Source organism: Myripristis murdjan, chromosome 22, assembly GCF_902150065.1.
Source record: "Myripristis murdjan chromosome 22, fMyrMur1.1, whole genome shotgun sequence".
Taxonomy (NCBI): Eukaryota; Metazoa; Chordata; class Actinopteri; order Holocentriformes; family Holocentridae; genus Myripristis; species Myripristis murdjan.
In genome coordinates this window covers 21,789,708-22,078,065 of record NC_044001.1, presented here as the reverse complement: position 1 = coordinate 22,078,065, position 288,358 = coordinate 21,789,708, and the positions used below count along the sequence as shown (strand labels likewise).

General features: G+C 42.4%; 4 protein-coding genes across 4 annotated transcripts; 1 reads left to right on the top strand and 3 right to left on the bottom strand.

Moving 5' to 3' along the window:
- Positions 1-53,727: 53,727 nt before the first annotated feature.
- LOC115380753 (CD109 antigen-like) lies at positions 53,728-70,900 on the bottom strand. Its single transcript, XM_030081960.1, has 29 exons — positions 70,821-70,900; positions 69,439-69,622; positions 68,910-69,146; positions 68,527-68,566; positions 68,352-68,433; positions 67,853-67,956; positions 67,643-67,752; positions 67,345-67,536; positions 67,010-67,114; positions 66,783-66,845; positions 66,126-66,296; positions 65,417-65,569; positions 64,344-64,413; positions 64,026-64,116; positions 63,730-63,847; positions 62,529-62,642; positions 62,116-62,334; positions 61,396-61,537; positions 60,272-60,448; positions 59,966-60,047; positions 59,422-59,653; positions 59,065-59,236; positions 58,359-58,549; positions 56,763-56,918; positions 56,533-56,598; positions 55,604-55,746; positions 55,300-55,453; positions 54,471-54,573; positions 53,728-54,194 (listed from the first exon to the last, which is right to left on the bottom strand). Exons 1-29 carry the CDS (start codon positions 70,898-70,900, stop codon positions 53,995-53,997), a joined length of 3,951 nt encoding a protein of 1,316 aa, XP_029937820.1. The 3' UTR covers positions 53,728-53,994.
- A 1,295-nt stretch (positions 70,901-72,195) lies between these two features.
- LOC115354771 (cytospin-A) lies at positions 72,196-88,650 on the bottom strand. Its single transcript, XM_030045277.1, is given in 14 exon segments — positions 72,196-73,386; positions 73,513-73,544; positions 73,547-73,571; positions 73,647-73,729; positions 73,732-73,763; positions 75,425-75,520; positions 75,881-75,941; positions 76,092-76,158; positions 76,322-76,418; positions 77,440-77,981; positions 84,026-84,078; positions 84,309-84,904; positions 87,514-87,635; positions 88,463-88,650. Coding segments are annotated over 12 exon segments (1,254 nt in total). The 5' UTR covers positions 84,385-84,904; positions 87,514-87,635; positions 88,463-88,650; the 3' UTR covers positions 72,196-73,296.
- A 7,830-nt stretch (positions 88,651-96,480) lies between these two features.
- Positions 96,481-106,700, bottom strand: LOC115380752 (uncharacterized). The gene is given in 8 exon segments (XM_074933748.1): positions 96,481-96,764; positions 99,111-99,305; positions 100,313-100,418; positions 100,420-100,509; positions 100,512-100,699; positions 103,984-104,132; positions 104,392-104,528; positions 106,001-106,700. Coding segments are annotated over 6 exon segments (786 nt in total). The 5' UTR covers positions 104,120-104,132; positions 104,392-104,528; positions 106,001-106,700; the 3' UTR covers positions 96,481-96,693.
- A 331-nt stretch (positions 106,701-107,031) lies between these two features.
- On the top strand, positions 107,032-286,112 carry dlgap2a (discs, large (Drosophila) homolog-associated protein 2a). Its single transcript, XM_030044917.1, has 14 exons — positions 107,032-107,049; positions 116,904-116,958; positions 193,873-193,905; positions 224,351-224,710; positions 224,744-225,495; positions 245,668-245,882; positions 255,254-255,404; positions 257,458-257,677; positions 271,403-271,788; positions 278,474-278,562; positions 278,708-279,147; positions 279,635-279,726; positions 284,707-284,859; positions 285,906-286,112. The coding sequence occupies exons 1-14, from the start codon at positions 107,032-107,034 to the stop codon at positions 286,110-286,112; spliced, it is 3,171 nt and encodes a 1,056-aa protein (XP_029900777.1).
- Positions 286,113-288,358: the final 2,246 nt, after the last annotated feature.

The window sequence follows — 288,358 nt, the reverse complement described above, 5'->3', positions numbered from 1 at the left end:
CCACAAAGCTCTATTAACATCCTAAATAGCCATGCAAATGTCCCGTGATCTGCGGATATGAAACAGTTCAAATTGAATTTACGTCAGTAACGAACCTATTTATAGTTTATATAGTTGAGGCTATTGGCATAGATTTGAGCTTCTTTACTGTCAAATTTTATGTTGCCTACGCTGCAAATCCCTGCTCTGTGGTAATTATCTCAGTTAGAAAGTCGGAATTTTTGGAAAGCTGGTAATTATTTGAGCTTGTAAGAGATAGTCGTGTCGGACAAACTCAAGAAAACCAGGAGATTAAATGATGTCAGACTCAGGTGCAGAGCAGTTGCAATGTCAGGAAACACATTCTCCACCATTTTTCCATATCTAATACAACATTCATATGTCCAGAGTTGGGTCTGGATGTTCTCTTCATCCACTCATGGAAAGAACATTTTATTTAAATATATCTTTGCCAAAGGACTGTGGCACTACATCCATTAGCACTATGTTCAATATCTGCTGTAAGCTGCTTTCTATTACCACATTCAATAGTTCCCCGCAGTGCTGCTTGTTCATAACAGAGGCTTTGCAGTTGTGCCACAAATCTCCTAGCAACCACATCTGGCGCCATCATGGAGGTCCACTGAAGAATTGACTCTTAGCACATAATGGCGAGATGTATAACAACAGGGCCAGCCCAGTCTCACGGCACTTTGTGATAAAGTCACGGAAATTAAATCTATAGATTCATTTCCGAACTGTACCTTTTTTTTTTTTTTTTTTCCCAAGACAGTCAGCACAACTAAAGGTAATGTATTTCAGTTGGAGGTACATTTTGAACCTGTACCGTGTACTGTGAGGTTGTATACAGAGCCACAAAGTCCACATTTGTACATCAACATGACTTTTACCCAGGTGACCCCGGTTTGAGTCCAAGGCAAGACTAACTTTCACAGACCAAGACCATGTCCACTTTCCGGTTTAATCACGTGGTTTTTATACTTAACCTAACCTTTCCCCACCTGGATATACATTTTTGTTGTCTAAAACTACCAAAATTTAACCCTTTCTGGAAATAGTTTTAGCCACTTCCAGTAAAGGAAAATCCATGTTGATGGACACAAATTAAATTGCCAAATGAATTAATTTAATTCAATGTCAATGTTAATAAACTGAACAAATGACCATATGGTAGTTTTGCTACATAACATGCAAACTGATCAGATTTATCTGTGGTGAAACAGTTTCCCATCTGAAAACAGCACAAAAAATGAGCCTTGGCTGTTGTGTTGACATGACCAAGTTGTACATTTAGGAATGCCATCAGATGTTCAGAGCCCTGCTGACATTTTATGATGCTGGCCCTCAGTCCTTCGGTGATGCAGCGTCTATCAATGGAGCCAGTTTTTCAATGAGCAAATTTCGTGCGTTTTGTTATGAATCTAGATGGGTAGAAGAACCCGTGGCGTTTTAGCTCCATCAGGGTGAATGAGAAAAATGACAATTCTTTGTTCATTTTTTAACAGTTTCCATCCATCAACCACAACCGTAAAAGTGCCACTTAGTAACAATGCTTTGTGGCGCAATCAGAGCCTCCGGGCAGCTGTAGCTCATAGTCAGGGTTTAATGGTTATGGCAGCCATAGTTGTTACTCATTTGAACAAAGACAAGGATTATCTGTGTTGGTGGTCCAAGCCTAACTGCTCTCTGACCTTTTGGCACTCTGACTTGGTTACGTATAGTTTGAGCTTAGAGTCCACTGGGTTGAAAAAGAGTCTGCTGTCTCCTCATAAAAGCTCCAGCTGACTTGAAAATCTCAGATACAGTACAGTAGTAAGGGGAAACTTGGATGAAATACAACAGACTTACACTAACTAGATCGGTTGACATCTGATCTATCTGTTTAGGTGACCAGCATTTAGAGCCATACAATTATAGGTTTTGCAAAAATGTCAGAAACTTCATAGCGCGGGTATTTTGTGAGAACGCAGGGGAGAGTAAGGAGTTTGCACTCTCTCCCACGAGCACTGGTGTCTGATCTGGGTTTGAGTATTTACAGTAGGCCATACATAAACCTCACAGTAGAGAGTAAAAGCTAACATGATCTCCTGTTATTGCTTTTGCAATTGTGGCTTCCATGCTTGACCATCCACACTCCTATAAGTGGTCTAATGCCTGATCTATTCAGAGGTTGCAGAAACAGCATTCTAGCTTTGTGGTCGATCCTTGAGCAGTTTGTGTCCTCACATGACATCATGTGTACATTCAGAGTGCGGTTGGGAGTCTGGCTCCCACTCAGCTACAGTGTGAGAGACGGCCTCTTATTACCCCCATGTAAATAGCTTACTCTTGACTCACTTTTAATTTAACCTTAGTGGAGCTTATAAGGCTGAAAATAGCACGTTGGTCCAATCTCTGCTTAGCGAAAAAAGGCAAGATTTGTGGCTTGAGAAATGTCTCGTCTTGATTTCTTAATTGCCTTTTACATGTTGTCTGGCCTTTGAAAGTTACCTAACATCTGCTGCGTCAAATGGAAACCAGTGCCAAATGTTTTGCAGGATCGCAACGGGCTTCAGAGTCGTTAAAGGAAAAATTCACTGCAAGATACTGTAAGATGTTAGATCAGACCATCAATTTGTGATGTTCACTGCATTTCAGGTGTTGTTTTTGTGATGTGAGGTGTTGTGATTTACTTTTTATGTGTGTCCACTTTTATTTCAATTAATGATTTTGTGCTTCCCAGATTGACACACATGCTGCTTTCAATCAAAGGTGAGCAAGTGAGCGTGTGCACCATGATCTGATCACCTCTGCCTCTTGTACGATGGATTTCTCCTTCCAGTGACTGACACCCAGAGCTACTGTAGATGTTTTAGGTAGGTATTTGTCAAATCAAACTTAACTGTAACTGTGCAGAAACATGACATGACATAAGGCCACTTATCCACAGGAAGTAGAGATCATTACTGGCCAAAACCCAGAAGTAATTGAATCCAATTATTCCTGTTACTGAGTAATTTTAAAAATCAATAATTTCACTTTTACTTACATTTTTTTCTCATGTAATGTACTTTGCAGTTTTTTAATCACATGCACAAATTTAATGATGCAAAGTTGGGAAAAAAAAGCACTGGAAGTCTGGCCAGGGAGCCCGTGGCACAACAATGCACTTCCTGCTTTTAAGACCAGCCTCCAAATGATAACATCCTGTCTTTACTTTGTTTGCACTCATTTTGCAAATCATAACTTTACAGATCTAAAGAATCTAGTTTGAAGTCTATCTAATCCTTTCAAACAGGCATAGAAAATACCTCTAATACTTTCTTTACGTAAAGGAGTCACTTTCAAATTTTACTTAGAGAGATTTTTACACAGGCAGTGTTATTTTCTTCTTAAATAAAGTTTCAACACTTGGGTAGCGTATTCAAGTACTTTTTCCATCTCTGCTAAAACCCAGTGCATTTAATCTAATCATACCAAGTCCAGTCATTATTTAGTGTAATGTAAAGCATCAGCAACAGTGTCTGATGGTCTCGTGGAAGTGCAAAAACTAAACAAATTACTTAAAGCAGAGGGGAAAACGAGCAGGATATGGCTTCTAAACTCAGTCGTTGAAATGAAAAAAGAAAACAAATGCAGTAGTTAGATAAAGTGCATGATTAATGAGAGCTGCCATACTTGGTTTTGCTGCTAAGCGCTGATTTCAATTAGTGCCTCAGTGACGTTTTTCTCCGGTGACTCCAGTCATATCAGGCTTTAAGGACTCATGGGGATATTATATTTCAAAACATATTTTATGCAAAGAAAAACAAATGCAGCAGTCACACTTGGAGGATGATTAATGACAGCTCCCATGATATTTTTCACTGCCTGCCGTGAATTCAAGTTACGTCAAAGGAACCTTCTTCCACTGATTTAATAACCAGCTTTAATGGCTCTTTACAGTTTTATGTATCAAAACAACAAAGTTAAACTAATGGGGTGATACAAATGATTTTTGTGGAGACTGTTTAATAATTTTGAATGTTTAAATAACACCAGTTAACACTGGGCACTCATATTTACCCCACACTGGTCAGCTTTCCATGATATGATGCACAGCCTGACTGCATGTTCCACTGATTCACTGAACCCAAATAATCCTTGCCTTTCCTGGATTTGAAGACTGGATTTTATACATGGAAACTGTATCGTAAAGCGAAATGAGAACTAGAGTTCAATGGGTTATTTCTGTGTTGTTTGGTCCTAACTTTATGATGGCAGCGCTCCGCAAACCGTGACTGACTTCACAACTCCATCCAGAAAGGAATTATGTGGGCATTTTCATTGCAGTCTCTGATTAAAAACATCAAAGAGCTTTAAACAGCTATTGTATTTCAACCGCATAAATTGTCATTATATAAAGTATGTTGCATAGAGCTACACTGGTACTACCCCTATTAAAGACCCGAAATGCAGCATTATATACACATACATGAAATGAGGAGAAATGCAATACCATTCATAAGCTTTTATAGCACAGTGACAAAGACACAGTGCTTATTCAGTGGCCTGGTGCAGGATAAAGCTGCCCAGGCTCATACAAAGCAGTCTGTGACCAAAGCAATAAATAAAGGTGCCTTTGTTGGCCTTGCAGTGTTGTCCTTTTAAATGAACCACGAAACGACATTTTCCACAGCACCAAGCGCCAAAACAGCCAGCTCTGCCCTCCTGATCCCCCGCCCCCCCACCCCTTGGGCCCCACTACCTATAGAGGAAGGACCTGAGGGTTGTCTGGGATGCGTGACTCATAGTGTCCGTGGCTGAGATGCCTTCCGTGCACAATCATAGCTGGACCTATAAATCATTTACTTCCTCACTATGCGCATGCTTTTCAATACTTTCTGTATAATCCGTGGTTTTGAAAAACTGTGGTTATGCAAGTGAAATTGTCAACACTGTTAACATTTAAATTGTATGCCAACAGATTTCCTGGATCACATTGCATTCAAAACTTTATTTTGGCTATTTTAACTTGATAAAGTAGAATTAATTAATTAATGCGTGCTGAAAGGAACACGCACATTCCTAAAAATGATATGATGATATGATAAACTTGTGATATTTGAGAAAAGCTTGTTTACATGTGTTCAGTGTTTTTACTCCCACAGGCTTTCCGTAGGTGGACTTTAATTTGCTGAGCTGCCTAACCCCTTTAAGAGGAAACAAAGCACTGCCCCAGCGATAATATCAAGTCTTTGTGGGTAACTTTTGCGGTAATGTTAGTTGTTTCCAAGAAATGGAATATACTTGTTCAACAATAGTAGAAACAGTGTGCAGTTTCTCACAAGGCATTTTGATTATGCCTTGTGAGGAAAATCTGATAATGTCCTGTCAGAGGGAACAGGTTACGTCCAGATGAGGGGTAAGTGAAGCCACCTGTGTCAAAGTGGTGCTAATTCAAGTCCACCCCTGATTGGCCACAGACAGCAGGCAACAGGTTATATGAGACTCTGGAAGACAGTAGACCAGTTCTTGTCTGTGTGTCTTCATGGAAGTGGAGTTAGATCAGTCTTTTTGTGATGTCAAATTTTGAAACTGTGATTCTCTGCAGAGGGTCTGATATCCAGGGGTATAGCAGACATTGAGGATATGTGGGTACATGATGCCCTCACTTCCCCTCTGCTGCCTTCGCTGTACTTTATTCCACCTGCAGACTGTTAGAGTTTGTCCATTTACCGGGCTACATATAGTTAACCCACTGTCACAAGTCAGCCAGCCTCATCCTGGTCTCTTTCCCTTTTTTTGTACTTGTCAAAGGCAAATCTACTTATTTTGGCTGCACCCCTGCCTATATCAGCAACCTATTGAGACTCCTTACATTTTTCAAAGCCAGCGCTTGCATAATGGTCCATCTTTCCCACTCACACTACCAAAATTCCTCTTTTAAGATTGATTTCATGATAGCTACCATGAAGTATAAACAGGAGTTGAATGGATTAGCAATGGAAGACAGTTTCAATGCGACTGGGGTTTCTGCAGTAGTTCTGCATTCCCAAAGGGTTTGACCACTGTGGATCCTTTTCCAGTGCTTTGTCCGTTATATATCTGCAGATTTTCCCCCTTGTCTTGTTTTTCCTGAGTAAAACTAATAAATAGATATTTTGAAATAAAGTCTAAATCTTACAAGTTTATTTTGGAGTTGTCTTGGGAAATATAGGTTTGTTCAGAGGCCTGTAAAACTCCAGGTCACATAGTTGTTGTGTTTCCCAGACATAGTTGGGCCTATCCATGATTGCTCCTGCAGTCCCTTTGTCTGCACTTTTTAGAATTATTATTATAATTATTATTATTAGCATTATTTTGTAGTTGGTTAAAGGCAACGGCATATTTCTTTTTTATGTTTAAAGAATGTCCAATATCCCATATTTCCAAAACCATCATCTGCTGCAATTAAGTCATGGAGTATTTAAGGTACTTAGGCCAACTGTTTGGATTTTGGCACAAAAAGAATTTGTTCCATAGATTTGCCATCATTAAAAATTTTGAACTTCTTGATCTTTGGAATCTCAAAGGCTAGATTGTTGATGAGTGAATAATGCTGATGGTTTAAGTTTAAAATATTTTGCCAGAATGACTAGTTTGCTGGGACCCCTCCTGGTTTAGGGTTAGGGCACTTCACAGATTAAATATTGTGTCCAATGAGCGAGCATCACCACTGCCGTCCCTGTGATCCAGTGCACATCACCAGGCTCCGTAGTAAACAGACCAAGGGATCTAAAACCTGGATGATGTGTGCGTTCAGCTGGGTTAGGCTGCTGTCTTCCTTGTTTAGTTTGTTTTCTGAAAAATTGCTCGAGGGGATCAAAATTTCAAGTGAGGAAAGTTTTGTTGTCTCCATCCTGACAGCCTGCCGCAGCTGTTTGACAGTCTCCTGGAGTTTCTGACCTCGGTGATTAAATTCAAAGGAGAAAAATGACTTTCTCCATTTTATTAAGTATCCAGCTTGGGCCAAAAGTACTTCAGTGTATCTAAAGTCCCTGTCAATTTGTCAATCAGAAATGTGTTAATCATGAATCCTCTCCAGTTCCCAGTCAGGAGCCACTTCCTCATTCAAATCCCAGTCCACCATTTTGCAGGTAGTTTTTCTGTGTTTTATTGGCCTTGAGTCATCACTTCCTGGCGTTAGTTTGGGAGCAGGCAGGATGAGGGTTTGGGTTCGACATGTGGATCTGTAACTTCTCTCTAATGCTGTTGCCTCGTCTCTGAGTTTTGGCACGAGCTTCAGACTTCTGACAGGCAGTGACGGACCCTTGAATTTTATGAACAACCATTATTTACTGAAACAATGAAATTTCTCTGATTCCTTAATGTCGATTCATGCATGGGACTGAGAATATGCTTGTCATTCTCACACACCAGTTGGTCCAGTGCTGATTTTTCATTTTATTCAAACTCAAAACACCTCATGGCTTTTGCCTTAGCAGGCCTTGCTGTAAGATAAAGCTGCTATTCGGTGTTAGAATACATCATTTAGTTGTTGGATGGTGTTTTTTTTAAATCTATCAATTGAATTGGGCGAGAAGGGAAGCTCTTTTTAATACGCTGACCTACAGTGATGATACAGGTGTATTTTTGGATTGCCTAATGGAGCCCTGATGTGGCAGATTTGTCTTTTTGTTACATAGACTGTCTAAAGCCAAGATCATGTTGGAATATCTAATACAAATGATCATGTCTGTTATGAAAACACAGTCCCTCTCCATAGAAGAAGATACTGTCCAATCCTATCAAAAGAAGACATAGATCAGCCTGTTTATTCCTCACTGAGATTTCTTGGTGCACTACATGGTCTGACTGTTTATTAAAATTTACTGCAATAATAATAATCTAAATAATCCATATTCAACATTAACACACAAGTTTATATTTCTGTCATTTTTGATAAAACCCTTCAGCCTTGACCCACTGGCTGTGATGTGAACAAAACAGTGTTTGAGGGATCGTAGCGCCAGTGGAAAAAAATCTCTAATCTAACAAATTGTTGCCACATGTCCATGTAGACATCAAGTAATCATCATGTAACAGGAGAAATGCAGACAGATACAGATAGTGTCTGCCTTGTGGATTGCCATCAGATTAAGAAATCAAACCCTTCTGTCTGCAGTGATTGCTTGTGCAAAATACACAAATTTACAAGCATAGAGGAACTCGGTGAAAGATCTCCAGGGGTAAGGGCCTTCAAAATCAGGTGTACCTGTTTGCACAAACTACAGTGTGTGCTACACCTTCAGCTGGCTTTAAATGTTTGAGATGTACTTTCATCGAATGGTCTGTTTCCCTTTACACAGACGGTTTGAAAGGCCTGTCTGACCACTGACACGCACACAAATGCAGCTGTAACACCATTATCCATGTAAAAATGAAAATAACAATATGCTTTTGACTTGGGCTAACACTGGGATTACTGGGACTATAGACTGAAGAGACTGGTCTCCTTTTCTTAGTTCACTGGTATGCTCACAATTTCCACTTGTTTAATATCGGAAAATTGAACCATGGGGTAAAGAATTAGGGATGTGTCTCCTTGTTGTATTTTGGCATTTACAGAAATACATCAATTGATCCAATGGGAGGTGCTACAATTACATATTAAAACAAGGTCACAAAAGAGCAAAACTATTCGATTGGCAGTGTGTTCCTTGCTGCCACCCAGTGATCCCAGTCATCCCAATTCTAAGCATCACAGCTTCCTAAGACAGCAGTTACAGTATTATATCCTTGCCCAGTTGACCAAATAGGTTTAAAAAAAAAAAAAAAAAAAACACATGACACGTGAATCATAGTGTAATGCATCATTTGAATAAGATATCTTTCCACGGCAATTTCTGCTGAGTCAGCGGGAGCAGGTGTCAGGAGGAGCCGCGATCTCGTGGAAACTGGGAAAAACATTTGGAACAACGCGAGGTAAATCGGAGCGTGCCTGAACATAACATGTCATGACGCCAGCAGTCACCTGCTCGCTGCTTTGCTCACATCACAACAAGGTCATAAAGCTGTCACCGAATCTTCCAAGACACCCCATCTAGCAGCTCGGTAGCTAGCAGATTAATGAGACGTAATTGGAAACGTATGTCACAAAGAGCTTTTTATTAATGAGCTGCCACGTACACAATATGGAAAACGGTCTGAGATAACATAGCTATTGTAGTGATAACAGAAACAGATGAGTTTAATAGTATTAAAGTGAACTGTGTGAGGTGAGGCAGTCAGGAAAAGGTGCAACACAGAGACAATCAGTTGTCACACCGGAGAAAGTGCTCACTTTTCCACAGACAGTGCTGCGGCAGAGCGATGACAGCGGTGTACTGATGTGTCACAGTGGCATCGCTGCTACCAACCTGTTTTTCTCTCTGATCGTCACTGGTCAGGTTTGGACTTGAGTGTTTTTACAGCATAACTGGACACAGACTTTCCACTAAGATCTGTCAGCAGGGGATGAGTAAAAGTCTGCTGAGGCCACATCCATCGGAGGAAGATTCCAGATTATGGCTTTTGCCAGCGGGCTAATTCAGAACACATGTGCTGGAGAGCTGAGAGGAGGAAGCCTGTGAGCTGGAAACACAACAGCAGAGACTAATGTAGCTACTGCAGTTAATCCTGCATTATTGAGGGAAGATTCAGAGTTCTTCAAAATGTTACCACAATTGAAACGTCCTGGTGGCATCCCACATGCAGCGCAGTGGCTCCAAATCCAGATAATGACCATCATCACACACTCATCATCTCCTTTCTCTTCCCTATATGTTTTATTTCCACTATACACTGATAAGATACAAATACCATTAAAATGTTGCTACCATTGTTGCACTTTTATGCTTCATTCTCTCAGGCAACCCTATAAATTCAAAATTCATCTGACTGATAAAACCATAATCCCCTTCTCTTCTGTGGCAGGCATCCAGTGTCAGCTTCATGTCAGTAATGACATCATCCTGCAGACATTATTCACCATGTTACCAACAGCTGTAGCTATTAGCAATATTCATCGCGGATGTAATAATTACAGATGAATTATGGGGCAGCAGAGGCAATCAAGTTTCTCTCTGTTTACCCGTAAGTCACTGATAATCCTCCAACATTAGCAGAAAGATGTGCCCAGGCCACAGCTGACAGTCTGAATTATTGCCTGGCTGTTCCTGGCTATAAGCATGCTAATCTATCCTTCAGGGTGGTCACGCCACTGGGCCGCATCCAGCTCTCTTCATCCGTAGCTCAACAGAAGCCCTGCAGCTCTCCCAAAGAATTGGACCACTGTCTATGAAGTGGAGTGATGGGAAAATAAGGGGCACGGTGTTTATTTCAGGAGGCTTGTCACGTCATCATTCCAGTTCCGCAGCGGTGGATCTCCGCTTCCGATTATCAATCAGGATGTATTCCTGGTGACATAAACCAGTGATGATACACTGACAAGAGGCAGCAGGAAATGAACGCTGTTGCATTTATTATCCCAGTGACAATACTTTCCATCTGTAACTAATCAATACAGCCAATAGTGTTTACTTAGATGATTTCATTAAGGAAATAATTCCCCATTTTTGTGTAATTTTTTATTTTAATTTGATTGATTGATTTTAATTTGTTAGACAGAAAATATATGTAGAAAGAGAAAACTGCAGAAGTCTGAAGGATTCAATTAGACGTCTTTGAACAAATGTTGAGTAATGCTAATTAAAATGATCAAACACTTAAGGCCCTATTGTCATGGTCAGCCTCATTTTGACAAAAAGCAGTATGCTGGTGTTATCTGGGGAGAGCATGGGGTTGGAGCAGCATTTAATGCTGCTAGTAGGAGGAATACATTATTAACAGGTGGAGTTTAGGTGGATTTCAACAAAGGCCAATCCAATAAGCTGCTCTCATAAAAGCAGCGCACTCTCTGCCATGACGCACTGGTATTTTCTAATGGAAGAGATCAGACGAGCTTTCCCAAAAAGAAAACCCGATGCTCTCACTCTAGGAGATACAGTCCATGCAGAGTAAATGGCACCCTGGTGTGACTGCACAGCACCCAAACATGTACATACTCTGCACAAATATGTTGGCAGCATGCCCCTTTCTAAGGTAAATCCACATTTCTGGATATGGTTAAAGCCGGATCTGTGTTTTTTTTTTGTTTTTTTTTTTTTGAGCATGATGATGATGATATAGTCATATTTTGCAGGGCAATCAGGAGGTTACAATATTAACCCTAGTTCTGTAAGCACAGGTGAAGAAGTCAGCTGGACTCTTTGGGTAATAGCTCTCTAATCATATGTGTGGAGCAGCTCTCTGAACATTTGCGTGTATATAGATACTCAATTGAGCCTACAGTTTATTTTTCTTAAGTGAAAAGATTGCATTCTGTCAATCATAACTATATTTAAATGTGCACAATGGTGCCACATTTACCAAAAATGAGGAAATGAATAGTCTCAGACCCTTAACATGGCACAAGAACTTAGAGACTCCCATTCTGTTTTAATATTATACCAGATTTAATATTACAAAACTCTTCCCATATTGAAGGTTTCCATTTCCTCGCCTGTCTTTCCCTGCCCCATTGCTGAGAATAAAAAGCTCAGCGCTAAATAGACACACTGACAAACAATTCCACCACGTCGGGCCAGCAACGCACACTGACCATGAAATATCGAGCGAACCTCCATTTTCTGGTAACCACTAAACCCCTTTAAAGAGTCATTTCCTTCACCTTTAATCATCTTCCAAGAATAAGAGGGCTAGATAGAGTATATTTCTCCTTACTTCTCCGTGTAACACTCCAAGGTTACGCAAAGGAGGGGTGTCAGTTCCTGTAACATATGGGGGATGCTCAAATCAAAGTTTATTAGCTGCTTGGCGCTGGTTGTTTGTGCCAGTTATGAGGTCATGCATGGCGAATAAAGCAACAGATTGGAAACAAAATACACGCAAGGAACAAATCAGCGCTACAACCCACAAAGCTGCAAATGAACTGCAGCTTTTTGGAGTGAGTTTATACAGGTATTTGATAAGATTGATCTGCTCTACAAAGAATTTTACTGTGTGGGAATGGAAACTCATCTGTTCTTGTAAATCAGGGATGGAAGAGTAACACAATAGAGGGGGAGCATTGGGTTTCCGTAATGAACAGTGATGGCAAAGGTTCAGATTAGTGTGTTAAAGGTGACGGACAATAAAAGGTAGTTTCTTGTCAAGTGTAACATAGATGTCCTTAGTTTATTTACATTTAGTTATGGCACATTTTCTACCTGTTCTTTCCATTGTGACACATTATGCTATATACATTTTTACTTCACTTATTTACTATTTTAGTCATAGTGATACATTTAAGTGAGTTTGTGAGATTTTGTTTTTTGATTTTGGGAAATCTTTAATCATAGGCAAATCATTCATGCACAGTTTTTATACTCACTTCCTGTGTGACAGAGGAATGAAAGACCTACTTGATGCCACATGTCATTGAACAGAAAATATTAAAGCTCTTAAACATTACTAGTATAATATTGACATTTTTTTTGCATGGAAAAAGTTGCAGATTATTGCTTTCACTTAATATGGGGCACGGCATGGGAGTCTATGGTATCACCATGCTATCATCTGAGTTTATATATAATTTTAGACTGATACAAGCCATTTCATATCAAATACCTGTCTGCCTGGCTTCCTTTTCACAAACCTCACCGCAAATTTTACGACTGCTCTGCCCAACTGGCAATCAATCAAATCAAATGCATTTTCCCCTTGCGGTATGGTCAGGACCGAGGCTATGCGGCTCTGCTAACCACCATTTTGACCAAAGCTGTTCATCATGAGGTGATATGCACGCTAGCGGAGGAGACTGAGGGCAAGACGTGGTGGTGGTGGGTGACGCCAGCCGAGGGGAGATCAAGGTGTGAGAGACTGGAGAGCTGCAGTTGCTGATCATTGTGCTATATCAGCAGGGGCAGAAATTCTCCCAAACAGAGAAGCACACAGATACACACTCACACATACACACTCACACACACAGATGTGCACAGTCACATAGTTAAAGTGGCTAGACCCTGTGATCCCTCTGAATTAGCAGTCGGGCACCGGACCAGAATCCCTGCTCACTTACTCCCACTCAGTCCTGCAGCTGGCAATGACATTACACTGCATGCACCAAATGGATATTAATGATGATAATAGAGGCACGTCGAATTACCCTATTTCACGGGGATGTTGTAACCGTAAAGATTACATAGTTAATTTGGGAGGCTGGATCAGATGGAAAATGTTGGTCTCTTTGTTCACCGTGATTCAACGTGGAGCTGACCCAGTGCTCGAGCATAACGTCTGGGAATTTCAGCGGCTGTCTTTCCAAACACAAGTGTGCTAGTGTCTTTTTTTTTTTTTTTTTTTACATGAGTATACAAAAAATGTACTATTTGTTAGAACTATCATACCTGTAATAACCCATTAACTTTTAAAATATGAAAGGCTTTTCTTGTTTTGCCCATATATTGTGCAATTGTTTAATGATCTTGGACACACCGCTAAAAGAACTGACTTCAGTCACGTTAACTAATTGCCAATGAGGCGATGCGGCTGTTATATCATAAATACTTGCAGTCTATGCTGTTATATCATAAATAGTTTCAGTCCAAGTCAACTTTGGTATGCACCGCAAGGTCTTAAGTGTTGCTTCCAGTCTGACAATCATTATATCAACCACAGACCTTATGGGCAAAATATGCACAGCCTTCTACTGTACATCATATATACATTTTTGTTGTTTCGTGGTTTCTGGCAAAGTCATCTAAACAGAGTATATATTACTGTCTGAGCTGGCCATGTGCTGAAACAGTTTCCTCTGTTTTCTGTCCTGCGGTTTATGGGAAAGCTTGTATTTCCAGGAGATTTGTTTGAGGCTTCAAACAAACACTGGAAACACCTCAACTGGATTTGAAATTAAGCTGGAGGCTAATCAGACACCGGCGGGTGAATGCACACAATCAGCAGAAAGTCCCACCGCCCAGAGGCAGAGATAGACGGAGTGGACGGGAGAGGCGTTTGTTTAGGCGTCTCAAAGAACAATTTTGATATTACTGATGACGAATAGCACAATTTTGACTGATTCGTTAAAAAAAAATTGAGTTTGACTTTCCATACTGCACCAATAAAAGCAAAATATCACAAATCATTTTGACGTTTTAAGGCTATGTTTTCTTTTAAAGGTATCACACAAAACAAGTGATGAAACGTTAATAGTGCGTCATATGGCTAATAGATTTTGTCCGTCTGAATGGAATGGGAACAGCGTTGACATCACACTTCTCTCACTATCGTCGTCAGCCTGCACTCTTGGTTTGTGAGTCACCGTGATACAACCAACAGGAGGCTGTCACAAGGCCTGTACTATTACATCCTTTGGCTTTTCTTGTTGTTTATCTTAAGAAATTGATTGTCCATCTCTTAATTTCAGCTCTGATGCCACTGTAAACAAATTGAAAGTACGATAATATTATTTAAAGGATTTTCTGCTGTGGCGTGCCCTGTTTATGTCTGCTGCCAGAATGGTAGGAAAGATCTGGGAGTTCCTCTGAGGCGTCCAAAGTAAACAAAGAGATATAATGATCCTCCCAGGTGATGTTTTTGTGGATGTGTGTGTTATGAAAGTGGCCAAGCCTAAAAGGTAACATCATGGTAAGATCAGTGCCCAGTTGGCTGGAGCGACTGTCTGTTGAATTATCTATTTTTACCTATGAATGCTTAGGATTCAGTTTTCATTGCAGCTCCAGCATCTGGTTGAGCATTATTTGGGCTTGGGGCTTGGTCTTTTGCAATAGTTACAGTGTAATTAGACAATAATAATATGCGGTATGAATTTGTGACATGCTATCAATGGGCCAACCGTTCCTCTTATCTTTTTAAACCAGATTAAAAAGACAGATTATCTCACCTTAGAAGCATTTAGATTTAAATTTAAATTCAGAAGGAAACTGGGAAGAGTGGGTTTCTAGAAAACTATGCTTTACTGTGTCCTATATTTTTGTTTTGGATCCAGAACTGCAGTTGTACAGTATGTTGTCCTATGAGAGTCAAGTACTGTGTTTGAATGAGAATAACAAAAAATAGAAAGATAAAGATATCACAATCCATGTAACATCACTGGCATCACCTGAGAATCAGATTTGGAGTTTTGTGGATATTCATCACCCAGTTATCATAAATAAGCAGCATGTTTTTCAGCATACAGGGACCATCAAATGTCTGCTTGTCTGCACTTTTTATTTTACTTCGTGCTCGCACCTCTTTTTCGGTTTGGCATCCTGCATTTTTTCCAGTTATTTTTTCCAGCAGTGAGCATAAACTTAATACTAGCTAATGGCTGCATCTTCCTTTTTGACAGACTGTTGAGGAAAATATTTGGTGATTTAAGGCCTGTACTTTCCACTGCACAGATATAGCACCTTTGGTGTAGTGACTGTTTTTTAATCTCACCATGTAGCTGTTAAACTGATCTATTTCATATTTTGTGATCATAATTTTGAAGCGATTCTCATCAATGTTATTGGACATGACCGTCACATTTGGGAACAGCTACATCACCGTTAGAGATTTGGGGCGCCTGGTATCGCCAAATGTTTGGTGCGTGAGTCTCTCTAACAGTTTCCACAGATGTCTGAGATATATAATCCGCTCCCGCCTTTGGGCATCATGTCGCCCACCTCCTATCAAAACACCCGGCGCACCTCGACACCCTTCAGCCAGCTGTCAAAATGATCCCGCCCAGAGCAGAGTGCACCAAAGTCCCCTGACGGTTTTCACACATTTTCATCCGGGCTGAGATCATTCAGTCTGTGTTGCGCAGACAATAAAGAGAGCATGAGCAGACTCCCTGGAGGTCTGTCTCGGTCGCTTTGACGCTTCTGGTGAATGAAGGACTGAGGCATCCTTACTTCTAAGAAGAAATTGGTTACATAAAAAAAAAAAAAAAAGATAATGTCTCCTCTTTTGCTCTTGATCCTGTAAAAGCCTGTGGTGCGTGCCAAGTCACTCAGCACAAATGAACACGTTGTCAACAACTCAGCTCCGTCAGTATATTTTCCATTTTTCATAGAAGTGAAGAGTCACTGGTTGTATGAGCAGATAAAAAGAATAATGTTTTCAACAGATTTTCACATGCACAGTTAAAAGTTGCAGATGTTCCCATTCTTTCTCATTCTCTGCTTTTCCCCCTCCTTGTTTGTCTGTCTGTCCCTAGATTTTTGCGGCTGTGTGTGTGTGTGTGTGTGTGTGTGTGTGTGTCTCCAGCTGAGTGTCAGACTATTTGTCTTTGCTGTCAGAGGGGGATTGATTGGAAGTGAAAGAGCTGTTGGTCAGCTTTTCTGGTCAGCCTTACTCACACACTTCCCACCAGTTGTCTATTTGTCATTGCATGAACTGTGCCAGACAGAAACTTCCTCTCTGAATAGTTTGAGATCCTTTACATCCCAAAACAGTATTCTCCATTTTGATGGCCATATCCCTGATCATTCGGATGGTAAGAGGTTAAGCTGGTACGCCTCTTGCCTTCGAGCTTGTGTACTGCCTGATGTGTAACAGCCGGTAATTATCAGAGAGATTGGTGCCTGTTGCTCATTACCAGAGCAGTCTCCCAAGTGCCTGGTATCTCTCGTTGCGTGGGTCTGTATTTTATCAGTCGACTTTCAGCCGGGATGGAAGACAATTCTAATTCATACCAAAGACAGCTTGAAGTATTTTCATAATTTGCAACATCCAGACTCATTTTTTATCCTTAAAATAAGCCATCATCGAACACTGTTGTTTGTCCCGTGGAATCTTAATGAACAAGACACACATCAAAGCATCACATTAAGGAAAGACCGCCTTGTACGTAGCCGCTGTGAATCTGTCCAAGAGCTGTATATCATAGGTGCAATTAAAAGTGTGAAGGTGTAAGTGCAGCTATAAATTCACCTGGTAATCAAGCAGTGGAAGGAAGAGAGGAGGTTGTCGGAGGTGTAAGTGAATTCTTGAGTGAGAGCCAATAAAAACAATCTCTGAGCACAAACATTCTCAGTGGAGATGAAACATGTTTGTCTACAGCCTCTGCAGGAAGTAGAAAGAAGTGGTGCATCCTGAGAGAGAGAGAGAGAGAGAGAGGGGGAGAGAGAGCAAGAGAGAAGGGCAGCAAAGGGGTTTCCAGAAAAGGGATTCCCTGCATCATGGTGCGGTCATGTGTTATTGTTTCACAGTGAGAAGGAGTCACGGAAAGGTCACGGACGGTTAAATCCAAGATGGTGGAATGTGACGGTGTTTATAGTTCACTTCTTGGGACATCTAGGCCGTGCACCGTGAGGCTTTTACTGCCTCCTCTGTCAGGGTCACCGTGAAAAGCTGCAGGCAGACCACAGATTTTCAGGAGGCAAGTCCTGTGGGTGAAAGGTGCAGAGCAAAACACACAAGCGGATATCTGAGCCAGATCGCCATGGCACAGCCTGTCCGTTCCTTTTGCAGGTGCATTCGGTGCATGCTCGTGACACTAAACAGAACTTTGAATTCAAGCTTTAAAGTAATTATTAGCCTCTTTCCCCCTTTTCATTTTCAGATTCTTATCGTGTGGCGAGTTTTCCTGCAAACGCTTTCCATTTGTTTTTCCGTACAGCTGCACTTGACTCACTTATTTTTGGGATCAGTTGCAGAGTCAGGCCTCCTGGCTTCCTCTGATTTCCTCCTGTCAATCATCCGGTGTATTTTAATGGCCCGGCCGCATTGGGAATACCGAGCCTCCACAACAAAGGCTTTTCCTGGCTCTGCAGCTGAAAAGCATCAAGTGGACTACACACTGTAAATCTGCTGGGAGACAACCTGAAAAATGACTACTATGATGTGTTGACAAAGAAGGTCGTTGATTACTGTGTGTGTGTGTGTGTGTGTGTGTGTGTGTGTGTGTGTGTGTGGCTTTCAACAGGACCCACAGATCTGTGTATGTTTAATTACACTTCCTCCCCTTTATGGTTTCTGAGTATCACTGCATGCAGTAAAAGTACAAAAATAAACAAGCTGCCAGAGCAGTACATCTTAGGACACATGTGAGGATAACACATAAATTAAAATATAGGCTTGAGTGAGCAAAGGCAGACCTTTTTTGAAATTCCACCTCTGTCATTAAAGACGAGGTGCAAGCATGCTCACACCATATTTTAATGTGGCATATCGTTACATACACATATATCCACATTGTGTACACCATTTGAGAAGAAGCCTTTTTAAAGAGAGAGGTTGATGTGACCTTAAATTAAAAATGTTTATACTAACCCAAACTGGAGTTACCCTTGCTGGAATGGAGCTGGAGCAAAAGAGAGAGAGAAAAAAATGGGCTCCTGCCAAAAGAGAAGATATAAAAGTAAGTTAATTTAACCCGCATGCAATTGATTCATTGTAGGCCCACAATCCTTGGAGAAATATGAGCAGGCATGACCATTGTTTAATGAACAGATACTGTGAAATTCTTGGGGTTGATAAATTACTGTTTGGATTGAGGGAGAAAACTAACTGATGTTGCAACTCCTGTCGGTGATTGTCTGATGTGAATCTTTGGCGTATTGTTTTATAGTAAATGAAAAGGGGAGATTTAAAGCTGCAGCAGAAATGGAGCAATCCCCTGTGCCGAATCATTTTGCTTGTGCCGGCCGTTCAAGTTCCACGGTGACATTTGTCCTGACCTTTTGCTTCAGTTCGACTCATCTTGTTTGAGATTTGAGCTCGAACCAAGTTGAAAGAATCAGGGGGAAAAGGCTGCAGCTTCACTTGGGCGGTCTTTGCAGATCTACAGATGCAGACAAGTGACAAGTTGGAGTTTGCCGAGGGTGGATGTTACCTCCCGGCACTTCTGGACCATCATAACGCTCTCCCAACAAGATCTGAAGTGCACAAGACAAATCCATTCATATGTATTGTTCCAAAGTGAATCCTTAAAGTGTTATAACAGCAGACAAATTATTGTTTGGGTCCCGATGCTTGCTTTTTAGTAACCGCAGAGTGGAAAATTATGGACTCTCATGGATGGAGTGATAGCAGCTGTTAATAAGGTTTTCTGTAACTCCATCTATGAAATCCTGGTCTGGTAACCAAAAGAGGCACAAGTCCTAAATTTTGTCCATTTCTCGTAATCTATTGCCCAGCCCGCTTTTAAGTTAAATGTCTCTTTTTTAAATAGCTGTGAGAGCGTACATTTTTTCTAAGAAATGAAAATGATTTTCCCTGTTTGACAGCAACATCACTATCCAGCCGACTCCCGTGCATTTGTCCAATCCAAATGGACATAAATAACTGCCGATGGCACCGTTATGTCATCACAAAACTCCCTTATTCTCATATCCTCAGTCTGGACTGGAATAACTCAGCCGGTTATGCAATGGCATTGAGGAAAAAAAGGCTCCAATTCTCTGGCTCTATAAACTTTTCAGCAGGATATGTGGTACTATTTCTCCAAGCTAACTCGATCTTCATTTGAGATAATGGGCACTCTTCTGTCAAGCCATGCCAAGACATTTTCTCACTCAATAACCATCACATGATATAATGACGGCGGATTTGAGGAAAAATCAACATTTCTCTTCGCTTGCACTGATGTTTTCTGAACTGTCGCGGAGAGTACGGAAATACTTTAACATTTTCAGTGGCGTTTGAATGAGCGGTTACATTAAATGGAGGTGTTATGAAGACAGAGTGCTAATAAGGAAGTATACTGTCTCTCCTCAAGAATGTCCATTGAAACTCAATGGATGAAAAAAACACCATCATACCTCTTGCACTCACATGGGGAGAAATGTTCCAGCCATCAATTACTTCATAAATGTACATAGTGTAATCAGTGTGTGTATGTGTGTGCTGCTGTGGAGATTCATGGCAGCGCTTTGTGCTTGTTTTTCTTTGGGATGATGGATGGCTCACCCACAGGCCTTTAAAGGGAAATACCACTGAATGTCAGCTTTGAAATGAGCTGTCCTGCTGCTCCAGAAGAGCAAACACAGTATTAGTGACCCAATTACTGCCTCATTATAACTGGGGACAGGAAGTGACAGGAGAGAGGAGTTTCTACACCCCTCTACTCTGCAGTATCACACACACATACACACACACACACACACACATAAGTCAATAGAGAATATATGAAAACAGATTAAATCTCTGATGGTAGTGAGAATAGTTTTCAGATGATTCTGTTTGCACACGGCTCAGGTTTGACCTTCTATGAGTCATAGTCAGTCTCACACCAGCTGTCACCTGCTATTATACAACAGTTAGTTCTGATGGAGCGATTTGATTGGACAAGAGGCGTTCAGTGAGCACTGACATATCGTAATAATATAACAATATAACAGCGCTCCAGCATTTTACTATTATGTACCACTGACGGGGTCTGTAATAACTGTTAATTGTATTAACGGCCGTGATCGGACTACATTATAATTAGTTAAGTTCGCGTCACAACAGCGTGAAGATGCATGAACATTTCCAAAAAATAACATCAGAGTCCAATTATGAACAGTAGTCAGATTAAGATGAAGCAAAGTGTTTTTTGCTCCTGCTGTTGACTGTAAGGCAGCGCTGCGTCCCAGGCTGTGGTTTTGGTTAAGATGACGGTTAGGAAACGCTCCTTTTTAAGCGACTTTTGTAGCAAGAAAATACCATGAGCGAATACTGCAGTCGAAACCTCCAGGCCAGCTAGCAAACTGTTCATCCATGTTAAATTCAGTTGCTTGAATTCTGATGAAACATTTGTGTTAGTGGAGCCAAACAAATGATGAAATAAATGAATCATAATCTGTTGGTACACGGTACATGGCGTTTGTAGAACAGGTGAATAAAAGCGATGTAGCTGATGGAAAAAAAAAAACAAAAAAACAGACCGAGCAGAGGCCAAGGTGTGGCTAAACAGGGTGAGAGTGTGAAAAGGTGAGTCCAGGTACAGGAGCTCTTTCCTCCAGCCTGGCTCCAGACCACTGACGCATGGATTGAAGTGTCTGCAGCCACGAGCTGGCTCACAAAAACTCCTGCTTCTAGACATAGTTTAAAAGCAACATATCCCACAGGGCCAGGTAGAGGTGGGATGAAATGTCCGGGCAGGTGCAGCTCTCAACATCGGATGAAATAATCCTTTCAGTGGGCGGTGGGTGGATGATTTATGCGTACATGAGGATTCGGATGACGCCAGAGCCGATCTGCGCATCACAACTCGAGACTCGGGAGTTTTTTTCCCATAATGAGGTATATGTGAAAATGTTTGACATAATTTATGGCTTTTAATCATCAGTTACTGTTGTGGACCTGACCTCCCTTAAGTGCTGGACCTTGTTTGAAGCCATAAATTGTTCTGCTGGCTGGCCACTGCAGGCTTGAATGTTTTTTTTTTTTTTTTTTTTTTTTTTTTTAGGTAAACACTCATCTTTTTGGAAAATGATGCATCCAGCAAAAGATTTGTCTCCACTCAGCCCAGTACTGTATTTTGTGTCTTCAATGACATATTCAAGGAATATTTATTGGCTTTACATGAGAATCCATGTCGTGCAATATGCGAGCGAACAATCAGTCACGTATCTGACACTGCATGTGGGGAACTTGCTTAACGTCCCTACGCTCGGGTTAAGTCAGCCGGCTGACCTCATAGTTCAAAGCACAATAATTCAATGAAATGGTTCACGCTTTATTGCTTTGAAATGATTGTTCTGCATCTGGTCCTTTGTTCCACGGAACTCGATGGGTATTATTTTAGCGCGGTAAGCACGGAGAGAGATGGAGACATCCACCACCGTTAGATTACTGAGGCATTTGTACAACTTGGATGTGATTACACGCTTCTATTATTACAGTATTGTACTGCCAGTTTCTAAACTCTAAACTCCAAAGTACTCTAAATTTAGTCTCTTAAAAGAAATTGAGCAGAATATTTAATTGTCCAGATAAGGTACCTGAAATGTTAATCCGTGCTCAGCTCCAACAAAAATAAGAAGAGCAGTTGTTGTTGGTCTTTACACTTACACACCATCCCTCCCTCGAAACAGCAGCCTTTTTTGAAATATGAAGTTTTCTGTTTTCCAGTGTAATTAATTGCAGATGAGACTTCCTATGGTTCATTGTTCATCGGCTCAAGGGATTAGTTATTCTCAGTCTCTGCGTAACAACATTGGTTTGGAGATCCCATCTAGCTGAAGCAAGACACTCAGGGATTGCAGAGTTTGCGTTTCTACTAACCACAACCTGCTTTAAATTTATATCTGAATGCAGGCTTGTGAGTTTTGGTTGAGTTTGTAGTGATGCTGTCAGAGCTGACCTCTCACCAAAGTCCACTTCCAACAATTTGAGATTTTGAGGTGTCCCAGTCAAAAGAGGGGTGCTGAGATCTCTGAGCCCACCAACCAGGATGAAGTGTAACCATGTTTTCTTTATTACAGTTTCACATCATCTCATAACGTCTGTCGACACTGGTATCATATTATATGCCAACCTAAAAATTGCGGAAGCACGGATAGAAATCACATAGTGGGGTTTTCGGGGTGGGTGGAAGCAGCTCGGTATGTTTTAAGATACTGGTCATGGTGGCACTGACTTATTCTTTCCAATGATGTGGCAACCACTAGCAGTATGGAGGTACGGCTAAATTGCTCCTGTGGGGAGTGTGGTACAGGGCATTTAAAGTGAGTGAGGGTGTGTAAGAAGTTGCATGCTGTTATGTAATTTTAGCAGATTCATCCCCACTGTATCATGTTTGCTTCTTCTATTAGTGCAGCTCCCCGCTCCAGTAAAAACACACTTAAAGCTGAAGTCCCTCAAAGATAAAAGATGGTAGGATATGATTACCAGCCGATATACAGCGCAATATTTCACTTTCTGCTTTCCAGCTACTGCTAATCTGGCCTGGAATGTTTATAAAATGTCATTTTAATGAACTGAAAATAATATGTTGCTCAGCGTTGTTCCCATAACAAACAGTAGTAATGTACCTGTTGGCATGAAGTCACACTTACTCCACGTGTCAAATGGAGGAAGAAATTACGCAGCGAAATCGTGTCAGAACAAAAGCATAGACATGTAATTGAAGTCCTCTGGCATGCTAGATTAAATGCAAGCGCAACCCAGTCTTGTCCCTGTCCTACAGTTGAAATGTGTAAAATATCCCTTGGAAAGCTCTCTGGTGTAAGCTTTTACACAAACAATGCAGGAACAGTGATTTTTCCATCCGGGTGCTGAGTTTTAAAGCAAGAGCTGAACAGAGCTTTGTTTCTGCACTGAGCCCTCCCTCTCTGCTTTCCTGTCAACAGTTTTGAATATCCGCAGGTCATTCGGGGTGAAATAGCACCGGATTTGATCTGCCAATTATTGTATACTCTTCCCAAGAGGGCTCTCTTCAGGCGACCCCTTTCAGTGCAATCCAACTGGCCAAGCCACACAAGAAAAGCTTTGCAAATGCCTTACATGTGTGCCTGGTGTGTGAAATGGCCTTTCACCCTTATTAGACTATTTTCGTTGGGATTATCAAGCATGGAGAGGGGATCAATTTGTACCCATTTAACAGTAAATGACATTTATTGATTAACATGACAGTTTTGTCCTGGTGTCCCGGTGATGTCAGGGGTTACATACAACATTCCAGCTATTCAAATACAACAATTCAAGATGTTCAGTTTTTTTGTAAAACATCTTGTGCTGGGGTATGAATATTTCAGCTCAGGAAAATTCGGAGCAACTGTTGGCGAGCTGACCAGCACTCACAAAACGATTTAAAGTGTGTCCTGTGTGTGGGTGCGCTCATCAAAACACTGGGGCTGAGGTAAATACATCCGGTCAGATACTTTGTAGTTGGAAAGTCGGGGATTGCGCACTTCTCAAGGGTCTGTCACTTCGATAACGGCACTGCAATAAAAAACAGTCCAAAACAAATATGTCAAAGGTTACAATTGGACAGTTATATCATCCGCTGAGTGATTATACATAATCCATTCATTCTGGTTTAATGCTAACATCACACAATGCCCAGAGAAGATAAATTACCCAGATGTGATCAGCAGTAATGAATGCTTAATTGTTTTGAAGAGGGCAGACACTTTGGTTTCAGCATACAGCAAACCAGCTTTCATATTTTTTTTTTTTTTTTTAATGTCATAAATCTCATGTCGCTTTCCTCATTTGCAAGTACAAATGAAAAGCTCCCAAGAGTCCATTGCATCAAAATGAGAAGATTCATTAAAACCACAACAACATGAGCAACAATAATATACTTTGTTTATGAAAAAAAAGAATGGGACTCTCGCTGTGGAGAGGAATGTTTTTCTCACAATTGAGCAACAGTGCAGGATTTCAGCCGAAGCGCAGACCTGGGAGGCATATGGCTCTATCGCTTCATCAAAGCACCATGACCCAACATTGCTTATTTTCTATAGCACATTGTAAATCGTCTCTTTGTTGTATAAAATGGCTTAAGGAGACCTTGAGTAACACTTGCCAACAATCCATTTTGCGCTATCTGTTGCCAACCATTCCTACAATCAGTCAGCTGGCTTCATTATCTTAATATACAGTCATAAAATGCCTCAACCTCTAAGGAACCAGAAAATCAGCAAGTTATGTAGCTTAAATATTTACTTCCCTGCTGTTGAATGATGGGGTGAACATGAGGCGCTTGATTAAGCTCTTATGTAAGAGATAATGGGGATGCTGGATTGTACATTAGAGAGGTGGTTAGCAGCTTAATGTTTCCTGACATCACAAGGCCATATGTTGACTCGTGGCAGCACGTCAAGGACGGCGTTCCCATCTCACCAGCAGCCAGCTGAACCCTACCATGAGATGAACCAGTTTATTTTCACTATATGCTTATTTGATAATGGGAATATTACACAAAAGATATACGTTGAGCCAGTCAAAGCAGTTTTCCATCCATTGTTCAAATCTTTCAAATTAACTTTGTTTAAAGTTTAAATGTCAGGAGATACACAGTTAGACGGCTTGGTTATATGTCTTGTAGTTATGTAAAAATGACCTCAGACTCACTAATCTGGGATCAAACTCCATGATAAGTGCATACAGCATCCATTGTTCTATTTACCACCCAATTATCCTTAAATAGAGTGGCATGCTAAATTTGGACATTGAGGTTTCCCTTGTAAGAGAATTATATAATGACCCAAAATAAAACATTTGATTGTGACTGTTAAACGCCAGGGGCTGCATGGTTGTCTGTACAGACGTTTGCTTTAATGTGGGTCGCTGCTGCATACAGAGCAGCTGGACCCGCGGTGTCCACAGGAATGGAAAGTCTATCTCAGCGAGCCAAGCCTCATGTATGGCCCGGATCCCCTGACTCCGTCTCCGAGCTTGAAGTCGTCTTTGTTAGATATGTAGGTTCAGCTTACACGCTCCCCAAGTTCAAACCACAGTGCTGATGAATGGCTACGTGAAAACCCATCCAAGATGAGCATGAGGGAACAACTTTCTCCTGCTCAACAAATTAACACAATGTAAAGAATTACAGTTATTTTGCATCAGAGTGAATCCATGCACCGTGAAGTCTGGGCCGCTGCTCCCCAAGCATCTGCAACAATTAACAGGAATTGCTGAGCAGGCAGAAACAGAGAGGGATACACGGTGCAAATTTGAGGGTTTGTCTTCGCCCAAGGGGTGAGGGACCCACTCAAATCCCTCTCACTGCCACAACTGAGAGTTGGACGGCCACAGATCTCTTTGGGTTTGGTTACTTGTCTGGATTGATGTACCCTATATAGAAGCCAGTAAAGATTGAATACAGAGGGTAGGGGTTTGCCTTGGGCCGTTATTACAGAGTTTGGTAAATGGTGGGCGTTCAACAGAATGCCATATCACTGGTTTTTGGTTACTGCTATCATAAATCAACTTCGGACTGGTATTGTGGCTGTATAATAGCTGCATGACTGAGGAGTGAAAGGCTGCCACGGGAAATGGTATGCAGATGCCAGCTGGCTGATGCTTTTTTATCTGAATCCTCACTGTTGGCTTGTAAGGTGGGAAGTTAATCAGAGACTGATTTTTAGCTTAGTGTTGGTCTTTGAGAAAATGAAAAAATAAAATAGCAATTTGTTCATGATAGTCCTTTCAGTAAAGCCTTCTGGCAAACGTTTGTGTAATCACACTCTCAGCCTTGTTGCTCCCTCTCCCAGCCTTGGCGTTTGCTTTTCATTGAATCGTGCTTAATTAGGTTGTGGCTTCAAGTTGTTTTCTTCATGCATACCACCCAGGAGTAGAGAAAAGAGCTGAATACACTGTAAAGGCAGTATGTAAATAGAGACCAATTAATTGCGCATTACAGTCGTATTCCCCAACACTCCAGCTGTCATTCATGTTCAGATATGCTGCCTTACAAACGGCGTTGTTGGGGTAATGCGTTACAAAGTACCGCGTTACTGTTCCATGAGGCAAAAATGGCAGAACTGTCTGTGACTTTTGAGAGGTGGAAATATACCCATTACTTCAAATTTCCTGCATGAAAGGACAAGAATGTGACCGTGAAGTGCAAATTGTGCCCAGGCCAGAATTGACTACCCACTGCTGTGAGCACAGCGTCAAATCTCTCCAGGCACCTGCAAAGGCAGCATGCGAACACAAAGCTAGAAGTGAAAGGCCCCTGGACCAGAGTGATGCTCAAGCTGAGTGTATGCCGACCCAAAGCAAGCAGCCCAGGCCTGACTTTCAACAGGTATCATCCTGACAGGCATACACCCAGAAGGATGTGTTAGTGTACTTAGCATTTTATGTTATCTTCTTAAGTAATTGCTCTCTAGACCATTTTACAAGTTTCTTTTTTATTATTTATTTTGTATGTTTTATTTTGTTCTGTATGAATTGCCTTGTGAGCCAAATCAAAGTCTTGTGTCCCAGAGGCTGGAGGCTCCTCAACACTGTTTTAAATTTTTTTCACCAGTTGTGATTAATGGTCTAATGGTCACTCTTTGAGGCTTTATGCATCTATCTCTAGCTTGTTGGTTGTGTTTTGAATCTGGTCTAGTCTCTTTTCCACGGTTGGGCTTAATGGTTCTGAGCACAGAGAGAAACCATTTTCGATGGCATTTCCACCTGGGCATGGTTTTAACATAGACCAGCTACAAACCATGAGCAGCACGCTTCTCTGGGCTGTGGTCAGTGCAGTGGAACCGTTCTGCAGCGATGGTTTCACAACATCTGTGTTGGTTTCGCATTTACTTTTGTGAAGCCACATTAGAATCAGACACCCCTCCGCATGCATGTTTTCGCTCGTCCTTTTCTCAGACGTCTTCACTTCCTCTGTCAGTGTATCTCAAGGTCGGTATCCTAAACAGCTTACATATACTTGATACTCTAAATCCTCCATTTCCTCAGCCAGCAGAATGAAATGCGAGAACAACGTACAGTAACATGTATGGGATTCTGGGGCTGACCAGCTGTGGCACTGCTGTCGTCAGTTTTTCATAGGTACTTCCTCGTCCTGATTTGAGAAGCGCAACAGATGGAAAAAGAAACCGTGATCATTCATGACTCTGGAATGGCTCGACGCAGCCATGGCAACCAACAGTGGAAGGAGACATCAGTTCGTACACATCTGTCTCATGTCAATAGCCAAGTATAACACCCCAGAAAAGGCCCGACGTAAATCCTGCATCTCCTCTTTTGCAGTGCTACACATTTTGGAGATGTTCTAGATGCAAGGGGTTTTCTGTTGTCTATACAGAACAGAAACCTGACTATTGACTAGACTGTGTCTCTTTCTGCTATTATGAGGACCAAATGTGGGACAAGGACAGGACAATGAGGAAATTCCTACAATGCGGGAAGGCTTTGCCGGCCTTCTCTTTACAGATGGGCTGGTTTATGGTCACGGCTAGAATTGCTCTCAGGTTGAAAGGGGGGTTTGAGGCTGAAATTAGAATTAGGGTTAGGCTAGTAAGGCAGTAAAGTGAGGGTTATTAGGATTAGTTTAAGAAATGAATCTTGTCAGTGGAAGTCATTGCAAACATAGTAATAGAACATGTGCACACACACACTAGAGTACACAAGAAGTAAACAAGGGACTGCGTGCCTGTGGTTCTGTGTGTGTGTGTGTGTGTGTGTGTGCGCATGTGCAAGCATCTGTGACTGTGGGTATTGTGTGTGTTGCGCGACATCTAGACCTCAGTGCAGCAGATGTTTATCAGGGCTTCATGTGGCCTGTGGTTGGGGCCTGTAAGGCTGCAGATGAGAGCGAGAGAAACACAGCTGTCCAGCCATGTTGACAAAGCAGAGAACAGCATCCCTTAATCTTTACACATTAAATATCCCCGCTCTCCCGGCTCGTCCACAGCACAGGACTGGGAAAGATTTTAGAGGAAAGATAGATAGAAAACAATGAATGACAGTGTGGCAACAGGATGAGATCAAAGGACTGCGACTTGGATTCTTTTTTTTTTTTTTTTAACTCATAAATACGGTCTTCAGTCTACAGTGCTCCCTGCTGGGGGTCATGTGACGCTGAAGCTGATTCATCCAAATGCCAGGTGATCCCATCTGGAAGGAGGTCTGCTCCAGGAAAACATGCTTTCCGAATTAACCAGCGATCATCATTTAGGATTTAACAGTTTCATAGCCCTAAACATTAAAATAAATAAATAAATAAATGAATCCACGTTCCAGCGTTCGTGTGAACTTGTCAGCAGTAAGCTATTAGATGTTCTGTCTTTCTGATCTTTCTGACAACTGTCTTTAGTCACATAACAGGCAAGTTCACTGCACATGGGGAGAGAGTTCAATGAATAACATCAGCATCCTGGATACAAGAGCTCCATTGTGTTGCACGGCTTTGATACTGCTTTTTCATAAGTCTCTGTCGAGGCAAGGCATAAAAACCGGCTTGCAAAATTTACATACAATTTGACAGTTTGACATCCCATAAAATTAACACTCCAGATTATCCATTGTTATTCCGAATTTTGGTATTTATAGATGTCATCTAATAGGAATTTTTGTTGAATTTAATTGTAATTTTTATGAGGGGATTTAAAGTCATGGGGCAGCAGCAGTTGGTGGGGGAGCCCCGAATACAGTTAGTTTTATTGTGGGTAGTAAAGTGCAGTCAAGTTAAATTCTAATGAAACCGAATGACATAGCGCCCTCAAAAATGTTAGAAAGACTCGTGCATTAGCTTACACCGTAGAAGTGATCTGAATTAGCATTTCCATTCATTCTCAACCCCACATATGCCCCTTTTTTTTTTTTTTTTTTTTTTACATGTGTCCTCCATCAATTCCGGGAAGCAAAAACAAATTCTCAATCTTTATTCTGGGAAAAGTTGTGAAGGATGGAACAAACAATGCTGGGTCTTTTTTTTTTTTTTTTTTTTTTTTTTGTAGGTAAGGGCGATTTAATTGACTAAAATGAAGTTCAGATGTCATGAGTCCACTGCAGAGTCCTTAGAACGGTTTCTAGGCTGATAACCATGTATTTGTATATATGTGTATTTGTAAATTAGATGAAAGTTAGTTTGAAGTGGGGATTCCGGAGTCTAGAAAATTGCCTTCACATGGTTTAAAAGGAGACTCATGAATGTGAAGTGCAATGCTTGACCCCATCAATTATGTTATTAGAAGAAAAAACACCAGGTGGAAGGTTAAGGAGTGAGTAAAACGGAAAAAATGAATATGAGAAGATGCCAGAAATAGAGTATTTGGAGGTACAGGGGGGAAATAACATTTAAAGTTTTGACTCTCTTTCAATAGTATGCTGGGAAGCAACGTCAGTGGACTCATCCTTCTGTCTTGATTAACTTCTTTTTTTCTGCAGAGGGGGTGGATTCTCACACAAGAAGCATTTGAGAGGAGCGAGGCAGAACACCGGCGCGTCTCCCACACGTTCACATCACTTGTTCAAACAGACTGCCTTTGGAGAGTCTTGTTTTTTCTCCTTTGTCTCCCTGGTGGGGGAGAAAACAAGGTAGGCGAGCTGCGGTTAGTGGAAAACGGGGGACATATTTCACAGAGCAGCGGGGTCGCAGACAGGGGGCCGGGGCTCTGGGAGGCAATGGTGCTGAGAGCGAAGAGGGAGGGAGACTAGATATGTTATCTGAAGTGATGATGCTGTGTTAGAGCAGCCCTCAGCATCTCTGCTTCACTCCCACCGCACACAGAGGTGCTGCAGATGAACAGTGACACCTACTGGTCCTCATCAAGGGGCCCCTCCCACCCTTTTCACCGAGGGCCCCGCCGTGTCTCCTCCTGACTCACATTACGCCTCACGGCTGACAAGATGCACTTAAAAATGAGACGTGCGAGGTAGCGAGACAAATGTTCATGTAATCTGTCTGGCAGCTGCTTGTCTTTTTGTCTTTCCCTCCATGTAGCCATCCACACTTTTACCTGCTGGGCTGCCCGCCGTCCTCTGCTTCTTTCAGTCCAGTTTCCTTGCCAGCACATCTTCCTGCCTGTCTTTCTTCATCACGTCATCCCTCACCAACTCTCCATCCTACAGCCAGACTCAAGTCCTCTGATCTTCCCCTTTTCCCTGCGCTCTCAGCCGATATTGCGACCCAGTTGTTGACTTAAGCGACTGGCTACTTCTCACACCAGGCGACGTCTTTGACCCATGACCCCTGTAAAGGTTTAAGAACTAAAAGATAACAAATAAAAGCTCCATTAAGTGGTGCATTACTCACCGTGGCGCCCGGCCCTTCTTCTCGGTGTCGGCCCATAGGGGAGCCGGTCAGAGGGAACTATGTCAAGCTCTGCTCTACCATAAATATCATCTGACTCCACTGTACATACTGTAGCCCCTTTGTTGGTGACCTGCCATAAAAATTACTGAAAAGAGACCAAAGGTAGAGATGGTGGAATATGGCGCTATAGCAACACAAGAATGCAGCCTTAAAGGAAAATCCCACCCAAAAACATGCAATGACTTAACTTGTGTCCACTTTTTTTTGTTTTAGAGTGTAATTTTGGACATAGTGAGCAGCTGCAACAACAACAAATGGGAAGTGTGCTCTCCTTCTTCTATGCTGGATTTCTCCCTGCATGTTTGTTTGCAATCGCAAAAGTGTGAGTTTACAAAGAAGCCCTTGCTCTTTTCATTTAGAGGGGTTGGCACTGAAACCTGCCAGCTAATGTTTCTGTTTTAGATCAATGTTGTTTTCTCCCGCCAATTAAATGCCATTGTAGCTATGCTTAGAGTATCTCCCAGTGATCCCAATCGACTAACAAAACAAAAATACAACATCAAACAACCAAATGGCACCAGAAACACTGAACTGACGGTCCAAGGTTTTATAGTGTGAATACATTTTAGGAGGGAATTTCCGGTAGCTTTTTTTTTTGATAGTTTGGAAAATACCGCACATTCATCGAACAGCAAGGGGTTTTAGACACATCTCATACAGATATCACTGTGCTGCAGTGATCACAAGCTTGATTCACAGTCTTCGGCTCCGGCTTTTCCTCTACTCTTAGATAAACGCAACATCTGGGTGCTGAACTTACGAGATCTTCCATAAAAAAAAAAGGCTCTCAAGCAGTTCCTCTGTCTGGCTTGACCAAAAGCTTCTGTGAGTTTACTGACATCCTGTCTTTAGAGAGAAGAAAGCTCTGCAACAACAGCCTCAACAAGTAAACAACAAAAAAAGGCAGCAGGCAGCCTCTGGTCGCAGCTTACTAAGTAATCCTCAACTGAGTTGACATTATGGTTAAACACATTCTGATTGAATGATGTTGCTTGTTTTTCAGTTTGCATTTATATGGAAATTGCGGTAACGTGCTTCAGGGAAAGCTTTGTTCGAGACTTTGTAATGTATGAAAAACACAATACTTCCTGCAACAAGCTGCTTCTCTTGATCTGAGCTCCAGATGCAGGACACTCTGGCGCTTTATCACCCGACGTATGATTTGAATCATTGATTCTTATTTAAGAAACGCAATTATCTTACAGCTCCTCGAATATCCGCTTTGAAGAAACTGATCAACTCAATTAGGCAAAGAACGGAAATATGTGGGATATATTTTAATTTTCTGTTAGCACAAATGTGGAGATGCGTGTGGTCTCTAATTTCCCACAGCAGTTCATTGTCATCATTGATTATTTACATAATTGCGTGTTTACACAATGGGCAAATAAACACGTGGGATTTTCTGTGAGAATGTAATAACTCTTCCAACATGTTTGACATGGGTAGACGTGTCCTTAATAATCTGGACCAGCTAAGAAAGCAATATGTGCTATGTCTGTCAATAACTGGCAATCAGTGAACGTTTCCTCCCACCACTCGACTACTAACATGCTATATGTAAAGGAATTCACAGGTTTTGGGGGATTGGCCCCTAATTTACCCACTGAGTGATGAGAACAGAGACACCAAAATCATCCACGTGTTCCTGGTGGATCATTTGCTCTGTGCTTCATGCTAACATTTTAACGTACACCATATTAAATCACAAAAGCATGATTATCATCCACATAATAGGACTGGCCTCTTAGAAATAATAGAAGTTTGTTTGCAAAAGCGCATATCTGTCATTGCATTCATTTCTGCAAACCATGTTTTCATTTTCAGCTGGGCACAGTTACTCACTAAACACAACCAAGGCGTCACTGTAAAATCTGATTTTGAATGTGAATCGTGTTTCGAGACGTGTCTGACGAGACCATAATGCAGTGCAATGAGTTCTCGGGGTCTGAGCGATATAAACGCAAGGGTGAACAGGTGCTTTAAGTGCTAAGCACGTTACAAAATGTACTTCATGAGCTCATAACGATGGTCTCCATTCCAGCGAGCCTGGCAGGTACGGTCTGACACAGGCTGGCCAGAGCCAAATGAAGTCATGCTTTAAAGTCATAATGGGACCCTTTGCAGACAACACCATTTCCTACTGGAGAGTGATGATTTCCACATACGTGATCACTGGTGTCTGCTCACACGAGGACATTTAATTTCACGCTGCTGTCCCACAGTCCAATCCAGATTTATCAGTTTTATGCTCACCACGATGCATTTAGCACAAATGTGATGTCATGAAGCTGGGAAATGAGGTTTCAGGTGGCTAAGAAATGCAAAACACAAGGCTCAGTGGGAGCTACACCTTGTAATGCAGAATTCACACATCTATAGCTCCCCCTCATCTGCAACTCAACCTCCTGGGTCAGGAACATAAACTCCTAGACCACAGTGATGTAATGCTCGTTTGAGTGTGTGTGTTTGTGTGTGTGTTTGAGCATGAATCACCACCTACAGTGTGCACAGCTCTGAACCTTCTCACCAGCAGTCAATAAAATGACACGGCCTGAGAACCAGGCACACTCCGGCACCCAAACTTGGAGGAGGAGGAAGTGCTGAGTTGACATGCTGTTGTATTGTTTTAGTGGAGAAATGTGATGAGCGGGGAGATTCGCCGTGCTGAACCGGGGCTCGAGAGCCTGTTTTTAATGAGCGGAAAATCAAGCCTGGGAGCTAAATTTGCATGGAGGGATTGGAAAATATTCATAAAGCCCACTGATCGCTGGAAAAAACAACATCCCTTTGCCATTTATGGTCAGCACAGCCTCAAATCCGCAAGGGCAGCTAGAAACATCACTGGAGTTCAGCAAAACATATTTGCTGAAGGAGAGTGAGAGGAGTGACTTGAACACATTCACTGGTGTTTTTCTGACACTACTTCCAGCAATTTCCTAACAATGCTGCACAAAACATTATGAGGCTATTTCAACATTTATATTAGGTGAAATGTTGCTGTTGCCACCATATAGTTATATACTGTATATATTTTTGCTGTTGTGTTTAACCCTTTAAACCTGAGTAGCCTTATTTGATTTCTTTCAAAAACATGGGGAAAGAGTTACAAGGAAATTACCTGAAATTAAGCAACCAAATTAAAAATAGATATTTTCTCTTGTACCTAATACTTGTCTCTCTTTATTTTTGCTGTTTCTGGTCATTTTCTTTTTTCTTTTTTTTTTCTTTCCCTGTTGGTAATTAGAGTCATTTTCTTATAACCATTTACTACGTTCTTGCAAATTTTCAGGTCATTTCTTGTTAAGTTGCTCAAGTTTTCCCCAAGAAATCAAGCCAATCTGATCAGGTTTCAAAGGGTTAATGAAGCATGAGGTCATTCTTTAGGCAGATGGAGTCTGTCAGCAGAGAGGATTGCTAATGGGGAAAGTGATGCCAAGGTGAACTCATGTCATGACTTCAGATTTTTCTTGCTGCTTTTTTGCAACAAAGAAGAGAAAACGAGAGCCTGTTAGGTTTATTATCACATTAGGAAATTATTGCGATGAGGTCAGCACTGTGTAAGAACAGTTACAGAGAGATTAGCAGCTATGAGCCATAACAAATTAAATACACTGACAAGTTATGACACTTCACGGTAGTGGCAATTTTCATCAGTTTAAAATTTCTAACTTAAACATCATATTACAGACAATATCACTGTCCTCTGGCGTTTCAAAATTTGAACTTGGACCATAATTGCTACTTCACTGGTCTTTTATGACAAATCTTGGAAGGATGCAGCTCGTCACTGTGTTCCAGCACTAGAAAACTGAAAAGGACTGGCCTGAAGCTGCTCTCTAGTTATGGAGTAAAACAAAGAGCCACAATTGGACTCATTTTGTATTCTGTAAGTTAACAATTCAGCCGTTCAGTGTGAGTCCAAAGTCCCTACGGAAAATATAAATGAGATTTGTGAGAAATTATATCAGAGGAAATGAGAGAGAAAAAGAGATACTACAGGATAACGGGAAAATTATTCATAACTGTGAGGCAAATTGGTGGCGCTGTTTTAACCCCACACCCCCCCAAAAAAGACAGTGTGGCTCGTGCAAGCTTACCCAGGTGAATTGTCGGTCACGGTACCATCAGCAAGGTCACCGAGCATGAGTGACGCCATGTGCTGGAAAGGCCCCCGAGCTCATCCTCACAGCTGTTTTCCAGACTGGGAGCAAGCCACTGGGACGTTAGAGAGCAGATAAGAGTCTTATTGAATAAACACAGTGGCAGAATGAGGAGGATCTTTGAATCATGACACGCATGAGAATTTTTCATCCTTGAAAGCTTCTCCTCGCAGACCCAAAACTTCCATTGAGTCACTGTGACAGTGTGTGACTGCTGAGGCCAAAAGGACAAGGCTGAGGTTGCAATGGCCCTAAACATTTCACCACTAGAAGACATTGTAGTGCTGGGAAGCTCCAAACAGCCAACAGTGCAAGACTGGTTTCACTGGACAGTGTCCTAGAATGATCTGACATGACTTTTTGCTGTTTAGTCTTTTGTCTTATTTAATTATTGTTTTATTGCGCATAAAGAATAAAACAGTTTTTTGATAGTTGCTGAAGGAATGAAGTTTGTGCTATTACTGCAGGACCTTGATTTCGTACTATGAATATATATTATTATCATGTCAGATCAATGCAACAGTGGCTAGTTATATGCCTAAAGGAGACAACAATAAATGTTCTCTCTGCATGTTTTCTACAATTAAAGTGAAAAAAAAAGTAGTTTGACAATCATGGGTAACTCGTAGTCTGGTAGTCTGGAAAAGCGTGGAAAATGAAATGGATTGTTTCCAGATCTTGAGGTTTGGAAATTGCACAGTAAGTCTGGAAAAAATATCAAAAAATATTCTTGTTCATTCCCGACATTGAGGATGGACAGAACAATTTATGTAGTTGCAGACCTGCTGTCTTTCAACATATTGTGATATTTGCTACGCTGGAGAATAGGTCTAAGCCACAGTGTGATATGCTCTGGTTGACAGTCATGCTGACCTGGAGCCATGGAGAGTGTCCAAGAACATTGTGCAGGGCCGGGTATCAGCATTACAACAGCACAATAGCTGCGAGTCTCCTAAAGTGAAAGACGCAGACTAGACTAGCAGCATTTTGAGGCAAAAATGTGAGTCCAAATATATAAAAGACCTAATGCAAAACCTTATTATTCATGAATTATGAAAACATGTTTACAGTCAAGATCAGTGGTATTTCATTCTCGCAACACTGATTGTTGTCCTGTCATTCACAGCGATGTCATTAGGCCTGTCCTAAGACCTTAAAAGAGCTAAATGGGGTCCAAATGACTCATAGGGACAAAAGTTTTTGGAATTGGCCCGGTCTTAGGTTGGAGCCCTTCAGCTGGAAGCCACGTAACAGGTCACAATGTGATCACACAGGGCAAGTCCACCCATCAAACTACATCCACTAAAAGTGCTTGTTTTTGCCAGTGAAAGGTTCAGATTGTTATTGTAAATGTCTTCGAGCATTATGGAAAAAAAATCCCCATGTGTACCACCTTAACAAAAGCCTGGCTCAAGCAGAAGTCTCCTGAATGTCAGGTCAGGTGAGTTGTTGCAGAAAGACAACAGGGGAAATGTGACAGACCAGCTGGGGAGAGCTTCTTATTTTGGACTAGGCAAAAAGGAAAGCCTAGCTTAGTGTGAAACAGAACAAAACAGAAAAACAACAACAACAACAACGGTTTGTATTTCTGCATTTCCAGTTGTGGCAACAAAACCACACTTGGTGCAGCAGACCACTTTGGTTGGATGGGGACACACTGAAGTTGTTGCTACTTGTCCTCCAAATGGATCCAAACACTCCGTCCGTCTGCAGTGACCATTTTAAGTGTGATTACAACTGCCAGCCAAAGAGGGGAGGAAATCCTACACTAAAGCACATTTTTTGAAGGAAAAATGCGGCTCCAAGAGCAGCGAGGCCTGCAGCTGACAGTATGGAGGTAATGTTATAAGACATAAAGAAAAACGTCTAGCTCTCCATAAGGCCCTCAGACTTATAATAACAATCTGAGCATGTCAGTGGCAAAAACAAACACTTTTAGTGACGGGTGCAAGTGCCCATGTGATGACGTTGCAGGCTGTTTTGTGGCTGCCAGCTGACACGTTTCAGCTTAACACTGGACAAATTCCCAAAATTTTGTCCCTATCAGTCCTGTGGACCCAAAATGTGGAGAAATGGGGCCAAGGTTGATAAATACCGGAATTATCCTTTAATTTGCCTGCAGAATAGAATACTAAATCATTTATTTAGCATCATTTATCCTTCAAGAGTAAACTTTTCTTTCAAACATCCATCCATCACTCCAGGAAAAAAGTGAAACTGTTTTTTTAATTCCTAAGTTTTTGTAGCACCTGATGAGTGAAATGTGTGTGCACACTATGCAAGCACAGACGCACACACACGCAAGCAGGGGATTAAGCGTGCAGTTTATGTCTGACGTTGGTGAGTTGTTTCTGTTTAGTCTGGCTTCTAAGAGGAAAATGCTGACCGCAAAGTTAACAGAAGCAGCAGAACCCTGTTTTTAATATTCTAAGCCTCTCTTTTTTACTTGCTCAATTCTTTTAACCGCAGTCTCGCAAAGTGTCATTTGGCACATACCTGTATTTTCATGAGGTGATTTAATCCCTCAGACATGTTCGACACTGATAGATTTGTCATTTTGCTTCCTAGAACGGACGTTAATTTGCCAACAGCTTGTTGAAAATGACTACATCGTTTGATGCAAACTCTGGAAAATTTGGAAATGCGACGTGACACTTTTACACTAATACTGATTTTGTCATGGCTTTCCTGGAGGAAAAAGCTCCCCGTTTTACAATGTGCCACACGACGAATTTTAACGTCTTTATATGACTTGGTGTGCTGTATTTTGAAATCCAAGGCTTCATTATCACTATCGTGTTGAAGTGTTTTTGAAAGTGACTGTGATTGTACAGTTACGGTTGGGAAAATCCTCACTGTAGCCAATCAGAGTTCATCCAACTGTTACCAAGTACCTTTAATGAGAGAGTCTGCTTGTGCAGTGTAGCAGAGCCTGTGTTGAAATATGTAAAAAATGCAAAATATAACCGCCAAGGTGACATTGTGTTTTAAGCCACAGTAAGATCAAGTAAAATCTGAATATTTTTCTACAAAATTAAGTCATACATGCTTGGGAAAAGGTCTGCACTCTGTCAACAGCAGGTATTGCAATCTGTTGTTTAAATCTTTACACAATATTGACATCAAGAGCGATGTGTGTCATAACTCCTATGAGCACTGACAGGGATGGCAGAAATGTAGGACTACAGGAAATCCTTCTATTTGGCGTGCATCTGTTCAACCGCTTACAAACCAGGCCCAGTGCATGAATAAGTGTGTGGCTATGTTATCAGGCAGCCAAAGACTTGTAATTCTCTCGTGGGACCTAAACTACTGAGACATTTGGTCATTAATGAGCGTACCAAGCCTCGAACTGTCATGACAGTTTATTTGATGTTAGACTCATTGATTAATATTTATATTAACGGTGGTGAAAACCCCAGTAAAGTTTGCAAAGCTAAAAATCACACTCGCTTCTGCACCATTTTCAGCCCATCCATCAACGAGATTAATCATTCTTTAAGCATGCAAAGCTGAAAATTCAAAATTTGAGAACCATTTGTCTTGGTGGCCCCAAAACCTTGAGAACTAGTTATCCTGTAGCACGAGGGTTGATAGGACAACGGACTTTATTGCTTCCCCTTTCTATTCTGGTCCTCTATTGTTCTCCAGCTCTGGGGTGGCCCGGTGTGAGGTCCTCTGGGACGGCAGGGTCTGCTGACTTTCATAGCGCTTCAACGCTCAAGTGGCATAACGACTTGGCCAGAGAGGCATTCACATGGGTGTTCCACTTGCAGAGCGAGCACTGATGTAAAGATTACTGTAAATGCAGCGAAAGCGCAGCCCCTGAGAGCTGTGAATAACCCATGTGCTGTAGTGCAAAATATATAGAGCACACACACCAGACCGAGAGGCTCTCTGCGGGTTTGTGAAAGAGAATACAGTAAGTTTAATAGTAACATGGCCCTCTTTTAATGCCACGCCGGATGAGGAATGGATGAGAAAGGAGAAGAACTTGCCAGGTTTATAGAGCAATACAAAACTCAGATGATTTATACCCCTTTTGCACTGACCTACAATCCCACCACCATCCAGCACTGACAGTGTAAACGGGTCAAGTCCTGCATTTTGAACCCTGCAACAGTTCTGGGTAATTATTGGCTTTGACGTGTAATGATACAGGGTGTGATCTACATTTTAGGTAGCCACTCCTAATGTTGAAGTATCTTTAAAGCTACAACTGATATCACAAAACACAAAAAAATGTTTAAATGAGAACCACATAGACCCAACCATAGGGGAGACTGGGGTAAGTTGAGCCAAAGGGTAAGTTGAGCCACCCCCTGTTGCTAGGAAATGGTAAAAAATATTGATCATGTGACCAAATATTTAGGAGGAAGGCATCATTTCATGGAGTCTGTGAAGGTAAGAACCACATGGGTAAAGTGGTTAGACATTTATTTGCAAAAAAAAAAAAATTTACTGTTGAAAGTGAATTTAGTTTCATGAGAATTGTGTTAAAACCAAAATAGATCATTTTAAATTTGTTTTATACATCAATTGTGGTATCTATGAGCTACAAAATGAGGTCATAAACCTAGCATAAAAGTGCACCATTTTAGCTGTGGGGACTAAAAAAGTCAAAATGGCAGCTCTGGGGTAAGTTGAGCAATTTGGCCAGGGGTAAGTTGAGCCACCGGCTCGGGCCGTTTTAACCCCTTAAGCCTTTACAAGGGTTAAATATTAAATCTCTAAAACTCCCCAAACCTCACAGAGTTGGTTGTACAGCAAGGAGGTCCGAGCAATTTGTATTCCCCTGCAACCTCGACAGGTGGAATATTGAGTGAAAGCCAGGGGCGGAGCTATGTGGTGGCCAATGGTGGCCGCGGCCACCGAATGTGTTACATTCATATGTTCATAACTGACCTTACTGTCAACAAGGACACCAAGAAACTAGTGTTCTAGTGTTTTCTTTCCAAAAACACAGCTGGTAATGTTCTCTTCCCAAGCGCACTTTAAGGCATGTTGAAACAGCTGTTTATTGTACCTGTTGAATTGTGTTTAATAAATAAAAATACACATGAATGTGAAGAAGTGACTATTATTTAGGGAAAGAGAAGGTGAGGGAGGAGTGGGATGGAGGTGGGGAGAAAGGTGGGGGTGAGTAGGGATACGGCTCAACTTACCCCACTCCTATGCTCAACTTACCCCATACACGGGGTAAGTTGTGCCACGAGACCACTTTTTTTGGACATGCTATATTATAGAAACGGTTATGTTTACACTCATTCTGTTTGTTTGAAGAGATGCACAACATCCTGAAATATATGCAGATATATTATTTAGCGACAAAACTATGATTGCCTTGATGTAGTGATCCTAAATATGAAAAATGGCTCATCTTACCCCAGTCTCCCCTAATGTCTATTCCACACTTCTATCAGTTGAATCTATGGTCTTCATTTTAATTGCTGCTCTGAAATTTTCATTTTTGTAGTTTTAAAGGAATACTCCAATGCTTTGGGCAAAATACCATTTTTCCAACTTACCCTTACAAGATGCTCAATACCATTTTCACCTATGTACATCCAGTGGTTCAATTCTGATGCATAGCATTTCCTGTTAGCGCAGCATGAAGACTTTAAGTCTATGGGAGTCATTAGCCTAGCTCCATCAAAGTGAAAAATAAACACCTTGGGTTTAAATAAAATTAATAAATAATAATAATAATAATAATAATAAAAACAGGAGAAGTGAATTTGTGCCGGATAATTCCACCATCTAACTTCTCCTGCAACAACTCACTTTTTATTTTTTTTTTAATTCCAAGACTTTAATTCGAAGATTGGACTGGGATTAGACGTGTTTATAGTGAACTTGTAATGAGAGACCACCGGCGTGGACGAAAGGCTGTCTTTCAGTCAGGTAGAGTAAGATTGTGATGTTGCCATGGAAGTGAATTATATTGTCCAAGTGCTATCATTGACCCTTACACTGATATATTCACAGGTACAGTATTAAAGCATAGCTGCTCTGTTCAGTCCTGAATTGCTTCATAAAATAACTGCTGAGCCGTTATGAAAAAAGCAGGTTAAATGAGATGTTAATAGTATTCTTATTCTCTTTTCTTGGGAAGCCACGAGTGTGTTTATAAGGAGCCATGTTTCACTTTTACTGCTTGTAGGGCGGGGAAGCTGACAGTCTGACTCACCAGAGACAAGACACAAATCACCCAGCACCCCTCCCTCAGGTCCATCGGTATCATCCATGACCAGCCAGCCGGCACGTGAGCCTTGTGGTTAGGAGTGGAACAATGGCTCTGAGTCAGAGCCACAAATACCCACTTGTAAGCTCATGCCGGCACACGTACGTACATACACACACACACACACACACACACACACACCCACCTCGGCACTCTGGTTTATGTTTTTTAAAGTAAGAACGTGTGTATCTGGACGAGGATAGCAAGACAGAGAAAGGGAGTGAGGCTGGGGAGTGAGGCTGTCCAATTAATCAATTACAAGCTTTTGGGCCCCACATTTTCCATGACTTAATCTCCGCAGCTCCTGGTGCTGCTCACCATGGAGGCTCCGCAGCGTCTCCTGGAAAGAGTCCTGAGCCTGGGTTAAGGTGGCTTTGGATACAGATGGATGTCCAACCCCCCACCAACCCGCCCTCTCCCACATCAGAGGCAGTCTAGACAACATAATCACCCTTACTACTGTGAGAAGTATTTGCTCAGTGCTCAAACAATCTCTAATTCTCCTGTTCCCCTTCCATGCATCATCACCTGTTCCTCCATTTCCTTGTTTTCTTTCTTTTTTGCTGTCTTGCTTTTTCTTTCTTTCTGTCTTTCTTTCTGCCTTTCCCTCTGTGGTTCTCTGTTGAAATTTCAAAACATCATCAAAGTGCTATTTTACCGCCATTCTCCTCTAGGAATCGCTGCCCGCTCAGGCTCTGCTTGAGCAAAGGCCTGTCTTTAGGTTTAACCGTGCTGGAGCACTGTAGTCTGTCTGCGCAGGGTTATGTAAGACCTGACCGGCTCTCTCGGCTCCCATCAGCTCTCCGTAATGCAGGCAGCAGCCCGCATGGCACCGAGCTTGGCCTGACTATTTCTCATGTCAGACTCCGAAAAAGAAGAAGAAGGAGTCGGTGTCTGCTGCTCACCTTCGCCTGATGTTTTCTGCGTATGGCGGCTGCCCCAGCATGGAGGGAGCGGCTGTAAAATCTATTTAGGTCAAAGCTCTTGCATTTCACCCCTTGCTCCCTGTCTCAGCAATTTAGGGGGTTCAGAGTACCCGGACTCCGTTCGTCTCTATTCGGAAGATGTTTCTGCCTTATGTACGGCACACAGTTTACAGGAGGCATGACGGACAATCTTCATAATGATGAAGCACAGGAGAAGTATTGCTCAGCGTGTATGCTCTTTTTCAGCAGCACTGTCTCTACATGCACAGTTTCTGCTCTTGGCCAGTGAACAACTCCTCTGGAAGACATTGTGGTTAATTGCTTTTTTTTCTCAAGGGAGCCTCAGCGATGGATGATAAAGGATGGGGAAGCATGCACTTTTTTGTATCATTTACAACTTTTAAAATTCAAATACAGTTTATGAAGGCAAAAAAAATGTATCACAAACAAAATGTAATAGTTTCTAAGCCCAAGTATATTTTTCCACTGATAAATCATATATTTTTGATTACATTTACATCCCAGTATCGGTCACCATGCCACAAGTTATCACTTACTAACCAAACATTACAGCACCTTTCATGGATATCTTGTTCCCAAGCACTGGGCTGTAATGATTTCCATCTCATTTGACTTCAAGTCAAGTATTATTTCAGCGTGTGTGTACATGAAATATGTCTGTCTGTGAGTGCTAGACTAGACATGTTTCCACGTACATGTGCGCCTACCCAAAACCGGAGCTGGAGACAATCCATGGCAGCAGATGACCACCCGGCCTCATGTGGACCTCAGATGTTTGATGCGAGCTGTCAGAGAGGGAAATTCCACGGAACACAGCCCATACTTCAGCAGCGGCCTGACAGCGGATGGTACGGTATTTGCAAGGTGCAGATCAGAAGAATAGGTCGACAGGGAACAAAAACAATTTGGCTCACAGGTCCTTCAGTGAGGGCTTCAGCAGACAGGTCACTTGAGAGGTGGGAGAGAGAAGGATGGCCTTGATTTAAGTGTGGGGTCTCCGTGTCAGCACCAAAGGTTTGCGACTAAGAGTTTGAGTACAGCATGGGTCTTGTGTTCGGCTGGTGTTTAAACTTATGATGTATCATATCATCATCATGTATTTTACCATAAATGTCTTTCAGTGCAATGGAGATGAAGAGATTTGGAGCTGCTGAAAACATATATATACATTGTAAACTCAAACATCACCATTTGGTAACCTAATGGTGTAATAATCATAGTAACTTTATTTTTATTATACCACTTTTGGGATGCAAGGTGTGCTTACAGTCAAGAGGAACAAAAATATGTGTCTGAACATAAAAAGAAGGTCACAAAAGCAAATAAAAGCACAGCAATAGAAGACATAGCCATTAGGGCGGCAGAGTGATACAAACCCTAGTTGGGGTCAGTGATCGGAGAAGACAAGTTGTATCATCTAATAGATTCACACCTACTGTCAGTTCAATTCCCCTGAAGGTGCAGTGATGATACACACGTCCATGATAATCCCCAGTTCCGAGGAAATATTATGCATCAGTGTCTGAGCAATGGAGGCAACGATTTCACCACATATGTAATGGCAGCTAGCCATCGGCACTATTATGCCGCATGCCTTTGTCTTGCAACAGTCCATTAATATAGTGAAAAAGAGATTTAGATAAGCAAGATAGCACATAACTCACAGGTCGTGCTACCTTAGATATATCTCATTCAGCACATACTGTGACTTCAGACAGGTCATTGAAGAGAGGTGTCTGGTGCAGTTGGGCTGACAAAATGCCAAAACTGCAGGGAGAAAAAAGGTATGGCTCGGTTTCAGCTCAGCAGTTAACAGCAGTTCAGCCAGCCGGTCATATATCCTATCCTGCTCTGTCTGTCTGCCACAACAAGATATGCGTCTCCACACATCAAGAGACAGACCGGGGATATTTACGGTGTAAAAATTAACATCAGATTGGGTGTGTTTCCTGACTGAAGTGTCTGTTGTGTCAGGCTAACAGCCTCTGGCAGGGCAGGGTGCTCCTTGTCATGTAATTATATGAACGCACGCACAGATGTCATCCAAGGCAAAGAGAAAGGAGCGGATGTCGCAGAGATCCAGCAATGCGTTACCCTTCAAAAGAACAAAATTCTCATTAAAATGTTGTGCATGTGTTGTTTGCATGTTTGCAAGTGTTTGTTTCTGTGTGATTGCATACACGTGTGCTCTGACTTTACATGTAGGGCTACAAGAAACTCCTCCAAACAATTCCTCCTTTGTAATAAGCAGCAGTCCAGTAGCAGTGCAGGGAGCATGGGGGTAAATGTCTTAGCAGGCGAGAAATGGTAAAGGTATTATCCTCACAATGGCTGTATCATATGATAGCAAAGCCTATTTGGCGCTTGAGACCAGTCAAAATGTCCTATAGATCAAGTGTTTATGCCACCAATAAATGAATTTTTATGGGACAGAACAGCAGAGATGAGAGCGGCATGAAAAGGATTGCGGAAATCATCACAAGCTCCATTTAACGCTGTAAAGAGACAAGTGGATGCGCACTTCTCCTCACAATGCCACTGGTTTTCTTCCACCATAAAATCTGTTTTTCTGGAAACAGCTTTCTTGCTTAGGCTACTGTTTCTGACAAAAGTGGCAACGTTTTTCATCAGCCTGGGTTTCAGGTCAGGACAAAAGACAACATTTTTGTTATAGGTCCAGGCTGTAAAGTTTATGAGCCCTTGACCAACTTATATTTGAGTCTGGGGAGATTCAGCAAGGTAAACTCATTTCAGGCAACCTGCCTTCAAGTGTGGTGCGTCTGATCTGTGAGTCCGAACATACTTGTAATAGAGATTTTTTTTTTGTCCATTTTATAGTCTGGATTTATGACTTGTGGACAAAGCATCACATACCTGATTATGTTTGGTCACCACTGGGTAAAGAAATACATGTACACATACAAACACTCACACAGATATATACGTTCATACTCATTAACGGCAATGAAGTGGTGCCCATTTTACACCAGGAAGAATTAGACCCAGTTATCTTGCCTGTGCCTGCCCAGGGTGCCTCCCTATAACTCTGTCACTCAGAATAAAGTTTCGGGTCTAAAGTGCCTAGTAGCAGTGGAAATATTACGCCTCTGAGTTTTATACCATCTGCCCGCCTGCAAAACTCCTTAAACTGTGACAGGAAATATTTAGACAACAAGCTCAGCACTGTCAAAATCACAGGGCCAATGGCCAAAAGCCAAGCTGTGGACAGACAGAGAGAGAGAGAGAGAGAGAGAGAGAGAGAGACTACTGCACTTTGGTATACCTAAACTGTCTCATGACTTCTATATACCTCCACTTAGGCCAGCAAAGTATGTAATTTATGGTAGTTTCATTTTCAAGTGGCTCTATTTTATATGCCATTATCACAGCTAATGTCCATTAACTCCTGAAATCATTGTACACTTCATTGTTTCTTTACTATAATCTACCACTCGTTTTTCCATTGCCATTTCTTGTGGTAAAGAGAAAGCAGCTAAAACAGTTCTTTTTTTTCCCTTTTTCATTTTTGCCTTCTTGAAGGCCTTTGAGTGAAACATGTTGGTCATTTCACTAATCTTGCATGAAACTGAATTTAAATATTGATTGATTTTAAATATTGATACAATTGCTAGTAGATGGTTTCAGAACTGTCTTTGTGGAAGATTTCGGTGTGTCACAGTTGGAAATGTCCAATCAGAGTTTTTACCAGGTACAAACGGTGTTCCACAAGGATCAGTTCTGGGTTCTTTTTTTCAATTTATATTGATAATATTGTCTCCTCTCTAATTGACTATGATGTCCATCTTTACGCAGATTACACACTTCTATATTGTTTTGCTGACTCGGCACAATGTCCTGTTGAAAGCCTACAACTTTCTACTAGTGCACTTAAACATGCACTTGTGAACCTTGAACTAGTACCTCATGCAAGCAAAACAAAGTGCACTCTTTTTTTCTAGAGCAAGAGACACTGATTTTAACAGTCTATATCTATCCACACCAAATGGCTGCAATATTCAGAAATTTGTTCTCTTTGGAATTGTTTAATTTTATTGTTTCTCTGTATTTTGACATTACTGTAAATTAGGGAAACCTCAATGATGTTCTCTTAAAGGTTTGAATGAATGAACGAATGAATGAATGAATGAAACAAAGGTGTTTAACTATTTTTGAAGAAGAGCTGTCTTGAAGGCTTTTGTTACATGTATGACTGACATGATCCCCTCTCCAAACAGCACCTTCTTTCATTTTTCTTTTCCCAAAGCACATGTACATTTTTTTGTATGTTCAGATTTACTGCATCACATGAATAAAGCAAAATATGGAAATCTACTGCATATGTAGAAATTCTAGTCCGCTTCACTTGTTATCCCGTTATGCATAGGGCTCCATCATTCGGTAACATTTTACTCATCAAAGTAGTTCAGATCTTTAGCACTACATCTCAGGCTCATGTGTTTCTCAGCAGCATTTGGATCCACCGTTTACGTGCTCTTTATCATCGCGGAATACGTCAGTGAAATAACAGAGCGGGAGCGTTTATTTTCACAGCTCCCTCCATTCATCAATCCCATCATCTTGGCTACTGCGTAAACTTTCATGTCACATGTGTTTAGCCAAGGGAAGCACGGCCTGTGTGTTTTTTCTGCGTAATCAAAGCAGTTGATCACACTGGAGTCTGAAATCCAGACAAGTCAGACAGCAGCAGCAGCAGCGTTTGGGTCCCAATCAAGCTGCAGGAACTCCCACTCTTTCCGTGGTTTAGGCCTAGAATAATCCCATGTCAGTCAGATACGTCTATGCAAACAAATACGTGCTGCATTCATAATTTCCTCCCTGGCCGACTCGCTCTCATACACACAGTCTTTCTTTGATTTTGTCTCTTTTACTCTCCCCTATGTTCATATTCACACTGACACAAACACACACAGGCATACACATACAGGAGCAGTAGTGTAAACCCTGTAAACCTATTTCCACCTGTTTCTGATTACTCTAATTGGCCATTGTGGTTGAGGAAATGTGTGACAGCTGAATCTGGGGTAGAAAAACTGACCCTGGTGAAAAATAAGTGGAAAAATGAGGGAGCGCCTATGCAAGAGCAGTCATATTTTGATTCAGGGGGGTGCTCCCCGTGTGTGTATGTGGGTGTGTGTGTGCACAACCAGAGTTAAGTTTAGTCTGTCTCCCACTGTGAGTCACTGATTCTCTCTCTCTCTCTCTCTCTCTCTCTCTCTCTCTCTCTCTCTCTCTCTCTCTCTCTCTCTCTCTCTCTCTCTCTCTCTCTCTCTCTTTCACATACACACAAAGATTTAACACAGTCACAGCTCACTGTGCTCAACTGACTAGCCAAGTCATGCCAAAGCGTGAGGCGAGGCAGGAGAAGCGATTCAACCTGAGCCAGACAGAATCAATCAATCATAGCCCCAAAACACACCACAACGAAAACAGCTTCATTCTGTTGGACTAAAAGTCAATGGGGCTTGAAAAGAGGTGATGTGCACATTGTCTTGAATAATACACTCACACTGCATGGAGCTTATACCATGGTCTGGGTGAATATTTGTTTCTGATTGGCTGGAAGGTGTAAGTTTCAACCATATAATGCGTGCTTATGTTTCATTCATGTAAGATGAGAAGGAAAGTGGAGGTTTGAAAGATTCCAGTCGCTATGATTTGCAAGTGTTCATGTCAATTGCAGAGCTGAACAAATGAAGCGAAGTCAGCAAACATTACAATTCTTCAAAAGATAACACTATGAAATTGTTAATTTATTTTATGATTTAAGTTTTATGAGAGGCAGAGTTGGTTTGTGGTTTAAAAAGCATGTATGATAAATGCATTAAACGGCGATTGAATTACCTTGAAATGGCATCTTACTGTCTTTTTAGCGCTTCTGTGTCATTTACTTCACAGTCAGATATATCTGCGCTTTTCGAAAAATACAAGATCCTGAGACAAGGAGCTAGCTGAGCTTTTTGTGTAGGTATGTGCACAATGCTGTGGTTCAAGGTCAGTAACATCAGCCATTATTATTTGATAGCATCATGTCAGGTCAAACCATGGCCATAAACGGTCAGAGACATCAGGTTTGAGTCAGGTCAGGATTGTGACAGTTCAAATGTACAAACGTTACACAGGCAGAAATGTTCTCATTTTCTCATATCTCATATCACTCCTTAAATAAATCATTTGCTGTAATTGGTAAGTGGCCATGGTATAAGCAGGATAATCCACAACAAAGTGAGCTTTCAAGGGTTTTTAATGCATGACATGGAAGCAAAATCCTTTAATGCACACCTTGCTGTGGATTGTCCCTCACATGAAGTAGACTGTGAAGGTGAGCCAGCTGTGATACCTATGAAATGGAATGGACCTGGGCTTGCACCAACCCATCTACTGTATGTTCAAATAACAGTGACACAGACATAAATGCGTGCTCTTCGATACACACCTTGGACAGCTACTTAGATACAGACAGTGACTCACATAAGCAGATATACAAATTCACACACGTACACCAGACATCTCAACCGCAGTCTCTGGTGACAAAGCATTTTCCACTCGCGTTCAGTTCGGCATCGCCTCCACCTGGAGGGATCATACCATAGTGATAAGATCAGGGATGGTTTCCCTCAAGTCGGATGTCTGAGTGGACGCTGCAGGTTTCCTTTGCTCCGCTGCAGTCCCCTCTGTCTGGGATGGATTCGTCCCCTGGCCTGAGCAGAGCTGTCTGAGCTGGCCTGCTCAGGGTCGCCTGGGGGTTGTGTAAATACACACTCACTCTGGGTGGGATGGAGGCTCAAAGGGATTTTCCATGACTCGCCTCACTGACTAGAGCATGCTCTGCCAAAACAAAAGCATCATCCTCCTCCTGATCGCAGACATAGGGACTCATTTAGGTAGCATCGCTAGGGAGTCTGCAGTTTTCCCTTCCATTCATCTTTGTTGCTGCTTCCACCCCCGTTTTCTGTCATTACACTAACTGCATCGGGTTTCCATATGAAGTGGTGGTTGTTTGTCATGATGGTAATTTTTTCCTACTGATGTCATCTGGAACAAGGCCCATTGGGAGCAATTTTATATCTGTTTTTGTAATATTTGTTTTTCTCTTGATCAGAATAACTGCATCACACTAGAGTTTTGGCTACATCATCGTGCCAGGAGCTGCTGCTAATCACATGGTCTTGCATGGCGTAACTTTAAATAAAAAATGTAATCCATACGGTGTTTAATTTGTAATATATCACAGTCATTATAAAGTCTTCACAGCTAATAAGGCCCTACTGTATGCAGTGCATACAGTAACGGTTATATCAGTTTACCTGATCAGTAAAATCTTTTTTTATTGCTGCATTTGGTATGATTTATTTGGGATGATGATTGGTATAACAACAGGCAGATATGCAATACATCTCCTGAAAAATAATCTGCAAAATTCCCTCAGCTAACCCCCTGTCACTGCGGGTTGCTTATTTGAACATAACACACACTCCATCTTGCCTCGTGTCACAGTGTGTCCAACAACAATATTGCATGTTTCTCTAATGAGTCCCATCAGGGGATGAGCATCATAAATAATCATTTCCTTCTTTTTGTTTATCCCATCTACATCTCCTTGGTGACATCGTCACTGCCAGCACTGTGCCTCTCAGAGCTGCTTTGATGTGAATTTGAATATCAATAAATGTCATCAGACTCAATGGCCCCAGTTTATGATTCCACCTCCATGTCATGGGCATGGTATGACCAGCCAGCTCCAAAAACTTCTGTGGGAGCAGAGAAATGTGATTTCAGCGAAAGCCTCACTTTAGGGAATATTGCATCACTTTTTGGTTCTCGCTTTTTTCCTATTCGCAAACAAAATAAAAGCAGTGAAGGGCAGAGGGCTCAGATCTTCAGTTGAGGACATAAACTCCTTCAGAGGAGGTGTAAAGTGTTAAAATAAAACTTAAAATAAAGTTTAGGATGACCTTTTTCTCTCTCTCTCTGACCAGTTCATCTTAAACTCTCACTCACTTACACTGAACTTAACCTAAGCCCACTTAATTAGAGTGTTGTCAGCAACCCAGCAGCAACATAGTTATACACATCATGACCAGTGCATGGCCTCTGACTGATTGTTTGTTTTGGTAGCTCGACCTGTAGGAAAGCCCTTGTTAGTGAGGATCATTCGTCATGACCTTAATATGTGGTGGAGCTAATCTTCTTTGAAAAGCATCATCAGAGCTAGAGCACTGCTTAAACACAAAAAAGGCTTGCAGACAATCCACAGAATTGAGTGATTTTTTTTTCTTAATTTCTCTATTCATCCTAAAAATAATAATACTAATAATAATAATAAAACCAGTGAGGCGTTCTCCTGCACTTTACCAGGAGAAATCTGACTTCATGTGGACTCTTTGAGTGGAACTGGTGACATACCGTATCACATCCTGTCATGATAAGCAGTTGTTGTATTTATTTGTGATCACAAAGTTATCATTTGATCACAGACATGTATACAGGCCAAAGGTATTTCCTGATGTTTGTGATCCTATCAGTGTCTTTGGGCTTTCGCTCACAGCTGGTCTTTGAAACCGTCGCCAACACGATAGCAAGCCTGCCATCTGGTGTTTGCAGGAGTGTTACTGCAGCTTTTTTTGTTTAAAATACAGCTGCTGTATGAGATGCAGAGCCCTAAGCAACAAAACATGAAAGAAAGAGGTGGTTTTTGATGGAAACAGTATGGAATCACTTATTTCAGCTTCGGGGCAACTGTGATGATAATTGGCGGTGCATGGGGTGGAGGGTGGTGGTGGTGGTGGTGGGGGGCTCTCTGTAATATGTATATACAGCAGCCAGACATGTTTATATCACCACTGACGGATCTGTGTATCTGTGTATATGGTTACATGTATGTGTGCGTTTTGTTTAAATTCCCATAGGCCGTGCGAATGTGTCTGTATGTAGTCACAGTTTTTAGAGCAACATGTTTGCATGAAGTAATGTCTTTGATTATATGTGGTCACCATATTCCCAGTATGCAGGGTAAGTGGAGGCAGAAAGGCGAGGAGGGAGAGCAAGGTCGGGGCAGCGCAGTCACACATGGTCAGAATTTAGGATATCCCAATATATTTACAGTGACATCAGAAGTGTATTTACACAATCTCTGAGAAAAATCGTGTAAATATCCCTTGTCATCCATCTGTCATATCCCCAACTTCTGTCTGGCTGTGATGACACTGTCGTCTGTTTGCTCTTCCTCCTGGGAGAGAGCAGAGACGAGAGGGGATAAAAATTCTGGATGCCGATAATCACGTTGGTGTGTGACTGCTGCAGCCTCTTGGATTTTCACAGAGGCCCCCTTCAGTATCCACTGATTCTAGTTTAACTTGCACTCATATGTTCGAAAGAAGAGTTGTATTTCAGAAGGGTGATTTCACCATGACACACAGAGATTCAAGTTGATTCTTAATTTGCTTTGGACCAGTTTTATTTGAGATTGTAAACCACAACTCAAGTCAGTCATTCGATTCAATATTTCTGAACAAAAATTTTGTTTTCATTAAAGGTGCCCTCTGTGATGTTGCACTGAAGTGACTGAACTGACAAAAACATGAAATAACCTTGAACTCCACAGTCACAGATGACCTGATTCACTGATGAGTTATTCCACATCTTTTGCACCTGATTCGACTTTTGTCACACCATTGAATGGACATTATCAGCTGCTACTGCACCTTGTAGTGGGTCAGAAGCTGTTAGCGTCAGTCGGTTTTAACCAATCAAATGATGCTAGGTCACAAGGTTGTTATCATCTAACCCTAATGTCAGTCGCTCTTAACCGCTCAAACATCAGCTTTAGCCACTTTTGATTGCTTTGGTTTGCTACTCAGTAAAGGTTAGGAAAGGGTTTTGTCGTGATTGGTTGTCGTGATGGTTAAGTTTAAGAAAAGGTCATGGTTAAAGTTAGGAAAATTGGATAAGGTTGGTTGGATAAGTTTAGGAAACTTAACGCAACGTTTGCTAGAATTGGCCAGGTAATGATGACGCAGGACTCAGTCCCCATTCTCTGGAGTGAAGATCCGTGTGTTTTACTCATCCACCACGACAAGCACCTCCTTCAGTGACCGACTTCATTGGTCTTTATGCTACATCACGGCCCCTCTGGCTCCAGGGTCCCATTTGACTGGTTAATACGGATTAATGATAGGAATAGATGATAACAGCTTCTGACCCACTAGAGGGTGCAGCAGAGACCCTCTAACGTCCATTCAGTGGTGTGACAGCAGTTTAATTGGGTGTCCATTGAGTCCTAACCAGGCCATACTGAAGTCAACCTTCAATTTTGCTTTGTGCATAGTGTATCTTCATATGAAAATGCATGTGTAACTCTGTCCATTTTCTTGTGGAATGTGGAAAACTCAGACAACAGATTTGCTTAAATATTGCTTATTGTAAAAAATATATATAGAGAGAGAGAGTATATTGTGTTAAATCACTACAACATTCAGTCTTTTTTCTGTTTTTTCCCCCAACATTCTTTCTTTTGTTTAATTGTGAATAATTCGATTCAAAGCATTTTATAGCGATTCAGGCTGAAGGCAGAGCGATTCATCCTATTTACTTATGTCAGCAGATCTGTTCACTTGAATTGGCAGATTTCATATCCGAAGCATCCAAAAAAACATTTTACAAATTGATTCTTCAGGTTTATGACATATTGAAAGGAGGTATTTTTTTCCTGAGGTGATATTTTGTGGTTTGGAAAGGAACACTCTAAATGAAGAGACTTAAATTTTGGCACTTCCCTTTATTGCTGTCAGTATTTAATATATCCAAATGAAGCTAAAATGTTGACAACTGACATGGAGAGAAAAGTAGATGAGAAATCTGTGTGAATCATACATTTATTTTGACCCTCCATGTGATGCCCTAAACTCCATTACTTTTCAGCTAATGCCAGCTATTGGAGTCACGGGCAGGTGAGCCTGCTGGACAATAGCTTTACCATGTTGCACAAAATGAATTATGGCTCTGACAGACCACAGTAGGGTACAAACTTAAAAAATAACATTCATATTTCATGAGGCATCAGCAATGTCAAACCTGATTATTCACTGTTGATGACTAACAGGTGTGCCCTCAGCGTACGCCTGAAGGCCAGTCTGCATGCATTCCTTCGGCTCTGGATTACATGATGTGGCTTCGGGATATAGAGGCTTTATCGTGCCTCCAACAACCTAACAACCTCTGTGATGCCTTATTTACACACCAACATGACGAGGCCTAGTGCACCTAACGGCCAGATGCTGCCAGTTGTGTTATATAGGCTATGTATCCACATGAGCAAAAACACACTGAACCCCAAAGTCAGACATTTGTGGGGGAGTATGAGTGAAGCCGGTAGAATCAATCTTAATTGAGCTGTTATATCGCTTCAGTCGGTTTAACGTCTCGGCTTTTCTGCCAAAAGGGAGAAGATGGGACACATGTGGAGGTAAATCCTTTTCATTTGTTCTGCTGCCAATTGTACATCAGCTCTTCATCTGAAGTTATCCTTAAGCCATCTATCTCATACAGAAAGCGCCTGGTAATTTTCAAGATGTTTTTTTTCTTCTTTTCAAATTGTACTCTAATGTAGAAAAAAAAAAAAAATCATGACATTTTATAGATAAATATTTCCTGATGCACTTTCTAACAAATACACACATACAGCAGCAGATATTGCAGGGCACATTTGAATAGCATATAACCAGCTCTCAAAAAATGATTTTTTTTTGCATATAAAAATACATTCAAAACTGCATGTTGACATTACTGCATTTACAAAAATCCCATCACTTCATATATATTCATTAAATCAAATAGCTGTTTTTCATGTTCCAACATTTCTGTTATCCGACTATGACTTTAAATCACTGCATCCTGACAATCCAATTAGGCTCCCAATAAATAAGCGGTGATTGCAGCAAGCAAGCATCCTATGCAGTAGGTGGTGCTGCAGGAGTGAGATGAGAAGACGGAGGACACGGACATGGCGGCTCCTGTCCTGCACTCACTGCAGTCTTGGCCACAGAAGACACAGGAGCTCATGTTGTGCATTATATCTGAGTTGTATGTCCTCGTTGCTCTTCTCCCTGTGAGACAAGGAAAATACAGACAAAAAGAAAATTATGATCATCATTGAGTTATATAATGTATGTGTGTTGGCCAGTATTAGGGAGGTCTGGCCATCTGGAGTTTCTTGAGTTCCTGGATTTTGCCACAGTCTAATACTAATCCATCACAATCAGCCACTTGGGGAGAGACTTTGGGAAAGCAGTCAGGTCCCAGTGGTAATAATTGCAATACCTTACATTAATATGTTAACATTATGAAACTGCAGAGATATTACAATGCTTGACAGGACTTACTGGGCTCATAGTAGTCATAAACTTCCACTACAGCATCTTGCACATGGGCCACTCTGTATACTCTGATCAGTGGAAGTCTGATGCACACCTCTGACTTGGTAAGCTGCAAACAGGACCAGACAATGAATGATGCATACAGCAGGTCAGAAAACATAACAGATCTCAGATCTTAGGCAAGCACACATTTCTCAGACGCAGATGTGGGGGCAGAAATAATGCTATTGGTCAAGTTAAACTTCAATAGGTGGAGCTTTTTTTTTTGGAACACAATTTAGCTAATTGGCAAGCTTGATTGGCAAAAACGTTGAGTCTACATGGTAAAATATTACTGGCAATGGCATTTTTTGAAGTTGAGTGCTAGGCTTAATATTAGCTTTCCAATGTTACTAAGCCAAAAAAAAAAAAAGACAAACAAAGGGTTTGGACATAGATCTGCTCAATATTATGTCTTTGCAGTATCAGGGGCTGCAGTTTCAGGACCACAATTTGAGAACTCCAGTCCTAGGATCCCCGTCTTTAGCATTGGTAGCCACTTGGTTAGGTTTAGGCAACAAACCCACTTTGCTAAGGTTAGGTAAAATTTAGATTTAGGCACCAAAACCCCAAAAAGGACACAGTCTCAGTCACACAAAAAAAGTCTCTCTTAATGCGTTTAGACAGTCACATCACCCACAGTTTTGGAAATGTGGTCCTGAAACTGCTGCCTCCGGTGCTGCAGACACAAGCTGCTCGGTCTGCCTGCGATGCTTGTAAAATGAAAACTCTTGCCTGCTTCCAACTCACCCACGGCACAAGCCATGGAACAATGACATACTGCTAAAATACTTACTGAATCAAGGTAGAGGCTAACTTTCCCAGGTGAGGTCTCCACTTTTCTGATAAGACTTGTTGTGGTGGTCTCGGTAGCAAGAGCAAAGCCACTGAGCATGCTCACATCCACCATGACCATGCCTGTCTGAGATATCACTTCATTCTCCTGTAGTCTACAAATCAAAGAAAACAGAAGTTGTTTTATGTCAGATATCGCACAATTTGAAGGCTCTGGTATTGTGTTGTGATAGCTTGACCAAAAGAGATTATACAAAATGATCTATAAAAGTGAACATAAATGTTTATCAGTGGTCACTGTTTACCTGGTGCATATAGATAACAGCATGTGAGCGTGGTCTCTCTCATCATCAAAGACCTCCACATCTAATGAGAAAGCCTCATGGTCTGTGGCATGCTGGAGCCTCTGTGAGAATACACTGCTCTCCAAGTTGTAAAAGACATTCATCTGGATGGATTCATGAAGGTATTTAAGAATGTGATTACCAAGATTTAGTAGCGTGTCCACACTTGGTCTCTACAGTTTACTGCAGTGCTTGACACCATGGCCAGAGAATATATGATCCATTAGGTGATTAAGTGCAAATGCCTCAAGGTCATGAAACAATTCTACATTAGCTGTTAAAAGTCTTGACTAAACTCGATGTTTCCATAAAGTCAAGAAAATAAATAAATAAAGACTACATCCCTGGATTTGTTTAAGTCATTTCAACATAATGGCCCTAAATCAGAGGCACATTAAAAAACAGGATGTGTAGTAGGGGGTCTGGAACTGAAGACACAAGGCTTTCAATTGAACAGAATGAAAAGATTAACCTTTCACCATAGTCCTTTGTGTGATATTATCTGGACACACTAACCGTAGACAGGACATGAAGCTATGTGTTCCAGATGTTAATATCCGAACGAATGCAGTTCATTATCATGCTGCATTTGCATTGAGCTGTTTTTCTTAAGCATTCACAATACGGTGCATTGTATTGGGCATAGTGCAGCTGCTGCCTTCAATTCATTCTGGGCATGCTCCAGTGGTCAAACCATACTTCATGTTGAGGTGAGAGTGCTGGATGCATGGAAACAACCAGTGTGCTCTATGAGTGGTTTGGTATTTGTGGTGTGACATTTTCCTGTAACTTGAGTAGGTTTAGCAAAATCTATAGCAAATAGCATAGTATGTTTCAATCTGTAATTTATATTCAGCACAAGCAGATATAGTTTTTTTTTTTAACTGTACCTGAAATAAGGCAAATCCTCTTCCTTCCACATATATATCTATTTCTGGATTTTTTTGTGCCTCAATCTAAAAAAGCACAGAAAAAAGGCAATACAGTTTCATGGTGCTGTAAAAACGACATTGTACAAAATTAAATGCATGAGATAATACAGTCTTCAACAACAATTTTCAACTTCAAATGTATTGTTGTAATCATAACATACAATTCAGAGGATCGAAAGCATCATTACCTCCTGCTTCTGACACAACAGGTAGGTGGAGGAGTTGACACTGAAGTGTGTCACAGAGTTTGAGGTTGGAATAGACATCTTGAGCCTGAGGTTGATGGCATCAGCCCCACTGAAGGCAGCGTAGTAGGACAGGGCCTGCAGGGCGACCACCGTGTCCTGAGGGAGACAAACACCCACATCTGGATGAAGAGATATCTGAGCATGTGTCACATATCTTAAAGGAGGATGCTAATTACTACACATCATTAGGGCCAGTTAGAGCTGTAGTATATATATTCAGAGCGCATGCATTCCTCTGTTCGTCCGTCCAACTTTTCACACCCCTCTGCCAAAATGGGGTGTGGTACTGGGCGTGGCATATCACAAAAAGGCTCATAACTTCTGAACGGATTCACATGTCATTTTTTTTTTTTTTCCAATTTCTGTGAGCCTTCTTGGGTGTCCTCTGACTCAGCACATAACTGCTGACAAACAGTTACATGCTCCTTATTACAGATTTTGGACCACCACTATTAGTATTAGCCACACTCACTTTTCGGGTGGGGGTGGTGGGTAGGGGGTGGGGGTGCACCAGTAGCGGGGGACAGCATGTTTTAAATAAACACTGTGTATTATACGTTGTTACTGGCGGCCATCTATAACAGGGTGTATTCATGTTAGAATTTGCCTGAAGCAGCTTTTCAGTGACTTTGGTATATAGCATTTATTGTGAGAATGGCCAGTGGCCATAGCTGAAATGTGGCTATTAAGCTGAGACAAGGAGCTACAGCTCAGGGAAGTCACAGCAGCAACACCAACTGCAGAAAGCAGTAAGAAACAGAAAAAAAAAAAAAAAAAAAAACAGCAAAGCCAAACATGGCAGACAGGACCTATTTAAAAAACACAAGCAAACACTGGCACTGGGATACCACACTGGCGTCAAGTGAAGAAGATAAAAGGGCCGAGGAGCGAGAAGCTGGCATCTAAATTAAGCTGAGTGACAAGAGTTGGTGTGTGAGCTCGCCTAGCTGAGGTGGAGATGTCCAACACACTGCTGCCTCAAGGCAAACAGTTGCATATTGGAGCTGTATGCTCTTCACCTCTTAATAGTTGTCCACAACAATCCAAGATTTGCTTGATCACCGTCCATTCATACGTCCACACAATTTGTGAGCAGAGGCTCAGACAAAACCTGGGGCACCGATGTGACACTGGGGTCTGGCATTTTGAATATAAAACTCATGGGCCCATCATGGTGCTACCACCAGGCCAACAGACCTAAGCTTCACGCTCAATATCTTGGACACTGCCAGGTCATATGACATCAAACTTTATGGAATGATGCATTTTTACATTGATATCCAATATCCACCAATTAAACTGTTTGGCCCATCACAGTGCCACCAACAGGGCAAAAAGTCTCAAATGCTGCATGTCACATAAACAAACAATTACAGTGACATCAATTCATCAAATGACAGGGCAACTGGCACCAGTCGTGGGAGACATCATGATCACTTGTTTTTAAGTTTCCTTTGAACCATAACAAAAAGGCCATGTCATATTTTTCCAGTTACATAGCTGTTAAATAGGTTGGCTGATGGGTTTTAGCCTTACCTGTGTGGTCCCATAGCCCCCTATGTGGTTTCTCTGCCTGCTGAGCCACTTCATTAGGGCAATGCCATCTACCACAGTGCCACGCTTATAAAAAGCCAGCAGCACATAAGCAGCCATCTCTATCTGCGCTGAGTTCGGCTGCCAATCACCTGACTCCAGGCTGTGGGAGGAGGTCCACATCATGGCTCCATCTGGAAACAAATATGACAGACAAGATAGCATGTCATCTCGTCCAAAAACAGCACTTAACACCAGCATGAGAACTAATCATACTGTCTACTGTGCAAATAGTATACTACTTACATACAGTATTTGTAGCGTATGACAATTGTTTATTAAATTTGATCCACAAGGCCCATCTCAAGCCACTGTGTTCTTGTTTGATTAATTTTACCATCATTCCTTTTCTCATTCTGCCTCCTGGAGAGAACTGTCTAGCCTCCTGATCAGGAGGTAGTAGTGGGAATCCTTCATTGATACTGTGCTTGAATGAAATGTAGTACCTTAGCCATACTTCTCTAATAAGAGGAAACACTTTTTTGAATAAACGATTTGTGAATCATGACAAATATATATATATATAGTTAATAATAACATACTGCATAAACATAGCGTCCTTGACAATACTTCATGAAAATATGTGGCCTTGCAATTCTGGACCACAAAAGTTGAGCAGAAAATAACAGTAAAGTTTAATTACTATTACCTATCATGTCAGCTCTCCTGCTGAGCTGAGTCAGTGCAGTCTCAGTGACACGGCTGTTGGCCAGTGCTAATGCATAAGCCACCAGACAGAGGGTGTAGTTACTGACCACACCAGTGGTCACTCTGCTCTCCAGGTACTCCCTGGCCAGGGACACATTGCCTGGGAACATGTCCTTCACACAGAAGAAGCATAGACTAGAGATCAATACTGCAAGCTTGCTTCCTTTCACATCTCAGACATTTTATATTATACCCAGTTATGGCATGCAGCATCTTAAATCAATTCAAATTAAGTTGGTGGTTGACACAGCAATGTAATATTTTTAAGATGGCCTATTTACAATGTTGTATCTCTCACCCCATAGGTTTGGTCTTCCAGCAGTGTCATCAGAACAAAGGCAGTGAGTGCCACCGGACCATCATCCATGCCCCCCTGCACCTCCGTGTGGATCACCCTGCCCACCTCACTGAACTCTCCCTGGGCTCCCTGGTGGCTCACCAGCCAGCTCATGGCCCTGGAGAGGACACTCTGGTCCACTTGCATGAAGGGCTGGGCTTGAAGGAAACACTTCAGCACAAATGCTGTCAGCCTAGCAACCGAGGAAGATGAGTAAGAACATTAGGGACCAAAAGACTTTGTGTGGTGTTTCTGAGCATCTGAGCATCTAAATTCAATCTGGTTGGCATCCTCCCAGAGAATGGCATTCACATCTCTAGCAAGAAAAGCTAATTTAAACCACGTCCAGGCCAAATCTTATTCTTATTGTAACTAGTGAATAAATATGTCAGTAGGGTGAGATAAATTAATTTCTCTCCCTAGCAAATCAATGTATCTCAAGAATTTTCTCTTATTTTGAAAGTCTGGATTGTAAGAGTATGTACTATGTAGACAGGTGACCTACCATGTGCTGCCAGAGGTGTCACTAGCCCCAAAAGCACTGAAGGAACCATCATCTCGTTGGTAAGACAGTTGTCTCTGATAAGCTTAGCATGACAGACAACACATAGAAAACACATTTAACATAAAACCCAACAAGTAAATGCACAAAACTGGGACATAGAACCTCTGAAGTAATCCAAAACTTGATCCAGTAAAGTGTCAGTCAGAAGATGCTTTTATAACACAGCTATTGCACTCAGTAAACTGTCACAAAAAAAAAAAAAACATTAGGTGAATGACATCAGTGTGTCATATGAAAGCTGATTACCTTCCATCATGTGGCCCAGAGCCTTGGTCCTGATCTCCTCATAGTCCTGGGGGTACTGGCTCAGATACTGGAGAATATAAACACTTGGTGCAAAGTGGATCATGTTCTGCTCCCCACAAGTGTGAGGTATGTGCACCAGCGAATCCAGATTGTGGATGGACAAGGCCAGGATATCACCTGTGTCATTCAATACAGGAAGGAAGGGAGGAAGGATTTAAGCATTGCACAACATGCGGTTTGCTAACAGCTGGTATTTCAGACCAAAAGAGCTGAAGGGGGAGAGCAAGTCCATGTGCTCCAAATCTGATATTGTGTAAATGATGTATTATTGCTGTAAGGTTTTAATGCGTGCATAACTCCACAGGACCCTGATGAGGACTGGAACCAAGTCAAAGGAGAACTGAAACAGATAGTAGAACCTGAGGTGGAGGGAGACACACTGGAAAAAGGACAGTAGTCCCATCTAGATCATCACCGTTCATCATTGGAGATGATGTTAATAAGGAGCTCCTCTAATACCAGCACTATCGTTCTTTGCTGTTTGCAGGTGAACCAATGGTGGAAATATGAAAGGAAAATGCGTGCGTCACAAAATAGATATTTAGAATGTGGAAACTGCTGAGCTGCATGTACAAATTTGGAAATGGCCACTTGGAAAGTCAGAGCAGTGGTTAAAGTTACAAGGTGTGACAGAATGAAAAAACTACAAGTAGAAAACTACAGACAGAAATGCCTATATTCTAGATATTTGCTTTATGTTAAATAAAGCTCACAATTACAACAAGCACAAAAACCATAATTTGAACTTCAGCCAAGAAAAGATGGAAGCCTGCCTCTCTTCAGTGACAAATGCCCAACATCCTTCCACCTGAATGGAGCTAAGCCAAACAACCTGACAGCTGTTCGCCATAAACATTCCTGTTTTGATGGCTGCCGTTTCCATTTTCAGCATGCAGTACCCTCACGCTCTGAAATTCATGTCCATCTACCCCGAACACATCATCTAAACACAAAGCGAAAAGCGGGCACAAATTGCACATGCCTAATTCACTAAATGTAAACATAAACTGCGCTCAAATGGAACTGCCATTGGCAGAGCAGGGGAGGACAAATGGTAGACATACCAACCACTGCCACATGGGCCCTCTGGCTGCCCGGTACCACATCTGGTGGAAAGGAGAAGGAGACGGCTCTGGAACTGTTGAATGTTGTTGGTGCCAGATCCAGGAACAGAGTCTCTGAGAAGGACTCTTCAACTCCTTCAGGCTTCAGGAACATGGAAGTAATTCAGTGTTATCATAGGATTAAACTGGATGCCACGTAGCTTTATACTGTGCGTGGCATTCCAAGGAATAAAAAAGTTAAACAAGGACTTCACATGGACTAAATGTACGGCATTCATGATCTACCAGCCTCTCACACACAGGCACATCATTCATACAATGCAGATCCTGTTTGAAGATGTATTCTGTGTACCACCTGATTGTTAAACTTTTTTTTTTAATTTGTCAAGGGAAAGTTGATTAACCACGCATGCCCTTTGCCAGCAACACCTTACTTCATAAGTAGCTGCACATAATCACACCCTGTACAATCAGTCTTCTCCTTTCAGCCACTGAATCACCTGGGGTTGAGTGTCTGGCTAAATAACAGTTTGATTGCAGTTGTTGAAAGAGGAGAAACTGGGACTCATTATTCTTGGGAAAGTATTAGTGTTCACCAGCCACATTTTCCCAGGAAGTCAAGGGACCCGGCAACCTTTCAATCATGAGCCAACTATGTTAGATCTGACGAAGTAAGATTTGCACCCACAGAAAAATTCATCAATGTTATCCACCATTTACCTTTACGAGCACAGACCGAACAAGCTTGTCTGAGCTGTCGGCAGATATGGCATCTACAGATATTTCCATCTCGCCCAGAGCCAAAGTCCTTATGGGAAAGAGGGCTGAAGCAGCACTATGACTCCCGACGGTGAGTTTCCGTGCATTCACCACAGAGATGTCTCCATGGTCGGCCAAAACAAACTCGTAGGCCTCACTTTGTGCCACCAGTAACATGACCTGTAGAAAACAACATGTGGGGAGATTCATGTGAAAGCAGCATGATTTTTGTCAAGTACTATCAGAGTATAATACTGAGAATGGGATTGGGATTATATTTAAAGGGGGAAGTCCCCACTGGTACAATAGCTCAGATAAATTACTGATCAGAATATTTTAATTTATGCCAGTAGTGGTGTATTTAGTCTCCATACGTCCACGTCCTGTTGAAGATAGTTGAAGATGTTCACCTCCAGGACAATCTCCTCCCCTCTGATTAGGCAAGGTGGGACATCCATAAATATCACAAAATCCTTGGACACGGTCAGCTACGGGTGAGAGCACGTTACATTCAACAATAGGTTTGTCTAACATTGTTGGAGGTGTTCTGCATGTAAAATCATGACATTTGAATTACATATCTTGGACTTAAAAAAAAAAAAAAAAAAAAAAAAGCAAATGAGAGCCATTTTAGGAGAACTTAATTTGTGCCAGATCTTCCTATACCTTCAGCAGTGTGTGGATCACTGCAATAGATGTAAGGATAAATGTGTTCAGTGGTTACAATTCCACCATCTAACTTTTTCTATAAGTTTTATTTTTTCACTTTGACGGAGCTAGATTAACGTCTCCCATAGACTTCAAGTCTTTATGCTAGACTAATATGAAATGCTACCCATAGGAACCAAACCACTGGATCTACAGAGGTGAAAATGGTGTTGAACATCTTGTCTCAAGACAAGAATAAGTCAGAAAAAAGGTACTTTGCCCAAAACGTTGGAGTATTCCTTTAAGCTAGCAAGCCACAGGGCTTCTATCAGCGAGGCGACTGCCTTAGTAGCCTAGTAATAGTAAGAAAGCAGCTCTATATGAGCTCTAACACTTTTGTAATTTCATCACAGGTGGCATGAGTAACATTATCATATCACTGCAACATTACGTTTTAGATAGTAGTGTAATTACTATAAATAAATGGGTCCATCAGCAACAAGAGTGGCAGCTTCTACTGGCCTCCACACTGCATTTCATGCTGCATGCCAACAGGTTGGCACACAACATGGCAATCTGCTGTATTGCTTTATGGCACAAAGGGTGATCATTGTTCTTTCAGAATAAATGGATCTAAAGCTGTCTAAATTTCTCACAGTGGCAGATGGCAAAATAGGTTCCAACATCTTTTATCGTCTGTGATGCCAAGGAGACAGGAAGCGATGGGGGTTGATGGGAAAACATGGTCTCAGTTTTGAGAAACATTAGCATTAACAATGCCACTGGCATGAGGTAGAGGCTACTGATGTCATGTGTTTACATTAACTATATAATAGCATCATGATCAATGTGACAATTATGTGATGATTATTAAAAAAAATGCTGCACATAGCACATTTTAATTTCCATAGAAAACCAGTTACCTACCATCTGTGGTACAGATGTGAAGCCCAAACCAAAGTTGTCTGACATGACAAGTGCTGCTGCTCCCCAAGATGTAATCCTTTCTGGGACTGTTACTTCTGGACTTGTCCATGTTGAATCACTGGTACAAGTGACATAATATACCACTGTATTTATGTAGCTCATTCTGAATGTGCAGTATACATTGTATAAATCCATCTTCTTTGCTTATAATCAACAACAGTGCTTGCAGTGATGTTTACAGCTCAGTTATATCACACTCCTACCCATCACAGACATGTTTATGCACCAGTACTCACCTGACATTAGTGTCCAACCACAGCCAGGACTCAGTGGTGCCCAGATTCATCCAGTGCCTCTTGTACTTATCTGCTATTGATTCATCTCTCTCTAAGTGAGAGAAGATATTTAAGGGAGACCAGAGGGTATTAATATCCAGAGAGGTAAAATCCAACAATGGAGATGTTATTGGTCCAGTGCAATATACTAAATGTCCACAAGAGGGAAATCTGGTGCCATATAGTATTTTATAAGCCAAAACAGGACAATGCAAATCAAGACACACATTTTTTCATGTGAGTGCAAACATCAAATCAGTGCATTATAAGTAGTCATACCCTTTTTAGGTTCTTCAGGCTGCTTTGTTTTATAGAGCCTGGCATTGGTCAGCATCATAACATTACATTCCTGTGGTGTGAGACACAAAACAGATGTAAAGCATACCGAAAGCATTGCTGCACTCTGAGTGGTTAGATTGGTTGTGAATCAATGTGAAAGCAGGCACTTTATCCTCACTATGAGGTTCACCAGATGATACACCACTAGTATAATAGCAAAATCAATCGGGTAGGTAGACACTCTGCTGTCCTTACTACGATGAAAGATCAACCCCATGAAATATAGGTCAGGTCTTGGGGTGTGATGTAAGATGCAAAACTATCACATATCTCCGCAGCTCAGGGCGATCTCAAGTTCTATATGGTCTATTATAGCCTACACAATACACAGCAGTAATGTGTGGAGACAGAGGAAAGGTCACCATAAGACAATTCACTCTAGTCTAGCTTTGTGCCCTGCCCCATGCATCCATCAGTAACTGCCACCTCATACACCCAACACACTAGAGTTACCAGCTCTTAGAAAGAGCAGTCACCTCCAACAAAGCAGAGAGATAATTTACATCCAGTCCGACCAGCTTAGCCACCAGATTCTAAACACTGATACAGTAGCTGACTGGGAAATGTTCCCAGAGCATGTTAGAGGAGATTGAGTGGACTGTGATGATTGGTGCTTTGTAATCAAACTATAAGGCTGACAAAAGAGAAATCAAGCAAAACAGGGAGCACCTAGCCAGGTCATGTTCATTTGACTGTCAGAAGGCTGCTCACAGAAGTTTAAGTTTCAGAGATTCAATTTTGACCTTTTGTCTGTTAGCATAAACAATACTTATTTAAAGACATGCATTGTATTGAATTGTACAGTTCACACAAGGCTTTACAGTATAGTCACGCTTCAGGGTTTCTATCAAGGGGCACAAAATGCTCGTAAAGGATACGTTTTGCCTCACAGATCTTGTTACATGAGATGATCACAGTGGCCGTCTTGATGAACCTACTGTAATCATCCTAATAAATCAGTCCTGCTCTGAGGTTTTGGCAGTGAAATGCATGTTCTTATAGGACTGGCATACCTTCTCCTCTTTAAGGTCCTGGTCAAGCTCTGGAGGACCGTCATCCACCTCCATTACCACGATTCCTACCTGGAAGCCAGGTTGGTGGACAGCAACAGTGAGGGATACCTTGTCACCTGGCTGGACAATGTCTTTGCTCCAGATTAGAGACACCTGAGGAGAGCAGATTGACCTCATTTCATTTGTCCCAAGCAAGTCAAAACAACATTACAGTGTCCATGTTCTAAACTAAAGGTAACTCAAGTAACTCCAAAATCATGCGTTATGTTTTTAAATTGGAGTGGTAACCCAAATGACACTGTTTTTGGAGCTCACTTGTCAATCAAGCAGTGTGGGTGGCACTGTCATGGACCTTTTTGTTGGTGAAATGTGAGTTTCAGTGGGTGAAGCTCTGTTCTTGATCTGTTCAGCCATTAGTGCTCATACTAACCATCCACCTCCTCTGTTTATTCCAAAAGAAACACTGTTGCTCAGACAGAAGTGTAAAATACATCACTTCCTGTGCAGTAAGACATTATTCCTGTGGAAACCCACCGGTCATTTACAAAAGCAAATGGGAATGCTTTTATTAAGTGGATTTATGAAAATGTCACTGTAAATTAAGTTATTACATAAACACTGATCCTGATCACAATGTCTACCAAAACTGCTGTTTGAGTGATCAAGTTGAGGACTCAGGTAGTGTTATGGAAAGAGGACAGCAAATTACATCGTTGTGTTGATGGACTGGCATGTGCGTTGTGTCACTGGTGACTTCTCCATCAGGAAGGACACAGTAGACGGTAATACAGGCCTCAGGAGACCAGGACATTGTTGGGGTCAGAGAAATAGAGGAGGAATTCTTCTTCCCAGCAGCCACCACTTGACCTCCAGAGCTGACCTGAATGCACAACAATACAAGGATGGAAAATAATAAGTTACTCTGGTTACTCAACCTGAAAAGATTTTTGGAGTAGGGCTACCTTTTTTTGGAAGCTTGTCGTTGTTGGCCCCTTTTCTGTCTTTCCCAGAAATGATTTAAGCACAGTGTAATCTTTTGTTAAAAAAAAAAAAAAAAGCCATCTGCAAATGTTGGGCAGATAATGATGTCTGTGCCAATATTAGAATGTGCACAAAATCCTTTTGATTTTGCTTCAAAAGTAACTAACTACCTGAGTTTCAGTGAACAACCCTTATATCTGTGTGATTCATTTTCTAGGCAGGTGCCTTATTAGTATTTCTACAAAGTAACATAACTTCTGCAAAACCTTCAGAACTCTTTCCACTTCTGATCAGAAAGCTGAACCCCTTGTACAGGTATGGCTTTTGACGACAGCACCAGATGATGTTTATGATGATTTTACTTAATTTGTGTGAGCAAACATACCACATAGTGAAGCTCACTTAGTTGAAAAGTGGTCTCCACATCTATTTGAAGTGGCAATCCAATCTGAAATTTAAAAAAAAAAAAAAAAAAAGTAAAAAAAAAATATGTGCTATGTGAAATGAGTAATGATACCACATTGCTAACAATGCAATTCAGGCATATTTCTGAAATGCATACATTTGATTAGGTTTGATGTGCAGTGGTAGATTATATATGTTTAGGGTTACCTGTGCAGGGAGAGAGTTGACTGGGAGGATCTGAATGTATGAGCCTGTAGGGGAGGAGTAGTTCTTGTGGAGCTCCAGTGTCTCTTCACTGGACATGAAAGTTGCCTGCGTGTAAAACCCCAAATACAAATTATAACCCCCCCAAGGTTTATATAACCCGATCAGAGTTATGAGATCTGACAATGTTTACATTCAATAGCTTTTCCCTTGACATTTTATCCAACGCTTCTGTAGTCCTACCGCACCGAAACTTCACAGCCTACATCCGACAAAAGTGCCAAACACCGCTTTCCCCTGAGGACCAACATTCCAGTGAAAAGAAGGGAAACACTCACACGGATGAAAACTGTATCTACTGCATCCTGTAATGTGAACTTTATGTGAATATTCCCATCCTCAGGCACTGGAAGTGTGAGAGTTGTGGGTTCGGAGTCCATCTCGGATGACCTCTGAGTAACATTAACCACTGCAGAGTTCATTAAATCCAATGAGCTCAGCGGCTTTCCATCATACCTAGATATCCTGAGCTGTGAAATAAATAGAGAAGAGGTAGGTTACTTTTGTAGTTGGATCATGGAAGCAATAAACCATTGGTAGTCAAAACAGATGTCAGAATAATAATCATCCACTCACGTTTGTGTAGAAGTGCAAAGATGGCTTCAGTATGCGTGGAAAACCGCCGAATCTGAGCTGGAATGTGTTCTTCATGGCAAACACCTCAACTGTTTTGTTCACTTTCAATCCTGGGGGACAAGGTTTATAAAACAAGGTGGGCTGAAAATGCCATTGTAACGTATACCACACTTTGAGGATGATTCTTCAACATGATAAAAATAAACAAACCTTTTGAGGTGTCAGTAACACAGGCAGTGATGTGCATGACTACACGGCCATCGTTGTCCATTCCTGAAGAAGCGTACTGATGTAAGGCTGGGAGCTGATCTTTGCTGAAGAAAAACCGTGTTGAGCCATGGATCTGAAAATGATGGGTCAAAGGCTTACTATAATGTGCTGAAAGTGTCATAGTAGTGTTAATTCTAGCTTCATGCTTTATGCTTGCATAGTTTCTAATGGTGCTGATGGGACAGTTTAAAACCTCACCTCTTTGGTTTGATTCAGGATGAATGGACGGCCAGAAATGTTAAAAGCCAATGCTAGAGTGACTGAGACTGTCCCCATTACAGGTTGTCCACCGATGTGCCTGGGGGGAAAATCATGTAAGCAGTTTCACTCCTCGAAATATATATTCCACGGTTCAATGCTTTGTGTTTGAAATGTAACAGACGAATGAAGTACATTACACTTGCACTATTATTCATTTGCATAAGCTCGTTTTACTCACTGAGCTCTCACGGTTCCTGAAATGTCCTCTCCCACTAGGACCTTTGCAGCTGTCTTGACCAGCAATTCAAAGTGAGGAGGCTCTGCAAAAGCAGTCAGCAGAGGTAGAGGGGATGGCCATGGTTAAGCTTGTCTTTGAAATGAAGTTAAATTCATATGATTGTTGAAAAATTTACCATAATGTTCCACAGTGAATGCTTTCTTATCAGTCGTGCCCTGTGGTGAAAGGGAACAAAGTCTGTGATTCTTCAATTCTTATTCCATTCAAATATTAGGGTTTTTTTTGTACTGAGAGATTACAGCAAAATGTGGAGCACAGTTTACATTCACTGTAGTCATGACGGTCCACTGCCCAAGAGATGCCGTCCGGGACAAACTGAATTGTGTCGACACGATTCCCAGATGACTGCTGGAAAAGGCCCACCTTTGGACAACATTGTCCCTTGGGTCCTGAAGGCAACAATGGAACATCAGAGAAACCGTCCATCACTGCGCAGTTCCTCTAAAAATCTATTCAAGTCCTCTGGCTTTGCCCTTTCGCACAAAGCCTGAGACGTACCTGTATAGTTATATCCACCTTGCCTTTGTAGGGATGATTATCTGACTGGACACACACAATTCTGACTCTGACCGTCTCCTCAGGCTGGTAACGGAATCTGTCGGTCTGGATGAAGGTGGAGACGTTTCTGAGGTTGAATCTGAGGGCGGTGGTGTTGCTGAAGATGAGTTCGTTCCTCTGGTAGCCCTTCACCGCCAACATGAAGACAGAGCTCTGGGTTCCAGAGCCTCCGGGAACCTGGAGGATTTGTAGACAACATTTTCAGAAAAGTGTACCTGTAATACCAGGCTGTAGCAGCTGGGTAGAAACTGCTTAGTGAATCACAAACACTACCTTGCTAGGGATTATTCACTCCCCTGTAAAAGAAGTGCAGCGATTTCACAAAAATAAACACGAAAAGAAGAGGAGAAACATACTCACAGGAGGGAGAGTGAGAATACCAGTCAAACCTTAAAAACAGAACAATGTTTCAGTGCATTTGTCTTCTGCCATTGTATTGTCACTGAAAAACAACAACATACAAGTCAACAGTAATCTTAAATGTAATCCCAGAATCACCTCCTTGGAAGGTATCCTCAACTAGGACGAGACTGGTGTTGCCATGCGTCACTTCGGCTGTCACCCTAACAGGGGAGTCGGTGAGGACGGTGACAGCCAGAGGAGTGGGTATCCCAGCATGCAACACCTCTGGACCTGAGATCAGATACAGTGTCCTATAGAGGACAGGGGGGAAGAGCAAGGTGTCACTGACTGGGGAAATTTGTTAAGTATGACAGATATAGGCATTTCAAGCATGATAACAACAGTTAGGGAGGAACTAGTTGCATGCAATTAAATCCCAGAATAAATGTAATTGTAATCTGTTACACTTACTGAGAAAAAAATTAAATTACAGTTACTAATCAATTGGGGTTATTGGTGGTATTCTTCTCTGTAAAAAGGTTATATGTAAAATATAACATTCATTCTGCCTCTTCAAGGTGGTTTGTTGTTTGTGATATACACAGTTGGCTTTTTTTCGGTGGTGGTAGTGGTGGTGCTGATCTTAATTCAAGTTATACTGAAGACGTTTTGATAAATCAAGTTTTTAGGACTTTTCAGTTTTATTGTCCAGTTTAAAACATTCATTAGAAAAGTAATCTAAGTAATCTAATGTTAATCTAATGTTAATGATGAATGAATGTTACATTCCTTTGATTAAGAAATTAAAATAGTGACATTCCTTATTACATTTTGAACAGGGTAACTAGTGATCTGTGACCTATTACATTTCAAAAGGAACCTTCCCAACACCGCCAGTGGCTGACATTTGAGCAGATCCTGAAAATTCCTAAAATTTCCTCAGGTCACACTTTATTTGGACTGTGCAACGATAATATTGAGCTGAGTATCAACTTTGTACCAGCTGAGGTTTGCAACTGACTCAGTGTTGATGCTTGACTTTATATCAATCTGTCCAATGTAAATAATGAACTTAGAATAGAGTAGACTACAGACAACAGACTATCAGCTGACTTTTAACTTACTATCAACTTCATATCCATTAGAGTCATGCTGAGCTAGGTTTTGGCTTAGGGTTTGGTTAAATTAAGTCGAATATTAACATTGGACAGTCAAATTAAAGTGATCCCAGGGTTAGGCTGACACTACGTTGATACTTAGTTGAATATTAATATTAGACAGTTCTAATAAAGGTCAACCTTTTTCATTTTCATGACAAAACAAATGTATTAGTCCAACCCTAGACATTAGCATAAAAAATCAGGACAGCATACTTTGTAAGACATATCTAAGAAGTCTTAAGAGATGATTTACTCAGACATACAGGAGAGTACGTATTATTCACTATTATTCATCTGAAAATCTGAATGACTGGCACTGATGTCATTCACAGCAAGCCAAGCCACTTACTTGGTTGAATCCTGAGGTGAGCCGGGAATAGCAGAGCACACAACTCCCACACACACTGCCAGGATCCACATCCCATTCATGCTTCTGTCTGCTTCCTACTCAGCCACACAACAAGTAGTTTCTTTTGGCCGTGACTCCAAGCTAATGAGTGGCCTGTGGAGCTCCTGTCACCTGTACCTGTGTGTGACAAAATCCCACCTACTGTCCCATCCCGAAGCTCCAAGGGGGTTAGACTCACATGCACGTCCACACTCTCTCTTTCACATGCACATAACATACCCCCACACACATTCTTTGTCACACAAGCATTCACGCACCCATATCACATTCTGCTTCCTTGTCTCTGCGCTGAAGTTGATCCCATCCACATGCTCTCAACACATTTGCCCAGAGGGAAGCATCCCATCTGTCTATTCACAGACTGACAATTCCCAGTCCTGCCCAAAGCACAGTGAGACTTTCAGGTGTTATTGTATCCATACTGAGCAGTAAACACATCCTGAATGTCAGAAAGGAAGCGTGCGCTGTACATACAAAATATGTCACCAGCAAACATGGATTTACAACTGCTTTCTGAGGCTACAATTTGAATATTGTATCCCTCCTGAGGGTCTTTTTAATGACTTTATCTTTTCTAGCAATGAACCGATGGCATCATGTTTTATCTAATTATGTCAGCTATGTAATAAATAGCTGTGACCTTTCCATTATTTTATGAACACAGAAGGCAACAGAATGACAGCCAGGAGTCGCTGAAGCTTTGAACTGGGATAAAATGTCAGTGCAGTGATCAGTCTCCAAAATAATGGTGCTTCACTACTTTCTCACAACTCTTCCTATCCAATATAGTAGCTACAACTAGTGTTTTTTTTTTCTCTGTACGTTATAATGAAACAAAGGAAGATGTATCTAAACAGATAGTTGAATGGTATGTATTGTAGGCATGAAAGTGTGATACAAAAAACATAAGCTAGAGTATCAGTTATGTAGTAAGAACAACATTAAGGAGGATAAGTTTTATCCTGACAGGTACACTGACCGTGAACGATATGAAGGTATAATGAAGCCTGCATTAACTGTCCCTTACCCAGTAGGTGGTAGTAAAGTCAAGGCTAGCTGGTACTTTAAATTAGTCATGTCATTTGCCTGCTCCAGTGAAAAGATATTAACAAGGTTATGACTAAAAAACAGAGGACCACAGAATAGGTGGGAAGTTGAAAAGAGACCTAACAGCTATAAGCAGATGCTCTTTGATTAATATTTTTATTGTAATAACTAATAATAATTAACCATAACATAAACCATAACAACACTTTTTTTTAAAATCAGTAGAAGGTGGGAAAATTGCTGGAGAAAATGAATAAAACAGCACTACTGTTCCACAATCAACATTTTATTTCTTTGGTATCAATTCATCTTCACACTAGTTACATATAAACATGTTTTACAATTATCATATTCAACAAAAAGCCTCCAATATTTGGCAATAGGTCTTTGGCACGACACAGTACAAACTGAGATTTGAACCTGTCTTATTAATATCATTTATTAGTCGCCCTAGGCAGAGCTCCTTTATGAGAGCCGGGCAGTGTGTGTGTCAGTGCTGCTGGAGTCTGGGGGCCTGTCAGTGATGATAAATGCACTGGATTCGCCCTAATGAGATGCTAAAAGGCACTGAAACTGGTTCTGCAAACATGAATATACTGTATATTGTTGCTCTTTGCTTCCTAGTAATGCAACGTCTAGCCCACTTGTAAAAAGGTGGAGGGTGCTATCGGTTTGACACAGGTCTGTTCGTACCTGTATTTTCCATGAAAAGCCCTCACTGCTACTCCAACTTTAATTACAAGATAAGAAACTTGTTCTCAGACAGATTTTCATACACAATGCCTGCTGAACTGCAGTCTTGCTACTAAAATGCCCTCTGAGACCACAGAAGACTACAGCAGCTCTATAATATCTAGACATCCTCCTATATTACATGAACAAAGTGCTGACAAAAGTGCATATTTACAGAGTGCTAAAATGGGCCCAGAAACCATGATAATCTTTGCAACAGATCACAGAGGAGTTAAAGGCACAGCGAACTGGCAGATAAGCTTGATGCACAGTTGGGGGACTGCTCACAGTTTGGTCAAGGACATGATGTAATACAGTACTTTCTGCCAGGGAAGTACCAGTGTGGAGACATTTACAGCAACTCAACCTGCACATACAGTACTTTGCTCAAAGGGGCGCTGCTGTAACAAATCCTGATATTCTGAACGGCCATCGGTGGCCTTGTCAGTGACAGTCCTGCATTTTTTAAATACGCTGCCACAGCTGCTAAGACTGCACAAGCAGCAGAACATTGGTCTCTTAAAATCTCAGACATCCCGCAAATGTATAGAAAGCTGGTACTGAGGGAGCCGTCATGCTAGGCTACTGATAGTGTTTATTTTGCTGAGTCCTGATTATTCGCCTGTGCCTCCAGTAGTCACATCTCAAAGTGACGGTACATGCTCTCCACATAGCTCAGGACCCTTTGCCAGTCAGGACCACCAGCTCTCAGCATCTCCTCCACTGTCTGTAAAACAAAGATTTCAGCCACCTTTAAAGGCTTAGACTTAATGCAAACAAAATAAACTGCATTTTTTTTTGCACAGAGATATGTGAGAAGAGGGCCTACTATAAAAGGATATGTTCAGCGTACCAGTGATTGTGCAATCCCAACATTCTCTCCTGTTTGAACGCCAGACTGAGATTCTCCCTCTAGACAGAAAGCAAATAGGTTAAACACTATAAATCATTGTGGCGCTCACAGTGCAGTTTGAGAACAGATCTTACCTTGCTCTCTGGGCTAAGGGTGCAGTAAGGGATGTGTGAGGGGAGGTAGGTGTGGTAGACAGCACAAAATGCCAGACCATCAGCCAGCTGCTGCTGAAGTTGGTGATTTCAATGTTCGGCATGGGGAGGAAGGAAAAGAGAAAGCAGTTGAACAAAGGAGGTTACCAATGACTGAAGCTATACTAGGCAACTTTACTTGCTGGTGAACGCAAATGGCAGCGAAATTGGACTCTTTGAATGTGGGCACTCAGGCCCTCAGGTGAATTCCATGTAGGAATTGGGCAAGCAAACGCTACACAGCATTAACCTATTAATAATCAGGTGCATCAAAATAAAGAGCATTACAATGAACTGAAGTCTTATTTTCAGCATTGCATGGGCCTGAGTACATCAAAAACACCTGGGGCAAATACTATTTCTGACTAGCTCCATCAAAGTGAAAAAATAAACCTTGCAGCAACACCAAAGCTGCCTTACTTACACAGCGTATGAAGTGCATTTGAAATACATGTCTTGTCGCAGTCTGGTTAAGTCAGGAAAAGAAGGGGTATTTTACCCAAAGCATTGGAGTATTCCTTTATTCATATATATCTGAAATGTTAACATGCACTTAACAGCTAATATACTAAGCAATCAAAGTAGTTAATGTTGTAGAAAATGTTGAGGAAATGTGTTTGCAGCAGGTTCACAGCGACCTCAGCATGGTTTATTCACACACTGCTGTTTAGCACACATTTGCAAGTTTCAATTCTTCACTTCCTTTGTGTGGAGAATGCTGAATTTCATTTGAGTGAACAGGGTGAATCAATGGCATGTACTGTTGCATTTGATTATAACTTGGAAGCTGGGAATCCTGAGTTTTGAGTTAGGAAAAATTAAATCAAGCATTACGTCAAGGCAGAATTCCCAGGCAGGAACTTAGGCAAGATTTCTCAACCTCCAGATTATGATTTGGCGCAAATTCAACATTTCAGCACAACGGTTCAAAAGACTTTGATTTCAGCATGGCATGCTTTTAAATCAATCAACATACGGATGTAGTAGTTGATTAAACCTATTCAATTTTAAATTCGTTTTTGACGCTTTCCACTCAACTGACAAAGAACCCAGAAAGCGCACATCATTCGAACGTGCCTGACTTGCCCGACTCACAACTTATTCCAGGTTTTTATCGTCTGTACTCCAAGCAACCCTCAATTTTGCATAGCTCACCTTTAACATTATCAAGCTCAGCATTAGCATGTATCCATGTTTTTTCCCCAACTTGGAGCTCGAGCACACATCAAAACACGTCAGTAAAGATGTGTCACCGATGTCCGACCTCCACCATCCAACCATAATGGAGCAGCATCAGGTAGTGGGACGAAAAGCCCCACTTTGTCATTTAGATTAATAAGTTTACTTTTACATAAAAATCTCACTTGGTACAGCTTTAAAGACCCCATGAAATGGACTCTTACTTCCTTGATTTGATGCATTTGCTGTTGAAGCAGGACATTTGGGTGGGACGTGGTGCAGAGAAAGATCAGTATAAACCAGTAGGACAGATCAAAGCCTAACCCTAACCCAACAGGACATCAGCTTGAGAGAGAAACAGTTTTATTTGAAGGGATAGGTGGAGAGGGTGTTTAAAGATTTGTGAAGGTTTTATTGGTTGCAAATTTTCAACAAATTTACACCCACTAGTGCAGGACAATGTCACTATTTAAAATACAGAAAGTTGTACCTCAAGTGAGGTTGTTTCATGGGGAGCACATAAATTCCCACACAGTTTCACCTTGTAGCCTTGAGTTCGGCTCTGACACCAGCGGAGCAGCGAGTTCCTCTTCGAGCCTCCATGGCGACGCAGCAGCAGGTTGAAACCATCCTGGGATCTGACAACACAAACAAGACAAAGCCTGCTGATCTTTAACCCATCAACAACAGATTCCTTGCACACCCTGAACAAGACCTGTACAGCTTGTATTTATCACTATATCTGTGCTAGCATCGCGTGAGTTACACAAATGTGAATTACAAAAACACGAACCGCTCTCACAAACCACATTAACATAACAAAGCAAGAAAGAGAGTGTTCTGGCCCAGTACTGAGCCTCATGAGTTCACCACACACACAGATGGATCGATGTGAGTAATTAGATTTACAACTACAGGATATAACAATTAAGCTGGTTTCTAGGACACTGCGGTGTGTGTGTGTGTGTGTGTGTGTGTGTGTGTGTGTGTGTACTCACTTAGTGGGAGGAAGCTCAGTCAGAGCAGAGTTGTATTTGTTGAGGGACTCTTCTCGTTTCCCTACAAAGACAAGCAAACACTCTGCATAATCGGACAGCAAGTCATGATTATGAACATCCTCACCAGCGGATTGAGAGCCAACAAAACACACACGAAACTCATACAGGCATGCATGCATTTATACACACACACACACACACACACACACACCTGTGTCAGTGCTTGACCTGCTGTCTTGCCAATCCAGGTTTCTTCGCCCTCTGACCTGGCCAAAGTTCTTGTGGAATAAACCACAAATAAACAACCATTTAGCATTTTTATATAAAACATTGTGAGAATACATGACAATTTTCTGACAAATGCCGTTAACGCCCCCTGCAGGAAACAAAACACTAATGAAAGATAATCCTTACAGCACAACTCAGACAAAAGCGTCTCACCTTGTTTGTAGATGCAGCTGTTGTGCCTGTGTTGGACTGGGAGGTCCCATTCTGCACAGCGGGGGAGTCTGAGGACATGGGGAGTCTGGACAGGCTCCTGCAGAATAGAATACACACACATACACACACACACGGAGCCAATCAAGAAAACAGGCCCGAGCAGCCAAAGCGACTGGTTTGGATCGCATTCTTTCTCGACCGTTGTTCCATTTCAGCTCCAGCGGTAAATAAGACAATTCTAACAAAACCCCCGTCTGTCCTCAAGCGGCCCTGTGAGGCGAGGATCGAACACAGCAAATTCAACAGCAAACAAATGTGGTGATTTATTCTCTTGCACACTTATCGGAAATGGATAATAAATAACTAAATACAAACAACGATTGAGTAAGAACAGTTTATCTTATTGTTCTGAAACTGGACCGACTGTTATAGTCCCAACTAATATTACTTGTCCTGATCATTCAAAGAGAGGGCCACCGGTGAGGCAGCTGTGTTTGGAGCTGAGATCATCACGGTTTTTGAAGAAGACAACATGACTGCCACAAATTAGAGGTGGATGGACACAGTTTACCGGTGTTCTTTGGCAGGAAATAGTTCCCAGTGAAACGCAACCCCCTGAGGACCGTGGATTACATCATGTGTGTCAAGTGCTGTTGAGTTTTTCACATATACAGTTTTGACAGTTTGAGCTCCAGAAATGAACCATCCAGCCCCACTGCATTATTAAGGAATGGAAGGAAAGTTGTGGCGGACTGGAAACCTCACCAAATCGCAGAAATTATCTGTGCTAGGGGTAAGAGGGATGAATATATTTTTTTGTTTTTGGATAAACTGTTCCTTTAAAAATAAATAAATAAATAAAAAAAATAAAAAATCACTCCGCAGGGAAAAATAAATAAAGCAAGATTACTTTTGAAATTATTCTCAACAACTTACTATATTATTATTATTAGTAGTAGTAGTAGTATTTTTACAGTTTTTACAACACTAAGTGCATCTCAAACTAGATAAAGGTTGAGTTATTATTGTTTTACACCACAAAGCAACAGAGAATATGATGATAAGGAATACTATTTTTTTTTTTAAATCCTTCAAACAGTACAGACATTTCATCTCACCTTGACCTCTCCGTCGTTATCGTCCTCCGTGTCTCATTGGCCCGAGCCTCCTCACCACTCCTATCCTCATTGGTCACATTTCTCAGATACCGCTTGGCCACGCCCTTCGAGTCTGTTTTAGCCTCCTCCGGGACAACAAGCTTCACTCCTTCATTCTGACTCTCACTTTCCGTCCCCTCTCGTCCCAACCTGTGTGACCCCCTCTCCCTGCCCCTCTGGCTTCCGTCCCAGCTGTTGGAGTTGGTGGTTTCGGCGCGGGGCCTCTCGGGTGCCTGAGTTGGAGCCTGGATGTCAGTTTTGCCCTGAGCCTCGGTGAGAGCAGCCAGCCTCAGCCTGCTCTCCTTCAGCTCCCCCCTCAGAGTGACCAGTTGCACATCGGCCTCCTTCTGCCTCTGCTGGGCAGCGACCAGCTCCCTCTCAACGTCCTTGTGGGCCGTCCGGAGCGCCGTCAACTCTTCCTCTGCCTCAGCTCGCAGGCGGTCCGCCACGGCGACCGCCACCTGCAGGTCAGCCTGGAACTGCAGCCACTCACCCCGCTCTGTCTGCAAGGCAAACAGCAGCTTTAGCATTCCCGGTTGATTCACTCTGATTGAAGGTGCCAAACAAACTGTTTTATGAACGCTAAATGCACTGATCACAAATTGTGAATCATGTAATCAGAGTAAATTTTCATCCTCAAAGTGGATAGACATATGCATAAAGACTAACATCTGTTCCAAAACCAAAACTGTCTGGTTTAAGTGTTTGTATGGCTTTTAGTTAACACTATTATTATCAGATTAACAGATTACAAAATGTTGGAAATGGTTCATCTTTTTCAGCTGCTATTTATTCTTTTGTGCTATCGTCCTGATTAGTAATGAACTATTAGGTGCCATTTAAACTTGATATTTTGCAGATATTTTGCAGATTCAAAAAAATGTTTCAAGGTGTACTCTAACGGTGTTTTTGGTCGGTCATTGCTAAACACCACTCCACATTACAAAACAGTTACAATGACTCAGTGTATTTCATTGGAAAACTTCATCTTTACAAGCAGAGCACTTTAAGAGTTGTTTTTCCTAAAGCAACGTGTCATTAAAACGGATGCTAGTGAGAATAGAAATAGTCCCAGTGAAAATATCCCTTTAGGAATGTGATCCAGTAAACCATGCTTTTGTTTTGTAACTTTTTTGCAACAGTATGAGAATGTCATTTTATATATACAAACAAATAATGCTGCTATTCTTAGACAAGCAGGCTCTGTTGCAGATAACTTCTCAGAACGTCACATGGAGGATGAGGGGACTTCATTTGGCACTGTTACATCTTAATTAATTGTGACTGCCAAAACCAAACACGGCTGAACCCTCAACAGACGCTGACTATGATCAAATGCATGATCAAATATCTATTAGGCCCTCATTAGGTTACTTGAAGTTGGACTCCATGAGCGGCATGCCTGAGCATGTAGAGAGGAGCGGAGCTGGCAAGTCAGCTCTAATGAGCCACAACTAAAGCCTTTCGCTTGGCGTCTTCTGCTCAGGTCGTCATAAAAATCACCGAAACAAGAATGTGTGTTTACTTGCTCAATATCGGAATAAAAGACGCTAACACACACAACGACAGCTGGCAAGTTTGAACACAGGCAGAAAAACAGACTTGGGCAACACTTTGTGAGTGAGGCCAAGGATGGATATGAAGCAACTGGCTCCCAAGTCATCGACCGATCTCAGAAACCTGAAGTGTTTTCCTTGTAGTCCCCTGATTAGAGTTGACCTGAATGCTAGGGCTGCCTATAGTGCCTCAGCCTCTGTGCTCTTCATTGTATTTGACTTCATTGTATTTTATTTATTTTACTTATTTATTTATTTATTTTACTGCGCTTTTTAGTCTGTTTTTAATGTGGTTTTATTGTGTTATGTCTTATTGTGTTTTATCTATCTAATGTTTCAGCATTGACCAAGTACACATGAGCAGTAGTGACGCTGAAGGACACACAATGTCAAGTAAAGAGGAAACTGGCATGGTTCTCCTTTTCCATGACTAGTCTACAAGAAAAGGCTATCTAATATGAAATAACTTAGTCAAATACATAGAGTTTGTTGCTAGTATGGTGAAATTCCCTGTATTTTTTCATATTGCAATATACTGTATATCACAGGAAAAAAAAAATTAAAATATCAGTTTTATCCAATATTGTGGAGCCCCACTGAATGGCCTGAATCAACTGGATGAAAATCTTATTTGGACGAACACTCAGTTTCGTATCTGTGTATGTGAGTGATTGAGAGTGGGAAAAGGTTTGAGTGCATTCAGATGCATTCCTTAAGAGTATCCTCGCTTTGGACATGCACAAACACTGCCCCTGTGGATATGGTACACAGACATCAAAAGAGGCACTTGGCGCAAACTGAGCCAAGAGGTAAACGATACCAGACCATTTATATAAAAAAAAAAAAAAAGAAGAAGAAGAAGAAGCTTAGCGACCATCTACATAAAAAGAGAGTGGAATGAGAAAAAGGCAGAGGGAAAAGGAAAAGGAAACATGCAGGATAATAAAGCAGTTGAAAGCATGCATAGGCAAATACTGTGGGCCAAAAAATGGAGTCAAAGCAGAGAGAGAGAGAGAGTGTGTGTGTGTGTGTGTGTGTGTGTGTGTGTGTGTGTGTGTGTTGCAATGTAACCCACAGAGAAATGAGGGAGTACAGGGGAGTGGAGGGGTTGGGAGGGCTGGTAATTAGATGAAGAACGGATTGAGAAGAGGAGGTGGAGGAGGAGGAGGAGGAGGAGGAAGAGAGATCCGAGCCAAGCCAGTTCCTCATCTGACCAGCAACTCAAGACCACAGCTGGGCCTGATTATGGTGGACCTGCTCACACACACACACACACACACACACAGTGCATGTACAGGCACATATCATATTCCCTCCTCCTTTCAGTTTCTCCCACACACACACCTCCCTTATTCTTCTACCTCACCACCAAACCGCACTGTTGAGTTCTCCCACAGACATCCACAGTTTCACAATAAGCTGGAAGGCGCTTTCCCAAGCAAAATGTGTCAAAAGGACCGTCCTGGATCGCACGCCCTTATATGGAGAGGTTCTATATTAAGATGCACCAAACGCCACACTTAGCCTTGAAGGATCCTGTCGTCATCGAGCGTTTGTTATCTGAACGTGGACACTCCAACTAGAGCATGTCTGCTAAAGGAAACAGGAAGGGGCGCTCCTCGTTCACACTGAGATAAGGGTGGTGATTCTCAGCCTGAAGACACTCACACACACACACACACACACACTCACACACACACAAGTCCCTCAAGAGCTGACCTAGTGCCCCACTGCAGGCCCAGATGTGGACTTCACCATTCACTGGCGTGCACACACACACACACACACACACACACACACACAGGCTTGTTCATACTCCAAATGCATCTGATTTCCTGACAATCACTGGCCAGAAGCCAGCGCACTGGGAGATTGTAAGTGTGTGTGCGTTTGTGTATGTGTGTTCCAACCATCTGTCCCTCTGCCTGAGATCACATCCACACCCAGTCTTCCTCACACATACTCAGGGAAACATCCCAACTCTGTAATGCGTCCGCTCTCCAGCTTTCCAAAGTCCACGGTGTGCGTTCAAAAAATGGCTGAATACACTTTTACACCTATTAAGGGACATCTCATCCCCACAACAGCCATCACACACACACACACACACACACACACACACACACAGGCACAAAATAGCCCAAATCTTCTCCTACTCGTACATGAAACTGACTTGGAAAAGCCTTAAAGAAGCTGCATGTCTAAATGTCCACACATATCAAAGACAGAGTGCCGAGTCACTGCCGTTTATCCCGCATTGCAAGTCTGACACAGTGCACGCACACACACACACTAAACCGTCATTCTACATGTAAACTTATTCAGCCCCTGTGGCCTCCAGACTCGGGGCTTTTAGAGTTTGCGTTGCTGGAGCAGAAAGAGAGCAGAGGGAGCTTGCAGATCATTCCTGGAAATCTCCAGCAGCGTCCACCTGGAACTGATCCCAAAAGAGGGCTCTGAGAGCTACTAAATCTCTGAATCTGACCAGCCACCCACACACACCCCCCACTCACTACCGGGCAACAAATGCACAGGGAGTGTTTTCATTTTTGTTGGTGAAGACAATCGAGCTCCGGTGCCGGACATAAGCGCAAACAGATGGCGGCCTACACCAGATAAGGCGCCCGGCCGTTCACCGACGCCACTGCAAGGGTAATACTGTGTCTTTCAGCATTCGGTTTGTCTAAATTCAGACCACAGTGCATAATGGCTACTGGGTGGACAGATGGGTTGATGGGAAAACAAGGGAAAGCAGGTTTGAAGACAGATGAGGAGGCGCAGGGAGAGGTTAAGTTGACAGGATGCGACTGGAAGGACAGACAGTTAAGGTGAAACCGTAAAAAAAAAATGGGATGTTGGATCTGCAGGGGGGGGGAGAAAAGGGCCAGGCGACTTTGGTTCAGACAAAAAGATGGATGGAAGTGGAAGAATGGAGCAGGAAGGGGAGGAGGTGAAGAGATAGATAGAGGAGGGGAGGGATGACAGAGAAGGGCACAGGAGTAAAAGTTGTGAGGTCATTGTTTTGAATCCTTTCTGATGGAGGAAGCGCGACAGAATGAAAGAAAAGACTATGAGGCACAGCGAAAGGGGGGTGGCTCACCACCACGCAAAGCTAAACCCAAACGCTCAAGCCAAGACTCTCAATACATCCGTGTGTGTGTGTTTGTATTCTTCTCACAGGCACCACACACACATAAACACACAGTCAGTCAGTCGAAACAAGCCGGACCCCCCCTCTTCCACCCACCTCACACCGCAAAACAAAACAAGTTCTGTCTCCTGAACAGCCGAATGTGAACCCCCTCCTCCGCTCTGCACAAAAGGCTCCCAGGACAGCAGAGCAGACTGGAGAGGGTTCATAAAGTCGAGCTTTGCTGGCTTACACAGCCCTTCCGTGGGCCCACGTAAAAACACAGGCTTGGACTGCCTGGGTTTCAAATGCATGGCTACCCCAAAATCTCCGAGGTTTTTTCTAGCTACCCAAGGCTTGTATTCCCAGACAGTCATGGGGATGTGGGAAAGTTGAAGAGAGGAAGGTAGAAGGAAGGTGAGATGAAGGATGGGGCAGTCAGGGGTGAGGGAGGTGAAAACAAGGAGGTGTGACGGGTAGGAAAGATGAAGGTGACAGACAAATGGATGTTGAATGCTTGCCTGCACTTAAGATTAGTGATTTTAATTCTGGAAGACTGAGAAATAAAACAACTCGGGGGAAGAAGAAACAGGGGGAAGAAAAGGTTGGAGGGAGGGATGAGAGTGAGGCAGACATGGGTCATATTCCAGCTGTTGTAATATCTGTGGCAGATCTGGAGGAAGCTGGGAGCCTCTGGCTACAATCCTCATAAGGGTGGGTCAGGAACTGGAACGCACGACTGACAGGAAATTACCACAGAAAAGCACCATCCTCATAAGAGTGTGGAACGCCTGAGCAATCGCACTGAGTAATGCTTGCAGAATTCTTATTGTGCCCGGTGTCTCACACTGAAGATTGAGGCAAAAATGGGTTGGGGCCACATAATATGTCAGTCCAAAATGACTCGAAATGACTCTTAGATCATAATGTGCCTTTGTCCCAGAAAGAGAAACATAACATCTCCTTTGGGGTTCAGCGATTCTGAAAATTCCCGTTGCAGTTGCTGCTTTCTTTTGGTCCATAACTCATATTGATGAAGACACCAGGCGTCCATTCAGCCTTGTCTGAACTGCTAAGCTGGCTTGCTGTGTGAAGTCACTGACATGCCTAGGATGGTCTGCAAGTGCTAACAAAGAGTCCCATCACTTATGAAATCAATTTTATTAGCAGATAAACACCTTTCTACACCTGTCTTGCTCTGAACAGTTTTATTGAGAAGTGTCCTGCTAACATTTAGGAATTATAATCCCCTTATTAAAAAGGAGCCTGAATCATATATGATTGACAGTTTTGTTTGTTTCTTTGGAAGAACAAGGAAACATTAGAAGGTCAGAGAGATCTGAAAGATTTTCACAGCAGAGGACAGGAAGACCTCCATTAGCAGAGCCACATCTCGCTGGGAGCCCAGCAGGGCCCATTCCCTCTCTGGTTGGGGGGGGGGTGGAGCGGAGCTGGGTGACAGCCTGCATTTTGCAGTTATCTCCTGGATGAGAGGTCGAAAGCACCACGCTGACCCATGTGTCAGGGGATTGTGTGACTTCCTGTTTACATTTCTATACTTATCCACTGAAGTCCTTCCAATGTGTGTCCAAAACATTGACTTTTGCATTGGGAGAACAAGGATTGAAGACAGGAAACGGGTACCAAAGAGCGGAAATGCACAAAACCCTTTAGGTTTAAATTACACATCATTAGCCTCAATGGCATGCATCACAATAACTACAATTTTCAGAGCATGGGACATCCTCTGAGTCACTGATTATCATTAATTTTACACGTTATCGATCCAAGAAAAAGAAAATTAGTTTTGTCTCTTTCAATGAATGTACAGACTTTTTTTAAAAAGTCTGGAACATCTTACCTCCAATGTACTCCTCAAACTCTTCACTTCTGTCAGCAGGTGCTTCAGTATTTCTTTGGGAAAAGGATACAGAAATGTCAGAAGACATCGCATGCATATCAAATACAAAAAAAATGTCAAGGATGTGCCCTTCTCAGGATATGGAAATGTTAAGCCCACACTAGCGGAAGCTGTATAACTCAAACAAGTTTTTTGCACATCTGAATATTTACTGGTGATGAGTATGAAGAGGAAACGAAAAAGTACTGAAAATTGGAAATGGTGTCGGCATTATCATTCATACCGGCTGTAGTCGTGGGTTCATCCTGACTGCTAGTGATGCCCAGTGTTGTCCTACACTCCTCCAACAGTCTCTCCATCTCCTCTCCCGACTCTCGCCGCCAGCCTCGTTACTCGGCAGCAGAGACTGACTGAGGCCGCTGTCCCTCTCCTTCCAGCTCAGCCGAGAGGAGCTGGCCACAGGTGATGAGCTCTCCTGGGGTGAAGGGCTCGTTGTCGGGCTGACGGCCACACTGTTTCCTGGGGAAACCGGCGTCCTGGGACTGGAGGTAGAGGGACCCCCATTCCGCCCAATAGCAACCTGTCCTATGGATGCTGCAGGACTGCCTGGGTTGCTCTGTACCGGGCTCACTCCAGGCCCAATCGCAGAGCTGTTTGAGGTGACGGGCGGAGGGGGCTTCCAATCAGGAGGAGCAGTGTGTGTCGCAGGGGTCTTGCTGGGTTGTGATTTCTTTCCAGTGGATGTTAAGACTGGGACTGGGGCTAAAACTGTGACGGCGGGGGAAGGTTGGGGTGGACTGGGTTGTAGAAGGTGAGGGACGCTGGCCACATCGTTGACTGGAGAGGTAGGAGGAGTGTGGAAAATATCCACATGGGCTCCTACAGAAAAAAAAAAAAAACAGAATGAAACACATCAGGAGGCACCACAACATTCTTCAAGAAGGGTGCAAGTCACCCTGGGTGTAACTGTTTTCTTTTTGATTTGTTTTTGTAAATGTGATGTATGGTGTCCGAGATGTTGCTGCTTGAAGCTTGGAGACTTTTTGGCCTAGTGGTGGCGCTGCAGCATGCCAATCTGTTTCATTTTGTGGATACTGGGTATCAATGTAAAAACGCACCATTCCCCAAATGTGACAGTGGCCAAGGTCTTGTTCAGACTACAGGCAAATCGGATTTATTTCTAAAATCAGATCTTTAAGACAGACTGCACTGGTTTTTACCAGTGCAGTCTGTCTGTTTCACCGACCTATCTGCATGGGCTGCTGTGGTGACGACGTAGGCGTCAGTAACTATGAGCGCTGGTGACATGGCTTTCTGATGTGGAAGCAGGAGAAATGTCAAAAAAGCCTTCCCCCAAAGTGCCAGCAGACAATTTATTTCAGTGTCCACCACAGTCCACAGACTGTTGTCCAAGCCGCTCTGTTGGCAGCAGCAAGGATTGTACTCAACCATTCTGATGCACTTCCATGACTCTGGATTTGACAGGATTTGACGTCGTTGTTGCGTGTCGCATTGCGAGTGATGCAAAAGACAGTCTGAAATCCAATTTGAGCCACCAGAATGTGCATCTGTAGAAATCCAAGTGGAATCACATGTCAAACCACCTACACATGTGGTTTGGATCTGATTTGCAAAAATCACATTTCATGCATTTTTTGGCTGTCCAGACTTTCTAAAAGTAAATCTGTACACAATCTGGATGTGACAAAAAATGGATTTGGGCCGGCAGTCTGAACAAGGCCCAAGATATTGAGCGTGAAGTTTGGGGTCCTGTCGGCCTGGTGGTTGTGTTGTGGTGGGCCAGTCAAGCTGTGTCAAAAACCATCATTCCTCTAAGATTCATCCAAAAAACAGATGACAGAGGCGAAGAAATCACATGTGACAGATGTAGAAACTGTATTGCCCTGAATCAGTGGAGTCCCTTCCCCAATTTCAGTTTCACAGTGATAACAAAAGAGTTTGGCTGCCTAAATGACAGACCTACAAGAAAAACTGAATCATTGTCACAGCAGAAAAACTATTTTTAAAATGTAGTCTTGTGGTTTGCTTGTCTGGCATGTTGACACTGTAATAGCATGTAGTGAAGTGACCAGACCAACAAGTCCCCATTGGCCAGCAAACATCCAGACAGCCATTCTGAGGATGAATGGCTCATATTTGTCTGAAAACAGACATTCCTCTTGGATAGCTCATCTTCAAATTTGTTGCCACTGCACTCATTCTCTAAATTCATGGACACACACATACAAGGGGCCAGTGTTTCCCATACATGGGCTTATTTGTAGCGGTCTGCCGCAAATAGATTTCCAAAATGGACACGATAATATTAAGACAGCTCCTTTCCACTGTTTGACTGTGTGAGGGGGACCAGCCTGCCACAAATAACTTAAGACCTGATGGGAAGTACTGGCACCAACTCTCCCTCGTTCTATTCCTCCTTCTCCTTGTTTGGACAAAAGCTTCACGCCGAGCAAAATGGATCTGTTTCCAGATATGATGCAGATACAGTAAAATTTACAAAGTTATGTACCACCTACAGTAAGTCATAGGAAAAGAATGGCTGGATTGTCTTGCAACTTTCTCATGCCACCCCTGTTTTTTTATTTCCTCATTCCAGACCCTAACGTGCCTGTCCAACCATGCGTGTGTGAGTGGCACACTGACTGAATGAGAGAAAGTGTGTGTGTACATCCACAGAGCTGTGTGTGTGTGTGTCTGTGTGTGTGTGTGTGTGTGTGTGTGTGTGTGTGTGTGTGTGTGTGTGTGTGTGTGTGTGTCAGACAGCATTAGGCTTCCCATGATTAATCCCCTGCCCTTGTGCTGAGCAGGGGAATTCTGCCGATTCATCACAGCTGGCCCGGCGGGGCCAGAACGAATCACACGGGGACGCGAGGAGAATGACCACTCACTGAGCAACACACAGGAGAGCAGCCAAGATTCCTGCTGTCGCTCAGCACACTCTGTCACACACACACACACACACACACACACACAAACACACACACAATCTTTCTGCCCAGTTCTCCTTTTGTTGCTTTCAATCTCTGTAATACCCCCACGCCTCTCTCCCTTCATCTTCCCCTGTACTTTCTTATGGTCTTGTGCATGCTTACTCTTCCTGTTTTAACTGTCTATCTATCTATCTATCTGTCCCCTTCCTCTCATCCTAATTCAAGCAGTTGAAATAAACACAGGAGCCCCTCAGGGTGCACTACCTTTGTTCTCAAGAGACGAAGGCAATATAGACTACCAGGTGTGTGTGTGTGTGTGTGTAATGCCAAATATGAGAAATTCATCTTAAGAGTGCAGAGACAGGTTTAATGGAGATGCAAGATAAGTGATTTGACCAGGGCAAGCAAGGGGAAAGAATGAAAGTAGATTTGCAGGCTGCTATGTGTGTGTAGGTGCAGGTGTGCTTGTTTGTGTGTGTGTGTGTGTGTGTGTGTGTGTGTGTGTGTGTGTGTGTGTGTGTGTGTTTGTGTGTGTACCTGTGGGTCCATGGCCGTCCTTGCTGGAGAAGTTGCCCATGCTGCAGTAAGGAAGGGCTGGGGCGCTGATGAGGCCCTGCAGGTGTTTGCTGCTCTCTTGCCCAGCCTAGACAGAGCAGGAGCTTTGGAGGTCACACACACACACACGCACACGCACACATATACGTTCGATTAAATGCTGGCCTCACATCATACTCTTATGCAATGTCCCACCAGGGGTATGATATCACGCACTAGCACAAAGACCCTACAATTTTATACACAAGTGGCTTCGAGCCTGAGCAACACCACCGCACTCCTTAAGTTACTGTAAGCCCTTCTTAGCGAGAGGGAGGCTAACAAACAATCACTGCGGTGAGGTCATGCTTTTGCCTATTTGAATGCTCATTTGGATGGAGCTACCGACAATCAGGGTGTTTACAAAAGCCCGGCGAAATCACAGGGATGAGAGCGGCGCAGCGGCCAAGTAGGACGCGGAGATGTAAGCACATGTGAGCGGTGTTTACGCGGCGATACTCTGCGACAAACAAAGCTGATCTGCGTGGCACACCATAGGTTTAAATGCACACAACCAGCGCACCGCGAGGAATTCACTGAAACCCGCAAGTGAGGCAGCGGGAATGCAAATCCATCATGCTCCCATTGATTTCATTATGTAGCCAGTGTGTTCCTCCCCCATCCAAACATCAGAAGTTGTTCAAGTTAAAAAAAAAAATAGACTAATATTCGGTATTATCACGATAAAACTGATAACGCCGCACCCCCATGTGTATTTTAAGGCGCAATCGCCAAATGTTTACGCAAGAGGCGAATTAAGTTTGTATCGGAGATCTTCAATCCATGACACACAAAAATGTGGAGGAAACTTCGCAGAGGAAAGTAACTTTCCGCCAAGTTAACTTCCACCGCACAATTCTTATTTACCAGTCAGTAAAAAGTGGATACAAACCTTTGAATGACGGGCAAATAGGTCCTAAAATCCTTTTGTTGTGTTTTTGGGAAGTCCTGTCCTCTCTCTGGTTCTCCGCACCTTCCTGCCTCCAGCGCCGCGCAACCAAACGCACTGTAGTCCTGTCTTCAGCCAGTGAGGAGGGGACCAGAGGACAGGCATGGACACATGTAGGTGAGCCTCAGCTGTTTCACTTCAAGTCATTGTTTCCTGCAGGAAGCATCTCATCAGGGAGATGGACGCTTACTTTTAATCCACATAGTAAATCCAAAAATGAAGCTAAACCCACTAAGCTTGATGTCTGATGACACCTAACCCTCTGGCTGCGTCCACTGGAGGGCATAGTTAGGCTGCACTGGGAAATACCTGTTGCCTCTGGACTGTGCTGTGGCCCTGTATCACTTCAATCTTGCACCCATCTCTCAAGTTATTATAAGTCTGATTCACTCAGGCTGATGATCGGCACCAGTACAGTTTCAGGCGGACTATCCCTACACTTCATTGCAACTAATGCCAGAACAATTCTCATGAACAAATTAAACTCCCAAGCTACTAGATCACCAAGATTAACTCCACATCTGCAAGCTCACTGTTATGAATGCTTGGCTGTACCGGGCTATAAACAAGACTGGTACTATGATGTTAATGACTTTAGTAACAGAGACAATATCCCTAACATTATTGCAACTCATTGGGATTTACGATCTTGTTAATGCCTGTAGTAAAACCTCACAGATTTATTTAGAGGACTTGTGTGGCTACAAATTGGTGCTCTGAGGATTTGACCAAGACTTGGGTCAAGTCTGGTTCACTGCTATTGTGGCCTTGAAATATCTTCATCTGATGCTTATAGGTCCCCTGAGGTCCAGTGGTTTGTGTTCTGAGTGTGTGTATGAATGACACTGTTTTTTTTGTTTTTTTTTTTTTTTTTTTTAAGTCAGGGAGTGATTTCTGGAGCACTGAAGATCTCTATATGTGACAAATCACAACACTGCTGCTTCTGAATTGTAGTTTTCAAGGCAAATCTTCACTTTAAAGTCCAAGAGTACAAATATGCATTAGGTAACAGTGTGGACAGTGTGTTAACCAGTGTTAAATCCCTTCGAATCCATTTTTTTTTTTTTTTTTTTTAACCACAGCCTGTGTTGCCAATCTACTTGTGTGTGTAGATGTCTGTTGCATTGTCGGTATCTGTCCTGCTAATCATTATGACATGATGTATAGCTTTATTAAGCAAGTAGCACTTCCCAGATCTGACCTAGGTCTTAGAGTAGTTTTCTTCAGTGTAACTCATTTCTACAAGGGTGATTATGAAATTATGAAGCCCAGTGGTAAAGAAGAGCCAATACGTCAAACCATTGAGCAAACTGCAGCCTCAAGTACCTAAAATCTACACATGGCTGGGTAATTCAGCAGTTACAGGGTAGTAGAAATCAATATGTTCATCTCTAAAAGCTACAGCAAAACAGAAAAATTCACTTTGACTTAAAACATTTATTGATTTTCTATGGAACAAATAGAACACCTTACAGTCATACAACACTGGGAAAAATAAAAATAAATAACTCTCTTTGATTTCACACATTTCACACACAAAAACAATCTGACCCTTGGGTATGACTTAAGTGTTAACGGTACTACTGCAGAACAGCAGCTTTGCCTAACTGGTTTATTGAATGTATTGCTTGAGAATCTGCAGAACTTGCAAAGGGTGAGCACTAATGTGTAAAACTCGATGCAAGCTAGTAAATGCTTTCAAATATTCCCTGTGTTTTATTGCAATATAAATAAAAATATTCTTGTCCAGTGTTGCACTGCCTTGATCATTCTCCGTCATACTGTAAATTGTACAATGCAGGGTGAATTGAGGAAGAGTTTGGTGCAGTGAGGGGACTCACTGATTGAGATCAATAGGTTTTCACAGTGCTCTGTGCCCACTGTGAACGACTGCAGCATAAAGAAATCTATCAAAAGTCAGGTGCATTACACAACCTCCAGCCCCTGTCCACATTGATTTCAGACTCAGGGGTTTGAAATGCCTGAATGTGACTGTTCAATGCAGTTTGGTGCCAGCATGATGAATGCTTCACGGTGAAGCTGGTGCCCCGCTCGTCCCGACACCTTCCATTTCAGACTTGAATTTCATTTGCACGGGTGAGGACCATGATGAGTCATACATGTAGGTGAGCCTCAGCTGTTCTCAGAAAAGAAAGCACAATTCCCAAAGAGCTCCAATAGTTTACTTTGTCTTTTTCCCTCAGTTGTACCATTTTTTCGAAGTTCGTGGTGACCACACTGTGGCATGCTGCTGCTTCCAGACCATCACAAGCCCATTACAAGATTGTTTGTGGGTGGTAGCCCCTGTCTCTGTCCTGTTGGATCCATTAGCTCCTCTGCTGAGTGGATTAGGACCATTTTGTTGATGACCTACAGAGTGAGCATTCGTTAGGACTACTATTGAGGTGCTAAAAACTCCCAACTTGCCACAACTAGCTGCTGCTCCAATTTGGCAGACACATCAGGATGACTGTCCAGCAATGTAGAAAAAAATGGATTACAAGGTCTGGCTGACCTTCTGAGCAATGTAACACCCAACTTTCCCACCATCCTCCATTTCACACCACCTCCGTCTCTCCCTTGATCATGGAGAAAAAAATATGCTACGGTCATCTCACCATCACATCTGAAAATAAGAACACCTGCAACTGTTGCTTGGTGTTTCCCAGAGAGCTCAACAACCAAACATAATTCTCATTCCACCTAATCTCTGCATAATCACGCTCGAATCGGATAGCCTGTGGAGACAGTATGACCCTGCACTACCCGTAAGGCACAGCACGCATTCTCAACCACACTCAGTGTCTCGCCACATCTCAAGTCCCTTTACCGACATAGATTTGAAAAGTGCAAGTTCGGCGTAAGCATAATGGCATACACCAATTCTATACTACATAATCCATGTGTGAAAGTGGGACGAATGGTGGACACTGCAGGGGGAAAGGTACAAAATTGGGCCGTGCAGGAACTGTCTGCCCCTCATGGGTTCTTATCCCTAACAGCAGATTAGGTTTCTGGGTTACATGTGCCAGCAGAGTGATTTTCCACCTCGCTTAATCCCCATTTAGGGAATTGGCTTATCCTAGAGGAATCGACATTCTTCCGTGCCAGTCGCCATCAGTGTCTTAGCTAGGTAAATTAAGATTCATAATCAAGGGGAGTGTAGAGTAATTATACAGCAGTGTTGTTTACATGAATCAGGATGCTGCTTTCCAGAAGGGGTTTGTATCATACATACATGGATAAATCAGCAGAGCACACTGTAAATGCTTGAATGTGGCCAGTTGTAACACATAATTTTCTTCTATGCCAGCATCCACAAAACTGCCCGCCTATTGAGTATGGTTCTCTTATCATTCAGAGCAAACCCTTGGAAAACTGAGCTCTTCAGAAATGGGAAGCACTGTACATCGATTCAGCCACAAAAGCCAAATACACCACTGCGTCTGATTGACAGCTGATGCCAGGCTGTGCCAGGAAATGCCAGGGCTCATTGATGGATGACACCTGGTCCTCCTCCGCAGAAATCAACTGAAGTCGTGGGCCAAGGATGGCCCACTCAAGTACTTTCACATGGTGTCTGCCTTGGAGGGAGGAAGGGCAGGGGATACAGCAAGGAGTGTTGCCAACCATCTGTGTATGAAGTGGCACTGGCAAACGCCAGTCTTCTTTTATGCCAGGCCTCACAAAGGCACAGTCTCCAAGTGCAACATGCTAGCTCATTCAAGACCCACTCACTCAGCTACAGCCTTTGGGAAGTTCTAGCATCTTTAGGTTGTCTTCCAATCATTCAATTTGCTTGGAGCCCACTCAATGCAATAAAGACTATGAAGACTGTAATGTAAATAGCTGATATTTATATCTTTAATAGGCTAGGGTTCATGAGTTTAAATTATTGATACACTTGCTGCACAGGTTACACAATACCATGCTACTGTAATACATTGCTTTTCCTTTCAGCTCACAGGTTAGGGCCAGATATCTACACTGGAACATCTTAAGAGAGCATGGGCCACATCGGTGCAATGGGCCAGCAATGCTTCAATCTGAGATGTGCAAAAAGTACAGTTACCATACCCCAACCTATGATGCTGGCTAATCTCATGTCGGAGGCTTCTTCACAGAACTTTCTGGCCCACAAAGGAGGGTGCCGGGACCTCCTGATAGCCGCTGGCCCGCTGAGCACACTCACAAACGGCCCCTATGGCCCGCTGCACCCACCGCAGCGGCGTCAGTGTGTGCACCAGCCCACTGCAGCACGCGGGTGGAGGGCCGATGGTAGAGGGCCAGCTGCTTGGAGCTGTAGCCACACATCCCAATCCCCAGGGCCCCTAGCAGCACTGCCATACGAGGCATAGCCTTCTCTGCTGGAGGCTTCAGGGACACATTCTGGTATGCCTGGGTCTGAAAAGAAAGGAAAGTTAAAAGAGAAAAGAGAGTTGGTGAGGAAGCAATGTTTGAATATTTCAGTATGAGAGCTGAGTAAATTGTAACATGCTATGAAATCAGTCCAGAATAGCCACTGTGGTAATTTGTTAACGTCCAAAGTAATGCATGGATACAGATCAATTTCAAGACTCAGGAATGCTGCACAGGAAGATAACTTGTATTGCAGCACTTTGCCATAGTATTGTCTGCATCAATGCAGTGAGCCATAATGGAATGAGCACACCCCCCTCCCACCCCTAACCCCATCCCCCAAAACCAGCCCTTCTACCAAGACCCAAGAGATTAAAAACCCATCTTCTCTCATTTACCAAATTACGGTCTGTCTCTTTGACAAACAAAAAGCCCGTCTATTTTGCGACATGGGCAATTTCCTCACTGGGCTGTTGACAATAATAAAGGGCAGAGAGGAGGAAATAATAGAAACTTCATAGTTTCTAATGGAGCTGCCTCACAGATAGTTAAGAAGCCATTCCTGTGGCTCACTCACCCAGTTATTTCCACTTACTATGCAATGGACTGTCACAAGCTTGGATTTCTCCATTGTTTGTGGTAAACACCACCAAATAAGTGTCATTGAGTTTTGTAAGGTAAAACAAAAGACACAATCAGTTACTGAAACTGTACCCTCATATTTGTGGATAGAGTGAATATAATGTGATATAATGTCATGTTGTCACACTTGTAATTGTTGAGACACTTAAGAAAAAATTTACAGCATTAGGTTAGTGAAACAATTTCTTGTTGTGTGGCACAACCCTGTATAAGATCTTGCCTTGCAAAATTGCCAGGAACATCATCCAGTCATTTCATACTTCAAATCCAAAAGATATTGCAGAGCCTTTCTGTTTGATAGGTCTTAAATCAAAACAAGCTGTTTTGTGCAAATAAAGTGCAAATCAGCTTCTGCCTCTATGGTCACGGTTGTGGCCAAGCAATTTTTAATACATCTGCCAAGTAGCAGGACCATGCTACATGATAGTGTTAATAGCTTTAGTGTCACTTAGCACATGGGAGGAAAACAACAAAGCATAGATGGATAACTTCACTGTTATCTGTTTCAGTACATATCTTTTAAGTGATGTTTCTTGTACATCCTCAAAGAATAATGAGGGAGCAAAGACAGAGATACACTAGAGTTATTCAAACTCATGAGCATCTCACACTATGAGATCTCAAAAAAACTCTTCAAACACTGTCTAATGGCCTATGCCCACCTGCAGGAATCGGATGTATCCAGGAGTGAGTCTGGGGAGTCTGAAAAACATCTTGGAGCTCTCCAGGACGGTCAGCCGGCTGGATCAGGTAACCCTCTGTCCTCTAAACCTCCTCCTCCTGGCTTCCCCCGATGGGAAACCGACTGACAGAGGGTCTGCCCGCGTGTGTGGACGCGTCGACCTCTGCTCAGCAATTTCATGCAGGACGCTCTCGTCAGCTCTTATAAAGTCTCCCTCCTATCTTTACATAGCACGCAAGTACACAGTCTGCAGGTTGTGTGTCTAAGGGGATTACAGGACCTGGCACAGAGACAAGGGAGTCAGTCTAAAGAGGCAGAGGGAAGGTTGAGTAGAGTGTGTTACTCCATGTATGGGGTGTGTATATGTGCATGGTGGGTCAGAGGACAGGTTTTACTGAAGTTATACATTTTAGGTAGGATGATAGTTTGCAAACTTTCTTTTGCTCTCCATGTTTTAGACTATGTGCTTGTCCTTTTCTGTGGGTTGGAAGGTAGTCATATGTCAAAGCACAGTGCAAAAGACAAGTGGGACACTCATTTTGAGGTCAGTGATTAGTTATTGAGGTAGATTGGGGTCAAATGTCTTTGGCATTTTACTTCACAAACACAGCATGATTATATACCTGTTCCCTGTAGCTCTATATAGAAGGCCCATGTTGTTTGAAAGCACAACCACGAGGACCAATTTGAATCTGGCGAAATGCTTGATTTGGATGGTTTTTTTTCTGTTGAGGTTTGCAGTGTTTCCTTGCAATGTCAGCGTATTTCTAAACTTTAATATCCTTTACTGGGTCCTCGCCTAGGGGTCCTCAGCTTAGAGTGAGGCCTCATAATGAGGTTGTTATACTGATAGCATCCCCCTCAGTGGAAGAGAGAGGATCTCTCTCCACTGAGAACAACCAACAATGACCTTCTTCTCCGCTGTGCTAATAGGACCCAGTGCAGCCTCCCAACTCATGCACCCACACATCATCTCAAACCTGGACATTAATGATGAAAGTTGTGGTGTGACTGAAACTCACAATACCCACTGGACCCACAAATACACAATACAAATACACAGTTAGGTTTATTTTTATTGCTGCAGTTCCTAAACGTAAAATTGAACAAAATTCATTAATCATAACCGCTGTGCTGAATCCACTTGCACTCCATTTCAGATAGAGCACAACACAAAATAACACAAGGCACTACAACCACTTGCTTGATACAATATCATGTAAGCATGATGGGTAATGTGGTCTTTGCCCTCATTGTCTCCCACTGGCTATTGTATCCAGAATGAGCCCATAAGCTTCCGCCAGACAACCAGCACCTGGTGGGTCGGCCCATGAATGGAGGCCACAGATGGTGGCGTTCATGGTAATATTTCGTCACTATGATAGACATACACAGACTAAGAGCTGCTTTTTTTCAGTGCACAGTGTGAACCAACCTGTGGATAGAATGCATCCATGTCCTGGTAAGACAAGTATGATGAAGCAGTTATCACCTAGGTCATCACATGGCACTGCTCAGCCAGGTTAATTCCCTGCCTTTTTCCAGACCTCATCCCTTGGTATCAAGCTGTGTGTAATTGTATTAGAATAGATTATCGACGCCATAGACAGACACAGATGATGTCGAAGGCTAAGCTGGTGGCTCCCTGGGTGTTTCTAATTTTCCAAGGTCCATTCACAACATCCCCTATACTGTGCACTATGAGTATAGATAGAAGTGACATGTATGTAAATGAAAGAGTGCAGGTCAGGTGTCTGCTGACCACAGAAGCTATTTCTCTTGCTTAGTCACTCATTGTGTGAACAGACTCCCTGTTGGACCAGTTGCTAGAGCATGATCAGCAATGCTATTCTTCAAGACTTTCAATCTACCCCGTGCAGTTGGGTGAAATAGCAGCAAATTTGAAGAGGCACACAGTGCACCCCGCTTGGTCAGAAATTGATTTGTAGCAAGTTTGGATAATTGACGAGCTATTGAGTTAGCTGGTTGGTTTTAAATGTCATGACATCTGCGAGCAAGATGGGAGTTCCAGCAGACCTGACATTTGTCTTCTGGCAATTAGGGTTAGAGGAAAAGGTTGAGTGTGATACTAATAACAAGTAGGTGTTGTTCCATGTATGAAAAACAACTCTGACAACAGGGAGGTAAGCAACAGCTGGGTGGTTAGTCACAACACCAAGTTTGCTCAGGGTGGGAGGAAGGATCTCACCAGCTCAAGATGAATTGGCTTGTGGTCCTTTTATACAGTAAGTCATGAAAATAGATTGGACAAAACGCTTTATCAAATGTAAAAATATATACATATATTTATTTAAAGCTGTGCTCAGCACATCAATGAATATCTGGCAGCTGTTTGCGGAAATGCTGTATAAAAACTGCAAAGACAATCTTCTTGTCTGAAGTGATGAAGTGAGGTTGAAATAATTCTTCAGTGCGTCCCTGTTTCAGTCTGGCTGACAGTCTTGTGTTTGTGTTGGTGAAGGCTCTGTCCTCATGTCTTCCTGCATAGGGAGAATGTCTGTGATCCAGTATTGGAACAATGAAGCGACTGCAGTGCTTCCTCTGAAAAACAGACAGAGAGCAAGATTTCAGTTCCACTTGCTGGCAGCACTGTACCTGAAGAACAATGACTCTTTTTTGCCAATGAGGAAAACCAATTTGCTGCTAACAATCTGAGCATAATAAATCAAAATCTGCAGCCAATATTCATATCTACTTGCTACCAGTCTGAATGTAGACATCCATCCTAACATCTCTGTCTGTCCCCAAGACAATGTGACAATTTATGAGTAACAAGGTAGCTTTCTGTTTAATGAATCAGTTGTGAGATTAATGAGATAAACTCAAAGGTGGAGCAGTAAAATATGGCAGAAGGGAATCTGCTTTACACCTGCACCCGTGCTCAACTGATTCCTACAGCGGGGGTAAACAGAGTGAGGGGAGCTTCAGTGAACTGTGAAAAAGATTTAAAGGAGTCTGAAAGCAGGCTCCACCAGAAGCATGTGGGCTTATGTGCCTCAGTGGCTTTACAGGGTGGTCACTGGATCAAATGAAACTACAAAATTCGGCTTTAACCACACACTGTCAAAAACATCATACTAGGTAACTATTGTCATTTGTAGGCAATTCAGACATCACAATTGCCATTGCTCTCTTCTAATTCAAAGAATGATGATTCACAACAACAACAACAACAATAATAATGATGATGATAATAATAATAATAATAATAATAATAATAATGACAAATAATAATAATGATAATAATAATGATAATAATAATAATAATAATAATAATGATAACAATAGTGACCTCAGGGCTTCACCCCGAGGCTCTAATAATAACTAAATAAAAAATAAAGACTGAACATAAAAAACAGCTCTTCTTCAATACTGTATCGTCATTTATCAACAATGAGGAACAAGAAAAAAATCTGTACGTATTGTAAAACTTTAAAATAAAGCCAGGAAAATCAGTAAATCAGCAAAAGCTAACGGCATCATCACAGGTCTCCATGCCTTTAAAGGCGAAATCTCAGAATATATTTTGCCTTGTGTACACAAGGCGTGGCTATGATTAAATGATATAAATCTTTCGATAGAAACTAAGAGATGTGAGAAAGATAAATTTTTGTTCTCTGATACAATCTGCTGGTGGAGTTGCATTTAAAACACTGAATTAAAGCATGACTCATACAGTACGATATGGGGCGCATGGGGAGGATGAGAGAAGCTTTCAGAGCAGCTGTGGAGCAGGTGTACGGAGGGAATAGGAAGAAGAAAAGCTGGTTCTATTGTGGGCTCGTTTGAGTTAGCAAACTCGTTTTTATACAGCGTTGTCTTGGTGACAGCAAAAAAGAGAGGCAAGCATCACATTGTGGCCACCTACAGTGTGCCCTCAATGCCACAGTTGCTCTCCCTCTCTTTCTTACACACACATATACATAAACACATAAGCACATGTACACATAAACACACAACAAAGTCCCTACTGATCCTATTATGTAGCCAGCCAGATAAACACGCAAAGCGCGTGCATGTATGCAGACACACCCACACACAGAGGCTATTTCCTTCACTGATTCCAGACATGCACACAGCATGCTATCAGGTGGCAGCTCTTAAGTGTGTGTCCCAAGGTGAAACTGTGTCTGGGGACTGAGTAGACTGATTAGCAGTGATGGAGTAAGTGCAAGATGGACCAGTTGAGTCATGTAGGGGAACTCATAATGGAGGTCAGCTACACATGTGAGAGGCAATATGGACAAGACTGACTCTATTTTTGGCAATTAAGGGCAGGTATGTACAAGTGAAGGCTGGTGAAGGCAAGTGATGGCAGGTATATGCAGGCGAACACGGCTGATTGTATGTAAGGGGCACAGCATGGAAGGCACGCATGGACAGACAGAGGCAAGTATCCAGACTTGAAGAGCCTGATATGAACAGAGATGGGCATGTGTGCATTTAAAGGCGTGGAGTAGCATCCTACGCAAGTGAAGGACGTATTGACAGGGTTTCACCATGACTTTTCCATGACTTTCCATCATTAAACTGGAGTGTTTCTATGACCCAAAACATGAAATCCTTCCTTGGTTGTTAATGATTTTATCAGATTAGAAACGTTCTAATGGTTCATCCTTTGGACATATTGTGAAGAGGTGCCCATGCACTCAAAAACAGCTTAAAACCACTATCTAATGAAATGATCATGTGAAACAAACCGGATAATACATTCGGGTATACTGCCATAAGGTGACCAATTTCTTTTACTTTGCCAAGGAACTGATCAAATTCTCTCACTATATGTAACAACACCATGCTTAATTCCATGACTTTTGGTTTCAATCACACCCAACTTTCTACTGGTGAGTGCAAAAAACAGTTTTTACTGACTGATGAATCACTGACCTGAAGACATGGAGGAGGTGTTGAGGAGCTTCCTCCAGAGCCTTGGCCATTTGTCTGGCTGTTTCTGTTGCACAAAGACCTTGAGACTGTGGAGCTGCCGCAGGACAGAGGTGGGCATGTGACCACAGGCCAAGCTGTTCAGCAGGTTATCCACTGCTGCAGACATGACTGGGATGTTGTCTTCATGCAACGAGCCTGGAGGACAGCAGAGGTGGAGACAGTGTTAATCAATGTCATTTGTGCGTTTTATCTGAGACGAATGTAATCTGTAACTGACTCAACATTACAGCGACAAATATGATTTACACCCAACATACTTTTATACTTCACCTAAGCCTACATAACACCTATTGCCAATGGTGACTCCATTAACAATCAACACTGACATACATACACAATTAAACTCTGACTTGCAATATTTCATGTATTTCCTACAGGTTTCTCCCAGGGGGGTTCCGACAAATTGTTAATGTTCAGTTTACCAAGCCTATAGGTAGCTCAATATAGTATAAGCTACTGGCATTTCAGTGACCCTGATATTTGCCTCTAATTGTCAGAACTTCATTTCACACTGTATCTCCATTCAGTTTGAGTTGGCACCGACATACTGTGATTTGAAGGAGCAGAGATGTGCTGTACCACAGGTGCAGCGAATTATAGTCATTGTAGTTCATTAATGCTTTCAGCGCTTGGCAGCACAAAAACCTGATTGTTTGAAAGCTACAACAATGACAACTGCCTGCTTCATTCATCACGATATCAGTCCAAAACAACAAACATGACTTGGGGGGCAGATAATTCACTTGGCACAAATATTAACATTGTACTGGAAACAAGGCTATTTCCAAACAGTTGTGGATGGCGGAGGATTTAGAAAGCAGTGTTTTTATGTTTCCATAACTCTCCATCATTAGAGAGTAATGTTAATCCTGCCACCAATAGACTGGACGAGGCAGCTTGGAGGAGAGAGATTACTTATATATAAGTATAATGAAGAATAATGAATTAGTGCAAAGGTCCCAGCAAACTGCCACTGAATTTCAATATTAGCTGCTATGGTTGCAGTGTATTAGTGTAAAACTTTGCGATATCCCACAATCTTCAATAGGAACAGACCTTCAGTATTGGCTACAAACTTTACCACAGAGCTCCCGAGCACCTAGCCGGTCCTGAAAGGCAAGCAGCCTTTGCTCAATACTCACGATCTGACATATAGATTTCCATCGTGTTTCTGATTAAGTCCGACACCTCAGCAGCTCTCCTCTTGTCTTCCTCCTCCTCATCCCCAGCTCTCTGGTAGGTGAACTCGCAGGGCAGCAGCCCTGGGCACCAGACCTATGGAGAGCAGCTTCTCTTTGTGCCGTTTCTTCTTCAGCTTCCTCCTTTTTGTTTCTGCTGAGGCCGCTCGACTCCCTCACCGGTGTGAGTCTCACTCTGACCCGTGCTGGACTCCCTCGCTTGAGCCTCTGCGTCTTGCACTGATGTTCATGAGGGGTCAGTTTTCCTCTTCTTTCTCCTCCTTCGTCTTCTCTGCTCTTCTTTTTCTCCCTCTTGGTCGGGTTCCTCACTGCTCTGGGGGGTGCTCTCGTCTGTGGGCCACAACACACACACACACACACGGGTCCTCTGGGTCAATTTCAAAACTAATCTTAACAAACTTAGTTTTTATTGCTACGGTGAGTGATAGAAGGTGAGTACCATAATTCAAAAAGGTCTGGGGTTTAGTAGTTAAAAGTTGTTTGTGGTTTTTATTGCCTTGAGATTCTGAATTGTAAAATGGAATATCATGAACTCAATATAGCTAGCTGATGAGTCAGATTTGTTTTCAGAAATATTTCAAGTGCCATATACTGTATGTGTCAGCTGTGCAGTATTTTATAGTTGTATGCAGTCTTGAGTTAAAATAGACCCAGATAGTTTCAAACAGTGCAATAATCTTAATTCAAGTCGAAGTAATCGATTTCCTACAAAAAGCAGCCATAGCTTCATATCACTAAAAATTACTTACAGTTTACCTCTGGAGCTGCTGCACTTGTTTTCACACTTAGCGTATACTAACTGTTAAAATTAAACACCAAAGTTACAATCTGCCAGGAGTATGTGAATGATTTTGGTGTTCATATTCGCATTACATTTCTGGAAAGTCAGGCACAGACTCTTTTTCCCAAAGGCTGGTGTATTTCTTAAATGTACTGTTCCACGACATCAAGGGTGGATCTTCAAGCATGAAAGGATTGCTTCTCTACACTGCTGCCTATGAAATGCACCAACTGGGGATTTGACAGAAGCATTCATCTCATGTATTAAGTCTCACTGGAGGTAAACAGTCTGTACGGGGGAGTGAAAGAGGCAAAACACCTCAATCACCTTTAAAGGTATCAATGTTCAGTATTGTGTGCTGAGAAACATTCAACTGGTGTGATAAAAGAAAAGGAAATGGAAGTGGTTTTGAGCTTGTTTCTGGTTACACCGGAAAACCTCAAAAATTGTCCGTCGCTCCCAGAATAATCACATAATCTGAGACTCATCTGATGACTTCTGAGATTGCAATGGAGGGACTCATATCTGAGATGCAACCGATGGGTATCAGAGAGAGACTCACACCAGATACAAAAAACACAAATACATTCACAGAGAAATATACACATACAAGCATACAAGAGCCTACACCTGCACATGCCCATCAGTACAGGCATATTTATGCACTCAGGCACTCAACACTACAACTAAAACTCTCACAGGAGAAGCATATTAATAATCATCTGGATCTATTTTTAACTGCTGACAGTGTAAATATGGTTATTATACAACAGTGCCTATGTGTGACGTTACAATATGCAGTACCTCCTTCTGCTTATCTTTTTTAGATAATGTTTTCTGTTATGATAACATACTTAAGTGCTATGAAATCTACATCTCCCATCTTACTTGTCTTTTTTTCTTTGTGATTAATGCATTTTCTAAGTATGTTGTGATTTGTATCATCATATTTGGTTTGTTTTGTTGTTTTAAGTTGAGATGTGTCACACTGTTTAAACACTTTCCTGTTATGGGTTAACACTGTGTAAATAAACCAAGAAAGTCTGAAGCGTCGATGTAAGGCCATGCAGAAACAGCACTCTTGTTGGCTGAGCTGCTCTCTCTCCTCTTCTCCACCTTCCCTCTCTTCAAGAACTCAGAGGCCTGCAGGGGTCAAAGCACCAACTCCCATCTAATTCTCAGTGACACCTGACACTTGCAAGCATGGACTGGCCAGCAGCCCAAACATAATTGTAGCCGAGAAGGTGGCAGTGCAACAACAACCACAATCCTTAATGACAACTCTAGAGCAGCCACAGCTCATTTTAATCTAACCCTGGTTTATGGTGATAATAAATCACTTAATCCCACCGTATGTTTATACGACCCAACGATTTAGAAAAAGCATTATTTGAAATTGATGTCATTTTGTTCCTCACATGGTAGATGTGCTTGAAAGCAGCCGTGCAGCTCTCTCCTGTCTCCATCTGTCATGTGACTGCAGGATACAGCAGACTGCAGTCATGTGTCCTCACAGCACTTCAAAATATGTAATATTTATAGTGATTTTTACTGCTTGCCCGCCCTTCAGTTAATTAAAAATGGAGCAGAACATTGCATGTCTTGTATGTTACTCAGTGTGGAAGGGGAGAGAAGTCTTTTAAGCCTGAACAAACTTATAAAAAAAAAAACACATCTGTCAGACAGTAGTATCAATATCAAGGGATTTAAAAGGATATTAAAAATGGAGAGTAAATATTATGTCTTAGCATGACATCTTAGCTCACTTCTGTGTTTTTGACCCACACAATAAGGGTTCCTGATCACTGCAACATACAGAAAGTCCAAATACACAGAATCATCTCAATAATAATAGATCAAGGCCTTGTTCCTCACAAAACCTGCAGGAATTGACTGAAGCCTCCAACAAAATACAGATGTAAGGATGGAAGACTTTTTCAGATGAGTTATGTTTTCATACCTCACTATAATGCTTTAGTGATGATTTCATTATTGAGAGGCTTTTAGCAAGCCCAACCCAACCTGACCTCAAACAACACTTTGCATTGGAATTTGTATGTAGGGCCCAGTGCCCAGTAACTCAAAATACCTTTGATTAAGTGTTGTTACAGCAACAAGTGCAACTAATTAAAATTCACTGTATTCTGCATTCTGCTTAGTGCTGCCCAAGTCTGATCAAGCCAATAATCACTTCCATTTCACTGAGGTCAGGCAGATGTCTGCTGGGTGGAAGCAGGCAACATGATGAAGACAAAGAGGGCAGAGAGATGTGTCATGTGCCAGGACTCAGGACAGATTATCACAATCGGATCATTTAGCTGCGCGACGACAAGGACAATCAAGAAGAGAGCGCAGTGAAAGGAAACTCTTGGATTGTGTATCATCCAATCACATATCTCTCCCCTGAATCAAACAGGTCGATCCAGCCACACTCACTGGCCAACAACATTTCACTTGGTGTGGCATTTCATCATACCAGCTCACTTCAGCCTCAGAGATGCCACTTTTCAGGATAATTACATGCTAATTAAGTTAAACTTGTTCATTCTGTAAAAAAAAAAAACAAAAAAAAAACACAGTCAACAGACAGACCTAGGTCAAAACAGAACCGCCTTGGCGCAAAACAAAACAGCGCTGCATTCGAACTCTCCTCAGGTCAGGAGCACAAATAAGTGTCATTGTCCTATTTCCCTTAACTGGAGTGGCAAAGACAATCAGGAGAGTGATTGTAATACCAGGCCCAGCCAACCTGGAGAAACCCCATGCAGTAAATCTCTCCTAGCTTTATGGTGCACAGAGGAAGTCCATAAATGTAAGATTATGGCCCTCTTACCAGCTGGGTCCTCGGCAGTATTTATGCTGTTTGGCTGGGGGAGTGTGACAGATCCCTCTGCACCTGCGTTGTAGTCTGCCGGAGGAGGCAGGACCGTGTACATTCGCCTGTTTGGATGGGCTGTGCTCTGTGCCATGACACTCCGTCACCTGAAACAGAGACAGACAATAAAGGAGGGTTATGAACCACTCCTTAAGACGAAGAGGGTACCACTAATTTAGGAGAAGGTATAAAAGGAGCAAACTCAAGGAAAGAAATTAGTTTTACCCCAAAAAGTGGCACAACAGACTTTTCCAACACCTTGTTCATCACAATGTAACACTGGAGGAGGGACGGTGTTTTACATATAATGCAAAATTGGTATGTCATTCTACATGGAAGCGACTGGCAAAGTGACTGTGAACTTACTGACTGAGGTGTCCTGGGATGCCTTCTTATTCACCAAGGGTTTGTGAGCCAAGGTCTCCACAATGTGTGACGGGCTGTTTTTGTCTCTTTGTTGGGAGGTGTAGGGTACAGCTTCTGGAGTACCTTTGATTGAAATACTAAGCGAAAAAGACACAAATGACAAAACACATAGTCAGTGTGTTTATGTGTATGGCAAACACTAATTCATTCCTAACTTGAATATACACTACTCACAAAAAGTTAGGGATATTCGGCTTTCGGATGAAATTTCAGGATGAACCTAAAATGCATTCTAACCTTTACAGGTGAACTTAATGTGACCTTCTGTAAACTTTTGAATGCACATGTCCAACTGTTCAATGTTTCAGTACTTTTTGCACAAGTTGCTGTTCTCTAACAAGGAGCTTAACGGCAAAATTCACATCAGGTGTTTGATGCTCCAGCTCATCGAGGGTGTATCATTAGGGAACGGCTGCTGGAGACTGGGGTACCTCAAATGGAGTGGCCTGCACTTTCTCAGACCTGAATCCCATAGAAAACCTATGGGATCAGCTGAGTCGCCGTGTAGAGGCTTGGAGCTCTGTACCCCAGAACCTCAATGTCCTGAGGGCCGCCCTTCAAGAAGAGTGGGATGCCATGCCTCAGCAAACAATAAGTCGACTTGTGAACAGCATGAGACGTCGTTGTCAAGCTGCAATTGATGCTCAAAGGGCATATGACAAGTTATTGACACTGACATTTTTGTTGTGGTATATCCACCACTGTTGTTGGCTTTTGTTTCAAGAAATTGTTTGAGATGAGGAAATCACCAGTGTATGCTTCTACTTAAATGCCCTACTTTCATGATATAATATCACTGTAGCGTGAACATTTTACATTTTCCGTAAATTTCACCCAAAAGCCAAATATCCCTAACTTTTTGTGAGTATGTATGTAATTCTTAGATACTAGACTAAATACTACTTTATCTCTTTCAATGGATGTAACAGCTCAACATCACAATTCAATGAAGTGTTTGCTCAACAAGTGGTTCATTATACAAGTGCTGTCATGTGAATTTATAATATTAGGACTAACAATAAACCAGATTGCGTGGCACTTATTGAGAACACAGTAATGCCAATCAAATAAACACATCATACTCAAAACAAGAAAAAAAAGTGTAATGCAAGAGAGAACCACAAGACAAGATGAAGTAGAAGGAATAACACAGGAGTACATTCATTAGGTTAAACCCCTCAGACAAAAGCAAGCAGGTAGAATAAATTTTAAGGACTTCGAAATGACACGGATTTTATTATTCATTTGGATTTTTAAAGCAGATGCTTCCACACCAAGATGGTGTGCTATCCTCTGTCAGAAGAGAAGACAAACCAACAAGGTCTAGTTTGAAACATAAAGGTTTATGATGAATTGCAATATTGAACAGGACGCACAATTTTAACAAGAGGCAACTAACACGTGTATTTGTTTACAGCAGACCCACGCGAGATGAATAGTGGCGAGACTTGGCCAGCTAACGTTAGCCGGGTTAGTTGTCTAGCTGTATGCAGTTGCAATACGATTTGCTTACACTCGCTATGTTGCAGGTGAAATAATTGATGCTCACCTTCTTTCCTACGTTCCATGTCAACACCTTTAGCTGACAAAATGTGAGCTACATGAACAGCGGAACATGAATGAAACCGCTGGCTAACTAGCTAACGTGCTAGCAGCATAAGCTATGCTAGGCTAGCAGTGCAAACCAACGTCCTAACTTTAAAAGTTGTATGCACCAAGGCGAAAGGCTACATGTCACAGCTTCATGTAGCTAAACAGACGTGTGGTGGTCCGTTTTTGTAAGAACGAAAAGCAGCCAGCAACGTCTGTGAAATTGCAATGCTGCTACGAGTCCTTAAGCAGCTGTGTCCAGAAGGTCCTAAATGGTTAACATTACGTTGCTATGCTGAGTTGTTACTCAGCATAGCAGCCCAGCATGCCAGGAACCCTACCAACGACACGTGACGTTACGCCACGCAAGACTCCGTTCAAAAACCTGGTAGAGTTGTGACTTGTTTGTCGGCAAGATATACACTGCATTAAAACATGACCCCAGATAATGTGGAATTATTAGAAGTATTTCTTCAAATCGGCACCCGTAATATCGGCTCTCATGTCAGTATTTCAAGCTGTGATATTGTTTTGCAGTGGTTGCAACCGCCCAACGTGTTTTTTGAACATTTAATAATTGAAGCAACGTCCTTTTGGTATGTTTTGTTTATGCCGAAGTTAAGAGCAGCTTCGAAAATTTCGAAATAGATTTTCATTCATCTTTTAAGCGGCATATATCTCCGCTGAGAAGCTAATCCTTATTAAATCACCAAAATCTAAGTGGGAGTTCGGAACACCGCTCTCGCTATATGACAGGGGCATGTATCAAGGTTAGAGCTCCCCCTGTGTTTGAATCCTGTAACGACAACCGTTTGGCTCATGCGCATACTGAGCCAGCTGTAGGACTGGTTGGATGCGAGTTGAGAATACTAAGCAGGCGCCTCATGGCTCAGCATCAGCACCGGGCTGAGTTAGGATTTGCGCACCCTCCAAACTTGGCTTGGGACCTCAGCATGTGAACAGGCTTTGGAGGAGGAGGATCCACCTAGAATGTCAGCTCTGAAGAAGGTAAACCCATCTCTCTCTTAATTAACCTTCACACACCTATAGCCTTGAAGTCATAATAATTTTAAAGGTATAGTATTCAGTGTTTGATTTTATCATTCTACAGTATATGAGATGGTGCATACACTAATGTAAAAGGGGGCGGGTTTCCAAGCATTTTTATCAGTGGTTTTAGGTAAACAGACTTTTGGATTGCTGGTAATGACAAAATGATGGCTCTCCAAAATCAGTTAAGCATTATTAAATAGCATTAAGTATATTTGTCTAATGTTATTCCATTTGCCAAAATAAAAAGAGTGATAAAGAGAGTGATTTTGTTCAATAACAGGACACTTTTGCATGCACATGGTGGTCATATCACTCCTGTGCTTTGCTTCATGGATGCTGCTTCTGCACTTGTCTTTGTCCCTGAGGAGTGGATATAGGATGAGGAACTTCCCTGGCAGAAAAGAGCCCTCTAGGTGTAGGTTAACTTCCCAAAATGGATTTCACATTGGGTTTGATACCTTCCGGACTCCTTCTGTGCTTTCACATAATACTATGCATGTACCATGCCTACTATAGTCTTTGAGGGTGGATAAGCTTCAGTGGCTGTGCTTGACAGAGTAAAAGCCCAAGTGCTTGCAATGTTGAATGAGAGGAGTGCTCTGTGCAGCTCAGCACAAGAACGCAATGGATGAATAGTAGGTTTTATAGGAATCAACTGCACAGAGACCTGTGTAAACATGTTATATAATACCTTGCTGAAAACAGCATTGAACAGCACTTGGAATATTCCCACAAGGCTAGTTTGTTTTCTGATTAATCAAGCCATGATTCCTTGTATTCCTGTGAGAGGCTGATTAATATTCGAGTGGGAATCTAGACTGTTTTGTTTTGTTGGGATGATGCAAGATAAGAAATGTTTATCACCCTGTTTGTGTAAAACACTTGTCATCATTGTCAACTGTACACCACGACACATTGTGGTATTTAAGATTTGCACAGTGCAGCTGCAAGTATTGATGTCTCCTCAAATAGATTCCCATGACTGAGCATTGCCAAAACAAGAGAGTTGTACAAAATAAAATGCCTGCTTCAGCACTGCTATCAAATCTGCAGCAAATACACAGCACTCAGCACACACTGTGAGTGACAAAGTGCTGGTTGCAAGAACTCACACAGTCAGACATCATAATCACAGAAGTGCTAAAAATAGGGGAGTATATTCATTGCAATGATTCAGAAGCTCAATGGAGTTATTGCTGCTCACCCTTGTGGCTCGAAGTTTTACCTTGATTCTCCTGGATGCTATACCCTGCTCAATAATACAAAAAGCTTTTATTTTTAGCCATAGTAGTCAGACAGTCTTTCTTCAATGACAGGCAGCTGTGTGGGTGAGACTTTGGTCTCCAAGTGACGGACTCATCCAGCCTCTGAGGCAGCGGGGTGTGCCGCAGTCCAAACATGGAAACTGCATTTTCTTCCATAGTAGCAAGCATGTTCACTGCAGGTTATGGCAAAATGTCCCATGTTCATTCATTATGTACGTGTTGAAAAGGGCTGTAGAGCAGTGGCAGTAGGACGAGGCAATCAGAAGCAAATGTAATGAGTTTAAATCAATGGGGAAGGTGATTAACAGAGTCTGTGTGATTGTGTGAGGATTTGGCTGTGTGCAAGTGCTTACATTTATGGATATGTGGGTGTGCCTGTGCAATATGTATGCATATGTGGCCAATTTACAACTCAAAGAGAGGGAGCCCATGGGTGGGCAGGTGCCAGGTGGCTGGTAAGACATGCGTGTCACCTCCATTAGTCCTTATGTAACCCGAAACGAAATTACTTGTCACTTACCGGCTTTAGGGTGCACCACCTCTCACCTCATCCACATCGCCACCTCTGCTTCAAGCCAGGCGACTAATCAAACCGCTTTTCAATGAAAGCTTAATGATTCATGCAAGATGGAAAATTCTCTTTCCTCATCACACCAGGCAATTTCCCTACTCAAAAAGAAGAGAGCCTAATTAAAAGCTACCGCTCAAGTACAGAAAGTAGAAAAATAAAAAGGAAACTGATAGTCTATTTCCCCTTAGCTCTTGGGAATTGAAGGTGGCTTGTTTGGGGATATGTAACCAGTGCTACTGTCAAATATGCATGCGCACACACACACATACACATATGTACATGCATATGCACAAGCACACCCCACACACACACACTCTCTGACAGAGCTGTCACTGAGAAGCTTGTTTGGACTTTGTCTACTTGGCACTCACATGATAAGGCTCTCATCATCTGTTTGAAGAGGCATAACAAGTTGGAAATGCTACATTTATGGGTGTGATGATGTCATCTTGGTCGACAGGGGAGCAACGTGCCGCCGAATGTAGACTAGTCAGGCTTAAAGTAAATGTTGAAACATTCAGCAGACTCCTCCACACACCGTGAAATATGTGTTTCTGGTTGCTCCCTCCACACTCTTTTTTCTCTTCTTTTCTCACTTAGTCCCACCTTGTGCTTTCTCATTCACATTCTTACTCTCTCTCTCTCTCTCTCCTCTCTCTCTCTCCATCTCTCCTCTCTATCTCTCTCTCTCTCTCTCTGTGTGTGTGTGTGTGTGTATGTGTGTCTTCTTATTTCTTAATGTCTCTATTCATTCCCTGATTAATGCAACCCTACATCTATAATAGTTTGGCTTCAGTTGAGGGCTGCAGAGGAAATGGAGAGGATGGATGAGACTGAGCTTTATGAATCTAATCATCCATGAGAGCCAAGTGTGTGTGCATATGTCTGCATGTGCCTGCATGTGTGTTTTTGTGTATATGCAAGCTTTTGTGGCTTTGCGTGTTTGTGCATACCTGTGCACCACCGTTGCTCAGCTTAATTCTCACTGTGCTGCGGTACACAGACATCTTTGCCAGCAGATGAGTGTCACTGCATTCTCTCGGTGTCAGTGTTAGTGCAATAGCTGTCACATAGCCCTAGGTCACATCTGACTCATTACAGGGTCCATTAGCAAGCTGCTGCACTATGTGTAACACTTCCTCTATTCTAATTGCACTGCCATTAATACAGGCAGTTTGATCCCAGCAACACATTGATGAGGGTATTACCACCCTACCTATGTCAGCGACACTGTTAACATTTTCATCATAACAGGAGCTATCACTTTAAGAGTTTCTGCAGCAGAAAGCACAACTTTCCATGTCTCTCACAGTTGCAGGGCTTTTGAAATGCTTTGATTAGACACAGAGATGGAGTTTGTGAAGGTCACAATGTAAATGGAATGATCAATTTGCCCTTCAGGTGCAATGTTAACACTCTGTCTAAAGTCAAGATTTGATTTGTAATTCGGAACTCCCGCAAAGACCCCTCCAGTCCCGAGTGCACTTAAGTCTCCCTTGTAGAGCATAAGTCCTAATTCCATTGCTGCTGGTAAACGGCCCAGCTCTTTTACGACCAAATCATTTCTCAACTCTTAAAACAGAGGAATGATCTTAAATATACTGTCTTAATAAAACAGCACACTGTAATAAAATGCCCTCAAGGTTTCAGATTTTTTGATTGGACCAGGTGCAAGTAATTTGATTAAGTTCTATAGAACGACTTTGTGCTTTAATCGCCCTAATGTGTCAGGCTGTTTAAACTAAATGCCAGTTGTCTGCCGGTATGGGATTATATAGCCAGTTCAATTTCCTCCAGTTGCCATTGTTTAAGAACTAAATACGCTACATCTTATGGTTTTTGCAGTCACAGCCAAAAGTCAACGGCCTCGGGTTCAGTCTGCTGATGCCGAATATCGCTGTGGCAGTACACTTTTTTTTTTTTTTTTTTAAAGAAAACCCCTTCTAATAGGCTGTTAACACGCAGCTTCAGAGAGCTGGCCTGTGAAAGCTCAGTGGAAAGATTAATAGTCCTGTGTGAGAAAGCCACCCTCATCTCTGCTGTGGGTAGTATGTTCATGAATGGATACTGATATTGGTGGCTAGGGTGCAGTAGAGGTGAATAGCTCCTGCTTGAGCGCCAAGGAGAGACTTGTGAAATTTGGGGGGATTTAGATAAGCAGAAATCAAGCAGAGTGTTTTTCCAAGTTGTTTGATGGTCCTCTTGTGGAGTGGAAATAGCGTGTTAGCTCTGTTCAGTGCAGTGTACTGTTGGTGTTATGTCTGTTTTTTCGACAAGCTCACTATGCCTCCGATGTTTTCTTACTGCACCTCCACTTTCCACTGTAACAGGCCGGGCATGTCGGCTGCTGTCACCTGCTGACCTCACCTGACCCCTGGAGGATAACCACTCTCTTGCTGTTTTAGCCTGAGCTTTTAGCTGAAAGTATCACAGAGTGTTGTTCCATGTTAGATGCTGACCTCCGTGCAACCCTGCAAACACAACCTTGCACATTTCCAATGATGTTTCCACCACATGCCTCCATACAGGAACATCTGGATGGGATTTCATCTCCACATTTTCCCTTTCATCTACATGCCTGCCCATGTCTCTGGTGGCATGTTCTAAATAAGTGGAAAAAAATGCTGTACATTAACAGCATCCTCCATGAGCAGCATCTCCAAATGAGCAATATGAGTTAGGCCTAATGTGCTGCATGTTTTATTATAAATGTAGTGTGAAGTGCTAAGTGGTAAATCTGTCAGTGGGGGACTGCAGTCAAGTCCATGTTTTATATTCATGTTCCTTTATTGACAGTTCTCTCTTGGTGGATGTAGTGCCATGGGAAGATGTAGATAAGAGGTTTTATTGAGATAAATGGATACGCACACAAAGGCAGCAAATTAATGTGCACTCACTGGAGAAATGGGAAGAGATCAGTGTACTCTATGCATGCTTAAAATGCACAAAGTCGTTGCACTAAGAAGATGCTAAGATATCCAGAGAATGGTTATTTATTTAGTAACTTTTGTAAGCTTTTACATGAAATAACCTGCATAGTGAGTCTAGGGGAGGGAGACACTGAATTGTGGAGGTCCTGGCTTCTGAATTTCCAACACAAGGGTCCTCCATCGCACAACAGCTACTTTAAGTCTTCAAATAATGTTCCAGAAATGCACTTTTTATTTTGGGACCCTTAGCAATATATATATATAAAAGACATCCCCTCACTTTTCAAAAATTCAAATTTTACACATGTTCACACACCGGGGAATGTGTCATTGGCAAGAACATGTACTTATTATACATACAGATGATCAAAAGGCAGCGCAAAGGAAAGACGTAGGTGGTTACTCATAATGTGACGGTACAGTACGTGGCAGACCTGGTGACACAGATTTTGAAGCTGTTTCTGTCATAGGCTTTTAACACAAGTGATCCCTATTTTCCAAATGAGTTGTATCTTTGCTTGCCAGCTTGATTTTTTTGTCGTGTTCATATAATATGCTTGTAAATTTTTGTTGTTTTTTACTCACTTGACCTCACTTCTATGATTTATCACTGTGAAATAGGCTAAAGTTGGTAAACCCTCCAGCCTATATAACGTGGATTTCTACATTGCAAGATTTTCCACACGGTCACTCATGTGGACAGAAGCGGCGCGCATTGAAGAGCAGTGAGCTCGCGTTTCAGTTATAGGCCACTTATGCCTTTTTTGTGTGCTGTATACCCAAGCTGGTGCTGGGGCAAGTGGTAAATGTTACGGCGTGAGGCTTATCTTCCATTCAGTCTGCGCACCACTGCATTTGGTAGCTTGACTGAGCAAAAAAGGGAGCAGATACCGCTTAAGGCAGATAGGACACCAGGAAGAGCTTTCAAATGCATTGGAGCGACTCCCCTTCCCGTCTGTCCTCTCAGCTCTCCATTAGTTCATGAACAGTTGCACTCTAGCCCTCAGTAGCAGGCGCCAAGATATCCTATTATACACTGCCACTTGTGATAATTGCCTGTACCCAGCAGTAATAGTGTGTGGCAATAGGTGGTGTGTGTGCATTTATGTATGTGTGTGTGCCTGCGAGTGTGTATATGTGTCTGTAGACAGATAGATTTGCTTTGAGAGCATCCAGAAACACCACTGGGACAAGAGTTGTTCCCACTGACTGCTCACTGCTCTGCACAAACTAGGCTGTGTTCCCCCCAGCCTCGGATCATGTGCAGAACCATTAAATGAATCTGGTGCATTGAAGCCAGTCTTGTTTAGAGGGATCTACCCCCAAAGTTCAGCTGAACTAGTTTTGACAGCGAGGGTGCACGTTACGCGAGACCATTTGCAGACAAATTAGAAGTTCTGCAACAAGACGGACTCATTGTAACTTTATGAGTGGCAGTGTGTTCGCAAGTTAAATTACATAGGCTATTTCTGATCTCCACTTTCCAATTTTGTGAGGCACGCTCCATCAGATAATAGACAAAACAATCTTCCTGACAAATAGACTTTCAGGGAAAAAGTAATCAGTACTTTTTATATAAAGGGTCATTTTCTGAGAACTTATATCATTGGGAAAAGTTCCTTCGTGGACTGAAATGGTGTGTGACTCACCTGAGGTGGGCCATTTGATTTTTCATCTCAGTTAATGGACATGCATTTGGTTGTTTCTCTCTCTCTCCCTCTCTCTCTCTCTCTCTCTCTTTTTTTCTCTCTCTCTCTCTCTCCCTCTATCTCTCTCTCGTTATTTTTTTCCTTCTCACCTTCTTCAACATTTGGTCCCTCCTGAGCATTCTCATATGGATCTGCTGGGGCCAACATTGGTAATTCCATGTCTGATTTTCCCAAGACACCTAACTCAAACAGTTGCAAAATACATAAGAATATATAAATTTGTTGAGAGGATACAGCGTTACGTTTTGTTATTCTCAGAAAACCACCTCTTGTGTTTGTCTAACTTGCCTGGGAACACGCTGCAATTGTACATTTCCATGTGCTATTCCAGCCTGTAAAGCCCAGTTATCTCATTTTTATTTGATGAACCATCCAAGCAATGACAGATGTCGATGCTATAGGGAGTGTGGGCGCTGCCGCAGTGTTACAGCAATATAACGTCGACAGTTTGTTTCTCTACCGTATCCAGAATTGGTGTGATAACCTTGCCAAAAAGGCATTACCGTGAAATGAAAATAAGGTCAACATGTAACTTAGTCTGAACATAGTACCATGATTTACCACTCTACATTTGCTTATCTCTATAGCCTGCTTCATCTTGAAAATAATATACACCAGTGTAGTGTCGTGTGTTTCAAGCCCATACACCTTGGCATCTCATTTTTATTTGATGCGGTACACCTTTAATGAAAGATGCAGACACAATAGGGGATATAATGGAGAGCGGAACAGCACTGGAAGCATGTGCATGCGAGGCGTATAATGATGTCTCCACAGAATCTTTTATCTTACGTCCTCAGGCCAAATGAAGATGGCAACCAGTCCTATTGGAAGAGTGCGATGGTAAACTGCTACAATATTGCCAAATGGAGCCTTTTATTAACTCATTGACTCAGTGGGGTTCGAAGACTCATTCACAAGATTGGGCGTCTTGTCCTAGGGCACTGCTTGGGATTGTTTTTGTAGGGCTCATTTCATTATATTTTATAGATCTTTTCCCTTGAGTACTAAAACTATGTCATGAAACCGCTGAATTTAATAGGTGATTATTAGTTTGTTTTGACTTAATCAGGGTTATTTATCTTAATGATGAATGCCTTTGATATAACGTGAGGCCAGACATCCTGTGTGATGCAGCTGAAACCAACTATGCAAATGTTTAAATATTTTGAGAAAGCAAATCTGTGCAAATTACCCAGAAATATCAAAGCTGATTCCTGTTTTTCATTTCCAGTTGTCCCAGTTAAAGCATGGCACTTGTGCGTGTACGTGAGATTGTCCCTGTGTGTCTTGTAAATCTGTCTTGTTAAAACGTGGTGACATAAATCCTCTCTTGTGCTCATCCTGAGATGAGCTTAAAAAGACAAACAAACGGATGCCTAACACATTTATGTGAAATTAGACGCCCTGCCTCCAGGCTCCAATCCCTTTAGAGCGTAAATGAGAGGCAAGCGACAGCTCTCTGTGTGTCTGAAACACTGACGAGCATCCCTGACAGTTCGTTTCCACACTCCCCCTAATACAAGCCTCTGCCAGACAACCGTCCAGCTAGCCAGCATCAATTATAGCTGCCCATTACGCAGATGTTTGAGTCACGGCAAGCCAAACACTCTTTCATCATTACAGAGCCATCTCTTTATATTTACTACTCATGTTCCTTATCCGCTTGGCTGCTGGGTAGCATTGCTTGAGTTGTTTGGGTCTCCCAGGGTCTAATGCTATGGCTAATTGATGAACAGATTGGGAGGACTCAGCAAGGATGAGTTGATGCTCTAATGAAGCAGGAAAAAAAAAAACAGATCAAGGGAAATGAGAAAAAGAAGTGCCAATAATTATGAGGTTGTCATGCTTCACACTTGTCAGGTATATAGAAAGATACTAAAGCTGCCAGAAACACCAGCTCCCAAATTACACAGAATTCATACAATGTTAGTGGTAAAATGAGAGTGAATGTGCTTTAGGCCCTCCTCCTCTATGAATGATGTAGAGGGGAGGTAGCTCATCAAATGCCCCCTGGAGAGGAGTCATAAAGGTTCATTTCTGTTCTTTATATCTGTCCTCTTCCTTTTCAAGTGGGACCTTTATATGTTCCTCTACTTAATTAAAAAAGACGGCTTATCTGATCAGTCTGGTACAGTCCCAGAGAAGAGTAGAATAACTCTGAGAGACAGAGGAGCTTGAGATAACCACCAAGTACACCAAGTGTGTAAAGGAATATTACCACTATCACAAAGGCAAGGGGAGCGGAGAGAAAGACGGGGAGAGCTGTCTATATTACGAAAGTCATTTCGCCAACAATGAGCCTGTCAGTCAGACTCAAGGACAAAGAGGCATTGATAACACCTGCCGAGCCACCTCCGCATCTCTTCCTTTCATTCTCCATCCCTTCCTTTGTTTTAGCTCCCTTGGCTCCCTGCCGGTGGAAATTCTGCATTATTTGTGTCGCGTGAGCGCTGATAATCTTTTTCAGCCTCGCATCACCAAAGCTGAATACTTTACGATATCATAGAGAAAAATCTAAACAAACTAGGATGCTTTCCCTCTGGTATTCAGAACGGCACAAGCAATAGCTGTTTTTTTCCCCCTAGAGTAATGATTTTGTACAGTTTCCCACAAAAATGTGCAGTGTCACTGTCAGGAACCACAAGTTGCTCACTTAGTGGTGATAATAATAACACTAACAAGGTGCAAAGATATTGCAGTTCATTTTTGATCGAAATCTTTGCAGAATGAGTACACTAAGCATGCATTATTGATCATCATAACCCCCTCAGGGTTGTAAGTAGTGCAGTAATTGGCTGCTGTGTTTGCTGCTAGAACTTCCTGGCATAGGAAAGCTGCTGATGGCGCAGAGCACGCTTCTTAAATTGGCCGATTGAAGTGACCGCACCAGATTGACCGATTAGATAGCCAGTCTTCCCCCATCTCCATTAAGCAGCGTGTATCTCCACTCCTGCTAGGGTATCATATTTCCCTTCACTCCCCATTTATCCCACCTTTGGCTGTTTGCAGATCAGGTCAGAGACAAACATTTTAAAATGAGCCTCCTACGCATCTACACCAGGGCCATCATTTAGTGCTCCAGTGCTCAAGTCAGGCTGCAGAAGAACAGCCTCTGATGAACATTCAAGCAGTGTAAATGGTGTGAGAAATGGATGCCTATTGCTATTTTGTTATTGTGTGTCACAGCATATGGCTCACTGCTTTTTCCCGTGAGCTCCGCCTAGTTTATCTGTTCTCAGCTACAGCGATATTAACCTTTCTCTCTCTCCCTCTCTCTCCCTCTCTCTCCCTCTCTCTCCCTCTCTCTTTCTCCCTCATCATCTTTTCAAAGGTTTTGCCAGGCATACTGCAGAAGCATTGCTGTATTTTACCAGACAGGAACACAGGTAAGGACAGAACAGATGCCTTCGCTCAACCAAACACGTCAGTCACACAGTGCAGAGACAGAAGCAGAGCGACAGCCAGGAGGGGGAGGCGGTGCTGGGGGAGGGTTGTGGGTGGGCAAGGGGTTCATATTTGTCTGTCTGCCTGTTTCTGTCTCCTTTGTACATCTGTGAGCTCATACCTTGTCTCTTGGGTATTTGCATTATATGTCCTATTGATGTTTTTCACAGTTTTGATATTATGGTAGCCCCTCCCCCCCTTCCTATTTGGCCACAAACTGACTGAGTTACAGTACATCTTATGAGCATTATCAGTCTTAATTGCTAGTAAATATTACCTCTAGCAGCATAGCGTGTTTGGACAGGGAGTCATTAGTACTGTGTGGAGCTCTCTGCGTGGCCATAACTTTTCTCAAACTTGCAACATGTCTAAGATGGAGGGAAAAAGGGGGTGGGTGGAGGGAGGGGGGGCTGCTGCGACTTGTGACGTTGATGGGCTTCTTCACGTCGTTGCAGGTGTGAAGAGGTGGCTGATGAAATTGAAGAGCAGGGAGATATACTCAGGTACCCGGCCGCAGGCCACACAATAATGATCCTCCAGATATTGTCTGACTCTCTCTGCCTCTCTGTGCGCTAACCTCAGGCGAGCCAACTTCTCTAACCCCTCGGATTTCAACGAGATTGCATGCATGCGGGCTCCCATGCCATCCATCCCACTAACAAAAACGTCACTAGTGCTGCTCTGACGCCGATTGGCTGTGCTATGGCTCGCTCATGTGTCAAACTCATGGCCATTTTTTCATCCGGGTAATTATTGTCCGCTGCTATGAACTTGGGTAAAACTAAAAGAGTCATTTCTTCTTTACAAAGGGTCTCATCCCCTCAGCTGCTCAGACACAAGGCTAGAAAGCAACCTGTGTACCTTTCCCAAGTGTGAGACACAAGCTAATGGGAGCAGCAAGGGCACAGCGACCTTGGGGACAGAGCAAGAGAAAATTAGAAACTTGTAATGAGTTTCAGCTGTTAGAACCGGGAAGTCCCCGTCATACCTGATGACTGTGAGGCACCTTGCAGCGTGAAATTGATGTTTGATGGCGCATGTAGACTAGATTATCAGCGCTTGAGCAGATAAGGTACTTGACAAAACCTGTAAATCATTGGTTTTAGTGTTATTTTAAGTATCAAAGTTCTGTAAGCTAGACCACAGCCAAATTTTAATCCAATCTTCACTCTGCTCCTTTAGCTTGTCAGTGGGTGCCAGATGGGTGGGGTTCGCATTTACGGGACAATCCAGTTTCTGTGCCAGGCAAGTTTAATCAAGTGCGTGAAAAGATTTCACAAGTAGGACCTCAACTTTATACTTTTTAGTCTGAGTCTATGTTAACTTCACAGCAGGACGAGCTATACCAGCGCTGTTAGTTGAGGTAGATGGCAGTCAGTGTATGAATATGGAGGGCCCAAAGGTGCAGTGCTCAGCTGGTCTTGAAGCAAGGTGTTATGACAGAGTGGACACTTATTAAAACAATAGACTTATGAATATGGATGTGTGAAGCTCTCAAACTCCCAGGGAGACTTCCACAGCTGCTCAGGGACAGAGTATGGCTAGCGCTACCCTTAGTCACTATGCTTGTATGTGTGTGCATGTGTGTGCGTGTTTGTGTGTGTGCGTGTGCACACGCAGGCATGTGCGTGTGTAATCTGTATGCATGCGCATGCCGAGTTCACAGAAATATCATTTCGACCGCACTTGTTTACGAATCCCATTTTATTTTCAAAGAAGCCGCTCTCTGCTTGGAAAATGCAGTCCTTATTCTGATAGATTGCGCTGTCAAGAAGACACAGTGCTTGACACTTCTCTCGAATACTCAGCACTTGTGTATCAACAAACGTCTGATTCTGTAAAACTGCTTGTACCAAAGTTCACGGATCACCATTCATCAGTGCGCTCCGTCTCAGAGACACGTCAGAGCCTTTGTTGAGTAACTTAAGCGAGGCAGGGTGGTACAGTTGCTATTCCTACCGAGTGGACTCAGTGCCCTCCACAGTTTTGGAATATGTAATGTCTACCTTGGCATCTGTTTCCATGACGACACAGCTTGTGGTGTCAGAAGAGGTAAACACTGTGCTGTGTCCATTTTTAATCACCATTACCTCTCCCCACTGATTGGACGATGTAGGGCTGTTGTATTTGGATATGCTAAACAGATGGCATAAATTAACACCGGCACTGGACAAGGAGACTCATTAGTGGGTAGAGGAGGGTTGTGGCAGCCTGGGACTGCCCAACGAGAGACTTCAGTGGAAAAATTTAAATGTAACATAATGTAGGGCTGGTGGGAAGAGACGACCAACTGAGAGGGGTGGGATATCAGGAGTATGATAAAGAACAAGTGAAATTAGAACAGACTTTGGAAGTAATGGCCGTGAAAAGATTGCTATCTCCCTCTGGTGAATATGATTAAGACACTGCATCCTGTTGTTGTTAGTCTGCATGTGCTTTGTTCTACTCCATTGAGTGAGGGGCGCCCTCTCCTGGGCTCTTTCCAGACACTCACAAATGCATTTCCTCATGCGCACTCGCCTCATTTTCCTCCACACTTCTGTTTATCATACCACCTTACAGGCTTATACATAGAAAACAAGGAGATGAGCTTATCGTGTTCATACAGTCTCTCCATTATCACCGTGTCCTTTTGCTACCAGTGTGCTCCATGAGTGGAAACATTTTCTACTTATGAGCACTCAGCATTTCTGTTCCACAGATTCATAGACTATTCCTATTAATAGGCGTTAATTAGTGTGTGAATATTTCACCACTCTGTTGTCATTTTTCATGTCCATGCTGAATTTCTGGCATCCTATTATCATCTCTTGCAATCCAAGATCTCTTATTATCCCAGGCTCATAGCCCTGCCCCTGCCTTAGCATTTTAAAAGAAAAATGATTAATAATTCCCATTTATGTAAAGTGCCCTGCATTAGACACCGTTTCAACATTTTGAGGATTTGTACATAATGATGCTGAGTTCATGTTGACGTTAGTTGCATAACCAAATAGGACTTACTCTATTCTTTTTTTTTACTGAAAGCACGTAGGTTTGAAGTTGAGGTTCATAGTGCCTCACATCAGTATGCTACTGTCACTAGAGCTGCAAGGGCTCTGCGGAGAGACATTTTGGCTCTCAGTGCTCTTTCGTTGCCCTCTGATGTGGTTTTTTTGGACATTTACAGTTTGTATTCATCGCCTTTCTGTATATCTTTATCAGTGTTTTCTTGCCTGAACCACACATTCCCCATATTTTATTGTATTTTATATGCAGATAACTTAATCATAATTATTGTTAGTACTGCATTTTTCACAATTAGGCTGTGCTCTACAGCATGTACTTAACTATTTCTTTTTTTTTTTTTTTTTTTTTTGCAACAGTGACAATTGCAAAATTGTTGTGACAACAAGCTTTCAAGTGCATGGTTTGTAAATCAGTTGTTATCTGTCACTAGTCCCCCTCTGGATAGTCAAGTTTTTGTGTGTGTGTTTTTTTAATCTGAAAACAAATTTGCAGGGAATTACTGGCATTACCCATGCAGGCCAGGTAAATCCATGGCTGTGCTTGCTGTTTGTGGTCATGCAGTTTAGTCCCATTTGATGTGAAGTACAATGTTAACATATGTACGTGTATTTGTCATAATGGTGACTTATACATTTGCTTGTGCCCCATAGCAAAGAGCACCAAAATATACATAACAGATATACTGCAATGCTTAAAAACTCATTCACTCCCTTACCAGTGAGTCTGCTACACTCAGTAAAATAGGCAAAGGCTTGTTTTGCACAATATCTTCAATGCAACTTTTATATTGTTCAGGTTATGTCTGGGAGGATTATGGTTTCTTGTACTATGTGTGAATGTGCATTACATCCTGAGCTGCAGCGATTAGTCAAATAATTGATGAGTTGCTAATTATTAAGTTAATCGCCAGCTATTATGATAATCCATTGATTGTTTTGAGTCATTTTGTAAGAAGAAAATTTCCAAATTCTCAGATTACAGTGTGAAGTGTGAATATTTTTCTGGTTTGTTTAGTCCTCTGTTACAGTAAACTAAATATATTTGGATTGTGGGCTGATGACTGGGACAAAGCAAGACATTTGAGGACGTCACCTTGGGCTGTAGGAACATATGACCATCATTTGTCATGATTTTTTTGCCATTTTTTTGACCAAACAATGAATCAATCAATCAAGAAATAATCAACAGATTAATCAATAATGAAAACAATCATTAGTTGCAGCGCTAATTATGTTTGTAGCTGTTTGATGTTCAGGACAAATCTCCTGTAAAACTACATGAATTTGAATCTTGACATACATATCACAATCCTACGTGGCTGAAATATTTTTCATTTAAGTTACTCCGACTCAGTATGTGTGCAGATAGTTGCAATTGTTAAAATTATAAAAATGTATAAAAAGACAAGTATTGCTCTTGTAAAAGTTAGTATATATTCAAAACTAACAGGAGGTTGGCTCCAAAGCTGTTTGTAAAAGTGATGTGAATGAAAAAGACCAACATGAATATGACCTGGACAGTGTTGTCATGGTCAGCGTCCTCTGTTGGTCATCCTGTTCAGCCCTGTGGAGTAGAAGTCCGGTAGTGAGATGTAACATAGGATAAAATAGGATAAAATAGGATAAAGTGAGCCCTTTCTGCACTTACACTAGACTGCCTTTTGTTTATGCTGGGTTAGGCATGAAACCATTTATCATTGCACAAAATATTGCTATGGGAAAAACAGACATCATGAAAGTATAAAAGGTTTCCCTCATCCAATTAGGTGACAGTGTTTACATCAGCAGTGCTCCACAGCCCCTTCAGTCCTGTGCAATATCAGCAATATGCTGTAATATCACACAGTGGGATAAAGTAGTGAGGGAAAGCCTCAGAGTAAGACAAGTAAGAAGACAAGAGAAAAGAAAAATACTGTGAGGAGGCAAGGAAAGGAAGATTCTGCAAATGAAGTACATGTGTGAATCAAAGAGGTAGAGAAAACTGACAGCAAAGGGTGAGGAGGAAGACTTATAGGGGGATGAGGAAGGATGGGGGGTAGGAGAGATAGAGCACTGGACAAGAAGAGGAAATGGTATGTGCTCACATTCAGCAAAGCTGCTTCACTCTCAAATGCCATTACTCCTTCCTAATTCCCAACTAAAATCCTCTGCACTTTCATGATGGGTTTGATGTCTCTGACGAGTGCTTATTGCTCGCCGAAAAAAATTAAAGCACCCAGCACAGAACTTAATGAAAGTAAGACTTTCATTCTTAAGGAGTCTGATGGAAATGAGCAATATGCAAGCTTAAAACATCCTTCCAATTTGAATTGGAAATGATGTTCTTTTACAATGAATAGCTGTGGGTATTACCAGACATTAGTATGTAAGATTGTATGCTGCTCCCCATCCACAGACAGAGAGGGTAACAGTGCTGTTTGTGCATGAGATTTACTCTGCATGGTGTTTTAACAGATAATGAACTAGTCAGTGGATCACAGTCTATGCTGCATTGTGTTTGGTCACATTTTCCCTAAACTGATTGACCAAACTAAGAGGCCAAGATACACTGGCAATGTTTTGAGACAATGCACACGGGGGTTTCTCAACTGATCTGCCCAACAGTGATTTTCTTTTCATGATGTGTCTTAATTACTGTGTTTTTCAAAAATTAAGTCTTCATGAAAAATTTAAATTAGATTAAAAAACTTTTACTCCCTAAGTAACTTACAAATAAAGGTGACCATAGAAAGCAAAGTGTTCAAATTTGCGCATCGTTTTTCAAATTTAAGGTATCTTTCCATCTGTTTGAAAGTGGTTGCAGTGAAAAGATTAACCTCAGCTTCTTTTAAACACACGCGTTTGAAAGTATTAATCGTTTTAGTTACTGTGTCTTGCCTTCTAGGCTTAACATTTCTGTGTTAAGCTTCTAAAAATGATAAGCTGTGGACTTCTGAGGTCTGCACTGTTTTTTTTTTGTTTTTTTTTTAAATCATTTTCATATTCTTCTTAAAGGTCATGTCTGCGCCATTTTCAAACCAACAAAGCTTAGATTGCTATAGCTAATAGCATCAATCACACTTATTTAAATGACTCAAAATGCATTTTTGGCTCTGTTATACTTGTTTACATTGCAGTTGCCAGGTTAGTCTTACATACTGTTGAAAGTAGAAATATCGGGTGTGGTAAAAGTCAGTTGTGGTTCAACTCATCAACACTGAGGCCAGGAATTTTCAGTGGTCAAAGCTTGCAGCACAGAAAGACAAATCACAGCTGGCCAGAGCAAAACAAGTGCCCACTTGATTCTAGTTACTAACAGAGGATGCACAGAACTGAATTGCCAACACACACATCATAACATAACTAGTCGTTAAAGTGTAAGAAGAATAAACACATATCTTGAGATGACAGTAGACATGGAGTTATGAGTTATGTTTTCTTTCTTTGAGGTGGAGAAGCTAGTAGCTCCTTGGGGGAGTAGATGTCCACCACCTGGAGCAACGCAGTGTCAGCTCTGAGGAGATGACATCAGCAGGGCAAACACCCCAAAAGTTCACGCTGCATGAAGTCATTTTATTATGTAGCCTATATTTTGAGAGTGGACATTCAGGGAGCTTTTGTGAGACCTGTGTGTGATGGAGTGCTGTTGGGACACTGGGACAGGTCGCGCGGATTACTGTGATTTTTACAAGACGTCATAAATTTGCTGTTTAATGTGGAGTGTGTTGTTAGTAATCGACACTGGACATTAAAGGAAAGTTTAATGTCTTCTTACTGACACTGTCCAGATCATGGCTTGAGCCGACGTTGTGGAGGATCTGCATAAATGGGCATCACAATGTCCAGATAGCATTACTAGCATTTCAAACATTTTTTTTTTCACTTTTTTTTTTGCTTTTGGTCACTATGATCACAGCTCTGGACGGCACATCCACGATGAGTTCAGTGCTGTAGTACTACATTGTTTTTAGCATGTTGCTGGTATCAAGTCATATGGCACTAACTGCATGTGAAGCAGACAGAGAGGCGTTTTCTTTCCTGTTATTTTCTTTTCTCCATTATTCCAAAAAGAGGGCAACGGCGAATGATTGACACATTCCCTGCCTCCTTGTTCGCAGCTGTGTGAGTTAAACATGTAGTGCGGCCTCTCTGATTATTGAGACTCTTCAAGAGCTTATCGATGAGTGTGACATTGCCAATGTCAAACTATTTTAAAATGCAGTGTAATCTTAAGAGGCCATAAGTTAAAAAGCAAATGAAGATGTCAGATGAAAGCACTGGTCTTCTTAAAGTCTTTCTAAAGTGTATTTTTAGCTTATCAAGATAACTCTGAAGAGCACTTTTGTAAAACCTGACCGTGAGTACCAACTCTCACCCAGCAGCAGGCTACACTGCCCCTGTGCACAGCTTGAAGAGTTTCCAATGTGTCCCGATCCAGAGACGCGACCTAAGTCCCTGAACGACAGTCGCTTTTCTCTCTTTACCTTGCTGAGCCTCCCGCCAGAGTCACAGCCCGTCCGTCTTCATACTTCAGTGCGTCCTGCCTGAACCCCTCTCTGCCCTGCCGTGAGTCCCACTGACATGGGAGTGAATCAGCAGCTGCTCTATTAGCCCGTGTAATTAACGAGCGAGCTGTCGCTTTCTCTCCGAGTGCATCCAGCCTGCCTTTGTAAACCTTTTCCCTGTAACGTGCGCACACACTGTGAGCGTGCAGACACCCATTCTGTCTCGACGCACACACACAATGTGTCCTCCAGCGCTCCAGATATCAATCTGTGGCAAAGCAAGACATCTTGGGAGAGCCTGACTTCCTCTGATTCCTCCCAGACGCCTTGATGCCAACTCTGTATGCTCATCATGGCCTCTCCCTGCGAGAGAGAAGCAGAGTGACAACGTACGAGATCCAAAGCATAAGTACAAAATATGGACTGCATGAGCAAGAGCGAGAGAGAGAGCGAGAGAGAGAGAAGGGATGAGTGAGGCCATATGATGAGGAGGGACGAGAGCTGGGATGGAGGAGTGAGAGCTGACATGTTGAGGGGAGGGAGAGGAGGTGTTGAGAAAGATGGTGCCAGCTCTCCTCGACGTGTCTGCTAAACTCTCTCGCTGATAATGAGTTCTGCACTCTCTCTCCCCCCTTCTCAGCCTTTCTAGTTTCTAGTTAGGAGCCTGTACTCTCGCCTCCCCTCCCTCTCTCATCCGCCTCTGCACTCCCTCCAGCGCTGCCGAGGCGTAGCCACTGAACTGTTACAACAGTGGATAGCTCTGAAACATGGCCTCTTCCTCCGGGCCTCCATGTAACCGCAGCCGCACCGCCGGGTCGCCAAATTGATTGTAAACAAATGTGACACAGAAACACGAGGGAACACGGGGCAAAGTCAGTGATACTTTCTTAAATTCTCCCACGGGATACCAGTGATCTCTAAATAGGACGTGCTGGTCACACTGCGGCGTAGTTGAATATTTATGATATTTGCTCATAGATATATTTAATTCACAAAACGTTGAGATGAGCAGAGCTGGTAAGTCCCTTTGTCAGGACGGCGTTCCATGCTTTGGTCATTATTTACCTGTGTGTTTGTGTGTGTGTGTGTGTGTGTGTGTGTGTGCATGTGTTAAGATGATAGTGAGGAATAGTGAGCTTTTTGCTGCTTGGATGGTCTCAGGTGTCAGACTTAAGCTCAAAGAAAACTGTATTTCAGAGTTTGCATTATGTGTCATCCAAAACAGTTGAAGTTGTGTGTATCTGTGTGTGTGTGTATGTGTGTGTGTGTGTGTGTGTGTGTGTGTGTGTGTGTGTACTTCATCTCTCTGTAGGGACTCCTGTCATTGAACCACACAGTGTCTGACTGGAGGACAGTCGGTCTCAGTGGACCGTCTGTCTCAGCTTGTCACTGACATAATGAGCGAACTGGGAGAAAGCTTTGAGTTAACGCTGAGTCACTCTGTTCTGAGCTGCTCATTAATGGATGACAGTGGCAGGAGGTGTGAGGGGAAAAAAGGGGGGTGGTCCCGTTCTTGTTGCTGTGTTGACAAAGCTTTAATTCCCTTTAATTCTCTCCGCCTCTCCTCTCTTTTCCCGTCCTCACATCAGCATTTTCAATTTTTGTCTCATACATGTACAAACACATAAAAAACACACACTTGTCACACTTTGAGGGTGCACTCATCAGCAGACAATCAGCTCACAATCTCCAATCTCCATCCAGACACTGAAGCTTTTAATCTCACATTTGAATTTACGGCACAGTGGAGGGGAGCACGACTAACATTAAAAACACTTTTCTATGTTAAAAAAAAAAAACTACATCTAGAATAATAATTGTAAAGTAACACTTCCTGTGCTTCATACACATGAAACAAATTGGTGCCAAAGTAAAGTTAAGTTAGATCTGTCCTGAAGTGGTGGCCTAGTAACCTCATCAGAGTCATCATCAATGTCAACATGAAATGTAACTATTATCAGCGTCGCTGAAAGATACTTTGAAACTAATTAGGTAGTCTGTTACATGACCAGAATAGTAACTTGTTAATTTATTACATTATCCTTTATTAAAAGTAGCTTACTTGAGTAGACTTGGTGCAGACCACCATGGAGGAAGCAGCCCGAAGTTATGGTCGTGTTTGTATGGAAAGCCACGAGGATCACAATTCGTCTCGTTTTAGTGCCCGTCAGGTGTTAAATAAATGCGTGGTCGTGTCACGCCACCAGGTGTTTATTTAACGCCGCCAAGCGTTTAATAACTGCCAGCAGGCGTTTAAACCACGTGTGACGTTAAATAAATGCCGTGTGGCGTGACACGACCGCGCGTTTATTCAACACCTGACGGGCACTAAAACGAGATGGAATGTGACCCTTGTGGCTTTCCGTATGTTTGTGCTTATGCACGGCTCCTTTCGGCTTGTCATAGGACACGCTCCTTTCAGCCAATCACTGGGGGAGGCTGATCGGTGCCGCTTTGACACATGACCAACCGCCCCACTGGCTTTCGAGATGTTATGAGGATGCGTTTTGAAACAGCCCAGTTTCTGCCAAGCACCACCCATTGCCCCTCCACTTTTTCAGTTATCCTGCTGATAGACATCATCCCTGGCAAAGGTAATTATATTCCAGAAACAATGCTGTCTGGGATATTATTTTCTGTACCCATTTGTCATCCCTAGAGGAAGAACCCTACTGATTCTGGTGACCCCATGGCCTTTCCTGTACGCTGCTGTTCACCAGCTGCATGTCCAAATTCCTCTTACACACCTACACATACCACTAAAATATGTTATCTGGGTACATATTTGGGTACCACTGATCTATAGTGGGCTTGTCACAAAAAACCAAAGCAGAGTGTGAAGTGGCATGTGCTCTCTGGAAGCTGTCCTCTATGTGGCAGGTGCTCTCAGTTCCTCTATGTACAGCTTACAGGTAATAATTTCCTCACTATGTTTTTCAAAGTACTTCCAACTTGTGAAATTTACTGTGTCCAACTTGTCACAATCCTTGAACCTAAGCTGCAGCTGCCTGAAGCCTGCGTTTAATTAATCATGCAACACTTCCTTTATTATTTTTTTTTTTGTTCATGCTACACTGAATAATTAATCGCTGATCACAACTAATATATCTTTTTGTAACAATCTCACTCCACTAAAAATCAGTGAAACACAGACAAACCAGTACGCACCACTAGAACTGCATCGTTTCCGTTTACCACCTGTCCAATACACTCCACCAGAACTGCATGTAATAAACTTTTTTTCAGATACTTTGTTGAGTTCTACAGTAATGCCTTGTCAGTCTCGTCTGTGCGAGCTACAAACAAAAATCAGCCCCCTAAAGAGGTAGAACAGGCTGCGAGCCCCATTGTAATTCAGTCTGTGGTTGACTGGGATTTTTCCATAGAAACTTTCACTCCTCCCACCATCTGCCGCTGCAAGAAATTCTATAAGCCAAAGCTCTATTTGCAATCAACCTTTCCCCCGAAGTCTGACCCACCGTTGCTCAGCGTAAAACACAGTGTAGAGGCTGCAGATCTTCTCACTGATGGCCTTGTTTGCTGGCAGTAATCTAATACCAGTGTTTTGATATCAATGTTGTGAGATTTTATTTGATGTTACCGTGCACCTTTAATGTTGTGCATGCATGCAGGTGACTGTGCATGTGAGAGTGGGAGTAAAAGAGAATGGCATGTACAATTTAAAACATTTTCTGAAGTAGAGAGGGAAATTGAGGCGAGAGCTGTGCGACTCTCGTATTAATCCCAGCTGTCTCTGTGGAATTGCTAGATAAAATTGGGGTTGTAAGGTGATGGAGGACGGTGATGGTCAAAGCTCGTCTTAGCCTGAAGTGTGTTGAGTGGCTGACTGGCTCGATAGTCCAAACAATGTCAGTACTTGCAAGTGTGTGTGTGTGTGTGAGTAAGTATACGTGTGTAAGAAGGTGATAGTGAGCAATACCAAGCTGTCTGCGATGCTCTTATGGTCTCAAGTGTCAGACTAAGTGTTGAAGCTCACTGCAGACTTTGTGTCACAGTTTGTCTGTGTGCACTGTCATCCCAAAACATTATAGGTGTCTTAAATGGTTTCTGTCAATACAGTGAAGTTAGATCCTTTCTCTCAAAGAAAAATGTGCTGTTTCAGTTTATATAGCTTATTGACCTCAGTTTATGTTTGTGTTTTGTGTGTGTGTGTGTGTGTGTGTGTGTGTGTGTGTGTGTGTGTGTGTGTGTGTGTGTGCATATTTGTCCATGTCATTATCAAGGCCCTGTTCAGCAGCTGGTAAAGACTAGGCTTGTGTCGATTGGTGATCAGATCACATATCAACAGTTAAATGGATGATCCACAACTTTTTTTTCCCACGCCGATTCCAAGGCAATAACACTAAAATAAGATGTTTAAAAATAATCCCTAGAATCTGTGCTGGGCTGTGCATTTAGAGATGTTTCTTTTTGGGGGGGGTTTCTGCTTTTTTATTTTTGGTAGTGACTAGAGAGAGAGACACAGGAAAGGCAGGGGAGAGAGAGGGGATGACATGCAGCAAAGGGCCTGGGTTCAGATTCGACACAGGTCGCAGCGTCAAGGACTCAGCAGTGATAAGTGGCACTCGCTGTAGCAGGTGAGCTGCCGGGGCGCCCCACATTTAGAGATGTTTCTGATGGTGCGGCATGTCCGCCCTCTGAGCCCCGATAATCAGGACGAGTGACAGGTGAATTTTAAATCCTTAATTACAAACCAGTTTGCCATCTCTCCATGGATCTGACACCCTGCATCTCTGTTCTCCACACGCCTGCAAACCAAAACTTTGCTCTGCACTCCATGAGAGCAGTTAACGTTATAGACATGATTTGAACTATGATATTAAAGATAAGATAATAATGTTAAACAGAGTTTGTCTGTGCTTGGCCCACCGTGTGTCTGAGTCGCTGTGTCATGGTGCACCAAGCACAGAGATGCGTGCTGACCCGGTGAGGTGTGTTTTGGCTAACAGCACCTGCACTGCTAGCTTTGGAGAGTTTTGCAGCCTCAGAGGGACGGTGAACCCACATGTGTGCAAATACATTAGTGGTCTGTATGTCCTTCACTGGCACACATCTTTTTACACAGCTTACAGAAAGGCTTTGTAATGCCCTAGGCTCACCTTTGACATCTGAGTAAAAGCCATAATATTCACAAATACAAGATGTTACGTTTGTGCTGGCATTTGACTGGTGTTCTGGGGCCGCCATGATTGGATCACGATCATGATTGGATAATATGAAAATGGAAGTGATCTCCCAACCCTACTAAGTATAAAACAGATTATATGTCTTTCCAGATTCCATCCCTCTTTTCCTTCACTCTGCAGTACGCGCAAGTATGTTGTTGTGTTTAAACACTCTGCTTATCCATCTACACACTTCCCTCAGTTAACCAGCTGAGTTCAGTTACGATTCCATATTGATTTTCCTTCAGCTGACATCTTGGCATTACATAGTGCTGCAGCCATACTTGCCAAGATTAAGGGGGCAGTCACACCTACTTTTAGCCTGCATATTTCTTTTGCTTGCCGATGCGAAAATGGGGTGTGACCGGATGTGTATGTGCTTGTTATTGTTACTCTTTACTGACAGTCTGCCAACATGTTGTTGATTTTCGTAGTCAGACAATATTAAGTCTGAACTGTTTGGTGGGATACAGCAAGAATTACTGCCTCCTGCATTATACAACAGCAATTATACAACAGTGTCACCATTCATTTCAATTCACACTATCAGTGCTGAGGCTATGCTGATAGATAGCAGCCTGGAGCTCTGTGACACCCAGTAAGGCAAGTCTAACTGAGCCCTGTTTGTTTGCCTGCTGACTCTGAATTTTGCTTTATGTCCTCTTCCTCTCTTTTATACATGGTACTTTTTATTTGTCTTCTCTCTTGACACTTATATTTTATGTGTCTCTCTTTCTCTCTGTCACGCATTCACACATTCAGACATGACTACTGCATTTGCCATAACAAAAAGCCTCGCGGAGAACAATCTCAATGCAAAAATTTGTCTTACCTTTCACACCGTCATTTTCGGGTGCTGTGACGGAGCTTATAACTCATACCATCGCTTCTCACTGAAAGGAAACGTTTTTTCTGTGTCTGCTCAGCAGCACTTTTGTCTTTGAGGTCTTTACCACTACTCACATTCAGAATCTGTTTTTCCTATTGCTGTGACAGATAACAGATACCATGTCTGGTAAGAAAACAAGTTTGTTTTCAGAGGAAGTGACATTATCTGTGGAGGGGCCATAGCCAGCGGGTCGGAGACCGGCTGTCTGGAGAGGCTAGCCATGATTGGATTAGTCAAGATAACAACCACAACAAAAACAAAGCGGAAAATCAAATACCATCAACTTGCTTTATTATGAGCTAGCTTCTCTGGTGTCTAATGTTGCATGAGGAGAACAAAGAAGTGACAAATTAAATCCCACGGTTGTAGATTGATGTGTAGATTCAGAAACTGAAAAATCAGTCTGACATTACAGCATGACTTCCTCCACAGCTGATAGCAAACATAAGTAAAGGGACAGGTTTTCTGTGTGTTCGGCTTCACAGAAAGGACTAGATGTATAAAAATGGCTTCTTTCTGAATTGCTGTCATTATCCATCCTCGAAGCTCAAACCCATAAAAGTTTCCCAAATGTCATACTTGTCTGCTTATATCAGAGATTTTAGGTGTGGTTGGTTCGTCTCCAGTATTCATCAGTTCCTCAGCTAGATTTTTGCATTATTATCAGTGTAGCCAGGCGTTAAATTGGGCCTGGAATGATCTGAGACAGTGATCCAACATCCTGGCTTTAAAGAAAAAAAAAAAAAGTTTGACCCATATACATAAATATTATTCACTGAAGTTTGTGACAGAAATATTGCAGACAATATCATTAGACCAGAAGTGGAGCAGACATTGCGTGGAGAAATGTCTCAATGTACTTATATTATACATTATGCTTTAATGCTGATGGTCATGTAGCTCCTTGTATTTTTTCATCTTCGGTTTTTAACTTTATGTAGCCCTCACTTTCCACACTGACTCCGCACACATCAAAGCAGTCATCTGGGTTTGTTTGGGGTTACTTTTGACTTTGGATTAGTCTGTCCATCTAGTGCAAGTGTTTACTAGAAATTTATTTTAGCAATAATTCAGTAGTACACCTGATTTCAGAAACAAATAAAAAGTTCATACATGTTTAGGCTGGATGCAGGCCTTGAATTGACATACCCACATTTTTGTATTACGTGGCAGTTCCTGAGGTCACTTTCCCAGGGGTGGATTGATAGATAGATAGATATACTTTATTGATCCCAACCAGGGAAATTCTGGAACCTGTGTAAAATGCCCGATTGGCCTGTGTGTGATCGCAGAGAAAAGTGTGGGTGAAATGTCCTGCATGAGGTTGGAGGGTATAGGGTCCAGTGGACAGGTAGTAGGATGAGAGTGAAGCATAAATTTGGACACTTGCTAGTCAGTGACATTGGTAAATGAGAGGAGTGAGGTCATCAGTTTACGCCGTCACTTAACTTCTATGATTGGTTTAATACCAACCAATGATCTTGGCCCATATGTTGGACAAACACTGACTTCCTTAAACCATCACTGACAGATATATGGCCAGCCATTGAATTACAGCATGATTCATGGGGCTAATATACATGTGTGGTTCTGTGATGAATTTGTAATGTTTTTCGATTGTGAATTTTTGTGAAATCCACACACTGCACACAACAGAAAATATAAGAAATGCTGTAACTACGGAAACACGTTTGTATGTCGCGAGCATACTTCACTGTTGACACCAGTCTGGCAGCTTTATTGAGGTGAGCCGCCTGTTCCTTCTCCAACAACCTCCTCCACAGATCACAGTCAAGAGTTCCCTCACCCTCCAAATCCTAATTTAACCCATGAGTGGAGGTAAAAATGCAAGAACAAAAGCTCCTGTAAAGCCATCTGGCCTTTGAGTCCAAACTCAGTGCCCCTGGAGTGAGAGAGACCAGTCGTATCAGACAGACATCAGAACTTTTTCTCAAACTCTCTCAAAGGCTTTTGCTGGTGTTCTGGGAGAAATGAATGCAAACTTATATATAGACACTCAAGATAAAAAAAAATATCTGGACTGTCGAGGTTTGCTTGATTTATCTTGCTAGATGCAACATTCTTAATAGTGCACGTTCCATTTACAAGCTATAATCAAGGTCTTCTCTTTTTTGACTATTCAATTTCACTCAAGCCTTTTAAAAAGCATAGATTAGATTACTCATTCACAACATGCAATTCAGCTGTGTGCCCTGCTGCTGGGCGGCCTGACTGCTGTTGACAGTTCCACTTTGGCTCTCTGGGGAGCCCAGGTGATTGTTTGAGGAAGTGTCCATTGTTGATCGCTATTTGTTATTCCCGCTTCAGTTTATTTTTTGTTATCTGTCTCCCTCCCATGAGAAAGACTTGTTTATTTTGGGACTGGCAGATAGATGCGCTGAATTGCTGTATTCATAGACTGATTGCGCTGCAGTGTTTGTCATTTGTGCATAAAACCTGTCGAAACACTCAATAGCGTTATCAGAGTTTTGATTGCTATGGGGAATTGAAATTCTGCCCTAAACTTTTCCGGTTTGACTCCTATCTGTCACTGACCTCACACACACTAGTCTGAGCTATATCTGCCGTATACTTCACCATCTGTAGTTGGCACTCTCCATTGCTTCTTTTGCCTTCCTGATCTCGCTGACCAGAAGGTTTTCTTTGGGTTTGTGCATCAGGGCCTCCGTCTCCACCAGGCCGCCGGACCACATGCTCTTATGACTCTCACATTCAGCCGGCCTCCATTTGTTGAATATAATTGAATTTGTTTATGCCCAGAGGGACCCAGAGATCAAGGCCGTTCCTCCACTGCACACCCTCCAAATAATCATTACAAAAACAGCATGGAAACCTTCCCTCATACTGTTTATTGAAATTCCTTTGGCCAATACTAGCGATAGTTCAGCGGTAAGAAATACACATAGACAGATTGTTTGCCGCCCTCTTTCTTTTCAAGGACGGCGAAAGTGAGTCTTCAGCTGGAACTGTCTTTGAAGTTATGACTGACTCAGGTTTTTAGTACAGTGAGCATATTTCATAATTTCCCATACTTTTCCTGATGTGTCATCAGTTACTGCTCTGTCAGGGGGAATCATTATTTCCAGACTGACCTGCCCACTTCACTTTTTGCTTTTTTCACATCGCTGCACACAAATTGGCATTTTTTAATTTTTAAAATAAAAATCCTCCGTAAATCCCTTTATCAAGGTAGCAGGTGGAGTGGTTGTCAATTATTCTGTTTATTTGAGGAGATGAGAAACGAAATGATGAAATGAAATCGTCAGGCATGATGGAGGGGTAGTTAGTAACTAAAAATGGGTAGTGATGAAAAACTTTGGCCATTACATCAATTTGAGGTGGGCTAGGTTACACCTCAATAATGTGGACACACCATTTGTAAAATAACATAAATCACTATGAGTGGGTAAGCTCATTAAGCCTCCACTCTTTGAGGAGAACATCCATTTAGGCTTAAAATGAAATCTGCAGCATTTGAAGTAACACCTGTGCTACAAAATGAGTAATATTGCAGGAATTAAAGTAATTTTGGTATCTTGGTTATGAATTCATCAGAATCAGTCTCAGGGAATGTGTAATTTTCTTTCCAGCGTGGATGTGCAGCTTCTTTAGAAATGTACTTTTATTTACTCCGGTCTATCTCGGCAGACACAAATGCTGTGTGCGCGCACACACACACACTACACACACATACACACCCTGATGCTCTGTGCCACTGCCAAACATCATGCAGTTAAATGAATCCAATCAGTCTGACAACAAGGTGTGCTGAATAGAGGAACGTAGAGAGGCAGTGGCCGGTGTCACCGCCGTCGCCTCCGTGTGAGGTGATGTCCTGTCTAGCCGATCTCACCTCTTGCCGCCCAACTCACACCTCCGACTCGACAGATGAAAACAGAGGATTGGCCGCGACCTTGTGCCACAACTCATCAGGATGAGTCAGTGCTTAAGATTAAAGTTTAACGTGTGTGCGTATGTTTGTGTGTGTGTGTGTGTGTGCTCTATGTGTAAGAGAGAGGAAAGTGAAAACAAAAGAGAAAGCACAAAAATAGACTCAGGATTAATGTAGCACGGAAAAGATGAGAAGTGTTAAATTCTGTCATCAGTTCCTCCCTTATTTCTGTTCCTTTTTCAATCAGTTTCCCCACATGCTTTAAATAGCTTGGGTATGCTTATTCAACCTTGGGAAACTTTTTAGAGATAGTTCTCATTTCGTTTTAAGAGAAGCAGCTTTATGTAGTGAAGCCGAGCATGCGGTCTTGACATTCTCCATTAGCTTCTCCATAGCTGACGTTCTGTAATCGAATCTGAGCTCAGGGGATTAAAAGCACTTTTCAGTTTTACGTGCACGGCGGAGTAAATCATGAGGCTCAGAGGACAATTAGATGAGATCAACAATACCGAAATGGTCAGATCAAATTAGAATTTAAAATTCCTGATAAAAAGTGATATTGAATCATCACACTGTGCGTGGATATTGCATTACTCGAGAATAATAGCCTTGCCATACTTAGTCACGATGAAAGAACAAAGATCAATCAGAGAAATCAGAACTGAAATTATTATTCCTCTTTGGAGGTCAGCACATCAGACACATCAAAAAAGGTACTTAGAAGAAAATATTAGAGCTGTGGGATGAGAAGAATGAGAAGGAAGCCCCAGACGACACAAGGTTACACATGAACCTGTTGGTTGACATGATCGACATTCCTCTGACTCTTCTCAAATTCAGAAAAATTATTTTAGATGGACTGGCATTATTTAGCAAGTTAAATTAATTGTAATTCAGCATAAGGAAATGAAGACTATTAGGAGAAATGAAATTACTCTGAATAGAAGACTTAAATCTCTCACTGATCTCAGATTTGCAACGCCAAACTCAACATGAAGATTTAAAACTAAGTATAAATGTCAGGATTATGATGGAGCGCCTTATTACTGTGTTGTTGAAGCCAAAGCAATGACAGACACTGGTGGCTCCGTTCCAAGCTCTCAACAGTTCAGAAGCCACACTGAACTTAATCAAATATTCAGCAATTGCATTAGACACTAAATCCCTACGAGTGCGAGCTTGATGGTTTCGCTATGCGGTGGTTGAGAGCATTGTGAGCACCTTCTGTAGGAGCTAAAATGTCTCTTTCACTCCCATGATGTCACAACTTGCTTGTATCTTCAGCTGGTAAGATTCCCTTTGTCACAGTGTCAGTGAGACCGTCACCAGCCCTGCAGGGAAAACAGGAAGGACAAGCAATTGACCCTCGTTCATACTTCACTGCAAGAAAAATGCCTTACTGGAGCAGCCACACATTTATATTTGTCAAAGATTTAAATCATGCAAATTGTTTTTTTCAGTTCCAGCACTGATTTCAGCATTGAATTATCTTGACTGAAGTATTATGTGTCCAAATGGATCATCAACGTTCCAAAGAAAAGCACATAATTTATGTGAACCCATCTATTCCCATTGTGTAAAACCCACAACACCTCCTCTTTTTCGTCTGGCTCTGTCTTGCATCAGCTTTTTACAGCTTTAGTTTAGTTTTTTTTTTTTTTGTGACAACTTTGGCTCTGCTTTGCCTCGCACCCCCAAAGACACTCAAGCAGGTGGGTAGCATACATGATAGGACACCTGCTGTTTTTGCTTGATATTTTGTGTTGATTGTCTTTGAAATAAATTAATTCTGGGAACTATATTAGGTGCAGCTCTTTGTCAAATGTAAGGTTTTTTTAAGTGTGGTGTTGACAGCAGAACAATGTTAATACTGAAAATACTTCAAATGCCCCAGATTAACAAACAAGAGCTTTTCCAGAGACAAAAAAGTTTACAAAGACAGTCTGTCTGCCACAGTGGTGATGTCAAGTGGGAAAAAAAACTTTAAGAAATAAGATAAGATGATTTAAAGGAATAATCTGCAATATTTTCATGTAAACAAATGTCCATTTTGTCACTCTATTACTTTATTTGATGAAACACAAATATAATTCTATCAATAGTCTGTTGATGGAAATGCTGAAATTTGCTGTTCTACACAAGGTGCTTGGTAGATCTTTCTTGAAAAAAATGTTCTGCACACAGGAAGTGATCTAATTTCCTGCAGTATCAGCGGCAGATTAATAAACGTTTAGTGTATCTAGCTCTAGCAGCGTTAGCCACCATGGCTCAACAGACAAAGAAAAGAGTGCGGCCTACTCAAACTCATTAGCAAAAAAAAGGAAAAAGGAATCACAGCGCTGGAGCCAGGTTTGTTTCTCTGTGAGCTCTGGGAAGTGCAGTGCAAAAACATCAGAGCACCACAGATGCTGCCAAAAAAAAAAAAAAAAATTGCACAGAATCGCACATTACCACTTTAACTATAAATTTATTTAGCCTTTATATGTTGCATTTTATTTTTCAACCTCAGGATGATGGTTATTTTGTATTCTAGATGTGAACTCCCATCTGACACCCAAACCCTCCCAATGACAACTTACAGGAAATGATGATACATGATAGAAACCATTTTGGGCCAGCAGCTCTAATTCCCAGCTCTCCAAGAGAATGGCTCACTCTTTTTGAACCAGGGTCAACAGAAGGTTGGCAGAGATGTGCTGTCATGGAGCTGTGCAACCTCCACATGTAAGAATTGAAACATTTTCTCAATGTTGCAAAGAGGGAGGAACTTCCCAGTTAGTAATTTGAACATCTCTTGGTATTGATTTTTGCAAAACTTTTGTTATTGTTAGGTTTACAGTTACAAGATCTCATAGACGAAGCACATAAGTATGGCATGCTCCTGTGGTGATGTGTTCCCCTCTCACACAGCAATGCAAGTCAGTATTTCCACTATTTTCCACTTCACTGTGAATTCTGTAAACTCTGACATTCAGATCCTGTACTGTGACACAGGTATTGGCATGAAAACAGGAACCAGTCATATTTATGTACCTGGCCTTTAGTGAAGTAGGAACTGTCTTTCCTTCCTCCCTGTCTTCTGATGAAGATGCGATACTTGATTCCCGTTTTGGGAATTCACTTTGTAGGGACTGCTACATAGCATGTGCAACACAGAGGGGTGGATGCTTGCTGAAATAGTGGCTTGATTCTGGGTCCTTTGACCACTTTACCACCATACTGACCTTTACTGGTAAGTAGAGCCTCTCTCACGACAGACCATTTCCAGAGGGAAGTAGCCCAAAAGAGACAACCAGTGATGGAGGTGCAGTTACCGTATCGTGTGTTATTTTTGGTCAAAAGCTGCTCTTAATTTGTTCCAGTTTCACAAGCTGCCCTTACAAGTGCAGTAATCAATATTATGTGCAAATATATGTACATCCAAAAAATGTTTAAAAGCAAGAGTAAAAACTCTGAAGTTTTGTTGAAACTTCACTGCCCTTCATCAACATGAAAACACGTTAAGTTTACTTTACCAAACCTGAGCCACTCTGTTACAAATCAGCATCGGGCCAGACACAGAAACAAATATTGGTTTTCCTGGCCGGGGAGAGGAAGGGCTTGTGAAAGCAGCACTTCTCCTAAAGCAATAAACACCAGACAGTCATGAAGACAGATGGAGGTTATCTCGCCCATCTAGCGTGTCCGATGGCGCAGGCCCAGATAAGGCCCTGCTGGGACCACCACAGGGGGATACACACACAGGGCTCTCATTAAGACGGCTGTAATGGTGTTTCGCTATCACGCACCTGCCTCAGCAAAATGTGCTGTGGATTTCAGAGAGAGAGCGTTGATCTGCAGCATTTGTTTGCCTACTGTGCTGCATCATTGCTAATCAAGGTATTATGCCCGGTAACTATTGAGGACGCCATATGTTTAAGGTTATCAACAGATGAGGCTTACACATCAGCGTGGTTCTCTGTACCCATGCGGTGGGGCGGCATCTTGAGGAGACATCTGCATAAAGGGTGTTAATAATACCTCCCAGTTAACAGTGGCGGTTAAATAGCTCATGCATCAGATGTAAAGTGTCTGCTGAGTTAAGCGTTGACAGGTATTACAGCCAACCAGGGGGATTGATTGCTCTCTGTTTGGACCGCTCAGGCAACAGAGAGGCTGGCATATGGCTCTCATCATAATCAAGAGCTAAGGTGTGAGAGATGGAGGCACTTTCATGAACATTCGTGTACACACACACAAACATGCAGACTCAGTCACAAAATGAATCCTGTGGCTAGTGAAGATATACTTATCATAATAGGTCTTTCTTTGACATGCTGCAGTGTGCCGTGGTGAGTCTGGACTGTACAACTATTCAATTTTCTGCACCAGCAACCCATACATTAGCGCTGCACATTTCTAAGTCCATCTCAAGCCTACTTTGATCAACTTTATCCACTCGTCTTTTTTCAGGGAGCTTATGTAATTCCTCAGCCCGCCATATACCCTCAGCTGTGAGAGGCTTAGGACTAGCAGCTGTTAAATGTCTTTGCAGCCCTGCCTCACTTTCAGGCAGGAGTGAGAACAATTAATAATTCATCGTGTTGTATACTTTGTGTGTTTATGTAGCTGGCACTGGGAGTTGTCTCAGGCTAACACTGGCATGGTCAGTTTTCAGTTTTGATAGTGTTTCAAAGTATTTAGTGGGGTAGTGGACTATACACATTAAATATTGATAAGCTTGTCTCAAGCTTGTCTTGAGTGTTGAAATCAATATGTAGGATCCTGCTCAGCTCAAATCAAGAGTGCGTATACTGTAATGGATGGCATCCCCAGTGTCACTGAATTAACTAATGGATGCCTCAGGACCCATATAGCATTTCAGCTGTTTATGTTTTTGCATGTATGCATGAGTGTGCTGCTTGTACATCCTCACTCCTTAGACTGTAACCCAACAGGTTAGTTTGACCAATAATCCACTTCTGAAAGTTAGAGGCATATTATGTGCCAGTTTTGAAAGAACGCAGCCTAAAGTTAATGCTGATTCAGAAATGTTCTATGCTTTGGTAGAGGACACTGTTGAGCATTTACAGTGTGCTCTATTTTTAACTGCAGCAGCGGCTCCATACAGCTGCTTTTTGCTTCACTCTGTTCTCACTCTGATTAGAGATGAATTTCTGAGTGAGACCATGAGATGGTGCTGTGCACCTGAAGTGAGATCTTTGCTATGGAAACAGAGGCATCATACACTAACACATGGTGCAATAAACTTATTGATCTTCTACTCATGTTCAGTAAAGCACTGAACTCTGGGGTGTAGATGCTACTGGCAATTTTGATAAAGCCGAAGTCAAGGTGTCTGTATGTGACGAACTACGTGAGAGCTTGGGGAGCTGCAGCTGTGCAAGCCTCTCTCACCCACTTCTTTCCTCTTTAGTCCCCTAATAAGATTCACCCATCCTGCTTAGCATTCACCTATCGTGCACCGTGAGTCAGCTTATCTTTCGTCTGCACGACTGAGAGGGTGAATCTCCGGCTGCAGTGAGCAGGCCTTTGCAATAGATTTACATCACTTCCTCACGGCACAGAGCGTCAGGGGGAAACAGCACTGGGGATATGGGCTAGCAGAGCGGACCAGGGACCCGTGAAGCATTCAATCTGTGTGCCATCACAGCGAATCAGGCTGGTACCTCAGCCCTGCTGCCAGCCGCGCACACTCACGACTATTTGAAGAGGCTTTAGCAGCCTGCCTAAACACTGCAAGGTCAATATAAGCAGAGTGGGAGGTTGAATTTAAACAGGCTGCCGGTCCTGTGTGAAGGCTGGAAGGAATGATTGAAACAAGGCAGGCGGTTGACAGGTGGGGAGGCTTTTGGCTCAGGACCAGACTTAAGATAATGTTTTAGTGTATGCAAATATGTATATTATAGAAACTTTGTTATGCATTGGCATAAGAAAGTGATTATCAAACCAACACTGACCTGTGGCCATTTATCTGACGCCTGTTAAACTATTTTGCATAGCTTTTCCTTCTGTCGGTGATGGCCTCTGTGCTTTCTGCACACAGTCTATGAAATAGATTAATAACAGAGCTATGAAGACCCATATAGCCTATGCCATAATGATGCTGTGTCATCAGCACTCCTATGTAATACCTGCTGTCTCCCTGTTTATTATTCATAGTGTTGTCGACCACACACTGGAATTTTCAATGTTGGTGCACCTGAACTTCTTGCAAGATTGCAGCAATTAATCAAAGGAAGGACACCCTTTATTACCGTCAAGTGGTGGCAAGGGGTGACCCGAGTTGGCGTATATCGGTGAAAGACCATACTTGAAATCTTTAATTATTAATCAGGCCTACACATACCCTCTGCGGCTGGGGATTGCCTGGTATTCAGTGAAAAGAATAGAGGCCAGACTGTAACGATAACACAAGAGTTCTCCAGTCCGGGTAATTAGAGGACGCAGCTGGTGGAACACCTTCTATCATCCTTTGTGTCTGCGGCTTTTACAGATTTGTTTCTTAGGATTTACCTGAGGCGAAGAATGCATTTTGTTTTCCAACTGATAAGAGAAACATGGATGTTTTCTGATTTAATCCCGCAGGCTCATCTCGCTACCAATCAGTTGTTGTGTTGTGTCTGCCCCCGGTGCAGGAATTTGGGAAACTGCTGAGGTGTGGAGAGTTATTCTAGGACAGTTAGTGTGCAGATACACACACGTACACACTCGCGCACTCACAAATCATCTCCAGCCAGTCTTTGTAATGGAACAAGCCTCCATACAGGGGAACATGAGGATGCTAGAGACTGTAGCTGCCATTCATCCGTGCTGGCCAGAGGCCCAGAGAGAGGGAACGAGGGATGAAAAGTGCTGGCCTGGCTGCGTGGGTTTTGGGGGGGAAAAGAAGAACTGCCTGGCTAGGTGCTGTAGATCTATTTCTTCTGGGAGAAATGATAAAAAAGAACGGCTTTCACAGCATGATATACCCCAGTAATGTGCCAGGGCCAAAACCCATTTCCAAATCATTTCTTTTTTTTCCAGGATCGCTTCCACTCTTCATCTTATCTACCACTTTCTGTTCCTCAGTCCCTTCCATTTTCTTCTCCCTGAATGATTTACACATTTACCCTGCCACTCAACTGTCCCTTTTCCCATTCAGATAGTTCTGCTGTGTCTCGGTGTACACTGAAGGGGCCTCGGTGTGACGGCATTTGAAATGGATCCCAGATTTTGTCACGCTTTGACAGTGGTCTCAAAATTCATCCATAATGCATGACGAGGTCTCCAGATGTTTGAGCCCTATTCTTTGTCCTTCCAAACTTTCTTTTACTTTCATTTTAGTTGATCTCAAATTCTTTCCTCTTGGGGGAGCTGTGATCTCTTATTCCAGGCACATTATGACAGTGTGCCACTGTTAACATAGGGTTTTAGGCTTCGTACCAGACACATACGGTACACACACTCATGCATGGACACACACACTCACACAATTTACATTTGACCTCCGAGGTAAAGTCTTAATTGCAGGAGGGTGATCTTTTGACCAAGTGTCTTTGTGTTTTCTGACAGTGTCAAATAGTGTGTGGCAGATAAAGTGACCCAGCTATCAAACTTGGCTAGAATATGAAATTGAAGGATTATAGTAAGTCCTGGCAGAATGGAGGTCCTCTCAACTTCTATTTTATGTATTTCACCATCCTCCTGCCTTTGGCTAGGTGACGAGAATTTTCTCTCACAGCATGGAAAGGCTTTTTTGGATGGAAATTGCTGGTGGTAGGCTACATTGTTTGCAATGACAGTGAGTATGTACTGAGTATGTGCTGAGTGCGTACTGAAAGCTCACCCACTTGCCTCTCAAGTCCTTATAGATGATATAGAGAAAGATTTAATCCTTTGGCTTAAAACCACGCCAGCCAAAACTCTGACAAAAATGGTCTGCCGTGTCGTAACATTGTTGGAGTCATGCGGTCTGGTTTGCCTGTTGCCATTTGGGCTGTGAGATGAACAGGCGGATCGGCATGAGAGCACAGAGGGGGGGAGACAGAGAGAAAGGGAGAGAGGGCTTGTAGGAAGGAGGAGAAAGGGAGTATGAGAAAAGACAGACTGTGTGGAGGAGGGCAGGTCTCTCAGGCACAGCCCAATGTGTTGGACAGTAGATAGGAGAATAGCCCGATACAGAAACTGAGGAGCAATGCAGCGAGGCACGAACACTGTCTGACTCTGAGTTATATTTTAGACAGGAACATCTATGAACACAGATTTCTCAGCTGACATTAACACTTGTAGTGGGCGTAGTGCAGCTACAAGTACTGGGACAAGTGGTTTCTCACCACTTCCGTGACATATTGTTCAAAATGAGCTTTGCCGAGTCAAGAGATACATATTTCAGGAGCCAAGATTATAAGACCTGTGTCATATTATTTATAAATGTGGGATGACATAGAATGTTAATTACTGAAAACATAAATTGTAATTATTGAAATATACACAGTAAGACAGCATACTGAAGACCAGCTTGTAGGGCTGGGCAATATATTGATACAGTATCAATACTGTGATATGAGACAAGATATCTCCTGGGATTTTGAATGTTGTCATACCGTGATATGGCATATGTGTTGTCATTTCCTAGTTTTGCAATTTTATGAACTTATCAGACTGTTCTAGTCATTCTGTTATTTGCTGATGATTGTTTATCACAAATCTTGTGTGCAAACACCAACAGTCAGCCCCATGATGTCGTCACAATATCGATATCGAGGTAGTCGGTCAAAAATACGGTGATATCTGATTTTGTCCATATCGCCCAGTCCGACTTGCATGCTCATAATTTCATGTGCTGTGATATGATGTCTGCATCAGCGCATGTGTTTTTCATCTCGTAGTCTGTGTCTAATAGCCCAGGAATGCGCATCAGAAAATGGCTTCTCTATTGATTTGCAAACCGCAGTGGTGGAGTGGAGCTGTGGAACTGTGCCACAAGATAAAAGGTTTCCCCTCTCATCAAAGTTTATATACTGGCAGGGGGAATTAGCAGCGGGGAAACTTTGATGGCAGCCTCTGCTATTCTTCTCAGTCCTTATCCGCCCCTATGAAGCTCTGCATTATTGATAAGACTCAGGGTGAAATCAGAGGGTTTCCCCCGTTCCCAGGGCTGAGTAGTGCACTGATATCTGATAGGAGCTTGGAGGAGGTGTCAGGCTATCTAAGAGTTGAGTCATACAGAAGGCACAAAGCATCATTTTTATATAAGTGGAACTGTTGTGAGAATGGCCTTGTTTTCTATGAGTTTCTTCATTTCTTAATCTACGCCCTCGTCAGTTGTTTATCTGTTGGTGTGTTCTTATCACACCATCTCTCTCTCTGTCAGCCTTTTTCCTGCTTCCTCATAAGTGTGAAAGAGAGTTCAAAGCAATACAGGGGAATAAGGTGATTTTTAAGGACAAACAGTAACAATATCATGAGATTGCCTTTGAATAATAGATAAACAGTGGCCTAGTGATGTGCAGTTTGGATTTTGCCATTCACCACGCAGGATATAATAGTTTTATACCTAAGCAGGAAGCTAGTTAGCAGTGTTGTCATGATATCAGAATTTCTAACTTTGGTACAGCACCCAGAAAAATATCTATTTATCAACACCACAGAGAAAAATGACAACATATTAAGTGGCATGGACAATGGATATTATCTGGGACTAGAGAATATTATCTGGGACTAGAGAAATAAAACACTTTTCAGGCACAAAGATGTTGCCCTCTTATTAAATTAGGCTTAAAAAGAAGGTTATTTAACTAGACTGCCGTATCTTAGAAATTTGAAGTGACTCATTGTATTTGTGTGTTAATAATTTAATACAGAGGGTTTGTGTGTTGTCAGACGCAACAGCATCTCACTCTATTTACCAGTGATTAGTATATTTTCCAACCCTACTCGGGCAGACCTGATCGTTTCAGGTAGGTATAAGCTTAACCGAAAATGGCCAATATCCTTGGTAATGTTAAACAACAAACAAGTGTAACAACAACACGCATTTAATGGAAGATGTTTAATGCTTCAGTGATGTTGAAACGGGAGCTTTCACCGACCTCTCGAAATTATGTAGATTGGGGTGACGTTCCTTACGGTACTTTGCCAAGTTTGATGTGTTAACCCCCTTTATCAGCACCACTTTGCAGCAATATTTGCATACTGGCCTGTTGACATCCTTGGCCCATCCATGTTCGTTGGCCTCATTAAAAAAAAAACTTCCGCACAGAACTCAGGCTTTTAGTATTGATACTTTTGACAACTCCACTAGTTAGCAGTCTCTCCAGGTTTTTATTTTCAGTTGCTCGAAGAAAACTTTTCACTCCCTACACATTGGTTGGTAATTGTATTATAAAAGCCCTAATATCCTTAAGTGTGTACTTTACTGTGATTATGGGTACTTTGGAGCTGCTGACGGTACTCGGCTGTGCTTTGTACCTATTCCATCACTGTCATACCCATAATTACAGTAAATAAGGCCCTCTCGGGTGTTATTGCTCTAATATATAATAACAAATAGGACTACTAGATGCAGGCTTAGCTCTTTGACTTACTTTGGTTTTGCCTTAATGCTTAAGACTTTGAGAATCAGCAGAGATTACAATCAACACTCTTCAAGAAAACTCCTGAGGTTATTTATAAAGCCTTTTGACTGTAGTACGCCCCTCAGCCTCTGTAGGAATAGATTTGTGAGGTTTGAAAGGGATAACACTTTTACACAAAAGCCCACTGGAGCAGGAGTTTAAATCCCAGCCTATTCTGATGCTAACTTACATCCTCCTTGCACATCTTACCGTGGCCCTGTTATCAGTGGAAAAAAATAGATACATCATTTGAATATGGCTTATTTATAGGGACAGTTCACCCAAAATACAAAAAATACAGTTTTGCACTTACAAGTACAGTCTCCCAGCACCTACTGCAGTGGGGCTGGATGGGTAGGCTATTTCTTTGTGGAGCTCCACCCGTCAAAGATTTGCATGTAAAAAACTCAACAGCAGCGGCTCTTTCCAAAAATATTTACACCGATACACAGTGTGATCTACAACCTTCATGGGTGAAGACTTATTTGAGGAACTATTTAAGGCCGAAGAACACCTGCAGAGCTGGGGGAAAGTTACCTTACTGAGTTACTCTTTATTAAAAGTAACATGTTAGAGTACTTTTAAGTTACCCATTACCCAGTGTGTTTTTTAAATCTGCATGTTGGTGATGTCATCACTGCTGTTGAGGAAAAAAAAAAAACCTTTACTGAGTGCACTATTAACTCAGAAATCATTACAGGCAGGAAAACATTCCTTTCAGTTTATTGACACAAATGAGACTGAGGCTAACCAAATGTTTTCAATGTTTGCTGACAGCAAATACACAACTAACAAGCAGCAACAAGGCCGCCTGACTCAAGGTAACATGTTTTGAATCAGTTTGTGCTTAATTCTTAGAAAAACACACCAAACCCTCATACAGTCAATACTACAAGGCACAAGTTGCTGCATGGACTTTGTTTCCTGTTACATCAGCTGCCAGGCCCGGACCGGCCATCGGGGGAACCGTGACTTTTCCCGGTGGCCTGGCCTGCTGATTGGCCCGCAGAGTCAGGCCAGCCTGGATGCCATGTTCATGTTTACTGGCACATTCAATACCGGCACATTCGACTGTGGTGCTATAGCGTAATCAGCACAGTGCGCCTGGAAAGGTGCTGCCAAAGGAGAAGAAGACCTGTTTACCAGCCTGGCTAACAGACTCTAGCTCTAGGCTAGTCTGGATTTACCGAGGGACTACACACTGCAGTGAATCAGCACGACAGACTGCTCATCACACAAGTGATTCGAAATTTCTTTTGTCTCCTAAATTGCATGACAGGAGTTGCCTTCCCAGTCAATTTTCCAAGTCATAACAAAGGCTGTTTTTAACTTTGCAAATGGGGCAGTAGAATCACAGACTTTTTTCAAGAAAGTTGGAGAGATGGAACACAAAGAAACACGCTGAAGGACAAGCCAGGCGTCAGCTCCTTCTCCTCACTCACAGTTCCTGCTACAGAGTGAGGCAGTAAGCTGCACAGGCACAGGATAGCTGCTGGAGGGAGATATGGCTGTACTTTATTAGACTAACTTTATTTTAATTAATAGCTCTTCTGCAATTAAAAAAAAAGTATTATCACGAGTTTCAGCGTTGATAATAACCAAAGCAGTTATAATCAAATGCAACAGCGTTATAAAAACTTATTTGAGCATTTAAAATCCATCAGATTCATTAAGAGAGCTGCATAAAGATTTTAATTGCCGGCCAGTATGGAGTAACATAGCCTACCATGCAGCTTTGTCTGAATAATGAGACAGCACCCAGGTATGTCTGCTCATAACTTATTTGTTGTTGTTTTTTAAAAAAACATTTTTAAATCTATATGAATTATTAAACTGCTTAGACTATAATAAACCTAAATTCACGGTCCTCTCAATGTTTTCCCTGGATGTGACTGAATTAGCCTGCTATAGAATTATGACTCAAATAACACAGCGTGTGTGTGTGTGTTTGTGTCAGTCAGTCAGTGCTGAAATATTGTGAATCGTGCGAGACACACTCACATGGAAACAACAGTGAAAACAGAGAAAACAGAGGTACTGCCAGTTCCTCAGAAGGAGTAGAGCTTGGTGAGGAGCAGCCCAGAACGAGCTCTGATGAAATGACAGTTGCAAGACAAACACTCAAAATATGCACAAGAATTAAATGCACAAATATGTAAGAATATATAAATAGTCTTTATTTTGAAAACACAATTGGCTAGCTGTTGAAACTTGAGACACTTTTGGCTGCAGTGTTTAATAATAATTCTGGCTATTTTTTGGTGTGTGAAACCTTTTCATGTACAGTACAATAGTAAAACCAGCAAAGTATTGGTTCAGTGTTGTTCAATATTATGCACCTCCAAATCTAAAAGGCTTTACAGAACCGTGCACTAAACTATTTTTAGAAGACATGAATATTTTGTGTCACGTCTCCGTCGTGTCTGTATGTCATGGGTGAGAGAGACGGGTGTCTTCATTCACACATTATTTTCTTATTTCAGAATCATAGAGGGATTTCTTGTGTTGCCGCTTAGGTCTCTACTGCCTGCTCCTGCTGTGTTGCTGACTCAATTATTATTCTGCTAGTCGCTCAATAAGATGATTTCAGTCAGTGTAATTTTATAGTTGTGATGTTATGCAACTGTGATTGAGAGATGGAATGAGAGCACCTTTGTGATGTGCTTTGAAGATTTGACTACTAGTTTACAAACCTAGTGGCATAGTAGCCTTGTAACCTGTTGGTTGGAACTAAAGGACAGAAGAAGGAAAAGTAATCTGTTTACTGTAACTGTAACTTAGTAACTTGTCAACCCCAACACTGAGCACCAGCAGCATGTGTGTGTGTGCACGCCTCTCTGCATGGCTGTGAGTTCAGTCCTCTCTTTCCGGGTGGATAAATACACTTTCCCAGTGTTCTTTGGTAGGAGATGGTTCCCAAAAAAACTCTCCTGCCCCAAGGATGGTTGATGGTTTGAGCTCCACAAGGAAATGCCCATCCGGTGCCATTGTTTTGGGGTGAAGGAAGATCGCAGCAGACTGTAAATCTCACCAAGTCAGACAGAAACTATCTAAAGGGATAGATTGCACCAAGGCTAAGTGGGTTGTTGTTGTAGTCGTGTGTATTTTGGGTGAACTGTCCCTTTAAGAACCCATTTGTGCATTGTACACTCAGGTCCCAAAGAAGAATTTTCTGCATGCGCGTTCATTCACTCGCTTATCAAATCGAGAGATCCATTTTTGAAAATCATTCAGCACTGCGCCATTTCCTCAAGTGAATTGGACGCAACTGAGCTTCATGTATGCAGTGAGAAAAATGTGAGCGGTGCCTGCGTTGCCATGTATTTGCTCAGCCTGAGCTCTTGCAGTGTGTGCGATCAGATAGCCCGCTGTTGCATGTTAACCAGCACAATCCCCATATCAGCATGTTCTGTGCTACTGGTAATATCCAATAAGTAGGCAAATATACACAAGATTTACCATAATCATAGCTGATAGGAGATTCTGCACAGTGTTATGTAGCTCATTGTGGAGTTATCGGGGATGCACGGCCGAGATTCAGTGCTGCCTTTGATATTAGTGCCAACAGCGAGTACAGCTTATAATGGATGTCCTCAGTTCTCTCTAAACATGCTGTGTTCAGCACGGAAGAAGAAGTGATATTTTGCACGCTTAATTGATCTCAGGAACAGAATGGAAGGCCAGCGTTGTCATGCAGCTCTCCCGCCCAGTAGAATTCATTTCCCTTGTCATAAGTTGAAAGGCAGTTCAATAATAGTTCAGTAATTCTGTAAGCAACACAGACATGCGCATGCAAATAATGGACACACATCATATGAGGGAAATTAAGCTCAGGGGAAAACATGTGTGAGTATTCCTATGTTGCTATCGGGCCAGCTGGCATGTTCCTGCTGTTGTTTTTTTTTTTTTTTTTTGGCCTGTGAATCTGCACTGAGGGAAGCCGACCATATACAAGGCACATATATATAGAGCCACGCTGCACTAGATCAGTCTAATTGAACATGTGCAGCCTTTGTTTTGATTTTCTTTGGTAAACATCAACAGATGACCCCTAATCCGTCTTTTTTTGTCACGGCACCAGATGCTGGGTCGAGCACGCGGCGGAGGCATTTTGTGCACGAGGGCCTGTGAAATGGGACAGAGTCTCATGCTAATTAGTAGTAGCTAACTGCTGCTTTGATAAGACTCTCTCACCTCACCGGATGCAGAGAGGTGAGAAATAAAGCATTTTGCATCACTCAGCAGTTAGGTCCATGCATGAGCCCTGCAGTCTAAACCAGTTAATTTCATATCATTGTGTGATCTTGTAACTGATTTACCTTTTTTTTGGCATCTAACCTATTAATTTTCTGCATTTTGTACAGCCTATCATACATCATCACAGCTTTTGTAACATAACATACCCTCTAGTAACATAGACAGTTAATGCTGTTCCTGAATATTTCCAAATCTGTGACCTATTTGATTCTCATGGGTACACGAGGATCCAGACATTGAAAATCACTACCCTGAATAATCAAATTCTAATTATTTCATCAGGCGGTTTTGATATTATAGACAGGGTAATTGATTAATATAGTGTGGGAAATATCAGACCTGTAATAGTCAGAACCCATGTGCATAATCTCCCTGATTTGCCCTTTGTTGAACTCACTGGTCTTCTCCCCATCTAGATGAGATAGTTTGCCCTCATTACAGTTTGCGCAATGCTTCACAGAAGACCTCCTTGTGAACATAAAAAGATATTGAATTTCAGCGTAAGCACCATTCTTCCTCATCCGGTGCCTTCTTTTCATTAAGGCCAGTGTCCACTCCATAAATACTATTGCATCTCTGGTAGTACAATAATCGCCATTGCTCACTCTCTAATGCATCTCATTTCCCTTTTCACATCCCACTTTGTGCACTTAAAATTATTTGTCTCTGTCACCTTTTGCGGAAAGGGAATAACGCCTCCTGACAGAAGTTTTTGTCACCATTACCGGCGTCCTTTCCCAAGGTTTGTGTCAGATTAGGGAGAAGTAATCGGTGACACAGCGTCATTGAAAATGCACGCTCTGGGCTCCCAGACCTGCTGATGACAAAGTGGCCTCCTGAAACTTTGGAGGAATGAAAGTGTTTGGCACGATGGCAAATGCTAGGTGTGTGTGTGTGTGTGTGTGGCTGTGTGTGTGGGTGTTATGCATATATGCATACATCTGAACTGTTTGCCAGCAAGGTCGCACACTGAATTTGCCTCAGAAGTGAAGCATCTTTCCCTGCTAACACTACTACCACAAAAAAGGCGATGGTGCATCACTGAAAAGCCACACATGCCTTGAGATTTTGTTTTCACCATATGGACTAAATGATTTTTAACTCAGCAATTTATGTATGTAAACATTAGCCGCTGTCTTTGCAGAGACTTATATTCCTCAACCTGAAACACGGTGCGTGCTTTAATACCAAGTCCACTCCTCCCAGATAAACAGCAGGCACACTCTCTCTCTTGGGAGTTGTGTATTGTGCATGATGTCACATAATATGTGCAGCAGATTTCAGGTTTTTTTAGTGAAGTTTTATTTGACTTACTGTTCATATGTTTGGTGTTATTTTGTTACCTTCTGCTTGCAGTTTCAATGTAGATAATTCATATTTTGTACAGTGAATTTTTCTCTTCATTTTCTTTACACTGTGATTACTGTCTACTGTATATGAATTTTGTTTTTACATATTACAAAAGGTAAATAGAATCGCACTGCGCCAATCAGTATCGGTGCTGCTAATACTGGGATAAAAGAGTTTTATTGGAGATTTTACCCAAGACTAATATCCAGCAGCAAAAGCCATGAATAACATGTCAGAAACTTGTCACACACATCAAACGGTGTGAAAAACAGTATTGAAAAGAGTTATCTGTCCTATAAGAAAGCATGTTAAAGTCTGAGATTCAGTGAGGTACAATATGTGTAGAGAACAGGAGACTGTGTTAAATATATTATAACACTTTTGTTGCAGCTGCTTTGTGCCTAATGCAATGCTTTTTTTTTTTTTTCTAGATGGCATTTAAAGATGAAGGGCAGTCTAACTACCAAATTTCACAGCCTGTTCCTTGTAATTGGGTTTACATTTGGACATATTTTCATACACTTAAATAGGAAAACCTGGGACCTCATTTTGTTTTCTTGACCCTCAGGCCAGCCAGCCATTAGAATATGATTTTCCCTTTGGAAGTTGGCAAATAGTAGGGATTTTATATTAGAGTTCCTATTTTTATCATTGACCAGGAGGCAGCTCGTTTTCATTGTGGAATCCAGGATGACAAACGGGTATTTTGACTGATGATCCATGTGAAAGGTCATTGCCATATTGTAAATGTGGGATGGATTTCTTCTCTAGCTGCAATCTGGAGGGCAAGAGGGCATCCCGGACATCGATGCTTCGATCTCTGTGTAATCTCTGATCAGAAGAGAGATTTTCCCCGCTGACTCTTGTTGATTTGAGAAAGAAACAGCGCACTAAATGCAGCCACATCAGTAGTAGAACAGCAGTGCCTTGCATACATTCGGTCTCATTTCCTTTCACCTTTAATATACAAAGGATCTGCCGAGGTGACCTCAGTGATAAAGCAGCTGTCAGATGCGAAACTTTTTCCCGAACACGCTGACTGTTTATTATGTTTTTGATGATGCCACAGTGGAGGGGGTGGCACAACTGCAGATTTACACCTTTAATGTCTCCTGGTCGTAAACATTCACCTTCCACCACAGTGTTTTAAAGGACTAATGATTTAGATGAATCAGAGACAAACTGCTGAAGGCCTGCTTTCCGCTGGGCCCATGCCATAAGACGGCCTGCTGAGTCAGGACTCTGAATAGGCAAACACATTATTTAGGAAGCTCATCACAAACTGCACGAGATGCAGGCTTGGAGATGGATGTCCAGGCCTCGTCAAGCGGTCCGGGGTGAGATGGACATGGTGGTGCAGCATTTTTTTATCTGACATTTACTGTTTGGTGAAGGATTCAGGCTTCCTTAAACCAGACAAAGTTAATATCCTCAAGGAGAACTCACTGAAGATAAGAGCATGTAGGTGGGAAAAATGAAGTAGGTATCTGCCGTTGTTACAGTGAAGTCCAGATCTAATGCATTTTTTATTGAAGATTCAGACTAGTCATTATGAATGGGATGAGATAGCTTTAATTTCCAGAGCTGAGCCTCGAAGATAACAGTCAGAAAAAGGGATCAAAAATCTAAGAGGTTTTATTCCCCTCCAGTCCAGATCAAGGTAAATGAAGTATCAGCTTTAAGGAGTCAAGAGAGAATGTGGCCATGTGAGCAAGGGGAGAAATGTAATTGGAAATGTCTAACATTTCTCTTTTTACTCTACAATACCAAACACAACAATCTCAACTGTCAATTGTCAGAAGAGGGGAAAATAGCGCTGTGTTGACACAATCTATGACGATGGAAAGGCAAACTCGGCAGTTGTAGCAATCACACTCAGTAAACGGTTACGGAGAGAGGGGAGATTGAAAGGTGTAAGCGGCATGAAAGAAATATGAAAACATTTTTATCAAAGTGCTCAAGTGTTTTTTGTTTTTTTTTCTGCACCAAGATTCTCTCGCAACATAAAATTGTGTGCACTTGCATGTGTGTGTATTTACATGTGTGTTTTACCTGATTATAATGCTCTTGCCGTCAGTGGGCTTTCGCTCACACATTTGTCATAGCTGGGTGCGTTATTACCTCCGGGAAAATCCATCACGCTGCTTAATTCAGCCGAGTAATCACCTGCTCAGAGTCATTTCTTGTGTTTTCCTAAACCGCAAACGGAACGACTTGGCATATTCAGCACATTGTTACTCTTGGGCTAACTAGGTGACATTTATCAAGCCTGGTGATTTTTTTTTTTAAGAATTTTTTTGGCACTTCTGCTTTATTTGATAGTGATAGTAGAGAGAGACAGGAAAGGCAGGAGAGAGGGAGGGGAAGGCTCAGCTTGGAATCGAATTGCGGCAAGGACTGAGCTTTAATATGTGGTACGCGCTCTACCACGTGAACCACAAGGGCCCCTTCAAGCCCCGTGTCGACCAAGTCTTTGTGGAGGTGGCTGTTGGAAGGAATGACGGAAGTAGATGAAAAATACATGTGGGTTGTACCCTGCTCTATGCGTTCCGCAGTTTTCATAGCCTGAGGATGTGGTGGATATGACAGGCGCCCCCCTAGACACAACCAATTCACCAACAGGCTCCAGGCTGTTTTGAGGTCTGCTGTAAATGATTCAAACATACTGTAGCTGCCTATTTCCCAGTACAGTAGGACGAGCTGTGGGCAGGGCTGTGGATCGATGCAGTGCACTGTAATGTAGACAGATTAGGGGGGTTGTGAGGTTTCTTAGTGTGAGAATACAGTGAGTGATATCACCTTCAACAACAAAGTGTTTATCAGTGGGTACAGTTGTTACATAATGCACACACACACACACACACACACACAGCGTGTACACAGACCGCACAAAAGCCCCCTCCCTGAACAAAATCTAACAGCAAATGAGATCAGAGAAAGCTGATAAACCTGGAGAGCCATTATCCCAGCAGCAAGCAGAGCCAGATATGCCAGTAATACAGATAGAATATTAAATTAACTCTGGATTTGGTTTGTCTGATGGACTTGGATATTTCCTCTTGGATACAGTTCGTGTCACAGTGGATTAATTGACATTGTGCAGATGCAGCGGCCTACAGCTGACACAGTATGTTGAAGTATTGTATGTGCTTGGTCAGTCATCATGTCCGTTTATATCCAGTGGATGAGACATGTTTTGGATGTTGAGCATCAGTGCAAACTGGTAATTAGGGCCGGCTGATATCAACAAATTTAACTGACATGATATCTTTGCCTCAGTGTTGTAAGGGTGACTACTGGGGCTTTCATAAGATATTTACACACAAGGTTCTTGCTAAACCATCATCAGTAATACGGATATGATGATCAAGCAGGGAGAGGCAAATAACAACAATCAGAACAGTGTAATAAGTTCAGAAAATTGCATCCCTTTACTGTGATGCATCCTTTAAAACCTGGGAAAGACAACAACCATGCAACAATATTGCAGTATTCAAAATCCCAGACAATATCTCGTCTCTGTATCATGATATTGATATAATATTGATATATTGTCCAACAATACTTGTAACTTAGATATCAAATTGCATTACAGTGCCATTGGTCAAATTTGCATGTGCTTCGCTGTCTAGAAGATAAATACTTCAGAATGTAATGACAAAATACTGGAGACCTTTTCCATGAAGTCCACTGATGAGATGAATCCAGGTAAAAAACCTTATGTGATATTGTTTTCTGTTACCAAATCCATAACAGTTAAAGTCAAGTTAAAGCTACATTTATGCTTGTGCGTCAGTCCATCACAGCGTCTTTCCGTAGCGACACAGAAGGGGGTGTTTCTGGACAAATGTGTCTCACAAAGCCTCGTAGAGGAGCTGATGGGTGACCTTCAAATCTCAACGCTTTGTGTGTCGCTCCTCTGCTTCGCGTCAAACGAATGCTGATTGGTTGAGCGAGGAGCAGCCGTTCTTTCCTGGTGGCACGGGAGAACAGAAACAACAAAATCACCATTCAATGCACAACCGCACAAAACAATGGAGCCATTTATGGAGTGTGTTTGTCGATACAGGTATTTGTACGAACCCTCAAGCAAACATTATAGAAATGGTGAAGGTATAAAGACTTCATGGCTGGTCGTGGGTTTTCGTGTCTGTGTTTCTTCTTTGGTAAGTGCAACAGTGCCACCTATTGCACATGACCTGGAATCATAAAGGATTTTTAAGCAGTAAGACAGCTAAGATGCGGTCTGTGTGCAACTCAATATCAGGAAGACATTCCTAATATTTCATGCATTCAGTGTACACACTCTATTTCCTATAATCGTGACAGTCATGGAAATGAGGAAACAAGATTTCTAGATTTTGCGCTGTCCCCTTCCGCACAATTAATAAAACAGTCATGGACCCCCTGGCTTCGTCGTGTGTATCATTAAATCATGACAAACTGTTGAGACCACATCAGTCCAACACAACATGACAGGTAAAACGTGTCTCTTTTGCAAGTCATTTAGCCGAAGTCATTCAAGAGCCGTGATAAGGCTGGCTGGTGAATGACTAGAATGAATAGTTAGCAGCGGCTGCAACCTCATTACAAGGACAAACCGCATACAGCAGGAGGCTGATATCTCTGGCACGGCCCCACTATGCTGTTTTCAATTTGAATAGGGAAGGGGATAATGCTTAATGCCTTCCCCTCTGTGGATATTGGCTTGTATGGGAGAGCGACCCGTGAAATGAATATTTTTGTGAGGTGAGATTTGTTGTACACAAAGAGGAAGGCCGGCCTTTCCAACCGACTGAGAAACACCCGACACAGGAGAGCAGGTATTGTACGTGCAGGGTTTGGAGAACTCAGCGAATGGAAACACCTGAGAAAAAAAAACAGGAAGCAGAAAGAAGAGGGACGAGGAGGAAGCGGAGGATAAGAAAGGAGATGAGGGGGACGAATAAGCGAAAATAACAAAGAAAAGAAAGAGGAAAAGACAGGGGAATTGCTAGAGGGGAGTGCGCAGCAAGATAATTGAGAAAGAAGACTTATATTGGATTACATGGGGAGTTTGAAAGCGGGTGTTTGGACTTTCAACGTGTGATTTGATCTCATTAGCATGCAACTTTTAGAATTGACCGGCTGCATCTAAGAGTTTTGAATCCATGTCCAGCAGGTGCATTGGTCGATACAGCTAGCCAGTGCATTCGCAATATTGATTCCGTCTTTGCAGCCGTTGATACCATCGTGCTGGAAGAGTTCATTAGGCGTTGTGTGAAACTCCTTAAATGTTTTTTTTTTTTTTTTGCTGCATAAAGTTGCAATATAATTGTCCATTATAGTCCATATCCATAGTTTTTATTTATTTATTTATTTATTTATTCATTTATTTATTTTTACTTAATTAATTGTCAGGAAGTTAGTTTTATAGCATTTACAGAATAGCTCAAAATATAGAGAGAACTTAATGACTAGTTTTTTTTGTTTGTTTGTTTGTTTGTTTGTTTGTTTTTTTTGGGATGAGACACTGGATGAGACATGTCGTCCAGTAGTGCAGTATTGAAAATAAAAAAAAATATATTTATAGTGCGCTTTTCCAAAGTACTGTTGAAGGGGCTGCACAAAATAAGTAAGATACATTAATAATTTCAGAAGAGAGGATTAAAAAAAGAAACAGAATAATGAAAAAAAATTAAATAAAAAAAAAAAAAAAACAGAGACAAAGTTCAAAGGAACAACGGGGATAAAATGGCACATAAAAATAAACAATAAAAGGGCTTTCTTGTGTAAGTGTGTTTTTAACAAGCATCAACTGACCAAATCCTTTGACAAAGCCACCGCCTCATTACAGGAAAAACCGAAACGGTCGGTCCGGCTCATCGTCTCGGCCCTCATTCTCTTTCATTGTCATACCTAAGGCAGGGAACAATATCAGTATTATCCGTGTACCCACATTCTCAGTGAAGCGGGAATGAATTTTTTGGATAGGCTCATAAATCCCCTCTCTACCTGGTTGGGGGGACGTTACAATGCAGCGTGGTTGGCTGGTCGGTTTTCTTGGCCGAGGCTATAGATCTGGATTGACAGCTGCTCCTTCCTGTCTGCCATTGTTAATCATTGAAGGATTTGGGCTGCCGGCAAGCAGCTCTGCCAAGCGACCTTGAGCCCTGCCGGGGCCGAAGGACTCCGGCTAAAAGCCTGCTACCCTGTAACAGCAAGTAAGAGGCACTTGATCCAGGCAGTCCAATTGCTCCATAAAAGAGATTGATAGATAGCTAAATGTGCTGCATTGCAAGAGTGTATTGTTCACTCCCATGAAGTGAGGCATGCTTTGAATACACACACCCACTCTGCCCCACATATTCACTGATATTATCAATATTGTGACATGAGTCTAGATGTCCTTTGGGATTTTGGATATCACAATATCATGAAATGCCGTAAGTGTTGCCTTTTGCTGTTTTTTTGTAGTGGATCTGTAGTTTTTTACATGGAGCGGCATGAAGTTTTGGCATGGTGGATAGATCAGCTGGCCTTAATGAAAATTAATTTAATTTACAGGAATAATTACATACAGCTCCTAGCAAGAAATCCCCTCAATGAAAGAGAGAGACTCCTCAGAGAACCTCTCTACAAAAAGCTCAAAGCACGATGAATCCAAACTGGGACCAAGACGTGTTGCTGTTCTCGTTTAATTTAGTAATAGAATCACTAAACGAATATATTTTTTTTAAACTTATCTCATTTACATTATTATACACACTATCTAAACCTGTAATAGCCTCTCCATACACTGCATAACTAGCTCTTCTTAACATCAGATCTTTTTAATATTAATCATTTTTGGTTAATAGTTATTTCTGTGCATGATCTTGATTTTCTGCCTTGCCTCACCTTGCCGTGCCAATAAAGGGCATACAGGTGTGACACATCAGACATAAATCATGTATGATAATCAGTGTTATGCATTGTATGTGGGTGGAATATCAAACAGTTTTGGTGGATTTAAGGGATTACTGTAGTTTTCCTCTACTGTTACGTCTACTGTTGCATGTAGTTTTGTCACATTGATATATAAAGTTTACAATGATGTCTCCTCTTTTCAATCAGTTTTTAACTTCTTTGTCTGGTAGTGCAGAGAAGTCTTTAATTTGGTCCTGAAATCAGTAGAATCACCATCAAGTGATACATTTTATCACTAGAATGGAACAGACATGATACATTGTATCAGAATCAGAATGGATTAATTTGCACTGCAAGATTTGTATTGTGTGTTGTATTGCAAAGCACTTAGTATCATTAAGAACTGATATAACATACAGAACTGATATAATGCACAAAGACTAATGCAAAGAACAATAAAATAATTTCATTTGTATAGTAAATATTTACAAATGTTTATCCAGCCATAAAATATATCCTCTCCTGAGATTTGTAGCAATTTCCCAATGATCTATTTTAAATTTCTTTGTCCACTTGGTTGTATATATCTTTGGGGATTTCTTGAGTGGGTTTTCTGTTCCCACTGAAAGTCTTATAACTGCTGCTTTTTAGCAGTTGCAACAAGATGATGCAAACAGCGGTGTCATTAACTTTGTATAATATCTTGACTTTCATGACCGTTTTTAAACTTGGACTGTTTTTACTGATATTGGTTTGTTTTTTATAAGGGAATGAGGTTTGACTTTGACCCTCTATTGCATCTTTGGTGGTGTTGTTGTGGCAGACTGCTTTCCTCCTGCCCAAGAGCCAACAGCCGAGCAGATAAATATCAAACACATTTGGTGAGAAACTAACCAGTCTGCTGAAGCTTCTTGTTTGCTGAATTTTCTCACCATAGTCAAACAAGCACTCGTTTCAGACTCAAAAAACCTTTGCAAATGCTATTTTTGAGAACTGTAAACTCACCATATGGTTGCCTAACTCTTGGAGTTGTCCACACATTTCCACACGCCATGTTGTATTCAGCTCAGACGTTCGAAGCTTCATTTATTTGAACTCTTTTCGGTCCTAAAAGTTTCCAAAGAGCAAAAAAATGTTTCATATAGTTTTTTTGATTAGATTGCCCAAAACTGGGTCGGCAAAGGCATTTTTGATGGCTGCTGCCGCCCCATGCCACCCCTTAGATCTCCATTGGCTGGTTTTAAAGGCTGCATTTCAGTAAAGCCTCTGACTAGGCTGAGCTGTTTTGGTATTTGCCTCTAGCTGCTTGACCATCATATCCACATTACTAATCATAGTTGATCAAAAAATCTCTTGTGTATAAATCATCTCTTATAAAAGCACCAATAGTCTTCCCTACAATATCATCATAATATCAACTGAGAGATTCAGTGGAAGATTTTGTGATATTTGCGTGCCCGGCTCTAATTTCAGTCTACTACATCACTATTATCACGGACTGTCTTTTCACAATGGAATGGGGGCTTTTTATCGATGACCTTACTTTTACTTTCGAATCCAGTGAGTAACAACAAGGCATACAGAGACAGAGTGAGAGTGAGGCATTCAGTGTCAACAGTGGTGTTGGTGTCAGCGTGGAAAAAAGGCCTTGCCCATATTTGGAAAAAGTGGTCGATGTGATGTCACTCTTACAGTTTATCAATGGCCTCCTTCCCCAATCCACCGTGACAGTTTAGATGAGGACACGGGAGAAGCGGGAAAAGGGTGGAGGGGGAAAACAATATGTGCAGAGTGGGGGACAGATGTCGTGCAAGAGATGAATGATATTGAAATAATAGCAAAGCCTGCTTCTTGATGTCAGAAAATATCTGCCCCTCTCTCTCTCTTTCTCTCTCTGTGTCTCTCACCCGTCTGTCCACATCTCTCTCCATCTGTTCGAGTGAAAATTCAGTGAGTGAAAAGTCCAGGATCCGTGTCGTTCCAGACTCCAGTCCCATATTTTTGCTCCATCCATGCTGTTGGAGCAGGCAGGCAGCAGCAAATGCCTGTTTTCCTGCCTGCCTCTCTCTCTCTCTCTCTCTCTCTCTCTCTCTCTCTCTCTCTCTCTCTCTCTCTCTCTCTCTCTCTGCCTCGCTCTCTCTCTCTCTCCCTCTCGCTGCGCTCTACTCAGCTCTGCTGCAGTGGATGGAGCTCTCGGCGCGCTCGCAACTCATCTCAGCGGAGGAGCATCTGAGCATCTTGCTGTCATTTTCCCACCTTTCTTTCCTTTTTTGCCCTTGTTCTTTTGCCCTCCCCACCACCACTACCACCACCACCACCCCTCCCCACTCCATCTTCAGGGGGTTTGGATAAACAAGAGAGAAAGTCAGAGGAAAGGCGAGAAGGAAAAAGAGCTCAGGAAGTCCTTAATCCAACATCTCTTGCTCATATGACTCTGTGATCTTCTGCTGTCTCCGTGTGACAGAGAAGCCCATGCTCTTAGATGCCTCCTGCTTTTAGACTCTGTGCCAGGTAAGTTGACGGCGCTTCATCTGGCTTGGTGTCTGACTGCTCATTCCATGTAATGAGGCTGACACAGGGAGTGGGTTTTGTCTCTGAGGGAGTTAACATGTGAGGGGATGGTATTCTGGCAGAAGTTGTGTGCAAACAGGTCCATGCAGGATACGGTAATCATATGGCATAGAGCAATGGGTCTGTGTAAACGTGTGCACTTCTGTGCGTCTTATAGCAAACTGCTTGCTGTGGGGCTCCCCAATCTCCCAGAATTTGCAAGACATATCTGCAATAAATTCCCTTCTACCGCAGCAGCGTGAAATGATTCGCTCGCTTAAAATAATCAAGACAGGCTTAGCTGTGTTTCCCCTCTGATTCCTATGTCATCCCTGATCTTTAGTCTAAACAGGGAATTGGGGAGTGGTGGTGCCCATTTATGTGTGTATGCATCTCTGTGCATGTCTGTATGTACATCTGTTGGGGGACCAGAGGGGGGGTGGGGAGTGCGTGTGTGTGTGTGTGTGTGTGTGTGTGTGTGTTTTTCCCTCTTGAGGGAAACCCTGTAGAGGTGCTGTATGTGGCATGCAGTGCACACAGCTGATGACAAGGGGATTCTATGACAGCATTGGTGAGGAAGTTCTCTGTGTTTGTATGTGTGTGTGTGTGTGTGTGTGTTTATGTGTATGAACATTCACCGGCACTCACCGGTGTGTGGGCGGCTGTATGCGTATAATGTGAACTCTCTCGTGGAGGGGTGAGCTCTGTGTGGGCTGCCTGTGTACCGTTTTGTGTTTTGTGAATGAAGAAGTGCTTTTACCGTGTGTTGCGTGTTTGCATGTGTTTCCCTCTCAACACTATCAACGCTCTCTCATATCCCTTGACAGCAGCTGTAAGCTCAGACGTCGGCAGCGCAGACTTACTTTTGGGAAACACGCGGCTGCAGCGCAGTGATGTCACTTCATCAGGCACTGGGTGGCGTTCCACTGTGGGTGATGACTCGGTGGCGATTTACAACCCGGGTCCCTGGGCTGCGGCCCCTGGTGTAAATCAGTGTGGTCGATGAAGCACAGAGGCACTGCAGCCAGTGAGGAGACGCTCAGCCTGTACGTGTCCACTGCTGCACTGCAGACAGTCTCTCCCACCACCAAGGTTGCTAACAGATGATGTGTTACTCAGCCACAGACAGCGTAGGCTTGGCTGGAGTGGCTCTCTGTCTATCAGCCCATTGTATTTGAATAGACTGGCAATCCAAAGTAACTTCCAGTTGTCTGAATGGGGGTGTTTTTCAGTGCTGGAGGGCCTCCCTGATAGGAAGGCCGAGCCTTAGCGTTGTGAGTACCATGCTCCAGCCTAACAGCTGTGCCACTGATACCACCTCCAGTGTCCAGCCTCAGCCTAGAGGGGATGCAGGAGCAGATGATGTTGCACAGCCTCTCATACTGTGATGTTGTCACTGATGGTGGCAATATTGTCCTTTCCTTTGTGTTTCTTTGCAGACTTTATAATAATTAACCCCAGGCGGTCCCCCAAGCCATGTCATACTCCCCAGTGCCACACAGGCTTCATCCCTTTTTGTCATAGGCCTGACTACAATCATAAGCCCTCTGGCAAGATGGGCTTCTCCTGGCTGCATGCCACACTGTTTACCATGTATGTGTATGTATAGGGCAGCCAGTGGGGAAACACGGGTTCAGTGCCCTGTGACAGCAATCATCTACCCTATCGAAGTGTCAAGACACTGAATCCCTGCCATTTTCAAGGGCACTATTCTATAACCCAACCTGCAGTGGAGTATCACACAGCTGTGTACATTCCCATGTCACCTATGCACTTTTGTAGCCATTTGCACGTGCACATGCATGGTGAAGAGCGTCCTTGTTGTGTTAGCGTAGCACAATCAGGAGGCGAGTGGCATAACAAACCACTCTAAGTGCCAAGGCCGTGATTAAGCAGTGAATTTCCATCCCAGCCCCAGTTTCATGAACCGCAGCTCCCTGACGGATTTAGATGCAAGCCAGGAGCTGAGAGTGTTCATAAATTTGCATGTGCATGGATAGAGCATGTAAAGGCACATAAACATATAATCCAAAGACCAAACCGTCCCTCATCCACTACTTAAGCAGCCTTTACTTCACTTTGCCATCACCTGTCGATTAGTTCTAGTCCGGCACCAGACTTGAGCAATCTAGATATAAATATTAATCTGCCTGACAATGACAGGATATGGATTGTCTTGTCAGACACCTACTCTATTGGACTTGTCCCTTTCAGCGGCCTGACAGGAAATCAGGATGAAGCGGGAGTGTTTTAGTGAGACAGATACAGCTGTTGGCCCGTTGAAAATGACATTGTCACTTTTACTTTCAAGCAAGACGAATGACTCTTGAGTGGCGGCTGAATTTGATTGTGCAAACAACTCGTTTACATAATCTGTTTTTCCTGGGCTGATTGATGCGGCTTGTGTGCGCACATGTTCGTGTGTGTGTCACTCATGTTTACTTTGGCTGAGGAAGTGGGCGTGCTACATGCAAGTTGAACTATATCCATGAAATGTGTCTCTCCCACTTCTATTCAGTCTATACCTTTGATGTGCGTCTTGAATTAAGTAGGTGTTTCCCAGAAGTAACAAATGGAGACTGAGAAAGGGTCAAACTGGATTATACTACACGCCCCCTCCTCCATCTGCCCGCCAACCCTCCCTCCCTCCCTACGTACACATAGAGGCTTTAAGGAATGCAGAGAAGGACGAGCCATTCTCAATGTTTTTGCCTGCTGACACGAGATATTTATTTTAGAGGATTCACAGCAGCTTTTGAGAGAAACAGTCATGGACGCTCACACAATGCAGCCTGCAAACAATGGAAACAGCTGTCAGCCATACACAAATCAAATCGAAGAGGTACACATGTGAAGGGAATTCTGCAGTTTATCATCTCTGACCATCTAAACACAGAGTTCAGAGACCTCAGTTGAAGTATATGATATTGCAATCTGCAGATTACAAGAAAAATCCTTCCACATTAATGATTTGTATTATAGAATGAGCCGTAATAAATGTGACAGCAACCAATTAAACCAATTTGTACTAGAGGCCTAGAGTTATTTATGCATTTTAGCTTGGGCAGAGAAAGGCCAGAGGTCTTAATCAAAGAGGTGATGTTAAGTCCGGCCTCTTTCACGATTGGAAATAGCTGAGTAGCCGCTGATGCCTTGGAGGATGTTGATCCAGGTGTATTTGCATTGCTACAGCCCTGTGACGAATCATGTTTGCAGAGCTGAGATTACCAGGTTTGAGGGCCTCTCGTGTTGATTTGCTCATCTTAACAAGGCAAATCGTCACAGTTCAGCAGGGTCCAGCCACTGGAGCGACTCAGAATTACAGGGCCAGGTGCCCCTGTTGAATGGTTGAGCACATAGAGATGCAATGCCCTAATGATAGATAGTATAGCACTGTAGCTTCACAAGCTACAGTAGAGGAATACTAGAGAGGAATGTGTTTGGCTGTAGTGGGAAAAAATGGCAATGGAAATGTGTTACAGCTTTATTTGACACAGTTCAATTTGTCATGGTTCATATTTTCAGCAGCTGACATGGATGAAAACTGTGGCGAAATGTCAAGACGGCACAACATTTTTTGGATAGCTGTGTACTCTGTCGGCGAGGACGGCGCTCCGCTGCTCTGGGTGAATGGGTGAACTGTTTGGGGACACACAGACGGTGGCCCGGCTTGTTACGTGAAGCCACTGGTCACTGTGGTATTTCAGTGTGGGCGGAGGCGGCCCGCTCACTGCAGATAATTGTGTGCTTTTGGCCACTGGTGTCAGAAATCCCATTTTGTCACGTGTGTGTATGTGTGTGAGTGCACATAGAGGGTGAGTAGCTGTCAGAGCACAATCTATTTGCTGGGATAATGGTTTTTGACTCCAATCAGTGTCCAGCTGACTCCATCAACCCGCTTTTTTTTTTTTTTTTTTTGGAAAAAACACACAAGCACACACTCGCGCACAAGCAAACATGCTGGCTGCCAGAGACGTTTTGAACAGTCGCCTCTTCAGAGCAGGCCTCTCTCCCGATGGGGAATCTTGAACTGAGCCCAACAGAAAAAAAAAGGGAAGAAAGCCCTCTCTACTATTGCCTCAGCGTCTCTCTCTCTCTCCATCTCTCACTCTTTCTCTCTGCCTCTCTGCCTCTCTCACTCACCAACATTATTTGGTTCTTTCTCTCTGTCTTACGCTGTCTTTCTCGTCCTCCTTTTCTGTCTTTCTTTCTATTTCCATCTGGGCAGTCAATAGGTTGCACCGCAGTCAGTGCCAGAGCCAGAGCTCAGCCACGGAGCCACAGGTAAAGCATTAAAGCCAAATGACTCATGCACTGAAACAGAGCAACCCCTTTGCTACTTGAAAGCACTGCTCAGTCCTGCTTCTTGAAGTTACACCCGAATAAGCTGCTCACGCTGCGACGCATTTCCCCTCCACCTCCTCCAGCAGTGTGCTGACACGCCATAACGCCTCACACAAACATCAGTTCACAGGATGATAAACTGGTGTGCAAGCGTGGGCCACTGTTTCTGTCTTGTGGCATACTGTAATGGGCTGTATGTGAAGAGTCCTGCATTTTTTTTTTTCTTCAAATAAGTAAAAAAAAAATCAGCCAATGAGATGAGATAACTCTGCTTGTCAACAATGTCAACAATGCAGATTCACCAGTTTAAAGTCATAATGAAACAGCAATTTGAGAGCCTCTCATTTCCTTAAATTGATTTGATTGATTAAATTGTACTTCCTAATGAAACAGGTTTTTGGGGCAGGGCTTAACATGAAGAATGCATCTTTCAAAAATGTAAACCAATGGATGATCAGTTAGAAAGAGAAATGCTGTTTGTTTTTTTTTTGTTTGTTTGTTTGTTTTTTTAATGGGAGAGGCATGATTATTCAGAAGTGTGACGTTTTTATTGGTTGGAATTTTTGTTCACGCCTGCTGGTTCAAAATGACATCACCAATTTTACTGTTTTCCAAGAGGCAGGCATTTGGCTAAAGTTGAAAAAGTCTTTTTCTTTTCATTGTGACTTTAAGAAAAGTGTCTTGTAATCAGTCGGACCACTTACAATCAAGACATCACATGTTTCCGGAAAATATATGAAGCAGTTTGATTTTAAATCAGCCTGTCATATTCTCCCCTCATTTAGGCGTTATTCTCATTTCTATCAAAATTATTATTTACAGTCACAATATTATGTGTAATATCAAATAATGACAGATGTACTGTGAAGCGGTTTTGGAAGTTTTAGAATATTTCCAAGAGGATTTTTCTCAGATGATGTATGTGTGTTTGAGCAAGAGCATATTGCATGTGTTTATGTGTGTGGGTGTGTGTGTGTGTGTCTGTGTGAGAGAGTGACAGAGAGAAAATCTCTGCTTTTTATTTGACCCCATTCATCCCACAAACACCACTCACACACCTTACAATTCTTTGCTGAGGTTTAAAATCCTGGGTTCATTTGACACCGCATCGCAGGGCTTCACTCCCTCTGTTGCCATGGAGACGCCGTTAGGCAGTGTTGCAACGCCGATTCCTGTATTTCTTTGCATAACCCCACGCCAAACCATGGTAGTTGTCGGGGACCCACCCGTGCCAAGTGTGTGTGTGTGGGTGTATGGAAGGGTGCACATGCACATGCACGTTTTTGGTGACTGAAAGTGAGTGAGTGGGTGGGAGAAAGAGAGAGAGAGGGAGAGAGAGAGAGAGAGAGTAAAGGTAGGAGGGTTCAGAGAGAATGAATAAAAAAGGGGGAAGAGAATGAAAAGGAGAGGAGAGAATGTTAGAGACAGCGAGTGGGAGATTTACAGACACGCACACACACACACACACACTGACACAGACACACACTGACACACACATCCTCCAGCAGAGCTAACTGGAGTACATACATGTGAGTAAGCAGGGTAAGTGCGTGGGTGGAGGGATGCCGCAACAGTGCAGCTTATTTTGCCTTCGGTTTGATCCCTGCAACCCTCCCTGAAGAGCTTTTCAGTGCCTTACTTCAAGCTTCCACTACAACCAATTCACACACTGCAAGGCCACATCCAGGCTCACATTCAGTACTATCACACAGAGGAGTCTGATAGCACTGATAATGATTTTTAGATCATCATAAAGTATTGATTTGTTTTCTTAGTGGAATCGCCACGTATTGATGCATAATACAGAGCTGTGTAGTAGTGAGTAGCTAATTTACACACTCACTTACAGGTTTAGTATACACACACACATATGTGTGTGTGTGTGTGTGTGTGTGTGTGTGTGTGTGTGTGTACACATACACTCGCACACACAAATATATATACACATACAAGGATACAAGGAAGTTTATTTGTCATTATACAACAGGTTGAATAATGAAATTAAATGAAATTATACACACACACATACACATACATATATACTTTATCTATATCTATAGCTATATCTATGTATCGATAGAGATATAGATGTAGACATGAACATATGCCCTTTATTTATTATCACATTTCATTTTTATTTATGATCAGGTCATTCTGTTATGATCCGGGTTGTTTAAGCTGGTAGTGGCTGACTAACGTAAATACCGAAATGAACAAGAAGGCACTCAGTAGAGCAGAGATCACCAAGGTTGCAGCACCGTTTGTGCTTATCGTTGCCCCATTTCAGTAATGCTCTTGTCATAGGAACACATGTTTCAGCCAGTTAGTGGAGAAAGTTGCTCAGAACCACCTTGACACATGGCCAACCTCCTCACTGGGTTTTGTGGCATGTCCCGTCCCACCTCCCTCAGGTTGAAGGTAATGCAGATGTCATGATTTGCAATTGGAGGAGGGAAGCACTTTCAGCTATTACTTGTTAACAGGCCTGAATACCAGCATTTAAAATAGTATGTATGTATGTATGTAATAGTATGTAATAGAGTATGTTGATACTTGATAGAGTATTAATTGGCTGTAGTTAATCAGCTTAGTTGATGTTCTCAATGGAAATGAAAGCATAAACAAAGGAGTTTGGATTTTTGGGGTTTGGGTTTTTAGGGTGCTCTTTAATCAGATGTCTGTGCTGGAGGAAACCCTAATTGTATTCCACTTCTGCTCTGACTCAGCAATACTTTTGTTCTCAATACAATGGATAGCCTTGAGTCTCCTTGTGTTTGACAAGCTCAGTTCGGTCTGAGCACTACTGACTGGCTAGAAAGCCAGTGAACACAAGGTCACAGGGTCCGGTTTTATGTTGTATGGTTTAATACAGAGACCGACAGCTTAGGGCACTGGTACAGTTAAAATACAAAGTGGACTGAGTCGATGGCTGTGGCACTGGCAGTGACACATGCAGGCTGTGGTCTGCATCCCAAAACCGGGGTGCAGCGATTCTACTCATCCCCTTCCCATCATGATCATTTAAGCACCCCCGTGGAGAAAACTGTGGTGAAACTGTGCCTTCAACTACCCACATCTATATTCATTCCAGTCACATATCTGTACCTTAGCTTCTCACCTGAGTAGTAGTAATTACACTCACATTTGTGCTTAATTTGATATGGCACACAGTTGTCACTTGTCAACAGAATAATATGACAGCAGTTGATATGTTCTTGACAACATGTGTCAAAGCATATGTCTGTCGGCATATGGTGTATTATTGGAGCAAATGTTTTTTGTCCCAGACTAGACACACAGATATGTTGAAAATGACATGCCCTTTTTAGGAATGTACCTGCCATCTGGGAGCTGTTTAGAAAAAAGCCTGCCAATTTCTGCCACATTAAGGTTCAAATCCTGCCTCCATCTTCTGTTTTCTACACTACTTTATGTTGAGACTCAGACAGAGCTCCATCCCTGTCCTACTTGCCAGTAAAATGAGGCATAATCTACTATGTGTGCCTTAAGAGCAGTTTTTCTGCCTTCACCATTTTACTTGGCCTTTCCCTAAACCCACACTAATTTGCCCTCCAAGGTTTGGTTTAGAGCAGGGGTTCTTAAATTTTCAGCCCAGGCCCTGAAGGAGAATTTAAATCCTCCACCCTGGGACCCAGTCTTAAAAAACACAGGAGCAGTCATCATATCGGGCCCCAACAGCAATGAGCCCATGATTCATTTTGGGTCCTGACCAAAATTTTAAGAGGGAGGCTTTTATGGTGGAGGCTGAACAGAGATGGTGTGTCTGGGCAGAGTGGCTGTGACAGCTGGACATGACCTCTGATGCAGTGAACAAATGCTGGTCCTCTCAGGGCCGGGAATCATGGGAGAAAGGTCAAGGGTAAGACTGTAGGATCACCGTGAAAATGGAGTCATCATTTCTATGTTTTGGAGGAAGGATTGTGTAGAGGGATGGCTCTCAACCTGGGGTTTGGGCACCCCCAGGGGTCCTTTAGGTGGTTCCACAGGGTCCCCAGAAAAATGGGGAATATTTTAATTTCAGTATAATTTCATTGACTAGAAGTCGGCCCAATGAGATAATGTATAAGAATGACGAGATTTCACACTCTTCACTGTTAATCTGCCAATCTACAGTATAGACAGTTTGATTGAATAGCTAAATCTTATCAGACGGGGATTCCTGAGAACACATCTTATCATCTTAAAACACCGGTGTAAAGGAGCCGACGTAGGAGGAGGAAAGGGACAAGCAGGAAAAGTGACAGAGGCTTTTTTGTGCACACTAATATTCATTTAAAGTAATAATTTTAAGGTAAATGTTAGCTTTGCTATCATAGTCCCCGGGGGTCAAACATAACGCTCACTACAAACCTTTGCAAATGCAATGCCAGATTGAACACATTCTCTCTATGGGAAAAATAGATGGATTTTTCATGTAATGTGGTGATAAAAAAAAAAAAAAAAAAAAAAAAAAAAAACATACATCCTGTTTTTTTTTCACCCGCAATCGGAGCAGACACAGCCACAATAGGATAAAAAACTAGGGAGCTAAAATCAGGTAAGAAAGTGATGCAGTGACCCAAGTTTTGCAAAGGTTTTGACTAGCAGCAGCCACAAGAGGGTCTTCATGATACAGGCAAAAGTGTGCACAATTTGTTTTAGGCTGATAGGCGCAGTAGTTTCCAAGATCAGCCACAGACAGACAGACAGACACACACACACTTACACACACACACTCTGACAGACACACAGGAGTGAAAACAATATCTCCTCCCACGACGGAGATTTTAATCCAACACAGATCTGTCACTGTGTATCATGATGAGAGTGGGAATGTGGAGGCGGTGCTGTTGTCCAGAGATTTCACGGACTGGCTGATGGATGCCCACTCTCCTGTAGCCACACTGTCCCTTCAGCTCACCACCAGCTTCTGTTTGGCTCTTCGCCTCATATTATTGAACCGTATCCTACTTTGGACAGTGCTTTTTTTTCCGAGGAGCAGAGCAACACCATAACCAATGTGCCATCTCATCTGAAGCTTTAATTTATGGCTCACTGGTCACGATTCTACATCTCCTGCACAAGGACGTCGTTTCCTCTTCAGAGAAGCTTTTTTGGTGGATGTGGTCCGGACTATTCCTTTCATCATGAAACTATCAGAGAGCTGTGCAGCAGAGTGCGCTGCATTTAAAAGAAGTCAATGTGACTGAATTGATCATGACTGAGGTCAAAAAACACATGGATACAATAACCTGCATTAGCGATGTAAGGTGGTTCTTGAAAAAATATAGTCTCCAATGTTCTAATCAGCAACTCAAGAGATCATATTATGCAGCCAAGTTTCAAGTTTCAAAATCAAGCTAGTGGCTTAGATCCAGCATCTTCTCCTTCATCTGCAGTTGGACCATAGCTTGCTAGATAATCACTGGCAATCTGGAACATATAGGCAGAAATTTGCAGAAATACATGGATACTGAAACACCCAAGCGTGGGTTTTTAATAACATCTTAAATATGACCTTAACTGGGATATAAGCCAGTATTCAGGATAGTGTGCATTATGTGAACATTATCAGTGACCCACTGGATCTACAGTAGGCCAATACCAGGGTAAGAGGCTGGCATGGCAAGCTGGAGGAAGTAGCAGATTTTCTTCTCCTCTCGCTAGTATACTTTGTCTTTTTCTTCATCCAATTTACTTCATACGCTCTGTCTCTCACTTGTCCACCTACGCTCGCGAAGGCAGGCACACATTCTTTATCCGAGTCCTCTTCTTTCTGTGTTTTGCTCTCTTCCTTGTTTACTCACTTTGCCTTTTTTGCAATATGAGCACAAGCAAAGTGTATTATTGCTCTGGACATTTTCAAAGAATCCAGTGTGAATCTACTGGCTTGAATTCTCTCCCTCTCTCTCTTTCTCTCTTTTTTTTCTCTCTCTCCCCCTCTCTCTCCCTCTCTCTGTCAGAGTTCTACACATAGACGAGTAGATGAGTTGCAGTAGTGTGCAGTTTTGACAGCACTAGAGAAACCGAATCACACAAACAAACCATCCAGATCTCTGCAATGGAATTAATGTATTCTCTCACAAGTTTCACTGGTGTCTCTCTACCCGAGCCCTCACAAATCCTACATTAAAAACCCAGGCGATGCATTGGGGACTGTCTGAGGCCTAAGGCCTGGCTTCTCGACTAGCCCATTGCTTGTTAATGAGAACAACGAGTGCTGCAGTCACATCTCTGTGGTCAAGCCATTTTATGATTCCAGTTGCTTGCCTGGTGTGACTTCATAAGCTGCGCATCACCTGTTCATCAGAAAATTCATCCAACGACTAAATGCATACAGCTCTCTTGAAAAAATCATTATGATCAGGACACCAAAAAATAACCTCATCAGTCGTCTTTAGTTGGTCTATGATGTGACTGTGTGAATATCCATATGTCAAAGGATAAAACAGAAGACAGAGGAGTGGCATCACTTCTGATTGCCAAAATGGGGCTGATATTTGACTGCGTTCCAGTGTGTATGAATCTATAAGCACTGAGCTGTAAATGTTGTGCTTATTAAGATCACTGTCACATTCCCGAACATGTTGCATGACTAGCAAATGTCAGCTTGACTTAACGAGGTCCACTGCTCCCAGATTGGTTTCTTATTCCCTCTCACAAATGCAGATGATCTCATGTACAGTAACTACTGCATCTCTCTAGCTTGGATGTTCACATTATAAGTTGAAGTGGCCCAAATCTGATTATTTTTTGTCTACATATTACATAAATCTGATTTTTGTTTCTGAGCATTGTGGCCAAAAAAAATACAGTCTTCTCAAATCAGTTTTTGGGGCACTTTCATATGTGGTCTTAGCTGGGATACGTATCTGATTCCTGGCAATGTGACTGATGTGACAACGGCCAGGTTGGTATTCATGTTTTTTTCTTTTTTCTTTTCCCGTGTAGGCACACATTACTGTCAACTTGCCATCATTCAGTGTTGGCAGTGACAAGCCAAAACAAAAAATGGAGGAGGGCAAGGATACATGAGAGAGACAGTGAGGCTGCAAATTTAATAAAGATATGGGAAGATGTGTCAATTCAAGCCCTTTTCTTGCCCCCATCCTCAACAGCTGATGAACTATCATGCGACCTCCAACAAAAAATCCAAGAACCGAACCCATGCATCACTATCATTGTCATATGAGACTGTTGCACAAAAGGGATTTGTTGTTCTTTTTTACCCCGTTTTTTGTGTGCATGCAGGGCCTTCCAGGGCTGAGATCTGTTTACGCTGATGTAAGATAGATGCAAGATGGATGTTGTTCAAACATGAATGTGAATATTCAAGGGGAGAAGAGGGGACCTGACGAAATAATTGGAATTAAAAATCTGAAATGGGCTGCAATGTGATCATGACAATCACTTTTGTTGTTGAATTCATCGGCTGATACCTCCAGGAGGTTCAGCAGTAAGTTATGACGGTCCGGACTTCAGACTCCCCTATTTTAGCTCTACTTCACCACCAGCCTCAACACCAGCTGCCTAATGCGGCTGCTGCCCCTCCTGCCTTAAAACAGTATAATACCTCAATAGTTTGAAAGTGAGAAAGTTTCAGAGATTGGATAGCCTATGCGAAGTAGAGTGAGTGTGATCAATGCCCTGCAGTGACTTACAGTACCATAATGTATGTGAGTCACTTTCCGTCCATCTTCTCCCATTGCTCACCACATTACCCAGTCAGTCATCACACGAATGCAATTACACCCACTCCCCCACAGCCCCTATTAATAGCCAAAGATAAATCATCAATGTGACATGTCCATGACACACTGCCAAATTTTAATCAAATGACTATGGCATGAGTGCAGTTCCAAAGATAATGCACTTGGCATGGATTATTCAGATGTGGAATGGCAGTGTTGCCAGAAACATGAAAAACATTAAATCAGCATAGTTATACTTCTTGCATGAAATGTGCAGACTGTAAAAATATCCATCTTAATAAGTTATTCCTTTTGAGCCATAAAACTTTGTTTGCTTTCAAAACAAGTGAAAGCAGTATTGCTTTACCCGTAATATCTTCAAATAAAGCTGATCACACCACTAGATAATACCACCTGACAGAAGAAAATTCTTGAAACAAGTTGATTTGTATTTTAAATAAAAACAGAGTGAGGCTACCTCAGCCCATTTTGAGAACATTTAGATTTTAAGACTACTCGAATAATTGACCTGTTGAGAGGTGCATGAGTTCATACACACACACACACACACACACACACACACACACACACAAATGCTGTGCATGCCCACCACCTCAGCATGGCCCCAGTGGTAATATAACACCTTTGTGATGATGTGGCAGAGGTGCCATCTGCAGTCAAACACCTCCATCTCCAGGTCTGTCTTTGCTAAATGTTAACCCCCCTCTCTCACTAACACTCACACACACACACACACACACACACACACACACACACACACACACACACACACACACACACTCACTTCTCCCCCATCTTCCTCCTCACAGCTGATCTGTGGCAGGTCGAGCCAGAGGCCTGCTGGCTAATAAGAGGCAGGGTCATTAGGCCAGGTGGTGCTGCTGTGATGCCCACTGAGCAGCACATGTCTGGCATTAACACCTACAGACAGGACTATAGATTAGCACACTCAAATCATAAATCATAGTCGCACAATGCAGTAAGGACTTAGCTGCTATCATGCAGAGTCTTTAGGACAAACCTAAAGTCTGAAAAAAGTCCATCCATAGTGGTGGCAGCCTGGAGAAGTGGGTTTGTGACAGCCATTGTGAGTTTGTTTCCGCAGGCCAGCTGGGAAAATGTAGAAGAGTAAATCAAAAGATAAGCACTGTTCCCTACCTCAACAGCTGCCACTGATGCACCCTTAAAGGAAAAATCCACACTAAAACACATGAGCACTGTTCAACATCGCTTCCATTTTGTTTGATATTAGAATTTTTTTTTAATTATTCTTATGATTTTTTTAAAATACTTTGGCTAACTAGCCAAAAGTGAACCCACTGATGTCACTGATAGATATTCTCTGGCCAGCTACAATGGCAGGTAAAGTGAAAAAGAAAATCAGTAATCTAAATTGTAAGTATTAGCTGTCAGGTTTCAGTGCCAACCACTACAAGTAAATCAGAGAGGGCTTCTTTGTAGACTCACCAACACGGAAAATCCAGCACAGGAAAGGGAAAGCACTCTTCCTTGTCCCTTTATGCTCTATTGTTCATGCAGCTGCTCTCTATGTGCATCATGTTTGGTGAGTTTAAAACAGAATTACACCATAAACAGCAACAGAAATGCAATGTAGATGACCAGTCCCTGTTTTTAGACAGTATCAATGTACATTAGGGCATGTACATTAGGTATGACAGTATGTACCTGTTTGAATGTACAGGAAAAAGTAGCATACATGGCTCAGTCAATGTATCCTTAATGAATAAAAGTTAAATGAAAAGATAAATTCCAGTTTATGAGTTGGCAGGTGTACAGTGCTGCCTTTCAACACTGACAGCTCAATCTCTCAGGATCTCTCTGTGTCCAGCTCTTCCTTAGTGCCAGCTTGGCTACTGCATGCCACCAGGTGGCTGTTGTTGGAGCAGGCCTCTCCAGACACGGACTCAGAGAATTGGACCTGAATCCACTGGAGACAAATGACAGGAGTCTCACTGTCATCTAAGACTTGTCAGAGGATGACAGCTTTTTGGATATCTGTCGAGTTGCTTGCCAAATGGAAGAGTAAACCATCTTAGTGATCGCTGTGTCAGCTTTCGGAGCTATCCGTGAGCGATTTCAGTGAACAGATGCACTATACAGATGGGCATTGCTCTTTTTTTCATTAGCAGGCATATGAAGCAAGCTCTCAATGTGTCCACCAGGCTTTTGAAAAGCTTGCATTTACAATATCATTCAGGCTGACAAGTGGAGTACTTTGGGCACTCCGCCACTTCCTGTCATACTAGTGTATTAACATGGATGCAGAGTCAAAGTAGGTAGGTAGGTCTCTCACTGGGCTGCACCTCTACTTTTCCAAATGAATAGAAGGGAGAGGCGGGTGGATTTCATTAAACTGTGCCAGTCAGACTAATGTGGGCATCCATGAGGTTGTGATCTCATCATCAAGATGTGCTTTTACATTGTTGATCTGTTCCTGCTTCCCAGCAGCTGGCTGCACTCAGTGGGTATTTGAAAGAAGAGCTCTATTTCTAGACCATGTAGACCATCCCATATTATGTCTTTTCATATTTGTGATAGTCCTCCACTGTCTCATTTCCTTTTAGATGCTTTTTGTTGTATTTAACATGAGCAATGAGTTGCAGGAACCATAACCTTAGATTACATCCTACAACATGCTAAATGTTCCCAAAAATAACTTGATCAGAAAGCAGGCCGGAGTGTAAGCACACCTACCAGCATCCCACCTCCTCCTGTTATTCACACCATATTCTCCAATCCTCGTGTTAATCACACTCAGAATAAAATGTGTGCGCTGTTGAGTCTAAAGCATCGGTTAACACTGTACATTCTTATAATAGAAACATCTTCGATCAGATTATTGGATCGGTTCAGACATGTAAACGAGAGATCATTCCCAGTGACTACACACACACACACATACCATGCTCTCCTGGTTTTCACACCATATTCTCCAATCCTCGTGTTAATCACACTCAGAATAAAGTGTGTGTGCTGTTGAGTCCAAAGCATCGGTTAACGCTGCTCATTCATATAATAGAAACATCTTCCATCAGATTATTGGATCAGTTCAGACACATAAATGAGAAATTATTCCCAATGACTACACACATACACACACACACACACACCATGTTCCATCAGTCCTGCCATTCATGTTGCAGCCCCTGTGCTGTTGACTAGGTCCATGGCCTCCAAGCTATTACAGCATTGATTGGAATCATATTTTGTTGCAGGGGTGGCAGATGCTGATCGGCGAGCATACTCCCAGGCATGTTCCACATATGGGAGTTGATGTGCTCACCATTAATTAAGTCACCCATGGCAAAGACTGCCAGTGGGTGATGGCTTTTATTTAAGGAGCATAGATCACCAGCAACATAGAAAAAAAATGCAAATGATGCCCAAGCGAAGAGCACTTGTCCCCTGAGTGTTCTTTGATTGGATATGCTGTGCAGCTATGTCGCCCCGATTCAAACGCCAGTTTCTCTTTCTGCAGCAATTGAGCAATCCACACCATTTACATCTCTGTATTACAGCCCTTGTCAAACCAGCCCTTTTTGCTTTGTTGTCCTAGAGATTCACTCACCAGTGCTGTATTTTAAAGCGTCATATGTTTTGTGCTCAAATTTCCCTGTTTAAAGAAACGGTTTGCATAAAATACAAAAAAAAAAAAAAAAGTCTTACTTATGAGAGTTTTGTGTGATTTGGCAAAGTCAAAACTGTATCTATCCACCCTCAATGAGGGTGAATAGATACAGTCAGAGGTGAATAGTTGTGGTTTGCCAGTGCTCCTCGGCAGGAAATTGTTCCAAACAGAGCTATTTGTTCCCCAAGGGTCGTTGGTTATGCCAAATATCCATCCCATTTCCTTTAAAAAGAGCTCTAGCCATTGGGTTTCACATGTAATTTTTTACTTTTTTAGCTCGATTACCCTTCTAGCCCCATTGCATTAGGGGTACCAAGAGATATGGTAGATTGTGGCAGACAGGAAAAAATGCCAAATCATAGAGAAACAATCTGAATGGATATGCTGCATTAAGGGTAAGTGGGAAATTATCCTTTTTTGTATTTGGCTTAACTGTTTCTGTAATTATGTACTGTGTACTTGTTTCTTGTACCTATATCTGCTAGCTTTGCCACTGCGCTTGTCAGTTGTCATGAAGTTAATATTCCATCGCAGGGTTGCTTTGGGCAGTAGGCTACAAACTCATGTAGTTTTGGGTGTGAGCAGGACCAAATGACTGCCAATGCTACCTTCCCACAACCTGCCTAGTCGTTAGTTGAGAGGGTTTATCCTTGTGAAATCAAGGCTGAGCCTGACACAGACAGACCGCTCCCATAAGTTCCAGCTGTTTATTCTTACCAGACCATCCATCTCTTTCCGCTGTCTCCAAAGGGACGACTAATGGAGATGAGACTCTACATTTTTTATCTCTTTCTCCCGGTGAAATTGATGTCTGAGCCACTAAACCTGAACTCCAGAGCGAACCATCTGTGAAACGCTGATGCAAATCCATTTTTTACCTGATTCTCTGCCCGCTAAAGAGGCCCGTAAATCATATTAGTACAGAAGCAAAGTATATAAGTCTAGCGTTTTTTTTCTCTCTGTCTATGATTCTCATCTTTGTTTCTTGTGTTCAAAGGAGAAGCAGAAGGAGATGGAGGCAAATGCTTTTGACACTTCACTCTTTTCTATTCCTTTCATTTGCTCTTTTTTAATCTTCTCTTAACTCGCGCCATCCTCATCACTAGTCAGAGGTAGCACTCTCTCTCTAAGAAGCACCTCCAACCCTCTCCTCACTTTCTCTTTCATGAGTTCTTTTAAAAACAAAGTAAGACTGTGAAGTGAGGACATGATTTCCTAGGTACATTCCACAAAGCTAACAAAGAGAAAATCACTAACTCTAACAAGCACACTGCTGCTGAAATAGCAGTTAGTCTGCAATGCATTGGAAATGGATAAGCAGTGCTCTTTGTTTTGCCATGGTTCTGCTGGGGCTTTGGTTCAGATGGCTCACTGGGGACTGGAGCTCCTGAGAGACAGTGGATGACGTCACACCATTATGATTGTTGAAAAAACTGCTGCATCAACTGCATTTTGTGCTGATAATATTAAAAAGTGTGTTTTTGTGATGTGCACTCTTTCCATGATGTCAGCTGCTCTTTTCAGCTAGTAGCCTATTGATCTTTGCCATGTTATTATAAACCTAAAATACCCTTTTAAGATAGCCACAGGTCACATGAACAAACAATAGATGACTACAGGTTGTGCATGTCAGTAGTTTGAGTGTTTGTTACTTTAATGATGGAAAAGAGAAGACTGCTTGAGTTGGCTTTGCTGAGGAAACTCGGCTGCCTATTTACTATGAAACCCCTCCTTCTTATTGCAGTGATTGGTCAGCTCACAGAAAACCCAGTCCTTGCTGTGATGTGTTTAAAAAAGTTTTACTCGCTCAACTTTAAAAAGTACTTCATTCTGCCTCAGAAGAAGCCAGATGCAATGGATTTTCCAGAGCGGCTGCTCTCCATCCACCTTGCGACCACTCCCCATTGACTCTAAAGTAAAACAAAGCAGTAGCAGTTTGAACAAAGCAGAAAAGGGGGAACACACCCTCAGGCAGTAACAGCTGCCAGCCTGTCCACCTTTACCAAAGCTAGGAACCACCAGAGCAGGCTACTAGGTGTAGCAACACTGACAGCAGCTCATTTGAATTCAGGTATTTATGACTTGCTGCTATCCGGAGGGAGGGGGTTTGAGACTCTGGGGTGCATGATGGAAAAGCCGTATGTGTTCAGATCTTATAAAGGAAAAATCTTTGAATAGCCTTACAAACCAACTTGTGCAGAGTCAACATAATTTCCTCATGCTATGATAACTCCAGTGGCGGCACATCATATTCCTTTTCAGATGCAGTCACCTCTCCTCAGATGCATATGATTACTCATTATTGGTGAGATCTTAGTTTGCCTCGTCTGTTCTTCATTCCAGTCTTTCACTCTGGGTCGTCTGCTGTTCTCAGCCTCTGCAGAGAGCAATGAGTCCCTTAAAGCCTCACCCCATCCAGAACCAGCAAGCACTTAGTCATGGCTACTTAAAGACAGCTCTGATGGACTCCTTTGCAGTCTGACTGCTGGTTAGAGCTTGTTAACCCAAGCACTTTGAATACAAGGTCAAGGCTAATATACCCCAGAAGTCATTTCAGAGTGCCCCGAGTTTATTAAGAAGCAAAGTTGAAACAGTGGACTGTCATTATTCAAATGTATGGGTGAAATACTGTCATTTGCATTGAGTGAGGTTGTATTGGGGGGCATCCGTTTGTATCGGGGGCAGTGTGTAAAGCTGAATGTATAAGTGAGTGTGGGCATATTGCACAAAGTCTTGGAAACATATAAGAATGCATTAGTAAATGTGTGGGGCAGTATGTACAGATATATGGCTGGAGAGCATGGATGTGCTACTGTTACTGTGTGGGTGGGTGGGGGTCATCTGGGGAGTCCATGCCTGGTTGCGCACCACTGCCCCTCTATCTACAGGGCCTACTGATCACAGCTTAAAGAACATCTGGAGGAACAGTGGGACTTCTCGCAGGATGGGTCACACATCAACATGTTATTCCCACATTTTTCACCCTCCCACCATTCCTCTGGATGACCTCACCCTTTCTGCGAATCAAGGAGATTAAGCTGAATAAATAGCTCTAGGAATAAGTGAACGATTTAATCTCTGCAGTCCTCACACCAACGGACTATGAATGAAGTAACGCACCATGATAGATGGCCAGGGCTATGAAGCTGTAAAAGAGGACATAAAAGAGGCCATCAACGTAATATTTATCGCATTTGCAAATACAGTTCTGTTATGACTCCATGGCGCATAATCATGTCTATTGAGGATGACCTCGCATCATATAATATTCATCTTTCTGTCAGAGATAAAGCCCCCCATACTTCAACCCCTGACTGCAGACATAATCAACTGATCCTAGAGAGTGCCTCAGGGTTGAATAGAAAGTGAAGAGTGCAAACGTCTTCCCTCTACGCCATCTCGCTATCTGGAATGGAAGTGGGCCACATTAAATCAGAGTCTTGCTGGAGCGAGTGGATTAGCATTATGCTTATGTTTCCTCTCCCAGTGAGATAGAGCGCGAGGGAAGGCACTGGAGTGAACTGCACCCAGGAAGGAGTCTCTGCAAGCACCTCGTGTCCTCCTCCTCCTCCTCCTCCTCACCCATTGTCATAGCAACGGGATGTCTTAAAACGTGGATGAGCAGGGGTTCGTGTGTATTTCAGTGCTCATGTGTGTGTTGGGTTTGTGTTAATGCGTATGTGTGTACAATAGGGGCCCATGTCAGAGAATTTGCAAATCTCCCGAGTGAAGATTGCTCCTTGTGTTTGGAGGCTCGGGAAGGTCTGCAGTTTGTAACAGTGTTAAGTCCCTTCTCTCACACTTGCTCTCACACTTTTATTTTCTCTTGCACAGTCTTTTTCTTTCCTCCTTTTTTAGCATTTTACCTTTTTTTCCATCTCTTCTCATGTCACAACTGTGGCAGTGTTGCTTGGCCTGAAATGTACCACACTGCAGAGCATCAAGAGCTGTATTGTGGTTGCTAGGCTACAGGGGGACAGTGAGTATCTCAGAAGATTTCCTCAGTTATGAATTGTCATACTGTATAGCCTTTAGCCTTATGGAGCGTCTAAGCTCAATCACACTATAATAGAAATATTAGAACAAATTCTTCTGCCAGATTGTAGTTGCCCCATAGCATTCCTCTGACGCCCCCACCCCCGACCCCACAGGACATGTTGTGTTATTCTACTCCCTATGCCATACAAACTGCATTATAACAAATGATTTTGTCATTTCTTTTGTCCTAAAATCATAAGTTTCACTGACAAACGAAAAATTCTCTGCATTCAGCTGGGGAGCGATAATTCCAGTGCTCTTTCACTTGTGTCCAAAGTTTTCTACAAACAAGTGTCAAGATATTTAAACAACCTACTCATCCTCAAGAAATTGATACTTCAAGAAAATTCTTCAAACAAGATGGATTGCTTTGGGAACCGAGCTAAATTGCCTAGATCCCGGGGTAGACTTCTAAATAAAACATCTTGTATAAAGAAAAATAAGATTTTAAGTCTCGACACTTGGCTAAATAAGTTATTAAGATGAATATTTTTGCTGTGCATTTGTCTCCATGCCGTCAGTAAGCAGACATGTTGCAATTGGACTCGATGGCGAAGTGTGTTTGCTTGCCTTCATTTCCAGTAGAGAGCTATCACATGAAGGCATTTGGCGAATTGGGCCAAATCTGTGTCAGCTCTTTCTCTACATGTACGCCTATGGCCTTTGCACTGCAAGCATTTACTCCAGCAAGACATTTCTCCATCCTGCTGCATTAAATGGTTATATCCTGTGGAGAGCAGTAGTTATATTGTCTTTCTATCATGCTGCTGAGACACAAATTGCAGTTCTGCTGACAGGGAAGGATGGGAGGAGGGAGGTTGTTGGAAGCTGTGGGACTCTATCAGGTCAGTAGAACAAACTTCATGCTGCAGGGAAGACAATGTGCACACCCGCTGACACTCACCTGCCGGCAGCGCTTGGAACCTCATCCTCTTGAAGACATTTCTCTGAAAGTTACCAGTTTGTCCATGGCTTTGACTCTCTGCACTGAGTGTGAACTACATCTGTCTCATTTGCAAGGAAGCCTCCTATCGTCTTAGTACTTTTAGAACTTTCTTTATTAGGAACCTGTTTTGTCTCGATGGTTACATGAATTTAGACAACCAAACAAGGAAATGTCAAATGACTAACCCACAATTCAGTGCAGCATGGTATCACTGTTTTCCATGGGAATCAAGCCTTTGATAACACAACATAACCTAACAGGTAGCTAGCCAGCTAACTGTAAATATACTGTTGATATTGCTACTCCAGGATGGTAAAAGTAATTTCAACAATTGTAAGTTGACTGGGTTGAAATAAGTTGATGTGTTAACCTACTAAGAGATTTCTCATATAATTTATTGAAAATGTCATGGGTTATTTTGCAAAGCTTTAAGTTTAGACCTTGGAAGACATTTTCTTGATGTGAGGACATCTGACTGTCATTCATTTAAATGTTAGAGAAATTGCATTATTTTGCTACTTCTTCCTTGACATTTTCAGACATTGTGGGTTTTCCTAGTCCATCTGAGGAAGCGCTGCATGCTATGCATCCTTCAAAATAAGCCAAAAGACAGCACTTTAAAACAAAACTTATACTGCATGTCTGCTTGAATGAGACACTCCTATAACCCCAAATAATTCTACTTCCTACCTATAAGTAGGAAGCTTGCATGTGTTTGAAGCAGTGAATGCATTTCTCCACACTATCCAGTTGTGACCTTTTCCCAGTTTCTTTAGAAAAACTGTTGAAATCTTTTTGAACTCCTGGTAGCCCCCTCTTTTTAAGAACAAATCTGTCAGCTATCAGTTAACCGCTTCATCTCTGCTGCTCCCATTGGTGGGTTCTTCATTACAAATGCATGCTGCATGGCCGCGCTTTGGTCAAATCCATAGAGTTTTACTTTAAATTCTAGTGGAGATTTCAGCATTTTTCAGAGATATCAGATATGTGCTGCTGAATTACAGGGAAATGTGTATAAAATGATGCACAAGACATCTAGATGTTTTCTGTTTGATACACCTGTGCAGCCATGAAGCCATGGCATCGTGATGTAGCTTCAGTGAGGCATAGCAAATAATACATAGAGGATATGTGGCGTTGTTACTCAATATGGAAAAATAATTTTTTTCTAACTTTGAACCTACTTAACGGAAAAATTAAAGGAATATCAAGTTCAAAGAGTTAATTTCATGCATAGCAATTATGCTACATTGCATGCGCTTGGCTTGGATTAGGAATTTGCTGCAAGCAAAACCACACCGGCTCTACCTCGATATGCATTTAACAGTTAACAAAGAGGCAAACGGGCCCGGCAGGGATCCAGTATGGCCGCCTAGTGACATGGCTGACCAGGTGTTAGACACATTGTACACTGCCTCTGGGTCTGCTTGGTCTGGTTTCTCCTCATGGCCCATTAGGCCCATTGCAGGAGATGGAGCATAATGCAATACCCTGGGCGGTGCTCGACAGTGTACACACACACACACACACACACACACACACACACACGCAAACGCGCTCATACATCTGTACTGTGTACCATTCCCAGACGAAAGTGGCTGGGCCAAAAGCAGCAGGTGTGTAGCTGCTGAAGGCTCCCTCTCTTGAGCCACCGGCTGCCAATCTTTCATCATTACGCAGACACCCGATCACATGGAACAATGTTGTGACATTATGGTGACATGGAAGGGGAGATGTGAGGGAGGAGGGGGCGAAAGTAGGCAGGATGCTCAGCCTTGCCAAGTTGCATCAGTTACATCTGCATCCAGAACGTGCAGTTTGGCTGTTTGAAGTTCCTTTTGATGTGGTGAAATTGGCAAGATGGTGGGTTTGTGGGTGGTTGGGATGGTGGTTGGGTGTGTATGCAGTATGTGTGTGTGTGTGTGTGTGTGTGTGTGTGTTTGTATTAGGTGGGTGGAGGCTGGTCTGTGTAGGTGGTCAGCTGTGTAGGAGGTTTGTGAGTGTGTGAGAGAGCAACAGCAAAAGAAATGAAGGAATCTAATGTATCCTCACACCGGATGTCTTCACAGTGGGAATTCCAGCAAAATGAATTGTGTTTCTGTCTATGATGACAGCATATGGTGTCTAAAGAGACACACTCTGTGTGTGTTTGTGTGTGTGTGTGTGTGTGTGTGTGTGTGTGAGTGCACGACACACACATACCCTTTGATATCTGATACTGCTGAGAGTGCTGATAGCCAGAAGAGTTTTCTTTAAAGAGTGAATAGTCAGGCCGGGTGATTTATCAGCAAATGCTCTCTGTCTTTTTCTCATATCCTTTCCCTCTCTTTCTCTCTCTCCCTCCCTCTCTCTCTCTCTCTCTCCCTCTCCTTCTCCCTCTCTCTCTCTGTCCCCTCCTTGTCGCTCAGTGTGAATTATGACTATGATGGCCCTGTAAATCTGGATGGAAGATAATGAGAGTTGGTTCCTTCAGTCCAGTGGGCCACCAGCCAGGCCCGGTGCCAATGACATCATCCCCAGGGGGAGCAGCTAGATTGATGACTGTGGTGACACTGTGCCATTGTTCCTGAATCACACACACACACACAGACATACACCCTTCAGACCCTTGCCAGGTCTGGGCATGTGAGAGAGCGTGTGTTCGGGTTCAGGTGTGGTGTGGTGTGGTGCAGGGCTGTTTGGCTCTGTAAAACATCATATTAAGTCCGTTTGGTCTAGTTTTGTGACTAAAAATATTACTTTTCTTAAAAAAACAAATGAGAATAATCTGCCAGTAGGGTGAGATTATGTAACTTGATTCAAATACAAATAAACTTGCTTCAAGTGTTTGCTTGAATCAGGTGTCATTTTGTCAATGCCAGTAGAGTGACATTCGTTACTCTGCCTTATTTCAATATTAAAAATACCTTAAAAGCCTCTTACTGTGTTGGCATCATTTTTTAAAATTCTTTAAAGGTGCACTATGCATTATTGCAGGCTGGCATAATTGCAGGCTAAGCCCCCACGCCCAACTCTCTCACACACACACACACTGTCAAAATCACACACAAACACATGGACCCACACTATACTTTCCCTTCTCTGTGATTTAGCCCCGTCTCCCACTCCATCTGTTCTGTATGTCTTGTTCATTTTGTATCCACAAAAGCTGAAATGACTGAATGAAAGAGAAAGATAGACAGTAGCCCCAAAATCATTGTCACTGACCTTGCTGATTACTTTCATGCATGATGGAGCCTCTTTTCTATCTTTGGCCATTGTTATTGCGCATAATACCATTGTCATGTAGGTGGCAGTGCGCTACAATAGAGCTCCGACAATGATTACATTTATTGATTTGCTTTAATAACCGTTATGGGTTATCAACCTCTGATTTGACTCGTTCAATTCATTACAGTTATACCTACAGGCAAGTCTTAATGATTTCTTTATGTGGAACTAGGATTTGTAGAAAATAATGGACTTGCCTCACTTGGGGGAAGGGATTTTGCTGTAGCGTTTGTCAGGATGAGTCACTGAAACAAATGCACATACCATAGTCTTGTGCAGGGCCGGGGTCAATTCATTCTTCTTTCACTCTATTCAGGAGAAGGGTTGTCTTTGAAACTGAAATACTCATGGCCCTGTGCCATAATAGCCGTTCTTATTTCTGGCCTATAAAAAATAATGGAGAATAAATGCTCAATTTAAGTTAAAGGTGCTACCTGTGACATTTTTTAACCATCAGGATATCATTGTGAGACCATGCTTGAGACAATTTGTAGCCCTGCTGATATTGTTAGAGCCGCTGTTTCTTAATGTTAAAACCACATTTCCCAGAACCCCTCACAGCATCAATGATCTTTTCCATTCAAATTTCTCCTCTTACTTCACAGAAGATAATAACACTGAGCCTTTTCCAGTTTTTTTTTTTTTTTTTCCAGAGCCCTCTTACTCGTTCCACCCATCTGCCAATGTGAGAACCTGTGAAATCCATTTCTATCCAGAGCTCTGTTCCCCTCATGATTTGTGCCATAAGACTTCCCACCAATACCTGGTGGTAAACAACGTAAAATGCAGCGTCGAGGCCGGTAGAGACTGCCAATCTCTACAGCGGTGGTCTCATTTGTTGATACTAATTATATAAATCTGTCAAAGTGTCTAAAAGTGAATGTAGAATTAATGCTGTGATCCTACAGTGCCGAAATGGACACTAATTGATATTCAGCAATCGACAATAACCGCAATACAAGCAAGTGTAATATTCAAATTACAGGAGCTGCAGTTTTTCTGACAAAGGTAAAATATGTGCAGAGTGCCGTTGTAAATGAAGCACTGCGGTGCTCCAGAGATGTCCTGGCCTGTAAATCTAATCCTCCAGATAAAAAAAAAAAAAAAGTATTTGCAACAGATCCCAGCAGAAATCACATCATCACCATTGTAATAGGTTTTTTTTTCAGTGAAAGTAAAAATGATCATTCCCTCTAAAATCATGAATAAAGTCAATATCACAACATCTTCTTACAACAGCGTTCAGCCCTGTTAAATTGCCTCACATACTGTTGCACTTTTAACAATACTGTGTTTTGATGAGTGACTGAATTTGAACCTGTTTTAGCCGACTAGTAACGCGTGTCAGCTGTATGACCTCTAGTCCGGGTCATTAGATGGTATCATAGCTCCATCACATCTGCTGACCTTGGACACACAGCAGGTTGTGATAGATAGCTGTCTCCGACTCATGTTGTTGTTATTGCTGTTGTTGTTTTTTTCACAATCCTCACAGACTTGCTGCCCTTGTGACCCTATCTTCTGCTGAAGCTAGTCTATTTTGCAGACTCACACACATACACACACACACAGACACACATGTATGCAGGGCTCTGCACGGTCCATTCACACCTGGGTGAGAGATAAGGGGGAAGAAATGACAGGGAAATGGGGTCGAGTGAACAAGAGTGTGGTGGAGATTTAGGGAAAGAAGAAGAGAGGGAAATGCTGTTGGTGGGAGAGAGAGAGGTGAACGGAGGTGAGGTGGGGGGCTACAGTCTCCTCTGTCAGTGGGTGTCAATATGGCCGTCCATGGGGCAAATGCTCCTGATAGATGTTCCAATAAGACAGAGGGCTGCTGGGGCGTGAAGGAGGCCATCAATATCCTCTCCACACAAGTCTTTCTCTCTCTCTCTCTCCCTCTCTCTCTTTCTATACCTCTGTCTCTCTCTTTGTCCCTCTCGACTTCTCTCTCTCTGTCCCACGCTACTTGTTGTTCTCTATTACATGCACCCACCCCCTTTCACCACCTCTCATCTTCACTTCAAGCGGCATATTGGTCAAACACTGTCCCAGGCGTGCGCCCACCGCTCTCCTCCTCCCTAAAACATTTTTCTCCCTTCTCCTCTCCTCTCCTCCCTCCCCTCTGCTCCCAGGAGGTGATAGACACCACCTATAAATCTGCGCCAGGGCCCTTGGGGTTGATGGAAAAAAGATGGGATGTTTTACCTCTTCCACCTTCATCCTCCCAAATCCGTCCCTCCCGCCTGCCCTCCCTCTGTTTGTGTTTTTCCTCCTCTTGTTACAGCCAGGCTGCTCCTCGCAGAGTTTAGGGACCAACGTGGGAAACAAACTGTTAAACGAAATGTTGCTTCACATGTACAAGCACACACAGCATGTGAACCAACAGCACACAGTGTTGTGTATTCACACACATGCCCACAAGTACACATATGTGTATTGCACAAGCAAGTACACATGATTTACATATGCATGAATGTGTTTCTCCTCATTGTACATGCATGTATTGTATTTGCATATGCATATCCATAAATATTGGAAATAGATTATACATCATATGTACAGAGTAGTAAAGGATAAAAATGGCTGTTTCCCTACAGGGCTTGCATGCAGATGTTCTTGTTTAACTCAAGAAATTACGAGACCGAGCAACATATGCTGCAGTCCGACAGTTTGCTCTTTGTCTTTTTTGTAGAAAAAAAGGAATTCTTCATTAGAGTAATGTATCTGCACATATTCTGGATTTCTAAATTACTTTCAGTGATATTGGTTCAGGAATGAACCTTTCTACAGCATATGCTGGTGCTGTAACATTACTTGAGGCTTGTCTATGCAGTACATTTGTGTTAAATGCACAAGTTAGCATTACTTTTAGGACTACAACTTCTCAGGGATATCAGTAGGAAATTAATTCTACTAGTATCAGAGGCCTAATTAATGGTTAACTTCCATTTCCAAGACTAAATATGGTGAAGGTAATAAAACATGGCAATTACAAAATGCAAGAGAGGTTTTAACTTAATCAGTACATTACAAAATGAGCAGGAACTTTCAATACTGAAAAATGTGCAGCTGTCATTTTACCACATTATCCCTCTGCTGACATTAATGAGGACACTGTGACAGATGTATTACTTTGATTGGCATGAAAAATAGGCATTAGCGTATAGTGTGTTTTTATTATATAGTGCGACTTAAATATCAGCAGTCATATGGTATTACCACTCACATTCACATTGTAACATTTGGTGCATCAGTGTGCATAACTAACCTGTAAAATGATGTTGATGTCTCAGTGGGACTTTGACAAAAGTCCTTATAAAGGATTTTGTCAACTGGTAATGCTGGCACATTTTTATTTATATGGTGGAGCCTTGGAGAGGTACATACAACACTCACCCCTAGAGCCTGTGAGATTTCCATGTTAACTCTTCTGGCTGCACTAGTGGTTCCTCTATTATTCCCCTCAGATCTCATGCAACTTCTGCTCACTCTAGCTTTGCAAAGGAAGATTACTTTTCACCACTTTTTTTTTTTTTTTTTTTTTTTTTTTTTGAAGGAAACCAATCATGTCCTTTGTGATTTTTGTTCACATGATTGAAAGCACACACATGCGTGTGACAGAGTGCTTGAGAATCCCTTCCCTGTCCCAGCAGAAGCCTGCTTTAGTCCCACAGCGGATCGAAGTCCCCAGTCTCCATCATCTAACCGTCTGGAGATGACTAACTATGACTGTTGACTATGAAGAAGATGCTATATGGTGTACAAACACACATACAGGAACGCATGCACACACACACACACATGTCTACTGCACAAAATGCATTGCACAGAAATACGTATTAGTCATTCTCAAGCACAAAACATTCATTCTAAGAAACGAATGTTAAGATATTCTAAGAAATTCTCAGCAGCTACAACAGTCCAAGGAGCTGTGTTTTGCGTACACACTGTTTTGCCTCCAGCGTTAATGGCCTCACACCCACACATACACACACTCAAACAGATCTCCTGAGGAGACGGGGGATGCTTCTTGACGTGTGACGGCTTTTTACTAGCCACAGAATGACAGTGTTTGTCTGTAACAGAAGGTCATACTTCGATCCCAAACCGCCACCCTGCTGCACACAACCACAGGACTCGAGCATTTAAAGACCTAAAACCATATTGCTCTGATACACCTTGTTATATATATATATATGGTGTTTGTCCATATGAAGTATGCAGAATCCACTTTTTTCTGTTTTTTTTATTCTGCTTTAGTGTCATGGATGTCTGTTGTCATTCCCCACATTCAAAGACTGGGAAAGGGACTATGGATTGGGTTCCCTCCATTGATCCGTCTGTCATGTGATTTCAGAGCCTCCTCTGGCCTGTTTTGGATGAAACTTGGGAGAATGATGGGTTTTGACACAGGGGTCCTGCCTTTTGAATATAAACCTGATCAATCCATCACAGCATCGACAACAGGCCAACAGGGCCCTAAGCTTCACGTGAAATATCACGGACACTGCTGGGTCAAGTCTGATGAATCTTTAAGGAATGGTATGTTTTTGCATTGATATCGAATCTCCGCAACGTGAACCTGATTGGCCTGCCATGGTGCCACCAACATCTCAGACCCAAAACTTCAAGCAGCAATGTCTGGGGGGATGTAGGTTTATATTGAGATGTGGCTTCTACAAAATTAAATGGATTGGCCCAAAGCAGCACCACCATAGTCATGCACAATATCTCAGACATTGCCGGGTCAAATCTGAACCTTTTCCTCTCACTCCATCATGTTGTTGTTTAGTATTATGTTTTACTCTATTAAATGATGAATGTGTTTTACCCAAAAGGTTGGGTGTATTGTGGTCGTAGTGTGAACAGTATTGTGTTGAGTCTTTGTGCCACAATTGGAGATAAGGCTCTTTTTCCTCACAAACACTTTAATCCACATCCATTCATTCAAACCACTCATTATGATGTGATGATGTGAATGAAACAGCTCATGGCCCTCGTCTCTGTGATTCATAGCTATTGACCCCACAAAGTGCCATGGGAACTGCATGTGTTGCGTACATGTATATACGGTGTAATTAGCCCCCGAACAGGCAGACAGGGCTTATCCTGCTGGGCTGATGAGTTCCCCTCCAGCACAGCGTCTCCTCTGAGTTGTGCTAGATCAGCTCCGGGGGGAGGCAGTCGGCACCCAGGGGGCCTTCACTGAAGATGAATGGTGCCAGTCAAGGGGAAGGTAAACCGAAATCAATGGTGGTCCACACAGATGAGGGTAGTAGCGAGTGTGTTGCACTGATGTACGGTTGTGTACTGAGGACTCGGTCTGTTTGTTCATGTGCGCGTTCCTGTCTGCGATTGCACAAACAGGTCGGCACAAACGTGTCAGCGCACATCTGTGTGAACCGTGCGTCGCCGTGTGCTCCCCTTTACAGACTGCCCATCGATGCAAACAAGCCTTTATTTGACTGCAGCCCCACCGTTTGCTCAGTGTTGAACTCTCGAGCCCAAATGATGGAGCAGTGCAGCGACTCTCTGAACAAAGTTTCGGTGTCCTCACACCTTGGGACGTTTTCATGCCCCATCTCCCCATCTCACCCCTCTTTAAATAACTCTGTGTGTTTTCTCACAGACGGAGCATTCCTGTGAAAAAGCTAAGAAGAGCCCTAGCACTAGCTAATTAGCACCTGTACCTCTCGCACATCTTGTGAGCTGAAGAGAGGGAGAAAAAGAGTGAGGGTAAAAGAAAGAGAGAGAGAGAGAGAGAGATCAGTCAGCGGGGAAGGTGTGAGTGGGTTGTGCTGATATGGTAATGAGGGCTTTAATTATGGATGAATACATTAACAGATCAAGGCTAAGGGTTTGTTCTCCTTGTGTGCTGTGTTTGGAGATGGGCTGATACCAGGGGACGCAACGTAGAGCCTTGTGAGCTCCTGGGTGTCGGTTCTCTCATCGCCAGCGGAAGTCAGCGTCCAGTTTTGTTCTAGTTTTGAGAGAGGAGCGTGCTACCATGCAAAAAATAAGCTGACACTTATGTGGAAGCCATCTTTGGAAACTTTTAACTAACAAGAGGTTAAATATGATACCGTTTTGATTAGCTACTCCCTCACACAGAGCTAAACATTATTGCATAGAGGAATATTGACGCCTTTGAGGTTCTCTCCCATGCAATATGATAAAGACCATATTGACTGTCTTGATGTTAAATAATTCTGTCGATTCAGTCTCGCTCGCTCTCCCTTGTTCTCTCTCTGCTTTCTGCTCTCTTTCCACCTATCTATTTTCTCCTCATGTGAGATGATTGTGCAGGCCAGGCAGTTGCTTGGAAACCTTTTGAGCATGTTAGATCACATAAATACGAGATCTCTCCTTTTGGCCTTGGTTTCACCGTAAAAGGCCATAGGTAGTGTCCCTTGGTGCGAGTGTTTGCTTTTAGGATGCACTGTTTCTTTACACTGCCAATATGACATTTCACGTGACATTTGGAGTAGGAGTCTGCCGGGGTCTACATTGCCCTTTTCTTTGTCATTAAAATTTTCCTTGGAATTAATAAAGATTGGGGAAAAAAAAAACAGAGTGAAACTAAAGCACGGTGACTTCACGGTCACCATAACCCCAGTGCAGGTCTGTCGTGGATGTCACCTCACTATAAAATCCATTGCTTTTTCCTCCCAAAGAAGTGTAATAAATTAAGCTGACAGCTAAAGCCTGGCAGCCTCTTCACACTTCCAACTGGAGAGCAAATGAGAATTACCCGAGAACAGCTCCCATACTGTAAAAACAGGCTGACCAAGATCAATATGGGCTCCACACAGGGAAATTCAAGAGTGCTTTAAATTTAAACAGGCAAGACAAACTAATAGAGCCAATTGCCTTGACTCTGTGGAATTATCCTGTAGGGAGCGAGAAGTAAAAACGACTAATTAAACCAGTAAATTCTCTCCAGGCTTCAGCCGTCCGCCACTGTGCCGCCGGCCATACCACTTGTGTGGTGCACCCTCGAAGACCCCCCACCCTCCCCGCTCATTTCCTTTCCACCGACGGCAATACTTCACCGGATTAGCACCCTAGCACTTAGCTGCGACAGCGGAGATCCAAAATAACATTATAGAGCACTTCCTCACTTTGTCAATAAAGTTACAGCGCTGTGCAGTTACTTTTGCAAAGTGATGATAACAGCTGGATTCCTCGGTGGAATTCTCCTTTCAGTCTTCTAACGCTGTGCGGCTGTCTGTCGGTGGCGTGAGCGTGCTGCATAATGTGATAGAGAGAGGAACTGCTGTATAAAACCCAGCCCGAGGAGTGTACTGCCTCAGCTGGATACGTCGACAGAAGTTTACCTGAGCAATAGATCCTCTATGCGATATCTAGCTTTTATGGGTAATGAGCTGCACTTAGAGACAAAGGAGGAACGGCATTTAGGAAGAGAGAGGGAGTGTCTGAAAGAACAGTTAAAGTTCAGCAGGGCTTTAGAGACGAGCACACCCACAGGACCCAGGCACGAACCAACAGGCAGTGCTGTGATGAGAGGGTGGCAAGGCTGTGACACATTACAACCTGCCCAGACTGACAGCGACAACGAACCTTTAAAAGTGCTCTTTCATTCATCCGAAGGCCTGCCAAGCTCTCCTGACTGCACACTGCCCATGAGCAAGGTCACCACGGAAACAGAGGGAGGGGGAGGGAGAGACGGGAGCACTGCAGAGGCTGAAGGATCGTGGCTGTGGACGTGTATGAGTGTGTCTTTGTAGACCTGGTGTTCAGACCCGGTGTTTTGTATCCAAATATATCCAGATTATGTCTGGATTCAGCTGAGACAGATTATATTCCACACCTGGCATCAAAAATGCATCTTCAGTCACCACTTGGTTCATATACTACGCACTTGCTCTAAATGCAAGTGTTTACTACATCACTCCCATGACTACATCACGCCTGTTCATTTATCGCGCTCAAACCAGAGGCCATGGTTCTTGTACTCTTACTTTATTTTTATGGCCTTTATAGGATTTCATGCTTTCTCTTGGATACGTAGAGATGATGCATTTGACTAGCCAGCCGGGGACACGTGCGCTCACACTACAAAACATATGGGGACAAATGTGTCCCAGGCCCCCGGATCTCAATGTGTCATAAAAACGCTTTGAGTTTGTTCAGATCTGTATTTAGCACTGCCCACTTCAAATCACCCAGAACACATGCTAATACCAGGTCTGAACAGCCCTAAGTTACTCAGAAAATGTAATATATTCCTCATTACTTGTTGTTCATTTTAAACATTATATCACTTTACTCATTGCTTAAAAGGAGAAGTAATTAGTTACATCTCTAACTGTATTGTTCTCCATTACTCACCTCACAAAAAACATAGAAAACATAAAAAAAACATAACGTAAAATGAAAAAAAAAAAAAAGTAGTAATGCACGTACATTATGAAACCTACCCATATTAATCTAACCAGGATCAGGAAAAAAAATGAAAGGATGGAAAAGAAACATTTTTTTGCAGCAAACTTGAACTTGAGCAGTAAAGGTACTGCAGGAACAGATGCGTTACTGGGAATACTAAGTGTTATGTAATTACTGAAGTTGAAATTGTAATTTGTCACACTGCTTGTTACTGATATACTGTTTCAAATATATCTTGGCCATGATGTAGAATTTTAAGCAACAAAGGAGTTTTCTCACAGTAAGACAAGTGAGGCCAAGGTTGCTGCTGAGCTAATTAAGTCTCTAATTGGCTGTGATTAGATGGAGAGCCTCAGCGTATAAACAACATGGCTTCTTTGGCCAGAGCCACGCCAGTCAAGAGAGGCAAACACTGACACAGCACAGCTGTTCTGGTGCCGTCTGCAAAAGTGAGGTCTGAGTACACAACATTCATCCTCATCATCATTCTGTTCATTAAGCCCAATGTCTGACTCAGAAACAAACCCATTTCATAATCTTGTTTTGTTTCAGACACTGTTGGAGCACTTCTTGAATGCTGCCTAGACACTTTTGGCTGCGAGGATAGACTGATACAGAGCTTTATTAACAGTACCACCAATATATAGATTTAGATTTTGAAGCTTATGTTATATCTGCATGGGAGCACAGGGAGATTAAGAAAGGGATTTGTTACATTATTGCATCCAAATGACGTGCAACCTTACAGCAGTGGTACATCTTTAAAGGTACATGGCTTCACCTCGTAAAGGCCACAGAGGCTACATCCAGTCAATCAAAGAGCTGTTACTAATGTGAATAATAAAAATGATGGATAGTGTGCAATCATAAATCAATGTCTTTCTCACTGTGATTTCTATTTTGAGTCACACCCAGGTTTGCTTATTCATTGTTTCTGACACGCTGCATCCAGTGCTCATGGCAGTGATGAATTGAAGCAATATGATTTCTCATTCTGGCCTTTTTTTCCTTTGACGCCTGTCACTGCATCGTTTTGTCTTTTTATGCAGCCACATGTGGCTGATGGTCATATTATGCATGGTGGCTGGGTTTTTATGATGTCGCACATGGGTTCTGCTCTGCAAGGACATTAGGAGTAGGTAAGCTTTGTTGTTTTTCATGTTTGTTCTGCTTGTTTTTGTGTTTTTGTTTCGGGGTAGAGAGATCCTGCACTTTGAATCAATCGTTCTTACATTTTTACATCAAAAGGAATTACACAAGCCAGATGACACCAACATTTATTCACACGCATACACAAACATACAGACACTTGCATATGTGTGGCTTCTGTTAATCTCTTGTTGTCTCTCTTTGGTCCTTGTTTAGAATCACAGTGCACACTGTGTGGTGAACCAGAAGGTGAGTGGGCCTCGCCGTTCCCCAAAAGCTCTTGTCATCGTCATCTGCCGGCTTGTTGTGTGCTGTGAGGGGAGGGTGGGAAGGGGAGCGGGGGCGATGCTTTACTGCAGACACACTGTTCTTCAGTCTCCATCTCAGCAAAGCTACAGGGTGGCCAGGTTTTATGTTCTAGCTTAAAAAAAAAAAAAAAAAAAATCACTCTACCATGCATGTAAAGATAGCGACCTCCTGGATTTGATTCCATTGCATACGTTGCAAAGCATTCAAACAGCAGCGCTGCACATTTAAATCCATCTTAGGTGCTGCATGAATGATGTGCTGCAGAGCCGGCAGGGTCAACCAAATAACGTCATTGCAAGAGGCAACCATCTTTATGCATTTGGTTCATTTGTTTACACACTTGGAATGGATTCAATTGATTGGCAGCATGAAGGCTGAAGGACACGAGTGCTGACTAACCATACTGCTGTGGCTTCACATCACATGGGATGCTGTGATGGTTATACATGTGTGATTTTATGAGTGTCCATCCACACATTTACAGAGAGTGTGTGTGTGTGTGTGTGTGTGTGTGTGTGTGTGTGTGTGTGTACTTTTCAGAGAACTGCTTCAGATTTATTTGCATGAAAGCGTTTAACCCTTTTGCTTGTTTCTGTACAACCCTCCTCTCATGCTACTTACACCACCTGACCCTGCATCTCTAGCTGGAAATCATACCCATAAGTCCCTCTCCATTTGATGCCTCATCCAAACATCCCTCTATCTGCATGGATTATGATTGTCGAGGGGTTTGTCATTGGTTTTTGGTCCCTCTCAGTAGCTGTTCATCATTGCATAATCTGACTCACCGGATGTAGGCTGTGGGTATAATCCTGCCATTCAGCAACTATTCAGTCGGCATTTTCCTTCCCTTCCACTAACCCCTGACACTATTTTGCAAGGGCTCCATCGAGCACTGCCCAAGATGATTGTGAGCCCGATCGGTCTCAGACAGATATGGCAAGCGAGACCAATCGTTGCACCTCTGCTTCAGAATCGTCCAGCTCACCAAGCTGTGTGAACACATGAGATTTTACACCCAATCTTGCAATGCAACAAATGCAGCGAATGACCGAATACTACCTGAGGGTAATCCAAGGCTAACCTGACCAAGGTGTGTGCCAACACTAGATGAGCTGTTTGCACAGGCACTGAGAGGCGTTGACTTAGAATAGCCATCAACGTACACTGTGACAGGCTCAGTGACAGATACGATGCTTCCCCCCGAAGACTTAACCTTGTCCAGGAATCGGCCATGTGCCTCTCAGGCCAATAAGCATTATTCCATGTCTCAAAAATCAATGGCGCTCTCTCTGCTTTGCTTGATTGGATTAAGACGTAATCAAATCAAGCACGATAACTTGTGTGCCTGTGACCTTCCCACAGAGACTGGGGGAGGAAAGGGGGAGGAAAGGCCTCAGGGACAGGGGATGTGTGTGTGTGTGTGTGTGTGTGTGTGTGTGCATGTATGTGTGTGTACAGTATTTTGTGTGCAAATGTGTGTGGAGCCGGGCAAAAGGGAGGTCCCCAGGCACCTTCATGCTGTTGCTTCATGCTGCAGAGGGCATCAGGGTTTCAGAGCCACGGGGAGAATGATGATGTCCCTCGATCATCCACAGGGCCTACACACACAGAGAGAGAGAGAGAGACAGAGAGAGAGAGAGAGAGAGAGTGAGAGAGAGAGAGAGAGAGGGAGAGAGAGAGAGAGAGAGAGAGAGAGAGTGCGGGCTTACAGCTGTTCAAGGGCTTACAGCGTGTTCCTGCGTGTGCTTGTGCAAAGGGATATCCCAATCATCTTTTTTTTGTGCGTGCATCCGATCCGAATCATTTCATACTGAGCATCTGCCGAGACTGAGCTCCATTCTGATATTTTTGTTATTAATTATTTCAAATAACTAAACAGCTGCTGCTGCAAGCATCATTGTGATCAATCTAAAATCAGTTACACCGACCCAAGTAAGGAAAGACAACACCAAATTAAACAGCTGCATTAACAGCAAAAACCATGGCTGCATTTCATTCATCTTTAATGGTCTTTGTCATTGTTAACAGACTATGTTCAAAAACTGAGGTGTCAGAATAAATACTTTTCCTTTACACTAACGTTGAAAGCAGCTCTGTCGCTGCCGCATGTCAGAAGACTTGCACATAGCTGTTAGGCTGCTTTCTGGCTGCAATTTAAAATAATTCCACACTGCTGACATGATAGTGTGACTCGCCTCCTTTCGTATGATGCACCTCTCTGCCGCTAGAAGTGGATAATGCTCATTTTCTGGCACACACATTTGGAAATGGAGTGCCGGCAGAGCAATTAAACAAATAAAGGAATTGGCATTCGATTGTCAATATGGTAACCAATATCAAACAACCAAAATACGCCTTGACCGGGTCCGATTGTGATCTCTGATGATGCCCTGAGACATCCCTGCTTGTGTTCTGGTTGTGTTCACTATGCATTAACGGAGAAGAGAGACAGAGGGCAAAAGAGAGGGTGTGTGTGTGTGTGTGTGTGTGTGTGTGTATGTGTGTGATGATAAGAGTGTCAGAAAAGGGTAGAGTGCATTTCCAAGGCCAACAAGCTGTATTGCCTTCAGGTAAATCCCTGGCCGGGAAAAAAGACAGAGAGAGAGAGAGAGAGAGAGAGAGAGAGAGAGAAAGAGAGAAAGAGAGAAAGAGAGAGAGAGAGAGAGAGAGAGAGAGAGAGAGCTGTAGACGTGCACATCTCATCTTCCTGTCTTCAGCACAGAATCTTGAGCCCGGGGCAACATCCCCCGCTGGGACCTTCACCCCACCCCACATCTAGTACATACACACACACACACACACACACATACACGCACATAAAGAAATATGCTTGTACATAATGTGTGTTGGGTGGCAACACATTACCAGTGAATTATTTTGTCTTACTTTTCCCCGTTTTGTAAGTAAAAGAGGATGTAATTGCCAATTTTGCTGGCGTAACAGAAATACGGCACAAGGAAAAGAGTAAGGAGTTCCCCCTGCCAGGGAAAAATAGGTAGAGTAATAATCTTTGTTCTGAAATGTGCATTACATTTTTTCTCCAGTTACAAGCCCAATGTTGTGTTAGGCATGCATTAGCTTATAAGTATGCGTGCACATTCCCTCATGCTTTCTTTCTTGCTCGTACGCACACAAACACACCCACACACACACTTCACTCTGAAAACATAAAACATCTGAACACAGACATCATCCAAGTGATATCTGAAAGCCCCCAAATCTCTGAGGGACCCGAGGGGAGAGCTGGCAGCTCTTATCTGGAGAGAATAAATACATTTGAGCAGCGTGCTGCGCAGGCCTGTGCTGAGGGAGGCCCTTTCTCCTGTCATTTGTCCACTTGAGCCAGAGGCATTGTGGGTCATTATCAGGCCTAACCCACGCTGGCCCAAGTTGATCAGAGGGATTTACAGAGCGGCGGCTTTCCCCCAGCACTCACAACGACCAAGAATTCTCACTAACTGTAAGATTATAACTCGCCTCATGTGGTCATCCAAATTATATGGCTTTTGTTTCATTTTGTTTAATTTTTGATGAACTGCAAATGAAAGAATGCCTGTAAACTGACTTTTTTTTTTGCAATATCCAAACTAAGATGTGCAAAGTTTTTTATTTGTTACCTGTAGTTACGTTGTAAAGTTAAGCGACCTCTAATGGTTCTGTAAAAATGACAGTGTGGTGTCGTATTAAATGAGCGACAAAGTCCACATAAGGATGTTGGTGGGGCGACAGATATGGGTCAATCAACACGACTTTCACTCAGCCGACTAATTTTAGCGAATGTTCCTTACCTTAACCATTATGACAAGCCCTTCCCTGACCTCAACAATAACCTTTTCCTAACATAAACCAAGTACGTTTAGTGGCTAGTGCGTTAACGTTTGTCAGGGAACGTTAGCTCGTTAGTTAGTGAACTAACAGCTAGCTCACTCAGGATATTTCTTTGGGTCGTCTTAGAGACACTCTTGTGGGTTGTATCAGAGTAGATATTTAGGAACAATGTGGTCGCATGGACTGGAGGATGTGTTGTTTGTTTTAAAATATATCTCACCGAGTGATATCAATATGTAGGAGTAGCGCTTAAGGAGCAGTTTGAAATCTTTGATATCAGTATGAGTCACTGGCCAGTAATAATATTGTTGCAGTTGAACCTCAGGCAGTCAGTCCTGTGGTCGGAGATCTCCTGGTCAACAGCAGCAGCAGCATGAGTCAATGAACAAAAACATTTTAAACCACAACAATCACACCAAAAAAAACAACAACCCTACAACAGAATACGACATATTTTGTGTATTTTCGCTACATTATTCTACTCTCACAACCCATCTCCGCTGGAACTATTTTGTTTATTAAAGAATGCTAGTGTTACTATTCACTGTAGAGCCTGTAGGCAGCCTTTGCAGTGGCATCAAATGCAAACACACTTTGAAACCGAACAATAAATGTTCATGGTCATGCAGCAGTGTTGTCCATTACCCATGTCAGAGAAAGCACTAGAGAAAGCATCATTCAGTTCAGACCAGCTCAATATAAAGTGCAATTACTATGAATAGCTAATAACTGTTCTGTGTTTAGAATTAAGTTTGGAATAATTCTCCATGCAGAGAAGCTAAAGATTTTTTGTTCTGGTTTTTTTTTTACCTTGCCTCCCAGATTCACACTGAAATAAAACAAGACATGGCTCTAAACAAGTGCGAGAAAAACACACCCAAAGGAGAAAGCAGTGTGACATTAGCTAATATAATAAATTCCCATGCAACGTGGTGAAAAAATGAAAATTCATCACACAGCTGCATTGGTAAACAACTCGTCTTGCAGAGAGAGGAAAGACAAATGGAGGGCTGAAGTAGGGCTAATGTGGAACAAGGACAGTGAGGCATCACTTTCATGCTAGAAGCCTCCTTGGTACGTCCCGCAGTGTAGACATAAACATTACCGAAACGTCTACAGGCCTGCATTCACCTTGAGAGGCAAGTCATGACTCCAACCCCCAAACTGAAATTATTACGGAGAGCATGCAAAGGTAATTTTCTAGATGAATGTCCAAATGAGTCGGGTCAAGCGCTAAAGTATCCTCTCAGTCTCATTTTGCACTTCACATGTGGAGAAACGAAGAGCTCTGTCCTTCAGCCGACGCACGAGCAGTTTATTCAAACGACTGAAATAACAGCCGGGCGAACATTTCATCATTAACAAAAACCTTCACTGAGACCCTGAACTTCACAGCAGAAAAGAGAAAGAAAGGAAAAGATTAAAAGAGCGGGGTAGAGGAGGAAAGAGAGAGAGAGAGAGAGAGAAAAGGACACATGCATTCCTCTGATGTCTGATGAGTGTTCTGCATCGGTGCCGCTGACGGAGGGAGGACAGCGAGAGGAGACGGGAAGATGTGGAAGGTGGGAGGGAGACGGGAGAAGAAAGCGTCAAGCAGAAATGACAGGACGAAGACGTAAAGGTCTGGAGAGCAGATGACAGAGCAAAGGAGGGGAGATACTTGCCACGAGAGCGAGAGATGGGGAGCAGATGACGGAGAAAGAGAGGAGAGGTGAGAGGTGAAGGCCGACCAGGTGAAGCGCAGCATCCGCCACAAAGCCGTCACAGTCAGCACTGAACTCTTATTTGATAGCTATCCATGTTTCAGTGTCTTAGACTGTAGTGACAAGCATTTTTTTTTTTTTTAATTTTTTTTTTTTTATCTGAGAATAATTCATTCCCAACATTGGCCCTAGCTCAGTTTGTGTTTTGTGGGGAAATAGTGCTACTTTATAATATTTAATATGTAATTTGGCCACATTCAATGACAGGCAATGGGAAATTTATAGGCACTGAACCGCTAATATAAATAAAAATAAATTATTCTATCAGAAAAGCATTATTTATTCACATTGCTCTTTAGGAGAAATAATTTACATGCAACTTGCGTTCTTTTATTAAGATGTATTCTTTGAATTTGCATTATTGATATTTAAATATGCCTAAAAACGCAGGAAATAATGGGTGTCCACAGCACTCTATGACTTTGTGTTAGGCCAACACCGCTAAATGACAGTAAGCAGTATTATAGATGTAGTGCCAGCACTGTGATCCATTAAGCACCGAGCTCTTGGTTGTTATTCTGCTCATAGGCCGGGCTGCAAAATGCACTGTGGCACTTCAGTGTAAATGGCAGTTGCATTGCCAGTTCTCTTAGCAATCTTGTGCTGTCCTATAGCTCCTGTATCCGAGGAGGATAGATGATAGAAAATGAAGATGGAAGGAGACAACTTGAATAAAATAAAATAATATAAAAAATAAAAAAAAATCTTGTGCACTGCCATGCACTGAGGGAGGCCAACTTGCTGTGTTTATTCCAACCCTCCTGTAGTCATTTCTCCCAGGGGGTGCAGATGGGGGGGGTTGAAATTATAGGTAATAGCATTAAGCTCTAATGCATATTCCCCCCCGTGCCCAGAAACACTGTCTTATATTGAATTGGGCAGCATGGATTTTTAATTTTCAGAAACCCATTTACATTGTATGTCGGCTAGACAGATAGGACGCGTGCCAGGCTCCCGGCCAAGGTCAGCGTCCAATATAGAGTGGGCTTGTATTGTAGATGTGATGGGAGTACTGATGCCTGCACTACACAGCACATCTGCAACATTTAGACTGCGCCCCTGCTGTCTCCTGCTGTCTCCATATGCACTCTGTGTTTCTGCTTATCTCATTTGATGAAAAAGGAAAGCGTGTTGCAACAACCAGCATGCTGTGTTAGTCACGTCCACGTATTTGTCTCGCTGTGCCGCTCAGTGCACGAGCCAAGGCGGTGCATCGGCGTCACTAGCTCAGATGCCTGCGTCGCAACAGCTGTTCATTTAACCTCAGTGTGTTGGAGCTTGGGTTTTTGCGGTTGGAGGTGCAGTCTTAGGATAGACTTAGACCTTTGGCCTTCAGCTTCAGAAGCCATGTCTTGCAGCTCAGATCTTAGGAACAGCCTCACCAGCTTGTGCCAGTAGATCTGGCCGGGCTCCATACGCCACGCTTTACACACTCAAGCAGCCAAGCAGCCAGGCGGGCAACAGCGCAGCAGTCACTCGCAGCGCCTTTCACAGCCCTGGGAGCCCAGCGCAACGTTTCAGGGGCTTAGTGTCTGAGAGGATGGCAAAGCAGCAGCTTTGTGTCACTAACAGCCATCTGAGAGAGAAAGCGAGGGAGAGAGTTTGAAGAAAATATAACATCTGAAGATTGCCCGCAGCCGTCCAGTGAAGTGGGATTAAGCAAACATGCTATTTAAAACTGCGAGCGCTTTTTTTTCCCCTTCACCAGGCAGCAAGGAAAAGTGCAGCAGGCATAGTCGCTCTTGTGAGCTTATCATCAAGTAAGCAAAGTTGCTCCCTCAGCTTTTCTTGCCACCCCATACTGTTTCTTTCTCTGACGCTCACACACACAGATACATGGAGAACCGTGCAAACCCTTTACTCATTGTCCCTCAACGCACATTTTTCTTACATTTCCCCTTCTCGCTTTGATATTCTTACACCTAATATTACTGTTACAATACATTTGAAATGAAATTTTAATGGCTGTGGGAAAACTTTGGAGTTATGCGCACAACATATAAAATTTTACCCGGCAATATAAGAAAAGAGCCCGCAAGGAGAACGTCATGGTAGATAGCTGGCTCCGCTTCAAATATTACATACCATCTAATCGAGCTTCAATTTGGGTGCTGGCATGACAAATGTGCGCTGATATATCTGCGCGGGAGATTGTAATGGACCCTCCCTCCCTCTCCCTCTCGCTGTGCTGCCATCGATCGGCCCGCCTCTCAGTCACCAGGCATGCCAGATCAGCGGCCAGAGTAATGAGAAGGCACAGATGCAGACACTGTACCAGAGACAGTTAGCAAGAAACCCGGAGCAGCTTCACCTCAGAAGACATTCAAGGTTTTATTTTTCCTCCCTCTCTTTCACTCCGCCAACATCAGTAGTTTGTTTCCCAAATGTGGCATGAGATAGCCCAGCACTCCCAATCAGGCTGCGGGTGAGAACAGGAGCGTAGGCTGTGTGTGTTTGTGTGTGTGTGCATGTGTGAATGTCCCAGGTGAGCGGCTGTCCAGCGTTGGCTGTAATAGCTACAGGGGACTGCACACGAAGCCGCTTTGCTCAGACAAGCCTGGAATAGCAAGGGAAAAGCCTGACATCACTCCAGGCAAAGACTGATGAGCAGGAGAAACATCAGGGAAAGTTTGAACCAACTCAGGGGAACGTCTTGGATGAGTTTTTTGCAAATGCTTCCAATTATGACTAATATAAAAAACACAGCGGGAGCTTTTTCTTTTTTTTTTTTGGCAATGCTTGATGTTTTTTCAGTGAAATGACTCAGATGAATGTATCTGAGAATATTGTATCACTATTGCCAATAAGCATCATGTTATGAGGCAGAAAAATGGGACTGATACTTCTGAAATGATTGCTGCTTCTAACATCACTGTGGCATGTGGCTTTATTGGGCTCTGGGCGTGATAACAAGCGCAGTTGACCCTCAGCATGCAAATAGACCCATTACTGCGAAAACCCCCAGGGGCCATGGCATAAATGGGCCAGGCGACATGTCATCACTGTGTGCCTGGTGCTGACATCATTCAGCTGTCCACTCCCGTTTGATGGTGAGGGTTAAGTGCCGACCACTCCACTTGTTAATGTGCCATAAGCAAGAGCAGGGGTGGGAATCAGTGCGATCTAATGACGATACTTGTTGAGATTAAAAACGGATGAGACCTCTCCACCAGTTTTTGGCACCGGATGTGACAAGATGATTTCCAAATTTAAAGTTGCAGCTGAAGTCAAAGTTTGGTAGGAAAAACAAGTTGAGGATTTTAATTGAATAATGTCACATTTTTGTCGATATTTAAAATTGACAAAGTTGCCACACTAGAGAAAAAGCCTTTGTTGCATTTTTCTTAGTTTTTTTTTGTTTTTGTTTTTGTTGTTTTTTGGACAAAGAAGGAGGAGGTAAAGGAAAAGCTTTGTGCAACCCCATTTTAATGACTTGACAACAGGATTAAAGTGAAAATGGTTTCACAATGATATAAACAATGGTTAGTCCGTCAACAAGCAGCAAGCCAAGCAGCCACTGTTGACAAAGCTTTAATGTGCCTGGATATTATTTCTTACACATTTATAATTTCTGATTTCATATCATAATTGTGCACATTTTGATATGTACAGTCTGCTAGAACAGGATAAAGACTTTGCGGTCTTTGCAAAGAGAAATGTCAATTTTTTATCCAAGAATTATGCCCCCATCCCAGAGGAAGAAAGAAAAGAAAAGAAGAAAAAAACAAAAAACGGATGGTCAAATATTGTAAAAGTGCAGTTAAGGTTCAATACCAGAACATTGAATGGCATCTCCAAGTGATCATTAACATTTCGTTTGAGGTAGGAGAATTATCTCTAATCGGGCGCCACTCCTTCGCTATTATAATACCTATTCATGTGTCTGCCTCTGTCTCTCTCCCATATTCTCTCACTCTGTGTATGTTTCTGTCATATTTTCTTCCCTTCCGTTTTATTTTACCACTCTCTGTGTGTTATAATATACAGCACTGCACTATCTCACTCTCTCTCCATCCACCGCTGCCTTTGTCCTGTCCTCTGTGTGAGTGTGGCCAGTGCATTATATTGCTGTGGTCATCAGTTGTCTCAGCACTGAGGTCTTCTCCCTGTGGGCCCTGCCTCGCTCTTCAAACCCCCTTATTAAAACCCCAAACGTGGCCTCTGGGAGCCACATGCTCTCCCTCTCTTGGTCTCTCTCTCTCCCTTCCTCTTTCTTCTCACACAGCCAGTGGCACAAAGGTAAGGCTTTCTTTTCAGTTTATTTCACCCAGCCAGGCGTGCACTCTTCAGATTTCCCAGCGACAAGAAGCAATTGCTGTAATAGGGCCCGTTATTTCCCTGCTGGAGCTCCACCACCATCATTTCCCCGTCCCCGTCCCGTATATTCAAGCCTGGCCTATATGATCAATGTGCTCACATGCAGAGAGCCCCGATACATTAATCATAGCTTTCAGTATGCATGGCACCTAAGAGATGCTACTGATTACACACAACCGCAAACTCGCCATATTTAAGCGCCACATCAGTTTTTGATAATAATCACAGTTTATTGCCGCAATTTTATTCATGAGGGCTCCATGTATGTGTTGCATGGCTGGCCAAGCATTAGACAGGCCCATAGATAGGAGATGATGCACTGGCTTATATGGAGAGCACACTGTTGCTATGTATAGGCATAGTGCACTCAGAAGAATGGATTAGGAAGGCAAGACTGATGGCTAGTGTCAGCCCACAGCACGGGTGAGTCATGAGCACTCCAATTCTCCCCCCATCTGAATTTCCACATATTGTGGAAATTCATGCCTGGACAATTGTTTCCATTTAACCAGCATTGTCTGTCATGTGATTTTATAGGGTGAGAAATGAGGGGTCAATTCATTTTGGTTCAGTTTAATTGACTTTATTGGCATTTGACGGGAGTTGCCAAAGCAACTCAGAAAACAAGGGCTCTCCCTGGCGACATCACATACTGTTCATAGTGTTTACATTAGTGCATTGTTTACAACTTTACAGACTCAAGCAATTTGAGATTGCAGGGAGGCGCGTTCCCTTTACGTAACGTGCGGATTCGGTTTACTGTGCCCCCGCGAATGACTGACAATCACTAATTCAGTTACAAGGAATCACCACAAAATGCAGGAGATAATGAATGCAGCATAGGCATCCTACTGTTGAACCTCAATTATGCAAATACACCAGAGACATTTATGTTTCAATGGTTTTTTACTCAATTCAGGGAAACGCTGGCGCATATGCCAAACACCACCTCTCAATCGACACTCTTCCTCTGTGGTTCATGAGCTCGCACCAAAATCACATTATCGTGTGGTGCAACCTCTATATGCAGCCAGAGATTTGGCTCAGCGGCGCTGGATCTTCACGCAGGGCACTGAAAACATGTCAGCCAGCAGGATAATAAGGGGTGTTTTTTTTTCCCAGTCGTTTTCTTCTCATCCCTCCTCTTCTCCCTAATGACAATAAGCATACCTTCCAGCTCATTTGACAACCCATTACAGCAGAATTGCTAGCCATACATATCACCCCTAATAGGCCAAATGCTATGTTTCACATTGTTGGTGCTTACATGTCTGTATGTGCACAAGCATTCATGCGAGAATTTGGGATTTAGTGCTACAGCAGCCACTCTACCTGCAGCTCTATTGGCTATTAACCTCAGTGTAGCTCAGATGAACACAAAATGAGCTGAGCGAATCAGACAGATTTCCCGCTGGCCCATAATTTGTTTCCTTCGGCCGGTCCAGGAGTTTGTAGAAACCCTAACACACATTTGCTCGGAGGACTAAAAGTTTAGCTGGGAAAATTGAAGGATACTGACATGATACTCCTCCATTACCTCTGACAAAACTAGATCCTGCAGCATCTGGCTCAAGCCTTACATAATAATTCAGACCAACATCTGGGTGCATCCCCTAACTTTCCAATTTTATGCCACTCGCTAGCTCATAAACTGTGATTTGCCTGCTTTCGAGCAGCACGGCACATTTTCCCTCACTGTTAAATACACTGTCCCTTATTAATTACATGGAGCACTTCAAACAGAAATCTTTAATGCTGCAACTCATTCCCATTCATGACAGCCATGTCTGCGTGCCTTGGAGGTGCAGCCCTGGTGCTGGAAACACACTTTTTCACTGCTAAAAATAGCCTGATCCAACATTCACTCATCCTAGTTTTCAGGGGGGAGACACACGCCCAAAGACGTAAAAGAGCATAAATAAGGGAGCGGGAGTAATGCTCACAGCATGGAATGCTGCAGGGGACAGTAATTATTTTTGGCAACAATTATGACACAACAGCACTTGTGAGTTTTGGCTGCCCCCCCCCCATCCTCCACGCCGCCCAGTAACGTTTGAATCATCTGTTAACGAGGCTGCACATTCCTGTTCCCACACAAGTTTTGGAAGAGTTAGTGTTATGGGTGTTAATGTGTGTTTATATGGACACGTTTTATTCGTGGTAGCATGCCTGTTGGGACTGTTAGTTACAATGAAGATTAATGATAAAGCCTCCGTTAGAGAATGTAATCATAAGTAGCATGGCTAGGAAGTCGTCCCTAGTTTGGTTTGTGTGTCGAGGAAATTGACCCCGTCTGTCTGAATGTAAGGATGTCTGAGCCTTTGTTGTCACTGACCGTGTTCAATCTTAGCTGTGTACTGTACCTCCTGTGGCAAGCCAACCTCTGGACATCATAGCCAGCCTTTTGACCCGGCCTGTGTGTGATAACTACAGCCTGTCTTACATGGCAGCATTGCACGATCTGAGGGGGTTAATTGCGTGTGCTCTGCCATGACCCCAAAAGACACACTTCCGGGAGGGGTCCTCATCACCACGCAGCCCCTGGATCCTCAATGTGCACCTCAGGAAATATTAATTCCTCACCCAGCCTCAGTGGAGGTCAATTTGGGTTCATCTTGGTGGAAGAAATCTTGGCTGTAGTGCTCTGGATGATGACTTTGTGACGTGGCTTCTGGCCCTCCATCACTGGATGTGTTTCCCTGAAATGTAATTTGCACATTACCTTTGACCAAGAGGTCTGGTCTCTGACGGGGGGGTGTTAGGAAGCATGGAGAGGTGGAATTAAGTGGGTTTGATATTTTTTTTGTGAATGTTAAATGATTCCCGCAGCAGTAATTCCAATGTCATCTTTAGATCATGTGTAATATTTTTTAACAGCAGGGTCATTGCCTTCAAGCTCTGCTGGAGTGCTTTCAAAAGAGCCTAAGCAAACAAAATGCTTAATTCGGGATCACTGTAAACCTGTGCGCACTTCGGCAACCTGCCCCACTTACCGTTGATTCATGAAAACAAACAATCCATCACTGTCGGCGGTACAAGAGCTTTTGCACAAGTAATGCAACGTGTGGTATTTCCCCGAGGCGCCCAACACACCTTGCTAAACTGTTAACCCCCCCCCCACACACACACACACACACACGGTATTGCTACTTATCTGGCCCGTCTCCAGCTGGGTTTCAGACTCATCTCATCCACAGCGACTGTCCAGGTGCGACAACTAAACAACTGCAGACATGCGAACTTCTTAACAAACAAGTTGATGGCTGACTGAGAGAACTTCTGTCTGGGAGCTGTGGCAGAGTCGAACTCTCTAGTTTGCTTCCTCTTTGTCTCTCTATCTCTATTTCTCTCTCTCTCTCTCTTTCTGCCTCTCTCCAGTTGCTGTCAGACTCAGAGAGAGCGCTCATTGTTTTGGGGTGTGGGAGGATCTGAATTCAAAGGCTGCATGGACTGCAAGTCGCCGGAAGATAGTTAATTTTTTTTTTGCAAGGAGAGGGTGAGTTGGGGCGAGGTGACGCGAGGTGAGATGAGCTGAGGTGAGCTGAGGTGAAGTGAAGTGAGGTTTTCACTGACAGAATGAGAACGATTACTGTCCTGTTTGACATTTTGAATATTGGAAGATATTTCAGATTGAAGTGAAACTTGCTCCATAGCGGCTACATGATGGGATTCTGCATGCCTATGTATGTACATGTTGCGAAACTGCTGAAAAATCATCACACGCATGCATCTATTTATGCATGTTTTTTTTTTTTTTTTGCCAATAGCATGAATGCATTTGACATGTACAGTATTACTGAATATGAGCGAGTAGAGGATGTTTAACACAGCCGCAGTGATTTAATGACATTGAGTGAGAATCGAGGGGACAGGCCTCCTTCATCGCTGCCTCAAGAGTCATGATCGATTGAAGTGTTCCTCAAGAGAGTGGTGGATAAGAGAGAAACTAGACTAACACCTCCCACTTAATAGCTTCCTCTAAACAGCCAATGGGAAGATGAGGTGCAGCACGGATGCTCACTTAAACTACATTGCAGACTCGGGTCATCCGCCACGTACGGGCAGTAATCTGATGTCTCAAAAGCCAAGAGCCATGTAAATGAGAAAGTGCTTTCCATAATTGGGGTAAGGGATAAACAGAAAACTGGTTAACTCAGCCAGATTTCTCCCCAAGAAAGACGATTATTGGGCCATGTAAACAGTTTTTAAGTGTGTCCAAGGAACATTGGGGGTGGGGGGAAACACAATTATTGAGGAGTGCATGTATACTGAGGCTTTTGCGTAGTTAGAGAAAGGTATCATATGTAAATGCGATTTCTTGCTATGTCCTAATTACTCACAGTAATCTGGTTTCTGGTGCTCACAACAAAACTGGGAAAATTTAACATTTTTGTATCTTTTTCTCAGGTTAAAAAGCAACTCGGGTTTGCTTGGAAGCATAAAAACCATAGAAATGACACTGAGTAGAATCAGCATCATTAAGGCGATTCCTTGCTAATGGCAGCCTGGCAGTCATCTTTAGGGAACTGATTGAATAACTTCATTGATCTTTCCATGGTATTCAGCTAACGTTCCGCTAAAGCTAATTAGCTGTGGTATTGTTGACAAATTAGTTAAATAATATTATTGTAAAGCCACCAACCAAGCAAATAAGGCCTAACTACTCCCCAAATTCCCTGTTAGTTAGTTAGTTTGTTTGTTTTTTTAACCTCACTGGGGAGAGTGCTGTGGGCGGAGATATTCTTTCACTCCTATGTGTGTGTGTGTGTGTGTGTGTGTGTGTGTGAGTCTGAAGCTGATATTGTAAACTACTGGTCCTATCACCCTAAAGATGTTTGTGCACGTGAAGAAGCTCTTGTGGCTGCTGTTAGTCAAAATCTTTGCAGAACGTTTGTTTTTTGGGACTTCCGCTCTCTCTCTCCATTCACTGTCTATCTTGCTTTACCACGTCACTCTTACTGTCCCTCTCTGCACATACTACTGGGTCACTACGTCGCTGTCTTACCTTATTCACAGTCTAGCTCACTCATTTGTTGTTTTGTTTTTTTTTTTTAATCCTACTGTGGCCGTGTCCTCTCCAATCACAGGTGAAATAATCCGGGATATAGTGTACACTGTGTTTTTTGGACGTGTTTACCACTGCTGACAAGCCAGCCCAACTTGAGACACAACACTGTAAAAAATGTTGGGCCAGAAGTTCAAATACATTACATAGCCTGCCATCTCAGCACTGTAAAAAATGAGGAGTAAAACAGCTGTTGTTGTTTCCTATTTCAGGGACTGTTTGCCACACTAAAGTCCTCTTTGCAGGTCTTTAGTGTGTGTGTGTGTGTGTGTGTGTGTGTGTGAGAGAGAGAGAGAGAGAGAGAGAGAGAGAGAGAGAGAGAGAGAGAGAGAGTGCAGAGTTGTGGTCAGCACATAGAGTAACTGAGAACCAGGTAATCTATCGCTCAGAGAATTGGAGATCTGCACTTGTTTGTTTGTTTTTTGTTTTAAATACAAAACCCGTGAGGTTATTGTCAGAATTTCCCTATTCGATTACTCAGAGTCCTGTGACAACAAAGTGTCAGCTGTTCCTGGTGCATCAGGCTAGCTCAGCCTGGCTCTTTGACTAGCTTGCCGCCTTCATCAACAAGAGGTCTTGGTGTAGCTTGTATATCCTCATGTACCACTGAGTCTTGTCTCCCTTGTAAAAGTAACAGGGCCATTATCAGTGTTTACAGATTCAGGCCATAATCCATTTGTGATCAATACAAGTTTTGCACTGAGCAGCCAATAGGAATTAGCAACAGAAGCCTCATGCTCAGTAAGGATACACAATATTAATAACTCAAGTTAATGAGTTATTATCTGTTGCCCTTATCAGATTGACAAAACCCATGGCATTAGCGGAGTGCTGAATGAGAGGGCCGGCATCAATTAAATCCCCACCTCCCATTGTTCACGTCCAGGCAGCATTAAAGTATGACAAGTGGAACATAATTAGGTATTAAATTGTATTAAATTGACCATTGAGTGAAACAGATTCACAGCGTGTTTCGTATATTCCTTGTTAATTCAAGCAAAACAACATTAATCCATCATAAGCATGCCTCGTTGCATGCTTCGCCTCGTCTCACCTTGTCCTGTGTTAATTCAGCCTCCTCTTTGCCTTTTCCTCTTTTCCGTTTCGGCTTTTCAAGGAGACAAAGCGATCAGAGACGACGCGGCGCTTGTTCTCGTTTACAGTCGGATCACGTATGGCTTTATCGTTGATTTTGAATCACACCTGCAAATATTGAATACTATGTAATTTGTCTTTCCCCAAACTTGTGTAATCTCCGTATTGGAGGCAAATACAAAAGGCGTCTGGGAAAACAAAGGCATCGGGCCCCCATGTTATCCAAGCTGTTTTGTTCCTCATTAAATTGCAATCCCGCTCATTGTGAAGTAATATCTGTGGCCTCATTTATTTGCAGCGCATGTGTGTATCACAGAAAGCAGTTTTTCAAAGCTCGGGCCTCAAGGACGACTATTAGAGGGCAATCAAGAAGCAGTGTGATGCAACGATGCGGTCGCCACCCTCAGGGGCTCGCGTTGTTGGAGATGAGAGTGGGAGGAATATCACAGGCACTTTAATTGATTTCAAAGTAGGAACAGGCCACACGGATCTTACGGATTAATATATACAGTGAAACATTTTGTGGTGGGAAAGTTTTACCGGATGATTTAAGAATGACAGGGCAAACCTGACACAAATAAGTCACCGTGAAGTAATTGCAAGAGAGGGAACTAAGGACATAATGAAAAAAGGGTGGCCTAGAGCAGTGGGACTCAACCCGTGGCTCATGAGCCAATCTAAATCTAACGGTACTTCAATAAATTTGGTCTGAGCGGGCATCCTTGGTAAATTGAACACTTAATTTGCCATAAGTCATGCAAATGTTTGATGCCCCCATCCCTCAACCTTCTGAACAAGCAATAAGAATTTATGTCAAGTGTCGCACTCTCTTTGCAGTGCAAGAACCGCAAGTGCAAACTCCCGGTCATAATGGGAAAACTAGCTTAGCACGAGGCAATGACGGCAAAATTGAGGAGGAATAGTGGACAATTATTGAGGAGTGGGAGCTCGAGTTGTTCTTTCTACCCAATGGCGCATGAAAAATGTGTTCGTCTACTTCGTGATGTCATTTCACAATTCAAAATGTATTCTATTTTGTTCTGTTCAAAAGGTCCAATTTGCAGTGGCATCACAAAGCAAAACACTCAGGATTCAGTACCGACTTCCCTACAGGAGGAGAGCTAAGAGCCGGAAAGCTGAGAGGGCAAACAGCACTGCACCACTCACAAAAACGACTTCCACACCAACACGAGTGAAAGGGCAACCAAAATATTCAACAAAGTCACTTACTGGTGGAAAAGATGAAACCACATACTGACGGCAGTGGGCTGTGTGTTGCTGTTAAGCACTTTGTGATCAGCCCTTAATTAAATTGCAATTAAAAATAATGGAAGCTAAGAGAGGTTGTATACTTTCAAAACACTGGCAGTAATAACATTTGTGCTTGGTAACTATAATACATCGAAGTTATTGCACTATACACCATGCTTTTCATTCCTTAATAACATACAATTAGTACCCATTTTCTAAAATACATGATGGCTTGATGGAGGAACAGGACACTTATTTTGCTTGCAAAAAAAAAAAAAAAAAATTTGGCAATGTGACTCCTGAGCTGGCAAAGGCTGTACCAGTGAGTCTTGACATTAATTTTGTTCTCCTAACTCATCCCATGGTGCATTGCACACCCAGTATTTGCTCTGCCTCTTCATCTTGGTTTAAGGAGGTGTTCACTTGGACATTTTACAATGCGGAACAGGTGTACGGCAGTGATGTTGCATCCTTTACAAGCCCGCCGCTATTTTATTAGCCAGTCTGCATTCAGTGGCCAAACATTTAAAGCTGTGATGCATCCCCTGTTTTTCTTCGTAGTCGCCTGTTAATAAAACACAAATCTGGAAGCTTAAGTGCCTCAGCGGAGCAGCCGAGAGTCACTTTGACATCTTCCACCTGTGTGACAGCCACCGTATGGCTGACGCACCGGCTGTTGTGAGTGTCGAATTTCCCTGCGCAGTGCACATGGCCCCGGGCAAAGACTAACATCCTCATCCTGCCTGTGATGTGCTTAAGCTTTTGTTTCTAAGCAACCTCCAGCTCAAAGCTTGGAGGAAATGAATGATGAGAGATGCTGCACAGTCTTGATGGGCTGAATGGGTGGATAGATGGATGGATAAATGGAAGTCTGTTGTGAGAGTGGCTCCTCTGGAAGGCTCTGAGTTACAAACAGTTGCGTCAGAGATTGCATTTCTGTGTTTCTGTAACTGAATGTAAACCTCTCTCTTGCATTCTTCTTCTTCCCCCTATCTCTGACAGTGCTCTCCACTCAGTCCTCTCTCTCTCTCTCTCTCTATCTTCCACCATCTCTTTCTTTTGTCGTTCCCCGGCGCAACACAGATACAAATATACAAACACACACACGCACACCCACAAATAGCGTGTGCTAAATGGTCTGCCTTGAAGTATTACCTCAGCTCACGTGACAGCTTGTTGATGAAATCCTTGCTACAGTGGACGGGGCCGCAGTGAGACCCTTGGAATGAAAATGAAAAGAAGAGATACTGTGATAAAAGATAGCAAGAGAGTGTTAGGTAGGCATATCAGTTGAAAATGGGCTGCATGTTCAACCCAATCAAACTCAATTCAGAATACCTGCACCCAGTCAATGTTTTTCTTGCTGTTACTGTGTCTTAGTTTCAGCATTTCTCACCGTCTCGCAGTGTTCTATTTTCGTAAAGAAAAACAGCAGACGGCTGCCTCAAACCTGATCCAGTGCGGCTTCTCCTGGAGTCTGCATCCATGTTTTCCATCTCTCACCTCATCCCATCACAGCTACTTGTCTTGGATCTGCGGGGAAACTAAATCAGCACGTTGTCTCCATTGAATTAGCACTCGAATCGTGGGGTGTGAGTGAGCGACTGGGGAGTCAGACGAGAGCCTGTCTGTACTTATGCAAGTGTTTTTGCACTGATGTTGACTGTCGAGGCTGTGTGATTGGACATATCTGAGCTACTGTAACTTAATGGCTCTTCTGTGGGTCACGTGCCATGCAAGTGGGAGAGCACTGGGACCTGTTGTACAGCTGGGGACTCCCATGCAACACATCATCTGAATAATTTCATAGGCTGCTTTTACCATCATTTAAAAAAAGGCTTTAGCATTTTCATAAGATGTGAAACAATTGCATAGAACTGAGAGATTTAAGATATGTAGGGAGTTCTTTTAAATAAAACTGAAATTAGTATCTAGGTTGTCAATTGCATCTCATGTTGTAAAGGTCATTTATGAACCACTTGGTCATTTATTTTATGCCATTTTTCTGATTAGCCTGGGCTCTGCTGTTGGCATTGGAGAATCCTTTGGGCATTAGTTTGTACTTTCAGGGGCTGTGCTGAGCCAGACAGGATCAATCAAACACTAGCAAAGTAGGGGGATTCATTTTTATATAGGATGTAGGCAATGTGGTCTATTTCTCATAATACCAAATGGGCTGTATAGCATAAATTTATCCTTCATGTTCTCATATTTTCTGCAGTCATCTGCAATATATCTTGGTATTTTAATATTTTTAAATTTATTTCATACACAATATGTGCATGTATTTTCAAATGTTTGCATGATTGATAATGATTAAAAAATGTCACTCATACTTTGTCTCACTGTGGTACTCACCACTGCTATTATTTTGCCCATCTTATATACATATTATAATGTATTTGTTTTTCTTTAATATGTTAAAGTGTTATGTCACTCGCATTATGTTTGATCTTCTCAATTTGTTTACAGTAATTCATTATATCAATTATATCATATTTCTAGTTTTCTGCATTATAATATTTGTTACAGTGATTATTCAGTTTGCCCGTGGGGATCATTAACATTTAAACAAATCTCATGTTTGTCACATAATGTCACCAAAGCTAATCCAACTTTATAATATACCATTCGCTTTATGCTTTCAAACAGATCCATGATGGCATACTTTTTACAAACATTTCAGCAGATTTAAACAGAGTGTTTTCCAGAAGTCATGTCCACGTGACACTTTGCATTCAGTTTAAACTAATCAGCTGGCAGAGAGAGCATCTGCGTATAAGTTATCCACTAAAGATGGAGGCTAATTTTTCACACAGCAATAGCAACACACACCGCACAGCCACATCATTGATATTAGTGGCGGCTGGCAGCTGCTCAGCACTGTTATCAATACAGCTCCATGGAGCAGCTGTATCTGGTGTTTGGCCCCTTCAGTGTTGGCTGGTAAATAGTTTTTGTGTGATGTGTTTAGAGTGCACCTAGGGCACAGTCAATAGCACTCCTTTCATTTCACTGCCTCGAAAACAGGCCAGTAAAACACTGGGACGACCACTTACACTAATTACATTTTACTGTCAGATGTGTCCATGTCCACCTCCTCTCCCCAGAGTGACATGCAGCCTTCCTCCATCCAAATCTAGGCGTGGGAAGAAGGGTGTTTGAGTATCTGTCAGTGGGCATACCGGCATGTGTGTTTGTTTACTGTACAGTTCACTATTTGGACAAGCCGCACATGCTCCTTACTGTGAGGGAATGACATGGCGAGCAATTGCAATTTATGATTTTGCTACTTACCAAAGCTTCCTCTGCATTATCACCATCAGAGCTGATAGAGTCCTGATTAACATCACAGCAAATCATGTAACGCACTGATTGACTTTGTAGCCCCAGTTGTTCTGGGTGACTTCGGAGAAAAGGCGAGTGAGAGACAAGGATCTGCGCAGGACTGTCTGTATCACTCCCATCTCCAAAAAGTCATTATGGTCAGGCCAGCTCTCTCTGGGCTGTTGTGGTGTGGAGAGAGGCTGCGGGGACCCAGAGGAGAATTAGATTAGAGACGAGAGGATTTCAATTGTCTTCTCCAGGCTGAGGTGCGGGACGATGGCAGGAGCCAGGGGGGCTGCAGTGTTTTTAAAATGACTTCCGTGGTGGAATTGGGTGATGACTGGACTAGACCTGCCTGTCTATCATGAACTGCTTCCGAAATAGTCAATACAGTACTCTCTGAAGGACAAGGTCTTGCAATTATGAATTCACTGCTTCTTTTAACAGAGGAAAAGACGTTTGATATACTAAATTATCCTGAAAACAAGTCTTGGGTCTGTCTTTGATCTGTAGTGTTTGTTTTTTACTTCATGATTGCAAATAATAGCTGTGACAATGCCAAATTTTGCCTCTCATTTCCCACTGAAGTCCTTGGTGCTTGCAAAGAGAGCGAAGGATCATGTTGCTACGGCAACCAGGAACAGTTCTGAGGCTTCCTCTAACAAGTTGCCTGGGAATGCAGTCCTGGCTGTTACATAAGATGTGACTCTCTCTCTCACACACACACATACACACACAGGGCTTTTCCTGTGGCAGAATTTCACATTCAGCATGATTTATTCATAGCTGGATAGCTGTGCTGGATTTATGTTTCCACTATGTAAATGCAAGCCCATGCAATCTACCACACTTGGCAAGAGTTTGCGTGGGGGCATTTCTGGCCTCTGTCAGTCAATTTCTGTTGGCATTGTAGATGAAAAGGGGGATTTGTAAAGATTCAGATTGAGAAGATCATTGCATGAAAAATCAAGATGTCAAAACAGATAGTATAGCCGTCACCAGCGCCAATGTTTTGATGTAGTGTGGGAGGAAAACGATTATCGTAGGACACGAGACCTCCTGTACATGTTAACATAAGTATTTACAATTATTTATTCAGAATTTGCATAAGTATTTACAATTCACATGACATCAGTCTTTTTTTTCTGCCATTCTGAAGCACAAAAGATGAATCCAGAACTAGGGGAACACAAAGGGCTGCGGTATTGTCGTTCTTAGAGGAACATGGATTGCTGATCCTGACGCTTTGTTAAATTTTCTGTCACCTATCGTTCCGTCCCCACTTTCACTGGCTGAGGGAGGGGAGCAGAGGAAGAGCGCTGAGCGCAGCACAGATAGCACACTTCATCATTAGCCAGCTCACGATAAGTATTCAGACATTCAGCAGCCTCTCCTTATCTGGCCAACATAATCTCTCTCCAGCTAAATACTGTGGCTGCCTGTGGCGCACCACTCCACAGGCAAAATTAAGTGTCGGAGAGAAATTCCCATTTTACTTTTTGTTGGGACAGCCTGCCCGTAGCCTAATCATTTTTGAAGGGATTAGCGCTTAGGTTGATAGGCTTGTACGCCAGGCTATTTTGGGGGGCTGTAGGAATATGCATATCACCTGTTACTGGCAATAGGATAACGCCTCAGGTGGTTACTTAATGCAGCATGTCTTTGTTCGCTCTGTTTCAGTATCTTCTCATATCCTCATGTGCCTATTATCTCCCCTGACTCCCCCATAACATTCGGGCATGCGCAAGCCGTCTCCCCCTCATCACTGCTGTTGTTTAGACAAGCCCTGTACATACCCACTTACCTCCCCTTGCTTCTCCTTGGTCTAATCTAGCTCTCAGTGCTAGCAGGCAGACATCCACCCTGCTGGGGGAGAGATAGTGCAGCGCAGGCTTTCATGCCTGGGGGAGGAGGAGGGGGGTGTGAGGCCTGATAGGCTGCAGGGGTATCGGTCTTCTCTTGCGTCCACACACGACTGGCAGGTGTGTATACGCGCAGCCACTCACAGCTCGGCGCAACAGTAACCACTAGCACCTACGGGCATAGACTGTTTTGTAATAGAAGGAGTTGGCACACTCGGGCGCCATCTTTGAAACGCCCCTGGTGAATAAGATTGCTACCAACAACATCAGAGCCCTATCTCTTTCAAGAGGGAGCAGAAGAGAGCCAGTATTTCATATTTAGGAACACAGTCCAAGTGAAACCACACGGGGTTATGAAAGTTGTTCTGAAGCAGTGATTTTCAAACTGTCGCTCCCCACTGGTGGGTCCTTGTGTGGAGACCGGTGGGTCGAGGGAAGGCTGCATCACTGCATTCTTTTCTCAATGCAAAGACGGACATTTTTAAATGAAGCAATGTAGACACAATTTCTGCATCCATGAAGCCTCTAACTCACCATTAACCTCAATACCCTGCATAAACAACAATGACTAGAGAATATGTAGACTATATCAAGCGGTAAATGTAACCGAGCGATGGAGGACAAGTAAAATCCCGGGCTTGGGCGGGGTTTGGACACAAAAAAATGAATGCCTATCGGTTGCGGGTCAGGCTCGGTTACTATGCACCCATCACGGGTTGTTTCGGACAAAATGATGTGGTCTGATCCTCACTCTAGTGCGCCATCCACAGTCCCAAGAAAACAGCAACATTACCACATTCTGCTTTGTGGCATGTCGTTGCAATGATAGCAGTAAACACATGTCAGCTATGTCATGGTGCCATAGAAATAAATAGGGATAAATTACATTTTCACCTGTATCAGTTCTGTGGTGTCGAGCAGACCTGCAGGTGTTGTCATTAAACTGTTGCCACCCAGCTTGCCCCCAACTTGATTTGTCATAAATATCAAAATTTTGCGGCTATACAAAACCAGCTAATTTTCCCATTCTGATGGAGTGCCCCATCTCCTTCTGCAGATACTTGTGTTATATAAACAAACACATGCACACATAATTGCACACACACACACACACACACATCTAGAGGAGGAAGAACACTTGATTCTGACATTTCCCTTGATGCTGACAAGTTTATGATGTTTATTGGATATCAGACAGTGATATGTCATTGTTTTCACATTACCATCATCATACACTGTAAATTGTCATCATACACTGTAAATCAATATGCCACTTGTTATTTCATGTGTCCAGGCGTGCGGACCGCTAGTCTTTTATAATAGTGAATAAGCCACGGTTGTGCTACAGATTCATGTGACACTGGCCCACACATATCATTCCAGGCCCCAGCAGAAATTGCCACTTTGATTTAATGCCTTTTTTGCAGCTCTGAGTGCAGCTGTGTGTGTTTTTTCTGTGTGTGTTTGCGTGTGTGTGCGCTCAAGTGTACAAGTGCACACGTGATACATGCAGCGCTGACTCAGCACACAGTAAAGACAGTGACTGTTTTCCCACAGCACTTGCTCTTTCATTCTCATCTCATCTCTTATCAGGCATCTCACACATCGCTGTATATGAAAGGAAATATTTTTCCTAATATTTGGGTTGGTGGCATATGCAGCCGGAGACAGGTGGCCAGTGACAAACTAACAGCTCACTTAGCTGAGGATTGCATTTGCAGCCACAGTGCTGTGGGTTCAGTTTCAGCTCACACTGTACATGATAAATATATGCATGAGTTGTCTTGTGCTTACATTTGGATGGTTGAATGCACAGGATAAATGCCAAAAGCCAAAAGCCAAGGCCTTATTTTGATGTGACCTGCTAGGGTGGATATTATGCGGCTTGTGAGGCAGACAGACGTGCTAGTTTGCCCCTGTTCATTGGCTCCTTCTCAAATCTAATAGCTCAGGCCATTGCTGATTTGCCCCAAGGGTTGAGGACACAATTCCCCTTCCTTTGATTTTCTAAAGAAAGACCAGAATTCTGGGGAGACTGCATTTAACCTTTGGGAGATGGATAAGCAAGCTGCTCTATTGATTTGTTTTGCCCAGAAAATAAGGGGTGTGCCTGTTGGACCAGTTGGATGGGATGCCGCTGGAACAGCTAGACAAAGCTGTTTTTGTTGGCAACATGATATAAACCATTTCAGTCCAATGCCCCTAAAGTGATGCATAGCCTGGCTAGCATCTTATGCAACAGTTTATTTCTGTCTATGTCAGATTTTGTACACAGTCACTGGAACCTGCTAAAATGCAGCATCTTTTGGTGAATTTGAAAACAGGTAGGATTGATGTGAATCTGGCAGATGTCTGGAGGCCTTTTGGGATGCCAGACCGCTGAGAAAGGAAAGGCTCCTTCTCTCTTAGAAAACACTTTACAACATCATTTTAATTCTCATAAGTGTTGTTTCTACATCAGGACACACCCGTACAGCGGCCTTTGTCCTAATCCTCTCTTAAATAGTGGTCCAACTAGCCACGATGCTAACCACTGCCAACTCTGAAGGTCGTCCGCCTTTGATCTCTCAGTCTAGTCCTGCGCTTTATTATCTTTTAACTTTGTTTTCAGCTCCAGTTAGGGTCTGGGCCAGTGGAAGAGTGGGAGCTGTCAGTGATACTCAGCACAGATATAATGCTATTTAAATGCTAATGTGTTAAGAGGAGCAAAACGACCTTTACTCACACTCGGCACAAAGGCGGAGCTGGAGCAAGAAACAGGCGCTTAATAAATGAGCCTCTTCCTCTGACTCCTGTTCCTCTCCCTCTGCACCACCATGCCAGATTCAAGGTGTGTTTATCTCTGGTCAGGCTCCAAGGGCTTTGGCAATATTATTGAACTATGGTATGGGTTCAGGTGTTAAGCCAGACATGATTGGTTGATGGTGGAACGGGCCAAGTGTTAAGTCACATATGATTGGTTTATTTTTCCGGGAGAATGGCTGCTTATGAAAGCACAGCTACTCATTGGGTGGAAAAAGTCTGCACGTGAGGTCGAGTGGTTTAGATTTGATCGTTCAAATGACACATCCTTAACTCAACAAAAATCCTCACCTTTCTGCCAAAATATGATTAGGCTCTGTGATTTATTCACACAGTCTGTAATTACAAGTATCAGCCAAGAACATGATAATAGATCAGGATTCAAACATAGAGTTAGACCGCTGTGTATTGCTAAAATTTAATTTCAATTCATTTTCTCAGTTCAGCCGCCACCCAAGCAGTTCCTGTAAAACTGCGCTGCACTTGGCAACCTCACCAGGAGGCTCGATAATGTGATGTCAGGTGCTGTATCAGTGCAAAAACAACAAGCCCTCTCCCTGTCCACCAGTGTCACAGATACTTGTCTCCCTGTTTGGAAAGCACTTGCCAGAGGGGTGCACGCTCTCTGAGTGAGCTGCTGTTGCTTCAGTCCCATGAGTATAAATATTCAGTAAGCCCATGTGTGTTGAAGGGCTTATGATATCAGATTTTCACTACATGATTATGGTGGTCTAAAGAATTCACGATAAATACATACATACAAGTGTAGTGAGGTGGAGAGAGAGTCTGTAGCCGTAACTGTACAAAAATTTAGAAAAAGAACAATTAGACTTAATGGTTAGTGAAAAAGCAATCAGATGAATTGATATCAAAAAGATCCACAGCAGACGCCACACACTGGGGTAGTAGTAAGCGAGCTAGTTACTGCATCACGCAACTGTTCTCACCACCGTCCCGAAAAATAATTTAAACTGTCCCGAAGTCAGTGTAAACCGTCCAAAATTTGAAATGTTGTGTTTTTACTTTGTTATCGTCATCTATAATGGTTATTTACACAAAAACACACTATTCAAACTATTTGGAAATATGTGATTGTATTATTATTTAAATATTTGCTTTGATTTGAAAAAAAAAAAAAACTTTGACATTAGTAGTTTTAGTTTTGAGTTATAAGCTGCTTGGAATTAGTGTTAGGAAGCTAAACAGGTCAGAATAACATATATTTTATACTGCTGGGAAAACATCAACAAATTTCTCCTTCAAGCAACTGTATTTACTTATATTTGTCACCAAAAACAACATTTAAAAGATTACTTTTGAGCACATCATGATATTGTAATAATTTACCTTTGCTCAATACTTTTTTTTTTTTTTTTTTTTTTTTTTTTTTTTTACTGAATAGAGATTGAACACGCCATAATGTAACTCAGTGCATGCTCACACCCAGTTATAGACCCTCAACCCTATTCATTGCTGGCTTGTGGGTTGACTCGGGTCAGATGCGGCTCTCAGCTGTGTTGGTGGTCACTTTGTGTGTCATCTGCCTCAGTGCCTCCGCTGCTCTCCTTAAATAGAGCTACCATGGGACCATTTAAGAATCATTATATTTTTTTCGTCGAGGCAGCATCCCACGGGAGACGTTTTGTCAGTCCCAAAGACATTGTTTCTGTCTGTCTGGCGTCGCAGCCTCACATCAGGTGTGTGTGTATGTGTGTTTGTGGCATTTGGGAAGGGAGACAAAGCAAGAATGGAAAGAAATTGAAATGATTTAACGGCCCTGAATTATTTACACATATTATCATATACATATTGTTAACATGATATTAATATTTTAATTTTTTAAATATCATAGCTATTGTCAATGCCAGTACATCGTAGAGGACTTACTTTTTGAATTCTTCGGTATATCCACCCTTTTTCTGTCCTCCAGCTAAACTTAAATTCTCTATTGGAAGAGGAAGAGGTGAAAAAAGAAAGAGAGTGAGAGAGAGAGGGAGACGGAGGCTGAGTCTGTCATCTGAGTGTCATATAATCCCAGGAAGTGCCATAACTCTGCCAGTTGCTAATTTATGCAGTGCAGCTCTTTGAGATTCCTCAAGGAATAGCCCATCATCAGAGAAAGGCCATGGCGCACAACAGTGGCATAACTTCAGACAGGAATGTATCATCACGTCATGCGGTAATGCACCCATCGTCCCTCTGTTGAGGCGAATGCCAAGCTGTGAATTAGACTGACACAAGCCAAGCCAGCTCACCTGATTTAACCTAGCTGTTATTTTTGTAGTCCACCCCAACATTTTTGAGAAGTTCTTTCAGCTTAGTCATGTGCCTGCTTACAAAAACAGTTGGGGGAAAATTTCTCATCTGTGGTTTTTCCTCATGTAAGCCTAGACTACATTAATATTACATCAGACAGCCAAACAGACATCTTCATACAAGGCTGGTAAACAAGGAAAAACGCTTTTCATCTGAACAGATGGAAAACTACAGTAGCAGAGGAGCAAGGCCAGACCTCAGGGGTTGAGATGGTAGACCTCATTAGAAATAAGTTAGAAAGAAAAGTTTTATCCAACATGAAAAGGAACATTCACCCTCAGTCTTAATCCACTTAGACTACAGTTATTTTATGATCCTGGACTGCTTTCATGAAAGCAGAGACTCTTGTGACAAAATTAATGAAGAAGCAAATACTCAATATGTCTCGTTGGCATTGGAAGCCTGGTTTTACAGCGAACACTGTCTGATTTGTAACTGCATTGCTACAATGAAATAAAGCTCATTGGGATGTAAAACCACCCTATAAACATTTTGTGAATCCACCAATTCAATTTTCAATTAATTGCCAGTGGACTAACTCCAGATTTTGTCTCTTGATGGCAGAGATTAGAACCCTCTATCTCTGGTTTCTAGCTTTCCTAGAAGTATTCATCAATAAATCATTACACATAAAATTTTGAGAAATTAGTATAATTACTGTTAACAAATGGGTCAATCATTGATATCATTGGCAGCCTCTAACAGCCTCTCCACTGCATTCCACATTGTGTGCCACCAGGTTGGATTTTGTGGTAGTCTTCTGGATTGCTTTACAGCACAAAACTGGGAACAAGCACTGTCCTTCCGGCACAAACAAGGCTAAAGCTTTTAGTGTGTCTTGCAGTGGCAGATGGTGGAATGAGAGAAAGCCCGGTGGAAAAATCCCTTTCAACATGTTTATCCTCTTCATTAAAGCCAAACAGAAAACAAATGTATGCAAGGCAGTGCCAGGAAGGGGGAGTGAGGACAAGTGGCAGCATCCTCTTCACCACAGGAAACCACACCAGCACTAACAACAACGCTGATGTGAGAAAGAGGCTACCAGTTGTGTCAATTACAGACTCATTTGTTTGTTGTAATTAAGCCCTGATATTTGGCAAGGATATATTATTTATGAGTATATTGATTTATGTTGTTTATACTGTAGCACCTTAAACTGTCCTAGTTTGGAGTGAATTCTGTTTCAGGATGAAGTTTCTCTTGAAAACTCAGACTAACAACAGAACACAGTGGCTGGGCCGGTGAGGCCTGCATAGAAAAGTGTGTTTTTAATCACAAAACACATCAGCTCATTTACCTGCACCTGATGGTACCAAGTTGTAATTGACTGATAGTGATGTAACTGATCTTTACCTGAACATCAGTTGTCATGATAATCATTTTTAAGAGGGTGCAACTATATTTGAAACTTCGGTAACAAACCCTGATGTATCACAGCATACTCTGTCTGTCTCCCTGTCTCTCTGTCTGTCTGTCTGTCTCTCTCTCCACCACTGTGATAGCTCATAAAAACTCTCCTTCACTTCACAGTGTCACAGGGTTACAGTGGGAGTGAAAGTGCAGGGATTTATGAGGTGTGCAGTTGGAAACCAGGAGAAATTTAGATGTGGTTATTCCTTGTTTGTTTGTTTGCATCTCATGCTTTTACCGTCTCTTGATAAGTGCAAAATATGACTTACACATCAGTTTCTATCACCGTGCAGTTAATTGGTAACTAAATTAAGAGGGTAGTTAAAAGGAGTTATCATTTTCAACAATAAAATATAAACTCATAGACTTATGATTGAGAACATTTTTCACCTCATTGTAATATTTCTTGAATCATATATTGTATCAATGGCAAGGTGAAGCCTTGTAAACTAAATAATATCAATATAAAGTCATTTAGATTCCACATTTTGCAAAACAGAGTCACAGTAGGACAGAGGATTGAGTTTATCATTCAGCATTGCACTGTGCATACTGTAACATGTGGAATATTAACATTACCCCCATTGTCCTGACATGATTCAAGGGGAGGGCATTGCAATTATAGTGGGGGCAGTGGGTGGTGTGGCAGCAAGATAAAGTAAACCTATCCTCTGATTAAGTTAAATACACTGGAATAGAGGGCTGGGACGTCTGCCCTTGGTGACCGATCACACAGAATTGGGTTTTAATCTGAGAGTATGTGACCAAAGGGGAGAAAGAGGGAGGGAGGGAGCGTTCGATCCACGCCTCCCAAGGACGCCTATCCAGCCAGACGCCTCGTAGCGCTCTCCTCAGGGCTTTGACGGATGACACTAGTGCTGCAGAGTGATAGGCTATTATTTCACTTTGCATTGGATAAATGGCATTGCAGGTTCCTACCTGTCGCCTCCCCTTCTCTCTCTTTCTTTCATCCTCTCTGTCTCCCCGTCTCTTGAGCAGTATGCCATCACAGATTTGGATAGAGAGAGAGAAAAAAAATAACAGCCGAGATTTTGTCTGTGCCATTTGCGACTTCACGTTCTCATTTCTGTTATGGTACTTTTTTTGGTTTCTTTGGTGGTCGCAATTGGTGTGGAGAATGACAGTGAGGTGGATAATGACCAAAATGTTTGGGAGTGTCATGTCATTCGGTACTAGCCTTTTTCCTGTGATCATTAAGCATGAAATGCATTTCTTTTTCTGGGGAAATGATTTTTTTTTTCACCATGGATGTGATTTAATACTCTCTCTCTCCCTTTCTCTCTTCCTCTCTCTCTCTTTCTCTGCTGCTCTGTCCTCATCTGCAGACCAGCAGTATTCATGGTCGCCCTCGCAGTACTTCGATGAGGACAGCTACTCCCCTCCACCCAGAAACATGAAGGGTCTTTCTGGCCGCCCCACCCAGCTCCAACTCACCTCTCCCACCTCAGCCCACACCTGCGGCCTGGCCGACTGCGATCACTCCCTAGACCACCACCTCCACCATGGGGACTCACGGCCCCCCTCCTACCTCCTCAGCCCCACTGAGAGCTGCCCTCTTGAGGGTCATCACCGCTGCTCCCCACGGAGCTCCATCCACTCTGAGTGCATGGTGATGCCTGTGTCTATGTCCACCACTGACCACTCCGTCTCTAGCAGCACTTTTCCCCGCATGCACTATGGCAGCAGTTCGCGGGACAGCGGAGGCAACACCTCTGGAGGCAGGGACTCCCGAGACGACGGTGGCTCATCGTCACACGGCGGCAGTGGCAAAATGAACAGAATCCCAGCCAATCTCCTGGACCAATTTGAGAAGCAGATGCCTCTGCACCGTGACGGCTTCCACACACTGCAGTACCAACGCACTTCCACCACCACCACCACCACGGAGCAACGCAATGAAAGCCCCGGGCGAATACGCCACCTAGTCCACTCGGTGCAGAAGCTCTTCACTAAGTCCCACTCTCTAGAGGGATCCTCCAAGATGAATGGTACCAAAGGTGACTCGCACCGGGATGGCTCACACCACCACCATCACCACCACCACAGCCACCATAAACACAGCAAACGCAGCAAGAGCAAAGAACGCAAAGCTGATGGCAGCGGCAAGCAGCGCTCGGGAGGGTGGTGGAGCTCGGACGACAACCTGGACAGTGACAGCACGTACCGCACGCCGAGCGTCATGTCACGACACCCGGTAGATCACATCAGCCACTGCTACCCTGACTCAGTGCACGGGCACCTGCCAGGGGACCTGTCACTGAAGACCTCCAAGAGCAACAATGACGTCAAGTGCTCGGCCTGCGAGAGCATAAGCATGGCGCCGGAGGGCAAGTTCATGAAAAGGAGCTCCTGGTCCACATTGACAGTCAGCCAAGCCAAGGAGGCCTACAGGAAATCTTCACTCAACCTGGAGAAACCGATGACGCCCACTGATCTCAAGCCCAACCTCAGACCCTGCCACTATCTACAGGTGAGATGGCCTCCAAACGTGCTGCTGAGAGCTCTGTGCGTGCAGGTTTTTCATTCCTTTCATTCATTTATTGGGTGAGCTTACCAGTAAAATTATGAATGTTATGTTATGTTTTGAATTTTGGTTCAAGTGAAAACTATATATAAAACACTTGATGGTACATGATTTTGTTGGTCTGGATGCATTAATCCATGGATGGATGAATGGATTGGTGATGTCTGCTTAGAATGCTGGGTCAAGGTTGGGTAGTGCTTTGGAAAGGACAGATGTAACTCACAATATTGAAGGAGTAAAGCTGTGGGAAATCCATTTTATTTCTCAGACCCTGTTCACATACTTGGTTTTAACATACGTCTCGGGTGATCCAATCACAAGTGGACAGCTCTAAGTACAGTTGTAAACAGAATGCAGTGCATCTTGGAGACGTATTGTAATCATACTGTGATCTGATCGCCACCCACCTTCAAAGGTGGTCAGGGATTGGAGCACATAGAGTGAGTGAGTACTACTGTGTCCCAATCCAAAGCCAGCAACAAAAGAAGGCACATTTGAAAGAGCAGACAGTTGGCATGAAAGTTACACTTGAATGGAGTTTGTTTTTGCAGTGAGATAGCAGCAGTGTTGTTGTGTAATTCAGATAATAGAGAGTGTGGGACCAACTGCTTCCTTAATGGGCCAGAGACAGGGAAATGGATGGGTAAGGAATGTTGGGAAGATACTGAAAACATGGAATATAGATTTGAGGATGAAGAAGGGATAGGATGAGAGTTGAAGAGAGGAATCAAAGTAAGAAAAGAAAGTAAAGAAGTAATGCTGATGGATCTGATCATAAGTGGTCACTAGAGACACATTTGAGAAACTTGATAATGTGTACAGTATACAGTATGTGTGAACAGCAATCTGTCTCGGTTTTCCATTTGTAATCAGAGCACCCATCAAGCCTGAACAGGGCTTGTCACTGCAGACATTGACTGATTACACATCTCATTGTAAAATTCTTAAAAAAAAAAAAAAAAAAGTCGGAGCAGCTCATTGACAAACATCAGTCCTAATACTCCAGCCTGCATCACACAATATGTAGCAGTCTCTTTCTGTAGGCAACAACACTCAGTAGACAACAAAGGAAAGCTGCTCATCTCACCTGGACTTCTGATTGACCTAAAAGACAGTTTGTGCCCGCCCTGGATATTACACTGTGAAGCTGTCATATAGCCCAGCATGTGGCCACCAGTGGAAGGGACAAGCACAGCAGGAACAATAAATTAACTCCATCAGTGACTCCATCAATGACCTGAACTGAGGGAGGCAGGGGGAATTGGCAAGGTGAAGAAGAGACCGGAGATCAATGCTCATTTTCAGCTTGTTGTTGGGTTGCGTCTCTCATAGGTGTCAGCTTGGAAATCGGCAGCACTCAGGCCCGTGATTGGCTCTGTAGGAGACCCCATAGCACCGCAGGGATCAATTCAGAGTGAATCAGCACTTTTCATGTACAGAGAATGTCTCAGGGGTTTTGTATGCACGCTGGAACGTATATGATAATATGAAAGAAAAGCATTCTCATATCCTGAACTGCATACGCAACCAGGAAAAATGGATTCTGTAACAATAACCGCTCAATATACAACAGTGTGATATCTGATAGCATCGTGTATGTACAGCCAGAAGCCAAAATAAAGCAGGTACTTGAGCACGTAGGGAAAGAGGCCTCGGAGACTCAGTGCTCTAAGCAGAGTGTGTTGTATGGATTAGAGGCTGTTGTAAATGGAAAGCCGATACATTATTCAGACCAGCGAGTGGAGTTAAAGAAACTACTCTATTTAAGTGGATGTCAAAGAAAACAGAGGCCAAGTTTTGACTCATTTTGAGTACCATATTTTAAACAAGCGTGATCGTGATTTTGAACTAGATAAGCACTCACCCACTCATTTTTCTACAATCCCACTAAGTGCACTAATCTTTTAACTAGACAGCTGCGGACTTCACTACTTGCCTCCCTGCTGTTTGGTCATTCAGTTGAGGTAGAATCTGAGTCGCGGCACCATAAACACTTCTAAAAATATCCTCCTCTCCTGCTTCCTGCCGCAGGGCTATATTTAGCCTAGCCTTATCAATCCAATCCGCGCAGGGTGACGCATCCTCCCTCCCGAAGGGGGAAATCAGTGCCCTCTCTGACAGTCAGAAGATGCATCAAGGGAGAGAGAAAGTTGGAGACACCATCACAGTCTGTACCTCTGTGGATTCTTCCACACAGCCACTCCAGGAAGCAGAGGGGAGGCAACAGTGAAAGGGAAAGCTGTTTTTGCTCCCCACGGCTACTACTACTGCTCGTCAACAGGAGCAGTGAGGCAGACAGACACAGCCAATAGATAGGAATGATGCTCCACACACTGAGGGGTCACATTGAGAAGTTTTCACTTCCTGTTGCTCCTGAATTGGCATCACCTGTGACTGACTACACTGTAACAATATAAAATGTATCCAGGGATTGTGCCCGTATGTTTGTCTGTGTGTGTGTGTGTACGCTTGAAACTGTGTTTTAAATTTTGGTATGTGGGTGTGTTTTGCTGTTTTTTCACACACCAGATGGTTTGATGATGTGCAAGTCACCTTGTTTGCGTCCTTGGTTGACAACACAGAGAATGCAAACTTTTGAAATGTTGCAAAATTACAAGACAGCAAACGCAGAGGTTAGTGAAACATTACTGACTGAAGGCAGTGGTGCAGTAAGGATCATTTACATGGGCTGTCCGGAGGGTCCTAATATCATCAACACAGCAGTGCAACTATAATGCAGAATATAATTGTTATTCAGATAAATACTGGGAAAACCTTTTGCTGAACCACACTCTTCCTAACCACTGGGACATGTGATTTTTTTTTACTGTACACTTGTGTGTCGTCATATCTATAGAATCACAAAACAGGCAGTGAGTAGAAATATTAATTCTTGTCAAGCCATCTATACACATCCATCCATCCATCATTAAAATCTTTAACATCAGCCTGAACAATCAGTCATGCTTCATTTCAAATCATTGTCCATCTGCTGTACAGCTTCAAACACAGTCACATTTCTCCCTTTAAATTCCCTCAAGGCAATAAAACAGGAAAGGCTAACAGTATTCATGTTTGTGCTCTGTTGGAGCAGAAACATGCGAACCTCATTTTCAATCTTTTTCCTAGTTGTCATTTGGGCCAACAGTGTTTTATATATATGTCTTCGATGTACATCAAAGTCATGTGTGTTAGGTTAACGCTCCTGTCTGTGCCCTTGACCAGGTCGCTGGCTGTAGAGCAGGAGCTAGACGCCAGGCACCACACTGTGGCAGCCTAATTGCTCCTAGTATCTAGGATGGGTCAAATGCAGAGGACGAATTTCCCCACGTGGATCAATGGAATTTAAACTTAAGTCGGGCTGCACGATATGGACAAAATAAAATCTCACAATATATTTCACTGAATACCTCTATCAATATTGTGAAGATACTGTAGGGATGACTGTTGCTTTCATAAGGTATTTACACACAAGAGATTTTAGTTATATGGAACAAACACATAGAGGAAACAATTAGTGCCTCTTTAAAACTTTAAAACCAGGAAAAGACTAGACTTTTGCTATTACCTGATATTACGAAATCCCAAATCTCAGACATTAACTAGTCTTGTTGTGATACTGATAAAATATCAATATACTGCCAACCCCAAACTCAACTTAACTGAACTTAAAAGAATAATTCACACTGGATAGATGGTCTTTTCATAAAACTGGGTTGTCTGTGCAGTGGAGAGGTGCAAATATTTTGATACTAAATGACCAGAGAAAACAGAGAAACAGGACTGTGGTATTCCCTATAAGCCTATAAGGAAAGGAAACAGAAAAATTATCTCCTACTTCTTCCAACATGACTTGAATGTTGTAGAATACTGACAGGAAGCAAAGTATGTATAAGCAACACTAAAAGTGTGAAATGGGCTATTATGACCGACATGTCATAATAATTGTTCATTTGTAGTTAAAGATAGATAGATGTGGTGTAAAGATAAAAGTAACTGTAGAGTGATTGTTGATGTGATTTGATCACTTTTCGAGATTGCAGATTGGACCTGTGTACGTGTATTGGATACCAGCAGCCCTTGCAACATGGAGGTATGAAAACTCAGAGAAGTAAATCTCATGATCGGTAAAAGCTAGGAAAAGAAGGCCAAAGATGAAAATAGTAGATATTACCCTGTATGCTGAGGGAACATCAGTGTGTAAATGAGAGAGAAATAGCCAGTGATGTGAAGAAAATTTGGGTGGCTTGCAGGGTGGCCAATCAAATGTCAAGGATATTACTTTTGGGGCATTGCAAAGCAGGGAGAGACAGGAAAGAATTGGGGAAGTTAAGAGGTGACATCATGCATCACAGACCTCAGGCTGAATCTGAACCCAGCACGTCGCAGTTAAATGGCATGTGCCTTAGCCAATTGAGTGACCAGGACACCATGTGTGTATGCATGCTCACTGAGCTCACTGAGTGTGTGTGTATGTGTGTGTATGCTTGAGTGCATGTGCAGTGTGTGTGTGTGTGTGTGTGTGTGTGTGTGTCTGTGTGTGTGTGTCTGTGTGTCTGTGGGTGGGCAAGTATATGTTTGAGAGATCAATTAGCTGGGCGTTAGGAAAGACAGAGATGAAGTAACATTAGCTGCTCTTGCTCTGAAATGACAAATGTTGGGGAATCAGGCCTGGCATCAGCTATTGCTCTCTGTCTTCCTGTCTCCGGGTAAGTCGTTTCACAAATTAGCCCCAATTAGCCGTTCCCAAAACACAGGCACACACACACACACACACACACACACACACACACACACACACACACACACACACACACATATACACACACGCAGTTTCCAGGTTCTTGTTATCCCCTCATGAGTTTGACAGCAAGCTTGATATAAATGAAAAGAGGTGATGGTGGCAAAGCATTAATCTACTGGATGTGACACGCTCACCTGCCCAAATTTCAGGCGACATATGGGTGTGTGCGCCTGCATCGCTCTCCTTCTCCCTCTCACGCACTCATTTCTCTCAGTCACTTCTCATGTGTTATACTTTAGAATTAGAGATCTAAGTAAAGCTGGACTGCAGTAAGAGCTGTAATCCATGCCTCCTCCATCTTCCCCCTGCTCCCATCCCGCAACTTCACAGCACAATAACTTTGTCATACTGACAACTCTCAGCCCAGATTAAGTCGGGTGCTCCAGCAAACGCATCGCTGTTCTCCCCCCATAAACAGTGGTACAAAGGCAGGATTAGTCTTTGATAGTTTTGCATTGCGGAGGGATTTAATAAGCCAATTAATTGCCATGTTGGCTTGGCAAAGGTGGAGGCTTCAGAGGCAGAAAGGCTGCTGATTAAAAGACAAAGGGAAGTGCAGAGCAGCAGACAGAAAGCTGTCGCTGTGACTGAAAGCTAACAGTGCACACACCACCTACACACACATGCACACACACACGAGGAGGTGAGGACATCCCTAACAGATGACCATATACACCATATAAAGACATATTATCCCAAGGACCAACACTTAACAAGACCTTGTCCCAGGAGCCCCCTACTTAGATAACTATTTGTAGCTAGATGTTATTTTAACAGATAATTGCCTATAGGTGTACAAAATACAGCTAAATTCAAGCATTTGATCATTGTGGAATATTTCTGAAATGCTGATGAGATTTAGTTCATGGCCCCTCTTTTTGAAGCACTCGAGTTACACACAAAACTATCTACACCTTAACTTCTCTCTTGTCACTTTTTAATGTTTTCCATAATCACTTCTTTTTTTAGACGTTACACCTGAAGATGATCTGAGCCAGTGCATTCAAAAAGGTTAATAGCTAGTGGGCAGTAATTTCAGAGCCAGACAAGGCTCGGCATACATCAGACAAGTAGCAACTGGTGACCATGAGACAGAGGTTTTTCAACAGGATCATGGAAATAAAACACTCTTTCTCTTTGAATATCTTTTGCCATATATTGCTGGACACTGATGACATTATGACATTTTTACAGAAAAAAATCCTGTAACTTAATGTTAAAAAGAGTAGATAACAAATATTTGATTAAGTAACACACTATATTCATTATTTAAATAAATGGCAGCAGCCTGTCCTTCAGCTTTCCTTAGCTGGCTGTCCTTCAACCAGAGAACCCAGGTGCAGGCCTCCATGTCGGCAAGCATCTGCTCTGCTCAAGTGTCCTTGAGCAACAGACTAAACCTTTAGCAGCAGCGAACAGGATTTCCCTACGGAGATCCAAACTGTCACATTGCTATTGTTCGTCCATCCATCCACCATGTGCAATATCTCAGACACCACTGATCGGAGCACGACACAACTTTGGGGAATAACACATCTTACCATTTTGTTGTGGCATTTTAAAAATTACACCGTTAAGCTCAAAAGGGGGGCACAACTTTTGTGGAAGATGTTATGTGCACTGCTGTCTTGTTATTATTAGAACTGTAATGTTATAGGGAAAGTCTTGAAATAAGACCCTTCATGGTTTGGGAATTGATTCAAGAACAGGTCAGCAAGACATAAAAATTCTTTTGTAAACCAGACAATTGTTTATGGCAAGTCAGATCAAGTCAAATCAAGTTGGATGCTCACCTCATATTTAGCCTATGCATCATATGAAAATATCACAAATGTATTGCACCGTACTGTGTGAATGAGGCATAATGTTTACACAATCATTGACTCAACTGTTGCATTTCATACTTTGCTAGTGCTCTCCTGGCAAACCCAAATAAATGCCATTATCCTACAGTATACTGTTAATCTGAATGCATTGATTAAATAGTCGTGTTTTTTCTCTCGAGTTTATGCAAGTATATGCAATAAATTCTTCTCTGCTGTACTCCTGCCTTAATGGATGGGCCAACCACACAACAGTTGATGGTTGTATTTGCAGTGTTAACAGCAAGTCCGAGGAGGCTGGAATTACATGGTGGTTTCCAAACATGGCTGCCAAGGGGGGTTTACGATGCTTCTGCAGTGCCCATACCCATATGTTCACATATCATATCAGTATCTGCAGGCATATTGTTGGCATTATTGACTGCCAGGCTCCAGCATAGCAGCTAAAGACAGCATCCTTAACAAACCTTTGTTGTGCCAAAATAAGTATCAGCTAAAAGTGTGTTTTCTTCACTGTTTATCCCCCTTTTATCCCCATTGTGTGCTATTTTTCCACTGCAAAAGGAACTTATTGTAATAGAATTGGTGGAAGTGTGTTTGGTACATAATAAGTAGACTGCAGAATCATTTGACACTTTTAGACAATAAAAATGTAAACATGTGATCTTTGTCCACTGTAAGGCAGCCTTGGAGGTCACTTTTGATAGGCTACTTTGGTTCTTTGTATCCCCCTGAAATATCTTTAAGAAGTTGTTTTTACTGTCAGAAACTGTGCCCAATTTTGTTTCCCCTTAAAAATTTGCTAGTGCTGTCTTCACCCAATTTCATTCCAGCCAAAAAAAGACAAAATCGTTTAAGTTTTTGTGGGTTATTTTCCTGTCACTAGCATTTGAAACTGTGAAACAACATTTTAAAAACATTTCACAGAACAATGAAAGTAGGTAATAATATACCTAGTCACCTCACCAATCAGAGATCACATCTGTATGTTTTTATTATCTCAAACCACAGGCATCTATTGATTCTACAAGGACGTTGATAGACTATACTTTAGTCTGTTTGTCATTTACCAAAAAGATTCTTCTTGCAGTGCAACAACACAGACTGATAACAAAGCAAGGGCACGTGATGTCGGGAATAATGTTGATTTGACAAAATACAAGTAAAGTTGACCTGTTTTGAAAACACACAAACAAACAAATAAATAAACAAATCTTGTAGGGATCCATTTGTCCAGTTCAAACAATCCTTTCTTCATATCTGCCCTTCAGTAAATCCACTAAATTATCCTGCTGCTGAACTTAGCAAACTTTATAGTACCATATCAGCTGCAGTGATGCCAAAATGCAAACATCGTTGTGGCATCTCCTGGGGTGACAGAGCAGGTCAAGAGGACAACCTCAGAACCTGGGTGAGCTCCACGAGGCCAGAGAGGCCCTGACTGATCAGCACCACAGACAGCACCCCACAAGGAAAACAGCTCAAGTGTGCTCAATGCAGTCTTCCATCTCAGGTCCTGTAGCCCTTTGGATCATGGGCCTGGCCAGACTTTGATCTGTCTTCAATTGTAGGAATGTGGAAAGGCATGCCAACCCTTCTTTGGTCTGGCACTAAACTTTGACCACAGGGGAACCCTGTGGTCAAAGGGAGGAGCAAGCAGTTTTGTCGATCTTGATTGCTGAAGCATTAATGTGATGGCACATGTGCAAACCTACCTATCAAAGGGCTACAACAAAACAACGCCGTGAAACACAGCCAGCACCCACCAACAAACTGTGAAAGCCAATGACAAAACAATGGAAAGGCAAGTTGGACAGATGAAGAGGTGCAGGCCTTTATCAGTATTTGGCAGTATTTTGACTACAAAAAAAGCAATGAGTGGTTCATCATACAGTGGGAGCAAAAATAAAAGCCAATCCCAAAACTTCATGGGTTATGAAAAGTCTTAGGGCATGGAAAGTTCCAGGTTACCCTTGGGAGTTGAGGACTATTAGAGACAATTATCAAGGCCACTTCACTAGCTGCTGCTAGAGTGCCATAGACATCATCCCTGGCACAAGATAGTGGCCTCCCCACTATCTCCTTGGTGGTGAATAAGGACTTTGCAGTCCACTTAAGTGGCCCAGCCATCAGCAATAAGGAGACAAATAACCAGACATACAGAGACTCAGTCCTGGACTCAGCTGCTCTATTTTCCTTTTTGGTCCTTGCAAGCAGCAGTAAGTCCCTCCCAACTCTGGTTTTACACAAGATCTGTGGAACCTGTTAGTGTTTTCTCCTGCGTTCTGCTGCTCTCTTACCCTCTTTTCCCCTGCTTGGGTTATCAAGAAATGTTTGTTATTCTCCAACTTGACTCTCGTTTTATTATAAACCTGTCCTCTCTTCACCCTAAATTGCCACACAATGGGTAGAAAATGTTGGTGATGATTGTCAGCTGTGCTGCATGAAGACACCTGTGTTTCAAGTGGAAATCAGTTTAACCATTTTTCCTTAACAATTACAATGAGATTGCCTATGACAGTAAGTTGTGTACAGGTATAGTTCTGTACGGGCAAACATGCACACAGGCACATAATAAAGGAAAATTCCACCTTAAGATTATTTTCCACCTCTATATATTAATCTTTTTGATATTCAATGTAATTGTAGCAGACACATGATGGACAAAGAGACATAATTCACCATATCCTGTGTTCTTGTGATGTTTAGCGTGTACGTTTTATGTTAAGTTCACTTTAAGAGTAGAGGAGATTATTGGTAAAAGGGTGATATAGTGCAGCGTCATTTTGTTGGGTGTATTGTGCTAACGCTAAAATAAATGAAACACAGGCTTATGGTGTCAAAGTGGAGTGGACGTGCTAATTGATAGGCACAGCTCGCTCCTGGATGCCACCAGTGGCAAAAGTGATCATCCCTATCTTTGGCGTGGACTTCCTGTGTGCCTATGGATTGCTGATGGATGTCAAAAAAGACTGACTGATAGATACTGTGACCCTCTGCTCACAGGCTTGTACACTTGGCGGAGCAGACTTATACTGGCTAGTTTGCTATCAGCCACAGACAAGTTTCTCTGCCTCCTCGCTGAGTTCCTGGATTTGACCTAGCCCATCTTTTCATCAATCATTTCCAAGGACAGGTTGGAACACCACATCGCCAAAATGTCCAAATAGCTCCACCACACCAACAGCCCATGAGCTTCACCTCTCCACATCACTCCCAAGCCTGGTGGCAGGAAATGGCAGGTGATGGCAGGTGGTGACGGGTGGTGCCCTTGCAGTGATCATGAATGTCTCAACAAAACATTGACACTGGACTGCTACTCAGTTCCGCACATCCAGGATTTCTCCGCACACCTGACAGGGAAGGCCATCTTTTCAAAGGTGGACCTTGACTGGGACTACCACCAAGTATCCGTTCACCTGCAGTCTCCAAAAAAGCTGTGATCGTTTGTGAGATGTTTGGCCTGTTTGAGTTCCTGTGCATGCTGTTTGGCACAGACCTTCCAGCTCCTGAGAAACTCTGTGCTTCTCAGAGACTGGTGTCCGGCAAGTTCATCTGACATGGCCGATGATGGGCTGATGCCTGTGTGGAGTTTCAGTGCACCAAAAGTGCACGGCCATGCCAAAGCCACCCTGGAGCATCGCTCAGTGCCTGAAAGGAGGTTCATCCATGTGGACTTGATGGGCCTCCTGCTCCCCTCTCATGGCTACACACACTTCTTCACCATGGTGGACAGGACAACTTGAAGCCAGAAGCCGTTCCATTGTCATCAACAAAGTCCACCGAGGTAGCATGGGTGTTCACTGGGACGTGGGTCTCCTGTTATGGCACCCATTGGGCCTCTCCTCTGACCGGGGAATGCAGTCGCAGAAAGCCTGAGGGTGAACCTCCACCACAACAGTGCTTATCACCTGCAAGGCAGCGGGTTGTGCAAGTGGTTCCTTCAGTTCAAGAAGGCCACTCTGAGGGCAAGCCTCAAGGACAGTGACAATAGTTGAGCTGACAGGATCCTGTGGGTCATGCTGGGCCTCAGGACTGCCCCCAAGAAAGGCCTCCAGTCCCCAGCCACTGAGCCAGTTTACGGCCAACTGCTGCAGGTCCCAGGAAACTTCATCCACATGGTGAACACATGATGGACAAAGGGACATAATTCACCATAACCTTTGTTCATGTAATGCTGTGGAGTGTACAGTGATGTTGGGTTACATTCACTTTAAGAGTAAAGGGGATTATGGGTAACAGGGTGATATAGTGCAGGGCCATTTTGGTGGGTATTTTGTTGCTAAAAGAAATGACACCAGGGCCCGTGGTGTCAAAGACAGAAGTTGCCTGTCCATGATTTTGACAACTTCTACACAATATTATTTTGTGATGAAGTGTTCAAATCTATCTTTTGGTTGTCAAGTCAGCACAGAACCTTTTTTGTAAATTCAGCTCTCGCCCGCCCTTGCACCCTTAAAGTTTTGTCCTGCATTCCAGCTGTTACTGAAAAGTTCTGTCCTGTATTTATTTACATCTGTGCTTAAGGCTATGGAGAAAACAACATAAATTGTAACTATGAGGCCTGTACCATTTGATAATTATCTCACCACAGTTTGTGTATAATCGGTGTTGTTCCTCCTACATAAGACCTTTCCTGCCATTATATTCTCACTTACTCAAAACCAGGAAATGCTGTACATTTATTATAGACTTGCAGGGTATCGATGTTGGTACATGGCTGGTCAATTCCACAATTGTCTCCTTCACTTTATTATTATACTGTTTTTTAATCAAAATTGTTGTGGCATCCAGTGTTCTCGTTTTTATGGAGAAAACTGTCATTGTATTAAATCAGCTAGCTAAAGGAGAGTCATTAGCTCAGAAATGACTTTTATTAAATCATAAATGATAGTGATTTAACTCATTATGTTGGGATGCTTCAACATTTGTTTTACCCTTGTGTATTAAACTTATGAATATTGTAAGTTTGCTCCTGCTTATTGCCTGTTAATTTTACAGCCGACTTACAGGAGTAAGGTGAATGGGACATGGAAATAATGGATTGAGTTTTCTGAAGAGAGACCGTTATCTGCCTTACTGTCCACATGATTAAGTGGCGTTTTCCACCAACCGTAGGGCTAAAAGTTTTAGGAGAGTCATCCCATAGCTGATTCTCAGACCACCTATTCCCACCCAAAGTACTTAGACTTAGTCCCATGCCACAATTTATGTGGAGTCCTGCAGGGCCTGTGGGATTCCTGTGGGAATACAGGCTTCATTCAACATCCTGCAGTCGATTCCCAAACCACCTGCTCCCGCCTACAGCACTATGAATTAGTCCCACACAGTAAAATATTGCATCAGGTGCCACGGTCCTGCGGGATTCCTGCAGGAAGGCAGGCCTCCACTGCCTTGTCTACTTCTGCTTCACTTAGTGATTTCTTCTGTTTCCCAGAATAACTTTGGACAGCCCCCATAGAAGGTGCATGAATTTGTTTTATTCAGCTGTGACTTTTACTTGTAGGTGGAGAGCAGTAATGATAGTGTCAGTGAGAGTGATAGTACAAGTTTCAGGCTGAGAAAAAGTAAGAGCCACAGCCCTTATTCAAATCACAACTTGTTTTGTGGCTGCATTGCACTCAGCTCTGGGCATTGGGATATGTGCCTCTTCTATGGATTTCTTTGTGTATGATTGTTGAACACCTGTGCAAAATGGTGTGTCTAGAAAGAAACCCCTGTGCTTTGACTTTGACAGGTGTCAGGATTTGACACCAAAGCTTGACGTCTGATGTTTTACATAGCTGATTTTTTTTTTCTACCAATCAAACCCCCTTGTAGCTGCACTGGAAGTATCTCAGTGTGACTTGTTAACGTTGCAAGTTATCCACATGAACAGGAAAAATGCACTACTAAGCAACAACACTGACGAAGGAGTGCAAGCTACACCATTTAACGCTTTAACAGTGTTAAAGCGTTTCATGGTGGATTTTTTTCTTTAAATGTTTTTAACTGAATCATTCACAGTGATGCCACAAAGGAGAGCCCCCTCTTACTGCTGTTTCCCCTGAGATAGCCTTACAGAGGCAACATCATTTTCATTTTGTCCTTGACAGGAAGGACACTGTCCATTCTAGCAGCAAAGGACAGGGTGACAATCGTGCCCCTGACGTTGACACAAATGGGAATTTCACAGACATCTTAGCCTTGAAGAAGCTTTTGAAGTCTGTGCATAAGGAACAGTTAAGACAGGAATACCTCCTAGGAAATCAGCCTGTGTGCATGTGTGTGTGTGTGTGTGTGTGTGTGTGTGTGTGTGTTTCTGTACTTGTGAAGACAAAATATCCTCATAAGGATAGAAAATTGTCTAAAGTGAGGACTTTTTGCTGGTCATCACATCTTTATGGGGCTGGTTTGGGATTAGAATTTGGGTTTAGGGTTAAAATTAGAATTTATTTTAGGTTTAGGTTATGGTAATGCTGGGAAATAAATTAAATTTGTCAGGTTTGTATACCCAAAAGGATATATTGGTGGGGGAAATAAAGTGTCACATTGGCTTCAGCCTCCCTAGTGGCCACAGGTTTGCTGGATGAACTCAAATTCTTCATAGCAGCGTCCAGCACATGTCACAGTTGGTTGTGTTGCCTTGTGGGAAAGCATCTTCTTTTCTGTTTGAGTGCCCCTGTTTACTTATTTACACCAACATCTGCTCGTACGGAGAGTCAGTAAATGAACAATATGAAGCCGGAGCAAGTTTTTACACATTTGAATCCGGTAACCTATTTGACTATGGTTCTATTTTGAGCAGGTTCACCTTTGTTGCAAGTGTATTACAGTGTAAGTGCTGACTGCTGTTCCCTGGGGGCTTGCTTTCAAAGGGATGTGAGGGCAAGTCCCCATGTAAACAGCCGGAGAAGTTTTGGCTTTTTATAGTTTTTATCTTGGTAAAACAGCTGACAGAGGCTACCTATGTTCCAGATTTTTAAATTGATGAGGAACTTTTTGATTTTGTGGGCCGACCTTATTTTGACTACATGAACCGGTGTACTGTGATTTGCAAATACAGCAAATGGGCAAAGATAGAGCAAGGAGAGAGAGGCAGAGGACACACAACCTTTAGCAGCAAGGCTAATGGACTAAAGACTGAACATTTTTAATCCAAAAATAGACATTTGTCTGTGTTTTTCAGCATTACTTTGCCAGTGGCTCAACTGCCCTGTATAGTTCAATTGGAACCCGAGTTTTAGCAGTAAGTGTCTCAGTACTAATGCACTCAGCAAAATTGCATTTAGGCAACGTAACTACAGCCTAACTTCAACAACTGAACTTAAAAATAACACCACAATTGTCTTTTAAGGCATTTGGGCATTAGGTTGTAAGAGTTGTAGCTATGAGTAATGGTGAGTATAGTCAAAGACTGTCACAATTTTAGTAATACAAAGCTGTGTGTAAATGTGTGAATGAAAAATGAGAGGGAAAAGCAAGGACTAGTGTGTGTGTGCGTGCCATGATATTATATCATAATATAACATATTTTGTCACTCCTCCCATGACTTCTGTGAGGGTGTAGAAGTGTGGAGGCAAACAGTTGGGTAGTTAGGAATCCATGTGTTAATTCTCCCCGCACAGTGGGAAGGAGAGAGAGAGAGAGAGAGAGAGAGAGGAAAACAGCACCTGTTCCAATGCACACCAGGTCTTCATGCAATCTTGTGGGAGGAAATGATGGGCTGGAGGCTGTTCGGCGGGATTAGCAATGATTGAGTCTTTAAGGGCTTTCTCCATCTCTCTCTCTCTCTCTCTGTCTCTCTCTCTCTCTCTCTCTCTCTCTCTCTCTCTCTCTCTCTCCACCTGCCTCTGTGTCTCTATCTTCGCTGACCACCACCCTCCCTCTTTCTCATACCTCTCTCCCTCCATCCATCTCTCCCTCTTCCTACAATCCTCCCATTCCCCTATCCCCCTTCCTCATCGTCTCTCTCTCTCCCTCTCTTTCTGTCTGTCTATCTCTCTCTCTATTTCTTTACTTAATGGCGGTGACTTATGTGGCTTGATGGGAGAGGCACTGTGTGTAAATAGAGCTGCAGAGCTAATCAATGAAATGCACTGCAGGAGCATTGGCTGAGGCCGGCTTACCCCCCCACCCACCCCCCACCTGCACCCACCCCCATCCCCCGTGGCTTCCTACAAAACTGAGGAGAATAGCGCTGTGGGTTTGGCAGAGCACTTAAAGTAAAAGCAGACACTCAAAGCTGACATCCAAACCGCTGAACAATCCTTGTAGCAGGCCATTTACACCGAAGCATTTTTTATTGTCAAAGCTGATGTGCCTGAATGAGTGTTGTTTCAATGGAGATTCAGATGAAACTACCTGTATTTCCCATGGTCATCAAGCAATGTATTCAAGTCCGTCAGTCAGGGCTGAAACACTTCACTGCTTTATATAATCTGGATGCTATCAAACTTCACCATGATATATGGCGCTTGAAAAAAGCATTTCAACCATTCATGGGCGTCCTACATTGAGCAGAATCTAATTAATAGATGATCCTGTTAATTGTTCTATTATTGTGAAAAGTTAACTTTAGCTTTGAATCTTCACACCTTAGCTGTGAATTTTCACACAGCTCCTACAGACTTGTTTTCATGTTCAGGAAGGTCTCTACATCATCGCCACACATGCACTGTGGGACTGAACAGGACTGTACTTGTTTGTTTAGGCACGACATAATCATCATAACCTGCATTAAAATACGTGGAACTTTATGTATCAGCTGCACATACACACAGAAGAATAAACGTGCCAAATGAAACTGCAAATTATTCTTCAGTTTACTGTAAAGAATGATTCAGTTTCATTTGGCACCAGACACCATAGGAGAACCTTTTGTGGTGCCAGAAAAAAACTTTCAGAGAATGGTTCTATCAGGAAGTATTTCTCTAAAGAGTTTTTTATTATGAATTTCTTTAAATAGTTTGAATGTTCCTAAAGAAGCCATAAAAAGTGTTAGCTCTTTGAGAAACCAGAAATGGTTTTGTCAAAGAAGAGAGAGGAGAGAAGGTCCATGGACATAACAGTCAATTCTCATTTCTTAAAGGGAAAATAAAGGCATCAACTGGAACCAAAAAGGCTTCCCCAGAAGTCCCACAAACACGACAGTTCTTTAAAGAACCTTTTATTTTATGGCTCCTCAAAGATTTCCCAGTGGTGCTTAAAAGACCCATCAAAAAAGTTATTTGAGGATTCAACAATGGTTCTTCAGAGAACTTAAACCAAAAAAAAGTTCTCTAAAGAACCTTTTTCAAAATAGTTTTTGATTTAGCTAAATGATTCAATGAAGAAACCTTTCTAGAAGTTTTCTTGTGCAATTAAGGAACCATCCACTAAATAAAGTGGCTCTTCAGTATTTAATGGTTCTTCATGGAGCCACACAGTCTTTTAAAGCCGTGGTTCCCAAACCACTCCTCAAGGACCCCCTGTGTTGAAGGTTTTTGTTTCAACTCTGCTCTGTCACGCCTGAGCCATTTAAGGGCTTCATGCTGATTGGTTGAAACAGATCTACCTGAACAGGACATGCATGAAGGTGGATAGGCCTTAAAGGATAAGGTGTGCAACAGATCCTTGAGGCCTGGTTTGGCAACCTCTGTGTTTTAAAGAAAAAGCATTTTTCTGCGTGTGTAATCTGTGAATCCTCTTTGCTCCATTAGCAAGATCTTCAGGTCTGGTTTGTCCGGACAAACATTCACATTTCACTTCAGTTGGGCATGTTGGGATTGTAGCCATGTGTATTTTAACGGCAGTCGATTGGCATGTTCCCAGCCTCGGCTTGAGTTAATTTATCTGCAATGACACAAACGCACACCCTGCTGCCCAGCTTGTTTTTTTTATCTACAGAGGGAGACACCCACAATCTATCCAGTTTATCAGCGAATCCAAATTAAACAAATCTCACCACAGCTTGTGCCCGTCCTCTGGCGTTCCATTCATTAATTAGACGTCTAAAAATATCAAACCCCTCCAAGACTTAATTAACCCATCGACTCCATTTGGTAGGTTCTGCATGCCTGTCTTTGAGGGGAGATGAATGACTCGTATTGTAGTGTGTGTGTGTGTGTGTGTGTGTGTGTGTGTGTGTGTGTGTGTGTGTGTTCGCACAAGCCTGTGTTTGTGTGTGTATGCATGCATGTGGGTGCATATTTTTGTAGAGGGTATCTTATCATCTTTGCCTGCATGCCTTTATCTTTTCCTGCGTGTATGTGCATATGTCTGTGTGTTTCTGCAAGGTTGTGGTATCTTGGTGTCTTGGCACTATGCTTACATGCGCCAGTATGTTTTTTTTTCCATGCTGCATTTAACAGCAGACTTATGCTGAAGTCTACTACACAGCTCTCCAGACCCAGAGGACACTACACTTGCACATCCCAGCCCCCGTCAGTGATGCACTCATATGAGTCAAAGCCTGCTTTGATCCAAAGTTCTCTCTGATTTACAAAGACTGACTCATATTAAAACCATAATTGATCAATTATTCAGGCCGTTTTGATTTGATGTGACACTCGTTAGCATAGTAGTTATGGGTGGGCGTACGCTGATGCCAGGGATTAGCGGAATTTGTGTTGCAGTGAACAACTCGTGTTTTCCACGATATATAAACAAACTGGAGCACTGAGGGATCGTTTAAATGCATTTTAAATGCACTTTACTAATAAACATGACACACCTGAAATTTCCGTGGGATTTGTTTCTGCTTCCTGCTCTTTTACTGTTAAGAAATCCAATTGCCTGCAAGTCCTCTCTACTATTGTTAACTTATCATTGTTAGAAAAAAATCTTACTTTCAGTTTTCTTTTTAAAAGCATTTCATTTGTTATTTCAACATGTGTTATTCACAATTCAAAATATGATTAGGCTAGCCTCACTGTCATGTTTGTGATATCTGCTCCGTGGCGCACTACAGCGACATTTGGATGAAGCATATCTCCTCATGACATTTGCCGAAGCCAGTCAACTCCCAGTTCATTGTGAACTTGTTATTAATCAATTACTCATTGATTGGTATACAAAGATTTTATAGCCTCTCTCAAAATAGACTAGGAATCTGTTTAATCATTTTAACTATACACTTCATCATTATTGTCTGCCTTGATAGGGATGGGAGGGAATATGGACTTTTCCCAAAGAAGAGACTACTGCATTAGTCATTGTGAGACAACCCCTCATTTATTTTCTCCACAGCATAGCAGAGAACTTCTACACATTGACTAGCTTATATTCAAACGGCATAACACAGAGTTCCTGTTAACAGATCTATATATCTATTGATCCTAAAAGCATTGTTTTGTTTTTTTTACATTTGGAAATACATGAAGACTGCTGCAGCCTATTTTGGTCCTTGTCTTGGATAAAATTCAATTTGATGGGGGCTCAGTTCAGACTTATTTACCTTTGGATCTGGTCTTTGGATTGACTCGGACTTGATTAAGCTGGTCTGAGATGGACGAGGGCTCTTGTCCAGCACTACTGTACCCCAAAGTCTGAGAATAAAGTAAGAGAAATATGGAACCACGTCGGATATAACTGTCATAAAATGAAGAGAAATATGGAACCAAGCCGGGTATAACTTAATGAAATGTAGAGTTTGGTGGGCTGGCGCTGTGCCGAGTCCGATATGGCTGCCAGGATCTTAAAGTGACAGATGGATGCAGCATCAGAGAAGGCCTCAACCTCCACATAGGATTTAATGATCACTGACAATGTCATCTTTTATGAGTGCAAATCATTGACCATAAAAATGCATGTCCAGCTGTAGCTGCTGACCGCCCCATGCTGTAAGCAGAGAGCAACATGGTAAATCACAGACGAAAATAGGAGACGCTGAAGGAGGAAAGAGAGAAAAATAGAGAGAAGCCTGTGGTTTATTGTGGCTGAGGAGGTTCTGGTTTTGAGGAAGTAGCATCTTGTTGTGTCTGTGGATGTGTGTGTGTGTGTGTGTGTGGTGTGTGCATGTATTTGTTTGTGGGAGGCTAAGACCCTGACTCAGCTGCTACTGTTGTTGTCACAGTAATTGAACTCTGTTGTACAGTTTAGCCAAAGCCAAACAAGTGAGAGAGAGAGAGAGAGAGAGAGAGAGAGAGAGAGAGAGGGAGAGTGGTATTGTGTGTAATGAGCTTGTGAACCGTCGTCATCAGTTCATTACATGAGTGGGTTAAGTTAGCACAGTGGATTTTAATAGGCTACACAACCACCGCCAGCACATCACAAAAAATCCATTAAAATCACATAACATCTTCCCGTGCTCTGTAAAGGCAAATGGAATCACAGTTTTCCTTCACACCAAGATGATAATTCTGAAAATAGGATGTACTTGCAATCACAGATGTTCTGACCGAGCGTGTTAGATCTGAGCCGTTACATGGGCCCCCGCTGAAATGGATTCCACAGGAAAATAACCTGTCTGACTAAAACAGACAAGACTGCTGTGATGCCACTTGTATCATAATAGTGCGTAAACTCAACTCTCAAATATGCACGATATATACACTAAAGAGAGTGAGTGCACTCCGTCTGAGTGGGATGATTGCCTGTTTTAACTAGCAGGAGAGACAAGGCAATGTGTAACCCGCCTGGCCTCTTGTTGCTGGCAGATGCCATCAAAACATGCAGTAACTACTGCAGGGTGAGCAAAGATAGCTCTTATTCCACTTGATCCCCCTCTGATCTCAAGCCTCCCACTGCCAATAAATGTGAGTGACAGCCCAGCTCAGTTTACAACAGCCGCTGAGTCAACATCCTCTGTAGCGTGTAACCTTGACCACACTGCAGAAAAACGGGAATACTATACGTTTGTAGGGTTGCAGGCTACAATGTGTATAGTAGTGAGTGAGTTTATACTGTGTTGCTGTTGTTAAAGCAAATAAATGATTTGGCATTTCTTGCTATAACTCATCGTAAACTGATCCTGTGTAGCTCATTTGGATCGTTCTGACACTGCAGGGTTAGGGACTCAATCCGCACTGTGAGCCACCCACGCTAAAAATATATGCAGTCATGGCACTGAAAGGCACTTTGGACAAAATTGTCCAGCAGAAAGCATATCACAGGCTTCATTTTCAAATCTGGTAATGCCTGTTTTTAGGGCTTTCATGCTTTCACTTGAGGAGTTACATCATCTTTATATGGGCTGAGCAAATTCTGTGATTCTTTGGCTTGTGAAACCTTTTCAAAACCTACGGGATAGTTTCAAAAACACACGGTCATTGGTTTAAAAAAAAAAAAAAATTCATGAGAGGTTCCTGAAAAGCAGCTGTTTTGGAGTTACAAATTATATTACGCAGCAAATTTTCTCGTGTTAGTAGGTGTTAATTTTGTTGTGACAGTTGTTTTGTGTGGACACTTGCTGATTAACTCAGACTAATGTGGCTACGTGCCAGAATCCAGCTCAAATGTCAGCTACAGGAGGATCTAGCTCTATGCCTCTAACCGGTATGTCTGACCGCAGCCCTCCCTGTGCCACCTAGGTGCCCCAGGATGAGTGGGGAGGTTACCCCGGCGGTGGGAAGGATGATGAAATCCCTTGTCGTAGGATGAGGAGCAGCAGCTACGTTAAAGCCATGGGGGACGAGGAGAGCGGGGAGTCGGACTCCAGCCCCAAGACCTCGCCGCAGAAGACGGTCCGGCCAGACGCCCTGGTCAAGGCCATCATCAGGCCCAGGGACCTGCTGGACTCCCAGAGGTAGGAATGTTTCAGAGTTTCCCCTGTATCTTTTTTTTTTTTTTTTTTTTTTTTTAGGAAGCAGTGAGTGAGGCTATTTGGTCTGTAAATCTTTTTCTGAAAACAATTGAAAAATTCCACCAGTGGGATGAGATAGTTTCACTTGTTTTTCATATATTTTTGATGCATTTATAGAAAGAAACATTTTACCTTAATGTGGCAGAAAAATGAAGATTATTCCACCAGTGTCAAAAACATGTCACTTGTTTGAAGAATATCCTTGAAACCAGAGGAAGTTTTAAGTTTCAAAAGGAATTATTGCACCCTAATGACTCACAACAAAAAATGATGAAATTAAAAGCTAAGGCGCTCAGCTTGTTGCAGTGCAACATTTGTTCTTGTTTAGAGGTTATACTATGATGAATGCACCTTTTCTCAGCTCAATAGTTGTTTATATCTTAGAAAAATTATACATTTTCTTTTTTGGATTCATATTTTTCCCACCAGTGATGGCCCCACCACTTTGCCTATGTCAAATATTTGCTAGGTGATACCGAGATTGCTTACTCACATCGGCGTCTTTCTTTGTAGCACAGGCCTCGGTGCTTCACTCGGGCATGTATCCTATTAAATAGTGAGGAAACAAAGGGCTTTTGTTTTTGTTACTCAGTGGCTGGAGAAAATGCTCATAAGAGGATTACATGATGAGACACGCTGCAGACAATGTCACAGGACTATAAACATCAGCAACTAAGTTAGCAGAGAGATAGAGGGAAGTTGCTGCGATTATAGCATTAATAAAGCCATTGGATTAGGTTGAAATTAGATCATAGAGTGAAGAGAGTGGTCAGTCCGGAGGAAAAGAGTAAACCTGCAGCAAGGCTAAAATAACAGATTGCTCAGTGACGGGCATCTTTTCCACAGGTTTACAAGGGTTGCATTACTATACATTGAATTCAACATGCATAGCCTATTGCAATTATCTACCTTTTCTTGTATGGATGTCAGCAAGGCCAATTAATTTCAACACGGTTACACAAAAAGCACTCTAATGCGGCGTTTGGGACCAGAGGTGAATTCCCTTGTCTATCCATTTGCTGTTATTGTATGTTGTATGTCCTGATAATGGTCTGTTTCATGTCTCTTGGCTGCATGTGTATTTGCCTCCCCTATCCCTCCATTATCTTGTTGCTGTACATTACATCCCGTGACCTGCAGCATTATCATATACCTTTCATTTCCAGAGCTTTTTCCTGGAACTGGTTACTAGGCAAACACCACAGACACAGGAGAATTACTATAAAGCCATCACTACCTGTCGTAGTTACTCAGAGCTTGTTGAAAAAAAAAAAAAGTCTCCATTGTTCGTTCAATTTGAATCGTTTTCCTTTTTCCCAAGTATTAATCACCCCTCAACATATGAGTGGACTTATGCAAATGTGACTTGTCTATTTTATTTCCTTCACTATTGCACTTTTAAATGTTACTGTTGCATTGCGTCAGACAAAAAAATGATTACATTGTGTATGACAGATCCATATTTTCCAAAAACATTTTTTTTTCTTTTTGTTTTTTTAAAGGGTGACATTGAAAGAAAGCAAATTCACTTTCATTCCCCTTCAAAGGGATCTGTTCCTTTGCGTTCACCGCAGAATATGAAAACAGTAATTACAGCAGGGATTCAGGAGTCCATTTTATTAATATGGCAATTTTTTTCTTTTTTTTTTTTTAAACCGCCCAGACCTGCTCTTTTGAAACCCAATCTTTTCGCCTGCCTCTGTTCTGCTGCGTCAGCCTTTTATAGTGCATTTACCAGTCAGGGCTGCAGCTCAGCGTGGAGGTCTCCATTAAAGGCCAGGAGGCCGGCTGTACTTTCTCTATTTTAGTCAGATGGAAGTATTCTTTCCTCTCATTTTCCATTCCTTTTACAGAAAACTTCCTAACTCCCGCTGTGCTTGACTGACCCCTATTTTTTAGAAGTGTGTATCCAGACAGAGGCTTTGACTAGTTCAAGTCACAGTGAAACAGCATTTTTAGATGCTCTCACTTCCTTATTTTGAAACAGGGTGTTGAGGTGAGGCTGAAAACAGAGATTTCAGAGGTGCAAACTAACCAGAGGTGAATTAGCAGGGTTCCCAGGCACCCTGGAAAACCTGGAAATGTAATAAACTGGAAATTTGGAAACTGATAAAATGTCCTGGAAATATTAGTGAGATCCTGGAAAATTAAAAAGTTCAGCTGAGATCACATATTCAAATATTTTCCTCACCTCACATTGCACATTTTTAGCTGCTGACGCCCTGTTCACACCCAGCTGTTGTTTTGTTGTTCTGCAGTGTCACATGCACATAGAAGCCCAAACAGGTCAAAACCACAAAAATCAAGACTTCTCTCAAGACGATGTTTGCACACAAGATTGCATGCACGTTGTCAACACTTACTAATGTGTTAACTTCACCACAGGTACAACAACATGTTTTACAATTTGTAAAATTGAGAATTTGGCCACTTTGTCCATTTGGAGTCATTCTAAGATGATTTTCTGTGAGTAATGGCTCACTTTTACTGGAGTCACTGAATATGTTGAACATGAGCATTATGTCATCACTGAATGTGCACTGTTTTCCAGTAATGGGATTTTGATATTAACATAACAATAATTATAATAACAACAACAATAGCAATGAGAGCCTGAGTGAATATTCTAGCATGGAAAATAAATTATCTAACAAGTTGAAAATGGCATTTCGCTCTGACCATAAAGGTGCACTCTATGCAAAACTGACCAAGGTCACCTTTTTTCATTTGGGTCTAAAGGATCTACTCTTCATTCAAACCCTCAGCAATTTTGCATAGTGCACATTGGAAGGTAAATGCAAATTTTGGGCCTTAAGCCTAGATGATGACCTTGTGTCTTACCTCAGTGTATATATACACACTGACACACACACACACACACACACACACACATATATATATATATATATATATATGTATGTATTCTGATATTGGCATCCAGTTCTGAACTCAGGACAAATACCCTTGATGATTGTTTCCGTCTCTCTCTCTCTCACTCCCTCTCTCTATCTATCTATCTCTCCCTTGTTGTCGTATCATCCGCTCTCACTCCTCCAGCCCTGCTCATTGCGATTCAACGCAGGTTGTTAAATTACTATTCTCTCACACACGGCAGCTATTTCCTGGAAACACTGAAACCGCAGCAGGCAACACCCACAGAATCCGCTAATGCACATTGCCGTTGTGAACCTGACCCTGTTTAAGACACACACACACACACACACACACACACACACACACACACAGAATTAATGATGAGCATTTCTGGCAGCGTGTTTGTGATGTCTCTCTGCAGGAAGAGATGACAGGGGAAGGAAGCAGGGCAGGAGGGATCCTCTTTGAAACCATAGGACATCACCACAGTGCTCCCACAGGCATCACCCCAAAGTAATGCATACCTAGATAATAAGCCAGATATTCATCCCAGTGGATACATAATGGGCCAGTCCAATAAGGTATATGGGTTGTGATCTGGCAGGACCATAATGGTGTCTGTTCCTTCTTCAGAGGGTGCAGTCATTTCATTTTTTTAATTGCTCATTTAGAATATGGTGGAAAATGTGAGGATGTCACAGTAAGGGTCTTCTTTTCTTTTTCATGTATTTCAAAGCTTTTCCTGACTATTCATTTGGATGGCTGTAAACGGTGAGTGATTTATGAGGATGCAACAGCGGGTAGGCCTATCAGTTGCAGTTATTGTGCTCAGAGGCCCCTCTGAATAATGACTCTCTCAGTGGTTAGACTGAGAGTCTGCTGGGCTCCGCTGAAAGGGAGATATTGACCACTATGGATCAGTCTGTGTGGCCTGCTTGTGAGTCCACTGACAGCAGCAGCAGCTTTATTGAGGCTTTGAGGAGTGGGTTTGTTGTTGCATCCATTTGAAGCAGTAGGAGGGTTCCCAAGGGTGTCATTGCTGAAGCGACCTGATTCTTTCCTGAGCCCAGTCTAAGAATGCCATCATGTGGTGTCCTTCTTTTAGATGTGAATGGACATCTATCAGTCTCAGGACTCCACTTGTTCTCTTGTGGATCTTTTGAAATGCCCTGCTTTTACCCAGCAATTTGAGATTGGTTTGGTTTTCGAATGAGGTTTAACAGCCGCAGATTTGTACTCGGCGTACTACTCAAGCGGCTCTAAATGGCACAGAGAGATAGCTGAAAATTTTAAACTTCAGCCCCCAGAAATTATATCATCCAGGGTGTCTGCGTGTCCTTAAAAAGTCTTAAAACATCTAAAATCCATTTTAGTAAATATTATGCCTTAAAAGTCATTAAATAGTCTTGAATTTGAATTTATGACGTCTTAATTTCCACACAAAGATGGTATCTAATTTAATTTATCCATCTTTTAATTTCTTTTTGTCAAAAATTGTCAAGCTCCTCGACATGAAATTCCACATTTTTGATGTTACAGATCCCTAAACCTACCGCTGAATCTAATGCATTATTAATACTGACATGCTACACCTGTTGGGAAAATGCCAGTTGCATATTACTCATTTTATACTGATTGTATTGTACTACATGCACATATGAAACCAGCTTATTCACTTTATGTCCTTAGACTTACCAAATATTATCGCATTTTGGGCTTATATTTAATAAAATTTTATTTTGAAAAGGTCTTAAAACATATTAAGTTTAACTGTCTGATACCAGACACCCTGTCTTCAAAGTAACAACACACATTACACTAATTTACACCAATCCTGCTGGTTTTAATATGGGCAAATCTATGGGGTCTAAATTAGTGAGGATGGGATTAGGACTGGAATATCAATATTACATTGATATTGTGATATACGACAAGATAATGTCTAGGATTTTGAATATTGTAATATCATGATATGGCAATAGTGTCTTTTCCTGATGTTAAAGGCTTCATTACAGGGAATTTCTTGAACTTATTAGACTGATCTGTTATGTATTTGCCTCTATCTGTTTGGTCATCAATTACTGCTTATCAGAAATCTCTTATATGTTAATATCTCACAGTAAGAAAGCACCAATAGTCATCCCTACAATATGTCACAATTTTGATATCAAGATATTTGGTTTACAGATATCATGATGTTTGATTTTGTCCATATCACCCAGCCCAAGACTGGACGCCTTTTTCTATTGTATCCCCACTCTCTGAGATGAAGGTTATATTTTTACTTGAAAATCTTGCCTTGTGCAGCTTGTGTATTATCTCTAGATGTTCCGGGGGAGGTTTTTCTTCACGGCATTATGCAGAAACTCTCACCACTTTGTTAAACCTCTAATCAGTAGCATGTATGTTTTCAGTTCACATATTTGACACCATAGTGCTATTGTCCTGATCTATTACTCTCGTGAGTATCTAAGCCTAAACAGCGTCACTGATGCGAGCGCCACCTGAGATGAGAGTTGCAGTAGTATCATGGTTCACTGGGCTTGTTGGGATGGAATTAGATTGGATTCGAGGCAGAGGCACGGCGTAGGCTGGATATCTTCCCCGCTCGCAGCGGTTTGATGTCCCACGGGGGTGTTCGGTCGGGCCATACACAAATTTGACAGCAGCGGCTCCCTGAAGCAAACGATGTTAAAGTGAGGACAGGCCGTCAGTTTGTGTCACCTCCCTCTGTCTTTCCCTCTCTCAGGCTCCCTCCGTCTCTCGTGGTTGACAGGGTCATCTCTTTCTTCTTCTCCTCACCAATAAAGAATACATCACCGTCACCGGCCCGCTCAGCTGGAACACCCCGTTCACAAAGAGCAGGAGTTAGACGCTGATGATCGTTTTAATTAATAATCATTTACACCCTAACCCCCTCCCCCTCCCCTGTATTAAAACTCCACCCCGCGGTCTCCTACGTCCCGTATGCTGTGGAGCCGATGATAGATTAAATGTGAATCGGCTTTCTCGTGCAAAAGCAGGGCCTGCCAAAGATGTTTAAAGGGAGAATTAATGATGATGGGAACAGACTAGCATGTGGCGAATTCAAACGTTGCCCATTAGCAAGATGTGTCAGTGAGTCAATCAGCGGTGATTTGTGGCATCAGATAGCGAGTGTTATCGCGGGTTGCATTCACACACGCGCACGCAAACACACACGATAGCAACGGCAACTATCATCCATCTCTGGCAACCTAAGTTCTCGAATAATGACTGTGACGTCTCATTAGGGTATGGCCCGGGATCCAACCGCCGCAAGCCAATCAATCCCAGACATTTTGGGCAGTTTCTAAAATTAGGCACATTTATTTGCCCCCCATCCATGATTAGCCTCTTGAATAGCTGTAATTAATCAAAGTTAATATTGCTAAAGCATTCGATAACTCTTGATTTGACACGCGGTAATTATTCATTCAGGGAGCATTGTGTATGAACACTTCTCACTCAGATCTCAAGGTCAAAGCAGAATTCCAATCCATTGATTTGTGGCTGCATGGGACGTGCGATGCATAGCGAGCCCGCTCTCTGTTCGCTGGGATTCTTTCCGCTACTTTCCTCACATTCGCAACTTAAGTTATGTGCTAAATCTCCATTTGCTGCTCTATGATTTGTCATTCGAAAAAAAAGGATGCAACTTGTTCACGGCCCTTGATCTTGTTACACTTTGGCTGAGCGAAAAAGTAGAGTAGTCGTGTGCGTTTGTGCATAAGAGAGCGTGTGTGTGAATACAGTGGTGAAGTGAAGTGTATTAAATGCATCTACATTTCACACATCCAGCTCTCCATAGTTGACTGACCCTTATCAAGATGATATTGAGGCTCACCCCTTGTTACCCACAACCTTACTGACATGCCCGCTGAGAGAGTGTAACTGTTCCTCATAGGGCTTTGCAGTCTCTTCTGTTAGCCAGGAGGGAAGTGTATCCACTGATTTCCACTTTCTACCCGAGCAGGCACATTTCCCCTCACTCCCATTGTGTGCCCTCATCCCCTGATCCTCAAGTTAATGCATTAGTTATTATGTTAACCTTTTTTCCTCCTAAACTCATTCTTCTCCCCTGTAACGCTCTTTATCTGTGCTTCAGCATTGTCCTTCTCCTATATGCACGATCGAATGACTTTCCTCGCCTCTTTCTCCACAGAACTCTGCGCACAACAGCTATTGTCAAGGCAGGACTTTGCTTAACCACTGAAAGAATACATTCACTGGCAACATGAAAGGCAGCCAGAGTGGGGTAGTGTGAGATTCCCATCATCTGGTCGCTTAATATTGGCCAACAATGGAAGTGCATTAGCAACAGTCAAAAACATTAGAGGAAATTTGCTCTGGCAGATTTGATAAAGGGCCAGCGCTTTCTCAAAACAGCTTCCTCTTGCTCAGCTGACAATAATAGACATCTCTACGCAGCAGAGCTGGGTAAAGTAATACACATTTTATTCCTCAGTCCGTGCACTTTTATCACTTTGTCAGCTAAAAGCTCGACAAAGGTTCATTGTTGGAGGAAGGACGTCTGGGATTTTTTTTTTTTTTTTTTTTTTTTTTTTTTTTTTTTTGCACTCTCAGTTTGCTCAATTAACCACATCTAATTAGCCGCTGGGAAATAATTTGTGGTTTATGATCTAGCATAAATGTTCTTGTTTTCAGCTATGCACAGCATTTCATCATGTAGTGCTCTATAGTATCACTATCATTTTTGGGTTTGCTAGTGATGACACTTTCCCACTGTTCTTGTTCGTGCTAGTGGTCAGTGTGTGCACCTGTTATCTGTCATAACACACTTCTCATTACCGACATATACTGACATACTTAAGCATGTTGCTTAAGATCATCTGTATATGTTCCATTTATAAGACATTGCCATGACCAGGCAATTCTGCTTGTGATCTAAATGTAACATTCACCACTGATATCATAACAAGAGGACCATGACGTTCATATTGTATCACCCTAATGTTTGCAGCACTTTGGTGAAAAACCCCAAGCAAACATTCAATGTACCCCAAATGTCATACAAAGTCAGTTTCATTGGACTTGTGACCAGTGACGTCTCCACACATCCATCAAACTCCCACTTGTGGGACCAAGTAACTCTCTTTTCTTCTCTACCCACAGCTCTTACCGCTTGGATAAAATCAACAGTGACATGCGTAACTACATCACCAATTTTGCTGCAGACTTAAGGTGAATACAGGCTCAGTGCCTCCCCTCCCCTCCCCTTTCTGTTGCTGCCATGTTGCAGTGGTCAGACGTCTGAGCCAGCTGGCTCGCAGCCCTGCTGACATACTCAATATGGACGCCTCACAGAGCAAACACTGAAGACCAGTCAATGAGAGGTCACCTGGGGCGATCTCCTCACGCTGCCAAAGCTTAAAGCACGATTAAGCACAATACATATATATGATCTGATTCACTGTTATACATTATACCAACACAGAATCAAATGACATTCCTGTATTAAAGCTTACTGTCATATAGTGACATTAAATTTTTGATATATGGTCCAAATTAGTCTAGTCTTATCTGCATTTTCAGTGGAACTAGTTCTTCACTTAGAAAGTCTTCTGCTGCTCCGTGCAGGTTTATAATCTCTGCATATATTCACCCTAGGATGTTTTTGGTTGTTTAGATGGTTTATATTACTCATCATCCAGGGCCTTCCTGTGACATGGTAAGATGTGTTGGAGTTTTAATCACACTGACATTTTCCATGCTGCCAAACACTAGCGTTTAACTCTATAAAAAAAAAAGAAAAGAAAAGAAAGAAAAAAAACTGTGAAAACTGCTTACTCATCCTTGTCTAACATTAGAAACAGAGGTGGTAAAGAGGATCTCGCTTTGGCATTCCCAGTGTGCTCTGCCCAGTATCATTTAGATCACTTATAGCATCTTTCTGCTTCTACCTCTTTCCCGTTTCTCGTCTCTTTAGCAGATTTATAACCAGGCATGGTTTTCTGAGCAGCTTACTTGCCCTTCTGGGGTAGCACATTTAATTGACCTAGCTGACACCGGGATGCTCACTCTGAAGTGCCAGCTCACTAACTAGCTCCTGATTTGCATTTTCCCTTAATTCCAAACATTGATTAGATGTTTCAGCACAATAGAAATCGAACTGCCATTTTGAGGACACAGTTGAACACAGAGAGAGAGAGGGGGGAAAAAATCTCCCCTGTTGGGAGACGCAATGCCATGGTCTTTCTTTCTCTGAGGTTTAGGTCGCCCAGAGAAAGCCCACTACCTTTAATAGCACTTAACGTTTGTTGTCATCATGCTGCACCTGTGGCCACTAGTCAAAGCGCTTGTTTATTAGTTAAATTATATTTAATTGACTTGCTTAAGCTATCAACACTGTGACTGCAGTCTCACTCCCCGCTGCTTTCTGTTTGTCTCTCTCTGTTCAGTCAGAGCTACCACTTGCAAGCCACCAGGGACATGCACCCTAGCATTGCCCTGGATCCCTCTGCCAACTACAACTCGCCCAAGTTTCGCTCCAGGAACCAGAGCTACATGCGAGCCGTCAGCACGCTCAGTCAGGCTAGCTGTGTTAGCCAGGTGAGCCAGGTGAGTTTGAAACTTTCCAATTCACAACTATTTTTGGGATGTTAGTTTGGATTGTATAGCAGCAGTTCACAAACTGGAGTAACAGGGACTCCCAGAGGACCCGGAAGGGTTTCCAGGAGATCCTCAGCAAAATGAAGAGTAGTTTCTTTTCATTATAATTTAATTCACTGGAAATAATCCCAATTACAAAATGAATGAAGAATGAATATGCTAATCATTGGTTTCACTTGCACCATTATTATCTCCCCATGCATAATGTAGTAAATATTTTCTATTTGTGGGATAAACCATGTGAATGAGCCTCTGTGGTCTCCTGTGTGTCTGTGTGTGGGGCGTCTGTGACATACAAAGGTTTGTAAACCGCTGCTGTATGGACCCAACAAAAACCCTTCCTGTATTAGAGTCATGCCTTGATTGAAAATGAAATTTTACTTAAACAGCTCCACATGAGTTGTCTGTAGTCAACTACCCATAATCATGCTACATAGATACAGACATTACAAATGAATCGATTGTCACAAACTTCAAAGTTTATTTTCGCAAGGATGAGGGAGAGGTGTGGAAGAGAAGGAAGAGCTAAGGAGGAGAAAAGCATAAAAACTGGGTCAGCATGGATCCCTGGGACAACTGGCCTTAAAGGAATACTCCAACATTTTCAGAAAAATACTCTTTTTCCAACATAACCAGACTGAGACAAGATGTTTGATACCATTTGTTGTATTTTGTGTTTGCTAAGCATAGCATTGTGTTAGCGTAGCATAAAGACTTGAAGTCGAGTCTCTTTTTTGTTTGTTTGTTTGTTTGTTTGTTTTTAAACCCGAGACATGTATTTCAAATGCACATAATACACTGTGCAAAGAAGACAGCTTCGGAGTTGCTGTAAGGTTATTTTTTTCACTTTTATGGAGCTAGGTTAATGACTCCTATAGACTTCAAGTCTTTATGCTAAGCTAACATAAAATGCTACCCATAGGAACTGAATCATTGGATGTACAGAGGTTAAAATGGTATCGAACATCTTGTCTCAGTCTGGGTAAGTCGGAAAAGGGGTATTTTGCCCAAGACATTAGAGTATTCCTCTTGTATTGATGGGTTGGCTGACTGTGAAGTGATGTATACTGTACTGTGGCCATGCCTGCTAAAGGTGAAAATGTTCCACTATCTTGACTTCTTCTTAAAATCCACTTATCCTCTTCCTGTGATTATACCGCATTTATAATTGTTTCATATATGACAGTTCATTGCACATTCATGTAGATAAACTGAAAGAACTTTGATGGGGTTATTGGGAGATTTTAATCTCCCTCATAAAAGAGATGTATTGATTTGTCCAGAGTCTTGAAAGCGCAACCAAAGCCCTGCTAATTCCCACTCTCTGTCTCTGCCTTAACGACACCTTTCTGAGGCCATTACAAGATAATACATCTACCAATAGCACAAGATTGTTATCTTCGATTCTCGATATTGCTAAATGAGAGTGAGGTGATAACCATCAAATGATTTCTACTCAGTAGAGCAGCCATTCTTACTGAGTCAGTATCTCAGAAATCACAAGATACACATCTGAGGAATTTAATAATTATGAAACAGTAATAGTTCTTGTCAAGATCAAGAAACATTCTCTCAGGCTGCTCTATCACTCTGCGTAATATAACCTTGATTCCATTCAAATTCACATCTTGTGGAGTGATTTTATAAAGACAATGCAAGGGCTACTTCAGCAAATGTAATCACCTCAGAGGTAATTTGCTGGTATGGAAATATGATGAAACAATTTCAAAGCAGTACTTAAACAAATCCAGACTTCTTCTATGGCATTTAAAAAAACACATTGTGTGCCACAATCAAAGTGCATTGACTTCTCTGCAGGTTAGCCCTTTGATTCAGGAGGGAAGCCTGTTTTTATTCTAAAAAGGAAACAGAGAGACAGAGAGCACAATGTCAGGCTTTACAACCAACCAATTAGTTTCTCCCAGTTAACAAAGAAATAACCTCACTTACTAAAGGAAGGAGAAAAGACGCCTATGGCTTTTGTTTCTCACAGGTGAGTGAGACAGAGATAAATGGCCAGTTTGAGTCAGTGTGCGAGTCGGTGTTCAGCGAGGTAGAATCACAGGCCATGGAGGCTTTGGACCTGCCCGGCTGTTTCAGAACCAGAAGCCACAGCTACCTGCGGGCCATCCAGGCTGGCTACTCCCAGGACGATGACTGTATCCCCCCCATGGCCTCTTCCACTGTCACCTCCACCATCCGGTCCACCACAGGTAAGGGCAACTTAACATATCTTTGGACATCATTTGTACAGTACAAGATATATCATACTGTGTATTGATATTTCTGTTTGCTTAAGTCCTGCCCTTTTGACACCAAGACTTACATTTGGCAATGATATGTGTGATAATGGATAAAATGTAGAACAGTGAGTGCAAACTTGACATAGTGTCGAAAAGCTCCATATCTTTGCATGAATCACTTTTGTATGTTTCCATTGTTTCTGATGGACATATGATTAACGTAGCTACAGCTTGTGAGTTGTGCCAGTTCATCCTACTGTATTTTGGATACAGTGCTTCATCTGCTCATCCACTGGATGCATCAGAGAGTAAAGCTATGAACCCTATTGAAAAACATAAACGGACATTGGAGTAAAAATCAGATCAGAATAAGGAAATGAGTGCTTTTTCATGTACATTTTGGATATCTGCCTTGTTCCATGATGCCACATGGTGGCACTTGTGATTGTGCTTACAGCTTGGCTGAAAATAGTGAAATAAACAAATATGAACTCTTTTCTTGCAAGCTCAATTTATGCAGTAATGCAAAGACTTCAATACCACAACATACTCCATGTACTTTTTCCTCCTGCAGATTGTTCACTTCAAACCAATTATTTTGTCTCATTGCAAAGGTCTTGAGCTCATGTTTACAAACATTGAGGTCATATTAAAGAAATTTGAACTGTTGTGTCTAGATATATTGTAGTTTTTGATTAATGTAGATCTAAGTTGTCTTTGAGCACACTATTAGCTGAACAAATGGTACAATTTTTAGTCTTACATTTCATATATACAATCGTTATACAATAAATCAAAACCTACTCAGCTGACACATGCATATATTTCTGGTGATGAGCCTTGGTCATAATTTGTTGGTGATTTCAACAATCCCCATAATGGTTGCTGGATTCACAGAGGAAACGATACGTCTATATACAGATGAAGAATGTTGGAAGAAAAGAAGAAAAGGTGTCTGGAAAAGAAGTCAGAATGGATCCCACTCTTCCCTCAGTAGATTCAAGAACTAACAACATCGGTTGGTCTGTGATAGAGAGGGTTAGAGGTGTGGCCATCTGGAGATGTGCTTATGATGGATAATTCAGACTTATAAACGGTTACTCGCTTACACTGCTTTCTCAGTAAACTCAAACCCTTTTTATATATATGATGGATTTTACCACCATTTTGGATATGGGGCAATTAGTACTTGGAATCGATGGGTCAAACTGGACCTCACATTTTCAATAGGGTTCATACTATACCTCCTGAGTGATGGGGAAAGGTTTGCAAGCTTTGCTCATCTTTTCATTGCACAAAGTACATATTTGTTTACTTCCAACTTAAAGTAGAAAAGCATGCATAAAAGGATTGTTCTTATACATCATTTACTTGAAGTATTGTTCATTCTCTGTGATGTGTCTCAGGAGCTGGGAATTTCAGCTTTGTGCATTGAAAAGATGTTAAGAATGCATGCTACAAATTAAGATTGAGAAGGCAGTGTAAACCATTATCACAAATGAGTCAAAATGGGAATGCTTTCTCAGTGTTGTGTTGGTTTCCAGCAAACACTGTGTAATGGAGTAATCAAGTTTAAAAATTCTTCATTGTTCTTTGAAGTTGAGGAAAATACATTTATAAAGGTGAGCAAAATGGGGCAATAACCATAAAATTAACTTTAATGGTTGTAGATTTTTTTATTATCTTATTTTGACTCATGGCATTCAGTGCATGACTTGCTGTTGTTGCTTTGTGGCTATGAAAAGCACCTTTTCTCCAGCTGCTCACACCTGTGGCCATATTACAGGTACATATTTACATTTGTCTTCCAGACAGAAATTATGTGCAGGAAGACACTTGTTTACCTGACCGGGCCAGTGTACGTGAGGATTTGGCAGACACAGTCCCTTTGGCTCATGATGATTTAGGCTGCCCCATCAGAAGAGACAGACTTTACCAACAAGATAGCATGGGGGCTACAGCCAAACCTCTGTCTGGACCACCTGTCTCGCCAAGCCTCTTCAGATCCCCCAGATCTAGTGTTCATGCCCCAGAACGACCCTCACCAAAAGCCATCCAGGCCAGTATCAAAGAATCAGCAACTTTGGCTGCAGCCATCAGCATGCAGTGGAAGGAAGAGGTCTCAGCCATGCGTCGAGAGCTAGCTGAACTCAGGAGGGACCTCTGTACAGAGCTGCGTGCTTTCAACAGTAATTTCAACACTTTCACACAGCATTACAACACATGGTCTCCCCAAGGTGGCAACATGGCAGCTGGAACTGGGGTAGGTTTAGGTGGAGGGGTAAGAGGCGGAGGACTTGGAGCATCTGGCGTAGATAGAGGAACTGGAGGGGCGAGAGAAAAGACACCCCAAGTGTCTAAAGTGTCTGTGGGGACCCAGGCCAGGAGCAAGGTCCTGATCCGGCAAAGCACTGCTGATGCGGCTGTCAATTGTCCAGAGGAGAAGGAGGAACAAAAGAAGAATGGAAAGGGGCGCAGACATTTGCCAAAACAGCTCTCTATGGACCCAAGTATTCTTGCATGCCCACAATCCATGTATATTGAAAGTGCCATACCACTTTCATTAGATCCATTACTTTCAGGCTCTGCTAAAACAAGTCAGTCGGAGGAAAAACCTGTAGACTTGCCTACTGTGCCCTTGACAGAACTGCTGCCCCATGACAAGGTGAGTTCCTCAGATGAGGTCACTTCTGAGCTAGTCACCCCTCATTTCACAGCCCCACCTCCAGCCGAAACAGCCATCGAAAGTCCTCCTGACTCAAAGACAGTTGAACAAGTTACTCTAATCACCCCAGAACTAATATCCTTTGATCAATCTACTGGATACCATTCAGATTCTGAACCACCTGACCTTGATGATGTGAAGCCTCCAGACTCAGAATCTCTTGATAGAGATAAGATACACCTACCATATCCAGTTCCTGTAGTTACTGTGTCTCCACCAGAGGATCATGATTATGACATGACATCTGATTCAGAGTCTCCAGAACATATCACTGTGGACAAATCCGATCCACCATCTCAAGAGCCAATTACCGTATGTTCACCATTAGAAGATTCACAGCTGGCAGAGCCAGTAGAATCAGACCAAGAATCACTGGACACACCGATGATGTCTTCATCTGAGCCCATTAATCAAGATACTGTCACAGTCTGTCCATGTGATGCATCTATACATGATCTTGTTGCTGTTCAACTATCTAATTTAGAGCCAGACAACCAATGTCCATCTATCGTGGTGTCAGAATACCATGACACTGACTCTCCTGCAAGTCCAGCTGCCTCTGAGACAAATGCAGATCCCATTACCACCTTTCCAGATGATCCAGATGATTCTGATCCACCTCCAGAGCCAGTTACTTCAGAGTCAGCCTTTTATTCTGATTCAGGATGTGCTCTACCAAACACTGCTGACTCTGCTGAATCGGAGTTCCAAGAGTCAGAGTGGCCACCTCTTCCAGAGCCACTTGACACCTCCCGTATATATCATGCTGATCTTGTCCACTTTGACTTAGTCATGCTGACTTCTCTAGACCAAGATGATCTTGATTCAGTGTTCATGGACCCTGAACCAGACCCACTGGACCTGAGTCTTGACTCTCCATCTAATACAGTGGATTTAGATCCACCCTCCTACCAGCCAGATTGTCCAAGTTCATCCCTACCCATTGTGGATTCCGCCACTGTGTGCCAAGAAGATCCATCACAATTGACAGAATTGGTTTGTTTGGATCCAGCTATGGAGTATCGCTTAGCTCACATGCCCCAGGATATAACCAGTGAATTCTGTGAAGACCCACAACCACAGGTCATTGTCACAATATCCCCTCCTAGTTCAGTATCTCCTGACCCAGAGGTTTCACAGGACAAAGACTTCGGTCCTTCAGATCCAATTCCACTGACTGACTCAGCTCTGGATCCCCTAGATTTAGATCCATCACCAGCTGATCCTGAAGATCCTGAAGATATACACATACCATCAGTGGATCCTACGCCCATGGCGCCAGATGATACAATAGAAGAACCACTTGGGTGTATGGTTGTATCCCAGGGTTATGGGAGATTGGTGGAAGAGGAACACCCCGGTAGTCCTGATAAGTCCTCCTTTGAGCAGGGTTTTCTGTGGCACAGGTGGCAGAGGAGAGGTCAGGAACCACAATCATTGCGTAGGAGTGCCAGTGTGGAACTATGGAGTGGGAGATACGAGTACAACAGTGCTGAAATCACATACGTGTCTCTTACTCTGTGAAGTCATACCTCATCCTCAGCAGACAAAATGTAGCTCAAATTATCTTTATAGTTCATGTTTTGTAGCTGCCAATACACAGAAGAGCAATCTGCAGATCTAAATGTCTTGTGGGCATCGGCATTTAGGACAACGATTTCACTACACATGAACCTCCAGTAATCTCTCTCTAGATTTAAAAAAAAAAAAAGACTGCGTCAGTAGCAGCACGTGCCATATTTCATGGATTATACCACACTACAAGAACATAATGAACAATCAGTAGTGTCAATTTTGCTGTACAATCATGCTTTAAAAATTGTTACCGCAAGCACTATGAACTCTCTGAAGCAGTTCTCAACACTGATGTGAATTATCTTCCAAGATAATACCTATGGTAGAGTTAATATCAAGGACAGTTTTCCTGTTTCAAACACTGGATGCACTTATAATGAATGTACTTGTTCAGTCAGCGGACTAGACATAGATGACATTTAACACACCTGTTTTTGCAGAGACTCTCTTGGGAGCTCTGTGATACTGAGAAGATGGCCCAGTGTTTTTGAGGTCTTGACAATCTTTGCAGTGACTGTGGAAATAGTCCTCTCCTTGAATTGTTTTGAGCTCTCTGTTTAATGTCACTCTTGAGTGGAGTGAAGTAAATCTTGACAGTTATCATATAACTATAAATCCCAAGGACATGCTGTTTACCGTGTGAGCTGTTGGATGGACGCTGCTGTTATAAAGAAACAGGGAATGATACTGTAAAATGATGTTGTTTGCACAACCTAAAACAGAGCTGAAATACTGTACCACAATTAACTGATAATCCATTAGGACAATAACTTGTGTAACACTCCTGCTCACATATAGTTAAAAAACCAGTACAGCTATGGTATGTAGCCTACATGCACACACAAACCCATCTCACCTACATCCACATGTACACATTGCTTACCATATCATCAACACCCACGCACAATCATACTTATACATACACACACCTTTGCTGGACAATTATCATTAGGATAACTGAAATTACATTAATGACAAAAAATACACAATCCATCCCTGTTCAATTTATCTGAAACTATCTACAGTAATAATGGGCCTTGTGGAAAGGTGATATTGTATTTTTGCTGTAAAATATCATCTTCATGCTCAGGAATCAAAGACTGAGAATGTAATACTACTGGGACGTAAGTGTAATGACATGTTGAATTGTGTTCTTTCCTGAAAGGAATCTGTGGATTATTGAGAGACTATTTTGTAAGATTATGTGTGATACTGAATGATGAAAATTATGGTTTAATGGTGCATGTTTATGACTGATGCCTCAGTATTTTGTTCATTTCATGTTTACAATGCCTCACGACACATATTTGGTTCCATTCATATTTTCATTTTAATGGTCAATGTCAGGAAGAGAGCCTTTATACAGCCCAAGACACAGAATGACAATTCTGCTACCAGCAATGAACAGTTAAAAAGCCGGGCAAATCACAAGAAATATCTGTGCTATCTGTCCAATTAATGGGCTTTATATGAACTCACCCACTGAACTCTGTGCTCTAATAAAGTGCACTGGAACAAAAAGAACCTTTCAAAAGAACATCTGTGAGTTGCCAGAAAAGGATTCCCCCGTGTTGTTTTGAACTGAAAATGTGCAGAGCACTTTAAGAAAGTTTGCTAAATTGGCTGAATTGGAAGTGTTTTCAAAGGGCTAGGAAGTTAATTAGGCTGTATTGTCATATTCATTTTGCTCATTTCACATAAGCATAAAATACATTTTTTCTACTCTGGGTCCTTGCCACGGTAAATTTTCCATCAGAAAGGCTGTCATCCACAGGGAGCACATAGTTTAGTCCATGCTGCAATGACATCATGCTTCGTCATGTACTCCTAAAAGATAAACTGCATCAGGATTCAGTCTTGCAGTGGAAGAATTTCCGATAATAGAATTGTGATTTTTTTTTTCCATTTTTTTCCCTTTGTACATGCACTTTTTTGCATTTGAATGGCAACAAATAGTAAAAAGCTGAAAAGACGATGCTGAGTAGTCATGAAATTGTTATTTAACTGAGAACATATTTTTGGAGAGATTAAAAAGCTCTCGTTCCCATACTGTTTTTGTTTTAAACTTTGAAACATTGCTTTCTACATTATAGCACGTGGAGTTGTCATGAAGGGCCCTAAGCAAGATTAGCTATGCTTGCCAGTGCTTGCACACGCCACTGCCACTCCTCACTTGTGAATGTGATGCACCCCTTTCATCCGTCTCCATTTGGACATGTTAGATGACATATTAGCTTGTCATGTTTGTAAAAGGGCTCTGTAAATAAGCCAATAACCTCAGTGGTTTGAGAGGGAAGTGCTCTACAGTAATTTTCTTGATTACTTATATTACTCTCTGTGTACACCAGTTTCATTATTTGTGAACTTGATATAGTTTGAATTGAGACAAGTCAAATAAGGTTATAACCTCAATAAAACCAATCTCCATTTACTGGGTTAAATCAAATGAGAATAAAATCTCAAGCTTAATTATCATCTTTCATAGGACATATCTGTAAGGCATATCTCAAATGAAAAGAATGCCTGCAACAGCAGTTTTGCAGTTATAATCTGCACTCAAGGTTATGATGACATTTTCTTTCATTTCACCAGGCACTTTCTACACAGTTGGGGGAAAAAAGTGTCCAGATTGGTACTTTAGTCAACCAGAAACTGCTCGCTTGCATTGTTCGAACTCTGGTAGTTTCAGTTTGACTCTTTTTTCCCCACTTTAAGAGAAAGGCCTGGTAAAGTGAGGGTTACACTATATCTTGAACCTGAAAACAAAATGAATAACTTTGGCTGTACATCATACCATACAAACACCTGTTGGATCCACCTTAAGTATGCCATTATGTGCTGTAAGTTATTTTATGTTTGGGCAGATATGCCCACTCGTCTGAATGTCCGCCCCACTCACTTGTTTTCAGGGATCCAGTTCTGCCTCCCCTCCACCTGCAGCATTGATCGGACCCCCCAGCAACCCCCAGGTAAACCTCCTGCCCGGGGCAACCTCCATTGCTCTAGTTCAGTGTGCTTAGTATTATTTTAAAGTACAAGTGGATGAAGTCTGGAAACAAAGGTACTTGGATTCCTCTGAAAATCCATTTTCAACAACGTTGAGTCCCTGCACTTAACTCCCACACTCACAGCCAAGAAAAGCAAATGTGGACTTCATCAGCCCTAGCCACCCTAATGAAAGGCCACCACATGACTAATGAACTATAAGTAACCATGCAGTTAACAAGCTGCATCACTCTGATTCACAATTAAGAGTTTATTCGGATAAAAACAACAATACTGCCTCACTGAAGAGCTTTGTCATTAACATCCAGCCTTACTGCATTCACACCACTTGATTACTTGTCACTGTCCTCTCCTTGAGCTCTTTGAGTACTGTGACCCTCACTGATCCATCAAAACTAGGCCCTGTCTAGCAGGTAGATTGACTAACGGCGAGGTGAAATGTGTAATTGCTCTGCCACACTATTGCCACACCCCCTCTCAAAACCACTAAAACTGCTCTCCTGACTGGGAGAGAGTGATCGCAGTCATGATAGAGCTCAAGTGACAAGAGTGGTTTCTCAGACACTGACACATTTATGAATGTGGGACTCTGTAAAAAAAAAAAAAAAAAAAAAACTGCTTCATGACATCTCTCTATGCCCATGTCTGCAGTATCACATGGACACGCATACACATGCACACAACCCTCTGGATGTTTCCATATTTAGCTTTCCTTGTGCCTTGGTGCTTTTTGATCTGTCTGGTGAACATGGCGCTTTGTCAAGCGCTTTGTGTTTTGTAGGGGTGGGGTTAAGGCAGGGATGTTGACACGAGTCTAACTGGTGGCATGCGGATGCTGTTCAGTATGCCACTCAGAGCAGGCTGCCTCTCTGACAGGGAGAAGGTCATTGCTTGTCTGCCGCCCCTCGCTCTCTCTCCCGCTCTCTCTCTCTCTCTCTCTCATCTCTGGAGACTCTCCATCATTGACTGTGGCTGCCATTACTTAAAGATAGATTCGGCAGTGTGACATTCATGAACAGCAGGGCCACATCTGAGGCAGAGTCTGAGGCATTACAGACTAGCAAAAGAATTTCCTTGACCCCCAGGACAACAGGAGTTGGCCATGAGATTGGCTATATCTGCAGTCACATGGGCGTTTAATTTTGTACAAATGATCTGTATGGCTCTCAGTGACACCTTTAAACTTCTGTATACGGTCCCGTGGAGCTTATGTAACAGGGAATGCACCATTGGAGTTGTTTGAGTAATGATTCACCCAGTCTGTTTTTTGTTATCTCTTGTCAGCTATTTTTAAAATGTATTTTTTTTATTTATTTGTGCGGGCAACATTTGTGACAGCGCCGATAATGGAGTTCCCTATCCATCTCTCTCCCCCGCCCTCTGTCGCTTTCTCTCTCCTTCTCCCGCCAGATCATTTACATATCCTTAAAAGCCTGCTGCAAAAACAAACCGCTGCGGTTTCTATACAGTGACAAATCTATTCGGGTAGTAAGACTCTTAATGATGTGTCGCTCAACTCCCCACTCTCTGCCACCCCCCACCCCCACCCCCACCTCCTGTGTTAGTATACAGTCCAGACCTGGTAGATAGAGGGATCCTAAAGAAGATGTATTGGTTGATTCACTGCCTTTATGTCTCACGTTATTCAGCCTCACTGGCACAGTGGGGTGCGTGTGTGTGTGTGTGTGTGTGTGTGTGTGTGTGTGTGTGTGTGCGTGCGTGCGTGCGTGCATGCATGCTCACTCATGCAGTCCGGTGGACATTCCATAGTGAATAAATCAGATGCATGAGTTACAGTTGTGTTTACATGAGTTAAGACTGTTTAAGTGCCAAGGAACTGTGTGCATCTTGTTGTCATGGAGATGTTTATACAGACAGATTTATATTAATTTAGATCATACATTATTTCATGTCTAAACTAACAAATGTACCAATTAACCTGCACACCAGTTAATGATTTGTACACTGATTTACTTCCTAGTTTTGCTTGCTGTATCGATTCTGTATATTTCCTGATTATTAAATTCAATAAATAACTAATTTGATTTGGTAGTGGTGGTCATGTAACAGCGTTTTATATTTGTTTTATTTCAAATCCACCAAGAACATTGCTTCTATCTCCTGTTAAAAACTGCTGTTTTAGCTCTTAACCCTTTATATCACAAATGATGCACTTATAAATGAAAACTGTGTTGCACTTAGCTTCCATGACTATGCTTCAGTCCCAGTATGTCCACGCCCTCCACTACATTTTGATATTTCAATATGATTGTGGTGGGTTGTTTTGTTGAATGCAGGGTCTTGGATATTGCAGTGGTGTATGTGGCACATAACATTGCCGAAGGTTTTGTTCAGTGCCTTTGCTGCAGGCAGGGGCACGAGTGACTGAGTGAATGTACGGTCCCTGTTCGCTTCAGATGAAATCTAAATGCTGAGTAATACCACCACTGCCAAGATGGAAGCAAGAATTATGACTCCCCTTTGCACGACTGGCTGGCTAATAATGGCTCTATTTTGGTCCTCCTGCTGAATCATGCCCCCTCAATGGGTCATCTCTCTCTCCACCTCCCTCCCTTGATCTCCCATCTCTCCCTAATTCATCCATTGCCCTCTCTTGCTTTCCCTCCCCATGTCTCTCTCCCTCTTCCTCTCATTTGCACATACAATAAAAAAAAAATCTCTTCCCTTCTCCCTTTCTTTTCTGATCCCGCTTCTCTCACTCTACCTCCCTTTCCTCTCCATCTCTATTCTCTCTCCCTGTCTGGTTGAGAAGTTAATTTTGTGAATGGGCAGCAGAGTGAGTCATTAAGTCCTCGGAGCAAAAAGCTCTTCATAGGCCAGACGTCTCTGGTTATTTATAAACACAACCTCGATATGGGTGAGGGAGAGGCCAAAAGGTGTTGCAGCCTTGAAGTGAAGCCCCGGATAATTTCTCATCATGAATTATTGAATGATGCTTTTCCCAAAGGTGGTTGGCAACTAAAAAAAAAATATCTTGTTTCAGAAAACAACGCATTTGTGTAGTAATTCTGGTTTACAGGCTATAGTGTAATTAGGGGGAAACACAATTAATCCTAAACTAGAGGTTTGGGGGGCCTGGATGGAGGCAGCAGCTCATTAGAACTCAAAATAGATCAGATTTTACTCTCAGAAGGACCGGCTTAATTGCTTTGTGTGATGTAAGCATTTGTCAGACAGAGGAACAGAAACACAGAGTTCAGCACTCTACCTGTTTGCTGTGGAAAACGATAACCCATAACTTGACCTGCTGCATGATTCAGTATTCTAACTCTTTCTCTTCTCTCTCTGTTCCTCCCTGCTCCTCAGAAGGCTCTCTGGTACCCAGCACACTCTTAGCTTTCATCATTACACGAGAAACGGGGCTTGTGTTTTAGATGTTTCAGCCCATGACAGTGTTGAGCTTTTCTCTCGCTTGTAAATGCAGGCACGTCAAAACCTAAAAGCCATTCACTACCCATTCCTTGCTCCATCTCTGTGGATTAAATCCATATTCTCATTTGCACTTGAAAGAGAGTATTCCCGCTTGTTCTATCGTCAAATGGACAGAAAAAGATGACAGCTGTCAGCCGTACGTGAGCAATGCCCCTTGATTGCAATGCCTGGTTTCTGTAGTGTTCTGGTATTTCACCGGCATAAAAAAAAAAAAATCATGACCTTTAAAAGGTGCCCATTGCCCACATTTCCAGCTATTCTCCCCCTTATCTCAACTTTGAAAGTGAACAAGAGTCAGGGAAAAAGATTTTAACACTGGTGACACATGACCACCGCTCTTGATGAGAAAGTACTCACTCAGGAAGGAGTTTAGATCACGATTATGAACGATAATAAAAGATGTTTCTTATTTGCAAGAAAGCTCCCAATCACCTTGGAACCTTGCCAGGAATGTTCCTTATTAGGAATCTGTTTTGTCCAAAAGATCACATGCATTTAGACAACCAAACAAGGAAATGTCAAATGACTCACTTTCCATGATAGCCCCTCACAGAACTACAATGTAAAAAAAATATAAACGGAACATGAGATAACATTGAGTTAGGTTACTTCGGAAAGCAGCTATGCCAGGCAAGTTTGCTTTGATAATAAAAGGAGACGAGGCATCATCTTTGAATCGTCCCTGGGGAGACAACCAACAAGACCAGAGCCCTGTTTCATGGGGTCACAACATTAGTAAAACAGAAAAAACATATTTTTCATTCACCAAGGCTAGTTGTTATACCTGGGCTTGTCTCAGGTTTCAGCATTGGTTGAGCTCTGTTTGTACAATCTGCAATATCTTAAAGTGTGATTGGCTGATTATATGTCTTAAGTTGATGTGCTTTCACGTGTCGCATTTGAAATTTTACCATTGGAAACTCACATGGCACATGGCAATGCACTGTCTCCTTTTATTATCATAAAGTCTCTGGTACAACCAGTGTTTTTGGCTCACTGCATAGTTTTATGGGATATCATACACAGCAAGGGATCCACTTGACTGAGCAAAGGGACCACTTGTTTCCCTAAAATGTTGCCAAATCAAAGAACTTAAGTGGAGTGTGCCCTATGCATGCAAATGACGGAGATTGGAAAGGCAGTTCTCAGATCATATCAAGAGTCTGGAAAATGATACAAGAGTGACGTGCATCCAGAAAATTGCAAAATGTGATGGAATCCAAATCTTACGCAATGAAAATGAACAATTTACCACACAAAAAAATATAGGTGCTAACAGACAAGAGTCATCAGGTTTTTGCGTAGGTGAGTTTGAGACATGTATTTTGTTAGGTGTCAAGTTAGCTTCACTACATTACAATTCTTTGGACGTGTTGCGGACAGCGTGTGGTTCATTTTGTATACTGACTACATAGTTTGTTGTTATTTCTACATATCAGCCATTCAAGGTTCGAAAATACAAATATTTAATACCTTTCATGAAGTAGTTAGTACACAGGCATGCTCTGACTCTATGCTTCCAAAAACACTATGCAAATTTGAAAAGCCATTTTAAGTTAAGGTTATGGCTAAAGATACTTTATTGTCTCCCATATGAGATGATAAAAAAAATTGAAACAGAAAATTTGTGTTGGATTAAAGGAACTGCAGCATCGCAGCAAGAGCCCTCCTCCAAGTCATCAGCATGGCAGTGTCATCCTGCCGGCAGCTGCAAAATCCTTCTGTTATTGTTAAGTAATTTTCAGGAATTTATGCCTTTTGAGAGGTTGTAGCCTGCCTTTGGTGCACGACAGAACCAATGGTTTTTCTCTCTGTAGGATCAGTCTGAGCAACAGTAGACCATGCAAATGTATGGCATGTATGGCTATACTCACTCCAATACTTGACTAGTCCTCCCGATCACCGCCTACTGTTCACAACAATGTAGGGTTTAGAATGTAACATCACCAGAAAACTCCCCATGAAGACCACAAGTCTTTGCTGCATATTATCTTTTCACTAAACCCAGTGAAGATTCACAGGTGAATCGGTCCATTTTTGACATAAATTATGCTTATCCCAGTTCGCCAACAAGATTCATCCTGTCAAATTAAAAAGAGGCAATTGAGCTGCCTCATGTCCTACCCTAATCACTATGATATATTAGAAATAATCAGTTAAGAGAATGGGGTCAATTTAAGCTAATTATTGCATTCATTAGGAAATATGTCATGTCAACATGCTTGTCTTCTAACCTGTCAACACATAACACATGGGCAGTCTTCATATGAGTTTTGTGTCTTGATGCATTAAGGGGTTGTAGTTGGTTTAAGAAAATCTTCATTTCCTCATTAATATGAAAATTTATGCAGGAAGTGTGCCAAAATCTAATCAGATCATCTACTCTATAGAGGGAGAGTTATTGTGTTCACATGAAAGAGACAGACAGACAGACAGACAGACACCACCTTAACAACATAATGGTAGATGGTGGTGGGACAGAAACAACACAAAGATTTGCTGCTTTGCTGCAAAACTGAGCTTAGAATCCATCAAATAACCTGTAAGATCAAGTGGGAATGAGTCCAATATCACTGAAAACCCCAAAGAGGTAAATAGTTCAGAAATCGGCTCTTTGGGAGATGGTTTGGAAGTGGGCTGTGTCTGGTGTCAGCAACATTTGATCCTTTGTAAAATGTTCAATAATGACCCAGGTAATGCTAATTCATAACTTTAAACAACTGTGTCAAATAATGGTTAGAAAGTCTCCCAATACATACTTGATCACTTTTTTTTTACAGGCATATACTAATATTTTGTGGGACAAATACCAAATGAAGTTGTGCTTTGTTCCTATGAAGGTCTCAATGTCTCAATGACAAATTTGTTAAAAAAGAAAAAAAAAAAAATAGCACTCATAGATATTGTTTTATAATTAGGTGTTGCCCTTTTTCCAGCTGTCACCTACACACCCAGCTACAAGAAGACCCCTCCACCAGTCCCGCCCCGCACCACTTCCAAACCCCTAATCTCTGTCACGGCCCAGAGCAGCACCGAGTCCACCCAGGACGCCTATCATGAGGGGAGGCACCCTCGTGGCGGGATGTGGGCGTCTGACGGCCTCGGGCTGGGGCTGAGCCTGGGCAGGGCCCTCTATAACTCCACCGACAGCCTGGACAGCACCAAGGCCGTGACGATAGCCATGGAGGCGGCCGGGGTCATGGCTGGGAAAAGACACCCGTCAACGGACAGTCACAGCTCGGTCCTGACCTGTGACAAGGCCGTCCTGGTGTCCAAGGCCGAGGAGTACTTGAAGACGCCTCGCTCCTCTATAGGGATACAGGTTAGCTCCTCTGTGTGTGTGTGTGTGTGTGTGTGTGTGTGTGTGTATGTGTGTGTGTGTGTGTGTGTGTGATGAAAAGATGTCACACAAGGGTAATATTCCCTATTCGAAGATCAAAACCAATGCATGATTACATAATGATAAAAATACTCACACACACACATTCAGCTGAGGTTCAGCGCTCTCTCCACAGCAGCTATAAATAGCATGGAGTGAGTCATCTTACCGCAATCCATCAATTAAGATTCAACTCATGCTAGAGCGGCTTTTACTGAATGGTGGTTCACTCGCTGGTTCATTCACGCTCTTCCCTTCTCTCTCTCCACTTACTGTACCTTATTTATCTGATTCTCTCTCTCTCTCTCTCTCTCTCTCTCTCTCTCTCTCTCTCTCTCTCTCTCCCTCCACCTGCTTTTCTTCCCGATCCTACCTTGCATCCATCCCCCTCATTCATTGTTTAGATGCTAGCCAAGGTTCTGGTGTTGTTGATCTCGCATTGCAGGCCTGCTGCAGCAGAACAGAGACTGAGGCATCTGCATCGGCTCACACCACCACCACCTCAGTACCACATATTGCATTTTATCAAAGCTGAATATTGAAGTCCTTCTATGAATTTTGGATGCCGAGAATCACCTCTAGCTCTATGCACAGAGGGTCATTATGCTTTTCCGTAGCCTATTGTACTCTCTATGTTCTTCCCGGCTCATATACCTCAGTTCTCAACCCCTAAACTCCTCTTTATTATCATCATTTCACCACTGTCTCTATACACTCGCCTTCTATTAATCTTTCCCCTCCTTCGCTGTTATTTTCCACCATAACTCTCACCCATTTTTAGTCTCCCTCACACACATGAATTCATACACCGACTCACTCACTCACTCTGGAATCTACTGACTGTCTAATTTGTGCAGATCTGGGCAAAGTTTGAGTTGCGAGCCTTTTAAATATTTTGGAAAAAAAACAAAAAACGGACCACTTCATTAATCTCATTTTGTAAGGTGTTTGAATGTCGTTGGGAGCTATTAAAGTTTCTGGCAAAATAAATCAAGCACACCTTAAAGGGTAATTGCTGCTTTTTTTCCAGGTGATATTAAGATAGTCCCTTGGCTGGAGATTAGTCTAACAGCCAAATTATGCTGAAGCCATTGAGTGTCAGACGTTGCCATCGGGGAGTCAGCCAACGAATAAATGATCCCTTCAAAGTCAATTGATCCTGCCACGCTCGCTGCGCTAGATCACATCAAAACTTCCAAGAGCATGCAGCAACAAGATTTGCACTCATCCTATTCTGTGAATGGGAAAATTTTACGGGGGCGGTATTACAAATAACAAGTTTTTAATATTTTTGGCACGGATGGCACAATCTGGGATGTTATTTAAATGATGATAAAAGATGGCAGTGATACTCCCTGCTACTTAACAAGGTTCCCACACAATGGGACTGAGGTCTCAGTACAAGGCAGCTAAAGCACACAACGCACAAAGTGGAGCCCAAAAGGGAAAAACACTCCATTCTGCAGTTATTAGTTGGCGGCAGGTATGCAGACTTTAACAACTCGCTTCCTACTTCCCACTTGCATGCATTTACACCGAGGCAGCATATGAGGGGCGGGTTATGGGGCACGACTGCAGGGCTGTCAGACCAACAGTGGAAACACAAATGCTTTTTGTTCTCGCAAATTGAGGCTGTGGGCCATTAGCACCATGTGGCTCGAAGATAGCCCTAGCTTGCCGTGGCATTACAGTGGACAGCCGGCCACTGTTAATGCCAGGGAGGAGGGTGGGGTCACCAGTGCTAGCAGCCAATCAGCACCCAGTGGCTCATTAACAACAAGTGACAGCTTCTGACACTCTAGGTGCCCTGGAAAATAAATTAACTAAAATATTTTCTTTCATTTAAATCTTACTGATGAGTTTATCAGTCAAAGTTTATAATATAAAATTGCCAAAATAAAGATGAGAATAACCCCTTTTAAAAACTGCATTCACTCATTCTCACACACTTGACGGTAACTCACTGTATTAACCACTCTTTTCCTCACACCTAGTGCAGTCATACTGAGAGGTGGAAATAACTAATTGCATTTACTCATGTTAACTGAGTAGCTTTTTGTGTACTTTTGTGAGTTTTTTTAGTCAGTAATTTTACTTTCACTAAGTACTTTAGTTTGCTTGCATATTGTACTTCAGTACATTTTAAATCAGAGAACAAATGATCAGTGACAGACTGTGGAACCTTTCACAATGAACACTCAGTCAGCAAAGATCCACACTTCAATCAAGCCTTGGCTTTTTTGCAGAATGCACCTTTAAAAGAAACTAATTTGAAGGCCTCTGTCTCCTCCTTGTATAACTGCATGGAAAACATCACACCTAACACAGTAACTTTTTTGAAAAAGTAATTCAGTAACTTTTACTGCCAGTACATTTTAAATGAGCTACTTTTTACTTTTACTTCTGTAGATTTGTACAGCAGTACTTCTACTTGTACTTAAGCAAAATACAAGCAATGTAACAGTAGTTTTATTCGAGTCACAGTTTGTAGTGGTCTTTCCACCTCTGGTCATAATGGATTACAAGTCATTCACTCACTCACTCACACACTCACTCATTCACTCGGTCAGTCACTCAATGGCACACTCCTTTCCATCCATTCACTGGCTTACTCGCTTACTATGTTTACATGCTCAAGAAATCAGATTACTGTGAGTAAGCAGGTTAGGCAGGAAATGCGGCAATGCATTTACATGAGTTGCCTTACTCTGATTACTCAAGACCCCAGTGTACATGCACTTCTCTGAGCTGTTACTGCTGCTGAGTCCACCTGTCAGTGGCCTTTGACGGCTCTCAGCTCTGGAGGGTTGAAGCAGTCAACAGCAAATGTGTTTTTTGTTGCCTTGCACTCACATCAGACATAACACTGACGTAAATTTAGTGAGCCTTCTTCAGTGACCATGTAGAACAGAGAGTTTTTACTCTGCTGAGTGTGGTGCCATGTGTTATAATTGTATTTATCCTGTCAGTTTCCTTATCCTTTTTTTTAGGGTTTTCATGGCCAAATACTCCGAGTACCTAAGCAGAAATCTACTTGTGTTAACCCGGTTCTTGTCGTTTACATCAAGTCAGATAACTGCCCGTATACATGATGAATGACCCGATCTCTAAAGTGTATGTAAACACAGTGACTCACGTACTTGATCACTCACTCACTCGCACGCTTGATCGATCGGTCACTCACTCACCACGGCACCCACTCCATCACTCACTCTTTTGTTTGTTCAGTCAGTCACTCACAAACATTCACTTCACCCTTACAGACACAATCCCTCTCCCACATACTTACTATATCGGTCCCCCTGCCACCCCCACTCCTACCCTCTGCAGGGATTAGTGTGCAGAGACAGGCGAGTCAGTCAGTCATCCAGGGATGAACAGGCCACCTAACCACACTGACGAATGCTAATTTTAAGTAGCAGAGCCGCAGCGTCAAAGCCTTATTGTCATGCCTTGGCAAACTGTGCAGTGGGAGAGACACGATCACGGCACCGTCTTCTAAAATCAGCGCGTTCGCCGCCCTGATTTAGCACATTGGTAATCAACCAGACGGAAGACTGAACACGTACCATACATGGCGGACTGAAAACTGAGACAGACGGTGGAAAAAGAGGAGGACACCATGTTTTTTTTGGCAGAGCGTGAGAGATGAAAAGAAAGGTGATTTTAAGAAAGGGATACATAGAAAATGAGAGTGAGTGAGTGAGGGAGGGAGGGAGGGAGAGAGAAAGAGGAGACTGGAATTATATTGGTTTTTTAAATTGGCTCCAGTGATGTGTGTAAAGTACAAAAGCACTTTCGATTACTACTGCTGGTGCTGTGAAGGTCTACATTTACAGAAACATCCAACAGCAACAACAACACCGAGAAAGACGGCTTCTGCCTGGCAACAAAAGTTTCCTTGAAAAACCTCCTTTGAATGCAGATGCACCTCTCATCTGATCACTGATCATTACACCGATACTTACTTGACATTTTCACACTCATATACCTGTAATAATGTGTTTATATAAAAAAAAAAAAAAAAACTGTGACTGTGTCTGGATCACACCTGGAAGCTTCCATTCATAGGATAGTCAGTCTAACTCTTGCCCTGTCGGTTTGTGAGAAGGCGTTTCAGTAGCTGGATCAGACGATGAGTTATCACTAATTCGTTGCATTATGTTCCTGATTTGGAAATAATGATTGATGACTTTGACTTCTGATTCTGTCTGATTCACCTGCTTCTGGAAATAAGTAATTACCCTGCATTAGCCTGCTTTGATATTGATTGACCCATAGTTTGTCCTTTAACCCACCCATCTCAGGTTATGATATTAATCTTTGACCTTTTGACCCTCTGGATATGGTGTTTTGTCTTTTAATGGTCCCCAGTGACCCTCTCAGAGCCTCCCTGGCAGCGTGTTTTCCATCTTAAACTTGAGATATGTTTGTCTCCTACGGGTCCGAGTGACGTATTTACAAAAATAGCTTTAATTGTACCCATAATGATGTTGCACAAAGATGAAGTCAAAGCTTTTAACCTTAAGCACAGTCGTCGCCTGGGAACAAGTCACCAGGTGGTGTTTGTGTGTTTGAGATGGGACACGCAGTTGAACTTTTCGCTGATGCTCACATTTTCCACACCTGTGCTGACGTGGGGACTGTAATTTCTGATGCAGTGTGTGTGTGTAGGTGTAGGTGTGTGTGTCGCCACCAAAAAATGGGTCTCTTCAGGGTAGCTAGCCTATTGGACATAAAACTCAATCTCACAGCCTCTGGAATATTTTGTCTTCCATCAGTCCTCATCTATCACAGACAAGAAACTCATTCTCTTTTCATGAGGTGGACTTTGCTTTGCTTCTAACACAAAGTAATGGAGGTCACCTCGACAAGCTGCTCTGCACTCATTTCCTCCCTGCTAACAGCTTTTCCCAAGCGGCCTGACAGAATACAAAATGGCTCTCCAAAAATGTCACTCCCCAGCGCTAATACTGACCACCTCATGCCAAAAGTAGAGTTGACATTTCACCACAACAGAAGCACATAGGTTGAACCGCTGCCTTTTACTCACTGTCACAGTCACAAATAGCACACTGAGCTTAAGACCTGTGGATGTGAATTTGAGGCATTTAAGGCTGTGGGAGCCTCAGAGGTATTTCTGATTGGACCTTGTGTTGATTACTCTGACATAGGCAGGCATAATGTTTAGCTAAGCAGTTTAAATGGCAGTAAATTGATTTTCAAATTATCCTACTAACCAGATAGCAAAGACTAGATTTAATTGGCCAATGTTCTCTTACTGCATGTTATAGCAGAGGAAACAGATAAATAGACAGATTTATGGAAAATGTGAGACCAGGTGAGCTACATTTAAAAAAAAAAAAAAAAAATGGCCTAGCAGCCACCATATGCCTCTCTAAAAATCTGGCCGTCGCCTGTTTTATCAAACTTTTGACTTGCCTCCCATTTCTGGCAGCATCATAGAGAAAAAGGGTTGGCCCGGCTGCAAGGAAGAGAAACGGAAATGACAGACAAAAGAGGCTTAAGACAGTGAAAAAAGTGAAAAATTGTGACAGTAAGCCAGCAAGGAAGGGTAGACAAAGGGAGACGTGAAAGCAGGGAAATTAAAAAAGGACAAGCAAATAGAGTAACGAGAAAAAAGTGACACGCAGAGAGGAAAGCGTAGCAGAAGCAGTGAGTGCCAACATGGCTTCTGTAAAGCCAGTAAAGCGCGGGGCTCTGGGGAGGCACGGGCACCGATAAAGAGCCTCCGAGTTGGGCCTTCTGGATCAGGATCACAGCCTTGCAGGGACAAGGCCGGATCAGCATCAATCATTTCCCCGCCATCCCATAATATCCACTAATGTTGCCCTATCTGTCACTCTCTGTTACTATGGTTACAAGACAGCAGTGAACCCTCGACAACAGCCCAGTGGGCGCTCCATGTGCAGCGTTGGGTTTTGGGATACACTTTGTAGTTTGCAGTTGATTTTACTAGTCATATGGTGTCGATGGTGGCGCTTAATAAAGTGACAAAGAAGAGAGCGTACATCCATTTGAAGATTTGAAACATATCCATTTTCAAAAAGGAAAAAAATAGCAAGCTTTTCTCTCAGTTGGTTGCCTGATGAAAGCCTGAGTTAGTCAAGAGAGTGTGTGTGAGACTCTGTTTTTGAAATTGATAAGCTTTGTGAATATCTGATTTGTAACACATGTGATCTGATTGTGACCCTCATAAGAGGCTGCATGTAATATTATCAGCTCTTTCCTTGTATCAGCTTTAATGTGCTGCTCAGATAGCCCTTCAGTCACGAACGGCTTCCTTCTCTCTGGTAAATGCCTGTGGGTTAGCCATGAAAATAAGTGTTTTCTCAGACGTTTTATGGTGTGCAATGCAGTATCCATTACATTCTGCTCATTTTTGTTTTACATTAACTTTCACAGAAAACTAAAACCTTTTCCCAGAAAATATCCCCAGTTTAGTTGCCATTGCAGCCTCCATAAATCATACAATGTTTACTTTCTGACAGGTCATGTACAGTTAAGGTGCTCTGTCCACTCCCAAACCAATAAACCCAGAAACACTGGGGAATGGTAGTTCACATAATGAGAACGGCTTTTGGGTTGTGTCATTTCTTTGCATTAGGTGGAAGCAGCCACGGACTCGGAATCGGAAAGCAAAGGCTCGCGGGAATACCATTCTGTCGGGATCCAGGTGGAGGATGAAAAAAAAGGGTGAGATAATGGTCCAAGGGATTTTAACCCAACAAGAAAAGATCAATTTTCAAAGATGTTTCTTTCATTATTATGAGCAATAGCCACTTTTTCTTTAACGTCATCTGTCATTATTGGGTTTTCTTTGTGTCTCCTTGCCCCTCAGACAGGGCAGGTTCAAACGTTCCAACAGTGTGACTGCAGCCGTGCAGGCCGACCTGGAGATGGAGGGCTTCCCTACAATGGAGGACAAGGGCCTGCAGTTCGGTGGGGGCTTCCAACGCCACTCAGAGCCCAGCACGCCCACCCAGTACGGGGCAGTGCGCACCGTACGCACCCAGGGCCTCTTCAGCTACCGCGAGGATTACCGCACCCCTGCCGAGCCCCCTAGCCCCAGGGAGACCAGCAGCGAGACCACCTGGCAGCTGGAGCCACCTTCCCCGAGGGAGAGCGCGGCCTCGTCGGGCGAGTCGGGCAGGGCATCCCCTTCCCTGCGGAGGGACGGCAGCTGGTTCATGCAGCTGCTGCACACAGAGACCAAGAGGATGGAGGGCTGGTGCAAGGAGATGGAGGCTGAGGCGGAGGAGAACGACCTGTCAGAGGAAAGTAAGTGGGAAAACTTACAATGCATGGCATTCAGCAAAGGGTTAATACTGACCAGTGGCTGTGCATCGTTAGGTAAATTAATGTAGATGTGACTAGGTGACAATAGAATAGAATGGACAGATGAATATCCATCCCTGACAAGTATTTTAATCAATTATTGAGTCTTACTGAGTCATTATTTTTCTTATAACAATTAAAGAAAAACTGTCAGCAGGATGATATGATCTCATTTGAATGCAATAGAGTTTTTCAATAAATCTTCCTAGATCAAGTGTCTTGTTGATGCTAGTGGGCGGGTACGCTTTATCCTGCCTTGTTCCAAGATATCAACACTTAAAATCTTACAGCTAAATGACTTGTTCAGAAGGATTTTTTTTTTTTACAGAATACATAGGAACATGGAGATACATTTTTAGTGTAAGCTACTGCCCTGAATGTATGGGACTATAAATGTACATCAGTAAATAGGACTGTGTGTGTGTTTCAGTCCTAGGTAAAATCCGGAGTGCAGTGGGGAGCGCTCAGCTGCTCATGTCTCAGAAATTCCAGCAATTCTACTGGCTGTGTCAGCAAAACCTGGTGAGACACCTGAGTGTGTGTGTTTGTGTGTGTGTGTGTGTGTGTGTGTGTGTGTGTGTGTGTGTGTGTGCGTGCGTGCATGCACTTACACATGAGGTTGAGATTGGTGATTGGTGTAGGAATATCTGTATATGCACAGACCTGAGATGTTGAAAAGACCCATGTGCACAAAGCAACAATAACAAAAAATGTTGCGTCACTTTTTGTGCTTCACCCACTTGTTTGAAGTGCACCTGCCAAGTCAGTCAAGGTTTTCTTTCCATGCAGTTTCAAGGTGAATGACTTATTGTTGTGCCAATGTCGACAGATTTTGATTTCAGACTCATTACAAAAGTGAATGTCTCAAAATCTGAATTTGTAGCATGTAAAGTATAGCCATGTGGTCCAGATCATAAATGAAAAAAAAAACAAAAAAAAACAAAAAAACGCATTCCATGATTCTGTTCATATTGTTTAGAAAGCATCAAATCTTTATACATGTGAACATAAAAATGAGAACTGGATAACGTTCAGCTGTATTTTGACCAAGACAGATGAAGACATAGATCAAACACTATAAAATTTACTATGTGATTAGTAACAGCTGAAACCTTCACATGTCCTTGAAGCCTTTTCTCTACAAATTTCAATACTCTGCTAACAGACTGTATCAAAAGTCACTGAATATGCCATTGATTGTGGAAAAAATACAAAATTGAGAATCAATAGCTATCTCATGCATTTATGTGTGGCCTGCAGAATGTGAAATGAATAGTATGTGAGGGTGAATGGATGTATTTCTGGCAATGCTTGTGCAGTCCTGACAGAAACAGTGAGCCAGGCCTGGGTTTAAATAGAGCTAAATAACCAGACACCATCCACTCTATTGCTCATCCAATACAGGAACACACACAAGGCCAGAGATTTCTGCCTCATATTTTTCTTGCACTGTTCTGAACTCATTTTATTGATCTGAGCCAAGTATCCAATATTTCAAATGAAGTTGGTTCAGAGTTATGAGAAATGGTGTTGCCGTTTTTGCAGCATGCAGCAGAAGCTGCTCATTCAACTGGAATGAGAATTGCACAAGGATTAAATATCCTGAATTTGCTTTTTATACCAGCCTCGGCTATTTGGTCCCACCAAGGAAGACTGTACTATGTCCTTTACTTAACTTTCTCATTTCCAAAAGCTATAATGTTTCTTACATGGCATGATGTCAAAAGCACATGGAATAATATAAACTGGTCCTGTTCTGTTTGAGGCATAAATTGCACTTTATCACTACATCTCTATCTCCTGGATCAAATCTGCATTCAGAGAGACAAACTGTGTGTAGAGCGCCTCTATGGGAGGAGCTCACCGATTAAAAACACACACTGACACAGCCAGGGCTTAAAACTCATTGACTCCTCCTAAATCTGGTGTTTTGAAGTCGTAACACTTTTGATACACTTTGAAGAAATCAGAGTTTCAGGAGTCAGGATAAAGCTGATGATCTCTTGAGCCAATGCCTCAATAATTAAAAACAACATTTAACTGGTGTGTGTTCACCTTACCTAACACCATGAATACCTTGATTTTATAAATCCAAAACATTTTTGATGACCGTGTTTATGAAGTAGAATTGTATTAACCCCACAGTTTTTGTAATTTGAATGAGCTGCATTTCTATATGTACTGACTGCTCAACGCACTTTGCAACATTTGCCCCCCCATTCACCCGTTCACACACACATTCACACACTGATGGCAGGCTGCAGTGCAAGATGCCATGCTGCCCATCAGGAGCAGTTAGGGGTTTGGTGTCTTGCTCAAGGACACTTTGTCACACTCTCTGGAGGAGCTGGGGATCAAACAAGGAACCCTCTGATTACCAGACCAACCCACAATAATACATTTCAGAGAAATATTCACTAAAATATCACAGCAAAACAAGAAATGTCTTTTGGAATTGTAAAGGAATGGTATAGATAAAAAATGCCATTAAAGTACAGTGAGGTTGCTATACTCCACTACTGTAGTACTGTAGGCGTGATCCTATAAGGTCCAGCTCTTGTGGATTTTTGACAGATCAGTGGAAACACACCGCAGGAAGCTTTTTGAGAAACACGTTAGCTGGATGTTCATCATCAATAAATACACTTTGTCTGTCTGATCATCTTTTTGAATGAAACATTTTTCAAACAAGTTTTGCTTTTGGGGTGCTGCCATTACCATGATGTCCATGGAGTTATTTGAAGTCATCTTCTACACATCAGAGGAAAGCTGACTTGTTTACTTAGGCTCCATGTGCTGTGAAAGGATGGATTCGTGACCTTGATGTTGCCATGCTGGCATCATGCTGTAGACCAGCTGAGATGATCAGCCCACTTGACAGCAGTCATGCAGGCTTTTGGTTCATGCAGATCTTTGCATATTTTGTCATTAATAACTCAAGATTGTATTATTTTGTCTTCCATTGCTCATAAAACAACTTTGAAAACCCAACTAATAAATACACAATTTACAAACTATATAAATAAAAAGCTAGATTTCATCAATGCAAACTCAGTTGTGTGTTGCTACACTTTTTGCATTAATAAGTTGCTTGTTATTTTGAGTGTAATCATTTGCAGCGGGCTCCCAGATCATTACAATCAAAACGCTGCATGGACTATATGCGACAAACAACACAGTTTGCATGCAAATTGGTAGTTGGAAAGTTTAATTTCACAGATTTTCTCAGCCAGTTGAAAAACACTGAGCTATCTGCCAATCACAGGTTTTAAATGGGACTTGTCTGCAACACCTTGCATGATTACACCAGTGTGATTACTCATAGTAAAACCAGGACTCGTGAAAAATCGTATCTACTCCAACATTACCTGTAAAATTTGCACAATTTGTACAGCAATCTAAGCTGCAATTTTAGCATTATAACCAAAAGTACAGAATAAAAGTAAGTTTGCAAGGAGATCCTTTTTTAATTTCAAATGAATTTCAAATACATTTGAAGCGCTGTGGCACACAGCAGGTGTTGATTCTTCTCATGCTGCAGACTTGAGTGCTGTCTTGAAACAGTTGATTCTTGTGCACAGGCATCTCTGAACTCAGGTCCCTTATTCCTAGTGTGAAATCTGCACTGTCTTCCACCAGCACACCTCTGTTTCTGTGTAATTGCCTTGACAAGCCCGAGGCCCAGAAGATGAATGAGCTGTGTGTGTGTGTGACTGGTGGATTCGGGCAGCTAAAGAAGTGACGGGGTAGGATCGAGCCTGCCTTCGTCTCTTCAGTGTGGGAGTACAGTGAGGGCTGCTGTGTCATCTGCAGAACGCAGGTTTTGAAATTGGTATCCAGGGGGTCGTAAGCAAAATGAAGGTTAGCTTAAACATGCTAGCTATAGCATTTCTAAACATCACTGTATTGCTGTGAAATTAATTAGAATACCTTGGTATAATTAGTGTGAATACATAAGACCACAGCAGCCAAGCTCCATCTCATACAAACAGTTTTGTTAGTGCTGGTGTTTTTCAACATTAGGATCATATTACCCATAAAGCCGGTTGCCTCCTGCTGCAAAGAGGATATTATTACTCCCCCTCCTCCTTAATGTTGCTTTGAGAATAAACACGTTGGAAGCGATTTCTCTGTCAGCCTTTCACTAGTTTCACCATCTGACATTGCAAGAGACTCTGAAAGCTTTAGCTGTGTTTACACTGGAAAAACAGCGCCCTCTGATTGCCTCAAAGCAATTTTCCAATTTAGCAGTTTTCCTGTGAAATCCAGCCCAGGGGCACATTATGTAAAATATAGTCTAGAGGCCGGTAGAGGCTGGCAGTCTTTTCAGCAAATGTATAATTTGCTTACAGTAATTATACTAATGACTCAAAATGTGATACATATAGCACCTTTAATTTAAATATCATTACATTCCTTTGAAGTTAGCACCAGGACAGAATGTATATGAGATGAAGGACTAGAAATCTTTGCTGTGGACGACAAGGCACCTCTGTTAGAAAAGAAAACATGGTTCTGGCCACAGACAAATAGTCATTTGTTATATCACACAGATAATTAATATCAATATCTATATTCTAAGCATTAGTATCTGTCATCCACATGTCTGTTCCCACTGAGCTTAGCAGGCAAAAGGATGTGAATTGATTATATAACTTTTGTAGTCTAATAGAATATGAGGTATGCTACTTATTGTTGTGGGTGCAATAGTCTGATAACATCAAAAGTGAGAGCTCTGTATAGACTTGTCACAGGTAACATTAATTGGATGTCTGCCTCTTCATTATACGAGATACAGTGCTATAAATCTCCAGCAACCCTGGTGGTCTCATTCAAACTTTTCTATTCATACAGTTTGTAGTCTGCAGTGAGAAACCTTTTAATGTCCATATTATTATCTTCCTTCAAAAACACTGAACACGTAGAGCACGGGTGGCTTAGTAAAGAAATTAAAGCCTAAAGCTGAAGTTAAAAAAAAACAAACAAAAAAAAAACATAAAAGGACTTAGATGTTACCTTGCAACACTGAAGTACACAATAAATAAAGCATCACAACTCACATATAGTATTAGCTCAGACCTCCAAGTCTCAAAGACTTCCTCTGCAGGTCAGTGACCGAGACAGTAACGCTTGATTTCATTTTCCTTTCAGTTCAAGAATTCAGAGATGAACTGGAATGAAGTGAAAGGGGCATTTTGTTTCACCAGATCTATGAAAATATGACATGATGGGTCATCACAAATGGTTGTTCCTAATTTCAGCACAGAGCCCACAAAGGTTATTAATGGACAAGGCCATGCTTTGATGAGTTACAATAAGGACATCTAGTGGATCTTGGCTGAATTGCAATAACCGGTGTGGTTGTGAAGCTGTGCATTTGTGCTTATCGTCGACAACACAGGTACTGAGCCAGCCATCTGGCTCAATACCCACAGCCACACCTGGGATTGGTTAAGTCAGTGTTCTCTATATGGTAACCCTTCTCCCTTGTGGTTCTTGTAGGACCCCAGTGCGATGCCGCGGCCCACCTCTCAGGACCTGGCTGGGTTCTGGGACCTGCTGCAGCTTTCCATCGACGATGTCACCATGAAGTTTGACCAGCTGCAGCAGATCAAGAACAACAACTGGAGGCCCATAGACAGCCCAGAGAAGAAAGTGAGTCATACCCCATAGACCTGCCAACCCTGGCCCCGATAACCTCAAGATACCACTGCATTTAACTGGCATTTTGGGTCCTCTTAGCAGGACTCATTCAAAATTTTAGGGCCCTTTTCCACTGCAACAGTAGCAACCGTTTGGCACTTTTCCAGTTTTAATTCCATGTCATTTTTTGGGAGTCTCTGTTCAAAATATGGGGCTTACAAGAAAAAAACAGGACCCTGGGGCAAGACTACTGCACTGAAACATTGAAGAGGCAGTAGCAGCATCTTTGAATTCATGTTACATCACACAAGTACAAGCGTTTTGTCATTAGGTATCAAGCTACCCTCCTTTCTCTGGTTTGTTTGATACACACCAAAATGCATTGGCTCAGTATATGGTACACGATGAAAAGTAATACAATTAAACACAGCACCTCGCTTTCCATCATGTTTACGTCTGCTTTGTACCGTCATGCAGCTCACTTGGATGATGCGGATGTCCTCGCCTTCATTTGCCATCACTGCAGCCATTGCTCTCTCCCCTTAAGTTTGTTGAAACATGAACGGTGACTAGAAGCAGATCTAGCACGATTTGGGCTAGTTCTTGTTTCATGTTTTGCAGTGGAACAGGAGCCTTTGAAGAAATCATTACTGAGTAGCATAAAGTGGGCAGTTAATGTGGATAGTTAAAGATTTGATTTTGTTCAGTGCCTTCATGTTGGAGCATAATCAAAAGAGATGGATGTAATAGATGTGCAGAAATTGTATTCCATCATTAAAATCCATTTTGACTATCTCAAAACAGAAAATTCCATGTCCAAGTTCTACTGTACCTACTGCCAAAGGCGCCATGTCTGTGTGTCAAATCAAATTTCAAGAGTGACACAGTATGCAGATCAAAACATGTAAATCTTTATATGCAAGATCACTTGGCTGTATCATTCAGAGATCTTTATTTTGGCTTGGTGGGTTTGATTGAACACTTTAGTCTCCACCAAAGTCGTTGAAGACCCGACTGACTTTTACGACCACTTCTGCCTTTCTCTCTTTTTCCTGAAGCCACCAGCTCCAGTACCAAAGAAGACAGTGCGTCAGAAGAGCGCGGTGACGAGGGAGAAATCCCTGGACCTCCCAGACAGGCACCGGCAGGAGGCCCGTCGGCGACTCATGGCAGCCAAGCGGGCGGCCTCCTTCCGGCAGAACTCGGCCTCGGAGCGAGCGGACAGCATCGAAATCTATATCCCCGAGGCTCAGACTAGACTTTGAGAAGACAGGGTTGGGGGCCGATGTGTCTCCCTGCTCCCACGTTCAAACAACTTTAAAACTAGCCTTTTTCTAGACTACTACTCTCTCTACTCTTCCTTTCACCCATCTATTGTCTAATCTCGATAGCCATCCTCAGTGTCCATTGCCAACACCTTTGGTCTGTAGGATGTGCCAAGCCTCTTCTCCCATTGCCAGAATAAGTACTAGCAGAAATGTATCACTGACATGGGTTGGTTGGGTTTCTTCTTGGTTTGCTGGTGATCCTGACACCCAACCTTCAGGCTTTCATTCAATATCCTGGAAGGGTGTGTCTGTAGTTTTTCAGCATTTGCAAAGTGCCATTTAAAAAGTGCAGCTTTGAAAACCTACCAGCAACCAGGTCTTTGAGCTAAAACAAGTAAAGGAGGGAAAATTTATTTATTTCTGGTTGTTCAAAAACTTGTTCAAAAGGTACTAACCCTTCTGTATTTTTCAATAATTTAAAAGTTAAGAGTTGATTGATAGCTTGTTCTCTTTTGCTGTTTTTGTTTCTCAATTCTTCTTTGGGCAAGTATTAATTACAAGTTAAAAAAAATCACAAAATTGTTAAAGTTTAAAACTTTGAAAAGTGCCAATGCTTGAAATACCTCAACTATGTGCACGTGGCACTGTTCACCCATATAAGGTTATTCAGGCAGCCCTTATAAGCTCTGGACTGGTCAGTGTTGAAAAATGCAGCTTTCTACCCAGTGAGGTTGTAGTCAAATATTTTCATGGTCTGAATTGGTGGAACTATCTTAGGATGACATCAGTCAGCTTATTAATCTGCACATTTCAACCAACTTTCCTATATGCCTCCCCATCCTGTTGCCAGTTTTCCAGTATCAACATTTACTTGAAGCAGAAAACATGCAAGTCTTGTGCCAACATTTTTCATCATGTCACTGAAGTACAAAAACACATCTAGAAAAGTTTGTGTAACTCTTTAGCTCAAAATGTGTAGACAAATGCACTTATGCACTTATTACAATTTTCTCTATTTCCAAGGGAAATGTACATACCCAAGTTCACAACAGTACTGTTGTATTTTTGAATTGTGAGCGGGAAGAAGACTTCATTGTGTATTTTATCCCATGTGCAGTACTCGCCTGCCCTCACCATTGCTTTGACAAATCTGAGTTTTGTTGCATACATACAGCAACTTGATCACACAGAGTACCATATTGCTGCGTTGTCATCTAATACACTTGTCTCAGGCCCTTTGAAGTATCGCCCTCGGCCACAGTTAATGAGGTTTGATAGAAAAACTCCCAAAACACGAGCCAAATATCTGCACACTAGTTTCCCCAACCCCAGAAATGATTTGTGATTTCCATATTTCCTGAAAAGTTCTCTGTTGTCGAAATTCTCCCTTAGCAGTATCATGACTGCATCTGCTCCCTCTAGGACAGGCTGGTTGATAATGAAAAGAAAATGGGGGCGAAAGCATTCCAGTGGGATGCAGGCGGCGCGTCTCAAACAACGAAAGCTCTGTGAGTGTCCTACTGACAGGAAACACATGAGAAACAGGAGCTATTTACCCATACATGGTGTGTACGTCTTTGCGTGTGTGAGACTGACTGTGAATACGCCCGCTGGTCTGCGTGTGATATTTCGACACAACATGATGCAGTTACCTAGTTATTACATTTGCCTTTGATTCCCATTCCAATGCTGAGATGCACTCTGGAGGCCCGGCGTGTGATGTGGAAGAAGGAGGAAGCGTCGGCCTCCTGAGGCAACAGTAGGGCCCTAGACAGGCTTTACTTCCAGGTTGTTTTCTTTTTTGCTTGCAGGGGTAAAATACCGAGGTGAATTTTCACTATGGACAGCAAACTCTCATACTGAGCAAAAGCTAAAAATTCCGCCGCTCTTTAGTGTCAAGCCGACTTTATTCCAGTAACTTGGGTATTAGTCTTCATTACGTTGCAGAGGTATTGGAATCACTGACCATAAAACAAGCTATTCTACCTAAGGACTGGGATCATTTCTATTGGTAAAAACCTTGGATAACCTACCAACTAAATGGTGCTGCTTTTTATTCAATCAATTAAGTACTAGACAAACAATGCAACACAGTGCGCTGTTAGATGATCAATGCATCACTTAACAATCTATTTTTATGACTTAGACAGTTTTTGGTTAATTAATTTTGTCAGTGTGCCTGGTTGTGACAGTAACGTAGATTTTACAGGAGGGGAATTATGTGTGTGTCGTGGTGTGTGTGT

Excerpts from the sequence above, each read along its gene's own strand:
- LOC115380753 (XM_030081960.1), bottom strand. The coding sequence starts at position 70,900 with ATGAATGGGATGTGGATCCTGGCAGTGTGTGTGGGAGTTGTGTGCTCT. Across the intron at positions 67,115-67,344 it reads TAGATACAGTTTTCATCCGT|GCAACTTTCATGTCCAGTGA; the intron begins GTGAGTGTTTCC and ends TTTTACACGCAG. Across the intron at positions 63,848-64,025 it reads TGGTTGGACACTAATGTCAG|TGATTCAACATGGACAAGTC; the intron begins GTGAGTACTGGT and ends CACTTGTACCAG.
- dlgap2a (XM_030044917.1), top strand. Across the intron at positions 245,883-255,253 it reads GACCTGCTGGACTCCCAGAG|TCAGAGCTACCACTTGCAAG; the intron begins GTAGGAATGTTT and ends CTCTCTGTTCAG. Across the intron at positions 255,405-257,457 it reads AGGCTAGCTGTGTTAGCCAG|GTGAGTGAGACAGAGATAAA; the intron begins GTGAGCCAGGTG and ends TGTTTCTCACAG.